Genomic DNA, 287,215 nt, shown 5'->3' on the forward strand with positions numbered 1-287,215 from the left:
TTCTGTGGAGTTATTCAATGATTTATTTGGTATGCCAATATTATTCTTTGTGCTTTATATTATCGCTAACATTCTTACGTATATGATCCTCTTGGCTTTGATCATAGTTTCGCAAGGGAAGATATTTGCAGAGATGGATAGCAATATACAGTTGGTTAGTTTGATATGGTTGTTTGAAAATTTTGTAAGTATGTAATGTATATACCTATTTTTCACACATTTTGTATTTATCGTACAATTATACTTATTGTACAATTTTATCTATCGTACTTATCAAAAAATTATATTTATATCATATAATAGTTATATTATATAAATTAAACATTATATTTAATACACTTGAGAAACAGAAAAACGTAAGTATGGTAGTTCTCAGAGGCATTTTTCAGTGCGTCACAATTTTTCGATTTCTTTCTAATGCATTAAGATAGATGCGACGGAAAAAGCGGTAGTTTCATAATTAAACACAAAAATAATGCAGCGTTACAATGGTTACATACATAATATAAGCGGTCTATTCCTAACCTAGGTTCGATTCGTTGATTCTTAGAATGCGCGAATTATGAATGTTCTTTGGAAAAACACTTTTTTAAAAAACTAAACTTCACAATTAAAACTTTTATTTCGACAAACAAAGATTTTAGATACAACTCAATAATTTAAAATCAGACTTTACTTTAACATTTAAATTAGACTTTTATTTAGAGATTTTAATCAGACTGAAAAATATTGATTTTTACATGGTGTTTTATAATTTTATAATTGCTGATCTTGCTGTCCAATACGTCGCAATTAGGTCCAGAATGTTCAACGCTGCGACGCGGCGTAGCCTCGTGTTGATTCCACGTGGTAGAATATACTGGATGGTAGCGGTCGTTGTACTATAACTCGCGCTTTCTCTAGACAATCAAACACGCGTATTACGAATATTTGACGTAGAACTTCGTCCATGTTGGCCATCTTGTCGAAGTGTAAAAAGTCAAGTGACGGTTGTTTAAGTCAGTATTTTGTATACGTGTTATCACGTTTTATTTCAAATTCGACGTAAACCATATCTGTTGAAACCTCAGGTCAAAAATGCCACCGGAGCGATTAATGAAACGGGAGACCACCCAGGGCACCAAAATGATGGAGGTTATAGGATTGCGGAAAATGGTGGGGATATACAGGGTGAGTCATGAGGAACTGTACACTGTATATACTGCTACTTCGTATAGAGGCTCCTATGGGGAATAACAAATGACCATTAAAAAGTGTCTGCTCCCCTTGTTTAATAATATACAGGGCGAGTTTCGCATTTTGACAGAAATTTATATTCGTCATAATTTTTGAACGGTCAGATCGATGTGTCTCTTATTTTGCTCGATCGTTACACTATTACCACCTAATCAACTGATTTATTCAAACTAGAAAAAAATCAGGTCCGGCTTTAAAAAATTAGTTCGTTTGAGTCTTAAAAATTTCACCCTGTATACGCTTTTTGAAAACTCTAATATGAATTTTACAAATTAGACAAATAGGCAATTAAAATGGCATATTTATTTTTTTCCCACACGATTACTTAATTTTTTATTAAAAAATCAAATTTGTCAAAATGGGAATTTTAACCTAAAAATGAAAAAAAAAGATGAAATCACGTTTAACTCGCTACAACGTTTCATTTAAATTTTTTTTTCTGAAATTTTTACAGCACATATCTCTTACCATTATGAAGACTATGACAATTGTTGTAGACTTTCAGTCTTGTTCTCGTAAAAGTTATGAATTTTTGAAAATAAAAGGTGCAGATTCATGAATTGCAAAGTTAAATCGCAAAAATTAAGTGAAAAATTTAAAATTTATCTATTTGATCACGTCTATGTTAAACTATAGAGTCCAAAGAGAAGTGTTATGGAGAGTTTTAGATCTAGACGTGTTATAGAAAAAAAAAATGGTGAAACTTTTAATTTTAAGAAAAACGTTGTTTAATTTTTTTATTTTTATAGTAAAATTGCGATTTTGACAAATTTGATTTTTTAATAAAAACTAAGTAATCGTGTGGGGAAAAAATAAATATGCCATTTTAATTGCCTATTTGTCTAATTTGTAAAATGCATCTTAGAGTTTTCAAAAAGCGTATACAGGGTGAAATTTTTTCTAAGACCCAAACGAACTAATTTTTTAAAGCCGGACCTGATTTTTTTCTAGTTTGAATAAATCAGTTGATTGGGTGGTAACATAAATCAAATATTTGTTTAAAAAAATTAATTCTTGTAAAAAAAGTAAATTTTTTTCAAAATCTATGGTTCACTTTACCAAATTTTTAATTCATAATCAAATTTGATTTTTTATAAAAAATTAAGTAATCGTGTGGGGAAAAAATAAATATGTCATTTTAATGGCCTATTTGTCTAATTTGTAAAATTAATATTAGAGTTTTCAAAAAGCGTATACAGGGTGAAATTTTTTCTAAGACCCAAACGAACTAATTTTTTAAAGCCGGAGCTGATTTTTTTCTAGTTTGAATAAATCAGTTGATTAGGTGGTAATAGTGTAACTATTGACCAGAATAAGAGACACATCGATATGACCATTAAAAAATTATGACGAATATAAATTTCTGTCAAAAAGCAAAACTCGCCCTGTATATTATTAAACAATGGGAGCAGACACTTTTTAATGGTCATTTGCTATTCCCCATAGGGGCCTTTATACGAGGTAGGAGTATGTAGAGTTCCTCATGACTCACCCTGTATTTAAACTCAACGCTTATACCTCGTTGTTGTTTATTATTCCCCGATCAACGCTCCGAGAATAATAAAATCCAACTAGGCTTTTGGTTCCGTCTTTTATATCGTCCGAGACGGTATAAAAACACGTTTTACTTAACTCATTGGCGTACTCTAGACTGTAGAGTCTAGACGAAAAAATTATATTATCATCAGAGATCCAAACGCCGTTCTCGATATTTCCTCCAAATATTTTCCTTAGTACTATTCGTTCCCATACCTGCACCATTTCTTTTTCTTCTTCTTTTTGTGTAGACATGACTCTGTCTGTTTTTTAAATGTGCCTCTAGTAAGTGGTCGTTCCATAGTTTTCGTGGTCTTCCCACTGACCATCTTCCTCTTGGGGAACGATCTTTCGCTGTCTTTACTACTCTATTTGTTGTCATTCGGCTTATGTGGTCATTCCGTTCTGTTAAATATTAATTTATTTATATAATTTATTTGTGTCATATTGTTTTAATGTTTCAATAGTTATTTATGTATTAAGAGTGACAAGTGATACATTATTGCTTGAGAGTAAGGGTTTGCTCACTACGGAGAGCAATGGATTGTATTCTCGCTCCGACCCTTGCTCCCTGGTATTTATATTCGTGAATTCTCGCATTTAAAATAAATACATTATTTTAAATGCGAGAATTCACGAATATAGCGAATATAAATACCAGAGAGCAAGGGTCTGAGCGAGGATACAATCCATTGCTCTCCGTAGTGAGCACAACTTAAGCGTTTGGCCACAAGGGCGATTTTTTACGGCCGCCGTAAGAGCCGTAAAAATCAGCTCAGAATGGGTCCCACGGTAAGAATAGTAGATGGCCAGACTGAGCTGTAAAATATCGCGCAGCAACAGTCTGGCCATCTACTATTCTCACCATGGGACCCATTTTCGCGCTGATTTTTACGGCTCTTACGGCGGCCGTAAAATATCGCCCGTGTGGAAAAACGCTAAGAGTTACCGCTCAACGCGTAGCAGAGAGCGGAAAGCAATGATGTCACTTTGCGCTTGTAATACATACAACATTTTTTCTACAATCACTTAATAAAATGTAACTATTTTTAAATCATTAACTTTATTGTAACTATCTTATATCTGTCATTATAATGTCATAACAATAACTTTTATATCGTTCGGTTTGAATGTTGAATGTGTTTCTATTTTATGTTTGTACGGTTGCTACGGACGACGAGCTTAAAATCAAAAGTCTTCTTTATCAAGTGATTGTAGAAAAAAATTGTTATGTCATTTGTTAATCATTAAAATACATAATCTCTTGTCAAATACCTTGAACAATTATTCATATTAAATTACGTACAAAACACAATAGAATTGGCGACGAGAATAAACAAAACTCACGACGGAAGCAGTACTTACCGAAATAGTGAATACATTAAAAAAATTGCAAATTCAGCAAGAGAATATTACAAGGCAAATTATGGGAAGATTTAGCACCGACCAAGTGCAGTGGCGTAACAAATTCCATCGGCCCCCCCCCAGAATTGGAAATGAGACCCCCTTTAAAAAATTACTAAATGCAACATGTGTAACAAATATCTATATGTGTTACAGTCCAGTAAATCAACGTAAAATATGCCGATACCGTGTAATTTTCAGTGTCATCACCGAAGTGGTCAACTCAAGACTTTTCGAGAAATTTATGAGTAAAAATGTTTATTATTCAACAAAAAACCACGTTGTTAGGCGATTTTTTGCAAATAGTTCAAATAGTAAGTATTTGATCGAACAGAAGTCTCTCGACTCAGTAAAAGAAAAGTTGTAGCTTATGAAAAGTTTTTTTTTATTCGTCGAAATCCAAATTTAATATTTTAACGTTAAACTACCAAAAAATGAAATACCTTTCGGGGAAACTCATTAGAACTTTTTTAAAGTGTTTAAAAGAAGCTTTATTTTTACAAAAGTTTCTAGCATCAAAACTAAGCCAGTTACGCTTAACCCTTAAACGCCCAAGGGTGGGTAAAAAATGTCCACCTGATGCGTATTCCCTTGTAACATATTTATTACGTGTTTAAAAATTTTACAAAAATTATTTATTGTTAAAAAGACAGCCCTTCGTCGAATGTTAATTTGGTCCTACCGATATTTTTGAAAATAAAAGTAATATCTTGAGTTAAATATGGGAGGGCATAAAAAGTACACCCTTGGTAAAACTTGTTACCAAAGGTTTCTATATAATTTCTCGTTGGTAGGAACATAATCCATATAATTATCGACATATAATTACATAATCGAGAAAATTATCCACCAATGAGGAGGCTGAAAGGAAGAATGTGGAGAAAATCGACAAATCTAAATTACTGGCTTTTAATGGTATGTTTATTTTGATGTACATTGGAATTTTGTTGTAAGGTTTTTAAATTGTTTATATTAATGTTTTAGAAGGTGCTGTGTTTGTTAAATATAAGATTCTTAAGTTTAATCAATTTCTAACAACTCTCAATAAATATATTAGCTTTTTTCGAGGTGGACATTTTTTACCCACCCTTGGGCGTACATGGAACCTAAAAAAGGTTGGGCGTTTAAGGGTTAAAATACAGTTAGTCCCATTTTTTGGTAAACAAATTGTGAAAATCTCCCCCTATTTAGCACCCCAAACGAAACTAATCATTATCGCCCTACAAATTACTTAACTTTTTATATGACCTGTAAGTTTCACCGCTTTAAAGTGCTTATTTTTAAAAGGGTTCTAGTTGAAAGGGCTTGAACGAATCTCTAATCACGAGTATATGCAAATTTTAAACATCCATATCTTAACCAATTTTTGTCTTACAGAGAAACAAAATAAAGCCAAAATATTTATAAAAGCAAGACCTACATTTCTTTACTCTTTGAGATTTTTCGTATCACTAATACTTACTTTTTAAGTTATTTAAGAAAAAAGACATTTTTCTAAAATAAAAAAACTTTTTTTAATATGAAACCAAATTTTTTCAAAAATAAGAACTTCGAACTGGTCAAACTTACAGATCATATAAACAATATATATTTAAAGTAAATGGTAAAGCGCAAACGGTAAAATTTTTTTGGGGTGCGAAATGGGGGCAGATTTTCACGATTTGTTTACCAAAAAAGGGGTCAACTTTATTTGAGCGTAACTCGTATAGTTTTGGTGCTAGAAACTTTAATAAAAAATAAAAATAAAGCCTTTTTTGAAACATTTAAAAAAAGTTTTAATTAGTTTTCCCGAAAAGTGCTTCATTGTTTGGTTATTCCAGGTTGAAATATTCGATTTGGAATTGGACGAATAAGAATAATTTTTCATGAGCTTCAACTGTGCTTTTACTGTGTCAACAGAGTTCATGAATAAGTACACCATTTTTTTGTATCTTATAAATACATTTTTGCTACAAATATTTTTTCGATAGGTATCTAATATTTAATTCGATAAATACTTATTTTTGAGTTATTTGCGAAGAACCCATCTAAAGACGTTGTTTTTTTGTTAAGAAATAAACATTTTAATTCGCAAATGACTTGAAAAGTATTAACGTAGATAAAGAAACCCTATAGAACAAAAGTTGCTTTACTAGTCAATTTATGCATTTCCGGACTAAACGTACCTATATTTTTCACCCCAAGGAGGGGTGTCACCCGCTCCTGGGGGTCCAACTTTGAAGTGGAGTGTACTAGAACCTAAATCCAAATTGTCAAGCAAATACGTCCGTCGTGACGTTGATAATTTCACTCCAAATCTGTCATTTACTGAAACTTCATTTTCAATACTGCACTGCTTAAAAAACGTACTTATCGACGCTGTCAAGCCAAAACGGCATAAACGACATTAACTTGATTTTTCAGGAAACACAAAAAACTGATTATTTTTATTTTTAATAATTCTGCTTATCTGCACAGTGATTCAAAAAAATTGGTGATTTTTTTTTTCAAATTTTAATATATTGTGAACATTAATGTGGCTGAAAATACTGTCTGAAATAAATTAAAAACTATAAAATGGCGCTTATGTCCAATCAAGATATAACATTGGTGAATATGCCAAACTTACCTCTGGCGTTTGTCTCGATCGCATCGTTGTAAGTTTAGTCAATATGGCGCTTAAAAGGGATATATGCCATTAATGAAAAAAGAAACGAAAATCAAAAATTGTCGTTTATGCCAACAAGAAAAATGATGAAATTACGAAGATTTTTGATAGGGTTTATTTTTTTATTAATCAAGCATACATTCTAAGTTAAAAACAAAACCTTAAATTCTTTAAACATGTTTTGGTGCTAGGATGAAATACTTAAAAGTGGATATCTATTAATAAGTAGTGGATTCTAATTCATAATCACTGTCAATATTTGGTTCAACATCCGTATGATTTGATTGCTTGTATCTTCCTTATTTTGATCACTACTTATACCGGCATCCAAACCATTATCGGCTGCTAAGTTGAAACATGATGTGAGATCGTGACTAAATATTTCTTCTTCTACTGCAACGTCTGGTGGTTCCTCAAAGATGATAATGTCATTGCTAAAAGCTTCTGCAATGTTGGCATTATAACTGTCATAAACCTCTAAGGGAAATATAGTGGGATTATTGTCAGTCAGTATATCATTTTGTACTGATTCGGTATATGTTTTATTTTCATTTAGTAAGGCCATTATTTTTTTTACTTCTGCTATTCATGTGCAACAAAAAATGGCATAAACGCCAAAAATCGATCGCCACTTTTAGCTATATAAAATTGATTTGAACTCTATGCTGTAATACAAAATGAATTGTTCATCACACTAGTACAAAGTTACAATAGAATATTTTAAAATAAACTTTTTATTTGCGCAATTTTTAAATAAGAAACCTGCATAAGAATACCATTGAGGAATGGCACTTGTGTCAACCACGATGTAAATATGTGGTTTTGGCATAAACGCCTCATAGTTTTTAAAGAAATTCAGTGTGTTTACGCTTCAAAAATCAATACAAATTGAAAATATTGCAAAGGTAGATAATACCTGTTAGGTTTTAAATCTGGTATGGACTGTAATTATTTGCGCTGGAATGGATATATTGCATTAAGAAAACTATATTTAAATTTGAAGTTTATTCTGACAACTTGGTAAAAATTCAATTATTTCTATATTGTTTATCAAGGTGCATGCATCACCATGCAAACATAAATCTTCTTTTTATTTTCTTTTCATCTTCTACGAAACTATCGCATAACAAAAAAAAAGTCAAAAAGTTCCTAACATACTCCCCGCGTTGAAGTACACTTCAAACAAGTCCACGACACATAATACACTTGGGAAGTTGTTATAATAGTTAGAGGATCACTGAGATTCTTCTAAAGGCAATTGGGCTAGATGTCTGGAGGATCTGGTGATGATGCCTTTCGAGGTTTTAACTTGAACAACCCTGATTTTTCCATCTTTTCCAGGAAATACCTTCTCTATTCGTCCTAAAGACCATTTACATGGAGGTAAACTTGAATCATGGATAATCACTAAAGCACCTGGATTGAGAGGTTTCGATGAATTCTGGTTCCATTTATAAGACTGGTGCAATTGGCTGACATATTCTTTTGAAAAGCGAGCCCAGAATCGTTGATGAAGTTGCTGAACTTGTTGGAAACGATTAAGTCTGTTTGTAGGAATTGATAGAACATTGGGTTCAGGAAGTGAATTTAAAGGACGTAATGTCAAAAAATGGGAAGGAGTTAAGGGTTCAAGGTCAGATGGATCTTCTGAACTAGCAAAAAGTGGTCTTGAATTTAAAATACACTCTATTTCGGTTAATAAAGTAAAAAATTCTTCATATGTTAAATTAATATTGGGAAGTGTGCGTTTCATATGAAATTTCATTTGTTTTATAGACGATTCCCATAAACCGCCAAAATTTGGGCTATATGGTGGAGAAAAATGCCATGCAATATTTTTAGTTAAAGCAAAATTGTGAATAGTATGGCTATTTGTTTCCAAAAAATGATAAATAGACTTTAATTCTCTATTGGCTGATTTAAAAGTGGAACCATTGTCGGAGTAAACATTAGTAGGAATACCCCTGCGAGATATAAATCGTTTAAAACATGATAAGAAACAGTCAGTTGTCATATCAGTTAATAATTCTAAATGTATAGCTTTTGTAACAAAGCAGACATATATGCAAACATAACCTTTTAGAATTTTGCTTCCTCGTCCCTTTTTCTCCTTTAAAGGGAACGGTCCTGCAAAATCTAATCCCACATTTTCAAAAGGGTGTGATATAGTAATTCGTTCATTAGGAAGTGGACCCATGGTCACTGAAGTATTAGGTGGTTTTAATTGAAAACACTTAATACATTGTCTCACTATTTGCTTGGTTAATACTTTTCCTGATATTGGCCAATAATTTTGTCTGATTAGTGACAATAATAGTTGTGGTCCTGGGTGCAAATAGTTTACATGGTAATATGTACATATTAATTTTGTTAAAGCATGAAATTTTGGTGATAGGATTGGAGTTTTTATATTATTTGGTAACATTGTATGTAAAAGTCGTCCTCCTACCTTTAATACATCATTATCTAAAATAGGTGATAAATGAATTAATTTGGATTTTTTATTTAATGGTTTTTTATTTGCCAAGCTAACAATTTCATCTTGAAAAGATTCTGCTTGAACAAGTTTTATTAATATTAAAAAGGAGTCATTTAGTTCTTTTACACTTAAAAGCATGCTATCTGCTCTAGTTTTAGTTTTAATAGATATTGTAAATCTTATAAGATATGCAAATACTCTTTTTAGTTTATGTAAATTTGAAAATCTACTAATAAAATTCGAAATCCAACTTATATGGATAAGGTTGGAAGATAAGGTTGTTTGGACTGACTGCTTAAGTTCTGGTATTTCTTCTAGTTCTCGAAGTGAATTAATCGGCAAATTATTGGGATGTTGTCTCAAAAAATGTGGCCCATGAAACCAAATGTTGGATACAATGAAAGATTCAGGAAGAATTCCGCGACTAGCAATATCTGCCGGATTTTCCTTAGTGTTGACATAATGCCAACTGTTCACAGTGGTGAGAGATTGGATTCTAGCTACTCTATTAGATACAAATACCTGTAGCTGGTGCGGCTCTAATTTCAACCAACATAATAATATATTTGAGTCAGACCACATATAAATTGGAACATTCACAACTGGTAAAGCTTTTACAACCTTATTAATAAGTTGAGAACCTAAGAGAGCTGCACATAATTCAAGTTTCGGGATTGTTAGTTGTTTGAGAGGTGCAACCTTTGTCTTTGAACATAAAATATGAGAATTGTACTCATTATTTTTACCAACACTGGATATATAATTGCTACTTGCATAAGCTTTAAGGGAAGCATCACAAAAGCAATGGATGCCAATGATTTGACTGTATGGTCCAATAACGGATCTCGGAATACGTAATGAATTTAACTGAGGCAACTAGTTATATAACTGCCTCCAGGATTTATTTAATTCTGGAGGTACAGGTTCATCCCAGGTTTTTTGTAGTTGGAGCAATTTTTGAATAATTATTTTGGCAAGTATAATAACTGGACTGAGAAGACCCATTGGATCCCAAATTTTAGAAATAATGGATAAAATTTGACGTTTAGTAAATAAAACAGGCAATTCACAAAGTGATATTTTATAACAAAGGAGGTCTTGGCGACTCATCAATTGAATTCCAAGAGTTTTGGTACTCTCAGAGTTTCCAATATCAATGATATTATTGGAAATATCATTGTTATCAATGTGAACAAGGGTATCAGGAGTATTAGAAATACTGCTGGCTGCAGTATCCATGGAGTCTCCTAACAAATCAGCTGGAAACTTCAGTGGAAGTTTTACTATAAATTGGCTACTTGCGGACCTGGCAGTGCTTTTTTGACATATTTCTTCATATTTATCATCATCTTTCGACCATGGTGTAGAATCTTGCAGTTCTTCCATTTGCCAGAAATGTTTTAACTGGTCATCTTCGGCGATGACTCTGGTGAAGTTACATGACATATGAGTTGTCTGATAGGGAACAACTCCATTTAAAATCCAGCCTAAACGTGTATTTTGCAAATTTGGTAAACCTTTTCCCAGCTTGATTTTGCCATCAATAAGGAGGTCCCAGAATAAATTGGCACCAATAATGGCATCAACATTGGTGGATTCATTAAATAAAGGATCAGATAGCTGAATATTAGATGGGATAACAAAACTTGAAGTATCAAAACTAGCTGACGGAATTTGGTTTGAAATGACTGGTACAACATAAAATATGGATGTAATATTAAAGCTATTGAACTTAGACAACAAAGAAATTTGGCACTTCTTTGTGATAATTGATACTACCTGGTTTATACCACTAACAGCAAGATTAGTTGGAATCAATGGAAGATTTAATTTTTTACAAAAGCTCTCGCTTATCATATTTATCTGAGCGCCACTGTCTAGAAGCGCACGACATGGTATTAATTTATTATCATTTGACCTGACATTAAAAACAACTGTTGACAAAAGAACTTGTTTATTTTGCAAATCTACTGCTTGTGCAGATAGCTGGTGAGTTGCCATTGGTGGCATATTAACATTCTGTATACTATTTACTGATGTTTCATATGGCTGGACATTGTTGTCAGAGTCCACTGAAACATGTTGAATGTCATCAAGGTGTATTAAGGAATTATGTTTTAAATGACACTTCAAACACAGTTTTAGTGTACACTCTTGAGCCCTGTGCCCAATTCTTAGGCAATTGTGACACAATTTTAAATCATTAACTTTACCTAATCTGCCTTTGGTATCTAGTTTGAGGAATTGAATACAAGAATATATATAATGATTGCCTTTACACAAAACACAACTCTTTCTGTGCTAAATTTACTTGGACTGCTCTCTTATGACCTTCACGGTTTGTATATTTGTAATTAGAATTGGAATTATTATTATTATTATTGTGATGGGCATTATGAGAACTTTGGTCTTGGATTTCTTCCAAAGTATCTACTTTCGTTTTTAAGAAATTAAAGAATTCCATTAAGGTAGGGAGTTCCTCTTTGGTGCGAAACTCTTTCCATTCTCTATAACTCTGTTTATCAAGTTTATCAGAAATAATGTTTATTAACAATAAATCGCTTAGGCACTCTTTTGTTATCTGCAAACTTTCAATTGAAGTGACACTATCTGACACAATATCTAACAATTGTCTTAGATGCTTTGGAGACTCTTTATTAATTGACTCTAAACTAAAAATGGTTTTAATGTGTTTGTTTACTAACAACCTTTTATTGTCAAATCTTTGACAGAGAGCATCAAAGGCAGTTTGGTAATAGTCACCAGAAAATTCAATTTGATCTATTATACGTTTTGCATATCCATCCACATATTGTCGCAAAAGCTGAAACTTATGACTGTTTGACAAAGGACTGTTGTGAATGACACTAGTAAACATGGATTTAAATTCTAACCAAGTTTCTAACTCCCCAGTGAAGACTTTGATTTTCATTTTTGGTAACAAAAGGTGACTTAAGGAGTCTACTTGAGGAGTAGAACTCAAACTAGTATCACGTGAAGACTGAAATGTGTTACTTTCAATATAACCTTTCAAAAAACCCATAGCTTTAAAATAACTATTTTCAAATAATTCATTTTCCTCATACTGTTCTTTTAATTTGTCTTCCGGTGTTAAAATTTCAATTTGCAGTTGAACATCTTGAAATTCTTTTAATAGACTGGCATTCATTTCATATCTTAATTGAATTTCTGAAAGAAGTGGTTTACTACTTGGCGTAGCAGCTTTTATTATATTAACATAAGACTCTAAATTGGTCAATTTTCCCTTGTAAGAACCCCTTGTTCTTATATGATTGGCTAAAGTCATTTCTTGGCGCATTATGGCAATCCCACAAACTTGTTAGCAAATTAATATTAATGGAAATTTAATTTATTCTATATTAAATCAAAACCAAACTTCAAAATTCACTGTTTTGCTTAATTCAGAAATAAAAATAGGTTTATGATATAATAGCAAAAAGGACAGACTTATCTTCAAGTTTTGGACGTGGCTTGGTGCAAGGTATCTTGAAAATAAAGGAATATATTGGAATTACTTATATCTTCTAGTCTTGGAAGTCGCTTGGTGGACAATAACTTGAAAATATACCAATATATGGTAACTTCAAACCCACTTGGAAACGTGGCTGTTGGCACCTTTCTTAATGAATATATCCTTAATTCGACGATGTAGGACCAAAATGTTAGGTTTTAAATCTGGTATGGACTGTAATTATTTGCGCTGGAATGGATATATTGCATTAAGAAAATTATATTTAAATTTGAAGTTTATTCTGAAAACTTGGTAAAAATTCAATTATTTCTATATTGTTTATCAAGGTGCCTGCATCACCATGCAAACATAAATCTTCTTTTTATTTTCTTTTCATCTTCTACGAAACTATCGCATAACAAAAAAAAAGTCAAAAAGTTCCTAACAATACCATGTTACTTATCCATAAAAATTGTAAAAATACATACCTTTACTATTATTACTGGACCGAAATGTACACAATGATAATCTTACGGGCACTGGCGATTATGTCAATCGGTGTTCACGTCGGTGTTCACATACGTGACTAGACTGGTGTTTATAGAAATTTTAAACCTATATTACACCTATTTCACTTTTTCTGCGGTTATTCCGCGTTGACTGTCTGGTGCGGAAATTAAAATCCTATTTTTTAGTGCAGCTAACTAAAAAGTGGTCATTTTGGCGTTTATGCCGTTTTGGCTTGGCAGCGTCGTTATGTAAATAATATAACAACACATTTTTACATATATTAGACGGCAAGATGGGGCACTTGACATATTGGGGCCCCATAAGCTTGGTAAGCTTAGGGCGTGGGGGCCTCTGTTACGCCTCTGGATAATTGTATCGAAATACTAAACGCAGGTAAAGATTAAGGAGGAAATCCATTTCTAGATTTAGAAATATTGTTGTAAAATTTGGCAAATTGCAATTCTCAAATCTTTTAGTAGTCACGTACAAAGCATTATAGTTTATTGTCATTACCATAAAAGTGCGTGAGAACGGAAAGGAGTTAGTTTCTAGATATGAGATGAGATGATTCACTTGCCGAGTACCCCTATTTAGAAATTTACGTTTTTAAATGCAAACACACAAAGTAAAATCATATACTTATATTAGATTTTTACATAATATCCGACGACAAGATGGGGCCCTTGATCGATTGCCCCCCCCCGCAAGCTTCACGCTGCGGGGCCCTCTGTTACGCCCCTCACCAAGTGGATACCAAAGGAATGTCCTTGCAACTATATGATGATTTAAAATGAAACTTTTGAAGCTTATTTACAACGTTTAGAAAATTTCTTTGCTTTACGTAAATTAACTGATGATACACCTGAAAACGATCAAAAAAGTGTATAAATTCTTATCAATTGTTTGGGACCTAAGATTTATTCAACTTTAACAACACTTACAGCACCAGATTTACCATCTGCCAAGAAGTATAATGAAGAGAAAAACTTTCACAAGTCACTACAACAAGTCAAAAATCAACATTTGCAGATAACGTTGCAGTAGCTTCTTCTATTGAAGCATCAATAATTGAATCACGTTCTATGCAGACTCCCGAAAATCTAAATAAAATTTCAAAAGTAAACAGAAATTCAAATTTGAATACATAATATGTATGTCTCGTCGTGGTCCATCGAATTCAAAACTAAGCTGCTACAAATAAATATGGCCAATTTCACAAAGCTTCAGATAGTCCGATCAGCCACTGCGCATCCGCTAGAAAAAATATTCTGATTCGGATTTTTTGCACAATCTTACTCAAAAAGGACTCCTTTTAACAAATTTGCATGTTGCCAGGACCAAAAGGTGGTCAAAAATTTGTTAAACGTTTTTTTTTTGTTTTTTTCCTAAAATTATTTTTTTTGCATGAAAAGCTTTTTTAGGTTTTTTGGATCATTCCAAACAGAAAAGGTCTTTAGTGACTTTTCTCTAAAAATAATAGTTTTTGACATATAAGCGATTAAAAATTGAAAAATTGCGAAATCGGCCATTTTTAACCCTCAAAAACTATGTGAAAAACTGAAAATTTGAATGTTGCCAAGGTAGGTAGATATTCTTTAAACATCGATTGATGAAATCCCGAAGCGTTTTTTGCAATACAATATTCAAAACTCCTTTGTTTTTTAATTGCTAATCAAGGGTGCGCGACACTATTTTCCACCGACAGTATGGTGCAAATGAAAGGAATAAATTCGTTATTTCGTAAACCGGCCACTTTAAGGAAAAATTCCGAAACAGGTCGATTTTTATTTTTAAGTTATTATATTGTGGCAAATATGGTATACTAGTGACGTCATCCGTCTGGGCGTGATGAAGTAATCGATGATTTTTTTAAATGAGAATAGGGGTCGTGTGGTAGCTCATTTGAAAGGTTCTTCAATTCTCTATTCAGTAATGTAAACACTTATTTATACAGGGTGTCCTTCTACTTCTTTTTTTGTCAAATAATTTAATTTAATAAAAATTTTTTGGACACCCTGTATAAATAAATATGTAAATGTTTATATTACTGAATAGAGAATTGAAGAAGCTTCCAAATGAGCTAGCACACGACTCCTATTCTCATTTAAAAAAATCATCGATTACGTCATCACGTTCAGATGGATGACGTCACTAGTATACCATATATGCCACAATATCACAACTTAAAAATAAAAATCGATCTGTGTCGGGATTTTTCCTTAAAGTAGCCGGTTTACGAAATAACGAATTTATTCCTTTCATTTGCACCATACTGTCGGTGGAAAATAGTGTCGCGCACGTTTGATTAGCAATTAAAAAATAAAGGAGTTTTGAATATTTTATTGCAAAAAACTCTTCGGGGTCTACTTATCTTGGCAACATTAAAATTTTCAGTTTTTCACGTAGTTTTTGAGTGTTAAAAATGGCCGATTTCGCAATTTTTCAATTTTTAATCGCTTATATGTTAAAAACTATAATTTTTAGAGAAAAGTCAATAAAGGCCTTTTTTGTTTGGAATGATTCAAAAAACCTAAAAAACTTTTTTCCATGCAAAAAATATAATTTTAGGAAAAAAACAAAAGAAAACGTTTAAAAAGTTTTTGACCACCTTTTTGGTCCTGGCAACATGCAGTTAAAAGGAGTCCTTTTTGAGTAAGATTGTGCAAAAAATCCGAATCAGAATATTTTTCCTGGCGGATGCGCAGTGGCTTTCTGTGCTAAGAGTACTTAGCAAATAATTTATATTGTAAATTTTGTAAAAAACGTGGGCATCTAGAATCGGTTTGTTTTAAGAAACAAATTGATAATTTAGAAGTTCTAATGCAATGAAAGTTTTGGAAGAATATCCAGGAAACACTTACAATGACCGTGAAGAATTTTTTATGATAAATTCTATAGTCATAATAAAGATATACCAGATATTATTACAGCTCTCAATTGGAACTGTACCATGCGAATTTGAATTAGATACAGGCGCTGCAGTATCAACTTGCTCAAGCACATTTTTTAAAAATCTTAATATAAACAATTAATTACAAACAACGGACATTAAGCTTCGAATATATACAGGTGAGATCATTTAGCCTCTTGGTGAATGCAAATTAAATCTACGCTACAAAAATCAGCAGGCTACAGGAATATTGTTTGTACTACCTAACAACGTGACACCATGTTCGCCAGAAACTGTTTACGTTTGTTCGAAATTAATTGGAAACAAATAATTAACAAATTGTAAATATAACTTCCAGTATTCTGAAGAAATTTTTAAAAATAAGCAGTCCCAAAGTTCTTAAAGTTTATGATGATTTGTTCTCTCAAGAAGTTGGACAAATTACAAACTATACATGTTCTTTTCAACTTCAAGAAAATGCACAACCTGTTTATGTTAGAGGTCGACCAGTTTCTTTTGCCCTTAGAAAAAGTGTTAAAGAAGAAACTGATCGATTAGAAAGAATAGGTATCATTGAAAGAATAACCTACTCTAAATGGGGAACCCCTGTAGTTTCGATTGTTAAAAAAATCGGCGGGTTTAATTTCCTCACCAAAATAATCTTTTGCTTGCGTTTATAAGGGTATGTCATAATCCCACAGGTATTTTCCTCACCAAGACCAAAATGGTTATTTCAGTTATTTCAGGTAGCTTTTACTAAAAGGCACTCAATTGAATTATTTATCTACTATTAAATTTCAGTAGGTACCTATAATTATAATAATTAATTAATTAATTATAGTATTTTATTTTTAGTCACAATTGGAATTTTGACAAAAATGGCATGCTTAATAGAAAGCGATCGCGGTAAATCTTACGCGGTATTGGTATTTGAAAATTTTATTTTTTATAAAGTGAAAGTTTTAAAAAGTGAAAAAGTGTTCTGGAGGATAAAACAACTTGTAGTGCCAAATTTTTTACTATTGGTGCAACTTTTACAATACCTAGAAGTAGCCGACAACATAATCATGAACCAGATTGTCAGAAGTTAGATCGAAAAATTGTTTCTAACTGTGGTAAACGTAAAGCAAAAGACAATTGAAAAACCAGCAAAAATTATACGCCAAACATTTGCAGCTAATTTTTCTGAAACAATTACTACGATTGTTGTCAATTACATAAGAAAAAATATATAATTATCGACGAAAAATGATGCCTGGTCGACTTCCTTCCAATATTGATGAGGTTCAAGAATTTGTGACGGGGTGTGCTCAAAAAACAACCAAGAGGGAAAATTGTCTCTTTATAAACTGTGTCAAAAGTAGGATAATTGTATTTAGTTGTGAAACAAATATAAGACTTTTAGCCACATTGAATTTTATTATAAGGATGGCACATTGCAATTATTCATTATTCATGGGCTAATTAATGGGCATTATATTTCTTTATTATACTGATTACTGCCAAACAAAAAAACAGAAATTTACAACAATATTTTTTATTTGTTAAAATCAGAAATTTTTAAAGATCTCAACATTGAGTTTAATGTTAGTAAAATTTTTGAAGATTTTGAAAATAAATGCAATCATTGAAATGTGTCCGAACACTAAAATACATGGTTGTAAATTTCACCTACACTAAGCTTGGTATAGAAATATCTTGGTCTCTTGATTTAATATCAGAATATAAAAATGATTATGAAAGAGGCAAGTGGCTCAAACATACTTTAGGCCTTACATATAAAACCAGAAGATGTATCAGATTATTTTGTGTTTGATTTAATGTCATGCAAACCAGGAAATGAAATTTAAGATAGATATGTTGATTATTTAGTTGAAACTTATATAGACGAAAAGGCCATATTCTCCCCATATTTGTGGACAGAGGCAAATTCTTCTGTTATTCGTATTACGAATGCTTGCGAATATTTTCATTCGCATTTTAATTTATCGTTTTGTAATACGCATCCATCCATATATATTTTCTTTGAGAAAATTAAAGAATTTCAGGTAGTTACGTATGTTAAAATTTAAAGTTTGCATATTGCAAAACCTATCAAAGATAAACAAGTTAAACTGAAATTGAAAAATGTAGTAAATTTATTAATAAGATCAGTCTAATCAAATGACTAGAATGGATTTTGTAAAGTGTCTGTCTTATTATAGTAAATATTAAATAATAATGTATACGTCTTGCATATTATCTATATTATAAACTATTATTATAATGTAAGGAAATTAATGTCTTGTATTCGGATTTCGGATGCTTTCATAATAGACATTCTTAAATTAAACCTATATTTTTATTTTATTACCTGAGTGAGTTGGTGAGGAAAATACCTACCGGATTAATATTAACCTTTAAATTTGGTGAGGAAAATACCTGTCGGATTATATGTTTTTACTGGTTGGTAAGGAATTTACCTCCGCCCAAAAAAAATGGAAGGACTCGTTTGTGTGCATATTACAAAATGACCCGTTGTATTCGTTGTATTATCAATGATAATTATCCAATACCTCGAATTGAAGATAGTTTTCCAAAAATGAATGGTGGTGCGTATTTCTGTACCTTAGATACAAATAAAACAAATGCCTGTTATACAAGGTGTCCCAAAAATTGTGGAACGGTCGAATATTTCGCGAACTAAAAATCGGATCGAAAAACTGAAAAATACGTGTTCAATCATTTTCAAAAATCTATTTAATGACACCAAACACCAACCCCCACTACACCCCCTGGAGGTGGGGTGGGGGTAACTTTAAAATCTTGAATGGGAACCCCCAGTTTTTCTTGCAGATTTTAATTCGTTACGTAAAAGTAAGCAACTTTTATTTAAGACATTTTTTCGAACTGTGGATAGATGGCTCTATAATTGGGAAAAACGATTTATCTTGATACCATAGGTAAATTACAGAAACGGTCTAATATCTCACGAAATACACTTCCAAATGAGAAACTAAAAAAAAAAAAGATTTTTAATCTTTTTCGAAACCTTTCGAATAACACCAAACGTGACCCTCCAACCCACCCCCTGGGGTGGGGTTAGGGGTAACTTTAAAATAATAAATAACCATCCCCACTTTTTATTACAGATTCGGATCCGTCACGAAAAATTAAGCAACATTTATTTGAAACAGTTTTTAGAATTGTTAATAGATGGTGCTTTAATTGGAAAAATACGATTTATTAGCGCCATCTATCAGAAATTTTAAAAAATGTTTCGAATAAATGTTGCTTAATTTTTTATGGCGAATCTGAATCTGTAATAAAAAGTGGGGGTTGCTATTTAAGATTTTAAAGTTACCCCCCACCCCACCTCCAGGGAGGGGTTGGAGGGTCATGCTTGGTGTTATTCGATAGGTTTTCAAAAAAGATTAAAAATTTGTTTTTTGGTTTCTCATTTTAAAGGGTATTTCGTGAGATATTAGACCGTTTCTATAATTTACCTATGGTATCAGGATAAATCGTTTTTCCCAATTATAGCGCCATCTATCCACAGTTCAAAAAAAATGTCTTGAATAAAAGTTGCCTACTTTTACGTACCGAATCCAAATTTGCAAGAAAAACTGGGGTTTCCATTTGAGATTTTAAAGTTACCCCCACCCCACCTCCAGGGGGTGTAGTGGGGATTGGTGTTTGGTGTCGTTGGATAGATTTTTGAAAATGATTGAACACGTATTTTTCAGTTTTTTGATCCGATGTTTAGTTCGCGAAATATTCGACCGTTCCGCTACTTTTGGGACACCCTATATAATATAAACTTACATATGCCTGTTAGTGAAGAAAGCAGTCTACTAGAAGCCATTAGGAGATCCAAAGGAACATATTTAAGGTCAAACGTTTAATCTTTGGAATTAAAATAGCTCCTAATACCTGGCAAAGATTTATGGATCAAACATTACAAGATATAAAAGGTGTTGGATGTTTCTCTGACGACATTGTTATACAGGGATCTTCACCAAATGAATTACTTCAACGACTTCAAATTGTTTTTAATCGACTACGTAACAGTGACCTTCATCTCAATAAGGATAAGTGTCAATTTTTCAAGACCTCAATTTCATACTTTGGCCATACGATTGATAAAAGTGGATTATATCCAATGCAAGAAAATATCGAAGCAATAATTATTAAACGTCCAGAACTTTCCAATGTCACTGAACTACGTACATTTTTCGGCCTTATAAACTATTATCATCAATTCATTCCAAACCTTGCTTCAAAATTAAATCCTTTACATAAATTATTACAAAAGGATGAAAAATTTGAGTGAAATAAAGATTGTGAAGAAAATTTTCAACAATTAAAAGAACAAATTATTAGTCCAAAAGGTCTAACACCGTTTGACGTTAATTTGTCAGTTACATTGGCCACTGATGCTTCACGAACTGGTCGTGGAGCAGTATTATCAAACGTTATGCCTTTGCGTCAAAATTTCTTACCAAGGCTGAAAAGAATTATAGCCAACTTGATAAAGAAGCGACTGCCTTAATATGGGGACTAAAGAATTTTTTTCAATATTGTTACGGAAGGGAAATTACAATAATTGTAGATAATATACCTCTTTCAAGAATTTTCCATCCAGAAAAAGAGTTACCAGTTACATCAGCTTTAAGTTTAGTCCACTATGCCAACTTTTTGTCTGGTTTTAAGTACAATATTATAACCAGATCTACAAACAATCATGCAAATGTAAATTACTTTTTAAGATGTTTAAAGAACCAAGGAAATTATGAAGAGATAGACCCTTACGTTGCTTACGCTTACTTTCTTAATCAAATCAACACCTTACCGGTTACAACGGATGCCATTAGATCAGAAATTCAAAAATATTTTAAGCACAACAAACTTTTAAAGGAAATAAAAACTGGGAAAATAAGTTTCAATGTAGCACATGAGTTCTCACTCGAAAATGATATAACAACAGAATTTTAATTCCAAGAAGTTTGCGTCAACGTGTTTTTCAAAACTTACATGAAGCACATACAGGAATTGTCAAAATGAAAGCACTTGCATGTAGTTACGTTTGGTGGAGTGGAATCGATAGAGACATAGAGGAATTGGTGAAATCCAAAAATTTTATTCTTGGGAGTTTCCTAAAAAACCATAGTTTCGTCTTCACATTGATTATGCCGGACCATTTTTAAACACAAATTTTTTAATTGTAGTAGATGCACAAAATGGTTTGAAGCAATCCCTATTACTTCTACAACAAGTAAGACAACCATCAACATTTTACGTGAAATATTTGCACGATTCGGATTACCTAATTGCATTTTGTCTGATGATGGTAGACAATTCACATCGCATGAGATTCACGTTTTTTTTTTTTAAATCAAATGGTACACTTTTCAAAGCTGCGAGCCATGATGGACGAACGTGGTAACTTAAGTGTTAAACTTGCCAGATTACTAATGCAGTACAGGAAAACACCCAATAGCAGTACCGGGTATAGCCCTGCTGAACTTATGTTTCAGCGAACATTTAGAACCAGAATTGATTTAGTAAAAACAAGATTAAATACAGACCATACAGATTGAAATTGTTATACAACGAGGGGAAGTGTTTAATATTAATTTATTTATATAATTTATTAGTGTCATATTGTTTTGATGTTTCAAAAATTGTTATATCAGTTGTTAATCATTAAAATACATAATCTCTTGTCAAATACCTTGAACAGTTATTCATATTAAATTACGTACAAAATACAATAAAATCTATTCTTCTGTTTATAACCCAGTTATTAATGTTATCCACCTTGCATCTCCGTCATATAGCTGTACTTCTAGCTCTATCGCATAGAGCCTTACCATCGATTTTTCGAAGGGTTTTCATCTCCGTTGTTCCGAGCAATCTTTTTGTCCTCTGTGTGTCGGGTCGTGATTTTGCCGCGTATGTCATTATTGGCCTGATGACTGTTTTGTAAATTCTGCCTTTCATTTCGCCTTTCATTTTTTTTCCGATGTTTTTATTTCTTCATATTGTGTCATTCAGGCAACTTGCAGCTCTGTTTGCTCTATTCACTTGATCTTCCACTTCTGTTTTAAACCTTCCGTAGCTAGATAGTGTGATGCCTAGATATTTCAACTCTATCACTTTTTCTATTATCAGACCTTCCAGCTCCAATTTACATCTTATTGAATTTGCTGATGTAACCATGCATTTTCTCTTTTTTGGGAAAATTAACATGTTATCTTCTCTGGCGGTTATGTTAAATTGGTGCAGCATACTGTAACAAAAGAGTAGTTTTGACCGACCCTCGTATAACAGGTCCCATCTCCACACAGACAGAGCGACATCGATGTTTCTGTATAAGACGCGGAGCAGCGACGGGGAAGACGTGCAATTGACCGAATGTCCCCATAAACTAGAGATGGGCAGAACCTTCGGGAAATAACGGCTAGTGTATATAAAGGAACGAATTTTGCAAATAGAGTTAGTCTATAAGATAAATTCGTCTGTACAGTTATATAAATAAAGTCGTATACAAATATGAACCGATCGTTTTATTGTTACAGTTGGTGTTACGGTGTGGAATTTAAATAAATTAGTGACTTTTACTTTGAAAATACTTTTGGACTTTTGTGCGTTATTCTTCGGCAAATAATCGGAGTGCGTTAATTGTTGGGTATTCGAAAAGAAATTTTGAAAAGCACGTGTGTGCCGACCAAAGATGTTGCTACAAGAAATTTTCGTAAAACAACTCCGCGAACAATTAGAAGAGCGCGTGTTAGATGCCAGTGGGTCCAAGAAAGTCCTGCAAAAACGACTCGAGGAGGTCCTCAAGAAGAATGGAGATGACCCAGAGACGTTCCACTTCCAGTCAGCGGTAGAAGCAGTCTTATCGAAAATAATTATCGAAAGTGTTTCTCAAAAGATCGATGAAACGTCTAAGATAAATAATGAGAAATTAGACCAGAAATTCGAAAGTGCTTCTCAAAAGATCGATGACACTTCTAGAATATGCGAAAGTGTTTCTCAAGTAATTAAACACGTTTGTAGATAGAATACAGAGAAATTCGATGAAGTTTCTAGAATATTTGATAAGAGACAGAAAAGTGTAAACGACAACAAAGAAATGCTAAAAGAGAATCCATCAGTTAATGCAGTAGTTTTAGCCGTAGACGAGAAGATCAAATAATAAGAGAGCATGATAACCGATAAAAATTGCAAACATCAGTTAATGCACCAGCTTTAGATCCTATAGGGAAAAATGAAACACCGAGAGATGAAACGTCGCATCATATGAAATTTAAATTACCACCATTTGATGGAAAGTCTTCTTGTTCCATATACCTTAGATAATTTCAAGCTATTGCGACCACCAATCATTGTACCGGACAAGAAAATGCTGTTTCCTTGACTGCTGCTCTACGATGTGATGGTACAGATATATTAAGGTAAATTCCTAAGGGCCAAGAAATTGGAGCAGATGTGGCTCGTGTGGTGTAGTTGGCTTATCCGGAGGTGCCAGACAGCGTTTTAGAAGAAATTGCGATAGATACCTTCGTCAATGGGTTGAAAGAGAGTGAACTCCAGAAGCTTTACGACTAGCAAGACCGAAAGTTTTAGATGAAGCACTTGCTATTGCCTTGGAACACGAAGCAGCTAGCCAAGCTTCACGAAACAAACTAGTACTAACTAGTACTAATGGCACGGAGAGTGATTCGTGACACGATGCCGAAGAGACGCGTTAAGAGGGCTGGAAGATTTCGTTCAAATACAGATGCTTCTTCGATACGGCCATGAGGTGAAAGTTGTAATCACCGGCTTAAAGTAGAGGAACAACTTTGCCCTGTGAGACGAACCACCGTAGTTAATGAGCAATGGCAGCCCCAACAGTTACAAGACTCCCAAGAAGATGATCCATGTATAAAACGAGTATTGGATTGGATGCGGCAAGGTGAGAGACCTAGTTGGCAAAACATTAGTGCATGTAGTCCGGAAGTCAAGGCCTACTGGAGCCAATGGAATTGCCTGGTACTAAACTACTAAAAGATGATCTTCTGTACAGAACCTTTGAGAACGATGATGGTACAGAATCTAAGCTTGTTGATTGTACCTAAAAGTAAAGTGTCAGAAGTATTGCGTCAATTGCATGATGGTACGTGGGGTGAACACTTTGGTATTACGAAGACTCTGCAAAAGGTTCAAGAACAGTTCTATTGGGTGAACTGTAAAGATAATGTAAGAAGATGGTGCCGGAAATGTGAACTGTGTGCATCCAGTAATGTACCAGTTGGTAAAAAGAAAGAACCCATGAGACAGTAAAACGTTATAAGTCCTATGGAAAGAGTATAAATCGACATTGCAGGTCCATTTCCAGAAACCGATGCTGGAAATAAGTACGTCCTGATAGCCATGGATTATTTTACGAAATGGACCGAGGCCTATGCATTACCAAATCAAGAAGCTGATACCGTTGCAGAGGTACTTGTTAAAGAATTCTTCAGTCGATTGATCCACTCCGACCAAGGGCGAAACTTTGAGTCAGCCCTTTTCCAAAACGTTTGCAAATTGTTTGGTGTCACCAAGACCAAAAAGGCGCCCCTGCATCCTCAATCAGATGGAATGGTTCTGGCGCATTAGAACCACGTTAATGGATTATCGAGTTATATCCCACAATGTTGAGCAGATTGTAAAAATGCATAATGGCCAACGACGCGTCTTTATATTTGTAGAATAAGTGTGACATAGTTGGTCCAAGGTGTCAACTCCTCCCTTAGTGGAATTATAAAATCGAATGATATCAGGAAGGTCAGTGGTATTTGGTTCATCACCCTTTTCATGCATTGTTGAATAAAGCATTATAACAACTTTTTTTTAGTTTTTGGTAGACATATTATGATAAAAGTGTAAGTTGTTCACTATAACAAAACATGGCAGAATTTATTTGCCAGTCCACGAAGGTAATCTTCTTGTCTAAACAAGGGTAATCTTCTTGTCTAAAAGGAATTTCACCGTGTCTATAGATGTAAACCAGTTGTCCATTGTCAAATTCCTATTAGTTCCTTGAAACGAAGATCGCAATATCGAAGATCTATCGCAATAATACTGGGCTACAGGAATATCACGTGGTGTGGAATCTTTGCCTACATAAACCTCAGCGTCAAGTACAAAACCTGTTTCAGCATCACAGCACATCATAAGTTTAATTCCATATTTGTTGGGTTTGGAAGGTTAGATAGGGTAATAAGCTAGAAATAGACCATGTTCAGGACACTCAAAGATCCAGGTAGCTGACTACTTTTTAGTTATTGTATACCTATAAGATGAAAGTCTACCTATTTCCTGTCTAGAGTTCGCGTCCGTTTTTTAATTATTAACAATTTAGTGCAAAAATCACGATTTTTTCGATTTTTTGCACCCCTTTCAAAAAGCAAATAGTTGACATAAAATTAAAAAATTTAATTTTTTAGAACAATAAAAACCCTTCAAAATGCTGATTTTTGAAAGTTAAAAACTTAATTTGTTTCTACGCAAACTGCACAATAAGTGAAAATCGATATTTGACTTTTACTAAAACTACCTTAGAACTTTAGTGTTTCACCCATAGTTGGGTATTGGGGTACTTAACAAACCCTCAAAATTTGAGACTGATCCATTAATTAGTTTAAGAGTTATTCTAATTGTTTATCCCAGAGACCTTTATTTTGCAATAACATAAGACAGAAAATAATGAAGAAAGGGCAATTCTGAGTATGCCAAATGAAAGTAGAAAACTGATTCTATCAAAATGTACTAAAAAACGATAAAAAGATTATACAGAGAGAGTCTGTAATTTGGAATAAATTCAATATCTCAAATACTCATTGTTTTTTTGAAAAATGCTCAGACCCGTCGATTAATATTTCAAATTGTCCTTTTTGACATACAATAATAATTTATACAGGGTGTCCCAATTTAAAGATATGACGTCATCGTTGATTTTCTTAAATGACAACACTGTCATTTTGATAGCTATTTTGATAGGGTGTGTAAAGTTATACACAACTGCAAAATATCAAATGTTTATTCTCTACCAGTTACAAGATAGTAGAAAATAACAAAGTTATGTCTGTAATTTGGATTAAATTCAATAAATAAAATACTAATTGTTTTTTTGAAAAATGCCCAAACCCGTCGATTAGTATTTCAAATTGTCATTTTTGACATACAATAATAATGTATACATGGTGTCCCAATTTAGAGATATGACGTCATCGTTGATTATCTTAAATAGCCATCCGATCATAGTAGCGACTTTGAAATAATACGATAAACAATATAATATACAATAATAATCTCGCTACGTTAAAACAACGTAGCCTGGAGACGGCATTTCACTTCAATGCAGTCACTCGTTCCTCGCTACTACCGCCTACTGCGATAACGATTGTGGCAAGACTCCACGTCACTACGGTGGCGTCTACCTACGCACAGTTCCGCCTCACAAACGGCGCATCTTTGCCAAGCCAGCTGAAGCTCGTTCAATACGCGAGGCATCAGCTGTTGAGCCATAGTAAGTTCAATACACGAACCATGACTGATTTTCTCATTCTCCTAGCTCGCCTTAAATATGCTCTCGATGCCCTCTCCTTCGGTTTCCCCCAGCGGTGCCGTGAAGAAGGAATGCGCAAACACGGACACTCCATCAGTCCCCTCCGGTAACAGCAGCTCATCGCCCGCCGAGGCATCACATCGTTACACCCCCTTCTCTTTGGAAAACAAAAAAAATGTAGCATACATTTTTTTTTTGTGCCGTGTGTGCAACACGGCTTGGGCTCATCATCGGTGTGGTCTTGGTCGGTTCTTCCTTACTTCGTAAACTGGTCCTGGATGGCTGTCAAGAAGATGCTTCCCTCTGTAGATCTTGGTCGTGGTCCCCTCATATCCATTGGGACAGTGTACCAAGGCTTTTCTACAGCAAATGGTCACATTCTTCCTGCTGGCTGCATCTGCGACGGTTTACCCTTAAGGCATGTACTTTCTGTCGATTTTCTTTCACAAACTGGTCTGGGATGATTGTCAAGAAGATGTTTCCTTCTGTAGATCTTGCTCGTGGTCCCCTCAAATCCATTGGGACAGTTTACCAAGGTTTTTCTACAGTAGATGGTCACATTTTTCTTGCTGGTTTCATCTTTGACGGTTCCATTAACAATGTCATTTTTTTCGGTGATTCGTAAATTGGTCTCGGATGACTGGCTAGAAGGTGCTTCCTTCTGTAGATCTTGGGCGTGATCCCCTCAACTCCATTGGGACAGTATGCCAAGGCTTTTCTACAGCGAACGGTCGCATCTCTTCCTGCTCGTTGCATCGGCGACGTTTATTTTCGGATCATTCTCGATTTGGTTCATTTTCGGTTCCTTAATAATCTGAAAACAAAGAAGCTTAATCATCTTTGAACGGGTTTTATTTATATATCCACGACGTGGACCTGTTACTGAGTCTGTGTCTTATTATTGTTCGGGTGCTAATTTGTAACGGGTAGTTACAAACAGCGGTGCTTTTATTTTTGCTCGGGCGCCATTTTTGTAACGGGTAGTTCTTTTAAGGACGACAGACTCAGTAAAACACAAGTTAAAAATAAAGCAAATATATTAAAGATAATTATATACAGTTTAAAACAAATAAAATAAAATATAATTCCATCTTCTGCAAAGGAAAAACAATATTAAACTTTATCATAGCCATCCGATCATAGTAGCGACTTTGAAATAATACGATAAACAATATAATATACAATAATAATCTCGCTACGTTAAAACAACGTAGCCTGGAGACGGCATTTCACTTCAATGCAGTCACTCGTTCCTCGCTACTACCGCCTACTGCGATAACGATTGTGGCAAGACTCCACGTCACTACGGTGGCGTCTACCTACGCACAGTTCCGCCTCACAAACGGCGCATCTTTGCCAAGCCAGCTGAAGCTCGTTCAATACGCGAGGCATCAGCTGTTGAGCCATAGTAAGTTCAATACACGAACCATGACTGATTTTCTCATTCTCCTAGCTCGCCTTAAATATGCTCTCGATGCCCTCTCCTTCGGTTTCCCCCAGCGGTGCCGTGAAGAAGGAATGCGCAAACACGGACACTCCATCAGTCCCCTCCGGTAACAGCAGCTCATCGCCCGCCGAGGCATCACATCGTTACACACTGTCATTTTGATAGCTATTTTGATAGGGTGTGTAAAGTTATACACAACTGCAAAATTTCAAAATTTTATTCCCTACCATTTACACCATTTACAAGATAATAAAAAATAACAAAGTTATGAGAAACAAGTAATCAAATAATAATTGAATTTAATTATTTCAATTAAGCAAATGCTGATAACGTTGCCCATTGACAATTTGACAGTAATTGAGGGCAACATTAGGAGTATTGCTTAATTGAAATAATTAAATTCAAATATTATTTGATTACTTGTTTTTCATAACTTTGTTATTTTTTATTATCTTGTAAAATATTGTAAATGGTAGGAAATAAAAATTTGAAATTTTGCAGTTGTGTAAAACTTTACACACCCTATCAAAATAGCTATCAAAATGACAGTGTTGCCATTTAAGAAAATCAACGATGACGTCTTATCTCTAAATTGGGACACAATTTATACATTAATATTGTATGTCAAAAATGACAATTTGAAATACTACTCAACGGGTCTGAGCATTTTTCAAAAAAAAACAATTAGTATTTTAATTATTGAATTTATTCCAAATTACAGACATAACTTGGTTATTTTCTATTATCTTGTAAATGGTAGAGAATAAAAATTTGATATTTTGCAGTTGTGTATAAATTTACATACCCTATCAAAATAGCTATCAAAATGACAGTGTTGCTATTTAAGAAAATCAACGATGACGTCATATCTCTAAATTGGGACACCCTGTATACATTATTATTGTATCTCAAAAAGGACAATTTGAAATACTAATCGACGGGTCTGAGCATTTTTCAAAAAAACAATTAGTATTTGAGATATTGAATTTATTCCAAATTACAGACTCTCTCTGTATAATATAGTCAAAAATCCTAATGCCAAATATGTGAAATTTTGTAGTTTAAAAACATTTAGAATAACTTTAAAAATATTGTCTGTAGAAAAAGTCATTTAACATATTAGAAAAGCTGGCATTTTACACGAAATGTAAAAAATGTAGTTTAGCTGGTGACTAGTCGTGGTAAGTGAAGGGGGAGCTGGGAGCCGACAAATGCATGAGTTTAAAAACTAAAAAAAGCAACTTAAAACTATTATGATTTTCTATATCTCGGGATCTACTGAATATTTTTTGATCGTTCTTTTTTTTAATTTGTATGTAATTTTTGTGTACATTACAAATATGTAATTTGTCTAGACATTTATTAATTAGTAAACAGTCTAATTTGTTTAAACAATTTGTGAAAAAAAAATTTTTTCCCAAAAATCCATGATTTTTATCATACTATCCCTATTAATCATAGAAAAAGTTAAGGTATACTTTAATAAATAAATTATTTTCAATAAATACTAATAAAAATCATAAATATAATAAGGTTCTAAGCTTACAACTACAAGGTGACAAACCTCGGTCAAGAAAGGATCGGCTACAGACAACAGCTGTATGCAGATATTCAAGTATCGGAGCAACGAGTATCAGATCAATACCGAGTAATCATAAGAAATAATCTTATCCCAGAGACTAGACGTGATACCATCAAAAGCGAAGTCGAACGACAGATTAACAACCAAGGGCTAGTTTTAGATCAAGTCCCTAATGAAATACCTGATGAGCAGATCCCTGAGCTACCAATACCAGAAACTCAACCTGATAATACACCGCAGGAAAAAAACGAGTTACGTGATAGCCTAGTAAGTGAAATGGCTCGTGCCGTACAAGAGTTTAATGGAACAAACCAACTTAGCAGACCACCGCTACCAAGAATAAACTCTTGTAAGAAACTAGGTGCGCTGTTACAAATTGTGAACACTGAAGTGCTACCCAGTTACGTCGTAGAAGCTCACACATTAGAATATTTGCATATGCTCATCTACTGTGCAGCAACAGCAATTGCTAATGTAATGGGCATTAGGATCAGACCACGACGGGGTACTAATACCAGAAGAACTGGTAACAGAATTGCACCCTGGGAAAAAAGACTGCTAGGGAAGATTGAATTACTGCGTAGGGATATTGGTCAAGTCACAGAATATTTACGAGGAGTACCAAGTAGAAAAGTCATTAGGAGAGCTGAAGAAATAATGCGGAGCACTGCAAGACACTCGAGATACGATCCAGCAAATAACACAGCCCAACAGTGTCTGAATACATTAAAACAAAATCTCTCCGTCTGTTCAGGGCGATTAAGGAGGTACAAAGTTAGTAGTAATCGAAAATGTGACAATGCACTTTTTGAGAATTCCGAGAAGGCGTTCTACCGAAAACTCAATTCCACCGTAGAAAGTGTCGACAAGTCTTACCCAAGCCAAGAAGAAATTCATGAGTTTTGGGGAAATCAACTTTCCACACCAGCTGCTTTTAACAACAATGCTGACTGGGTAGAAGATACGACGCACAACTGTTACCACTACGTCACTGCTAACTACGAACCATTCATGACTGAAGAGGTCTCAAATGTCATCAAAGAGCTTCATAACTGGAAATCTCCTGGACCAGACGGAGTTCAGAACTTCTGGCTTAAAAAGTTTTGGTGTATTCATGAGTGCTTATCAATATTAATTAATCATGTTATCTCTAATCCGCAGGAAATACCATCATTTCTAACTCAGGGAACTACTTATTTAATACCGAAGGATCAAAATAACACCCAAGATCCATCCAAGTACCGCCCAATTTCTTGTCTTCCAACTTTGTATAAATTGGTCACATCCTGTGTAACCCGGCGTATCTACCAACACTGTGCTCTAAACAATATCATAGAGCCTCAACAGAAAGGATGCGCTAAGGGTTCCATGGGTTGCAAAGAACAACTTATAATCGACTCAGTCATTTCTAACCAGGCATTCACTAAAAAAATAAACCTTTTTATTGCCTTTATTGACTACAAAAAGGCCTTTGATTCAGTACCGCATGAATGGCTTATAGGTATACTGAAAATATACAAAGTCGATGATAACATAGTGACCTTTTTAAGGCATATAATGAGAAATTGGAAGACTAAAATTCACCTCCAAATACCTGGTGCAAACAATATCGAAACCGAAAATATTGCAATTAACCGGGGCCTGTTTCAAGGAGACTCGTTGAGTCCATTGTGGTTCTGTTTAGCTTTGAACCCCCTTTCCCAGCTCTTAAACTCCACTGACTCAGGTTTTTGCATTAAAAACAATAATACTGTGGTAGCGAAGCTCAATCATCTATTGTATATGGATGATTTGAAATTAATGGCTTCCACTCGAGAACACCTAGAACAGATGCTAAAAACTGTAGAAATATTCTCTAATGATATTAGTATGCAATTCGGTGTAGACAAGTGCCGCGTTTTGAATATAGTCAGAGGAAAGGTACATCCCGGTGGATTCGATATGCATAATGGCCAGAAAATTCGAGGCCATGGGCGAAAACGATATGTACAAATATCTTGGAGTAAAGCAGGCGCGGAAAATTGACCATAATCAAATGAAAACTGAGATAACTACTGAGTTTATACGAAGGGTAAAACGGCTGCTTCTTTCACAGCTTAACAGAAAAATTTTTTAAGGTACTAAACACCTACGCTTGTTCCGCGCTTAGCTATCCATTTGGTATTGTTAAGGGGACAAAAACGGATACAGAATCAGCAAAAAGTACGAACACACCTCACAAAGGCACAAAAACACAACCCTAAAAGTGCAGTAGAACGAACGACATTACGGCGGTATTTAGGAGGAAGAGGACTTATGGATATAGGTGAGCAATTAGGCAAACAGACTGCTAATTTAAAAACTTATCTTCAGATGCAGGCTGAGACATCTACTCTACACCGCGCTATTTGCCCAGTAGATGACACAACACCGATCAAACAGAGGGAACCATAAATGCGCATAAGCCACCTCAATAAAGACGAACAAATGCGCACCTGGATGGGTAAACCTCTACATGGGCGACATCCCAATGAGGTCAGCCAAGACTATGTCGACAACACATCGTCGAACTATTGGTTGACATCAGGAAAGATGTTCTCTGAAACGGAAGGTTCATTACTGGCCATTCAGGATCAGGTTATACCAACCAGAAATTACCTAAAATATATCGTCAAAGACCCTCAGGTTCAAAACGACAGATGCCGATATGGATGTCAAGCCCAAGAAACCATCCAACATCTTACAGGGGGCTGTCAGGCATTTGCTGCAACTGAATACAAGGAAAGGCATCACGCAGTGGGAAACATCCTTCATCAACAGATAGCTATCAAGCTGGGACTTCTCCAAACGGACCATCTCCCATATTATCAATACGTCCCTGAGAGTATGCTCGAGGATGGCAAGTACAAGCTATACTGGGACCGCACTGTGCTCACAGACCAAACAGTGGCACATAATAGACCAGATCTCGTACTAGTAAATAAATTAACAAAACAAACCACACTAATTCATGTGGCGATACCTAACAACAATAATCTACGTAGTAAATTTACTGAAAAGATCGCCAAGTACAGAGATCTGGAAATTCAAATACGAAGACAATGGAGAATGCAAAGTACCCAGAGGATACCTATTATTATGTCTACTACTGGAGTCATTCCGAAAAACCTCCTCGAAAGCATAAAAAGGCTGGGTCTAAATGAACATCTTTACAAGACCATGCAGAAAGCTGTACTACTCGCAACGGCCAGATGTGTATGAATATTTTTGGGAGATACACCTGCATACCAAGTCACCTAGGGCTCGACAACATGGAAACAGTCCCACCAGAGCTCAATGCTTTTGATACCGTAGGTATCTGGGATGAGTCAATTTTCCCCTTAGAGGGAGTGTGAGCCGTATGGCTAAATCTGAACAGAAATATACTAATAATAAAAATCATTTATTTATTAAAGTGTACTTTTTCTGTGATCATTAATGATACTATGATTAAAAAAATAGATATTTGTAAAAAAATATTTTTTCAAGATTTGTTTAAACAAATTAGACTGTTTATTAGTTAATAAATTTATAAACAAATTGCATATTTGTAATGTACGTAAAAATTACAAAAAAATAAAATAAAGAAAGATCAAAATCCATTGAGTTGATCCGGAGATACAGCAAATTATATTCGTTTGCAGTTGCTCTTTCGGTATTTTAACTCGCTGGATTTGTAGGTTCCCCCTAGTAATCGTTTGCACTACATCGTAGTGCAAACGATATGTTGGTCAAAGCCCAGTGACAGTATTTTTGTCAAACAATATCTTGGTGGTTAGCATGTACATTGCACGTAAGCACTGATGATGACTGGTAAACCAGTCGAAAACTAGTTATGTTGTGATTTTGATGTGGCCCTTTTGAGAAATTTAAATATACCTTTTATACAGGATTTTCTGTTTTTTTTTTTCATATTTTATATGTACACAAAATCCTAAGAAACTATAATAATATACGCCAGGAAATAATAATAATGACTAACTGTAGCAGACAGAAATGTCATGATCCGTACATAACAGGCACCACAGTCTAAAAATAGATTTTGATAACGCGCAGTGTAAAACTACTTGGAATTACACATAATAGACGTATTTTACTAAACATCAACTTCAGAATATAATTTTTATTCGTAAAATATAGGGAATTTTTTATTTGAAAATATATGAGGATATCTAGAATGATATTAAAGTCAACTAAAAAAATAATGAGTTAAAAATTAAAAATACTTTTGAATTTATTAAAGAAAAACATACGCTGGGTCCAAATTTACCCCCATTGGTCATCCGAAGGTTAACATGATGTACGAGATTATAATGATAATAATTTCAATAGTTTAGCAAAAAATTAAACTTACATGTCAGAACAAAAAAATAGATTATTCTGCTACACTGGGGTACACGTATACGTATACCCCGGACCTCAAATATCTCAAGAACTAAAAATGCACAGTGCGTTATTAATATCACATCTAAACTGCCGTCACGAAAGATGAAACTACCGAGGTTTCATGACCGCAGCCCCCAATCCTGCAGATTGGTGTAAGTTTTAAACACGGTTGGGGTACAAGTGTACCCCAGGTAGCACTCCAGGATTAAAAGTTTTTCTCTAAAATGAATATCCTAAGCTGCAAATTTAAAAATCTTTAAACATTGCAAATTTAACAAATGAAAAACATCATAAATAAAAAACCGCACAAAATTTTTGGTTACACTTTAGTAGAAGTTATTCCTGCCATCATCATTTACAATAGCTGATAGGTTTCAAAAATTCCTGATTTATATCACGCTTTTTCACTCACAGCCTGGAGTAACTAGATTTTATTACCTTGTATACCTTTTTGGACTTTTACAAGTAGAAGAACAAGCCAGAATAATAAAAGAAACTACCTTATATAATATAAATACCAAAAGAAATAAAGGATCCTACTGGTAAAAGGAAACGACCTAAAAACACAATATACAATCATATGAAACTTAACAGGAAAAGCACAACGAAATATACGAGAAGTAAAGGATAAATAAGGAAACAGAATAAAAATGAGAAAGAAATAATACAAAGATGGAAGGAATACTTCAAAGATGCCAAACATGAAATAACCTAAATCATAGAAAATGAAGCAGAATCACCCGAGCTAAAAGTGAATATTGGAGAAATTGCAAGGGAACAAATTCGAAACACACTAAAACTTCTAAAAAATGGCGATCGAACAGGCATCAGGTGGCCAGGCGCGGGTCTATAAATTCAAAAAAAGGGGGGGGGGCAGAGTTATAGCAAATATTATATTATCGAGATCAAGCCATACGACTCACACTTACTCTCAAGAGAAAATTCAATAAACCCAGATACCTACGGTATCAAAAGGATTGAGCTCTGGTGGAACTCTTTCCGTGTTATCAAGCCGCAGGTAACTTGCTACGTCGGAGTATCTTCCAAAAAATTTCTTATACATCTTTATTATTTTAGATTTAGCAGGACGGCTCAGAATCCCTCAAAGGGGAAAGTTCATTCATTCCAGATATACAATGCTGAGGCACAGTGCATATACAATACTAAAGGCTGTTGTTTCAAAATTCGCGCTTGCACACCACGTAAATTTCTTGACATATTATCTCCGCCGCGCCGTCGTAACCTTGCCCTAGTATCTGAGTTCACGTATTATAACGCTTGAAAATGTCTCCCCAGTTAAATACTGCACCACTACTAATCTTAAAAAATCTTATTTTAGTACTTTTATTTGTTTACCTATCGCACACATAATGTTAATTGTTCATTAGAGATGATACCACTTGTTTCATCTATCAAAATAGAAAAATATTTGCTTCGCTTAACGGCTTCAACAATATTTTACTCAATAATAGTGTCACAACAGTCGATTAGGTCATTTTGCTATGTTTTACTTATACTTAAGCGTTGAATTCTTGGGAGCATTTTTGAGATAGTGTTCCAGAATATGACCATCTGCAGCATATTTAAGAAGTTCCCCGAAGTTCCCTTCATTTGAATTATTTATTGATTCAGACGACTCCATTTCCAAATCAATAGCACCATCATTTATGTGCCCTCTTATAAAGGAATGTTTTGTCGACAGCACAAAATAGTTATTTTTACAATTAGAACAAGTCTTATTCGATTTTCGTTGGCTGTTTTTGCAACTTTATTTATGATGTTGCGATTTTATGATAGTAATTATCAGGATGGCTTCTTAATATTTCATACGCTTTCTTGAATTTTCAAAGGGGCTTAGTAACTAAGTCTTGTAAAGCGATTTTGCTTTGACACCCTCTTTAGGTTCGAATAAAACTCACACACGGCAGTAAGCACCTTTATCTTTCTTGCTGTAAGTTATATATAGTGGCTAAACACCCCTTTAGGGGTTACGCCGCTTACGCTCTCTAGATCTATGTTTTGAGGTAGATCAGTCCTCATGTTCGTTATTTAATTTTCTCTGTTATTTTTCTCCACTCTTTCCTGTCTCTGGTTTTCCCTTTCCAATGTCGTATGCCCGCATTGTTGAGATCACTTACTACTTCTTGTAACCATGTAGATCTTGGTCTTCCACGTCTTCTTTTGCCAGCTGGTGTCCATTCCAATATTGAGTATATCGTCGTAGTTGATCCGGATCTCCATATGTGTCCTAGCCATTTTGCTCTTTGCTGTTTTATTTTACATACTATATCCTCCTCAATTTCTTCCAGTAACTCAAGGTTCGTTCTTTGTCTAAATTCATTGTCATTTATTTTTATTGGTCCTAATATTGCTCTTAGTATTTTTCTTTCTTGTATTTTAAGGTTTTCCTCTTGTTTTTTTGTCATGCTAAGAGTTTCGGCTGCATACATCATCGTCGGTCGAATTATTGTTTTGTATACTTTCATTTTTGATTTCTTACTCAATAACTTATTTTTAAGTAATTTTTTATTTGCATGGAAGCTCTTATTTGCTGTAATAATCCTTTCTTTGATTTCGGTTTCTCTTTCTCCATTGTTTGTTATTAATATTCCTAAATATTTAAATTTTTCGACTTCTTCAAAAGTGTATTCTCCTACTCTAACCTTTCTGTTTTCAAAGTTTTTGTCAAATCTCATTATTTTGGTTTTCTCTTGGTTTATTTTTAATCCAATTACTTTTCCTTCTGTTACCATTTCGTTTAACATTCGTTCCATTGTTTTTCTATTTTTTGTTATTAGCACAATATCATCAGCGTATGCTATTATTTGTCCTTCTCTCGTTCGGAGGGTGCCTTTGTTGATCTTCCTGACGACGTATTCTAGGGCAAGATTAAACAGAGTTGCTGATAATGAATCTCCTTGTCTCACCCCTTTATTGATGACAAATTCTTCTGTGTCGCCTACTTGAGTTTTTATACTAACTACAGTTCTACTCATTGTCATTTGTATTAATCTTCTTAATTTATGTTGTATTCCCATTTCTTTCAGAGCTACCATTAGTTTTGATCTATTTATTGTATCAAATGCTTGTCGAAAATCTATAAAAAGCAGTTCAATTTCTATTTTATATCCATGAGCTTTTTCCATAATTTGTTTAACTGTATGTATGGCATCTGTTGTAGACTTTCCCTTAACAAATCCGCATTGATAGTGTCCTATGATATTCGTGGTAGCTTCGGTCAGTCTTCGTTGTATTAAGGCGGACATGATTTTATATGCTGTGTTTAATAGCGTCAGTCCTCTGTAGTTTTTACACATCTGTTGATCTCCTTTTTTATGAATCGTGATAATTTGTCCTTTGTACCATTCTTCCGGCATTTTTTCTTCGTCCCATATGTCTTTTATTAAATTGTATAATCTATCTTTTAATTCTTCACCACCATATTTTATAAGCTCCATATTGATACAGTCCGATCCTGAGGCTTTACCATTACGGCTGCTATTAATAATTTCCTCAACTTCCTCTTTTGTTGGTATTTGTAGCTGGTTTCCTAACATCATTGTCTCTCCTCCTCTGTTTTCATTTAGGTCTTGATCTTGTTGTTCTGTTAATAATTCTTTAAAATAGTTAGTCCAAATTTCTTTATACTCTTCATCGTTTTCTGATACTTTTCCATTTTTATCTTTTATGCTTTTTATCTTTCCTTTAAACGTTTTGTTCTGCTCACTAATTTTCTTATAGAATTCTTTTGTGTTTCTGTTCTTACTCTCTTTTTCTATTTCTTTTATCTTATCATCCAACCACTCACGTCTAATTTTCCTTATTTTTTTCTTACATGCATGCCTTATTATATTGTATTCTTCCCTATAATCCTGTCTATTTGTTCTTATCCACATTTGTCTCATTTCTACCTTCTTTTTTAACATTTTATGGCATTCTTCATTATACCATTCTTGTCTTTTTTTGTTTCTTTTTATCCCTACGTGTACTTCCGCTGTTTCATTTATACATTTTTTTATATTTCTCCATTCTGTTTCTATATCCTTTGTAGGTTTAGATTGTTCCTTCAGTTTTTTGTTCATGTCATCAGCATATTTAATCCTTATGTCTGGAGTATTCAGTTTGTCTACGTGCCATTTATTTTTTGTTGTCGTGTTTTTTAGTGTTCTTTTGACTTTTTGTCTTACTTTTGCAGTCACCATAAAATGGTCTGTGTCTGCATGTGCACCTCTGTAGGACCTCACGTCTGTTACCGATGTTTGCTTCCTTCTTGTAATCAGAATATGGTCTATTTGTGACCATGTTTTTTGGTCTGGGGAAATCCACGTCACTTTATGGTATTTGGGATGTTCGAATTTTGTACTAACGATAATCATATTGGTACTAGATGCTAGATTACATAATCGTTGGCCATTGTCGTTAGTTTTTTCGTGTATTGTGTGCTTACCTGCTACTTGGTTAATGTAGTCTTCCTTACCTATTTGGGCATTAAAATCTCCCATTACCAGTATTGTGTCTTCTCTAGGTAACTTCTCCATTTCTCGTTCGAGTTCCTCATACAATTTGTCTTTTTCCTCCGCAGTAGCACTTTCAGTTGGGGCATATACGTTTATGATTGATATATTAAATGGTTTGGCGTTAATTCTCAGGTAAGCCATACGTTCATTTATTGGTTTAAATTGCATATTGTTATTTTTTATTTTTCCCATAATTATGAAAGCAACTCCATATTGACCTTGTTTTTCATGTCCCGAGTACTGTAGTGTGTAGTTTTTTCTATTTATTTCTCCTTGACCTGCCCATCTGATTTCTTGAATCACTGCAATATCAATTTGGTATCTTTCTAGTTCTGAGACGATATCCTGCATTTTTCCTGGTTCAAGCATTGTTCTGATGTTCCACGTACTTATTTTTAGTTGATCACATTTTTTCGGTTTTTTATTATATTTTTTTGTGTTCGTATGTTTTATTTTATCTAATCTGTTCAGGTCCTTTTCCTTTGCCATTTTCGTGTCCGTTTTTTGTGTTGTATCCAATATTTGTTTTTTTATCAGTTTTTTGGCGTGTCCTGCTTTGCCCTTTCCAGTTCATTCTTCTCTTTGTTCCATTTCCATTCAGTCCCGTCAATAATTAATTTTTGATAACCTACTCTAGTGTTCTTACCGTTTTCTTTTTGAAATTTTGCAATTCTCCGTATTTCTTGTTGTATTTTCATCTCTTCTTGCGTTAGATCGTTATTGATATATATTTCCGGCTTTGAATTCCTTAGTTTGTTTTTGTTCTTCATAATTTTTATTTTTTCATTTTTGTTTTTTAGTTTTACAAGACATGTTTTGTCCCCTATTTTATAAGCTTCTTCTATTTCTACTTTAATACCTAATTCTCTTTCCACGAAATCTGCCATATCCTCATTGACTACATTTGGGTTATTTGTATCCATCGGTAGACCCTGGACAATAACATTGTTAGCTTTTCTCTCTTTCTCGAACTTTTCTACCTTCATTTTCACTATCTTTAGTTCCTGTTTCATTTCATCATTTTCTTTTTGTAGTTGTTGGTTACTTTGTTTGAATTCATTTATTTCTTTTCTTAATTCTCGGAGGTCATTTCTATATTCTCGTTGTTCTTCTTTTATTCCTTTTACCTCCGATGTTAAACTTTGTGTTTGATCTGTTAAATTTTGCATCATTTTTAAAAGCTGATCAATTTTGTTTTCATCTTTCTGTTGTTTGGTTGGTGTTCTGGATAGTTTCTTGCTCTTGTTAAAAATATTGTCTGCATCTATCTCTAGACTTCTCTTTTTACTGTCTTCTGAGGTGTAATCATTATCACTATCCACCATTTTTTATGTATTTGTACTCTATATTAAAGCAAGCGATAAGCTCTAGTTCCCCAGTCGACCCGGCGAAGGCTCTAGAACTTCTCAAGCAATAATTGAGTATGACTTTAAATATATTAAAATTCTTTTTACTTCGAAATCTTGTTTACTTAGTTTATTATTAATTGATTGATTTCCTTTCTTGGATTTTTAAAACTTTTTGGAAAACCGTCAACGTCGCTTTTAATTTGATCAAGACTTGTTCTCTTATCTGTTGTCAAAAGAACTGGAATTTATAAAATGTCGTTTGTTTTGATTAACATAAAATGTTCTATAAGTTACTTATAGTCCGATTTTTGCCACTATTTTTTGCACTTTAGATAGTTTATGACCTTATACAAATGTTCGCATATAGTTAATATTTTATTTCGCACTATTACCTCAAAAATCGGAATAAACTCTGGTGAAAATGTTTAACACTTTTATTTCGCACAATGCTGTAAGTTAGCCATGGTAATTTATTTAACCACATAAGCTGGAATTGTCTTAGTGTCCCGATTTTAATGTCTTTGGAAATGTGCATTCACTTTCAGGAATTCAAGTATAAGTTAGAACACGACATTTTAACTGGTCTGCCGAACATATATCACACGTAACTGATTCTGGTAAAAATAAATATATTTACACCGATATTGCAGTTGCCGACATCAGGCATTAACAGATGCCTATTATTACCATCGGCAACATTAGTAGACCGAGAACTTATTTCAGAACATGGTTTTTTTGTGAACTGCATTATGTCGGTTTGAATCTTTCATTTGGACATATTCACTATTATTCACCGCTAGCAAAAGCAATTCACGACTAAATCTCACTGGCCACTCGTTACCAACTGTACATAGGTGTTAACATTAACCTTTCTACTGTCAATGGGTACGCCTGGATTATCTAGCAAAATTCAATTTTTTATATATTTTTGTATCGCAAATTTCAGACGCGACTTCTCATGAGATAAGGTTTACAACCAGTTTAATGTATTTGCATTTTAAAATATCATTTTTGATATTCATTGAATTAAGAAACAAATGCGCCTGCAGTTTACTTTTATGAGAAGGCTACTTTTATTGAATTTTATAGCTTTTTTCAATTCTTTGGAAGAGGTTGTTGTGTATATTTAGTGTTCTACTGATCTCTTGAAGTTTAGAGTTAACAGAAAAAATAATAAATTTAAAAAAAAACGACTTGTAGACTAAATACAATAGGGGGTCCATGGCCCCGTTGACCCAATCTGTATCCTCCGGTTACTGGGTGGAACCTATTCACACAGAAGATCTCGAATTTGCAGATGACATCTGCCTGATAATTGAACACTGAAATTATATGCAAACAAAAATTGACAAATTGGCCCAGCACTCTGAAGTTTGATTTCTGATTTCGATCGGACTCTGATTAATAGTTGCATTAAAAGTATACTACTCGACGAAGCAGAAACAAGGAAAGGACCAAAATACAATTAAAAAAACTGGAAAACTTTGTAAATAAAACTTGAAAATTCCTGAAAATATACTGGTCAAACAGAATAACTAATACAGAGCTATGGAAAAGAACAAAGCAAACTAACATAACTATTTATCTACTGCAGTCAAAAAAAAAAATGGAAATGGATTGGCCACATTTTGAGGATAGGTCAAAGTAACATAGCAAGAGAAGCATTTGAATATCAACAAGAGGAGAAAAGAAAGCGAGGCAGACCGTACAACAGCTGGAAAAACAACGACGAGAGAACACGAAATTGGACTAAGATGGGATGAAGTAAAAAACAGAGCAAAAAATAATGGAGAATAATACAAAAGAAGATGCGTTGTCAGACAGAAATCTTACACTTTTGGCCAAGAAACGCAGAAGCGCCCAATACTCCACAAGGAGGGATGGAACTAGGGGGAGAGAGATTTGAAATTTAATTTAAAATTTAATTTAAGTTTAATTTAGAATTATTTTAATTTTAATTTAATTGAGTTATCTCAAAATCAGAATTGTCCAAATATTGATATAAAAAAAATCATGTTCATTACACATACCTAATTAATTTGTATATGTTACAGTTCAAGTTGATTCTCAGTTAGAGTTGACTCCAACTAGTTGGAGTCAACTCCAACTGAAACGAGCAGTAAAAGTTGATTTTAAAAATTTAAATCAACTTTTACTAGTTGGAGTTGACTCTTCCTGGATCGATTCAGTAAATGTTGATTATACGAGAATCTCAAGTGCATTTTTAATGAGTGTACGTTTCTTTGTTTTGACCGTTTCAACTACTTATTAGTATAGTCTGTAACGTCGCCCCCGTTAGGTAAATTATTCTGATTCGCTTTTTTGCACAAACTTACTCAAAGAAATACATCCGTATAACAATCCTTATAACAAATACACAGGGTGTGACGCGGTACCGCGGTCGAAAAATTGTTTAACCAATTTCAGTAAAGTCAGTCAGTAAAGTGACACTTTATCGAACGAGTCTGATATTACGAGCAGAGGAACAGACGCGTTCGATAAAGAGTATTGAGGTGGTGCGTACAAAATTGTATCGTCAATCATAAAAAACATTAACACTTACTTACAACTTTGAGGAAATTTTTTTAATTTTAGACGAAATAAAAAATTCGTATGACAGTAATGACAGTAATCACAGATGACTTTTGCATGATGGCCGGTTTTGATGTTTAATCGATAGTTTTATCAATATTGTATAACTACCTAATTACTAAATCTGTAAAGTTTTGATTTATTTTGTATGAATATAATTGTGAAACACTACAGAATTTTACTTCTTGACATAAATTTTATCAATAATAAGATAAATTTTGTACAATATTTTTAATAATTAAAGTAAATAAATTTTAATTTCACTCAAATAAATAATTGATTGCTGCCATTGACCACTTACATTCAATCTCGGTTAATTTGATTAATTATCGCGGCAGGTAAAGCAACATTCTTCTTTCAATACAACAAAGTGTTACTTTACTGTCGAAAATTAGAGCAAATGAGTACAATAATGAATGATTTTAGTGACGTTTGGCGATAAACAAAGATTTTAAACAAATTCGCAGAAATACACACACCGGCAAAATTAGTGGAACACCTTAAAAATGGGACATGTTTGATGTCTCGAGTTTCCTAAACCACTGATCCGATTTGGATGATTCTTTTAGTATGTTATAGCCTTATTATTTAAGAATACCGTTGTAATAATATTGGTGCTAGACAGGTAAATATCATTTTATACCGGGTGTACAAATCATGCTGTGTTTTTTCTTAAAGTTTGGAACACCCTGTGGAATATTCTAGCACATGTAAAATATAAAAATTAACACTCGATTGTAGATTTAGGCTTTTTTAACATTTTTTTTTTGATTTATTTACTTATGTGTGATAATAAAAAAGTTATGTGCGTTAACATCTATCCATGTTTTTCATCAATAAATCCTCATAGTAGGGGAGGAAAGTATACTAAATTTGCAGTTACTCGAGCTTTATGGGAACCTATTGGATTGTGAAGAGTATGTGCTAAAATCAGAAAAAGGTTAAGTTAAATTTTCCATAAAGTGGGGGACTTTTTATTTTTTAATTTAATTTTCCATTTGAAACAATCATTTTTCTCCGATTATAGCGCTATCTATCCATAATTAGAAAAAATGTGTCGAATAAAAGTTGCTTATTTTTACGTGAAGAATCCAAACCTGCAATAAAAATTGGGGGCTCCTATTTGGGATTTTAAATTAAATCCCCCACCCCACCTCCGTGGGGGTTCGTGACACCCCACGGAGAGGGGAGGGGGTAAATTAAAAATTTTAAATACGAACCCTGCGATATTTCGCGAAATGAACATCAGATCGTAAAACTGCCAAATACACCTATTCAATATTTTTCAAAAATCTACCGAATGGCACCAAACACGATCCCGACGGAGGTGGGCTGGGGGGGGTTACTTTAAAATCTTAAATAGGAGACATCTGTATAAACTGCAAATTTAGCATACTTTCCTCCCCTACTATGAGGATTTATTGATAAAAACATGGCTAGTTGTTAAAGCACATAACTTTTTTATTTTCCAACATAAGCAAATGAATCAAAAAACAAAATATTAAGAAAGCCTACAATCGAGTTTTAATTTTAAATATTCCACAGGGTGTTCCGAGATTTAAGAAAAAAACATGTCCCAAACAAAAACAATCAAACATGTCCCATTTTTAAGGTGTTCGGCTAATTTTGCCGGTGTGTGTAATTTTTTCATTTCGTACAAATTTTTTTTAGATCCGTTGGGCCTTTTTTCTCTAAAATTGACTGTTGTCGAGTTATTAGCTACTTAAAATTTGAAATTTTTGAGGTTAAGTAACTCGGTTAAAGATAATTATTGTGAAAGTCGAGCGAGCGGCCGTGGAGTAACGGCATAATCGCTGGCCTCATACGCCAGTGCACGTGGGTTCGAGTCTTGCTAAAGACAAACCATTTTCATTTGCAATAATGACACGAGCCGTCTCACCGTGCCTCGGAGAGCACATTAAGCCGTCGGTCCCCCTGGGTTAGTGTACATCGACACTAGTTACTTGAAACAGGGTTAAAGATGTAATTGGCGCCGGAACTGTCCGAAAGGCAAAAATGCCATACGATAATATATATTATGAAATTCAGAAACTAAAAAAAATTAAAGATTAAAGCTACCTCCATAAGATCCTGAAGAAATTTTTGTCATTATTTCATTAATAAGATATTATTTTTAATTATCAACAATGAGCGCTAACCGTGTATTGAGGGCGGCCGTCAATGTGAGTGCTAGTGAGATTCGCCATTGGACGGCTAGAATGGTGCATCTCTTTAGCACTCACCATTGACGGCCGCCTAATACGCACTTAGCGCTCATTGTTAATAATTAAAGATTAGTTAATTAAAGATTAGAATAATTAAGCTTAGTAATAAAGTAGTGACAAAAATTTCTCCTGGATCTTGTAGAGGGGGCTATAAACTTTGATTTGGTCACTTTCTGACTTTCATAATAATGAATTTTAACCGAGTTATTAAGCCTTGAAAATGGCTATATTCGCATTTTTCAAATTTTAAATCGCGTATAACTCGACAACAATCAATTTTAGAGAAAAATCACAAAATACCTTTTTTTCCTCAGAATAACCCAAATGATCTAAAAAAATGTTCAAAGTGAAAAAATTATTTTTGTGAATTTGTCTAAAAAGAATTGTTTAAACAATTTATCGATCAAGGTACTGCCTGGCACCCAGTAGATTTGTTATAAGGACCTCTTTTTGAGTAAGTTTGTGCAAAAAATTCGAATCGGAGTAATTTACCTAACGGGGGCGACGATACAGCCTAGACTAATTTGAACATATTCAGTAACATTTAATTTCTAGAATCGGCTGTCTGTGTGAATCAGAATCTACTTTTACTAAATGGCATTGGGAAGAGTATACTTTTCCTAGTTGGAGTCTACTTTTACTAGTAAATGTTGAATATAAATCTTCATTTTATATTTATAATCAACTTTTACTGAAACCAGCCGTTAGAGTTGACTCCAACTAGTTGGAGTCAACTCCAACTGGATAATCAACTTGAACTGTAACATATATACAGATTGAATTACGTACAGTTGTGGAGATGGAGCCTTATAATAGTTATTTATGATATGTTAAAAGTACACGTTTAAGGCACGCATGTGAAAGTTTGCAGAATGAGCGATAGCCAGTTCTGCAATTCACATGAGTGCCTTGAAAATGTACTTTTTAACACGCACATCATACAATATTTTTTCTACAAACGTAATTACAGGAAAATATCTACAAAAACTTTTACTTGAACTTGGCTGACATTCCATTTTTAAATTTTTTTGACATTACATCAAAATTGCCTATACGATCAATACGAACTGCAGTGCCATAAAAGTTTTAAAGCACTAGTGCTTTAAAGTAGCATTTTTAACGCTCGTATGGAGTGCTAAAAATTGCATTTTTAACAAGGTTGTAGAAAAATATCTTTAATTTAAAATTATGGGAAAACGGCATTTTATACATAAAGAGACTGTTTGTTTTTACTGGTCGTGAATTTTAATAAACCCTTTTTGAATTCCAGTGTTTGTTGGTCTATTAAAATATCTTTTCTGTGCTTTCAGCAAACTCTTATCTTTCTATTAACCCCCTATGTACATTCTTCTTTAATTATTTGACTAGAAAAATACTTGCCAACTATACTTAATGGGAATAGCATACAATCTTAATTAAAAATACGTTATATCTATTTTACCATTTCGATTTCTACAGCGGAAACCGACTATGACATTTCATATACTGGTATTAATATTTTCTCCTAGACTATTTTAAAAATAAAATAGAAATATAAGTAGTGTTATTAAAGCTATATTTTTATCTATAATATTTTATTATGCGATTAATGATAATACACATCAAGCTTAAATGATTAAAAAAGTTTAATATTATTATTCGTACAAAATGAATCTACACACACGCAACAACAATTTTCATTATTTTCATAAAACGTTTCTATACTTGTCATTTTGGGGAATTTCAACACGTCGAAAAATTTTTAAAATTTATAAATATTATCTGATAATTTTGCTCATTATATCTACATTGGGATGTGGTTATATTATATATAACAAATTAAATAACGTCAAAATGTCTTGCGATGATCATTTCTTGGCAAAAATTGAAGACCATGCTACGAACATATTTCTGGCATTATCAGTAGTTGCGACCATTTGGACGACGAATTTTGGAGCAGTAAATCCTAGAATCTTTTTTGAATGTCTCAGAAATATAGATAAAATCCTTTTTGTATCATCTGAGCCAATATTTTCGAGGTTTCCTTTATTAATTATTGTTGTTCATTTACAAACATTGCTTTAACACGAACTGTACGGGAGACGCCGAACTTGTGGAAACTCTGACTAAGAAGAAATGGAGGAATTTATAAAGGAACTGCGGGAAAAATTAGATAAAATGGAAGAAAAGGTATGAGAATAGAAGAAAAATTAGATGGGATCCAAAGTGTGCTTGAACAACTAAGATATACGAATCAGGAACTAAAAAATGAAAATGCGCTTTAAAACAAGAGCTGCATCAGCAGAAAAATAGAATAGACCAAATAGAAAGAGATATGAAGAGGAAAAACCTTATAATACACGGCATTGAAGAAACAAGCGATGAGGACACACAAATGTTGGTAAACAAAGTACAAGACATCATTAACAAAATGGAAATACCTTGCAAAGCCAACCAAGAGGTCACAGACATTAGAAGAATAGGAAACAAAACTAGAAATTCTGAAAGATCAGTCCTGTTAGAGTTAAGAAGTGGGAATAAAAGAAAGGAATTTCTTAAAGCTACATGGAAACTAAAAGAATCGAAATGGTTTGTTAATGAAGATTATCCAAAAACCATAATCGAACAACGCAAAATACTTATAAAACACATGAAAGAGACAAGGATGAAAGAGTACAACGCAAAGATTAAATAAAACAAGTTAATAATTAACGGAGACGAGTATGATATAGACCAGGTCAAAAGATGGAACAGCGATTCCGAAGATTTTAGAGAGGATAATATGGCAGAAACTACAAAGAATAAAACTGGAACAAGAACAACGAATGAAAGATCACCACACGGAGGCACAGAACTAGGTCCAAGAGAAAAAATAAAGAAAGTAAACGAAACTCAAACATTAAAAAACTAAAATTGGAACGGAAACACATTATGACGACAACAGAAAGAAAAATGGACAAGGCAATGATACAAAAGGACATGAGAACAAGGAAGATTAGCAAAAAGAAAGAAAGTAAGAAGGGTAATACAAAAAAGAAAAAAAGAGAAGGTGGTGTTATAAGAATTGCTTCATGGAATATAAGAACATTACTTAGAGCAGGAAAACTGGAAGAAATAACATCAGTTCTGATACAGTACAACATAGAAATAGCAGCATTGCGGGAAATTCTATGGAAAGGGAAAGGACAAATAGATCAAAAGAATGGTAATTTTATATACTCAGGGGAAGAAAAGCAAGGACCACATGGAGTAGGATTCATAGTAACTGGAAATATGAAAGACAAAATAATGGAAGTCAGACTAATAAACAAAAGAATAGCCTACCTAAGGATTGAAGCTAAACCGACAAACATATCCCTACTAAATGTTTATGCACCGACAGAAAATGCGAAAGAGGAGGAAAAAGATTATTTCTACGACACTATGGAAGAAGAGCTAGGAAAAATACCAAAAGAAGATGTGGTATTAATATTGGCCGATTTTAATGCACAAATAGGAAAGGAGGATTATATACAGCAAATAGCGGGCAAACATAAAATACATGAGAAAACGAATGACAACGGGCACGGAATATGCAACATGGAGACAGGGAACAATATGTCTATCAGCAGTACAATGTTCAAGCATCCAATAAAACACAAAGTCACATGGGTTTCTCCAGACCAAAAAACAGAGTCACAAATAGACCACATATTAATATCGAAAAGAAGACAATCAAGTATAATGGATGTGAGAAGCTACAGAGGTGCATGCGGAGATTCAGACCATTTCCTGGTGGTAGCAAAGCTGAGACAAAAGATGAAAGTAATGAGAAGGCAGAAAGAGAGGAATAAGAGGTGGAATATCGAAAAATTGAATGAAGCAAAAGAGATACAAAAGTATGGAGATGAAATAGGTAAAATAATTGCCGCACTGAATAAGGATAGAGATGATATCGAAGAAATATGGGGGGATATTAAGAAAGCAATTAACCACACGGCGAAGACTACACTAGGGACGAAGCAAATCACAAAAAAGAAGGACTGGTTCAATACAGAATGTAAAGAATCAGTCGAAGAAAAAGTAAAAGCACGAAATCAGTGGATGCGGACACATAAAATTGAACATAGAGACATATACGAACAAAAACGAAAGGAAAGCAACAAAATAATAAGACAATATAAGAGAAAATTCATGGAACGTCAGTTAGAGGAAATTGAGGCGGAAAGTAAGACTCAGAACACCAAGAAATTCTACACAAAAATCAGAGAACAGAATAGAGGTTTCAAACCAAAAGTAAGTGGAGTTAAAAATAAACAAGGGCCAATAGTAACACAAGATCAACCATATATGGAAGTCTGGATGAACACTTCAAGGAGTTATTGGCAGCAAATCAAACAGAAGAGATTACAGAAATGGAGGAAGAGTGGGAAAATAATGGAACGAATGAGCCAACACTCGAAGAAGTAATCGAAATAATTAAAAATAACAAAAACGGAAGAGCACTCGGGAAAGATAACATAAACAGCGAACTCATAAAATTAGGAGGAGAACCGTTGCATAGGGAAATACACAAACTGATAGTAAACATCTGGAAAGAAAAAAAAATGCCAAAAGAATGGCAAACAGGGCAAATAATAACGATACATAAAAAGGGAAACCAACAAGAATGTCAAAATTACAGGGGAATAACATTACTGAGTACAGTATATAAGGTGTTGTCAACCATAATACAAAGAAGATTACAGGAAGCAACAGACAATAAGATAGGGCAATATCAATGTGGATTCAGGAAAGGAAAATCCACAATAGATGCGATATACATACTAAAACAAATAATGGAGAAAGCGAACGAATGTAACATAAACTTAGAAATACTTTTCGTAGATTTTAGACAAGCTTTTGATTCCATCAAACGAAAGCAACTATTGGAAATATTAAAAACGCTACAGGTACCTCTTAAATTAAGAAAACTTATAAAAATGACGATGAGTCATACCAGAGTGAGTGTGAAAACGCAAAGAGGGGAAACAGAAGAGTTCGAAACAAACAAAGGAGTGAGGCAGGGTGATAGTTTGTCCACAACATTATTCAACATCGCAATAGAATATATTACCAGAAAAATGAACAAAGGAACACTCAGAAATAGAGGAGGTCAAATTGTAGCATATGCCGATGACGTCCTGATAATGGCAAAGAGAAGAGATATATTACCGCAAATGGTAGAGGAACTCATTCAAGAAGGAAAAACAGTGGGTTTGAGTATTAACGAAAACAAAACAAAAATGTTAAGATTAGGAAAAAAACCTACCAATAATGAGGTCAAAGTGGGAAGATACAAATTTGAAGAAGTAAGTAAATATAAGTATCTAGGGGTCATGCTGTCAAATGATGGAACAAGAGAAAATGAAATAAAAGAGAAATCATTGGCAATAAATAGAGCATTCCAAGCCAATAAAAAAATGATAAAGAGCAAGATATTAACAAAAACAACTAAATTAAGGCTCTATGAAACATTAATTAGACCGACATTAATGTATGGAGCAGAAGTGATGACAATGACCAAGACAGACGAAGAAAATTTGAGAAGAACTGAGAGAAAAATAATTCGGGCAATATTAGGATCAATAAAAACAGCAGAAGGTGAATACAGGAGTCGAAGAAATAATGAAATAAATGAGGAATTGAAGGGGCAAGATATAGTCAGGAGAATAAAGAGACAAATATTGAGATGGCTTGGGCATGTATGGAGAGCAGGAGAAGAGGCGATAATAAACATAGTAACAAAGTGGTCTCCGGCCGGTAGGAGACGAAGAGGAAGACCGAGGTCCAAATGGCTGGAAGAGGTGAAGCGAGATCTAGAGGACATGGGAATTAGAAATGCAGAAGAAAGAGCAAGAGACAGAAGGAGCTGGAACCGGATATGTAATGCAGTCTAAGAAAAGAAGAATTGAGGACTGATCCATCTCGAAAACATGGATCTAGAGAGCCTGCGAAGGCGGCGCTACCCCCACGGGGGTGTTTTAGCCACTATATATATAGTGCTTTAAAGTAGCATTTTTAACGCTCGTACGGAGTGCCAAAAATTGCATTTTTAACACGGTTGTAGAAGAACATCTTTAATTTAAAATTATGGGAAAACGGCATTTTATACATAAAGAGATTGTTTGTTTTTACTGGTCGTGAATTTTAATAAACCCTTTTTGAATTCCTGTGTTTGTTGGTCTATTAAAATATCTTTTCTGTGCTTTCAGCAAACTATTATCTTTCTATTAACTCCCTATGTATATTCTTCTTTAATTAATTGACTAGAAAAATACTGGTCAATTATACTTAATGGGGATAGCATACAATCTTAATTAAAAATACGTTATATCTATTTTAACATTTCGATTTCTACAGCGGAAACCGACTATGACATTTCATATACTGGTATTAATATTTCCTCCTAGACTATTTTAAAAATAAAATAGAAATATAAGTAGTGTTATTAAAGCTATATTTTTATCTGTAATATTTTATTATGCGATTAATGATAATACACATCAAGCTTAAATGATTAAAAAAGGTTTAATGTTATTATTCGTACAAAATGAATCTACACACACGCAACAACAATTTTCATTATTTTCATAAAACGTTTCTATACTTGTCATTTTGGGGAATTTCAACACGTCGAAAAATTTTTAAAATTTATAAGTATTATCTGATAATTTTGCTCATAATATCTACATTGGGATGTGGTTTTATTATATATAACAAATTAAATAACGTTAAAATGTCTTACGATGATCATTTCTTGGCAAAAATTGAAGACGCTGCTACGAACATATTTCTGGCATTATCAGTAGTTGCGACCATTTGGACGACGAATTTTGGAGCAGTAAATCCTGGAATCTTTTTTGAATGTCTCAGAAATATAGATAAAATCCTTTTTGTATCATCTGAGCCAATATTTTCGAGGTTTCCTTTATTAATTATTGTCGTTCATTTACAAACGTTGTTTATCGTCGCATACGATAGCTATTCATGGATTGTAGTAGAATCATTGGAAGTTCTTCTGCATAATATTTTGAGAAGTGCTCAATATGTGCACACGATTTTGTCATTGGGTCTCTTGGTATGGATGACAATGGAAACTTCTGCAAGATATAAAAAACTGACTGAACGAATAGAAGATGTTTTTCAAGTAAATCACTCGGACATTATTACCGATGTTACGTATAATATCCCAATACAAGCAAATTATCAACTTAAACTCATACAAGATATTAGGCTTACAACTAGAGTTTACAATCTTCTTTGCAATGTAGTGGATATACTGAATAGTATATTTGGGGTAACCATCTTATTTTATTGCTTATTTGTTATATTTTTTGTGGTTGAGTATATAACGCTTTTGATACTTTTTGGTCTCTCTGCTTATAATGCCAAGGACTCCAATCACGAGGCAGTAATGAAGTGGGGTAGTTATATGTGGATTTCTGAGAACTATGTAAGTCTTTTTATTTATGTATATATTTTTTGTAAGCTCTAACGATTACAGTTATTCCTATAATATTAGCAAAGGTATATAATATTAGCATTATATTCAATATATATTGAAAAACATTTAGGGCAGTTCAAACTTTTTTCAAATTGTTGAAAGACTGATAAATTTTGTAAACACTTGCTTGAATCAAGGAATTGCAAAATTGTATATCAAATTTTGCAAAAAATATTTATTTCCTTAGCTAAGCGTTTTCGACAAAATTGTCATCATGGGAGCTAATGCTACAATCAAAAAGGAATTTTATAAAAAAAGATGTCAAAGTACAAGGAGTTTTTTTAACTTACGTCAATAGAAAAAAGCACTGCTACTTTGGGTCATGGGCCTGAGCATCTTAACATTATCTAGATGCATTACAATGTTTATGCACTCCAGTTGTCCTCCGTACAACCATCCAAACAGAAAAAAAACAAAAAAAAAACATGAAAAAACGGCCACAGAAACTTACAAACGCACTAAAACTGTATTTATGGCGTGGGCATATCCATCCGTTTATCATGGTCATGGCCAAATTTCTGAAAACATTTTACATAATGCCCTAAAAAGGTTTGGTCGGAGGTTCCAAGGAGGTTTTGGACGACCGTCCCAAGGAGGTTTTAGTCGGACATCCCCAGGAGAGTTCGGTCGGACGTCCTGGGCACCGATGATTTTCTAACATCGGACGTCCTCGGTACGTACCGAGGATTTCCCAGGACCTGAAACGTACGTCCTCAGGACGTACGAATATCCTAGTGGTACATCCCGGGTACGTCCCAGGGATGTACTTGTGCTGTTTGGGTATCAATATGCTGTTTCTCCATGCGTCTGGTATTTCGCAGTGCAATATTAGTTTTTGTATATGTTTTGTCATCTATATGGTTATACTTTCTCCTCCGTATTTTAGAAGCTCGTTGGTTATTCCTTCTGGTGCTGGTGACTTTCTATTTTTGAGTGAATTTATGGCTCTCTACCTCCGGAAAACTGATTTTAATTTCGTGTCTTAATTCAGGTACGTTATTGTGCTGACTATTATTTTCCTATCCCTTAAACAGTTCTGTCAAGTATCTTTTCCATTCGCATGCTAGTATGTTATTGTATTCCTTCAATTCGGTCATTTCTTTCCGTTGGTTTCTTATGAATCTCCAAATTTGTTTGTGTGTACAGTAGAAGTCGCTTTCCATCCTTTTGTAAACCGTTCCCATTGTTCATTTTTTGTTCTTCTTACCAACTGCTTTGTTTCATTTCATATTCTTCTACAGGTGTCTCTGGATTCTGGAGCAGTAAAATACACGGTATTGTAAAAAAGTATACCGCCTATAAATATGCTGTCTCACGTAGTAATTAATTTTGTAAGTCTGCCGATTGGTAACCCTATTTAACTCTAGAGATCTAGCTCACCTAGAGATAGCAATATAGAACAGTTCAATTAAGCTTAACCTAGAACTGAAAATAGACATTTAACAAATTATGTATTTAAAAATCTAATTTTTATTACAATGGCACATAGACATACTCTAATGCTAATGTCATGCACGTCCTTCACCCACAAATAAAATTCACCGCCATCACTGCTCGATGTAAAGTTGATTGAATATCAAAGTGACAAAGATAAGTGGTTGAATATTTTAGGTGCTTATCAATTTTTTATCAGAATGGTCCCAATATTTCACAACTTTATAATACAAAACGTACCAGAAAGCTAGATGTTTCAACCAAGAAGTTTTAAAGCAACCCTGATATATTGCTCCCTTTTGGGGGTAACTACTCCATATCCTAAATGCTTATGGATTAAGCGCTATTCTATAATTTTATTAATTTTATTGTTAATTGCTTACGTGTAATTTGCATATTGTAGATTCTATTTGAAAATTTTTGAAAAGTTACATTTTTTAACCAAATTGTGTGACCAAATATCTAGTTTCTTTCTTATGCTAGCTGTTTTATTTACAATAATAAACACTATTCCTTTTAAACCAACAAAATTAAATAAAATTCTTAAGATCTTGAAAAATATGGACAAATTCGCAAAGGAAACTCATAAGTGGAATACCCTTGGTACTTTTCTGATGGTTGGTCAGGTCGAAGCTATTATTGTGTTGACTGTTGATAATTATTCTTGGATCTTAGCTGCTACTACAGAAACATACCGAGCGACAGTATTATATTAGAAAAGAAATATACTAGTAGTGTTCGCGCAGTACAAATCGAGCATACCCAGAGTAAGTTCGGGATTAGTTTCCAATGCGCAGGCGTCAACGTAAACTTATCCTGGACATGCTCAGGATTTTTCGCTCCGCGAACAATTTTCGGATTCGCAATGTAATGACGGGTTGCATACATTAAGGTTAGAGAAGGAAGCTTTTTGTTGTCTCTTTCTTATTTCGAAATAACGCTGTGTCTAGGTACACGCTAACGTGTACGCAATTAAAAAAGTTAGGTACACGCGAATTAAACTTCATTAAGCCAGTGACGTCATTATTTAGCGTGCGCAGTGACTTTATATTTTGGTACACGCTATTTTGATATGTTTGGTGTTTGTTGTTTGTTTGATAAAAAATATTTTTATTAAGGGAAGGGGAAGGGAAGCAAAACTATTCAGATATTTCAAACTTAATTGTAATAAAACAATATGCATGTATATAAAAGTATATTATATTCAGGTTAGCAAAATAAATATTACCTAACACGATATATACAAAATACTGTTAAAATAATTATACCAGTTTATATTGGTGTTTATTTTTGCTGTGGTGTTTATTTTTATTTATACAGGGAGTTGCACTTGTTACGATTTTAATAGAAAATTGGTTATAACTTTGTAAATACCCTGTATAACATAATAAACCTTTATATTTTTGTGATGTGGAAGTTAAGAAGATTTCAAACATAAAATAAAATATAGGGTGTTCCATTTAAAAAACATAACTTTGGTCTGCCACTATATTATCCAACTCCGCTGTAACATTCTAACTAATTTTAGTAATTTTGTAATATGAAGCTTAAAGTTTGCTAAACATTTTGTTACTAACTTTTATTGCTATCTATTACTCTAGCGGATCTACTGAGTTTTATCACACTAACCAATTGCCCCGTATATTTTATCTTATTACTTCTGCTACCCTTAAATTAAGGGCCTTAATCACGAATTTTTGTCTCTTATCTTTTTCATACTGTTTTAAAATGTTGTTAAACTAATTAAAAGAACTAAATAATTGTCCACACTCCATAGTTAATTAAAAAAAAACACTAAACAAGTAAAAAAATAAGGAAACTCTTTATAAATCAATATAAACATAGGCGATTATGTGTAAACATAACGCGATTAGACAAATTCTAACCACACTCTGACACTCACAATACTTACAGATACTTTACCACAGCATACACGCGGCTCAAATTAGCGTGTACCAAAAAACCCAGTCATAGTACACGCTAAATAATGACGTCACTGACTTAATGACGTTTAAGCGTGTACCTAACTTTTTTATTTGCGTACACGTTAGCGTGTACCTAGACACAGCGTCGAAATAAATGTCAAAAAAAATGCAAATGCAACAAATTTGTATGTCAACAAAGAGAAAAAGAAAAAGAAAAGAGAATAAAGGCAACAGGCAAAGGATTAACTTTCTATTCAATAATTCAATGCCTTTCTTAGAAGGTAGAAATTTGATAGTCTTTCTTTATTATTTCCACAATATAATGTGGTTATTTCCACTCTGAAATCCAGCTTACATTTTTGTAGACTAAAGGATTGTTGATATGTAGATATAAAAATTACCTTTAACTTCATGAGGGTTGAACATTATCTGAAGGAAGGAATAATTTAGTAAAACAATCATTTCCAATTTTGATATCTATGTATTGAATTTAATGGGTTGTGGCATTGTATTATGGTTTATTACACCACAAAAATAATGAAATATAACAAGACACAAGAAATAGTTTCAGAATAAGTTTGATGTATTGTTTATGTTTTATTATATTCAATAAGAGACTAATTTAACTCATAAATTAAACTGAAAAATAAACCACAAGAATATATATGTAGGAAAGTTCATTTAGATAGAAGAAATTCAGTAAAAACAGACTACAATTTATTGTAATACATACTACCGTAATAGATAATTATCGAATATCGAATGAAAATAATACTTGAAAAGGTACCTACTTATTTATAAACATACGAAATGGAAAACATTGACAAAAACAACAAAAAAGCTTTAATATAAAAAATATTAAAATTTGTTTGAAGAATATTTAAATGACACAACACTTTACATAATTTCAAAACTTTAAAAACCAGAATCTACATCTACAAGTTGTTTAACAAAACAATATTTTAGGTTAAGAATTGGAAGGAGTAAGAACAGAATGTCAAGAAATTCTTCCCAAATATTTTGTGCGCCTGTGCGAACTTAAAATCCGAAACAAAATCCTCGAACGTCGAGAGCGTACCCCGGGCATGTTCAGGATCTTTTTTCTGTACTGCGCGAACACCGAATTAAAAATCCGGAGGGTGTTCAGAGGGAAAGATTTGGACTCCGCGAACGCCCAATTTTGTAATGCGCAGGCGTTCTCCCTCTGGGTATACCCAGGACGTACTGCGCGATCAAAGCTACTGTATTTCGGGTGGGTTGTGATTGCGCGCAGCGGTCAAATACCTCCTGGGGTACTGAAATTTACCTTTAAGAGGGTTGCTGTGATTGCGCGCAACGGAAGGATTAAGGCAGGTAAACAAAACGGTATATTGTAGCTTCGTTCGCGGTAACGATCCTGGACAAGTCCAGGACTAGTTACGAATTCTCTTAGTACTTGGGTTGTACGCAAGCGCGGTTCAGAATCAGTTCAGGATTGATTTACACCACGAACGAATTTAGAACTAGTCCATAACACTATTATAACCTAGTTTTTATGTATCCATCTTATTTTGATGAATTTGTTATTTTAATTCAGATTTGCATGAACATTTTACTAGATCAGATCAACCAGATATATGTTTATAGTATGAATTGGCATGGTTTAATGAAATATTTTATTGTTATAAGTTTAAGTGGCTTTAATAAGCTACGAGACCATATTAAAACATTCCCCAAATATTTTTTCTAAGAAAAAAATTTGTTCTCTTGTACTGGTTACTGGTATTGTATATAATTGTTATTAATTACATGGAGTATTTTTAATATTTCTAATACCTACATATATCATGTATTGTTTATCAATATTATATTAGGGTATCCTAGTCTAATAAAGATTTCATAGATATTTATTACCTATGTTATTTTATTCATTTTTTCAAGTAGTACATTTTACATTACATTGGTTATTTTTGTATCACAAATAAAATAAATATTTAACTTTAAAGAGATACACAGTAATTAGTACATATACCTTCACATTAAAAAATGTTTTATTTGTTTATGATCAGATTAAACTGTAAAAACTATACATCAAAGTATGTAAAAAAGATTTTATTGACAATCACAATCAATAAATTTCTAAACATTTGAGTTAAACCACCGTATTAAAAACAAATGAAATAAACACATAATGAAAAGCAAACACCGCTACAAATCAGCTGTTTAAAGCACAAAACAATTTAAGCTTCGTTCGCGGTAACAATCCTGGACAAGTCCAGGACTAGTTACGAATTCCCTTAGTACTCGGGTTGTACGCAAGCGCGGTTCAGAATCAGTTCAGGATTGATTTACACCGCGAACGAATTTAGAACTAGTCCTTAACACTATCATAACCTAGTTTTTATGTATTCATCTTATTTTGATGAATTTGTTATTTTAATTCAGATTTGCCTGAACATTTTACTAGATCAGATCAACCAGATATGTTTATAGTATGAATAGGCATATTTTAATGAAATATTTCATTGTTATAAGTTTTAGTGGCTTTAATAAGCTACGAGACCATAATATTAAAACATCCAAATATTTTTTCTAAGAAAAAAATTTGTTCTATTATACTGGTTACTGGTACCTATTGCATAATTGTTATTAATTACATGGAGTATTTTTAATATTTTAATATTAATATTTTAATATTAACGTCCATATTAGGTATTGTTTATTAATATTATATTAGGGTATCCTCGTCTAATAAAGATTTCATAGATATACCCGATATACCTACGTTATTTTATTCATTTTTTAAGTACATAGTACATTTTACATTAAACATTGGTTATTTTTGTATCACAAATAAAATAAATAATGAACTTTAAAGACACACAGTATTTAGTACATATACCTTCATATTAAAAAATGTTTTATTTGTTTATGATCATATTAAACTGTAAAAATTATACATCAAAGTATGTAAAAAAGATTTTATTGACAATCACAATCAATAAATTTCTAAACATTTGAGTTAAACCACAGTATTAAAAACAAATGAAAATGAAATAAACACAGAATGAAAAGCAAACACCGCTACAAATCAGGTGTTTAGTACAAAACAATATAGAAATGTTTGTAAGTATTTTGAAATTCCTACTGCGCATATTCGGACTCCGAGTTCGCTTCAGATATCAAGGATCGGTTGGACTGGTTCCGAACTCGCAGTTCGGTTACCGCGAACGACAAATCTGACAAAATTCCGGACTAGCAGTTCAGAACTCGATTACCGCGAACGCTCTTTTTTAAAGTGCGCATGCGAAGTAATCCTGGACTAGTACGGCATCGTTACCGCGAACGATACTTGTGATTGCGCGCTCTACACTCTAATACCCGAAAGTTAGGTTTGGACCGAAGGGTTAGGTCTTCCTCCTTTGAAAATTGTACTGTATAATATATAATATATTAATTTTTTAATTAATTAATCAATATTATAATAGGGTATCCTCGTTAAAGATTTCATATATATACCTATGCTATTTTATTCATTCTTTCAAGTACCTAAACCTAATACATTTACATTACATTGGTTATTTTTGTATTACAAATAAAATAAATATTTAACTTTAAAGAGACACACAGTATTTAATACATATCCGACAAGGACAATGAGTTGGGGAAATGGTTACGATGGTCTTTCGGCCTCAGAACATTAAAATATGTAACAAATTTGATAGAGAAATTTAAAAATAAAGAAATATGCAGAATAGAATTTGTTAAAACTATATGTTATAAGGCATGTTCAAATTAAATGTCTACATAAGTACATTCATCATTCTCTTTGCCTTATCCCTATGCGGGGTCGGCTTCCCTAATTGCATTTCTCCACACAATTCTGTCTTGGGTCATATCAATGTTAATCCCCTTTACCAACATGTCCTGCCTTATCGCCTCCCCCCAGGTCTTCTTTGGTCTTCCTCTCCTACTCCTTCCAGGAATCTGCACTTCAGCTATTCTTCGTATTGGGTGATTAACGTCTCGACGTTGAACATGACCGAACCATCTTAACCTATGCTCTCTCATTTTGGCATCAATTGGTGCCACACCTAGACTTCCCCTAATATACTCATTTCTAATTTTATCCTTTTTTGTCACTCCACTCATCCATCTAAGCATTCTCATTTCCGCCACATGCATTCGTTGTTCCTCTTTCTTTTTCACTGCCCAACATTCAGTTCCGTACATCATAGCCGGTCTTATGGCTGTTTTATAGAATTTTCCCTTCAGCTTCATTGGAATTTTTCTGTCACACAACACACCACTCGCTTCTTTCCACTTCATCCATCCAGCCCTAATTCTACTGCATGCATCTCCATCTATTTCTCCATTACTCTGTAATACCGATCCTAGGTACTTAAAACTATTGCTTTTCACAATCATTTCACCATCCAAAGATACCATTTTATTTGTAGTAGCTCCATCTTTAAATGAACATTCCAAATACTCTGTTTTTGTCCTACTAAGTTTTAAACCTTTTTCCTCCAGAGCTTGTCTCCACTGTTCCAGTTTTTGTTCTAAGTCTCTTTCACTATTTCCTACTAACACGACATCATCAGCATACATTAAGCACCATGGAATGATACCCTGTAGTTTCGCTGTTATCTGGTCCAAAACTAATGAGAATAAATACGGACTAAGCACAGAGCCTTGGTGCAATCCTACTTTCACATGAAATTTATCAGTCTCTCCCACACCTGTCCTAACACTAGTCGTTACTCCCTCATACATATCCCTCACAATCTTTACATATTCACCAGGGACTCCTTTCTTATTGAGTGCCCACCACAGAATCTCTCGAGGAACTCTATCATATGCTTTCTCAAGATCAATGAATACCATATGAGCGTTTGTTTCTTTACTCCTGTATTGTTCCATCAACATAAGTACATTATTTAATACAATAAATATTAATTATAAAAGAAACACTATTTAGTTTTTTTTATCACAACTATTTCAATGTAGTATTTTCTTGTTATTATCTTAATTTTTTTAAATTAGCAACATTTCCGTTCAAAACGAATAAGAAGTTAATAAAACTTCCGTTTACTATAATTTACGACTTTGCGCGCAATCACAGCATACCTTTTTAAAGACGTGCGCGCAATTGCACCATTGGCTTAGACACCCTGTTGAGAACCCTGACCGCTGCGCGCAATTGCAGTCTGCCCAGTATTTTTAAATAACAACAGCAATGTTTTTCTGGATTTGGCTAAGCACACAGATAATTAATAAATTTAATGAGTTGAACAAATTATTGGTAGAAAATATTAACAACATTATAAACATAGATCCTTTTAAAAAATTTAAACTTCAAAGAGATCTTAAATTAATAAATAATGGTCCAAGAGCTGTTAGACATTTTTGAGTAGGTACTTTAGGCAACCTGAAAATTTTTCAGGTGACTCTTCCATGATAGCCTAATACAAAAATGCCGGTCTGGCTGGAGGGCAGCGGTTATTTTCCCCAAAAATCCCTCCCAAAGTTAAACAAAAGGGTAAAAATTGTTATTACAAAAAATATCATTGACGTGACTTTAAAGTAAATTTAAATATTCAAATATAAAGAAAATAAACAGGCCAGGCGATTTGAGGGCGATTTTAACTCTGCAAGATACTTGTATGGGCGCCCCAGGATTATTTTCAGGGGATGCATCTGAACTTCAGAAGATTTCATCTGAATCTGTACATACTATTAACGAGTATAAAATACATAACTATACATGCAAAACTATGTACATTCTTTGCGGACGCGGACAGGGAGGTGCAATTGTTATTTTGACAGGGTATTTTTTAATATTAAAAATAAACATTCTACAAAAGACAATTTTTTTGGTGAAATTTTCCAACTGCCAGGTGATCAAACAAATTACGCGTGCATATAAATGAAAAGCGCTATAGGTAAGCAGCAGTGTGAGAAAGAGAGTATACCGATAGCTGTTTGCGTCCTCTGTTGTAGCTGAGCGATTCCGTTCGCTCGAGAAAAATCTCGTGACCTGGCGATATCCATGTTGTTATTCCTCGAAACGTTTGAGTATTTATTATAATATATTATAGGTTTTTAAGTAACTTTTTCTTAATTAAAGAAAAAGAATACGTACTATACAATAGATTTTGCAAATATGATAGAAAAAGACAAATTTATTATTATAAATATATATGTAGGTAGAAAAGTATGAAACTATAAACTAAATTAATTCTGTGTCCGAATATTGTACTTCTTCTTCAAACTCCTCAGCTGAGCTTAAATATTCATTCTCTTCTTCCTCGTCAGACTCCCCTCGAGTCTCAGATTGCTCTTCTACATATCTGTAAATACTTGTAATATGTATTTAGAATTAATTAAAAATTAATAAGTGATTAACTAGTTGAGTTGCTACGTATTCTCCGTCCTTTTATACGGAGTCGAAGCCTGGACAATCACGGGCGCATCTGAAGAAAGACTTGGCGTTGTTGAGATGTGGAGTTATCGAATAATGTTAAATATATCATGGACACACGTAACAAACACGGAAACATTAATAAAAATGAAAAAGGCAAAAGAAATACTCAACACTATGAAGGAAAGAAACATAGCTACTTTGGTCATACCTACACTAAGAAATAAAAAACGTGATGTGATTGGTTATATAAGGAAAAGTATTAAGCATTGGTAATTTTTCATTAATTCTAAATACATATTACAACTATTTACAGATCAGGTAGAAGAATCTGAGTCTCGAGGGGATTCTGACGAAGGAGAAGAGAATGAATATTTATTTTAGCTCATTTTTCTTTCCTTCATAATGTTGAGTATTTCTTTTGCCTTTTTCATCTTTCTTAATGTTTCCGTGTTTATTAAGTGTTGTGTCCATGATATTTTTTACATTATTAGATAACACCACATCTCAACAATGGTAAGCCTTTCTTCAGATGCGCCCGTGATTGTCCAGGCTTCTACTCCGTATAAAAGGACAGAGAATACGTAGCAACTCAATTAATTAATTACTGATTAATTTCTAATTAATTCTAAATCCATATTACAACTATTTACAGATCATGAAGAAGAGGAATCTGAGTCTCGAGGGGAGTCTGACGAAGAAGAACAGAATGAACATTTAAGCTCAGATGAGGAGTTTGAAGAAGAAGTACAAGATTCGGACACCGAATTAATTTAGTTTATAGATTTATATTTTCTACCTATATATTTATAAGTAATAATAAATTTGTTTTTTCTATCATATTTGCAAAATCTATTATATAGTACGTATTATTTTCCTTTAATTAAGAAAAATTACTTAAAAAACTATAATATATATAATAATTACTCTAACGTTTCGAGGCACAATAAGATGGATATCGCCAGATCACGTGATTTTCTCGAGCGAACGGACTCACTCAACTACAAGAGATGACGCAATAGTTATCGGTATACGCTCTTTCTCACACTGCTGCTTACTTATAACGGTTTTCATTTATATGCACGCATAATTTGTTTGATCACATGGCAATTGGAAAATTTCACCAAAAAAACCTGTCTTTTGTAGAATATTTATTTTTAAAATTAAAAAAAACCCTGTCAAAATAACAATTGCACCTCCCTGTTCGGAAGGAATGTACATAGCTAAGCATGTATAGTTGTATATTTTATACTCGTTAATAGTATGTACAGATTCAGATGAAATCTTCTGAAGTTCAGATGCACCCCCTGAAAATAATCCTGGGGCGCACATGCAAGTATCTTGCAGAGTTAAAATCGCCTTCAAATCACCTGAACAGTTTATTTTCTTTATATTTGAATATTAAAATTTACTTTCAAGTCATATCAATGATATTTTTTGTAATAACAATTTTTACCCTTTTTTAACTTTAGGGGGGATTTTTGGGGAAAATAACCGCTACCCTCCAGCCAGACCGGCATTTTTGTATTAGGCTATCATAGAAGAGTCACCTGAAAAATTTTCAGGTTGCCTAAAATACCTACTCAAAAATGTCTCACAGCTCTTATACTATAAGTACTACTGTCGTTTATGTAATTCAGTGGACTTGGTTAATAATTTATTCGGTTTGCCGTTATTGTTTTTCGTTCTGTATATTATAACGATCTGCCTTAATTATATGATAATAATGGTTGTCATACTGTCCGAATTGAAGTTATTTGCTAACATGAAGAGAACTTTGACAATTGTGAGTTTGATGTGGCTGTTTGAAAATATCGTTATATAAATTTTAAATGTAATCTTGAACAAAATAAATAGAATACAATATTGGAAATACAATTGAATTTATTTGGCGGCTTAAACGTTATGGGGTACCGATCTGCGTGCGACCTCGACGAGGATACGAAATAACCAGAAAGTCGGGTGACTACTCTTTTGCACGCGAGGTGAATTCCAAATTCCAGCATATTAGAAACTAGAAAGGTATGAAACGATTTAACGGAACCTTTGCTCCGAAAATACATCTAAAATTCACCGTTCAAATGCTATTTATTTCGTCTTTTACATGGACAGTATAGTAAAATAAAAAATATTATAAAAAATGAATAACCATTTTCAATGTCGTTTCAACACGAAACTACAGCTGCGCGATATTCTAGTCCAATCAGAGAGTGCCGCAAGCACCTCTACCGGTTTCGAAACTTATTAGTCTCTCATCAGGAGGCACATATGCTGCTCTCCCCGATCCAACCAAAACAAACCCCGGCGTGTAGTCACGGATCGCAACGAACGAAATGGCATAGATGCCCTAGCGGCAACTGCTATCAAAAGTCTAAGTTTTCACTCTCGTTGGAACTTTACCGCGCTGAGCAGATGGGACGTGAATTACATATTGTAAAATTCCCTCATCTTCCTTAGTCTCGGCATCCGTATGGCTTGCAAATTGTAAAAGCCTCGGAGGTGTAACCAGAGAAGGTTCCCATTGTTTTCATTCTGGTGGGATGTAGAGTAGCATTCTGTTGCTTTATATGCCATTAGAGTGAAAACTTAGACTTTTGATAGCAGTTGCCGCTAGAGCATCTATGCCATTTCGTTCGTTGCGATCCGTAACTGCACGCCGGGGTTTGTTTTGGTTGGATCGGGGAGAGCAGCATATGTGCCTCCTGATGAGAGACTAATAAGTTTCGAAACCGGTAGAGGTGCTTGCGGTATTCTCTGATTGGACTAGAAGATCGCGCGGCTCTAGTTTCGTGTTGCAACGACATTGAAAATGGTTATTCATTTTTGATTTACTTTACTCTGTTTGGAGTACAAAGGGAACTATTCTCGTTGGAACTTTACCGCGCTGAGCAGATGGGACGTGAATTATATATTGTAAAATTCCCTCATCTTCCTTAGTCTCGGCATCCGTATGGCTTGCAAATTGTAGAAGCCTCGGAGGTGTAACCAGAGAAGGTTCCCATTGTTTTCATTCTGGTGGGATGTAGAGTAGCATTATGTTGCTTTATATGCCATTAGAGTGAAAACTTAGACTTTTAAAAAATATTATATTTTTTATTTTACAGTTACTCATTTTACTGTATTCTCATTCCTTAAGCTGATTCAGTTGTCCCGCTTGATTGAGCGCCAGCTGATTTTCCAACGCAGCACCTTCAGTGAGTGGAGTTGTTGTTCCTGTTTGACTATGGCTTGCTTTTAGTTGTTGTTGTGACGTTATAGCTGATTGAACAACACGGGCTCGGCTCCTCAACACAAAGCCACCGAAATCCAGCATGCTGTCACGTCCAGCGCAGCTTCAAGCGTGCCCTGGTGATCCCCAGTCAGCGACCCAAACATAAACTACTTATCTCTATTCTCATGGGTATGCCTTTTTATTATCAGCAATGGGGTGTATTCTGTAACATTTCCGTTAAATTTAAGAGGCCTCTAAAATTTAACTTTTAACGGTCCTCTAAAACTTTTCGGTTAGATTGTCATTCTGTAAACACATATTATAGAGGACCGCTAAAATAATATTATTATAGAGGAATCCTCTAAAAGGTTTTGGAACAAATACGGCAACGTCGCACGTTGATCGTTTTGAACTACTTTTAACCTAGAAATTGACCGAAAACTGACTGTTAGAGGCCAAAAACCTTAAGAAGAAGAAGAAAATGACAGTTTCCTAGAAAATAATACTTATTATATTTAATTATTTTTTAGTAAAACTCATGTTTTCCAATTAAACATTTTTATTTATAAAGTTATACATTAAAATATTGCTGAAGAAATGCATATCTTATTTTTTCTTCTCCCCTTCGACACTAATTTTGATCAAATGGTCTATTTTCAATAACATTAAGGTCATCTTATTAATCTGCATCTGGTTATAAACCTTCTGAAACTTTACGTTTGTAATCATTTGGTACGTTTTGTAATCTTCCACAATAACTTTAAATAATTTTACCTGCATTAATAGGATTTAATTGCTTTGACAAACATCTTTGACTTCCAACACTTTTTCAATAACATTTCTAGGTACTTAGGTAGGTAGTATCGTTCGCGGTACCTGTTCCGTACTTGTCCAGGATTACTTCGCATGCGCACTTTAAAAATCGCATGCGCACTTTAATAAAAAGAACGCTCTTTTTTAAAGTGCGCATGCGAAGTAATCCTGGACAAGTACGGAACAGGTACCGCGAACGATACTGACTTCCTTTGAAATGTTAATTGTAGTTGTTTACTTTCAGGTCAATTATTTACTTTGTGTTTATGTTGTAATCTGAAATCAGCTCTACAAAAAGAAACAAACATTTGAATTTTGTTACTGTGTAGTGTGTCAATTGTAAAGTAAAAATGAGACTTACCTTTCATTATTATTTATTAAGTACTTCTTCACCAAATACATTATAAAAAGCCATTTTCCATTTTTAAATATTTATCTCCAGTATAATACAAGATAGGTCTGGATCCCGCGTATGAAAAAAAAGTTGATTAATAGCAAGCTCAAAATTTGTTAATAGCTTAAGGGTGTCTAGTCGGATAAACTTTGATATATGGGAACACTGGAACAGGGGCAGTTTTAATTTTGAAACAGGTTAAAAATTTGGAACGGTCAGACCACGAAAACGGCACATTTATTTTGTCCGACAGAACAGACTTAAACTCTCCGAACAGAGATTAAACTCTCATGCAAAAATCAAACTGCTATTTATCACCTGTCATAATTCCTGTCATTTGACATATTCTACATGTTCCACTTATTAAAACGCCCATTTGGTGATAAATAGCAGTCTGATTTTTACATGAGAGTTTAATCTCTGTTCGGAGAGTTTAAGTCTGTTCTGTCGGACAAAATACATGTGCCGTTTTCGTGGTCTGACCGTTCCAAATTTTTAACCTGTTCCACAATTAAGACTGCCCCTATTCTAGTGTTCCCATATATCAAAGTTTATCCGACTGGACACCCTTAAGCTATTAACAAATTTTCAGCTTGCTATTAATCAACTTTTTTTTCATACGCGGGATCCAGACCTAAGAATAACAAAGTACTATTCATACAAACATAACCCAACAAAAATAATCAAACCACATTTAACGTACTGCTAAAAATTTAGCGGGTACGTTTTGACATCCTCTAAAATATTTTTATTTAGAGGGAGTTTTAACGGTTTAGGTTATGATTTTAACGGATGTATGATTTACAGAATACCAAAATATTTTAGCGGGCGCTAAAATTTTAGAGGCCACTAAAATTTAACGGAAGTGTTACAGAATAGACCCCAATATCTTTATATAAGTTTCTAAATGAAATATGTTATGTCAAAAATATATTCTTCTTCTGCTTCATGTGCCTCATCCTTTACGGACATTGGGGGCCATTATGGCCCATTTTACTATGACTTCCTTCATATTGTTGAGTATTTCTTTTTCTTTCTTCATTTTTCTTAATATTTCCGTGTTTGCTACGCGTTATGTTCATTATATTTTCTACATTATTCAATAACACCACATCTCAAAGCGGGCAAGTCTTTTTCCTTAATTGTCCTCGCTTCTACTCCATATAAAAGGACAAAGAATACGTAGCATCTCAATTCTCTAGTTCTAATTTCTATTCCCAGTTTTCTATTGCATAATACTGTCTTAATCTTATTCAAAACGCTTTTGGCTATCTCCATGAGTCGTTTCATTTCAAGGCTGTGTTCCCATTGTTCATCTAAAGTATAAAATAACAATAATGAAAAACCGCTAAACGCCGTAAAAATGAGTGACGCATACAATATTCCAGCTACAAAAGATCTGATATGAGTATTACGTGGTGCGAAAATGTATTTTCATTTTGATGCAAAACAAAATTCTAGTTTTATTTTAAAAGATTTTTCCATAATGTTTGCTAAATTTGAAGTAAACGCGCCACAAAAGAGTAAGTTTGATACAGTTTGAAATCTGAAACTCTTTTGTGGCGTGTTTACTTTAAATTTAGCAAATATTATGGAAAAATCTTTTAAAATAAAACTAGAATTTTGTTTTGTATCAAAATGAAAATACATTTTCGCGCCACTAGTACATTATTTCACAGTTTTTGCTCTAAACTTTAAAGAACCGCTTGGATTGACATGAAATTTGGCATACGCATAGCTTACATGTCAAAGAAAAAAAGCGATATTGTGCCGATGTGTGTTTTTGCCCTGGGAGTGACTTTCACCCCCTTTTGGGGGTGAAAAATTATATGTCCAAAATAAGTCCGGAAATGGGTAAACTGATTAATTTTAAGTAACTTTTGTTCCATAGAGCTTTTTCGCCAAGTCAAAACTTTTCCAGTTTTTTTGCGAGTGACTATGTTCATTTTTCAACAAAATAACCGCATTTTTAGACTGTTTTTGGCAAATAACTCATAAAGTAAGTATTTTGTCAAAAAAAACGTTCTTAGCAAAAATATAGCCTGTAAAAAATATAGCTCTGGACCTCGTAGAACCATAGTTGTAGCCAATGAAAAATAGATTCATATTCACCAAATCTCAAATAGAATATTTCGACGTGAAATACCCAAACAACTAAGCACTTTTTGGGGAAAATCCATTATAACTTTTTTAGTGTTTAAAAAAAGCTTTATTTCTGTTTTTCTAAAAACTTTTGATTTTGCAAAAAAAAAATCGGGAAGACCACCCCCTAATTAGCAACTTAAATGAAATTAATCGTTACCGCTCCACAAATTATTTTACTTATGTTTTGTTTATATTTATGATCTGTAAGTTTCATCGATTAAAAGTGCTTATTTTTGAAAAAATTTGGTTTTAAAATAAAATTTTTAAAAACTTTAATTTTGAAAAATATGCTTTTTTCAAAATAACTTAAAAATTGTTAAAGATACCAAAAATCTCGCAAAACAAAAAAAGTCAGCATTGCTTTTCTGAATATCATGTATTTTTTGGTTTTTCTGTTAGACAAAAATTTATTAAGATTTGGTGTTTCTAATTTTGCATACATTCGTGATCAGTGACCCGTTCAACCCCTTCTAACTACAGCCCTTTCAAAAATAAGGACGTTGAACCGATGAAACTTACAGATCATATAAACAATACATACACAAGTCAAGAAACTTGTGAAGTCGTAACGATTAAGTTTCTTTGAGATACTAATTAGGTGGTGATGTTCCCGATTTTTTTACCAAAAAAAAAGGGACTAACTTTATTTTGAGCGTAACTTGTTTACTTTTTATGCTAATTTTTTTTTAAACAAAAATGAAGCTTTCTTAAACACTTTAAATAAGTTAAATAAGTAATGAGTTTTCCCCGAAATGTGCTTCATTTTTGGTTATTTAAGAAAGTATTCCATTTGGAATTTGACAAATATGAACCTATTTTTCATTAGCTGTATGTAACTCTGCTTCTACCAGGTATAGAGACGTGATATATACACCATTTTTTTTTTAATTTTCTAGAGGCTATATTTTTGCTAAGAATCTTTTTTCGACAAAATACTTACTATTTGAGTCATTTGCAAAAAAGCGTCTAAAAGCGTGTTTTTTTTTGAAAAATGTCTTTGGCAGAGCCAATTAGCCAGACTTGTTTGTGATTGATTGCAGATTCATAGTCATAAATTTCTTATTTCATAACATAAGTACATATTACAATATTATTTTTAGATACATAGGTACATTGTGTTGCTTTTTTTTATTTTGCTTTTTTTTTTAATTATTTTACTGTGTTTTTTTAATATATATTTTAATTTGTGCTAAACACTTTTTTTTACTTTCTTTTTTTATTTTTCTTTTCTTTTTTATTTTTGTTTCATTTTTTTTATTTTTTTTTGTTATTTTTTTATTATGTGTTTTTTGTATATATTTTTTTCTTTTTTAACTTTTTCAATCCACATTAACAAATTATGCCTAGTTAGTAGTAAAAAAAAGCGTGGTTATAAAAGCGTGGTTATTTTGTTGAAAAATGAACATATTCACTAGCAAATAACTCGAAAATATTGACTTAGTGAAAAAACTCTATAGAACAAAAGTTACTTAATATTAGTCAGTTTATCCATTTCCGGACTTACTTTGGACGAATATTTTTTCACCCCCAAGAGGGGGTGAAAACCACCCCCAGGACAAAAGCATATATCGACACAATATTACTTTTTTTCTTTGACTTGTTAGCTATGTGTATGCCAAATTTCATGTCAATACAAGTGGTTCTTTAAAATTTAGAGGTTCTGCTATATTTTACCCTTAGATTAACGAAACTTCGTCTTCGTTTATCTAAGATTTTACCGTTAAAGAACGTACTACACGTAATATTCATATCAGATTTTTTGTAGCTTTGGTGGTTTGGCGTTTAGCGGTTTTTTATTCTTGTATCAGGAGTTTTTCAAAGTTATTAATAAATAAAATGTATGAAGTCGAATGCAATATTTCTCGATTAAATGATCTAGTGTCCATCGAATGTACACTAGATTTTTTTTATTCGAAATAGATTGAAAAAGTTATTGGGATGGCCGGTAAATGAACTCGGATTGCCCGTTGCCAAATCAAATTTAGCGTCGTAACCACTACAACTACATAAACCATTTCGGGCATAATCGTTAATTGGATTATACATTTGTAGCTTAATAACCTCTAAGCGGCTTAACCGATTTTGATCACTAAACATGAGTTTGAAACGTATTGACATGTAGTATCTGATGCATCTAAGATAAAGTATAATAACTGAAGCTATTACAGGAATTATTGAGCTTGAAAAACCGTTTTTTCCCGTAGGAAATAGATTTGATCATAGTTATGAAGCCTATAACTTAAAAATTCGAATTTCCCTGGATATGAGGTATACACCGTTAGATTCGTCTAGAGTCCTTCTACAAACGCTTCTACAAATTCGTAGGTTGAAATTTTGAGTAATTGTCGAAAAACCCAAATTCTTAAAGTTTAGTTTTTCAGTTTTTCGGCTATACTGAGTCGTGTATATGTCTGATCCTGACGGCTTAGACACCATTTGAAAGCTTAACTCAACATTATTTATTTGGTGTATCTGCAGTTCTCCTGTCGCTTATTGAACCGAAAATTTTTTTTATTAACTCCATTGAGTACAACAATCTGCCCATTGGGCATTAAGCATATGTTACACTAAAAATGAACCAAAGATATATACCCCAAAAAATTTGCCGTTTTGTACCTACCAAGTCCTATAGCTGGCTTATGGGTAATCAAAAGTCACAATCTACACCGATTCTGAATCGGCCCTGACCCCCTCTTCAAACACAGAAAAAAAATTCAGATTGGTTTAACTTTTCCACACACATATAGTTCGTCCGCTATAACTTTTTCCATGCGTCATGATTCATTTTCAAACAAATTAAGTCAAAACATAAAGTGAAACGTACGCCGATGTGTGTATACAAAACGTATATACACATCGACGTTCGTTTCACTTTATGTTTTGACTTAATTTGTTTGAGAATGAATCATGACGCATGGGAAAAGTTATAGCGGACGAAAAATATATAAATACATATCCACAAATAGGTCTGGATCCCGCGTATGAAAAAAACGTTGGTTAATAGCAGCTGAAAATTTGTTAATAGCTTAAGGGTGTCTAGTCGGATAAACTTTGATATCTGGGAACACTGGAACAGGGGCGGTTTTAATTGTGGATCAGGTTAAAAATTTGGAACGGTCAGACCACGAAAACGGCACATTTATTTTGTCCGACAGAACAGACTTAAACTCTCCGAACAGAGATTAAACTTTCATGCAAAAATCAGACTGCTATTTATGACCTCTCATAATTCCTGTCATTTGACATATTCTACATGTTCCACTCATTAAAACGCCCATTTGGTGATAAATAGCAGTCTGATTTTTGCATGAGAGTTTAATCTCTGTTCGAAGAGTTTAAGTTTGTTCTGTTGGACAAAATACATGTGCCGTTTTTGTGGTCTGACCGTTCCAAATTTTTAACCTGTTCCACAATTAAAACTTCCCCTGTTCCAGTGTTCCCATATATCAAAGTTTGTCCGACTAGACACCCTTAAGCTATTAACAAATTTTCAGCTTGCTATTAATCAACTTTTTTTTCATACGCGGGATCCAGACCTAAAACATTTTCCTTTTTTTAAATAGAAATTGAGTCATATTTCTGAGTTCAGTAACTTTTGAACGGTATAACCGATTTTCAAAATTAGAAATGAATTGGAAAGGTAATGATCAGTGCTATTAGGATCCGTAAAGGTAGGACTTAAATTTTTGAAGTTTTTTGGGAGTTTTGGGGACGAGAACGAAAAACAGATATTAACTAGGAAGAGCCGTAAAATCCACACCCTTGGACCAAAATGGATGGTTGACATATGAATCGGTGAGTCTTTTCCTGAACTTTAAGATGGGACTTGGCCCATTTTTCAATTCAGTCAGATTTAGAAAATTTAAAATTTCGTATATACTATAGTGTCGCGGGTTGTGCGCCACTGGCGAGAACTGCCGTTCGCTGGTAATGTAAATAATAATTAATAAAGGAATAACTATATCATTTCTATACACAAATGTAAAAAGTTAAACGCAAGTTTAATTCATTTAAGACAACACTCTATTAACAAAATATAATGTACGTGTACTTATACTATTCTTTCTTTTATTTTAACAACAGCAATTAGATTGATTGATCAGATAAAGGGATATTATTGTGTACACATTTACGGAAATGACAATTTAGTATATAAACACGCATATCTTCTCCACCTTTGACGTATTAACATTGTAATTATCCTTTTAACAGTGTCTGTACTAGAGGGGCAACGGAATTATTCATACTATCCTAATAATTATGAATTTATGATCAAGGTCCTTTATACGTTCAAATCGGTCTTTTGTGTCCAAAATTGTCATTTATTTTAATCTAGTTCCGTTACTTAAAAAAATGAAGACACTGCTTACAAACAAAAACCTTCAGTTGCCTCTCAGATTGAGGGCTCTAAGATGCTACATATTTTCTATATTGCTATACGGAATGGAAGCTTGGACATTGAAGAGACAACACATAAGAAGAATAGAAGCGTTCGAAATGTGGTGTTACAGAAGAATATTGAAAATTCAGTGGGTTCAAAGGATTACCAATGTTGAAGTGCTACGACGTTTAAATAAGGAGTTAGAAATTATAAAAAGTATAAAAACTAGAAAACTGGAATATTTGCGTTACATTACCAGAGGAGAAAAATATGAGTTAGGGGAAAATGAAAATGTAGTATGTCAAAGTGTGTAAATAATTTATTTCCTTAGCTGAGCGCTTTCGACATAAACGTCATCATCGGAGCTAATGCTAAAATAAAAAAAGAGATCTTGTAAGAAAAAGAAGTACAAAACTCTTTTTTTACTTACGTCAAATACTAAAAAAGTACCGCTACATAGAGGTGTAAACAAGTGCATCTTAGGAATGTAAATTTGATTTTTAAATTGTGAATGCTAACTTAGACCTCCGTGCAACAGCAAACAGCAAAAAAACAGAAAGAAACGGCCACATACACGTTGCACAAAAACATATAAACTTTTTTCATGGTACGGGTGTCGATATCACCCGTCCATCCTTGGCCTAGTAACAACAGCTGACTGACAAGGTCGGATATTCAAATCTGCTTTTATCTGTTCTGCGTTGACGTTGAGAGCTGACGTTGAAACATGAATATTTTAAACATATTGAAAGGAAAATTGAAAACTTTTACAATGAAATTGATAAGGAAATGTACCTTAGATGTTTGTACTAATCAACTATTAAATTATTTGATGACATGCTTGATTTTGAGACTAATTGGCCCAACTTACATACACTGTGTTAAGTTAAAAAATTAAAAAACAAAAAAAAATTATTAAACAGAAAGTAATGAGAAAGATCAATTTTGATTGTGAATTCTCAAATTCAATATTCAGAAGATGTTAGCTTGTTGAAGTTAAAGATTGATCAATCTTTAACTTCAACAAGCTAACATCTTCTGAATATTGAATTTGAGAATTCACAATCAAAATTGATCTTTCTCATTACTTTCTGTTTAATAATTTTTTTTTTGTTTTTTAATTTTTTAACTTAACACAGTGTATGTAAGTTGGGCCAATTAGTCTCAAAATCAAGCATGTCATCAAATAATTTAATAGTTGATTAGTACAAACATCTAAGGTACATTTCCTTATCAATTTCATTGTAAAAGTTTTCAATTTTCCTTTCAATATGTTTAAAATATTCATGTTTCAACGTCAGCTCTCAACGTCAACGCAGAATAGATAAAAGCAGATTTGAATATCCGACCTTGTCAAAGTCAATCAGCTGTTGTTACTAGGCCAAGGATGGACGGGTGATATCGACACCCGTACCATGAAAAAAGTTTATGTTTTTGTGCAACGTGTATGTGGCCGTTTCTTTCTGTTTTTTTGCTGTTTGCTGTTGCACGGAGGTCTAAGTTAGCATTCACAATTTAAAAATCAAATTTACATTCCTAAGATGCACTTGTTTACACTTCTATGTAGCGGTACTTTTTTAGTATTTGACGTAAGTAAAAAAAGAGTTTTGTACTTCTTTTTCTTACAAGATCTCTTTTTTTATTTTAGCATTAGCTCCGATGATGACGTTTATGTCGAAAGCGCTCAGCTAAGGAAATAAATTATTTACACACTTTGACATACTACATTTTCTTTTTCCCTTATTCATTCAAGTGTGTACAAACTTATCAGTCTTTCAACTAAAAATATGAGTTGTTGAGAATTATTATGCAAGGAAGGATCCAAGGAAGAAGAAGCATAGGAAGAAGACGCATCTCCTGGCTGAGGAACCTTAGAGGATGGTTTAACTGTAGTTCATTACAACTATTCAGAGCAGCAGCCAACAAAGTGACCATAGCCATTATGATATCCAACCTCCGATAGGAGAGGGAACTTTAAGAAGAAGTTCCGTTATATTTCTTTTTATTTTTATTATACCTACATGCAAGCGAATAATGAAGCAAGGGAATATCATTTCGAGAGAGTGATCCATTTTACGTATCTGTGGGTTATTATAAAGGAGAACGGTCAGGAAGAATGGAAACTAAATGCCAGATTAGCAAAGGGAAATAAAAAGGTGGGAAGCCTAAGACCACTGATAAAATCAAAATATGTATCGAGAAAAACAAAGCTAAAGAAATATAAAACGGTTATAAGACCCACAGCAATATATGGTAGCGAAGTATGGACAATGAAAAAAGTAAATACGGAGAAATTATAAAGACGGGAAAGGAAAATGCTCAGAGCTATATATGGAGGCAGAAACACGAAGAAAAGTTGGGTGCGACGAACAATTGGGTGAGGCAATTAGAGGAACTGTATAACGAACCAAGCATCAGTCGCTTCATAAATGCGCAAACAGTGAGATGGATGGGACAGGTGATAAGAATGGAAAGGAGGAGGATACCAAAGATGATCCTAAAACGGGGCCAAATTATGAAAAGAAGGAAATGAAGACCAAGAAAAAGGTGGTTTGATAGTGTACAGGAAGATCTCGGAAATGAGGGAGTTATTGGTTGGGAAGAAAAACTTACAAACAGGGACAAATGGGGGAGAATTGTAAGTCGATTTAGTAGTTTAGTAGGCAAGGAGTATGACTGGACTCTTGTCCACTTGATACAAGTGTTGTAAAGTCCAGGAACCGAAGCTGTTCACCTCGCAATTTTTACAGAATGGATCGATTTGCTTGAAAATTTAAAAATAAGTAGTGGATAGTCCAAGGATCAAAATCTATATGATGCCGAAAAGCGCTTTTACCATGTGGGTGGTTGCCACCCCATCTCGTGGGTGGAATTTTTTTATTACATTTTACCACAGAAGTTGGTAAAAACCTTAATTCTAAGCCAAAAATGTTCTATAAATTTTTTTGATAAAATTCACAGTTTTCGATTTATTCGCTATCGAAAGTGCTAGTTTTATACCGAAAACATCAATGTCTTTAATCAGTTTTCTGCTAATAACTCAAAAAGTTTTCGTTTTATCAAAACAACTTCACTTAACAAAAATGTACCCTTTGAAAAAATAAACAACTTTTTTTTTTAATTTTCTTGAAGACCAATAGTAATCGAACTATACTTTATTATATATTAGCTCTTCTTCGTCAAATGCTAAACATTGTAGTTTCAAAGTCAAAAGACGGGGACGGGAAAACTATGGATTTTCCGAGGATAACTTATAAAATCTGATAAGTAAAATTTAATAAAAAATTTTGGCTTGGTAAAAGGTATATTAGTTTAAAATGCCCCTATAGGGCTACAAACATAGAAACAAAACGTTTTCGCTCTGTAACAAGAGCATCATCAGTGTTACCTAAAATAAGTATAACCATATTAATTAAGCAAAATGTTAATGTTAAAATGATGACCAAGGTAAAAGCAAAGTTTGGTTATACTTACAAGAACATGGTGAGCCAACCAAAGAATACAAAGGTCAAAGCCTTTCAAAAACAGACTAAAAGTCTTATATAGTTGCTAACATGGCAAAATCCAAAGGATGGATGAAATTCCAATGGCTACGGCCCTATATAGCAACTATAAAAGACTTTTAGTCTGTTTTTGAAAGGCTTTGACCTTTGTATTTTTTGGTTGGCTCACCATGTTCTTGTAAATATAAACAAACTTTGCTTTTACCTTGGTCATCATTTTAACTTTAACATTTTGCTTAATTAATATGGTTATGGTTATACTTATTTTAGGTAACACTGATGATGCTCTTGTTACAGAGCGAAAACGTTTTGTTTCTATGTTTGTAGCCCTATAGGGGCTTTTTAAACTAATATACCTTTTACCAAGCCAAAATTTTTTATTACATTTTACTTATAATTAATGGTATACAGGAAATTTTTCCTAGTGGATTTTTATAAAATCTAATTTAAAGCATTTAAAAAGATCCAGTTCCAAAAATAAAAAAAAGTGTCTAAGCTCAAAATTTAAATGACTTATAATGAAAAGAATGTGCCCTATTTTTTCTGCGAGAAAGTGATCGAAAAGAACCCCCTAATTACCACCCTAATTAAAATTATTTTATTCGGTCTTTTTTATTTATGTATTGTTAATAGATTCCAGAAGCTCGTCCGGCTTAGAATGATTAGTTTTTTAAGAAGTGGAGTTAAAAGCGAATAACAAATTTTTGTAGTTCGGTAAACTTTTTCTTCAGAATAGAAAGGTTAGCACCAGAGATACGAAAAAATGTTTACATATGAGATTGTAGCATATTTAATTCCCAAGAACATGGTGTGCGTAAATTTTTTCTGTTGCAAAAATTCAGTGAGCTATTGACAATTAAAACTTGTACTAACGTGCAAAAACCACCTTTACCAACCCATTCAAAGTCACCTCTTTTTGCGACTGAGGATTTAAAAATGACCTTAGATAAATATCCTTATAGATCTTATAAAAAGCTGCAAAAAACTTTTTTAGAAAACTTTTTAAGATAAATAATAAAAAAGATACGGGTAAAAAGCCAATATATTGTTTTGAAAAAATAAATGGAGAAATACGATTGGAAGCATACTAATGTAAGTTAGCGGTGTTTTTAGTTATTGTGGCCTCATTAAGTCTTTTTTATTTATGTATTATTAATAGATTCTAGAAGTTTGACTGGCTTAGACAAATATCTTTTTAAAAAACTGAAGTTAACGAATAACGAATTTTTGTAATTTCGTAAAAAATGATTTTTCTTCAGATTAGAAAGATTAGCATAAGAGATATGACAAAATGTTTACAAACGAAATTGTAGGTTATTTAATTCCCAAGAACTTGTTGTGCTAAAATTTTTTCTACGGGAAGAATTGAGTGAGCTATTGACAATTAAAACTTGTACTAACATGCAAAAACCACCTTTACCAACCCTTTCAAAGTCGCCTCTTTTTGCGACTGAGGGATTTAAAAGGATTTAGTATTAATAGCCTTATAGATCTTGTAAAAATCTACAGGTTTACTTTTACCAAAATATCTAAAATAAGAAATAAAAAACTTATGGTTAAAAAATCAATATATTTTTTTGAAAACAAAATGGAGATATCCAGTTGGAAGCATAATAATGTAAGTTAGCGGTGTTTTTTTGTACCTATGGTCTACTTTAGAAACTTATAATATACACATACATTGATTCATGCTCGACTCGACTATGAATTAATATACTCGACTCATGGAACTATATAACACATACGAATACGTATACAGTAGGAAAAATGAAAGAATACCCATGAACGAACATATAAAACACGCTGTATTTCCCTGTCACCATGCCACACAAAACATTGGCCAGCGCAAGTACATGTAATAATTTTTGTTACATGTACTTGCACTGGACAATTTTCTTTGTGACACGGTGACAGGAAAATACAGCGTGTTTTATATGTTCGTTTATGGGTATTCTTTCATTTTTCCGACTGTACATATTTGTGTATGTCTGTATTCGTAAAGTTTAGGTGGGACGAATATAAATGAATATAATTAATACATAAATCATCCGAATCAAATTTTATCCCCCTTAAGTATTTTTTGAGTAATTTTTAAGGGAGATGGTCGGTTTGTAGAAGTTCAAGACTACTTGATAGTCCTTGGTGAAGAGTTTTTCCTACTGAGTCGTGGCATCTTTATAATCAGTTCCGACAAACGCCTGACAGCCCCTGCTAAGATGTTAGATGGAATCTTGGGCTTGACATTCCTATCGGCATTTGTCGTTTGGGACCTGAGGATCTTTAACAACCATTATCATTATTATTATCATTATTTTCAGCGAAAAAGAACTCCCAGAGATACCTTGACATAATTATACATATCCTTGAGATACTTCATAACATACGTCTTACCCTTGTTTATGAAAGGTTTCTATATTTCTTATAGAGCTAAAAACTATCTTCTCCTTCATGTGCATTGCTAGATTATCGAGCGTTGTCTATCAAATTGGTTATAGTAATTTTGTTGACGGCAGCTTGGTCAAGGGATGCAGTGGATCTGAGTGTTACGCCATACTCTCAGGTTTTTAAGCCATGACGTTCTTCTTCGACCTGGCCCTTAAAATATATAACCTTAATACCGTTGTCACATATTGCACCAAATATTCTTTTTAAAACCTTTGGTTCTAAGATGAATAGACGATTTGCATCGGTTTTAGAAATAGCTCATATTACCAATCTATTCGTATGTGTCAGTGCTGGTAGGGTGATTATATATATATATATTTTTAATTTGGCTTTAAATTCTGTTCTTTTTTGTTTGCCTAATGCTGGCATAAGGGTTTCATCATAACTTCGGTTTAAATTTTGCTCCAGTTGCTATCTTATTTTTTCTTTTTAATCACTTTTTCTCCCACCCTTGCGGTAGCAGCTATTACGCTTATACCTCTATAATTACTAGTAGTTTCCTGTTTTCCTTTGTTATAAGTAACAAATATTAAAAAAAATAACGTTTATCTACTATATGTCATATTATGTATAAGTTTTTAGTTTGTGAAAACTGTCATTATAGATAGCAGTGCGTGAAGTGTTTAAAGTGTGCGTGAAGTAACAATGTATTTTAAATGGGACACACTTTTTCGCACTGTTTTTGACACACTTTCATACATATAATCAAAAATATCCTTAACTTTCGTGTTGTCGTGGTGATGACATAATGAGAAATTATGACAAAAGTTTTGACAGTTTTGTGGTTTGAAGGAAGTTAGCATTTTTAAATGTCAAAGTTCTAAAAATTGTAGAATGGAAATAAATTTCAGTGACGAAGAGTTACAGTTTTTTTATTTGTTCATTATAGATAAAATATTGTATGAAACTGTGTGTGAAGTACTTTTTGCGAACTTACGCGATGTATAGCACTCGCTCCTTTGTCGCTCATGCTCTAAACATCGCGTGCGTTCGCAAAAAGCATACATAATTCCGCTATTCGGTATAGAAAGTAAAACACAGTAATTAGTAGTGAAAAATTTGAAATATTAAAGAAAAACGAGAGCATGTGGTGGAAATAAGAATGCTTAGATGAATAAGTGAAGTAGGGGTGGCACCAATTGATGCCAAAATGAGAGATCGTATGTTAAGATGGTTTCGTCATGTTCAACGTCGAGACATCAGTCACCCAATACCAAGAAGTTCTGAACTGCAAGTACCTGGAAGGAGTAGGATAGGAAGACCAAGGAAGACTTGGGGGAGACTCTTAGGCAAGGATAGGTCGGTAAAGGGGATTAACGTCGATATGACCCAAGGTAGAAACTTATGGAGAAATGAAATTAGGAAAGCCGAACGCGCATAGAGAAAAGAACAAGAGAATGATGATAATGATGAATTTGATAAAATTTTATTCAAAAATACGTTATATTTAAAATTTTTAAAACCATCTTTTAGTACTAAAATTTTAGAACTAGTTGTGTATATATAGTAATGATTGTGAAAATAATCTGTGATTTCCTTAGTTTTAGTTTTAGTCCGTTCTTTAACGGTAAAATATTACAAAATCTCTAAATTTTAACGAACCGCTTAGATTGACATGAAATTTGGCATACACATAGCTAACAAGTCAAAGAAAAAAAGTAATATTGTGCCGATATGTGCTTTTGCACTGGGGGTGGTTTTCACCCCCTCTTGGGGGTGAAAAAATATTCGTCCAAAGAAAGTCAGGAAATGGATAAACTGGCTAATTTTAAGTAACTTTTGTTCTATAGAGTTTTTTCACTAAGTCAATATTTTTCGAGTTATTTTGCAGTGAATATGTTCATTTTTTCAACAAAATAAACACGCATTTAGACGGTTTTTCGCAAATAACTCAAATAGTAAGTATTTTGTCGAAAAAACATTCTTAGCAAAAATATATCCTGTAAAAATTAAAAAAAAAATTGTGTACATATCACGTCTCTACACCTAGTAGAAGCAGAGTTATAGCTAATGAAAAATAGGTTCATATTCGTCAAATTCCAAATGGAATACTTTAACGTGAAATTAACCAAAAATGAAGCACATTTCGGGAAAAACTCATTACAACTAACTTAAAGTGTTTAAAAAAAGCTTCATTTTTGTTTAACAAAAAAAAATTCTAGCATTAAAATTAAACAAGTTACGCTCAAAATAAAGTTAGTCCCTTTTGGTTTTGGTAAAAAAATCGAGAAAGTCACCCCCAATTTGTATCTTAAATGAACTTAATCGTTACGACTTCACAAGTTTCTTGACTCGTGTATATATTGCTTATATGATCTGTAAGTTTCATCGGTTCAAGGTCCTTATTATTGAAAGGGCTGTAGTTAAAACGGGTTGAACGAGTCACTGATCACGAATGTATGCAAATTTCGAAACACCAAATCTCAATCAATTTTTGTCTAACAGAAAAACAAAAAAATACGTGATATTCACAAAAGCAAATCTGACTTTCCTTGTTTATCGAAATTTTTGGTATCTCTCACAATTTTTAAGTTATTTTGAAAAAAAGCATATTTTCAAAATTTAAATTTTTAAAAATTTTAATTTGAAACCAATTTTTTTCAAAAATAAGCACTTTAAATTGATGAAACTTACAGATCATATAAACACAACTAAGTAAAATAATTTGTGGAGCGGTAACGATTAATTTCATTTAAGTTGCTAATTAGGGGGTGGTCTTCCCGATTTTTTTTTTGCAAAAACAAAAGGGACCAACTTTATTTTGAGCGTAACTTGCGTAAAATGTAATGCTAGAAACTTTTTGTAAAAACAGAAATAAAGCTTTTTTAAACATTTAAAAAAGTTATAATGGGTTTTTCCCAAAAAGTGCTTAATTTTTTGGATTTTTCGCGTCGAAATATTCTATTTGAAACTTGGTGAATATGAATCTATTTTTCATTGGCTATAACTCTGGTTCTACGTTCTTAGAAAATAGTCTATAAAAAAGTAAAAAAAAGATCCAGAGACCGTTAGGTCTCTGGATCTTTTTTTACTTTTTTATAGGCTATTTTCTAAGAACGTTATTTTTAACAAAATACTTACTTTTTGAGTTATTTGCGAAAAAGCGTCTAAAAATGTGGTTATTTTGTTGAATAATGAACACATTCACTCGCAAATATCTGGAAAAGTGTTGACTTGGCGAAAAAGCTCTATAGAACAAAAGTCATTTAAAATTAGGCAATTTACCCATTTCGGGACTTATTTTGGACATATATTTTTTACCCCCAAGAGGGGGTGAAAGTCACCCCCAGGGCAAAAGCACACATCGGCACAATATCACTTTTTTTCTTTGACATGTAAGCTATACGTATGCCAAATTTCATGTCAATCTAAGCGGTTCTTTAAAATTTAGAGCAAAAACCGTGAAAGAATGGACCATTTGATGTTCTGTAGGATCACAGTTAAATTTTCATAATTTTATAGGTTCAAGAGTAGCGTTCATAATAATTGAATTATATTCACTTAGCTCCAATTGGAGTAGCTTTATGGTGCTATTACTTTATTATGAAGTAATGAAGCAAATAAAAAGCTATTGCTTTATTATGAATTATGTTAATTGATTAGATATAGGTACGCCAATGCTTGACAGGTAGATATAATTTATCGTGAAAAGCTAATATTAAACGCATTAACGGCACATATCTAACTTGTTGATAATAAAGAACACAATGCAGAGTGCTTCAAATGAAAAAAAAGTTAATTCTTTACTGAAATACTTTTCAATTTTGGGTATTACAACCCCATATGCAAAATGCAGATTAAGTAAATTATACGCGATATTTTTACTCTTCTTAACATTACTGATATCCTGTTTTTGCAATTATATGAAGGGTTTTCATGTCAAAGCATTGGAAAAATATCATTTTGTCATCAAAATCACTGATGCAACAAGCTGTACGATTCTTACATGTGGAGTTGCTGTTACAATAATCAACACTAGACTTATATATGTAGATAACATAAACAAAATTCTGCAGAGGATTAAAGAATTTGATATTGTTGTAAAACCGAATTTGAACTGTGCACTCTGTGTGGTAATTTTATTTGTAATGCACTTTTTTTTAATGAGCACTACTTGTTTCGATGCTTATACTTGGAGCACCTCTGAATCATTTGGTGAATACAAATATTTTTTAATAAGAGACATTCAAAACATTCAATTGTCAAGCACTATTTGTTTGTGGATGTGGCTCGGCTCTGAAATTAGAAGACGCTTTTCAGTATTGAATGACCTTCTAATAGATGAACTCATTCACAAAGATAGCAGCTCTCTTTCTGGTAACAATAAAGCTGAAAAACCAGATCTTCAGAAAATGAGTAAAAAATTAAAAAATATCGGTAGACTGTATAATAAGATGTGCGATGCTGTAGACTTAGTAAATGAATTATTTGGACTATCCATTATGTTTTTTGTGATATTTGCCATTTGTTATGTTGTTTCGTATTCATCTGTATTGGCGCTAGTAGCAGTCGGTTCAGAAGCAATGTCTGGTCTAACTAAGAACCAAAATTTGAGAATACTTTCTCTCGTCTGGATTGTTGAAAATATGGTAAGAAACATATTTTTATTTAATATTTTTCTTGAAATGTTTATTCAGCGATCTGTTAGTTATAAACATTCTAACAATGAGCGTCTTTGGGGTTCAAAGTAAAAAAATATTGACGTTAAAAAGGTCAGCACAATGACTGGACCTCTAGTATGCAGCAAACATGACATTCCGATAATATGCTACATACAAGCATACATTTCACATTTACAAACAATACATAATATTATTTATATTGGAATTTACCAGCTGAACACTTGAACAGTCGGGGTCGTGAATTGTAAGTTTTTTGAATTCCCTCTTGTCTTCTTCGCTTCAGCATCAATCTGGCTTGCAATTTTTAGAAGCCATGGAGGTGTTACCAGGAAAATGGCCCAATAAATTTTCAATTAAATATCTTTTAGGATTATTTTTAATATTTTTAATATTTTTAATAGTACTATTAGGTTGAAAACTTTAAAAAATTTTTGACTTTCGGTTAGCAGACACCTACTCCATGGTCGGTGTCGTTAGTAATCCAGTAGGTTTCGTTAGACACCTACTCCATGGACGTCAGTTGCAATGCGGGAATAAGCTCTCGGAGATTGGTCACTTGGGGCAGAGAGCAGCAGGCCTACGCCTCTCTGACGATTACTCCAAATAGAGTCGAAAATCGTCGATTTAGAGTTAGTGGAGTCAATGAAGGTGGATATGAGTTATTACCTCAGATTTCGTTGAACCTCCATCGATTTTCATAAAAATTGGTGAGTGGTTAAAGGATACCTCAAGGGACAAGGGTGACATAGTGCCAACTTGCGCTTTTTGCATTTTAAGGGTGAAATACACCCCTGTTTTTAAATTATTTTTTAGATTTCTGAAAGTGCAGTCACTGTAAGTTTCCACTTCCTATTTCGTTTAACCTTCATCTATTTTCATGAAAATCGGTAAGTAGTTAGAGGATACTTCAAGCAATAAAAGTTATATAGCACCAACTTGCGCTTTTGCATTTTAGGGGTGCAATACACCCCTACTTTTTAAATTGTAAAAAATGCAGATTTCCGCATTATGGTGCAAGTAATCTCGTATAATTAAGAAAAATAAATATTTTTTTATATTTATGTGCATGAATTGCATTTACCTTGTAACAACCAAAAATCTGAAAATTAACCAGTCGAAAATCACGAAAACCTTATTCTTCTATATTTCTGAAAGTGTAGTCACTAAATGTTTTCACCCACGATTTCTTTGAACCTTCATCTATTTTCATCAAAATTGTTGATTAGTTAGAGGATACCTCAAAAAACAAAAGTAATATGGCACCAAGTTGCGCTTTCTGCATTTTATTGGTGAAATCCACCTTTTTTTTTCAATGATAAAAATGCAGATTTCAGCATTTTGGCTCAAGCAATCTCGTTTAATTAAGTAAAATAAATATTTTTTTACATTTATGTGCATGATTTATAATTTTTATTAATTTTTCAAACCTTATAGCAAATAAAAATCAGAAAATTAGCAAATCGACAATCACGAAAAAAATTATTCTTTTATATTTCCAAAAAGGCAGTCACTGAAGATTTTCACCCCTGATTTCGTTGAACCTTCATCAATTTTCATGAAAATTGGTAAGTAGTTAGAGGATACCTCAAGAAACAAAAATGATGTGGTACCAACTTGCGCTTTTATCCTGGGGGTGGATGTTACCCCTTCTCATGGGTGAACACTATTTTATTAAAAATAACCCCATAATTAGATAGAGGAGTAAATTTTAAGAAAACTTTCTTTTATCAAGTTTATAAATTTTTGATTTAAATAGTATTTCATAATTTAATAAAATATTAATGGTACAGTAAAACCTGACAATAACTGCCACTAAAAATAGAAAACAATTGGCCGTTATAGAAATGTTGCCGCTAATGCTAGGTTTCCTTTTCCACAAATACATAAAATATAATTGAAAATTTATTTATTTTAGTAATTAAAGCAAATCTAATTAATTATAATTCTACAAACAAACGGAACATACTAAAACTAAATTCAATTTACTACAATATAAAACAATATCTATACGAAAAAACAACTACAAGAAAAACAGAATTTTTGTTTGTTTTACATTTTTTAGATAAACGAAACATACTAAAACTAATTTAATACAGGTAATACATAATATAAAACAACATACTATAGCTACTACGAAAAATACGCTTATCACTAAAGTATCGTCGCGCTTTCATGCTATATTCAACAAAACCAACTTGGTACGGCCTTTAATTAGATATCGCAAATCACTTTGGCTGATTTTCTCTGCATATATATTATGTTTGAGGAATCCCTTTTTTTTGTGAGACTGGATATAGGACATTTCTCAAGTATGAATTCACATTCATGGTATATCGTTGCTATACAGGGATAATAATCTGTGCAATGTTATGGTACAGGCTACGTTAAATATGAAGTAAATGTGGAATATATACACTGGTTATTCATTTCAATTTAATTTGATTGTTTTTTAATCGTTTACAATATTTAAAATAATTAAAGACATAAAGTTAGGGATTTCAAAAAGAAATTCAGTTCTCACTGGCAAGGTGGGAAATAATAAAGTGCTATACAATAGCATTTCATTACAATGTTCGTTACAGGCATTACAGGCTGCTCCGTTTAAGAAAACCCATACTCTCAAACTTTGAGAAAACACTCTTTCAGTTTCGACCAACCCTGTATTAGCTAAAATTAAACGTTGTGCTAGATTAATAATTTTTATCAATAATAGACTATATTAAAAATCACTTGAAAATAAATTGATTTTCTGATGTCAAATCACTACAATTATACAGGGGGTGAATATTGCTATGAAATTTGAAAAAAAAACATAATTATCTTTTAAACTACTTCGTATAACATCACAAAACATATTTTAAGAAATAAAACATAGAGGAGAATCCAAAAATGTAAAAATATACAGGGTGTTCCATTAAACAAAAGATAATTTTGTTTCACCCTGTCAATATGGGTGGCCCTGTATATTTGGAAATGTATTTAACTTCTGACATTATCTATGCACCAATCTCACCTAAATAAACTTTTTTCATATCTCCTACAACAAACGACTAATTGGACTTCCCACAACCTGTATACATACAAAATCTCCGCTATAAAATTTTTTCAAAGAAATTGGTTTTTTAAAAATAACTCCGTTAATTTTTGAAATATGAGATTTATCCAAAAACCATTACAAATCTAAGTAAAAGTTCTATAACAGTGTATTAAACATAATTTTCTAAATCCTTTATTTTTTTTTTAATACAAGGTGAAAGTGCCCCGGTTACATGGTTCTCGCAGTAAAATTTAGGTTTTAAATGTTTCTATCTCGGTTATTTTTTGTCGTAAAAAAATATTAAAAAAATAAAAAGCTTAAATAAAGTTAAAACTAAAATTTTGTTCTCTACCATTTTTTAAGTATATCGAGTATTTTTGGAGTTATTATCAAAAGAAAATGAAATTCACGAAAATTTGAAAAATTCAATTTTTTTTTAATCGTATTTTTTTTCAAATATATGCATTCTAAACCGGTCAAAATTATTGAACTTATTACTTATGTTAAAATAAATAAAGTTTTAAATGGGTTACTATAAATTTTAATTTTTGTGGAAATGACGTATGTTTCATTTTTCATTCTTTCCTAAAAAATCTGAAAGGGTCCTCTTGTTTCCATCATAACTTGCTTAATTTTGATGCTATCGACTTCTTATATAGCTTTTTGATAGTTACCTTTAAGTACTTTATTAAAATGTTTAGTATCTATATTTAACAAAGTGCATCGTTTTCCTGTTATTTCAGCTTGAATACTAAGAGTTGAGTACTCGCGGAAAAAAAATATACATTCAATTGCATATAACTCACTTTATATATGTAATAAAGGATTTTTCGAATAAGGAGCTTATTTATTTTTATATTATCTTCGATTTTGGTAATAACAACTTTTTTGAAGAAACTTATGGTTCTGGAGTTATTTATGAAAAACTGCTTTAAAACATGGATTTTTTTCAGGAAAAATCAATACTTTTGATCTTTAATAACCCAAAAACTATTGATTTATTGTAATAACTTTATATAACAAATTTTACTTATAATTTGTCGCTCTGTCGATTAGTGGTATTATTTTTAATAAAATAATTTCCACCCCCGAGAAGGGGTGGCATCCACCCCCAGGGTAAAAGCGCAAGTTGGCACCATGTCACCTTTGTTTCTTGAGGTATCCTCTACATACTTACCAATTTTCATGAAAATCGATGGAGGTTCAACGAAATCGGAGGTGAAAACCTTCATTGACTCCACTAAGTGCTGTCTTTCACTTTCTGTTCTAAGTGAAAAATTAGACAGTTTTACCTTCGCATTGCAACTGAATAAAAATGGTATACATTTTTATTTTAATTTATATATTAATATTTAAAATATATACACAATTACGGTGAGTTAGAAAACTTATTTAAAAAACCAGCAAATTAATTCAGTATAAAACTTTATAAATATATAAAAAAAGTTTGTCCGACAAATATGTTGAGCATTTTAATAAGTCCGACACGTAAAACATGTCAAATGACAGAAATTATATTGGTGGTAAATAGCACTCTGATTTTTGCATGAGAGTTTAATGAAAGGGTGGGTAACAAATCAATTGGAAGTTCTGTGAGAAAAATACATGGGACGTATTCGTACTTTGACGTTCGAAACCTGCAACCTGTTCCACAGTTAAAATTTCCCCTTTCCCCTGTTCCAGTGCTCCCGTACATCAAAGTTTATACGACTAAACACCGTTAAGCTATTAACAAATTTTCAGCTTGCTATTACTAAACTGTTTTTGGTACACGAGATCCAGGCCTAGTAGTGCAGTAGTAGATAGTGGAAAAAAACCAGCTGGTTTAATCCGAAAGCCTGGTGAGTTTAATATTAATTTTTGTAATAATATTTCTACTACGTAATCTGGAAAATAAGCACAAATATATCTCAAATATATTATGTCAACACGCATGGGATAATGAACATAGAGTTCAGTGGAGAGATTCAAGTATAGTCTTGAAATAATCAGATAGTAAAAGGAGAAAAATCAAAGAAGCGGTTCTAATTATGCTAAATGAAACCAATTGTGTCGCAAATTCCTCGGTATAATGCAGTAGGATGTGGTTACCCATACTAAAAGAGGAAGTCAATAGAAAAAAAATACCACGATTAGTAAGTCAATAACATATCGAGTTAGTACAAATTTTATTTTTTAGTATTACTTATTGTATATCTATGTATTATTAATATTATTTATAATTTAAACATATTAAAGTCAGAATTTGGTATTCGTTTTTTGAAGGTAAATTAAATGTAAGACTAATTACTTATCATGTCGGGATAGTATCACGAGGTTTTTATCCTAGTTTTCCCTCGTGATTTAATATGGAATCTCTAACGCGAGAATTTTACCATCATCGTTGCATTTGGTTGTCTTTTTAAAGACAGATCACATGCTATGATTTTTTTTGTGACGGATATTCTTGAGTTGGGATTGATTTCATGTCATCGAATGAACTATCTTTTAATAAAGTCGTCCCAGGAACGCAACTGATTAATATTGGCGATATAATTTTAAAGTCTTCTGCTTTAAAATATATAATATACGTCTGAATTGCCAATATAAATGAGTCAGATTAAATAAACTATTAGAAGAATTTTGTTACTTAGCAACAACATTTTTGTTTATTTTAGTAGTATTTTGTATTTTGACAACGAAACCCGATTTGGGCTTCGAAACGTTAATAAAATCATTTTTTTGGTAAAATTGTGGCTTATTCCCATTAAAAATAGTTGATCTTAGCTCGAATATTCAAAAATACTTCTTTAATTTTATGAAAATGATGACGTCATTAACCGGATATACCTTGTCTGTTGATCAATTTAAGTACAAATGTCAATTATAGTAATAATTTTATTTGTAAATTATAATAATTGTATTGAGAGTATTTAATAAAATATGCTGTTAAAAAAATGCTTAAATCTAATCTCTGTGTATTGATAATTTTATGGAAAAATTCACTGAAACATTTATAACCATTACGTGCTGAAAATTTGTCCAATTACATTTCATATACTTTAATAAAGTGTACTATTATAATTGTAAATTAAACACATTATTGATGGTATATCAATAGTGACGACATTTATGTTAGAATATTATGTGTCCATTATCTCAAATAACATCACATGTGTTAGACCATAAGAAACTAAATAATGAACAGAAAAATTAAAATTTCCAAATTTGTGGAACATATTTTCTTATACCTTAGTTTTCTAGGTATATCAACCATTTATCCAGAGTCTAAATGGAAAAAAGTTTGGTCTGTGGTTATTATATGTGCCTCCACGATAGCACATAGCTATAGTACGTACAAAAAACTTACAAAAGCAGAATTTATGGCTTACGATACATTTATAATAGTCACAGAGAATATTGTATGTCTACTGATGTATCTTTCTGTTACAATAACTATAGTAATAACAACTTTTCAATACCCAACCCACTTCGAGAAGATCTTAATGCAATTAACAGAATTCGACAGAAGAATGCTCCCACTGGCTAATCGTAAAGTGTTTGTTCAATTTGCGTACTTTTTTGTCGCATATCATTCAATAATATTATTTGAGATTTTGGTAGATAGCTTTATATGGATCCATGCTGTTGGCTTTGACCTTTTTCAGTACTTTATTATAAAATATATGCATAGACTCCTTCTTAACCTTGTTATAGTTATATGGTTTAGCCTTGCATTGGAACTTAAAAACAGATTCAAAAAGTTAAACTTCTGGTTAAAGAACTATAATGCTAACATTCTATTCTTAAATTTATCAAATATAAGAACCCGACTTAACTCAGACAAAATTGTGGAAAACCTACAAAATATTAGAAAATATTACACTTTGGTATGCGATACCGTTGGATTAGTGAATCAGTTGTATGGCATTATATTGTTAAATTTTGTTCTGGTTGTAATTGGATTTGTTCTCGATTACACAACAGTAATAATCCTGGTTGTGACCTCAGGTGTGCCAAATGTTCAAGGAGACAAATATATGTTAATAATTTTACCCTGTATGTGGATATTAGATGATCTTGTAAGTATATTTGTTTACCTAAAATTAGGTTTTCTTAAATATTGTATTAAATGAACTTTATTTATAATTTTAACAACTGTCTAGACTGATGCTGAAAATTATCGAAGAATACACTAGAGATGCTACTGCTAAGTAATATGTATTCTTGTATTCTGTTTTTTTTTTTCAAATGTCAAACAAGTATAGGTACATGGAATATAACCTCGATAACCGGAAAGGAACGTGAATTAATAGAGGAAATGGAAAGATTTGAGCTGCAGTTGATAGGAGTAAGCGAGACGAAAAAAGTAGGACATGGAATTGTCAATATCGGAGGGCAGCACATACTATACTATTCCGGAGTGCAGATAGGACAAAGGGCAAAAGAAGGCGTGGGAATAGTGGTAACGAAAGAAATCAATAGAAGAATAACCAAATTCAAACCAGTATCATCAAGAACCATATACATAAAAATAGAGTTAGAAGAAGAAGAATGTCACATAATACAGGTATATGCGCCGGTAGAAGGAACAGAGCATGAAAAACAGAACTATTCTATGATGAGATACAGAAACTTATTGATGAGATACAAGAGGAGAGCAAAAACATCATTTTATTAGGAGACTGGAATGCACTAATAGGAAATGATGAAAATATGGCATTAGGCTGCTTTGGAAGGTATGGAGAAGGGACGATAAATAGGAATGGTAGAAGAATGATTCTGAAGAAGTTTCTGCCAAATAAATGACTTGTTAATAGGTAATTCTTTCTGGTATCAACCGAGAAACGAAAAATATACATACGTAGCAGAAGAAAGAAATGCGAGAAGCATAATTGACTACATAGTATATCCTCGAGAAGCAAAACTAACGATACAAAATATAAAAACAGAGAACGAAGCCGAACTCGGTACCCAACACAGACTAGTGACAGCAGAGATAAACATGAAACTGATGGAAATAATAGAGAGTCCTCAATATACAAGAATAGCAATACATAAGATGAAAAATATGGAAATGAGGAAGTTATACCAAAGAGAGGCTGATAAAATACTGGAACAGCATGAAAACAATGAGGAAATATGGAATATGGAAGAGAGATGGAAAAAATTGAGAGACACGTTATGGAACACTGCAAAACAAGTTTGTGGAATAAGAAAGAATGGGAAGAATAATAAAGGAACTGGTTGGTGGAATAAGGAAATAAAGCAAGCTGTAAAAAAGAAGAAAAAAATGTGGAAGAGATACATAAACACAAATGAAGAGCCAAAACAGAGACGAATACAGAAGACAGAGAAATATGGAAAAAAGAACTAGTAAAAGATGCGAAGAAGAAGAGCTGGAAGGAATTCGGTGAAGAATTAAACGAAGGTTTTGGGAATAACAATAAACAGTTTTGGGATAAAATAAGAAGCATGAAAGGAACAAAAAGAAAACAAATAAGAGGAATTAGAAATGAACGAAATGAATTGAAAACAAACATACAAGGCATACTAACCATATGGAATAAGCACTATAAAGAAAAATTCGAGGCAAGCAACCAACAAATGAGGAGAGAGGACAGCAGGCAAGAGAAGAGGATAGAGAAAATCGAGTAGACGAAATTCATATCAAAGATATTGAAGAAGGATTTGCAAGAATAAAGATTGGAAAAGCGGGAGGTGCCGATGATATAGATCCGGCGATGATAAAGTACGTGGGAGAACGAGGCAAGCTTTGGCTACTGGAAATAATAAAAAGCATGGAGAACAGAAAAGATACCGGAAAACTGGGAAGAAAATTTATAGATACCAATACACAAGAAAGAAGATGAAGCGGAATGTGATAACTATAGGGCTATATGCTTATCATCAGTGGCATATAAAGTCTACACTGGGATAATAGAAAGGAAGCTCAAGAAAGAACTGGAAGGAAAACTAGAAGAAGAACAAGCGGCTTTTAGGATGGAAAGAGGAACAACAAATAATATATACATACTGAGAAATATAATTGAAAGAAAAAAGAAATAGGAGAAGACTTATATATGACGTTTACAGATATTAAAGCTGCTTTTGATTCTATAAATAGAGAAGAAATATGTTCAGTAATGGAAGATCTGCAAATCCCGCAAAAGATAGTAAGCGTGGTAAAAAGTACATATAGAAACGTACTTGGTAAAGTACAAATAAACGGAAACAGATCGCCAATAATTAACCTAAGGATAGGAGCAAAACAAGGGGACAGTCTCAGCCCAGTTTTGTTTATACATACTAGTAATGGATAGAGTAATGAAGAGCGCTAAAAGAAGGTCAAGGCAATTACAGTCAATAATAGGGTACAGGAATTTAGTATCAGTGAGAATGGAGAGATTACTATATGCAGATGTATATATATATATATATATATATATATATATATATATATATATATATATATATATATATTAGTAAGTCAATAATATCGAGCTAGTACATATTTTATATTTTAGTATTACTTATATATCTAGTATTATTAATATTATTTATAATTTAAACATCTTACAAGTCTGAATTTGGTATTATTTTTTGAGAGTAAATTAATGTAAGACCAAATACTTACGATGCCGGGATAGTATCACAGGGTTTTTCCTGGTTTTCCCTTGTGATTTACTATGAAATCTCTAACGCGAGAATTTTACTGTCGTTGCATTTGGTTGTCTTTTTAAAGACAGATCACATGCTATAATTTTTTATGACGGATATTCTTGAGTTGGGGTTGATTTCATGTAATCGAATGAACTATCTTTCAGTGAGTCGTCCCAGGAACGCAACTCATAAATATTGGCAATATCATTTTAAAGTCTTCTACTTTAAAATGTATAATATACGTCTGAATTACCAATATAAATGAGTGAGATTAAATAAATTATTAGAAGAATTTTTTTGCTTAGCAACAACACTTTTGTTTATTTTAGTAATATTTTGTATTTTGACAACGGCACCCGATTTGGGCGTCGAAACGTTAATAAAATTATTTTTTTCATTTTAATTGTGGCTTATTTCCCATATAAATAATTAATCATAAAAATGCCACAAGGAAATAGCTTCAGAACAACATGCAGATGACTTAGGCCGCGTTCAGAGTGGACGAGCAAAGAGCAAAGAGCAAAGCGGAGAAATCAAACTCGTACTGGGAAATGGAGGTACACAGAGTGCTAGCAAAGAGTAAAGCGGCGAAACCAAACAAGTTTGATTTCTCCGCTCGCACTCTTTGGTCCATGTTGTGAGACCGCTCCCGTCTGAAAAAAATTTTGATTCGGTTTCTTTGTCAATTCCTATTCAAAAATGTCCCCTAAACAAATCTAAAGAGCACCGGGCGGAATTTTTGGGCAGAAATTGTTTAAACAATTTCATCTACTCTATGTCATATATTATTATGTATAAGGTTTTAGTTTGTGAAAACTATCATTATAGATAGCAGTGCGTGAAGGGTTTAAAGTGTGCGTGAAGTAACAATGTATTTTAAATGGGATTTACTTTTTAGCACTGTTTTTGACACACTTTCATATAGTCAAATATCCTTAATTTTCGCGTTGTCATGGTGATGACATAATGAGCAATAAATTACAACAAAAATTTTGACAGTTTTGTGGTTTGAAGGAAATTAAAATTTTTAAATGCCAAAGTTCTAAAAATTGTAGAATAGAAATGAATGGCAGTGACGAAGAGTTACAGTTTTTTTATTTGTTTATCGTAGATAAAATATTGTATCAAACTGTACTTGTACAGGAATCCACAAAGAAACCGAATCAGAAATTTTTCCAGACGGGATCGGTCTCATTACATGGACTATTTTGGTATTTTTCCGAAAAATGAACCTCGGTAACCTGATAGCTGAAGTGTTATGAAACAAGTATTATGATTCAAAGAAGCCTGTTATGGGATCGAAAGATTCCCTATTCAAAGGACGACGATGACTTTTTAAATTTATAACTTTATGCAATTTTATAATTAAATAAATATTATGTAACTTAATAATTATTACTAGTTCTACAGTGTGGCAAAACCAAATGGAATAAATTCATTATTTCGTAAACCGACGACGACGATTTTAAGAAAAAATCCGGAAACAGGTCGATTTTTATTTTTAAAATATAATTTTTTGGCATTTACATACTAGTGACGTCATCCATCTCGAAGCTGAAATAAAAAATATACATGCGGACCAATGTAAAAAAGGTCATTTCATTGTTGTCTTCTTACCGGCGCGGCGTGAGAAATACAAAATAAGATTTACTATTTTATTTGGGCATAAGCCACAATTCGAGTTTGAAATCAAGTTTACTTGACGTTATGACTTTCACTTCGGAAATCGTTATCAATATAAAAAAAAAACATTCATAAATTAAAAATATAACTTTGTTTCTCGTGAAGCAACGCAGTTGGAACAAGCAGAATATTATAATTGTCACCGGAAAGTGAAAAAGGTAACGCACAACTTGAAAAAACCTATAGATTTCAAACTTCGTTTCTGGTGAAGCAACGCAGTTGGAACAAGCAGATATATTATAATTGTGTCACCGGAAAGCGAAAATGGTAACGAACAACTTTGAAGAGCCTATAGTTTTCTAACTTCGTTTCTGGTGAAGCAACGGAGTTGAGACAAGCAGATATATTATAATTGTGTCACAGGAAAGCGAAAATGGTAACGAACAACTTTGAAGAGCCTATAGTTTTCTAACTTCGTTTCTGGTGAAGCAACGGAGTTGACACAAGCAGATATATTATAATTGTGCCACCGGAAAGCGAAAAAGGTAACGCACAACTTGGAAGAGCCTATAGTTTTCTAACTTCGTTTCTGGTGAAGCAACGGAGTTGGAACAAGCGGAAATATTATAATTGTGTCACCGGAAATCGAAAAAGGTAACGCACAACTTGGAAGAACGTATAGTTTTCTAACTTCGTTTCTGGTGAAGCAACGGAGTTGGAACAAGTAGATATATTATAATTGTGCCACCGGAAAGCAAAAAAGGTAACGCACAACTTGGAAGAGCCTATAGTTATCTAACTTCGTTTCTGGTGAAGCAATGGAGTTGGAACAAGCAGATATATTATAATAGTGCCACCGAAAAGCGAAAAAGGTAACGCACAACTTGGAAGAACCTATAGTTTTCTAACTTCGCTTCTGGTGAAGCAACGGAGTTGGAACAAGCAGATATATTATAATTGTGTCACCGGAAAGCGAAAAACGTAACTAACAACTTGGAAGAGCCTATAGTTTTCTAACTTCGCTTCTGGTGAATCAACGCAGTTGGAACAAGCAGATATACTATAAGTGTGTCACCGGAAAACGAAATAGGTAGTCCCTGAAAACTATAGATTCTTCCAAGTTTTTTTGTTTCCAAGAAAACCGACAGTAGTTAGATTGTGGTGCGCCGTGTGCGTGCCGTTTGTGCGCCACTTGAAAACACGTACTAATATGACGGACATGCTGCGCGCGAGCGGCTCGCACACCGAGCAGAGCGCATATGTATACCTGCCTTTGCGATGAATTCTCTAACATTTTCCGCGAGTTAGGAAGTACCACGTTTTCAATGAGGAGTTTTCGAAAAAAAAAAAAGAAAATAACTTTCAGTGGGAAAGAACCAAACTCTAGTCTCGCGTAACTACCAGCTCCCACTCTGGTTTAGCACTTCTTTGCTCTTTGCTCGTACTCTTTCTTCGCTCCACTCTGAACGTGCACTTTTTGCTCTTTGCTCTTTGCTCGTCCACTCTGAACGCGACCTTAGTATTTTTGTGGTTGCCAGATACTTAAATTGATGATTAAACATTCAGCTTCGATTCTGAAGAGTGATCGCTTCTAACCTTAATTTATACCGTTGTTTTTTAATTGTTAAATATGCGTATTTATCCGATTTTTTTGCCGGTGCGGCGGGCTCTATTTCAAAAATCTCCTATTTCCTCCGAAAATTATTTTTTCTAGGTTTTTTGGGACATTCTAAATAAAATGGACATTTTTCTCAAAAGTTAATAGTTTTAAAGTTATAAGTTAATAAAAACCCATTTTTGGATTTTAAATCGCTTATAACTTTAAAACTGTTAACTTTTGAGAAAAATGTCAAGAAACTTATTTTATTTAGAAAATCCCAAAAAATCTAGAAAAAATAATTTTCGGAGGAAAATAGGAGATTTTTTAAATAGGGCGCGCCGCACCGGCAAAAAAGTCGGATAAACACGCATATTTAACAATTAAAAAACAACGGTATAAATCAAGGTTAGACGCGATCACTCTTCAGAGTCGTGAAGCTCAATGTTTAAACTTCAATTTAAGTATCTGGCAACCTCAAAAATACTAATTTAAATATGAGTTTTTAGGCCTCGAAAATGCGTATTTTCGCATTTTTCAGATTTTAAATTGCCTATAACTCGAAAACTATCAATTTTTGAGAACATTTATAAGATACCTTTGTTGTTTAGAATGACCCACAAAACTTAAAAATATATGTTCCAGAGCAAAAAACGTGATCTTTTGTATTTGTTTAAAAAAAATTTTTTAAACAATTTCTGCCCAAAAATTCCTCCCGGCACCCTTCAGATTTGTTTAAAGGAAATTTTAAAATATTTTTAAATAGGAATCCACAAAGAGACCGAATCGGAAATTTTTCAGACGGGAGCGGTCTCACTACATGGACTACTGTGAGAGTAAAGAGCAAATATCCTACCGCTCCTATCCATACTGCCGAGTGGAAAAGAACTAAACTCTCGTCTAGCGTAACTACCCGCTATTAGCACTTCTTTGCTCTTTGCTCTTTGCTCGTCCACTCTGAACGTGCACTTTTTGCTCTTTGCTCTTTGCTCATTGCTCTTTGCTCTTTGCTCTTTGCTCTTTGCTCTTTGCTCTTTGCTCTTTGCTCTTTGCTCTTTGCTCGTCCACTCTGAACGCGGCCTTAGTAATAATAGCAATAAAACAATTAGCTTGTTTTCCTAAAAAATGTGGGTTGGTTGCTTTTTGCATAACAAGGCCCAATTGGACTGCTGGAATGGCTTCTCTCTCGCACTCAGCATTTACAGCCCCGCACACGTGCATGGCGCTTATTATTATTACTTAAAAATAACAGCTTAGTAATAAAATAATGACAAAAATTTCTTCAGGATCTTGTAGGCGGGGCTTTAAACTTTAATTTAGTCATATATTGACTTTCATAATAATAACTTTAACCGAGTTATTAAGATTTGAAAATCGCCATTTTTCGTTTTTTTCAATTTTAAATTGCTTATAAGTGGAAAACGATCAACTTTAGAGAAAAATTATAAGAGATCTTTTTTGTCCAGAATGGTCCAAAAAATTAAAGAAAAAATTGTTCGGGCCAAAAATATTGATTCTTACAATTTGATTAAAAAAAACATTGTTAAAAAAAAATTGGCCCATTTTTCACGTGGGCGACTTCTTGAACCTTATTCTGGGATGTCTCACGAATATGATTATGCAAAAAAATCTCATAAGAATATTTTTCCCTTCGAACCCGCCGTTTTCGCCTTGTTTAAATAAAGAGAAAATGCAAAAATTAATCGATATCTGGGTGGAGGAAATAGAAAATTTGAAAATGGAGGTAAATATAAAGAAAACGAAGACCATGATAGTAACCCAAAAGGAAAGGGAAGAAATAAACCAAACGATATTTAGGTGCAAAAACAAAATAATAGAAACAGTCTCGACGTTTGAATACCTTGGAGTAATAATATCAGAGGATGGAAAGATAGATCAAGAAATCTTATACAGAGCGAAAAAAGCAAATAACATCTACTATGCACTAAATAAAACAATATTTGGAAAGCAAGAAATAGATAAAGGAATACAACTAAAGGTATACAACGCAATCTCTATACCAACTTTAATATATGCAAGTGAGACATGGGTAAACAATGCAAAAATAGACAGTACAATAAACGCAGCGAAGATGAAGCAGCTAAAAAAAAATAGCAGGAAAAACGAAATTGGACAGAATAAGGAATGAAGATATTAGAAAAAGACTGAAACAGGAATCGATAATAACCAAATACAAAAAAGAAAATTAAAATGGTATGGACACATTAACAGAATGAACCAGGAAAGACTACCAAAGCAGGTGATGGAATCGAAAAGATATGGTAAAAGAAGAAAAGGGAGGCCAAGGAACAGATGGATCGATCAGATTATAGAAATTGGACAGGACAAAGGAAAAACACATCAACAAATGAAAGAGTTAGCAAAGGACCGCAAGAAATGGAAGAGATGGATAGAAGATGAATAAAACCTCCGACGCCCCTGAGGGGCATAAGGAGTTTCGAGAAAGAAGAAGAAGAAGTATTCTGTTTTTAAACTAGAAGGAATAAGAAGGAATAACTCCAAAGATTTTAACTTTACACCAAAAACACTCAAATAAAAATTCACCGCAATTAAATTCTGCATAGAGACATGTTTTTCCCGATTCACTTTGACGAAAAATTTCCCCGGAAAAAGCGGGTATTTCCAACAAAATCTTTAATTTTCAACTAAAATTTTACATAAGTAATTGTTAGTCAATAATTAAATAACTTGGTAATATAAAAGCCCTTTTTGTATAGATTATAATTTCAGAAGAAGATGAAAATTGAATGATCAGTTTAGCAACAATTTAATTGTAAATTAAAAATTTACGGTCGCTATAATAACGACAATAATTATGATGCATAAGAATAACTATGATTTTTTCATAAAAATACACTATACCCATCTAATGTACTTTACAGAATTGAAATTAGACTATTTAAGCGGCCTCAGGAATATTTTAAAGTTATAAACCATTTTTTGGCTTATAAACTAATAGAATATCTCGGGAAATATTAAACTAAATTAAATTGTGAAAACGGTGTTCGAAAACAGCAGCGGGACGCTTCTTTTACAAGAAAAAACGTTTAATTACGACGAGTGGTTCCTGAGATACAACCTGTGAAAATTGACCGGAATTTACGCCAAAGATATAAACAATAGGATCATAATTTTCAAACCATCACCTTTTTATTTTTGTCCTCTTTCTCCACACCAATTTTCATATCTATAGAATACTCATAACATATATTATTATAATAAAAACTATTGATAATACCTGTGAAAATTGCCAAAAATAGCAAAATTCCAATCAAAAATTAGGTTGGAGAAAGTGTAACCCCCAAAGTTCAAAATCGGTATACGTTGAAAAAATGCATTTTCTTGGCTTCCCATGGAGCAATTTCCTTCATTCTTTTTTATTCTCTAATAACTCGAGTAGAGCCATCGAACTAACGCATTATTATATGCCAAACTTGCTTTTGTTTTGTTATAATAGATTAATTTATTTATAAGAACAGAAAAATACATAATTTTTCCAGGTGTAGGCTTTTTTTAGATAAACTTACTACAAGTGTACCTTTTAAAGTTAAAAACATACATATTCTGATTTGAAAGCTGTATAATTATTTAAACAATTTTTATTTAAACAAATTAAAATTTTGTGTTATAATAAATAAATTAATTTATTATAACAAAACAAAAGCAAGTCTGGCATTAAATAATGCGTTAGTTCGATGGCTCTACTCGAGTTACTTGGAAACAAAAAAAGAATGAAGGTAATTGCTCCATGGGAAGCCGAGAAAATGCATTTTTTTAACGTATACCGATTTTGAACTTTGAGGGTTACATTTTCTTCAACCTAATTTTTGATTGGAATTTTGCTATTTTTGGCAATTTTCACACGTATTATCGATAGTTTTTATTATAATAATATATGTTATGAGTATTTTAATGATATCAAAATTGGTGTGAAGATAGAGGACAAAAATAAAAAGGTGATGGTTTGAAAATTATGATCCTGTTGTTTATATCTTTGCCGTAAATTCCGGTCAACTTTGACCGGTTTTATCTCAGGAACTACTCATCATAATTAAACGTTTTTTCTTTTAAAAGAAGGGTCCTGCCACTGCTTTCGAATACCGTTAAATTAGTACCAAAAAATTCTTTATAATTTTAAAATATTCCTGAAGCCGCTTAAACAGTCCAATTTCAATTCTGTAAAGTACATTAGATAGGTATAGTATCTTTTTATGAGAAAATCATAGTTATTCTTATGCATGATAATTATTGTCGTTATTATAGCGACCGTAAATTTTTAATTAACAATTCAATTGTTACTAAACTGTTTATGTAATTTCCATCGGCTTCTGGAATTATAATCTATACAAAAAGGGCTTTTAGATTACAAAGTTATTTAATTATTGATTAACAATTACTTATCTAAAAGTTTTGTTGAGGATTAAAGATTTTGTTGGAAAACCCCGCTTTTCTGGGAAAAGTTTTCGTCGAAGTAAATCGGAAAAAACACGTCTCTATGCAGAATTTAATTGCGGTGAATTTTTATTTGAGTGTTTTTGGTGTAAAGGTAAAATCTTTGGAGTTATAGAGCAAAAATTGACAAAAACAAGATTTGCGGGCGCCATTTTGTTTATAAAAAAGTAGCACACTATCTGCGGACTTTGCATACCTATATTATTAATATATACCATCATAAGGTTCGATTCCAGCAATAAAATTGCTGGTAAATAACTTTTCCCAAAATGGCCTATTCTCCGATAATCAGCCCAGACTATAAACTTATCTGATTCATTAGGTCTTGTAAAATTGTAGTAATAAGTTTTAGGGTTGTATTTAACAAGTTTATACCTCTGTAGTTTTCTGGCTGCTTTTTATCTCCTTTTTTGAATAGTAGAATTAGTTCGCTCGTTCTCCATTCTTCCGGTATTTTATTGCGTTTTATGATTTTGGTAATTAATATTGTTAATTGTTTTGTCATTGCTGCTCCACAATATTTCAGTAATTCGTTTGGTATTCCATCCTTACCTGCAGCTTTTCTGTTCTTAAATTATGCTGATTTAATTGTCTTCGAGCATCTTTGGGACATACTTGCCTCCTTCATCTGCTCCTCTTACCTTAGGTCAACTCAAAGTGTCTCTCTCTCCCTCTCTCTCTCTCTCTCTCTCTCTCTCTCTCTCTCTCTCTCTCTCTCTCTCTCTCTCTCTCTAAGTTTTAAACTTAATTAACAGTATGCCCAAAAAATGAACGTCGTTATACAGACTCGTGGAGGTACCCAGAGGGATTCATTTAATATCAAGAACTCATAAATTACACTAATGGCCGGTTTCACCAACGACAAATAGTAGTTAATTCTATGATTAAAGTTATTCGACCAATAAACTGACATTTCTCCATTTTGCTAACGTCAAATAAGACTTATTTTATTTATTTATCAAAAAAATACTCATTCTTCAATTATTTCGTATCGAGCATCGAAACAAAACGGACGTGTTGGCTCTCCGTGTTTACAAAGAATTTTTTAATGTATAGCAAAAGAAAGAACACTTCTGTTGGAGTGAAAGTAAAAAGAAAGATATACTCCAACAGAAGTAAGGAAAAAAAAAGTAACTACTGGGGCAAAAATGAAAATAGATGGGATGTAAAGAAGAGAGTGAAGTGGCTTCTACGTGGAGAAGCCGCAGTAGGAAAAATACTACTTTCCAGTAGTATTGGTGGAGGAAAGTGGAAGGATGTAGAGACAGAGGCAAACTGAATAGATTTGGCTAGCAAGAGATGCAAAAGAACAACTTGACACTCAAGGATAGATACGGCTCGTTTGCATGCCTGTCGAAGAACAGTAGCGCTAAGTAGATAGTAGTGATGACTAAAAGGTGAAATAATAAAATAAGAATAATGTATTGAAAATGAATGAAGATGAATAATTGCTAAAGACGAACAAAATAAATAAAACTAACAAATCATGGGCGTCATGAAAATGATCTTCGATCATTCTCCCAGGTTTCTTACACTGCTGTCAAATATTAAATATATTAAACCTGTAATAATGAACATAAAGGAATAATAACAATAAATGATATACAAAATAAGTAAATCTTTATTAAAAATAACTACCAGATTTTTAACAATCTCCGAGCTAGACAAAGCATATACTGTGACTCTAACATGACAAAAGTTATATCTAAGATAACAACAATAATGTTAACGGTTACAAAATTACATAAGTAACTCTTACTTACATATAGGGTACAACTCACATGAGATTTCTACCAAATGGTTATAGTACGCTTGCTACGTACCACTAAATTGAAACCGACAAAGATGAAAATAATACAAATAAATAGGCCCAAGCCTCACTAAGAGAAAATACAATAATGAATAAGCAAAGTTAAATATACAAATGAATAAAGTTATAGTAATGAAGTTAAGATAAATGCCGAACCAATGACCTAAATTAACCGAGCAAATGCAATGAAATAAAGTAACGATGAATTAACCGAATAAATGAAATAAAGCGAATAACAATCAAATATTTGGGAAACAAGCAAGTAATATTACAAAAATAAATATCAAATCAATAATTAAATATAAAAACCTAATTTTCTAGGCTTATTACCTTGTGTACACAAGTAACTTACCATAGATCGTAAATAAGTTTGGGAACCTAATACAATAGTATAGAAATATGTCGTATAAAAAAACCAGAGGTAAACTAAATCTGGAAAAAAATTAATAGTGCATTAAACCAAATGTCTGAAACGTAAAAACCAATAGTTACTTAAAGCACACTTATTGGTCCCAAACAAACCCAAACGACTTCTAAAGAGGTTGCTTCTGCATCCTCAGAAATGAGCATCAGGATGATGCACCCCCATGCCCTCCGTAGGCCCAGGTGGCAGGACGAAAAGGAGCTGGAATGCCCCCAAAAAGCTTGTTCCCCAAAACCCCAATAGTGATTTGGCTGTGGTCGTGGCTGGAATGGACCCCCTCCAGGTGGTTGAATGATTTACATGGTATGTTTTAATATTTCTCCCAAATGGCTAAAAAACATTCCCAGTTTTAGTTTATTTTACACTCGAACATGTGTGAATAAAAACAACAGAAGAAATAATGAAGAAGAGGTTTTTAGAATGAACAGCAATAAAAAACATCAATTAGCAAGGCTTAACGAAGATATTGTGTTTGACCTTGATGCAGTCTTTAAGTACAGAATATGATATTGAGAACAAAAGATTGTAGGATAATTATATTGCCAGTGTGATATGAGCATAGCATTAGATTTTTTATTCACAATTTATCAAATATTGGGTGTGGACTAACTTTAAACTTTACTACCCCCAAAAAAAATTATGACTATGAGAATTTTCTCCGAACACATATTACACACAGTGGAGTGATTAAGGGAAACCAAATTAAGAAAGAATATTTTAAATGAAAAATGATTGTAATATCCCCTACCTTTATATGACAAAAACATTATTTACCGGATAGGTCAGTTGTTCATTTACTGTCCCTCTAGAAACTCTGGATGGATTCTGGGAAAACCACGGGATGTCATTTTTACTTCAGTGGAACGTATTTTTTCCCAAATAAAATGGCTTAAGAAATGAAACCTTCCGCCATTATGGAACCAAAAGTTCGTCGACCGAATTCCAGCATACTTCACAATCAAGTAACGGACGATCGCTTTCTCCAATTTTCAGAACGATCAGAACGTCAACTACCACGGAACACGAATTAAATTTACCAACAGAGGCGTAGAATATGTTCCGTATATAATGTGACATCACGTAAATATTAAATTACGACAAAATTAGAGAATTTAATTGCGCGAAAAAAGAAAATAATTATAAAAATAATTAAAGCGCTAAAAATGATATTATAACGGGTGGACCGTTACAATCCCCTCCTACTCGGAAAAAAAAAATTTTTCAGAAAATTTTTTTTTCCTAAACTTCAAAATATTAACAAATAAATTTACAATAGTATAACAATCCACGTTGATTCGCAAGATTACCACTAAGCATACACTAATGATCAAGGAAAAATAAATAAATATATGACTCAAGTTCATACTAAAATATTACTATGTTACTCTCTGCTACCAAATATTAACATATTGCTTAAAAGCCAAACAAAACTAAATATTGCACTAAAGTTCATAATAATGCTAAGTGTCGAATTGGGCACTAAAACCAAAATTGAACTATCCATGGACATCAAATTTATAAAGGGTATATCCAAGGACGGAACAACCAGGAAAAGGTGTGAGCCAATTCGCACAATATCAAAAGTAAATGTACCAAAGTGAATAAAAAAAATCTATAACTAAAATAAGTAAAAAATTGAACACTTATCCAAAATTGAATTAACAATGGACACCAGATTCATAATAGTATATCCAGAGAAGAACAGTCAGGAAGATTTATGGAACAATTCTCACCAATGCCAAATAATACCAATAATAAACATACCAAAGGGATCCAAAAGTCAATAACCAAAATAAATGTGGAATCGGACACTTAATCCAAAGTCGGATTATCAGTGGACACCAGATTCATAAAAGGCATATCCAAAGAAGAACGACCAGGCAAATTTATGGACCAATTCGCACCAATACTAAACCACATAAACAAATAAGGTCTACGTACACCCACATTCGGTAATACGAACCTATCCAACCAAATACACAAAATAAATGAAGAATCGGACACTTATCCAGAATCAGACTATCAATGGACACCAGATTTATATAAGAGCATATCCAAAGAAGAACGATCAGGCAAATTTATGAACCAATTCTTACTAATACTAAATAAACTAGATTATTGGATCCAATGGTAACTAATACTGAACAAAATAAATAAACTAGGTCTACATACACCTTCGTCCGGTAATATGAACCTATCCAAACTAGGTAATCAAAATAAGTCACAAAAAAATTACTAACGGACTAAGTAACAGAGATGTAACTAAACTAAACCAAAAATAAGATAGATAACTAAAGTCTATTGACTAAAGTATTCTAGAAACTACATAAACTTAATTCGTGCTGGTATTCGCTAACTATAGCATGTTGCTACAACAGATGTATGAGGATAACCAGACAGATAAAGTAGCAATAATTATGTAATAATAAGTAAGAAAGACAAAAGAATAAATGGTGGACTTACAAGTTCTATGACACCATGATAAGTGATAGGAAGAAAAAATAGGATAAGTGATAAGAAAAAAAATTGGCGAGAACGAGCAACAAGTTTTAAATAAAACTGCAGATTCATGCGTTCTCACATACATATAATTATTCAGGAAATATTCCAGAATCTGAATAGCAAAACTAATGCCTAAGGAAAGAAGTGGGAATATACTCAAATGAACAACTCATTTGTCTAAACACCTGAAATACTAAATTAAGGGATCTACAATGTATAGGGATAGTCAACAAACAGACACTATGACGTAGAAGACCTAATATGAACTAAATAAATTTCCCTATCAAACGGTAAAAATGTAACTGGAATAATTGGACCAACACTAGAAGGGTTAGGACCTGCTGCAGACATTCCCTGACCAGAAATATTATGATAGATTAACATCTGTCTACTCTGCAATGAAAGACATAGATTGCGAAATCGGATAGCAATGGCCAACTGCTGAACTTCTAACCCACGTATTCACCAACTTTGAGCATTAACAGACTGGTTTATAAGAAAAAATATGAAAGACTCAAGAATTCATATACTTAGGTGTACTTACATCAAAATTCCAAATTAATTCCAGAATCATACTGTATAGGAAATAAGGGTCTGAATTATTATAAAGTATTTAAGATATTGGAGACAAATGTCAATAGAGTAACCTAATAACAAATTAAACCACAACATCTTTCTAATATGGCAAATTCAATAACAAGATATAAAAATAATATAAAAAAAATAATACGTACGTACCTAATCAAATATTCAAAATATAACACATAAACTGAGATAAGTAGTGCATAACATATAGTTCCATAATAATATCCATATTAAACAAGAGTACTTGTACGAGCTTACCTATCCAAATATATAAATATATAATAATTCAACAACCCTACAATTCAACTTAAGGGGTTAGGTGTGCAAAAACTAAACAAAAATACACGTGAAGTTCTGATTAATTGTATAATCCTACTGAAAGGATTAGCAATTAATAGTATTGACTCATAATAATAATTAAAATGCTCCCAGTGTATTACCAAAAAAAACTTATACATAAAGTACTACATAATAATTAAATTAATAAGTAATAAATGAAAAGTCATCAAAAACTAAGCCAAAGATGAAATCAAGCAATATATGTGGGTACCTGCATTATCAGATGATAATAAACATATCAGACTAAAATTTCTAATGTCCGCTTTATATCAACAATAAATTGAACAAGAAATTGACAAAGTTATTCAAGGCCAAATTTAACGTGTACAAAATGTATGGTTTGTAAAAGAAAATGAAGGAATTTGATGAAATAGAACATGGATATGTTTTATTTTGTCAAATTTCTTTATTTTCTTTTTATTCACGGCAAAATTGGGTGTTTTGTATAAGTCAAATTTGACCTTGAATAACTTTGTCAATTTCTTGTTCAATTTATTGTTAATGTAAAGTGCACTTACCCATACTAAAAATTGAGCTAAGCTAAAGACAAACAGAAGAAGAGATTACCTCACACAACACTGTTAAAGTAATCTTCTTCTGAAGATTGTTCTATAACTTAATACCTAGAAAAATAGTATCAATGTTTCCTAACTAATAAAGAATTTATATTTGAATCTAAACCTAAAGTATCTGATTTATATAAGCATTATATTATGGTACCCACATTAATATAATACTATTATCAAAATTAACAAACTAGAAGATGAGATGGATAATGGAACTACTTTATCATACAATAATGATTATGTTAACACTACCAATTAAAGAAAAAAATTTGAATGACCATCTGTAATCATCCGAACCATGCGAATTCAACGTCTCATGTGTAGAAGCTAATGTTCTGGACTGATATTGCTTTGTGGTGTGTGCCTGTCTTACCAAACAACCCAAATATCAAAAATAACAAATATAAAATATAATCTAGTTTGTAAGACAAATATACATATGGAGAAAGTATTAGCGACACACCAACAAATCAAAAATGCCAGCAAAATATATAAATAATCAAATCAATAAAATAAATAAAATACCTAAATACTGAAAATGATTTCTAGTTAGGTGTAAAATATAACCATACTAGAAAAAAAAATATAAGCATATAATCAACGATTAATTGTACGTGCAAACATACTACCATTGGTAGAAGGAATAAAAATTTATCATAATAGAACATAATGTCAGTTATGTGTACTCAGTCGAAATACATAAATAAATTTCAAATAAAAATACAAAATTCAACTAAAATGTGAGCTGTACAACTAGAGCTAAAAATGAGGTATCGAAGATAAGCTAATCGAAAACAAAGAAAAGCAGTATAAGTCTACCTGTTTAGTATTAATAAAAATTAAAGACAAAAAATAAATCAGAAATAACATGTATACAAAGATATCAAAAAGGTAATAATACAGAAAATTCAGATAAAAGAAAAATGAACTGAAAGAACTACTGTCTTAGAACCATAAACGGTTGGCACCACGCATTGGGCAGCCGATATAACAAAAGAAAGAAACCTTCTGTTGGAGTGAAAGTAAAAAGAAAGATATACTCCAACAGAAATAAGGAAAAAAAAGTAACTACTGGGGCAAAAATGAAAATAGATGGGATGTAAAGAAGAGAGTGAAGTGGCTTCTACGTGGAGAAGCCGCAGTAGGAAAAATACTACTTTGCAGTAGTATTGGTGGAGGAAAGTGGAAGGATGTAGAGACATAGGCAATCTGAATAGATTTGGCTATCAAGAGAAAAACTTGACACTCAAGGATGGACACAGCTCTTTTGCATGCCTGTCAAAGAACAGTAGCGCAAAGTAGATAGTAATGATGAATAAAAGGTGAAATAATAAAATAAGCATAATGTACTGAAAATGAATGAAGATGAATAATTGCTAAAGACGAACAAAATAAATAAAACTAACAAATCATGGGCGCCATGAAAATTATCTTCGATCATTCTCCCAGGTTTCTTACACTGCTGTCAAATATTAAATATATTAAACCTGTAATAATGAACATAAGGGAATAATAAAAATAAATGGTTTACAAAATAAGTAAATATTTATTAAAAATAACTACCAGATTTTTAACAATCTCCGAGCTAGACAAAGCATACACTGTGACTCTAACATGACAAAAGTTATATCTAAGATAACAACAATAATGTTATCGGTTACAAAATTACATAAGTACCTCTTACTTACATATAGGGTACAACTCACATGAGATTTCTACCAAATGGTTATAGTACGCTTGCTACGTACCACTAAATTGAAACCGACAAAGATGAAAATAATACAAATAAATAGGCCCAAGCCTCACTAAGAGAAAATAAAATAATGAATAAGCAAAGTTAAATATACAAATGAATTAGAGTTATAGTAACGAAGTTAAGATAAATACCGAACCGATGACCTAAATTAACCGAGCAAATCCAATGAAATAAAGTAACGATGAATTAACCGAACAAATGAAATAAAGCGAATAACAATAAAATATTTGGGAAACAAGCAAGTAATATTACAAAAATAAATATCAAACCAATAATAAAATATAAAAACCTAATTTTCTAGGCTTATTACCTTGTGTACACAAGTAACTTACCATAGATCGTAAATAAGTTTGGGAACCTAATACAATAGTATACAAATATGTCATATAAATAAAACAGAGGTAAACTAAATCTGGAAAAAAACTAATAGTGCATTAAACCAAATGTCTGAAACGTAAAAACCAATAGTTACTTAAAGCACACTAATTGTTCCCAAACAAACCCAAACGACTCCTAAAGAGGTTGCTGCTGCATCCTCAGAAATGAGCATCAGGATGATGCGCCCCCATGCCCTCCGTAGGCCCAGGTGGCAGGACGAAAAGGAGCTGGAATGCCCCCAAAAAGCTTGTTCCCCAAAACCCCAATAGTGACTTGGCTGTGGTCGTGGCTGGAATTGACGCCTTCCAGGTGGTTGAAGAATTAATATGATATGTTTTAATATTTCTCCCAAATGGCTAAAAAACTTTCCCAGTTTTAGTTTATTTTACACTCGAACATGTGAATAAAAACAACAGAAGAAATAATGAAGAAGAGGTTTTTAGAATGAACAGCAATAAATAACATCAATTATCAAGGCTTATCAGATATAAGAAGATATTGTGTGTGACCTTGATGTAGTCTTTAAGTACAGAAGATGATATTCAGAACAAAATATTATAGGACAATTATATTGCCAGTGTGATATGAGCATAGCATTAGATTTTTTTATTCACAATTTATCAAATATTGGGTGTGGACTAACTTTAAACTTTACTACCCCCAAAAAAAATTATGACTATGAGAATTTTCTCCGAACACATATTACACACAGTGGAGTGATTAAGAGAAACCAAATTAAGAAAGAATATTTTAAATGAAAAATGATTGTAATATCCCCTACCTTTATATATGTCAAAAAAATTATTTACCGGATAGGTCAGTTGTTCATTTACTGTCCCTCTAGAAACTCTGGATGGATTCTGGAAAAACCACAGGATACCATTTTTAATTCAGTGGAACGTATTTTTCCCAAATAAAATGGCTTAAGAAATGAAACCTTCCGCCATTATGGAACCAAAAGTTCGTCGACCGAATTCCAGCACACTTCACAACCAAGTAACGGACGATCGCTTTCTCTAATTTTCAGAACGATCAGAACGTCAACTACCACGGAACACGAATTAAATTTACCAACAGAGGCGTAGAATATGTTCCGTATAGAATGTGACGTCACGTAAATATTTGATTACGACAAAATTAGAGAATTTAATTGCGCGACCAAAGAAAATAATTATAAAAATAATTAAAGCGCTAAAAATGATATTATAACGGGTGGACCGTTACAAATGCTGCAAATAAATTTATTAATAAACAATTGAAATAGATAAGATACATAATTTCCGAACCATTGAGGTGAATGTGAGTGTCTTTTTTCTCGTGTGATCAATAAAATCGAAAGCGATAAAATAACAATTAGTGATAAAGTGATCAGTCAATGGAATGAAAAAAATTAACAGGTTTTCGACAGTCTGAAGATTCCATATAAAACTGTGCTCGTGACTCAGTGTAAAATGGAAATTCAAGTAGAAATACAATAAAATGTTGGGATACAACAAACAAAATGAAGGGATATTATTACAGCAGAATAATGTGCTGTTTCAAAAAAACTATCAACTTTCACAAAACGAACAAATGCTATTTAGCATTTGGAAATTATCTGAGGCCGAGAAGTACAAGGCCGTAGAAGCAGCTCAACAACTAAAAAACCAGCTAATTAACATGTAAAAAATGTTTGACGAATTAAATGAAAAATACCCACTGCTCGACAAAAAACTGTCTAACAATATTGATAAAGAGACAGTTGAGTATCATACAGACGAAAATGATCTTCCACAGGGAACAGAGTGGATTCGTCCGAAAAACAGGAAAAAGAGGAAAATGGACACTTCGCTAACACCACCACGAGAAGAAGATAACAACACAAAAAGTCCTGAAAACCCTAAAATAATTGAGAAACCCCCACCGATTATAGTAGAAGGGGAGAACAAATTTAACAATCTTCATGCTATGGTACTTAGCTATAAAAACGCTCAAATAAAAGTCATCAACGACAAAACTATTAAAATTAATGTACAAAAAGAGTAAGATTTTAAACTGCTTACCGCAGCATTAAATGATAAGAAATATTCATATGACATTCCTATGAAAACAAGCAAAATAAGCCCATTAAAGTAATAGCCACTGGATTACACCATTCTGTAGAACCTAATAATATTGTCCAAGAAATGAGGAGACGTGGCTACAAGCTCATCGAAGCTTCACCCAAGTTAAATTATAATACTAAACAACCTCTTAATATGTTCATGTTATTATTTAGACACGATGAAAATATCGATAAAATATTCGGAATTACTGATATATTACAAGTTAGAGTTCAGATTTCAAGCTAAATTATAATACTAAACAACCTCTTAATATGTTCATGTTATCATTTAGACACGATGAAAATATCAATAAAATATTCGGAATTTCTGATATATTACAAGTTAGAGTTCATATTTTGCCGTTAACAAAATCCAGAATTGCGCCTCAATGCAAAAAATGGCAAGCTTTTGGCCATACCCAAAAATATTGCGCAAAGCAACCACGATGTGTTAAATGTACCGGAAAGCACCTGAATATCGATTGTGATAAACCTAAAAATGCTCAACCAAAATGTGTCGACTGTGGAGAAAGTCATCCTGCAAACTACAGAGGATGCATGGTAGCAAAAGATATGCAAAAGTTAAAAGACAATCGAAATAAGAGAACTACGATACCTAAACAGCCGCAAAGGGTGCAACAGCAGAATCCGATATACAAAACCAACGAAAACGACAAAAGCTGCAGCCAAGCCGCTAGAGGTAATCTAGAAATTGAAAGTATTAACCCAAAACACAGCTCTAATATTGAGAGCACTCTCCCACTGGAAACATTGACCAAAATGGATGAGCGCATTACTAGATTAGAATATAGCACCAAAGGCGCTATTCCTAAGAACTTTAATGCCAGATATTCTGAGGATAATGGAATGGAATGCAAATGGACTACTGCATCATCAACAAGAACTGCAGACGGTCCTAGACATAAAAAAAATTGACATTTGTCTCATTTCGGAAACACACTTTACAAATGAAACCTACATTCACTTTAAAGGATTTAAAGTATACCATACCTTACATCCGGATAATACAGCCAGAGGTGGGGTAGTGCTATCATAATAAAAGAAACTATTAGACATCATTAAGAAATATGCTACAAAACAGAAATGTTCCAAGCTACTTCAGTAAGTGTTAAAACAAAATTTTTTGAGCTTATCGTTACCGCTGTCTACTCTCCACCAAAACATAACATCAAAAAAGATCAATATCTAGAATTTTTGAATAGACATGCCAAGCACACCCACTGGGGTTCTAGGTTAATCACAACCAAGGGGAAGGCACTCTTGCAGGCAGTTAAGCAAACAAAATGCGAAATACTTTCAATAGGTAAACCGTCGTATAGGGCTTTTCATCGATTGTCATTTATTTCGAGCTTCTGTCATGTGTCACATAATATTAATATATCTACGTCATACCTCTTTGGTTTGTATCATTGGTTATATCAATAACGTATGACCTAGATATATTAATATTATGTGACACATGACAGAAGGTCGAAACAAATGACTGTGAATGAAAAGCCCTATTGGTCTACTGATCCCAACAAAATTCCAGACCTGATTGATTTATTTATAACTAGAAATATTTTTGTTAATTATTTACATATTGAGAAAGCATGGAACATGAACTCAGATCATTCACCTATCCTTCTCACAGTGAGTGATACTGTTATTCAAAGCCAACCACCTCCTGAATGACTAATAGGCTAATAGATTGGCGAAGTTTTCAGCTTCACTTAGAAGAAACAATCAATCTGAAAGTTTCACTAAAAACTAGATATGAACTTGATGAAGAAAGGGAATGTTTTGTTAAACAAGTTCAACAAGCCGCTTGGAATAACTTACCTAAACAGATTCATAGAGTTAAAAGTAATAATTACTCTAAAGAAATTAGAAAGCTAATCGAAGAGAAAAGAAAACTCAGAAGGATCTGGCAATGCTCTAGAGCTCCATCTGATAAAACAAATTATTGGAATTATTGGAATCTTATATATCAGATAGAGTTTTTAGAGTTAAACAAGAAGAAGCCTACTCGAAACTAAAGTAAATCAATGCACGTGTACCACAAGTTAGTGTGATAGTACAGGTCCTATACCTATTATACACAAGTGACATCCCTGAAGTAGATCATAACACAATAGCTACCTTTGCTGATGACACTGCCGTTTTAGCCGTAGGTGAAGACCATGAAGAAGCAGCAGCAAGAAAACTACAAATCTCTATTAACAGACTTAACAAGTGGATTAAACGCTGGCGAATGAAATTAAACGAAATGAAGTCAGTGCATATAAATTTTACAAACAAGAAAAAACAATACATTCCTGTTAACGTACGCCGATACCGCAAAATATTTGGGTATTACACTAGACGCTAGGCTACGCTGGAGGGCTCATGTTAAAAAGAAACGAGAACAGCTTAACATGAAGTATAAAAAAATATATTGATTATTGGGAAGAAAATCTACTCTCTCGATCTACAATAAAATACTTTTGTATAAACAGATTATAAAACCTATATGGACATATGGCATCCAGCTATGGGGCTGCGCAATTTAAACATCATTCAACGATTCCACAACAAAGTATCAAGGAACATTGTCAACGCTCCATGGTACTATAGGAACAGTGACCTCCATAGGGACCTAGACATAGATACTGTTAACAAGACCATAGAAAAATTTGCCAAGAGTCACGAACAAGGACTTCTTCAGCACGTCAATGTTGAGGCCATCCAGCTCCTCGACAACACGGATCTAGCTTGAAGACTCAAGAGGAAGAAACCCTTCGAGTTAGTTAAGTGAAAAATAGTGCACGGTGCAAGTGATGGTACAAGTTAATATTTGTGCAATATGTTAACAGAACCTAAGGGGTACTATTAAGTTTGTCCTTCATCTTAAGTTTTTAGTAGTCATTTAGGTTAGAAATAAGTTGCTCATTGATCACATTATTTGATCAGATTGTAATGTTATTAAGCATCTTACTGGTGCTTAATAAATTTTAAAAAAATTCTTCGAGTAAATTGGTAAAATAATCTGGCTGTAAATATTTAGAAGAAAGTAAATTGGCCAGTTTAACTTTAAATTGTCAAAATTATATTGAAACAAAATATAAACTTAAAGGTCTACTAATAAATTTTATTCGACGAATAACTAACTATTCATTGATTTATTTGTTGGTGGTGAAACCGGACCTAAGATAATCAATATCATTTCCCCTGCTCATAGTAGCAGGACATTTAAGAATGTGGCACGTTTCCAGAAATAATCTTTTAAAAGAGTTAGGTAAACCACCCAATTGTTGGCACTAGGTCAATTATTGGCAGTGGACATTTTATTTTTAAATAATTAAAGGACATTTCACTGTAAGTACTTACTTCTTCTTTTATAATGATCTGGCAACATGTATTATTTATGGAAGGGCGTAGAATACTATAATCGTCAATATCCCGCAAACTATTCGAGAGTGAAGGTTAAAAGTAAAGTTATCCTTACATTTTACCTGATTTCAGTAAGGCATCATCGGTGTTAGAGGTAAGTTTATAATTGTAATATTGGCTGTGATAACTAGAATGATATATCAGGTTAATCTATAGATTAGATTGTACCGTTTTCTCGTTTTTATGCTTATTTTCTGCATAAAGCATAATTATTTTTGTTAATGCCAACAATTGGATGTCACATTATAGCAAAGGCTACAGTTGAGTCCCTGAATCTTTACCCGTGCGTCATCATTTAAAGCATACTAAATAAGTCGATGATAAGTCGGAAATTGAAATGTACTAAACGCAACAACAAGTCGCTGGCTGTCACTGTAACCTATATGATGTTACCTATATTAGCAAATCTAATGTTTAAACAACTCTTTTCCTTAAAGTGCCAATAACTGGGTGGTTTACCCTATTTTCTGTTGCTAAAATCTCCTCAGTTTTCTCAAAGTCAGCATCATCATCGTCTATAATAAGAACGTGTGTTGATAATGCACAAAAGTGTTTAGAGTATGTATATTTTTAATTCCAATCCTGACGGGCGCAACTTTGAGGAACCTAGACATGTCATGAGTAATTGTGGAAATAATAGTAATGAACAATAAATATTAGATGTCATAATTGTGGAAATAATAGTAATGAACAATAAATATTAGATGTCATTACTGCGTTGTTTGTTCATTCGTGACTATTACTGAGTTATTATTTGAATAGCTTCAATGATTAAATATTAATAATTAAGGATTGTACCGTAATTTTTGATACCTAATAATTATCTGTTCTAATGATTAATTACCAAAGAGAGAATTTACTTTTTTTTAAGGAACGAACTTGTTTTGTATCAGACTGCGTAAAATTATGACTGGTAAAGCTGATCTATCAAAATTTGTCCAAGTGATATTCATATACCTTAATACCCTTGGCATTTCTACTGGAAATTCAAATTCTATATGGAAAAAACCGTATGCTGTTACTATTTTAATTGCTTCAACTTTAATTTATGGTTATTGTACTTACAGAAAACTAGAAGACCCGGAATATAGAAGTTTTGATCCATTTGTAAAAATTATTGAACAAATTCTGAGCTTTTTTTTATGTTCGGCTATGATAACAACAATAACTGTAACCAATTTTATATACCCGTCATATTTGGAAAACGTTTTATACAATTTGGAAGTATTTGATAAAAAAATGACACAGATCAGATCAAAAAAAGTTTTTACTAATTTTTGCTATATTTGTGTCGGATTTCACGTAATCTATGGAGTTATCGTAGGGGTTGAGACTTACTCTTGGCTCAACAGTATATCGTTGAAATTATATTTTTATATAATTGTTAGGTATGTGCAATTGCTTGTCGCAAATTTGGTTATGATTATTTGGTACTGTTGTGCTTTGGAAATATCTAGCCGCTTTAGGAGATTAAGTTTTTTATTAGTAAATTTTTTGAGAAACTGTCGATCTAATAATAAACTGCATAAACCACTGCTGAGCCTGGGTCATGCCGACAGAGCTATTGAACACATACGAAATATACGAATGGCTTATATAATGTTATGTGATACTGTGTGTTTAGTTAATGATCTTCTAGGATTATCATTGTTAAATTTTGTATTAGTTACAATTGCACTTGTTCTTTCCTATACCAATATTATGATAATAGCATTCATTTCAAATTTACCAATAAGTAACAAAATGGAGGGATTGTTGGAAATACTTGGGTGTGCGTATATTCTAGATAGTTTCGTAAGTATATATTTATATTAATTTTAGTGCTTTATTTTTGATTTTTGTAAGTGAATATATCGATGCATAGAAAAAAATGTAATTCGAGTAAACGGCAAAATTGGCCTCATGGAATTCTCCAATTTAGCCATCCATTAAATCTTATTTAATTACATCACACTTCATCATGACACTTACCTGACATCAATTGACTTTGTGAATTGTGATACGTTATGACATCAATGCGTTAATCCGGAAATGCTTAGATGTAAACGGAAATAATATTCAGGTACGCCCATTTTATAGATTGTAATAACGTGTTTGACAAAGTACCTACATCACAAACAGCGGGTAATTTGTCCCTTATGTGCGGCAATGGTGTACATAAAATTCTTAATTGTATGTCAAAAAATGCACAATAACTTCCTCATTTAACCCACCAAATTACATTTGATATCTCAACCGGTTTAAGAGCAATAAATAAGTCGTCAGTTTGTAAGAAAAATTTCAATACCCCCTATCTCGGAAACGAAGCATTTGCGGACATACGTTTATAAAGAGAACTGTCATTAGTTTTCATGCAGGAAAGTTTGCCATACTTATTTAAAAACACCCTGTATTGATGAAAAACAAGGCTAGTTGTTAACGTACCTAATTTTTTTATTATTCAACATAAGCGAATGACTCAAAAAACAGATTGTTAAGAAAACATGAAGCTACAGTTGGGTTTTAATTTTAGTATTTTATAAATGCTAGAATATTCCACATATGGTGAACTTGTGAGAAAAAAATCACAGTTTGATTAGTACACCCGGTATACAATGACAATTTAACTGTATAACAACTATGTTATTATAGCGATATTGTTTAATAGATCCTTAACAAGGATTAATTCAACATTTTTACTGGAAGAATCGATAATATGCCACTCCGTTTAGTCCAGAAAGCCACTGCGCATCCGCTAGGAAAATATTCTGATTCGAATTTTTTGCACAATCTTACTCAAAAAGGACTCCTTTTTACAAATTTGCATGTTGCCAGGACCAAAAGGTGGTCAAATACTTTTTAAACGTTTTTTTTTTGTTTTTTTCCTAAAATTATTTTTTTTGCATGCAAAAATTTTTTTAGGTTTTGTGGATCATTCCAAACAGAAAAGGTCTTTAATGACTTTTCTCTAAAAATTATAGTTTTTGACATATAAGCGATTAAAAATTGAAAAATTGCGAAATCGGCCATTTTAAACCCTCAAAAACAATGTGAAAAACTGAAAATTTGAATGTTACCAAGGTAGGTAGATATTCTATAAACATCGATTGATGAAATCCCGAAGAGTTTTTTGCAATACAATATTCAAAACTCCTTTTTTTTTTAATTGCTAATCAAGCGCGCGCGACACTATTTTCCACCGACAGTATGGTGCAAATGAAAGGAATAAATTCGTTATTTCGTAAACCGGCGACTTTAAGGAAAGATCCCGAAGCAGGTCGATTCTTATTTTTAAGTTATGATATTGTGGCATATATGGTATACTAGTGACGTCATCCGTGTGGGCGTTGTGACGTAGTCGATGATTTTTTTAAATAGGAATAGGCATAGAGTGGTAGCTCATTTGAAAGGTTCTTCAATTCTCTATTCAGTAATGTAAACATTTATATAATTATTTATATAGATTGTCCTTCTACTTCTTTTTTGTCAAATAATTTAATTTAATAAAATTTTTTTGGACACCCTGTATAAATAATTATGTAAATGATTATCTTACTGAATAGAGAATTGAAGAACCTTTCAAATGAGCTAGCACACGACCCCTATTCTGATTTAAAAAAATCATCGATTACGTCATCACGTCCAGATGGATGACGTCACTAGTATTCCATATATGCCACAAGATCACAACTTAAAAATAAAAATCGACCTGTTTCGGGATTTTTCCTTAAAGGCCCCCGTTTACGAAATAACGAATTTATTCCTTTCATTTGCACCATACTGTCGGTGGAAAATAGTGTCCCGCACGTTTGATTAGCAATTAAAAAACAAAGGAGTTTTGAATATTGTATTGCAAAAAACTCTTACGGATTGCATCAATCGATGTTCAAAGAATATCTACCTACCTTGGCAATATTCAAATTTTCAGTTTTTCACATAGTTTTTGAGCGTTAAAAATGGCCGATTTTGCAATTTTTCAATTTTTAATCGCTTATATGTCAAAAACTATCATTTTTAGAGAAAAGTCACTAAAGACCTTTTCTGTTTGGAATGATCCAAAAAACCTAAAAAAACTTTTTTCCATGCAAAAAAAATAATTTTAGGAAAAAAACAAAAAAAAAACGTTTAAAATATTTTTGACCACCTTTTGGTCCTCGCAACATGCAAATTTGTTAAAAGGAGTCCTTTTTGAGTAAGATTGTGCAAAAAATCCGAATTAGAATATTTTTCCTAGCGGATGCGCAGTGGCTTTCTGGACTAGTTGTGCTTTGAAGTGTAGAATGTCAAGTAATCGTGATAAAATTCAGTTTTATCGGGTACTAACAGTGCTACATTTTAAGCATAAAACCAACTGAACTAAACAAGTTATAACCTGAGAGACAAAAAAATGGTTAAATATTAAAACAGAGCTATAAAATGCCCCATAAAAATGATAATTAACTATGTAGTGTGTGTGTGTGTGTGTGTGTGTGTGTGTGTGTGTGTGTGTGTGTGTGTGTGTGTGTGTGTGTGTGTGTGTGTGTGTGTGTGTGTGTGTGTGTGTGTGTGTGTGTGTGTGTGTGTGTGTGTGTGTGTGTGTGTGTGTGTGTGTGTGTGTGTGTGTGTGTGTGTGTGTGTGTGTGTGTGTGTGTGTGTGTGTGTGTGTGTGTGTGTGTGTGTGTGTGTGTGTGTGTGTGTGTGTGTGTGTGTGTGTGTGTGTGTGTGTGTGTGTGTGTGTGTGTGTGTGTGTGTGTGTGTGTGTGTGTGTGTGTGTGTGTGTGTGTGTGTGTGTGTGTGTGTGTGTGTGTGTGTGTGTGTGTGTGTGTGTGTGTGTGTGTGTGTGTGTGTGTGTGTGTGTGTGTGTGTGTGTGTGTGTGTGTGTGTGTGTGTGTGTGTGTGTGTGTGTGTGTGTGTGTGTGTGTGTGTGTGTGTGTGTGTGTGTGTGTGTGTGTGTGTGTGTGTGTGTGTGTGTGTGTGTGTGTGTGTGTGTGTGTGTGTGTGTGTGTGTGTGTGTGTGTGTGTGTGTGTGTGTGTGTGTGTGTGTGTGTGTGTGTGTGTGTGTGTGTGTGTGTGTGTGTGTGTGTGTGTGTGTGTGTGTGTGTGTGTGTGTGTGTGTGTGTGTGTGTGTGTGTGTGTGTGTGTGTGTGTGTGTGTGTGTGTGTGTGTGTGTGTGTGTGTGTGTGTGTGTGTGTGTGTGTGTGTGTGTGTGTGTGTGTGTGTGTGTGTGTGTGTGTGTGTGTGTGTGTGTGTGTGTGTGTGTGTGTGTGTGTGTGTGTGTGTGTGTGTGTGTGTGTGTGTGTGTGTGTGTGTGTGTGTGTGTGTGTGTGTGTGTGTGTGTGTGTGTGTGTGTGTGTGTGTGTGTGTGTGTGTGTGTGTGTGTGTGTGTGTGTGTGTGTGTGTGTGTGTGTGTGTGTGTGTGTGTGTGTGTGTGTGTGTGTGTGTGTGTGTGTGTGTGTGTGTGTGTGTGTGTGTGTGTGTGTGTGTGTGTGTGTGTGTGTGTGTGTGTGTGTGTGTGTGTGTGTGTGTGTGTGTGTGTGTGTGTGTGTGTGTGTGTGTGTGTGTGTGTGTGTGTGTGTGTGTGTGTGTGTGTGTGTGTGTGTGTGTGTGTGTGTGTGTGTGTGTGTGTGTGTGTGTGTGTGTGTGTGTGTGTGTGTGTGTGTGTGTGTGTGTGTGTGTGTGTGTGTGTGTGTGTGTGTGTGTGTGTGTGTGTGTGTGTGTGTGTGTGTGTGTGTGTGTGTGTGTGTGTGTGTGTGTGTGTGTGTGTGTGTGTGTGTGTGTGTGTGTGTGTGTGTGTGTGTGTGTGTGTGTGTGTGTGTGTGTGTGTGTGTGTGTGTGTGTGTGTGTGTGTGTGTGTGTGTGTGTGTGTGTGTGTGTGTGTGTGTGTGTGTGTGTGTGTGTGTGTGTGTGTGTGTGTGTGTGTGTGTGTGTGTGTGTGTGTGTGTGTGTGTGTGTGTGTGTGTGTGTGTGTGTGTGTGTGTGTGTGTGTGTGTGTGTGTGTGTGTGTGTGTGTGTGTGTGTGTGTGTGTGTGTGTGTGTGTGTGTGTGTGTGTGTGTGTGTGTGTGTGTGTGTGTGTGTGTGTGTGTGTGTGTGTGTGTGTGTGTGTGTGTGTGTGTGTGTGTGTGTGTGTGTGTGTGTGTGTGTGTGTGTGTGTGTGTGTGTGTGTGTGTGTGTGTGTGTGTGTGTGTGTGTGTGTGTGTGTGTGTGTGTGTGTGTGTGTGTGTGTGTGTGTGTGTGTGTGTGTGTGTGTGTGTGTGTGTGTGTGTGTGTGTGTGTGTGTGTGTGTGTGTGTGTGTGTGTGTGTGTGTGTGTAAGAAAAAATGGTTTGGATGCGGGTCCGTTAGCCACAGATTTTTATTTTATTTTTACCTCGATTTATTAGTTTTGTTATATTTATATCTATTTCACTTAAGTAACTATATTTTTTTCTTTCAAGTAGTTTATGAGTAATTTAAATATTTCCATTTTATGGCAACTTATTAGATATTCTATACTAATTGGAAAATAAACTTGTGCGTGTCGTAAATTGTAATATAATTGATTTATATATCTCTCGTTAATTTTGCATTCAAACAAAATATGGTTAAAATCTCTAATCGAAACATTATCACAAAAAGAGACTGATGAATTAACTATTCCTAATTTGTGCAGATATGCCTCATATTTTCCGTGTCGAGTTTTTAATCTGACGATAGTAGAAATATCTTGCTTTGGCAGGTTATACTTATCCCATTTATGCCCAACGGGTCGTTAACCACCCAACTGGCAAAAATATGTTCCAAGCCAATATGTCGAATTTACCAGTCGCTGTTGGTTTACAAATTCATTCCTGACTATGCAAGTAAGCAATGTATTTAGGGCAAAACCGTTTATTTCGCTCGTAGTGTTCGTAGAGTGTACATCAAAATAGAACTTGAATAAGGTTCTTTATAAACAACTATCGAAAATATTCACTCATGTTTATTTTTGACATAATGTCAAAAATATAAACAAACAAAAAAATTTTCGTTCGCGGACCTTGTCGCAGACTTTTAGTCATGGCATGCTCCACTTGTCGTGGTCTAGACCCTGACTGTCTCTGCGAATACACTTATTAACCTTTGTCGAATGGTATAATTTTACACCGGTAACAGACGGCATAGGTACAATTGTACCTGTTATATATTTTCTTAAAAATTCCTTAATCTAAAGGGAAATATTTGTTAGTTTTAAGATACTATTATCTATTACTACCATAATTGGTTAAAAATTGTTTTATATTACAATAAATAATAATATTCGGGAATTTGTTCTTGTACGTATTTACAAACAAAGATTAGAAGCCGCTTTTAAGTGACCACTGTTATCTATCGTAAATTATTGAAATTACTGCAACAATAAACTTGGAAATAGTGGTCGTAAACAAATTCTAAGAAGAGTAGCATTTTATTGTATTTTAATTGGAGACATAATAGATTTCATCCGCATTTAGTTATTTGGTTTTTATCAATACGTGTACACTTAAAAATTATCATGAGTAATAATGATTCTTAATTTAGTTTACCGAAATGCCGACGACAGAGGTATATATAGAATAGAATCAACAAAGAAAACTTGTGAGATATGTGGAATATGGAGTCTCTGGGACTAATACGTGCAGCAATGTTTCGTGATCGTTTCTCATGCTAAGATTTACGAGATTAGACAACGAAAATACCCGCCAATAACGCAAAAAAGCCGATAAGGCTGTACTCATACGAGATACCTTGACAATGCTGAATAAAATGTGCACCAAGGCTACAAACCATCAAAATTCGTAACCATAGATGAACAACTGTTTCCGTTTAGAGGCCGCACACAATTTACGCAATATACATCTCACGAAGCCACTATACATGGTACTTTGGGTTTGTAATCCATCAAATCATTTTAATGTTTTCGAAAGAACAGTTTTGAATCTGGTCACGTCGTCTTAAGGTTCTGGGCGAAATATTATCTCAGATAACTTTTTACCAGTTTTGAACTAGCTAAAGTCTAGAATTCATGTCACATGGAGTTAGTGGGCTCAATTAGAAAAAATAAGAGATTTCTACTCATCAATATGCAAGCAAGCAAGAAAATAGCTATTTTTTCCAGAAATCTTGCATACAATCATGAATGCTCTTATTGCCTAAAGAAAAACAAAGCAATAATGTTACTCTGGTCCATGCATACAACAGAAAAGTAGTCTAAAATGTTTGAGTATTAGAGTTTGAGAGCACAATCCATTACAAAAAACAAAGGACCAACGCAAGAAGTTTTTGAAGTGTCTTTCTAAAGATCTTTTCCTGCTGTAGATACTCTTCCTCAAGTATCTCACAGCATTCGTGGATACTTATACTCCAATAACCGGAAGTTGCCATGTTTGTCAAAACGAACGGAAAAAACAACCTAAAACGAGAAAATGTTTGTAGTATGTTTTCTACCTACGTGCGACACAAATTCTTTGTCTAAAACAACATGTATGTGTTGCGAAAATCCACACTAACATTCATTTTTGTATTTTGATTCAAATAAACTAGCATTTAAATACAAAATGTATTGATATTTTATAACGTTCATTTAGAAAAAAAAAATACAAGGTACAAATGTACCTATGCCGTCGTTTATGGGGGTAGGAACAATTTAAGCTGCCTACTGGGACCTGAATAAAGATTTCTTTGTTATATTTGGCTGGCGTAATCTACTGGATAAATGTACAGATATCACAAAATTTCATGTCTCTATCTCTTTAACAAAAAAAGTTATCACAATTTGAAAACTCAAAAGTTACAATTGTACCTATGCCGCCCGACGAAGGTTAAATGCCTCCCAGCGGTGACATAAACATCAAAGTCTTGAAATTGCCTATTATAAACTTTTAGTTCTGCATCTAATGTTAAATTGTCACGAGGAAAATACAAATCGGCAATTTTAAGTGCTGGAGTATACTTCGGTAAGATTATTTCATGAATAAAACTGTACTTCAAAAATGAATAACTATTTCCATTTTCGTTGCAACACGAAACTACAGCCGCATCATATTCTAGTTCAATCAAAGAGTGCAGGAAGCACCTCTACCGGTTTCGAAACTTATTGGTCTCTCATCAGGAGGCACATAAATGCTGCTCTCTCTGACCCAACCAGGGGCGGGATTACGAACACTCGATGCGAGATCGCAAAACGAACCGTAGGCAAACTCGATGCGAATACGTATCGAAGCCAAAAAGTGATGAACTGGGTTCGAGTGGACTGTCACAAAATGATCGGCAATCATCGTATTTTTGAAACTACGGGATAATATTTCGAACACATGGAATTATTTGCACGTTATATGCCAAGGAAGTTCTCTCATTAACCTCAATTATTTTTATTATAGAATATAAAATAAAGTTTTTATTATTTAATTATTATAAACGTTTATTTTATATTCTAAGGATGTGATTCAGTCAATTTGTACTCTACGAACTCCCTAGTGGGAAAGTTTTGGAGTATTTCTGAATTCTTTCATTATAGGTATATGGATTTTGGGCTGCTGAATCCGAATATGAGGTTTGCGGACAAAATTTCTTGCCGGAACATTGAAAAAAACGCGAGAAAATCGAAAAATTTCAGCTTTTTTCCGCTTTTTTGCTAAAATCTCGAAAATTATTAACTTCTAGTAAATGGTCTGTTAACAGAAATTAAAGTACTTAAAATTATCTACAAACATCACTATCTATTTTTTTTTCAGACGAACAGTTCGGTCTAAAGTGTAAGTTGAAAATTGCCATTTTTTAACGATCTCGGCAAAACCCACTTTTTACATTCCAAAACTCTAGTTTTTATTATAATGCTGTCATTTGATAAATTTATCCTAGTTTTCTGAACAAATAATAAATGTTAGTTCATAATATGAATAATATGGTATGTCTCTTCTCACAGCTTCCATGAATCCATTCCTTCCTAAAATACCGAGAATGTCTCTGCTTTTCCCTTAGAGCCACATAAGATCAGGCACAGATGGAGTCACAGTTTCAGTTGGTGTGAACATTCCCTTCGGATCTTGATTTCTGATAAACATTAAGGTTTTGTCCTTTCAAAATATATTAGTTGAATAGCTCTCTGACTTACATAAACCTCAGGTGCGGATTTAGTTTTTAGCCGAGGAATGGATTGGTTAGGAGATATTGCATGTTTTGGTGCAATACAAGAAATGACACCTATGTCGTAAAAAGTGTGGTATCCGTCGAATGTATGTACGTTAACCCTTTCTGTCCCAACGCTTCATATATATGTTTTTGAAAAAGTGGGTCTGTATTTATACGTATATATACGTTCAAGGTGTTATGGTCTCAATTTACCAAAACCGAAAATTTGCTTTGCTTGTAAAATTTTAGACTCATTGGTGTCCCAATGCCGTAGAAATATGTCCGAAAATGTGAGATTATTGTTCCCAAAGCCTCAAAATGTTGGCCATTAAGACAGGTCATGCGGACCCATTGCCGTATATATTTGTTCACATATTTTAGATATATGCTATATTGTAGCACTGGTGGCAACGCTTATAGGTAGCTGCTAGAAGGTGAAGCGTTTGTAGCCACAGAAAAGACCAGAAAAAAAAAGAAGCGAATCGAGATACATGTGTGCAAGATGCGGAGTTGGCCTTTGCGTAGTGTCATGTCAAAAGAAAACTTTTAATGTTAATTTACATTACATTATTTTTTTTTTAAGTTAGTTACATTTTTTCATGTTGGTTTTGCTCTCTGATGAGTACTTTCGAAAAAAAAAAACGTTTAGTTGGTTATAAAAACTCATTAAAAAACATGTTTTGGTCATTTCTTTGTTTATTTATATGCGACGTATATATAAGGCAATGGGACTCTATAGCATGAAAAAACCTTTGGGATTGAGGGACCAACATGCAAATTAAGGCCTGGCATAGAAAGGGTTAAAATCAGCGTTTTCGTACAACTGTTGTGTAAAGCACGGCTGTTCAAGTTTCTGCGGATCGTCTGCGATTGCTGACACTTCCAGATAAGCAACGCGCTTGCTCAAAGTCTTCTAGCGGCAGTAAGGACCAGATAGTTGGTGTCACCATTCCTTGCAGGGTTGGCCGTTTCCTTTACAAAAAGTACGGCTCAAGAAAATAGGCTGATGTAGTTTCCTCTTTGGGGTTTTATTCATCCTATACAGAAGCTGTTAGCCTGGAAGTGTCAGCATTCGCAGGCGATCCGCAGAAAATTGACCTGCCGTGCTTTACACAGCAGGTGTACGATAACGCTGATTTTAACGTACATAAAATCGACGAATACCACACTTTTCACGTCATATGTGGCATTTCTTGTATTGCACCAAAACATGCAGTAGATCCTAAGCAATCCATTCCTCGGATAAGAAATAAACCCGCGCCTGAAGTTTATGGAAGTCAGGGAGCTGTTCAACTAATTCATTTTAAAAGGACAAAACCTCAAGGTTTATCAGAAATCAAGATAACAGATCCGAAGGAAATGTTCACACCAACTGAAACTGTGACTCCATCTGTGCCTGATCTTCTGTGGCTCTAAGGGAAAAGCAGAGACATTCCCGGCCTCTTAGGACGGAATGGACTCATGGAAGCTGTCACAAGAGACATACCATACCTATGAACTAACATTTATTATTTGTAGAGAAAACTAGGAGGAATTTATCACATGACAGCATTCTAATAAAAAATAAAGTTTTGGAATGTAAAAAGTGGGTTTTGCCGAGACCGTTAAAAATTGGCAATTTTCAACTTGTACTTTAGACCGAACTGTTCGTCTGAAAAAAAAAGTAAATAGTGATATTTGTAGATAATTTTAAGTACTTTAATTTCTGTTAACAGACCATTTACTAAAAGTTAATAATTTTCTAGATTTGAGCAAAAAATCGGGAAAAAGCTGAAATTTTTCGCTTTTTTCGCGATTTTTTCAAAGTTACGAAAAGAAATTTTGTCCGCAAACCTCATATTCGGATTCAGCAGCCCAAAATCCATATATAATGGAAGAAATCAGAACTACCCCAAAACTTTCCTAGTCAAAACACAATTTTATTAAATCAATGATTCAGTGATAACGTATGCCTAGATATATAAATATATGATTTTCGAACTTGAGTAGAATTTGAGAATAATTATGATTGTTTACCGTTATTAAAGATTAAATGGCCAGGGAAAGACGGGAGACGTTATATAAAAATATTACTAACTAACTACCTATTCCCTTCATCGAATTCTGTCTCAGAGCATTCCTTATCTTACCTTTTCGCCATTAAATCTTAGCCCGTCCGCACATGGAGCGACGCTCGAAGCACTCGGCTCGATTCAAATCGCGTAGATTTCTCCCTGCCACTCAAGTTCCTTCGTTGTGGCATTGGACTCCGTACACGAGGCGTTTACGATTGCAAAATCTCCTCGTCTTGTACGACTCTCGTCTCTTGCGATCCGTAGTGCACGAGAAAGTTCGAGTGAGGCGCACGTTTTTAGTCATAATAGGTAGTTTATTTTATTTGTTTCCTTCGTTTTTTGTTGTTTTTTTGCGCTGAATGAAATTTTACTTTTATTCAAAGATCGGTGCATGTTATGTTCATTGATTGAGTACTACCTACTAACTTTGTGGAAATATATTGTTTGTAATATAAAATTCTGAAAACATTGAACTTTTGTTTCTAGGTGTTTATTATAAAATTTTTTGGGGAAATAGAACCCTCAATTGTATACAAATGCTCATTGTATACAAATGATACTAAAAATGTAACAATACCGTACTTTTTACAGATCTAAATAGTCGTTTGGGTTGATAAATAAAAAAGATGTGAGCAAATTGAATCGACTAGTGTGCGGAGAACAATCGCTTGTACCGCAGGGTTCGTACAAGACGAGCAAGACGCGCGAACCTCGAGACCTGTTTTCGATCGACTCATGTGCGGACGGCCTTCTCTGCAAATATTACAAGGATAAAAATTAACCATGGACGTTTCCTTCACATCTTTTTAAAATAGGAATAAGTATTAGAGAACTCCTGTCAGTGTAATGAATGTAATGTGTAATAACACCTCTATGGGAGATTTAAACAATATTTTTTTTGAATGTTCAAAACATGATAATTATTATCAAAATCGTATAATCTAAATATCGTTTTATTAACTATTTACATTATTTTTAAATTGAAGAAATCAAAGTATGTAGTAAGTAGGTTATGTCGTTATGTATTCACTTTTCTTTATTTTTATACGTTGACCGACACGAGAGAAGGTGTTATAGAAGATCAGATCTATCAGAGACAGATAGATATTTCGAGTTGGCAACTTGATACGGTCATCGGTATCAAGCAGTGCCTTCGAGTTGACTCGCATCGACAACGTAGGCAAAGAGGTTTCGTAATCACTCCCTACGGTAAAACATGGCGGATACGATGTGTATCGAGTGTACGTAATCCGGTCTCAGGACAACAACTGGCGTGCAGTTACGAATTGCAATGAACGAAATGGCAGGGATGCCATAGTGGCAACTGCTAGCAAAAGACTAAGTTTTCAATCTAATAGCACATAAAATAACACTAAAAATATTACTCTAATAGCACTCTATTTATAAATAATTTTACCTAATATTTTATTTATACCTTCGTCTGAATATTTGCTAAACTGTGGTGTTCACTTTGACAAGTTAGGAAATGTGTGTAACATTAATTATTGAGATAAATGCCACAGAATGTTTTTATATAAAGACTTGAATTTTGTGTGTAAGTATTAAAAAGGAACCTGTCGAATATCACACGATAGTAAAAATAAATAAGAAAATAATGCTCCAATTTTTTTCTTAAACTTGTTTCCATTAGGCAATATTCACTCGAGCCCTTCTATTCGAGCTCTCGTATCAGGCGTGTCTCTATTGCCAGGCAACAAGTTTTCGAAAAATTGGCGCATTATTGTCAATTTATTCCCAATCTATTGTCATATTAATGTTGGCCATTTGTTTTTCGATGAGTTCATTCATAGAGATTCTGACCAATAGAAAGCTACAAGAATAAAAATTAATTCGGGAATTTCTTTCGATAATTTCCCGTCGTCAAGTCAGATGTCACATCAGATGCCCTTCGTTGCTACGCAAAAATGGATAATCAGTGACATTAATGATAATTATTAATGTTTCACAATTTGTCAAATAAATAACACCATGGACAGGTGTAGCAAATATTCAGGCGAAGATATATCAATTAAATATTAGTTAAAATGATTTAAAAACAGTTTTATTCATAAAATAATCTTACCGAATTACACTCGAGCTTGTAATAATTACGGAATTGTTTTGCCCTCGTGGCATTTTGACATAATTTCACTCCTAAATTAAAACTGTCCCAATGTCAGTCGGGATACAAACCAATAATTTTAGAGCTCTCCTGTAATTACTACTGATAAAATTATAAACTAATAAAAAAAATTAAGTTCTTTTTTTTTGGTCAAACTTATCTGGCAACCTAATTACAATCACACGAATTAGACAGAAACAGAACATTTAAAAAATGCAATTCGAAGAACACGAGCTTGCGTGATGATTGCATCGATAATTAGTTTTAATAACAAATGCACTTGAAATATTTTTAAATGTCTCTTTATTAGCCCGGTAAATAACCGTTTTGAAGTGTAATTTTCAGTCACAACCGATTTGCTTGAAAATTTGGATTTAGGTTCTACTAAGGCACGTCGAAAAATGTATCGCTTTTTTTATTTCGGCGACTTTAGATCAGTACGTCCGACTGTAACTCTGAAACCTGAAGTTGAGTTTCAAATTTCTCACCTCTAATACCATGTTTGGATTATAAGCTCTCATTCGATATTCCATATCTCATTTATCATTCTATCTGTTTTAATAACGGCGGAGTTATATTTTCGTACAGACGGACGGACAGACAGACATGAAACTGGAAGTATATATTTGTTCTCAGTTTGCTAAAGTGCTTCAAATAATTTATCACTTGTACTCTTTCGACTCAAACAATACTCTTCAACTTTAAAATCGGAAGTTCGTAGTCAAATGTCTCACCTTCAATACCATTCTTGGGTTATACGCTTTCTTCGATACCTCATTTGTCGTTCTCTCTGGTATAATCACGGAGGAATTGTGTTTACAATCTTTCTGGGACAGACGGACATGGATAATTCAAGGTTTTTACATTTTTTTTTTCAAAATGGGTGAAAACAATATTACAGTTTAGTCCATGATTCTTTACCCGTCCGTCATCATTTAAAGCATACGAAATAAGTCGGAAATTTATTCCACGCAACAGCAAGTGACAGAAAGTGGGTACGGCTTCGATCACGGATTATATTATAAAATTTTACTTTATCAAATATGTAAATACGTAGAACTTAAAATTTTGGTGCAGAATTACAGCTACATTTGAAGTAGCCTAATAAATTCTTTTAATATCATTAATGATATTAAATATTTCTTCTTCTTATTCTTCTTCCTACTTTATAAATAGGCTCGATGCCTGTTTTACTTCGGCTTTTAGCTTTAATTGACATCGTCTGAACATCTTTTCCTCGGTCATCCCAATGATCTTCCATTTGGCAATCGTCTCTTACTATTCGTACTATTCTATTTCCTGTCATTCTTTCTATGTGTTGATTCTATTCTATTTTTCTTCTTTTTGTCCACGTGCTTATTTCTTCTATACCACATCTCGCTCGTATTTCCTCACTTCTTACCCTGCCTGTTTCCAGCAGTCTTTGTGTTTTCGCCGTATCTGCTCTTGTTTCTGCTGTGTGCGCCATTATCCGTCTTACTGTTGATTTATATACCGGGTGTCCACTTATATTTTTCCCCATTTTAACTGCCTATAACTTCTAACCGGCTTAAGCTAGAAATATGCGGTTTTCGCCAAAATGTTTTATTTTAGTATAAGTTTTGTCTGAATGGACTGCATTTTTTATAACGCTGTCAAATACGAAAAGAAAAATGGCGGATTTTTGAAAAAAACGTTGTTGACTTTTTTTTAACGGAACACCCAGTATATTATTTTGAAAATTGAAAGAAAAGTCATTCACCTATTCAGCGATATAAAGTTTTTTAAAATCGGTTGTCAAATCACTGAGAAATTAATTTTTAAAATGAGATGTGCAACGTGGATATCACATACCTAAATAACATATAACTAGCAAAATGATATTATGTTGTGATTTCCACATTTCATCTCTCATTTTAAAAATTATTTGCTCAGTTATTTGACAACCGATTTTAAAAAAATTTATATCGCTGGAGAGGTAAATGACCGTTTTTTTAAGTTGCAAAAAAATATACTGGGTGTTTCAATAAAAACAGTCAACAACGTTTTTTATTTAAAAAATCCGCAATTTTCTATTTCATAGCGATATAAAAAATGGTAATTTACCTAAAAACTTGAAAAAACGGTCATTTACCTATCCAACTATATATATATTTTTAAATTGGTCGTCAAATAACTGAGCAATTAATTTTTAAAATGAGAGATGCAATGTGGATATCACATCAATTCGCTTAGTTATGTTATTTAGGTATGTAATATCCACGTTGCACCTCTCCTTTTAAAAATTAATTACTCAGTGATTTGACAACCGATTTTGAAAAACTTTATATCGCTGGATAGGTAAATGACCTTTCTTTCAATTTACAAAAAAATATACTGGGTGTTCCATTCAAAAAAAATCAACAACGTTTTTTTCAAAAATCCGCCATTTTTCTTTTCGTATTTGAAAGCGATATAAAAAATTCAACCCATTCAGACAAAACTTTTACCAAAATAAAACATTTCAGCGAAAACCGCATATTTTTATCTTGAGCCGTTTAGAAGTTATACGCAGTTAAAATGGGGGAAAATATAAGTGGACACTCGGTATATCATGGTTTTCGTTTCCATTGTGATGTATTTGTTTCTCCAGATTGTGTTGTTGAGACACCATGCTGCTCTGTTCGCCATGTTCATTTGTTTTTTGTACTTCTTCCACTTTTCCGTAGCTTGACAGTTTTATTCCAACGTATTCGGTTTCCATCACTTGTTCTATTATTTTGTTATTTACGACCAGTTTACAACGTCTCGGTTCCGCTGATATTACTATCCACTTAATTTGCTCTGTTGAGATCACCATGTTGTATATGAACGCCGTGTCTACGAATTATTAATCATCTTCATTTTCGGCTGTTATTATGGCGTCTATTTCGATGTACTGAGTCTAGAGCGTTAATAAAAATAACATGTGTGTTTACTTAATAACAGGTGGTATCTGGTTTGTCTTTAGTTTCATGCGTGGAAGACAATGATGCTAGATAAAAAGTATGTGTTTTATTTCACCAGATATTAATGACGCACGGGTAAAAACCCTGGACTCAACTGTAGGTAGTATTCACTGGCTAGTAATGTGTAGTGTGTGGGTTGAGGAAATGTCTTGTTACTTAGTAAAGTCGACTTCATTGTCCTTATAAAGGGACGATCATTGAATCCCAACGTCTGCCATCACTCAGATGAGTACCAATCCCACAAAGATAGAAACTTTTTGCATTTATTAAATGTTTTAATAAACTAAAATTTCCCACCCAGCCGGAATTTGAACTCACGCCTTTTGGGTTCAACGATAAGGGTAAAATAAGGTAAGATTTATTTACGGCATTCTAAGAGGCAAGATCCATGATTAATCATGAATCTAGTTTAAATCAATAGGGAACAAAAATAATATAAATCGATTATAACGTAAAATACCAAGGCAATCACAGTGGCTTTAGTAGTTTGGTACCTAATTCGGGTTTCTAACCCCTTCCCGTCTCAGTGGTAAGGGAGAGCCTACCTTTGGACCCAAAAGCGTGAGTTCGAATTCAGGATGGGTGTGAAATTTTTCTTTATTAAAAAATTTTGTAAGTGAAAACAATTTTTATCCTTGTGGGATCGGTACTCCTCTGAAGGGCGGCAGACGTTCGGATACAACAAGCGCCTATTTGTAAAGACAATGAAGTCGACTTTACCAAGTAAGAGAGACTACTTTACTAAATAAGAGATTTACTCAATACATTCATTACATACTACATTATAATCTGATTGCCATTGGCTGAATGATTAATATACAGGCTGTTTGGTAAAGAATGGGCCATAGGTTAACCTCAGGTTGCTGAGGTTAAATCAGGCCGATTTAAGCTAACTTACCCTAGTGCAAAGTTTATAATAACCGAGATACAGGGTGTCAAAGTTAAACTTTTTTTTTTATTTATTATTGAATATTTCCTGATAGGTATGAGATAACAACATGAAATTTGGTATGTGGGGGTTTTTTGGGTCGATAAAACTAAATTCCCTACCAAAAATTATGTATTGCCCAGAGGGAGGGCGCCACATACGCCTTTCAGCACTCATTTATTACGTTCAATTATTTTTATCCCTCACTCTGTATAATTTTGACGTTAAATTTTTTATTTTCTTATTAGTTTTACCTAAAAAAGGTATACTTCTTTCACCTCGCTAAACTCAACTGTTTTCGAGATAAACGCATTTTAAATCTGCGATACACCATAATTTTTAGCATAACATCATTGTAGTTCCACCCGAAAAATAACTTAAAACCATAATAATTGTGCCAGTTCTCAAATTTATGTCATTACATCGCAAATTCCATTTTAAGAAATTTGCGATACATTTGTGGATAATTTTATGGTTTTAAGTTATTTTTCGGGTGTAACTATAATGATATTATGCTAAAAATGATGGTGTATCGCAGATTTAAAATGCGTTTATCTCGAAAACGATTGAGTTTAGAGAGATGAAAGAAGTATACCTTTTTTAAGTAAAACTAATAGTAAAATAAAAATTTTAATGTCAAAATTATACAGAGTGAGGGATAAAAAATATTGAACGTAATAAATAGGTGCTCAAAGGCGTATGTGGCGCCCTCTGGGCAATACATAATTTTTGGTAGGAAATTTAGTTTTCTTGACCCAAAAACCCTCACATACCAAATTTCATGTTTTTATCTCATACCTGTCAGGAAATATTCATTAATAAATAAAAAAAGTTTAATTTTGAGACCCTGTATCTCGGTTATTATAAATTTTGTACGAAGGTAAGTTAGCTTAAATCGGCCTATTTTAACCTCATGAACCTGAGGTTAAGCTGTGGCCTATTCTTTACCAAATATCCTGTATATACGTCAATAAAAAAAGATTATAATGTAGCATTGTTATCTAACAGTGTGTTTCTTTTGTCGTAACCAGCAAAAACACAACTTTGTTTTATTCGTACTGGCGGTCCTTAGTGTAGTTTAGTTCACTGAATATATTTAGCTAAGTACATAGCATTAGTTAACCCTGTAAAATAAATATTCGAATAATACATCGTTACAAATGCGATTAGGGAACCTTTCAAATGAGGTTTACCGTGACTCCGGTTCAGTTCTCAACTTAATATTTTAGAATAATTAATTTTTAGAATTAATTAATTTAAATCCTCTAACCCTGAAATCTGATAAGTAGGTAATTTAAGAAATATCTACACTAAATTTACAATCAAGATGCAGTAGAAATAAACAAACCAAGACACGTTAAATGCTACTAGGAGTACTCCCGAACAATAAATTACAATGTAAATACATTGTAAATCCCAAATCACGATTTCCAAAGTTTATACTTTGTAAATTATGATTCGGGAGTGCTCCTAGTAGCGTTTAACGTGTCTTGGTTTGTTTATTTCTACTGCATCTTGATTGTAAATTTAGTATACTCTTGTCGCTTATAATTTAGCACCAATTAGCATCATACCATTCAGTAATAATATACAGGGTGTCCCGAAAAGATTGCTCATAAATTATGCCACACATTCTGCAGTCAAAAATAGTTCGATTGAACCTAACTTATCTTAGTACAAATGTGCTCATAAAAAAAGTTACAGCCCTTTAAAGTTACAAAATGAAAATCGGTTGTTTTCAATATATTGAAAACTATTAGAGATTTTTTATTGAAAATGGACCTGTATCATTCTTATGGCAGGAACATCTTAAAACAAAATTATAGTGAAATTTGTCCACCCCATAAAAAATTTATGGGGATTTTGTTCCCTTAAACATCCCAAACTTTTGTGTACGTTCCAATTAATTCATTATTGTGGTATCATTAGTTAAACACAACGTTTTTAAAACTTTTTTGCCTCCTAGTATTTTTTCGATAAGCCAGTTTTTATCGAGATGCGACTGCTTTTTCAATATATTTACGTAAAAATTTTATGGGGGTTTTGTTCCTTTAAACCCCCCAAATGTTTGTGTATGTTCTACTTAAACTATTATTGTGGTATGATTAGTTAAACACAGTGTTTTTAAGACTTTTGCCTGTTAGTCTGTTTTTTTTTATAAGTCACCTTTTATCGGGATGTAGCTCCTTTTTCAAAATATACCTAAAAATGTAAATTATAAATAAATTTTCAGATTATTAACAGGTCTCTATAACCGTGCTTAACCATATACAAATATGTGGTGGATTCGAAAAATATTCGAAATATCTCGATAAACACTGACTTATCGAAAAAGTACTAAGAGGCAAAAAAGTTTTAGAAACATTGTGTTTAAATAATGGTGCCACAATAATAATTCAATTGGAACGTAGACAACAGTTTGGGGGGGTTTAAGAGAACAAAACCCCATAAAATTTTTATGGGGTGCACAAATTTCACTTTAATTTTTTTTAAAGATGTTGCTGCCATAAAAATGCCACATATCCATTTTCAATTAAAAATCTCTGAAAGTTTTCGATATATGAAAAAAAATCGATTTTCATTTTGTAGTTTCAAAGGGCTGTAACTTTTTTTGTGTGCACTATTGTATATAGGTAAGTGAGGTTCAATCAATCTATTTTTGACCCCAGAATCTGTGGTATAATTTATGACCAATCTTTTCGGGACACCCTGTATATGTACAATTAACTAAAAACTTTGGAAAAACGTTGATTTTGGCAAAGTTAACCAGCTTAAGAGGCATGTTGCGATATTTTTAAAGTTATAAAAGTAGTTGCACAATATTTATATATCTTGCAGTTTCTATATATTTTAACAAAAATTTTCTACTTTGTCCATCGTATTAGAACCCTTTAACTCAGATAGTGGGTGAGGTGAAGCTACTAAAAATTTAATAACTTTTTTGCTCCTTTGGATAAGGGACTTTTATATTTGGCAAACTTTTTGTTTACCCTAGTCCTTATGTCTTAGATGAATATGATCAGTAGTAATTGCACAAGAGCTCTAAAATTATTTAATTTTTCCCGAGTGACACTTTGACAGTTTTAATTTCATGAGCCGAAGGCGAGTGAAATTATGTCAAAGTGTCACGAGGGCAAAAAGTCTATATTAATTTTAGAGATCGAGTGCAATTTGTTGCGATTATTTCATGAACAGAACTGTTCAAAACCAAAATTTTATTGTAATTTATTTAGTACAAATTAGTACGCCACAATTAAAATGAAAAAAATAATTTTATTAACGTTTCGACGCCCAAATCGGGTGCCGTTGTCAAAATACAAAATATTACTAAAATAAACTAAAGTGTTGTTGCTAAGCAAAAAAATTCTTCTAATAATTTATTTAATCTCACTCATTTATATTGGCAATTCAGACATATATTATACATTTTAAAGTAGAAGACTTTAAAATGATATTGTTTTAGTTTAATATTTTGATATATTTTATATATTTGATATTTAAAAACTTTAGTTTATTTTAGTAATATTTTGTAATTTGGCAACGGCACCCGATTTGGGCGTCGAAACGTTAATAAAATTATTTTTTTCATTTTAATTGTGGCTTATTTCCCATATAAATAATTAATCATAAACATGCCACAAGAAAATAGCTTCAGAACAACAAATTAGTACAATTAAACACACAGTTGTTATAAATATTTTACGGTTGAAAGTCATCACTTTTATAATTTTTAAAACATTAATTGTCATTAATGTCACTGAATGTATTTTTTCATAGCAACGAAGGGCATCTGACCTAATATACTTGACGACGGGAAATTATCAAAATTTATCAGTTTAATATAGATTTCTGTAGCTTTCTATTGGTTAGAATCTCCTATGAATGAAATAATCGTTATAATTCTGTGGCGAGCATAGAATTTAATTTTTAAATTAGTCCCTCAATGAGTCAACATTTGATTAGTCCCTCAATGAGTCTTAGTTCCAGGAACGGAAAGTGTATTTCTTGTTTTGTCAACTTCATTCAGACCAGTAAATAACTTTTCAAAGTAATCACTCATGCGATACGATATAAGATATAAATATTACTACATATTTCGTCCCAGACTATTCTAAAATATATTATTAAAATCTATGCAAAGGGTTACAAAAATATAAATAGTCCAAGTAATAAAGCATAAAATAGGACAAAACCTCGCAATTTTTACAGAATGGATCGATTTGCATGAAAATTTGAGAATAAGTAGTGGATAGTCCAAGGATCAAAATCTATATGATGCCGAAAGGCGCTTCTATCATGGGGGTGGTTGCCACACCATCTCGGAGGTGGAAATTTTTTATTATATTTTGACCACAAAAGTTGGTAAAAACTTTCATTCTAAACCAAAAGCGTTCTATACATTTTTGTGATCAAATTATTAGTTTTCGATTTATTCGCTATCTAATGTGTTAGTTTTATATCAAAAAATCAATGTTTTGAATAAGTTTTCTGCCAATAACTCAAAAAGTTTTCATTTTATCAAAACACCCTTACTTGACAAAAATGTACTTTTTGAAAAAAATAAACAAAACCCTTTTTTTAAATTTTCTTTAAGCCCAATAGTAATGCAGCTATATTTTATTATATGTTAGCTCTTCTTCGTCAATTGATAAATATTGTAGTTTCAAAGTCAAAAGACGGGAAAACTGTGCATTTTTCGAGGATAACTTGTTCAAACTAATTTAAAGTATTTAATAATATCTATCTCCAAAAATAGAAAAAAAGTCTCTAGCTCAAAAATTGAGTGACTTATAATGAAAAGAATGTATGTCAGTCCCTATTTTTTTCAGCTAAAAAGTGATCGGAAGCAACCGCCCTAATCACCACCCTAATTAAAATTAGGTATTGACCTTATTTGGTCTTCTTTATGTATGTATTGTTAATAGGTTCTAGAAGTTTGACCGGCCTAGAATGATTAGTTAAAAAAAATTGAAGTTATAGCGAATAACGAATTTATGTAGTTTGAAAAAAAAATTGCTTTTCCTTTAGAATCGAAAGATTAGCATCAGAGATGCGAAAAAATGTTTAGTAATGAAATTGTAGCTTATTTAATTCCCAAGATCCTGGTTTGTAAAAAATTGACAATTAAAACGTGTAATAACATGCAAAAACCACCTTTACCGACCCTTTCAAAGTCACCTTTTTTGCGACTGAGGACTTTTAAAAGATTAAATATTAATAGTCTTATAGATCTTATAAAAACCTACAAAATTAATTTTTACCAAACTTTCTAAGAAAAAAAAAATAAAAAAGTTACAGTTAAACGGTTAAAGGGTTAAACGGTTAAAAAATCAATATATTTAAAAAAAAAAGGAGAAATCCAGTTGGAAGCATAATAATGTAAGTTAGCGGTGTTTTTAGTCATTGGCCTTATTCATTCTTCTTCGTTTATGTATTATTAATAGATTCGAGTAATTTAAGCGGCTTAGAATGATTAGTTTTAAAAAAACTAGAGTTAAGAGCGAATAACGAATTTTTGTAATTTGGTAAAAAATGCCATTTTCTTCAGAATAGAAAGATTAGCATCAGAGATACGAAAAAATGTTTAACTATGAAATTGTAGGTTATTCAATTCCCAAGATCTTGGTTTGAAAAAATTTTTTCTACGGCAAAAATTGAGTGAATCGTAAATGAGTATATCGAAAAACATTGATTTTTTCGATATAAAACTAACACTTCGATTCGATAGGGGATAAATCGAAAACTATTAATTTTATCAAAAAATGTATAGAACATTTTTTGTTTAGAATGAATGTTTTATCAGCTTTTTCGGTCAAAATATAATAAAAAATTTCCACCCCTGATATGGGGTTTCAACCACCCCCATGGTAAAAGCGTTTTGGCCATCATATATATTTTGATTCTTGGACTATTCACTCCTTAGAATAGAAATATGTTTTATTGTCGTGAAAAATTTAACAATTTTATAGACAAAGCTTACAAGAATCATAAATAAGAACAATAACAAATAACAAATTCAATTTACTAAAATGATATAACTCGTCAATATAAATTCAATATAATGAAGTGAAACAAAAAACAGTAACAGTATATTGCAAAATTTAAAAAAAAATTGCAAATTGCATAATTTACCTTAAGAGATTTAATAAGTTAAGTTAAGCTAATCAATTACTTTTAATGGGAAATAAGCCACAATTTTACCAAAAAAATGATTTTAACGTTTCGAAGCCCAAATCGGGTTTCGTTGTCAAAATACAAAATACTACTCATATAAACAAAAATGTTGTTGCTGGTAAAAAAAAAGTAAAAAAATTCTTCTAATAATTTATTTAATCTGAAGAAAAAAAAAATGAATAACCATTTTCAATTTCGTTGCAAAACGAAAATACAGCCGAACCATATTCCAGTCCAATCAGAGAGTGCTGCAAGCACCTCTACCGGTTTCGAAACTTATTAGTCTCTCATCAGGAGACACATATGCTGCTCTCCCTGATCCAACCAAAACAAACCCCAGCGTGCAGTCCCGAATTGCAACGAACGAAATGGCATAGATGCCCTAGCAGCAACTGCTAGCAAAAGACTAAGTTTTCACTCTAATGGCACATAACATATCCCACCAGAATGAAAACAATGGGAACCTTCTCTGGTTACACCTCCGAGGCTTCTACAATTTGCAAGCCATACGGATGTTGAGACTAAGGAAGATGAGGGAATTCTACAATTTACAATTCACGTCACATCTGCTCAGCGCGGTAAAGTTCCAACGAGACTGGTTCCCTTCATACTCCACACAGAGTAAATGTAAATCAAAAATGAATAACCATTTTCAATTTCGTTACAAAACGAAAATACAGCCGAACCATATTCCAGTCCAATCAGAGAGTGCTGCAAGCACCTCTACCGGTTTCGAAACTTATTAGTCTCTCATCAGGAGGCACATATGCTGCTCTCCCTGATCCAACTAAAACAAACCCCAGCGTGCAGTCCCGAATTGCAACGAACGAAATGGCATAGATGCCCTAGCGGCAACTGCTAGCAAAAGACTAAGTTTTCACTCTAATGGCACATAACATATCCCACCAGAATGAAAACAATGGGAACTTTCTCTGGTTACACTTCCGAGGCTTCTACAATTTGCAAGCCATACGGATGCTGAGACTAAGGAAGATGAGGGAATTCTACAATTTACAATTCACGTCACATCTGCTCAGCGCGGTAAAGTTCCAACGAGACTGGTTCCCTTCATACTCCACACAGAGTAAATGTAAATCAAAAATGAATAACCATTTTCAATTTCGTTGCAAAACGAAAATACAGCCGAACCATATTCCAGTCCAATCAGAGAGTGCTGCAAGCACCTCTACCGGTTTCGAAACTTATTAGTCTCTCATCAGGAGGCACATATGCTGCTCTCCCTGATCCAACCAAAACAAACCCCAGCGTGCAGTCCCGAATTGCAACGAACGAAATGGCATAGATGCCCTAGCGGCAACTGCTAGCAAAAGACTAAGTTTTCACTCTAATGGCACATAACATATCCCACCAGAATGAAAACAATGGGAACCTTCTCTGGTTACACCTCCGAGGCTTCTACAATTTGCAAGCCATACGGATGCTGAGACTAAGGAAGATGAGGGAATTCTACAATTTACAATTCACGTCACATCTGCTCAGCGCGGTAAAGTTCCACGAGGCTGTATTTTCGTTTTGCAACGAAATTGAAAATGGTTATTCATTTTGGATTTACATTTACTCTGTGTGGCGTATGAAGGGAACCAGTCTCGTTGGAACTTTACCGCGCTGAGCAGATGTGACGTGAATTGTAAATTGTAGAATTCCCCCATCTTCCTTAGTCTCAGCATCCGTATGGCTTGAAAATTGTAGAAGCCTCGGAGGTGTAACCAGAGAAGGTTCCCATTGTTTTCATTCTGGTGGGATATGTTATGTGTCATTAGAGTGAAAACTTAGTCTTTTGCTAGCAGTTGCCGCTAGGGCATCTATGCCATTTCGTTCGTTGCAATTCGGGACTGCACGCTGGGGTTTGTTTTGGTTGGATCAGGGAGAGCAGCATATGTGCCTCCTGATGAGAGACTAATAAGTTTCAAAACCGGTAGAGGTGCTTGCAGCACTCTCTGATTGGACTGGAATATGGTTCGGCTGTATTTTCGTTTTGCAACGAAATTGAAAATGGTTATTTATTTTTGATTTACATTTACTCTGTGTGGAGTATGAAGGGAACCAGTCTCGTTGGAACTTTACCGCGCTGAGCAGATGTGACGTGAATTGTAAATTGTAGAATTCCCTCATCTTCCTTAGTCTCAGCATCCGTATGGCTTGCAAATTGTAGAAGCCTCGGAGGTGTAACCAGAGAAGGTTCCCATTGTTTTCATTCTGGTGGGATATGTTATGTGCCATTAGAGTGAAAACTTAGTCTTTTGCTAGCAGTTGCCGCTAGGGCATCTATGCCATTTCGTTCGTTGCAATTCGGGACTGCACGCTGGGGTTTGTTTTGGTTGGATCAGGGAGAGCAGCATATGTGCCTCCTGATGAGAGACTAATAAGTTTCGAAACCGGTAGAGGTGCTTGCAGCACTCTCTGATTGGACTGGAATATGGTTCGGCTGTATTTTCGTTTTGCAACGAAATTGAAAATGGTTATTCATTTTTGATTTACATTTACTCTGTGTGGAGTATGAAGGGAACCAGTCTCGTTGGAACTTTACCGCGCTGAGCAGATGTGACGTGAATTGTAAATTGTAGAATTCCCTCATCTTCCTTAGTCTCAGCATCCGTATGGCTTGCAAATTGTAGAAGCCTCGGAGGTGTAACCAGAGAAGGTTCCCATTGTTTTCATTCTGGTGGGATACGTTATGTGCCATTAGAGTGAAAACTTAGTCTTAATCTGAAGACTTTAAAATGATATCGCCAATATTTATGAGTTGCGTTCCTGGGACGACTTTACTAAAAGATAGTTCATTCTATTACATGAAATCAATCCCAAGTCAAGAATATCCGTCACAAAAAAATCATAGCATGTGATCTGTCTTTAAAAGGACAACCAAATGCAACGATGACAGTAAAATTCTCGCGTTAGAGATTCCATAGTAAATCACGAGGGAAAACCAGGAAAAAACCTCGTGATACTATCCCGACATCGTAAGTATTTGGTATTAGTTTTTTGAAAGTAAATTAAATGTAAGACCAAATACTTACGATGTCGGGATAGTATCACGAGGTTTTTTCCTGGTTTTCCCTCGTGATTTACTATGGAATCTCTAACGCGAGAATTTTACTGTCATCGCTGCATTTGGTTGTCTTTTTAAAGACAGATCACATGCTATGATTTTTTTGTGACGGATATTCTTGAGCTGGGATTGATTTCATGTAATCGAATGAACTATCTTTTAGTAAAGTCGTCCCAGGAACGCAACTCATAAAGATTGGTGATATCATTTTAAAGTCTTCTACTTTAAAATGTATAATATACGTCTGAATTGCCAATATAAATGAGTGAGATTAAATAAATTATTAGAAGAATTGTTTTTTTACTTAGCAACAACATTTTTGTTTATTTTAGTAGTATTTTGTATTTTGACAACGAAACCCGATTTGGGCTCCGAAACGTTAATAAAATCATTTTTTGGTAAAATTGTGACTTATTTCCCATTAAAAGTAATTGATTATAAAAATGCCACAAGAAAATAACTTCAGAACAAAATTAAGTTAAGCTGCTAGCATATGACACTCAAATATAGATTAAGATTCTACTTATAAATAAGAATACTGTACTTTCTTAGTTATTGGTTAAGAAACTCTGCTATTGAATAATATGTTCTTTCAGATAGATAGTGAAGCGTCTAATGTCTTCTGATTGATAATTATGGCCGCTGGGTTTAATTAATTGAGTATTAGAAACAAGGCAGTGGACTGTAGTATGAAAAGTAAATATGTATATGATATAAAATAATGCACTTAATATGAAAGATGTGTGTTCGTATGTATGTTGTGTGAAGAAATGTATCTGGCTATATTCATAAATTGTATCAATGTTAGAGAAAATATCGCACCTACCTTTAAAATTAATGTAGTTGGACAGCGTCTTCATTAGTGGACCCCATCTCCGCGTGGTCGACGCGTGGTGGACGGCCGTCCCTTTTATAAGTTGAAGCGATGTAGTTCGTTCAACTGGTAAATTCGTAGTGAGTTGAGTTTTGTCTTCCTTGTTCCTTGGCAAGGTTCAGGTACCGCCCTTTCGGGGTAAAGAAAACACATGTGGTTCCTTGAAATATTTTCTAGCCTGATACATGTCCCAAGCAAACTTTGATCCCCTTTTGTCAAAGTGAGTGCGTTCTCTCTTTCAACAAGAAAACATTTATGAACAGCCAGTGGTGTAGAAAAGAAGGATTTAACTATAAAATATATTATGTAAAATGGAGTTAAACTATGTATATATTTATTATAAGAAAACTAAGAGGGTATTTGCTATTACACAATTAAGTAGTCATATGCTTAACTATAAAAAACTAATAAACTAAAATACTAAAATACGTTGCATACTTTCCCAAACAGATAGGCTTTAGTCATTTTACGGAACTTGGGGAAAGATGTTGTAGATTTAAGTTGTAGAGGGAGATGGATTTAAAGATTTTTGCAGAATATAATATAGATTTCTTTACTAACTCACTGGACGGGATCGGTAAATAGATGTCAAAGGTAGAATTTCTGGTGGAATAGTCATGTCTAGGTCTTGCTGGAAAGACATGTAGATGTTTAAGAATTAAGCAAACAGTTTCTAAAATATATAAAGTAGATAGTGCTAGAATCCTGTGATCTTTGAAGTAGCATCTGCAATGTGTTGTTCTTCTGAGGCCAGACAGATATCTTATTGCTATTTTTTGTAAGTTAAAAATAACATCGGATTGGGCAGCCGTACCAGAACCCCAAAAAGGGAGACCATCTCGAAGATAGGACTCGAACAAAGAAAAATATATTATTTTGGAAGAGGCTAAATTAATTTCCTTCGAAACAGATCTTATTGCAAAACAAGCTGAGGATAGTTTCTTGCTTAACACATCAATATGAAGGGACAATTTAAGGTTGCTATCTAAAAAAAATACCCAGAAACTTTACAGAATAAACGATAATGATTTGGCTGTTATGAAGAGGTAAGGGTTGAAGAGCTCCTTTATAGGATATTGCTACTGTTTTATCTACGTTAAAAGAGAGTAAATTTGAATCGGACCAGAATTTTATTGTGAGTAGATCAGAAGTTATAGAAGCATGAAGAGTTGCGATATTTGAGTTGCTCCAAGTGATACTGGTATCATCAGCAAAATGAAAAACTTTTCCCTCGATTTTTAAGCTAGTGATGTCATTAATAAAGATAAGGAAAAGTAGAGGACCCAATACTGAACCTTGTGGTACCCCACATACAACATTTTTGAGACTAGAATCTGTATCATTTGCTCTAACCAGTTGTTTCCTATTATCCAAGTAAGATTGAAATCAGTTCGAAGAAATACCTCGAATTATATAGAAATCTAGTTTTTTTATCACCTTATTCTCAAATTTTCAAGGGTATAGATCCATTATGTAAAAATTGCGGGGTGAAAAGCTTTGGTTCCTGGACTAAAATTGTATCCTGAATATTTCATTACGCGATTAGGAAGATAGTACCCATTACGTTCAAACAAGTAAAATAGGTATTTGTATTATTATTCATATAGAATGTATCAACAAACACACAGTAAAAATTTTCAATATTTTCCTAAAACCTTTCTATACTTATCGTTTTGGGGAATCTCAACCCATAGAACAAACTCACAGATTTATAAATACTATTTGACTGTTTTGCTTATAGTATGTACGTTGGGTTATGGAATTGTTATATAAAGCCAAGTAACCCACCTAACTGTGGTGTCTTTTAATGACCAATTTTTCGCAAAACTTCAAGATATTGGTACAAACATGTTTTTGGCACTGTCAGTAGTCACGGCCATCTGGATGACCAACTTCGGCGCAGTAAAGTGTTTTTTGCGTGCATCAATAATTTAGACAAAATTTTGTTTATAAAATCTGGGTCAATAATTTTAAAGCTACCGTTGATAATTTTTGTGATTCATGTACAAACTTTGCTTATTTTAGCATACGATAGCTATACAGTGCTTGTACTAGAATCATTTGAAGTTTTCCTGCATTACATCCCAAGAGATACTCAATATGTGCACACCATTTTATTAATGAGTCTTTTGGTTTGGATGACGATAGAAACATCTGCGAGGTTTAAAAAACTGACTCAACAACTAGAAGAAATATTTCGAGTAAAACGCTTTGAAGTCATTACAGATATTACTTACACTATCCAAATAAAAACAAATTATCAAATTAGACTCGTACGGGATGTAAGGCTTATAAGTAGAGGTTATAACATTCTTTGAAATGCAGTAGACATATTAAATAGTATATTTGGAATGAATATCCTAATAAATGGTTTATTTGTTATATTTTTTGTGGTTCAGTTCTTGTCAATTTTGATACTTTTCGGACTTTCTGCTTTTCCCGTGAAAGATTCCACCGAAGAATCACTAACCAAAGCGTGTATACCTCGTCCAATTTACTTACCGTTGCACGTCATCCGCGCCATAGCCTGTGACACGATACCAACACGAAATATCTAGGCGGTAGGTGTGTTCCCCTTTAGAATCATTTTGATTCTAAAAAAGAACACACCCACCGCCTAAATATTTCGTGTTGGTATCGTGTCACAGGCTATGGCGCGGATGACGTGCAACGGTAAGTAAATTGGACGAGGTATAGTTACATATGGATTGCTGGAAACTTTGTAAGTGCTTTTTTATATTACATATTACGTACATCTTTTTATCTACTCTATCTCATATTATGTATAAGTTTTTAGTTTATGAAAAACTGTCATTATAGATAGCAGTGCGTGAAGGATTTAAAGTGTGCGTGAAGCACCAATGTATTTTAAATGGGATTTACTTTTTCGCACTTTTTTGGCAAACTTTCATATAATCAAATATCCTTAATTTTCGCGTTGTCATGGTGATGACATTGTCAGCAATAAATTACGACAAAATTTTGACAGTTTTGTGGTTTGAAAGAAGCTATAATTTTTAAATGTCAAAGTTCTAAAAATTGTATAATGGAAATGAATTCCAGTGACGAAGAGTTACAGTTTTTTATTTGTTTATCGTAGATAAAAAAATATTGTATGAAACCGTGCGTGAAGTACTTTTTGCGAACTTACGCGATGTATAAACATCGCGTAAACATCGAGTGCGTTTGCAAAAAGCATATTTCACGAATTGTTTCATAAATAAATATGTATTATGTTATATATTACGTACATATAATATTAATTACAACGTTTTAGAATAGAATAGAAATATGCTTTATTGTCGCTGAGAATTGTAGAATTTTATAGACAAAACTTTCAAAAAGACAAAAAAAAAACAATAACAAATACAATTTACTAAAATGACATAAATCATCAGTATAAATAAAAAATAATAATAAATAGGTAAAATAAAACAATATACTGCAAAATTTAAATAAATTGCAAATAATGAACCCTAAGAAAGAATAAATTTAATAAGTTTGATAAGTTAAATAGGTTAAGCTGCTACATATATGATACCCAAATATAGATAAAAATACTACTTTTATGTAAGAGTACTTACTAGTTCCTTAGTTGTTATTTATTAAGAAATTCTTCAACCGAATAATATGGGCTTTCGTCATTTTACGGCAATTGGGGAACGATGATGGAGATTTAAGTTGTAGAGGGAGATGGTTGTATAGTTTTTTGACAGAATATAATATAGATTTATTTACTCACTCGGTGAACGGGATCGGCAAATAGGCGCCAAAGGAAGAATTTCTGGTGAAATAGTCATGATTAGGTCGTGCTGGAAAGATATGCAGATGTTTATGAATTAAGCAAACAGTTTCTAAAATATATAAAGAAGGAAGAGTTAAAAGCTCGTGATCCTTGAAGTAGTTTGTGCAATGTGTTGTTCTTTTGAAGCCAAACAGATATCTTTTTACTCTATTTTGTAATTTAAAAATAACATCGGATTGGGCCAATGAACTGTCAACACAGATGGCCCCATCCCATTCAAACAGTGAAGCGAGATTGCGGCGAACATACAAGTGAGAGGTCCTAGAGGGAGACAGAGCTTGTCAGGGAAAATTTGACTTCTTTATTGGTTGGATATTATCATAATGACCAGAGTTGCCAGATGTGATTTTGTAAATCCCCCACTTAGAAACTGAAATTCCCTCAAATTGAAGCTCAAACCCCTTACATTTAAATTTTTGCCGCATTTTAATAAATTAGTAGTCAAATGTAGAGAACAGTAAACCAAAATTATACTACTTATCAACAGAATGCCCTGGAAATAATTCATAGGTCCTATCGTCTTCGATTATATGAGAGTATAATTATACAGTTCTACGTATATACGCAAATTTAATTTACCATGACCCCTTAAAATATCTTATAATTGTCCCTCCCCAACCATTTCTGCTTAGAAAAATTCCTCTAGACGCTTTCAAATTACTCCAAAATTATGGAAAAATACCCCAAGCTGGCAACGCTGACTACCACTATAAATTTTTTGTTTATTAAAGATGGCTATTATCTTCCCTCCTTCCCTGACTAGCGCTATCTCATCCTGGCGTCATTAAATTCACTTCTTGCCCATTCCATCGGTGTTGACAGTTCATTGGATTGGGCACGGGCAGCTGTACCAGAACTCAAAAAGGAAGACCATAAAATATCAAAGATGCGACTCGAACAAAGAAAAATATGTTATTTTGGAAGAGGTTAAGTTGAGTTCCTTCGAAACAGATCTTACTGAATAGCAAGCTGAGGATAGTTTCTTTCTTAGCGCATAGATACGAAGGGACCATTTAAGGTTGCTATCTAAAAAAATACCGAGAAATTTTACAGATTCAACGGTACGGATCTGGCTGTTATTAAGTAGTAAGGGTCAACGAGCTCCTTTATAGGGAAATGCTACTGTTTTATCTACATTAAAAGAGAGTAAATTAGAATCGGACCAGGATTTTATTGTGAGTAGATCAGAAGTTATAGTAGCATGAAGAGTTGCAATATTGGAGTTGCTCCAAGCAATGCTGGTATCATTAGCAAAAAGAAAAATCCATCGATTTTTAAACTAGTGATGTCATTGATAAAGACATGGAAAAGTAGAGAACCCAATACTGAACCTTGTGGTACCCCACATAAAATATTTTTGAATGTCTATTCTAGAATGTCTATATAAGCTAGGATAGCCATTTCATAAGGGATCCATGAGACTTACATTATATTTTTTTTGCTATTTTATTGCCAATTTATTACGCAAATTAAAAATTTATTGCTTCATCCCCTCCAGAGAAACAGGTGGCTGTTTCAGCTTAATATTAAGCTAGAATATCCAACATTCATATTTCCGGGACGAAAGTAGATAGAGGGTAGCTTCCGGCGGCATATTTTATTGCTAATTAATTGCTGAAAGATTGGGTATAAAAAAATTTACAAACTCACCCCCTTCAACCCCTACCATTATCATCATTCCCCGGAATCCACAGAAAGTGAAAATTACCAGTTTAAAGACCTAAAACCAAGTGGGTATTTTTTGCTTATTAACTGCTACAGGTCTAAGCCAAAAATAAATATTTTGCTTCATCCCATAATGAGCAACAATGGCTACTGCGGTTTAATACTTAAGCTTCAATACCCAACACTCCTATGTCAGGAAAGAAAGCAGATAGACGGTCGCTTCCGGCGGCATATTCTATTTCTAATTAATTAGAAGGGTTCTTCTGACAGAAGGGTTATACCAGAACTTACCAACTCACCCCCTGCCACCCCTACCGTTATCATCGTTCCCCGGATTTCACAAAGAGTGAAAATAACCAGTTTAAAGACTTAAAACCAAGTGGGTATTTTTTGCTAATTAATTGCTGCAGGTCTACTCCATAAACGAATTTTTTGCTTCATCCCCTAACGAGAATCAATGGCTACTGCGGTTTAATACTTATGCTACAATACCCAACACTCCTATTTCAGGAACGAAAGCAGATAGAGGGTCGCTTCCAGCGGCATATTTTATTGCTAGTTAATTTCTGAAAGATAGGGTATACAATAATTTACAAACTCACCCCATCCAACCCCTACCGTTATCATCATTTCGCGAATTTCACAGAAAGTGAAAATAACTAGTTTAAAGACTTAAAACCAATTGGGTATTTTTCCTAAGTAACTGCTGCAGATCTACGCCAAAAAGAGCTTTTTTGATTCATCCCCTAACGAGCAACAATAGCTACTGCGGTTGAATGCTTAAGCTACAACACTCAACATTCCTATTTCAGGAACGAAAGCAGATAGGGGGTCGCTTCCGGTGGCCTATTCTATTGCTAATTAATTGCTAATTTATTATGCAAATTAATAAATTTATCGCTTCAACCCCTTCAGAGAAAAAGGTGGCTATTCCAGCTTAATATTAAGCTAGAATAGCCAACATTCATATTTCCGGAACGAAAGTAGATAGAGAGTTGCTTCTGGCGGCCTATTTTATTGCTAATTAATTGCTACTTTATTACGCAAAATAAAAATTTATTGCTCCAACCCCTTCAGAGAAACAGGTGGCTCTTCCAGCATAATATTAAGCTAGAATAGCCAACATTCATATTTCCGGAACGAAAGTAGATAGAGGGTAGTTTCCGACAACATATTTTATTGCTAATTAATTGCTGAAAGATTGGGTATACAAGAATTTACAAACTCACTCCGTTCAACCCCTTCCGTTATCATCATTCCCCGGGATCCACAAAAAGTGAAAATAACCAGTTTAAAATCCTAAAGCCAAATGGATATTTTTTGCTTATTAATACAGGTCTAAGCCAAAAACGAATGTTTTTCTTCATCCCCTAACGAGCAACAATGGCTACTGAGGTTTAATACGTAAGCTACAATACCCAACACTCCTATTTCAGGAAAGAAAGCTGATAGAGGGTAACTTCCGGCGGCATATTTTATTGCCAATTAATTGCTGAAAGATTGGGTATAAAAGAATTTACAAACTCACCCCCTTCAACTCCTACCGTTATCATCATTCCACGGAATCCACAAAAAGTGAAAATAACCAGTTTAAAAATCTAAGACCAAGTGTGTACTTTTTCATAAGTAACTGCTGCATGTCTACGCCAAAAACGATTTTTTTGCTTCATCCCCTAACGAGCAACAATGGCTACTGCGGTTGAATACTTAAGCTACAATACTCAAGACTCCTATTTCAGGAACGAAAGCAGATACGTGGTCGCTTCCGGCGACATATTTTATTGCTAGTTAATTGCTGAAAGATAGGTTATACAACAATTTACAAACTCACCCCCTACAACCCCTACCGTTATCATCATTCCCCGGATTTCACAGAAAGTAAAAATTACCAGTTTAAAAACCTAAGACCAAGTGGGTATTTTTTCCTAAGTAACTGCTGCAGGTCTACGCCAAAAACGATTTTTTTGCTTCATCCCCTAAGAGCAACAATGGTTACTGCGGTTGAACTTAAGCTACAATACTCAACACTCCTATTTCGGGAACGAAAGCAGATAGAGGGTCGCTTCCAGCGTCATATTTTATTACCCTTTTAAGGTCTTTAAACTGGGTATTTTCACTTTTTGTGAAATGCAGGGAATGATGATAACGCTAGGGGTTGGAGGGAGTGAGTTTGTAAATTCTTGTATACCCCATATTTCAGCAATTAATTACCAATGAAACATACCCCTAGAAGCTACCCTTTATCTATTTTCCTTCCTGAGATATGAGTCTTGGGTATTGTAACTTAAGAATTAAAACGTAGTAGCCATTGTTGCTCGTTAGGGGATGAAGCAAAAAATTCGTTTTAGACGTAGACCTGCAGCAATTAATTAGCGAAAAATACCTACTAGGTTTTAAGTCTTTAAACTGGTTATTTTGACACTTTGTGAAATCCGGGGAACGATGATAACGGTAGGGGTTGGTGGAGATGAGTTTTTAAATTCTTGTATACCCCATCTTTCATCAATTAATTAGCAATAATATATGCCGCTGGAAGCGACCCTCTATCTGCTTTCGCTCCTGAAATTGGAGTGTTGGGTATTGTAACTTAAGTATTCAACCGCAGTAGCCATTGTTGCTCGTTAGGGGATAAAGCAAAAAATTCGTTTTGGTATAGACCTATAGTAATTAATTATCAAAAAATACCAACTTGGTTTTAGGTTTTTAAACTGGTTATTTGCACTTTTTGTGGATTCCGGGGAATGATGATAACGGTAGGGGTTGAAGGGGGTGAGTGTGTAAATTCTTGTATACCCAATCTTTCAGCAAATAATTAGCAATAAAATATACCGCCGGAAGCGACCCTCTATCTAATTTCATTCCGGAAGTATGAATGTTGACTCTTCTAGCTTAATACTTATTAAGCTGGAATAGGCACCTGTTTCTCTGAAGAGGTTGAAGCAATAAACTTTTAATTTTCGTAATAAATTAGCAATAAAATAGCAAAAAATATGGGGTAAGTCGCATGGCTCTCTTATGAAATGGCTATTCTAGATTAATAGACATTTTTTATTAGACTAGAGTCTGTATCATTTGTTGGTCTCTAACCAGTTGTTTCCTATTATCCAAGTAAGATTAAAACCAATTAAAAAAATACCTTGAATTCCGTAGAAACTTAGTTTTTTTATCAAAATATCGCGATTTACACAATCAAAAGCTTTGGAATAGTCACAAAAAACAGTGGCAGTGTGAAGATTGTTGTTCAGTGCTTCATAAACACCATGTAGTACAGAAAACTTGGCGTCAGTGCAAGATTTTTTATTAAAAAAATCGAACTGATTTTGTGATAAAATATTATTTTTCTGCGACTGTGTTAAAAGAGCCACCTTCAAGCACGCATTTCGTTTCCGAAAGTTGCACTTTCCCGCACGGCGTGCGTGAGAGTAAATTTTCCCTCACGGCGTGCGGGAAAGTAAAATACCTTTTAATATAATAATATGGCATTATAATATATTATAATACATGAAATAAACTAATATTTATATATTATTTATTAATTTATTTCAAATTTATTTTTGTGTTCATGTTTAAATGAAACTAGCGCGATTATTTCATTCATAGGAGATTCTGACCAATAGAAAGCTACAGACATGCAAATTAAGGTGATACTTTTTGATAATCTCCCGTCGTTAAGCATATTACGTCAGATGCCCTTCGTTGCTACGAAAAAATACATTCAGTGACATTAATGACAAATGTTTTAAAAATTATAAAATGATGACTTTCAACCTTCAAATACATATTTATAACAACTGTGTGTTTAATTTCACTAATTGGTACTTATAAATTACAATAAAATTTTGGTTTTGAACAGTTTTATTCATGAAATAATCGCAACAAATTGCACTCGAACTCTAAAATTAATATAGAATTTTAGAGCTCTTGTGCAATTACTACTGATAATTCCATGAAATAAAATTATTTTGACATAATATATAAAAGTCAGATCAGTAGACAATTACAATGGTTTTGAATCGTCGTCATGGAAACCAATATCGTCGTTGTGGTAACCCATTATATTGAAAGTTTGGTTTTGTCAACCTTGTCAAAGAATTAATTTGTGTATTTGCACTTCTAAATAAAAATTGATATAACTCTATTTTTTGTGGCTTTTTTCCAAACGTACGGCCCTAGAAAAATATTGTACCTAACTTATGCGGAAAGTGTCTTCCCCGCACTCGACTGCTTGCCCGAACTCCGCTATCGCGTCGTTCGGGTCAACGGCAGTCTCGTGCGTGAAAGTATCACTTTCCGCACTAGTTAGGAAAATAACTATTTGAATGAGAAAGGACATATAGTACGGTATAGTTAGACCCAAACTCAGACATCCAAAGTGAAAGTTATCCTCCAACACCAAATTGTTCTATATGGTCCACCTAATGTTCAGAAAAAGTCACACCATTTTGAGCGTCGGGTTTGGGGGGGAGAGGGGAGAGAAACCTGCAAATATGTAGTTTTTTAGGTTTTTCGTCAATATTTCTAAAACTAAGCGGTTTAGCATGAAAAACCTTCTACACAAAATTGTTCTACATTAAATTTGAAATAAAAAAGGCCCTATGCATAACCCTTCTAAAATGAACGGTTCCAAAGTTACGGAAGTAGTATAGTATAATTGGTCCAAAAAAAAGCCTAACCCAGACATCCAAAGTAAAAGTTTTCCTTCAACACCAAATTGTTCTATATGGTCCACATATTGTTCAGTAAAAAGTTACACCATTTTGAGCGTCCGGTTTGGGGGGGAGATGGGGGAGAAGTCGGTAAATTAGTAGTTTTTTTACGTTTTTCGTCAATATTTCTAAACCTATGTTTTAACGTAAGGAATGTTCTATAGAAAAATGTTCTACATAAAATTTAAAACAAAAAATGTTCTATACATAATTGTTATAAAATCAACGGTTCCAGAGTTACGGAGGGTGAAAAGTTGAGGTTTTCGATACTTTTTATATTTTTTGGGCAATATTTATGATATAACTATACCAAAAACCCAGACATCCAAAGTGAAAGTTATCCTCCAACACCAAAAAACGAAGAAAAAAATCGAATTTTTCCTTAATTCTTTGACATTTTGATTATTTAAACAATGTTCCGGACATTTTTGAGAGGGAGGATAACTCAAATATTATTTAGAGTTATATTTAGAGATATATAATATATATAAATAGAGTTCAGACTTCTGAGCTTCACCGATGAGGCATAAGGATGCTGAAATAGCTATATGGAGATGGTGGTCTAACTCTGAATCAAATATAAACAAAACCTGCCTTGATCTTTTTTATCTTTATCAAATATTATTATTTGATTTATTTTCAAGAAATTTCTGCAAACAAATTTGAGTCACCTCTCAACGTCCAAATGTACTAATATTTTTACAGATGCGCCCTGATCAATAAGAAAAATTCATATTTTTTACATACTTAACTTGGAACCTATTGATAACTTTTTTATTATCAGTTTTACGAAAAAAAGTTATTCTTTATAAACTACTACGTATCGCATATAATCTAAGATGCAATCATTAAATATCAAATTGAATTAATGTTATACGAGGTATGTCAAAAAATATGATTTTCACTCAAGAGTAAAGTACCTTTACATTTCACAATATCGAAAATTGTTATTAAGAAAAGTTGTTAGGAATTAAACAATTTGTTTTAGTGTTCAATTACATCTTTCCAATTAAAATATTGTGAATAATAAAGGCACTAAACTCTTAAGAAAAATTCATATTTTTTACATACCCCGTATAAAATTAAAAAAGTTTAATATCTGATGATTTTATCTTAGATTTTAGACCAGGGAGAGCATTTTATGAAGAATAATTTTTTTTCGTAAAAGTGACAATAAAATAGTTATCCTAATTGTAAAAAAAAATGATGATGAGTATCCGTACCTAATTTGAGAAAAAATTGAATTTTTTTTTATTAGATGATGTAATTGTATATTTAGACGTAATTTCTAATTTCAAACAACTTTTCATAATAGCATTTTTTGATATTCTGGGATATAAAGGTACTTTACTTTTTAACGAAATTCAAATTTTGGACATAACTCGTATAAAATTGATAAAATTTGATATCTGATAGTTGCGTTTTGGATTTTTGACCATCCAGAGCATTTTATTGAGAATAACTTTTTTTGGAAAATTGATAATAAAAAAGTTTTTCATGTGGTTCCTAGCTACGCAGACACACTGTATAAGAGCTTCTGTATAAGAATGTTCAAATTACAATTCCATATTCGGATTGAGCATAATCAAAAACAAAATAGAAACATATTTGATCCAAGTAAAATTATGAATTTAACGATATTTTTAAAATCATTTAAACAAAAAAATTGTTATTGTTTAAACAATTAATAAACAATTAGCGGCCAAATCTGCGAGTAGAATTATTTACTTTAACATGTATGTAAACTAACAAAAAAAGTTTTAGAAAAATATAAGCTTGTTTGAATTTTTCCGAAACAATGTATATTTTCATTCTAATTGCACTCCCCTAATATTATAACATGTTCGGCTATGTGTCTTTAGGGTCAAATATCACGTCGATGGTGTGGTCGATAGTATATACATTTTTCTATATTCGCTACTTCTATCCAAAACAGTCTCAATTCAATGTGGAATTTTGTAATTAAATGAAATTCGCCGAATCTGCAATATGAAACAGGTAGCGATATAGCAGTTTTGGAGTTTAAAATCTCGATATTAACCATGAAATCACGCACTATTCATTTGGCCAATATGTTGAGGTTATTTTCCATTGCAAAATTGCGATATTTATGCATGTTTCATTGATTACCATAAAGCGTTCGATACAGTAAAGCACGACAAGCTGATAGAGATATTAACCAATATAGGAATAAACACCTGTGATTTAAAGATTATCAGCAATCTGTACTGGAATCAAACATCATCTATCCGGGCAGAAGCAGGAGAATACGACAATATCAAAATCAAACGTAGGGTCCGTCAGGGATGTATACTATTACTACTGCTGTTTCAACATCTACTCTGAAGAAATCTTTCAAGAAGCAGTGGATGATGTTGAAGCCGGAATTCGAATTACCGGAGAATGTATCAATAACACAAGATACGCCGACGACACGGTGGTATTCGCTGACAGTTCTGAAGCCCTCCAGGAGTGAATGAATAGAATCACAGAAGTCAGTCAGAGATGCGGACTTTCACTAAACACCAAGAAAGCAAAATGTATGATGATCTCTAACAAGGAACAGCAATTTGGACAAATCAGTGTGAACAATTAACAAATAGAAATAGTAAAAACATACACCTACCTTGGTACGAACGTCAATGAAAATTGGGACCATTCCATAGAAATCAAATGTAGGATAGAGAAAGCAAGATCTGCATTTCAAAAAATGGATAAGTTATTCAAATGTCATGATTTATCGGTACCCATAAAAATCAGGTTACTACGATGTTACATTTTTCCTATACTTTTGTACGGAGTTGAGTCTTGGACTCTCACAGACGCCACCTGCAAGAAAATTGAGGCTTTTGAAATGTTGTTTTATCGTCGAATCCTGAAGATATCTTACACCGACCACTTTACTAATCAGGGTGTTTTGCTAAGAATGCAACAAGGAAAAAGCTGTTAATCACAATAAAAACAGCCAAAATCGAATACCTCGGTCACATCATGAGGAACAGTGAAAGATATGGACTGCTGCAACTAATCTTGCAAGAAAAAGTAGAAGAAAAGCGAGGACCAGGATGGCGAAGGATTTCCTGGCTGAAAAATCTACGTACGTGGTTCAACACAACAACCACAAATCTTTTTAGAGCAGCAGTGTGCAAAGTACAGATTGCCATGATTGTCGCCTACATCTGAAACGGATAGGCACTACAAGAAAAAGACTGTACATTTAGCGATGCATCTAGAGACGATTAATTAATTTATTTAACTTCATCGTTGTCAAATCGATCCATTTGCATGAGGTCCTACTTTGGAAGTGTTTATTACACTTCATTTGAAGAAATTTCAATGTAAGAAGCAAGGTGAAGCGATTCCTTATCATCCAGATATTGATTTAACTAATGTTATTCCTTGGATTCACACAAGTGACGGATGCTACTTGCTTGCTTGTTGTTGCGGATATAATTTTAATTACATCGAACATTGTCGAAGCTCTAGTGTGCCCATCATTTAGTGCTGAATGTCAACAGCTAAATTTGCTTGAAAGCGATAATCATTGGGACGATGATCGCTGAAGCAATTATTTTTGCCTCTCTAAGCCAGATACGCTCTTGTTTGCGATCATCATTATTTGGCATGAATCGCATCGAATCATCGTAAACTGTGGAATAATTACAAGTATAACGTATCAGACTACATTTCACATCACATTCGTGTCAGTTTAAGGAACCCCAATCCAGAGATGAATGAAACGATACATAAGCAGGATTGCGCTTTTGATCGATAACATTTATTACGTCATGTCCAGCAGTCAAGTTAGGAATTCTATTTAGACCAGGGAGCATCTGTAAAGATATTGGTACATTTGGACGTTGAGAGGTGACTCAAATTTTTTTGCAGAAATTGCTTGAAAATAAATCAAATAATAATATTTGAGTTATCCTCCCTCTCAAAAAGGTCCGGAACATTGTTTAAATAATCAAAATGTCAAAAAATTAAGGAAAAATTCGATTTTTTTCTTGGTTTTTTTTATTATAACTTTAAAAGTGTTCATGTCCGAGAAAAGTTGTACTGACATAAAAGTTGCGTAATTAAATTTCCTACAATATAGAATTAGTTAAGAATTTAAAAAATAGTCACCCTTGTTGCAAAATAGCAATAATTGTGAAAAAAACATACAAAAACAAGTATTCGCATTTTACGTTTTTCAACCACTTATGCTACACTTAGGACCTTCATATTTCACCCTGAGAAACTTTATGATACAGTAAAACAATACTTTAAATTTCATTAAGATCGGTGTAATAGATTTTGCAAAATAAATTTTGCAATCCAGCTTTCGTAAAAAAAATTCATTCTTTCAAAATGTTACAGGACTGAAAATAAAGCAGATAGCAAGTTGAACATTTTTCTGCATACAGAAGTGTACTGTACCTTTCATTTGCAATTTTGCAAAATTAAAATCGATTAACACCACGGCGTCAGGAATTTTTTTAAATAAACAATTATTTGTGCTACGCGCAGGACAGCGGATAGTTTGCTCTGATTGAGCATTCCAATGACCTTTGATAATGACTGATACATATTAATTTTTGTTACATTTCGATATAAATAAATAAATTTGTTTATTGCAAAATAAAAATACATACTCTATCCTTTGAAATAACACTTTTATTAGTGAAAACTTTCTTTGTTCATATATTTTAACTTAAATAATAAAAGTTTATTATTTTTAAATATATGCATTTGTTTAAACAATATTTCACAAACAATAATAAAATTAGTTTGATTTTTGTGGAATTAAAATATTAAAATACAACAAAATATAGAGTAAGATAATAATATATTAGATAATGATTGGAAGAAATTTTGGTGGAAATCAACTTGTTTGAATCGAACACCGCTGTCCTGCGCGTAGCACCAAAAATTATTGTTTATTTCAAAAATTTTCTGACGCCGTGGTAATTAATCGATTTTAATTTTGAAAATGGCAAATGTAAGGTATAGTACACTTCTATAAGCAAAAAAATTTCAACTTGCTATCTGCTTTATGTTCAGTCCTGTAACATTTTGAAAAAATGAATTTTTTTTGCGAAAGCTGGATTGCAAAATTTATTTTGCAAAATCTATTAAACCGATCTTAATGAAATTTACAGTATTGTTTTACTGTATCATGAAGTTTTTCTGGGTGAAATATGAAGGTCCTAAGTGTAGCATTGGCATAATGGTTGAAAAACGTAAAATGCGAATACTTGCTTTTGTATGTTTTTTTCGCAATTATTGCTATTTTGCAACTAGGATGACCATTTTTTAAATTTTTAACCAATTGTATGTTATAGGAAATTTAATTACGCAACTTTTATGTCAGTACAACTTTTCTCGGAAATGAATACTTTTAAAGTTATAATCAAAAAACGAAAAAAAAAATCGAATTTTTCCTTCAATTTTTGACATTTTGATTATTTAAACAATGTTCCGGACCTTTTTGAGAGGGAGGATAACTCAAATATTATTATTTGATTTATTTTCAAGCAATTTCTGCAAAAAAATTTGAGTCACCTCTCAACGTCCATCTCAAAACAGATGCGCCCTGGACTAATTGCCGAATCCTCAATTAAGCGACAGTTAGGGCAAAACCAGACGGACCACTCTGTGGATCCACAGAGCAGCTTCCGATGATTGGCTTATGAGGAGTGGACGTTCCACCCCAGACGAGCGACTGTGGCCAGCCACAGGCGCCGAGCCTTACTGCTAGTGGCGTCCATTAGTCGAAAAACCTATTCAGACGGACCACTTTTGTAGCTGTCGCAGGTATTGACGAGAGTGTACACTGTGAGTACGTAAAATGAATTTGAAAGATTTTTGTATTGAAGTGCAAAACAGATCGGCTATATGAGATATAAGAACCCAAGGGTATAGTTATAGGGCATTGAAAGGAAAAGCGTGGGACGAGATCTTTGAATTATTTGTTTCTGATTTTAAAGAAGGTAGCCCTATCGAAAAGAATAAATCCCGTAAGCAATATTTTCTCTATTTGTATTTACATTTATGTAAACACATCCAGAAGGAAACTTGGGCAGACTATTTTCGATCTCTGTTTGCTAAAGATAACGAACCACCAACACCTGAAGTGACAACAAACGAAGAAATAAATATTGAAGAAGCAGAGGTAACGGAAGCATTAAGGAAATTAAAAAATAGAAAATCACCAGGAGAGGACAGAATATCGAATGAACTTCTAAAGTATGGAGGACAAGACCTAACCAAACAATTATTAAAACTAATCCAAAAAATAACAGAACAAAACAGAATACCACAAGAATGGAGATCAAGCATCCTAATACCTCTCTTCAAAAAGGGAGAAAAATCGGACCCGGATAATTACATAGGAATTCATTTATTAAACACAACACTAAAATTAACGACCAAAGTAATAACAAACAAACTGAATAAAATTGTAACATTAGCAGAAGAACAATAAGGTTTTAGGTCGGAAGATCATGCACCGACGCTATATTTATAATGAGGCAGATTCAGAAAAAATCGTTAGAATAAAACAAACCGACATACTTGTGTTTCGTGGACCTTAAGAAGGCATTTGACAGGGTAAAATTAAAGGACGTTATCCATTTATTGTACGCAAGAGAGGTACCTCTAGGAATAATTAAAACGATCGAAAATATCTACCAGAACAACACAATAAAAGTAAAAGTAGATGAAGAACTAACTGACCCAATTGAAGCTGGTAATGGGATAAGACAGGGAGATTCCCTAAGTCCTCTGTTGTTCAACCTGATCATGGACGAAATACTAAAAAAAGTAAGAACAAAAAAACGAATTTAATATAACCGCTAGAAAATTTAACATGTTAATTTCCCAAAAAAATACTAAATGCATGGCTATAACAGCAGATCTAATAAAGTGTAAATTAGAGCTGGAGGGTAAAATAATAGAACAAGTCTTGGAGTTTAAATACCTAGGCATCACACTATGCAGTTACGGAAAGCTCGAAACAGAAGTGGAAGATCAGGTGAATAAAGCAAACAGAGCCGCAGGTTGCCTGAATGAAACAATATGGAGAAATAAAAACATCGGAAAAGAAGTGAAAGGCAGAATTTACAAAACAGTCATCAGACCAATATTGACATACGCGGCAGAAACACGACCTGATAGAGAAAGGACAAAAAGAATGCTAGAAACAGCAGAGATGAAAACATTGCGAAAAATCGATGGTAAGACGCTGTGGGATAGAGCTAGAAGTGCAGATATACGAAGGAGATGCAAGGTGGACAACATTAATAACTGGGTGAAAAGCAGAAGAGTAGAATGGAACGACCACATAAGCCGAATGACAACAAGTAGAGTAGTAAGGACGGCGAGAGACGGTTCCCCAATAGGAAGACGATCAGTGGGAAGACCACGAAAACGATGGAATGACAACTTACTGGAGGCACATTGAAAAACAGACAGAGTAATGTCTATATAAAAGAAGAAGAAGAGAAAAAGAATATTTACATTTTATTATATATTGGATGCATTTATAGTGGCCGTCGTATATGACGATGTTTACTTCGATGACGCCGTAATAAATGAAGTAGAAGGAGACTTTCCTCTTCTGAATCCATCATTGAACTGAACAAAACAAATACTCACAATCTTGTTTGTTTATTTATGTTAAATAGTGGGGTCCCATTCTAACCAAAAAAGATTTTATTGTTTGTTGTTGAAAACAAAACGATAAGATATTAGTTAAACGGGGGTTGCAAGCTAACATGTTTAGTAGATATATTCATTGTCATCATCGTCGCATTAACTCAGATGTCAGGTTGAGAATCTTACTATTTGTGTGTGTTTTTTGTTTTGAAAATTGTATCAAACTCTTTTACGCCTGTAGGATACCAGATGTATTGGTTGATTTTTTTATGGGCTTCTTTCTGTGATATAGCTGTTTTTGTATGGTTCTTCTTAATTTCATTTATGGAGTTGATTGGTATTTTTTCAAAAGGCTTGAAATTTTATAAAATATTTAAAACTATGGACATTATAAACACTGATTTTGACGAACACACTTTTAATCATTTGAACAAACTTACTTATTTTAAAGGAAATAAAAAATATAGTATATCAAAGTGTGTAAATAATTTATTTCTTTAGCTGAGCGCTTTCGACATAAACGTCATCATCGGAGCTAGTGCTAAATTAAAAAAGAGGTCTTGTAAGAAAAAGAAGTACAAAACTCTTTTTTTACTTACGTCAATTTTTAAAAAATGTACCGCTACAAAATTGAGGTGTTAACATTTGCATCTTGTGAAAATAAATTTTGGTTGGATTTTTCACAAGATGCAAATGTTAACACCTCAATTTTGTAGCGGTACTTTTTTTAACAATTGACGTAAGTAAAAAAAGAGTTTTGTACTTCTTTTTCTTACAAGACCTCTTTTTTATTTTAGCATTAGCTCCGATGATGACGTTTATGTCGAAAGCGCTCAGCTAAAGAAATAAATTATTTACACACTTTGATATACTACATTTTTTATTTCCTCTATTCATTCAAGTGTGTACAAACTTATCAGTCTTTCAACTATTTTTTACTTTTTTTTCTCACTCATTATATTAAACGCCGCACCCTTCCAAACGATCCAATTCTCAGCGTAGTCGCCGACGCTAGAAAATCGCCTGTTTCAACCACTCTGTGAATCCAAACTCTAGTAAAACTATCCACATCTATAGCTAAGCAGTTGTCGGTCAACTGAACGCTCCCTGCCATAATTTGAAATTTGGTAGCGCGCAACGTCTATTCCTATTTCGGTTCACCTGTACATTTGGTTTAAGAGGAAACAGTAGCGATCAACAGGTAGCAAAAACGGGCTCCAAGATTGCGGCTGTAGTTTTGAATATTTTTTCGAGATATTTGGCACACGTATTCGTAATATAATGAAGAATGGCGGTACAGAGCCCAATTTTGAAAAATATATTAATATGTGGAAATTACTCTGTAATTAAATACAATATTAAAAAGACGACCCTGTAGCGCCATTAAGAAGAATACAAAAATACACTTTCTTCAAATAAACTTTTTCATCCGATGCCTAGATTTTGTGTCATTCTGGAACTACTAAAATTTTTTATTTCATTATAGTCCAGGGCTCATCTGTTTTGAGATGGACGTTGAGAGGTGACTCAAATTTTTTTGCAGAAATTGTTTGAAAATAACTCAAATAATAATATATGTGAGTTATCCTCCCACTCAAAATGGTCCGGAACATTGTTTAAATAATCAAAATGTCAAAATATGAAGGAAAAATTCGATTTTTTTATTGGTTTTTTGATTATAACTTTAAAACTGTTCATTTTTGAGAAAAGTTTTACTGACAGAAAAGTTGCGTAATTAAATTTCCTACAATATAGAATTGGTCAAAAATTTTAAAAATAGTCACTCTTGTTGCAAAATAGCAATACTTGCGAAAAAAACCATACAAAAACAAGTATTTTCATTTTACGTTTTTCAACCATTTATGCTACACTTAGGACCTGCATATTTTACCCAGAAAAACTTCATGATATAGTTAAACAACACTGTAAATTTCATTAAGATCGGTTTAATTGATTTTGCAAAATAAATTTTGCAATCCAGCTTTCGCAAAAAAAATTCATTTTTTAAAAATGTTGCAGGACTGAAAATACAGCAGATAGTAAGTTGAATTTTTTTTTGCTTATAGAAGTGTACTGTACCTTTCATTTGCAATTTGCAAAATTAAAATCGAATAATTACCACGGCGTCAGGAAATTTTTTAAATAAACATTAATTTTTGGTGCTACGCGCAGGACAGCGGTGTTCGATTCACACAAGTTGATTTCCACCAAAATTTCTTCTAATCTTTATCTAATATATTATTTTCTTACTCTATATTTTGTTGTATTTTAATATTTTAATTCCACAAAAATCAAACTAATTTTATTATTGTTCGTGAAATATTGTTTAAACAATTGTATATGTTCAAAAATAATAAACTTTTATTCTCTAAGTTAAAATATATGAACAAAGAAATTTTTTGCTAAAAAAAGTGTTATTTTAAAGGATAAAGTATGTGTTTTTATTTTGCAATAAACAAATTTATTTATTTATATCGAAATGTAATAAAAGTTAAAATGTATCAATCATTATTAAAGGTCATTGAAATGCCCAATCAGAGCAAATTATCCGCTGTCCTGCGCGTAGCACCAATAATTAATGTTTATTTAAAAAAATTTCTGACGCCGTGGCAGTTAATCGATTTAAATTTTGCAAACTGCAAAGTAAAGGTACAGTACACTTCTATACGCAAAATAAAATTCAACTTGCTATCTGCTTTATTTTCAGTCCTGTAACATTTTGAAAAAACGAATTTTTTTTGCGAAAGCTGGATTGCAAAATTTATTTTGCAAAATCTATTGAACCGATCTTAATGAAATTTACAATGTTGTGTTACTATATCATAAAGTTATTTTGAGTGAAATATGAAGGTCCTAAGTGTAGCATAAACGGTTGAAAAAACGTAAAATGCAAATACTTGTTTTTGTATAGTTTTTTCGCAATTATTGCTATTTTGCAACAAGGGTGACTATTTTTTAAATTTATAACCAATTCTATATTGTAGGAAATTTAATTATGCAACTTTTTTGTCGTCAGTACAACTTTTCTCGGAAATGAATCTTTTAAAGTTATAATCAAAAAACGAAGAAAAAAATCGAATCTTTCCTTCATTTTTTGACATTTTGATTATTTAAACAATGTTCCGGACCTTTTTGAGAGGGAGGATAACTCAAATATTATTATTTGAGTTATTTTCAAGTAATTTCTGCAAAAAAATTTGAGTCACCTCTCAACGTCCAAATGTACTAATATTTTTACAGATCCGCCCTGGTCTATTAGTAGTTCCAAACTGACACAAAATCTAGGCATCGGATAAAAAAGTTTATTTGAAGAAAGTTTATTTTTTTGTTCTTCTTAATGGCGGTATAGGCTCGTTTTTTTAACATTGTATTTAATTACAGAGTAATTTCCACATATTAATATATTTTTCAAATTGGGCTCTGTACCGCCATTCTTTAATATATTACGAATACGTGTGCCAAATATCTCGAAAAAATATTCTCAATTACAGCCACAATCTTGGAACGCGTTTTCGCTACCTGTTGATCGCTACTGTTTCCTCTTAGGATCCAGGTGAGAGATGTTTTTTTATTGTCAGTTTGGCTCAAAGTAATATGTAAATTTTTAAAATAATGGCTGGAAGAAATTACATACGCGTATAATTATTTTGTCCAAGAAAAAATTTGCCAGACTATTTCAAAACAATAATAACATCATATTATTAGGTATATATTTAATGGTACAGGCATATATTTCCTTTGGTAAATAGTTGATTACGCGATTGATAAGGTAACTATTAAGTCCAAGCAATTAAAAGCAGTTGTTAATATGATTATTCTTATAAAATGTGTCCACAGACATGCAACAATAGTTTTCAATATTTTCCTAAAACATTTTTCTATTTATCCTTTTGGGGGATCTCAGTCCATAGAAGTATCTCAAAAATTTATAAATATTATTTAACAATTTTGCTTATAATATTTACTTTCGGATATGTAATTGTTATGTACCACAAGGTAACTTACGTAAAAATGACTTATGATAATCACTTTTTGGCAAAAATTGAAGAAGTTGGTACAAACATATTTCTGGCATTATCAGTAGTTGCCGCCATCTGGACAACAAACTTCGGTGTAGTAAACCCTGAAGTGTTTTTTGAATGCATCAAAAATGTAGACAAAATTCTTTTTGTAAAAACTGGACCGATATTTTCAAAGTTTCCATTGATAATTTTTGTGGTTCATTTACAAACTTTGCTTATAATAGCTTACGACTGTTATGCCATTTTCGTAATAGAATCAGTGGAAGTTTGCCTGCATTCTATTCCAAGAAATACTCAATACATGCATACCATTTTGTTCTTAAGTCTCTTGATTTGGATGACAGTGGAAACTTCTGCAAGATTTAAAAAACTGACTGAACGAATAGAAGATATATTTCAAGTAAATCGCTTGAAAGTAGTTACAGATATTACTTACACCATCCAAATACAGGCAAATGGTCAACTTAAACTCATACAGGATATAAGGCTTACAACTAGAGGTTATAACATTCTTTGCAATGCAGTGGATATATTGAATAGCATCTTTGGAGTTAATGTTCTCCTTTATGGTTTCTTCGTTGTATTTTTTGTTGTTGAGTATTTGTCATTTTTAATACTTTTAGGACTTTCTGCTTATCCCGTGTCAGACCCCATAGTTAAAAAAACAATGAAGTCGAGTAGTTACTTGTGGATTGCTGAGAACTTTGTAAGTCATTTTAAATGCTTTATATACCTTTTATTAACCACATCGTTTAAAGTTACCTCATTGATGTTAGCCCATTTTTTTCATGGAAGCCGTCTGTTACAAACCGATCGTGCTGGAGCCAATCGACTTACTTTCCCTCATGATACTCATTACAGCATTCTCGAACCATATACCAACCTATCCTAATAGATATGTACCATCTAATGGATGGTTACCATATATACTTGAGTCACTTGATTGTCTCTAAAAAATATTTACCGCCTGTGCTCTAATTTATCGCAGTTATGTAAGACATGGTTGAAAGTTTTCGATTCACCTTTACAGAGCCTGCAACTCGTTTCAACTGAATATTCTTTTGTATGTCTTGTAACAATTTTGTTATGATTCCGAGCTGATTCCTGTTTGTTTACTACAGTACTTGCTCGTCAAAAGCATATATTTTTTGCTATGTGTTTGAATGGGTATATTTTCCAAGTATTAACTTGTATTTTAATAACAAGTATTTTAATAACAGTAATGTTGCCTTCAGATTCAAGCTTCTAATCGTGAACGTTGGGCACTCCTACGAGCGGATCTGAACCTAAGTATTTTGTACCTGATGCTCTTCTGGAGAAAACATGAGATTTTTCATTTTTGTTTGCATTGTTTACATTGGTGTTTGTAGTACCTTAAGGGGGTATGTAAACGCCTCAGTCAAAATGGTTGTTGATCATAGGAACTAACGTTTAACAATTTCTTTCAGTAGATGGCAGCACGTATATATATTCGAACATTTTAATAACGACGAATTTTAATTCTATTAACGACGGCGTTGTTGCCATTGCCAAGTACTAAATAGAACTTATGATCGTTACCGATCGATCGGTACCGTTCGCCTTCAATCGTACTTGTATTGTATTTATAAGACAAATTTTTATCTTTTTTTAAACAATGGTAATAGATACAAAACGTTTCATTTGGAAATATTTTATCACTTATTGTATTTAGATTATATTTGTAATATTTGTCTTCAGAAGACAATTATTAATTCTTTACCTGGTCAAAAATATTTATTTTAAACTGATAAAGAAATTTGCAATTGTTTGAAATACAAGTAGTAAATTAGTAAATATATACATTGAATCACGCTTTTTGCTCTAAATTTTAAATAATCGCTTGGATTAACATGAAATTTGGCATACACATAGGTAACATGTCAACCAAGAAAAGTGATAGTGTGCCGATGTAAGATTTTGCCCTGAGGGTGAGTTTTACCCCATCTCGGGGGTGAAAAAATATACGTTCAAAATATATCTGAAAATGGATAAACTGACTAATTCTAAGCAACTTTTGTTCTATAGAATTTTTTCACTAAATTAATATTCGAGTTATTTGCGAGTAAAAAACACGTTTTTAGGTGGCTTTTACAAATAACTCAAAAAGTAAGTAGTTTATCCGAAAAAACATTCTTAACAAAAATATGTAGCTTCTAAAAAAGTATAAAAAAATGGTGTATTACACTTTAATCCCGCGTACCAAAAAAAGTTGATTAATAGCAAGCTGAAAACTTGTTAATAGCTTAACGGTGTCTAGTCGAACAAACTTTGATGTACGGGAGGGAACACTGTAACAGGGGAACTTCGTAACAGGGGGTTACGAAAACGTCCCAGGTATTTTGTCGGACAGAACATCCAATTGATTTGTTACCCTTTCATTAAACTCTCACTGCTATTACTATATTACTAACCGACTTGATTACTGTCATTTGACATGTTCTTCGTGTTCCACTCATTAAAATACCCAGTTCTTGATAAACACCAGTCTGATTTTTACATGAAAGTTTAATGAAATGCTAACAAATCAATTGGAAGTTCTGTCCGACAAAATACATGAAACGTTTTCGTAGTCTAACGTTCCAAATTTTTAAGCTGTTCCACAAATAAAACTTCCCCTGTTCCAGTGTTCCCATACATCAAAGTTTGTCCGACTAGACACCGTTAAGCTATTAACAAATTTTCAGCTTGCTATTAATCAACTTTTTTTAGGTACGCGGGATCCAAGTCTATATATGTATGAACTCTATGGACCCAGTTGAAACAAAGTTGTAGCTAATGAAAAATAGTTTCATATCCGCCAAATTTCAAAGTGAATATTTCAACGTGAAATAACCAAACAATGATGCACTTTTTTGGGGAAAACTCATTACAACTTTCTTAAAGTGTTTAAAAAATATTTATTTTTTTAAGTTTGTAGCATTAAAACTAAGCAAATGCTCAAAATATAGTTGGTCCCTTTTCTTTGGTCAAAAACCTCGGGAAAATCACCTCCTAATTATCATCTTAAATCAAATCAATCGTAACCACTTTACAAGTTACTTTCTATCTATCTTTGAGCCTTAGGACCGGTATTTTATGTCCTGGTTAGCTAATCGGGGTTTAATCGGGACAGAAAACTACCTCTTAGGGTCTCTTGCGTTGTCCTCCTCCTCCTAAGTGGATTGCTGTTCTCTATTGAGGTTGGCGATCAATATGGCAAATTTCTCTCTGTTCTGAGCTTGATGGATTAAGTCATTCCCTGTTGTGTGGGTCCAATCTCTGATGTTTCGGAGCCAGGATTTTTTCTTTCTTCCTATACCACTTTTACCTTCGATTTTGCCTTCTAATATTACCTGAAACTGCTCAAATTTCCTATGGCGCATTATGTGTCCTAGATATGACGTCTTTCTAATTTTGATTGTATTGACCAGATGAGGACGTGTGTTCATTATTTCCAGTACTTCTTCATTTGTAGTTTTGCTGGTCCAGCTTATTCTTAGCATTCGGCGGTACATCCAAATTTCGAATGAATTCAGTTTGTTGACATCATACTGTTTTAATGTCCAGGTCTCACAGCCATATAGTAATAGAGACCACACATAACACTTTAGTGTTCTCAATCTTATTGTGACTGATAGCTTGGGGTTACAGAGCATTTTAAGCATGTTCATGAAGCCAGATCTTGCTATTTCAATGCGTCTTCTAATTTTTTTGAGTGGTCTAGTCTAGCTGACTGTTTAGCTCTGTGTCCAGGTATATGAAGCTTTGGGAACTCTAAAGGGTGATACCATTGAGTTGTATGTTGGAATGTCAACACGGGAAGTTTTTTTCCTCGGAAAATTTTACATTTTCATCTCATTTCTAATTCTTCTTCTTCATGTGCCTTGTCCGTTGTGGACGTTGGCTATCATCATAGCAATTTTAATTTTGTTTACAGCGTGTCTATAACTCGATCGATGTTAGTCCAAACCATTGGCGTAAGTTTTGAAGCCATGAGTGTCTTCTTCTTCCGGGTCCACGTTTACTCTCTATTTTACCTTATATTATCAGCTGCAGTATACAATATTTATCGTGTCTCATAATATATGACCGAGGTGTTCACGTTTTCGTTTTGTAATTGTGAAAGATATTTCTTTTTGTTTTCCCATTCGGCGCAATACCTCTTCGTTGGTGGTGTGGGTCGTCCAGAATATTTTGAGGATACGTCGGTACACCCACATTTCGAATACCTCTAGCCTTTTCGATAATGTTTCCGTTATTGTCCGGGTCTCTGCTCCATACAACAAGACTGGAAATACATAGCATTTTAGCAGCCATATTTTTAGTGAGACAGATATGTCGCAATGATTGAATATATTTCTCATATTAAATGTAGCTCTGGCATTTTCAATTCTACATCGTATTTCGGTTGTTTGATCCCGTTTCGAGTTGACGACTGTTCCAAGGTATACATATAATTCTACGTGTTAAATTGGTTTTTTATTTTCAATTGTCTGGCAGGTTGAGTTTTGCTCACCACTGTCCGCTTTTGTTTTATTTATGTTGAAGGTTAATTTCTCTTTTTTCACTCGCTCTTTGTAGGTACCCTGTCCATAAGATGCTGAAGTTCATCAATACTGCCAGCAACCACAACTGTATCGTCTGCATATCGGTTTATCTAATTATTACTCCAGTAAATTTCAATATTTTTTTTCACTTACGGAAATATTTGACATAAATTAATCAATGACTATACAATATTGTTTTGTCTACAATTTTTTTATTAGGATAAGTCCTCAACAAATACTAATGGCCATTGGCATGTGTAATGTGTGTAAAAATGTCGATGTCATCGTCTTTACAAAGAGACGCTAATTGTATCCAAACAATGCATTATTTGCGGCCCTATAAAAATTAAATTTGCCAGAAAGTGAATAAAACTGAAATTGTTTTAGATACGCCCCACATAACATACTAGAGCTTATGTTATCTATGTATTATGCCAAAACTAGTATAATCCCCCCAGTAAACACTTTGAGACATTTTGAGCCTCGTTTAACTTTCAACCATTTGTATAACGACACGGTTTCAAACATAAAAAATGTATATTTGTATTGTTAAGACACTGTGACGTTATACAATCATGATTGAAAGTCAAACAAGGCCCAAAATGTGTACTGGGAGCGGGTGGGGCCACTTTTCTAAACAAAACCGCGTGATTCATCGTATTTCCATGGTTACAAAACTCGTTTTCAATTGTTTGCAGATTTTCTTAAAATCCGGCAAACGCGCATCTGTCGCCATTTAATACATCACTGCTGCCATCTACTAAATGACACGTGAACTCATCTTCTCATCTATTAAATGACAGCGGAACTAATTTATCACTAGAAAAATGCCAACTTATTGCTGTAATATGAACAAAATCCCCAGATTGCAGCTTCTAACAATAATTTTTACCTTTAGGTACAGTTAATTTAAAAATTATGGCAGTACGGGCAATGAAATTTTGTTTAAAATAAAGCTTTTTGCATAGTTAATCGTTTCTGATAGTTATTTTCTACCCAAGTTCAAAAATTATTATGCAAAACGAATTTTTACAACAAGTTACTACGTAAGTTATGACATGGACTCCTTTAAGTACAGTTAAAAAAAATATACTGCTTTCTTTGGAAATTTTAACTAGATACTATTAAAGTAGAAAGTCTACCCAAGTAGCAATTTTTCGACGCATTGGTTGTCAGTACAAACAAATGCACTGTATATAACGTTGCCCGAGAGCATTTTTAGTTGTTTCGGCCAACGACCCCTAACCCGACTGACATTACGATGTTACAACGTTAAGTAATATCTTTAGTTATATGGGCAACTAAGTTATTACTATTGTGACAACTACATATCACAGTCAAGTTTTTTCAACAATCGCAACTACTTAAAAACTTTATAATGCTAAACTAATTTACGCCCATGGGTTTTCTGGCCGACTAGGTAGTTGTCTCTCACGACCACAGGGCCTTTACGTATAGTTCTATAGATATGTGACACGTTTACGGCAACTTCAGGAGCAAAAAAAGAATTTACTTTATAACCTTACTTTTTTCTTATTATTTTATATTTTATTTTGCTGGAAATTTTCGATTTATTTAACAACCTGTTTATTTGTTTTTTATTAGCTGGTTTCTCCATTGTCCATTGTTTTATCAGTAGATTTGATAAGCTCTAATCTTTGTATCAGCTTTGCTAGACAGGGTTGCCAGGCCAGTTCTTACTCTTTCAGTACTATATCCGTTGCAAGATAATTTGGCTGAAACTCCGACAAAATATGTACTTTTTGTACATATTTTGTCTGAATTCCATCCGAATTATCTTGCAGCGGATAGTAGTTTTCCTTTCAAAAAATCAATAGAAATCAGTAGATTCTTTTTAGGCCCTGTAAATACAGTAAAATCTGTGTTAACGGTTACCTGTCAAAATCGCCCGATTTCATAATCAACTTAAAGTAAACAATTAAGTAAAGTTCACTTTAAAGTTGACATTTACCCATATATGAATTGTGATAAAGGTAGAGGTACCAACTTACTTAAAATTTAAAAAACTGATTATGAAACCGAGCGCTACAATCATTTTGAAAATTCTCCAAACCAATTATATGAAGATTTCCTTATTTAGATCTGGTATTTACCAGTTCGAAGGGAAAAATATTCCCATGAAATTTTTTTGCATAATCACATTCGTGAGACATCCCAGAATAAGGTTCAAGAAGTCGCCCAAGTGAAAAGTGGGCCAATTTTTTTTAACAATTTTTTTTTAATCAAATTGCAAGAATAAATATTTTTGGCCCGAGCAATTTTTTCTTTAATTTTTTGGACCATTTTGGACAAAAAAGGTCTCTAATAATTTTTCTCTAAAGTTGATCGTTTTCGACTTATAAGCAATTTAAAATTGAAAAAAACGAAAAATGGCGATTTCAAGGCTTAATAACTCGGTTAAAAGTTATTATTATGAAAGTCAATATATGACTAAATCAAAGTTTGAAGCCCCCCCTACAAGATCCTGAAGAAATTTTCGTCATTATTTTATTACTAAGCTGTTATTTTTAAGTAATAATAATAAGCGCCATTCACGCGTGCGGGGCTGTAAATGCTGAGTGCGAGAGAGAAGCTATTCCAGCAGTCCTCGCACTCACATTTACAGCAGCGTCAATACGATACAACCACTCATTGTTATTAATTAAAAATAACAGCTTAGTAGTAAATTAATGAAACAGATTTCTTCGGGATCATGTAACGGTGACTTTAAACTTTGATTTAGTCACTTTCTGACTTTCAAAATAATAATTTTTGACCGACTTATTAAGCCTTAAAAATGGCCATTTTCGCGTTTTTCAAATTTTAACTTGCTTCTAACTCGAAAAAGATCAACTTTAGAGAAAAATTATAAGAGACCTTTTTTGTCCAAAATGGTCCAAAAAATCTAAAAAAAAATTAGTCCGGGCCAAAATATTTATTTTTGCAATTTGATTAAAAAAAAATTGGCCCACTTTTCTCGTGGGCGACTTCTTGAACCTTATTCTGGGATGTCTCACGAATGTGATTATGCAAAAATATCTCATGGGAATATTTTCCCAACGAACCCGCCGTTTTCGCCTTGTCTATTCTCTGTCCATCTATTATCATCATCTACGTCCTTAATCTTATTTTCGGTAATGACATTGGGAAATTGTAACAAAAATGTCTGAAAATTAATTTAGAAATGGGGTGAATACTATTAAAAAGCAAATTTTATTTTAGTGATAACAAAATATTGAAATATACCAAACATCTAATAAAAAACATTGCCTACTAGAATTTTTTAAATAATATCAAAAATATACCAAAACAGTAGATATCTACTAAATGTGGCAACGCTGTTAAGGAGAATGATGCACTTCATTGCACTGGTCACATGACCTCTGTCACCCAATAAGAGAGTGCGTTCTAAAGTGGTTGGGATAGTCGGTCCAGGCCGTGTTTGGTCGGCGATTGGACTTCTCGGTTGTCTCATCCGTCTATGGTTGGTAATAAGGTATATTTTAAGTAATATTGGTAATGTTGTTTAATGCACCATTTTGGTTTTTTTGGGATGTAAAGAAAATAAAAACACAAAATATAAAAAATGCAGGCATTTTCTAATACCTTTAAAAGCACCATCAATACATTAAATTTATACAAAACATCTTTAACATAAATTCTGGCTTTTATATTAAAATTAGATTTTTTAAATTTACATATTTTTTTGTTAAAAAGGTGATAAAAAATGAGCGCGTGTGTTTTTTAAAGGTGGAATATCCATATTTGACGGTAATCTGAGATGCGTTTATAAATTTCACATCAGGTAATTTTGTTTAAGTCCTTATTTATGTAATTATATAAATTTAAATACCTGATATGATGTCAAAATAGTTTACTTTTTATATAGGTAAAAAAACATAACCAGTCCGACTCTTTGAGCAACCATTGCACGCAGGCACTTTTTATAGTCGCTTCAGTTGTCTTATGCAACGCTTAAGGTTGCCTAGGCAACGTCAAGACAACTCAAAAATCGTCCACCAAATTAGTGCAGAATTGGGTCGTCTTCTAGGCAATAACAACGTTGTAACAAAACGTTGCCACGCGGTAGACAACGTTATCGCGTCGACAAATTGCTACTTGGGTACAGTTCACGTACATACCCCTAAGTTGAAGATTGGTTTTGAAATAGTGACGGTAACTGTACCTAAAAACTATATAAATTTTAACATTGTGTCATACCACCTTAAGTGAGATTGTGCGCATTCGCTTCACAACAAATAACTACTTTTACTGCTTTTTTGAAATCTCTCACTAGCTGTTCCAACACCTTTGATGACAATAATTGTATTCAAATAATAATTATTATTCAATACTACGATATGGGAGGTATGCTATTCGAAAATTATCTCCTGCATATATTCTCCTTTTGTGATCTTCATTTTTACCATCATTTGATCTCTGATACTCATACACAATTCAGAACTCTACTCCAGGAAAGCTGAGATCGACCACTGGTTCAATTCCAATTCCAAATTCCAATTATTGTTCCGTAATATTTATGGCCCATTTTCCTCTAAGCACTAAAAACCACACCTTACTTAGGGGAATAATTAGTTACCAAGTGGAATATTATAATTACACTTTTTCCATATTTTTTTTTTGGAAATTCCATTAAAATATATGTCACTTTAACCTAATTGATTGTCCCGAATTCCACTTAAAATGAATTTTGACCAATAGATATTATGTTATCCGTAACCTGTTCGTCGGTTTGTGTTTTCTTTTAACTCTTATCCGGGCAACACATTTTACTTACGTAACCGGGCAACTCGGGTCCATTGGGCCCACCACTGTTCTTGAATGTACTATTCATATTTACAGAATATTTCGAAAATTCTTTTTTGATTTTTTATTAAAGTTAAATTTAAGTTGTTTAGATTAACAAAAGGTGCTACTATTGTATACGGTCTACCTCGAGAGTGCAATCTACCTGAAATTAGTAATACCTATTCCAATAATAAAGGCATATAGCTCTCTAGAATCGCAATAATTCCAGTTCTCTATGCCCAGGACTTTTTCAGCTTCTTTATTTATACACTTCACTATTTTGTTCACAATTTTTTCGACCACAAACAAACAAAAGGAATCAACAGGATCATCTACACTTTGACCAGTGGCTAACATTACTTTGTGCCCTTTGCTTTTTATTATGTCGCAGCATCGCATACGTCCTGTCAGTTGTGGTTGACTCTTCCAGTTAATTCCATCCTTAGTTTCAAAAATTACACACTCTGAAATCTGGAAACTTGCAGCTACACATTTTTCTTCATTATCACTCAATACTACTTGCTGATCATCCTCTTCACTTGCTTCCGAAAGATGATCTTCAATTTCAGAGTCACTTTCAATGCCACCTACTTTAGGAGATCTTTCGTCATCGAAATCCCATAAATTATGGGCAATATCTTGCAGTTCTGCAGCTGATAATGGTTTTCGGGACATTTTATTCACACTCTCTACTTTCACTGTAATTGAATATAATTTTAGGAGCTGAGTTGTCGACACTAACATCGATATCAAACGACTGATAGCAGATGCATTATTTATTTCAAAATATGTATAGGTACCTACCTAACAATATTATTGCTTTTCAACAATGATTATCAGTTCTTTAAATTCATTAAGATTAGATATAACACATATTGTAAGCATCTCTTTGATGGTCACATCAAAGAGATGTCTACATTATTTGTACCACGTTCAGACTTTATTAGTAGGTTTCCGGAATCATAAAAGTCGTTTAGATAATTCACAAAACATTACCTTACTGCCAGATTAACTTCTGTAACAAAGATTTAGACTTAAGGTATAAATACAAATAGGGTCCGACGGGCCCGTGTTGCCCCTTTACGTGACAAAATTCTTTTGACGCAATAATTTCAAAAAGGATAATGAATATTTTGAATAGCTCATGACTATGTTGAAGGAAACATACTTCTAAACAAATTCAGTGATGCATAAAATTCAATAAAAAATTTTATCAGTTTATGATAAAAGAATTGGCCTCTCGGGCCCGTTGGACCCACCTTGCCCGGATAAGCGTTAAATTATGTTCATCCTAGCTATAAAATAAAAAAAAATATTTGGCTTTGTGACTTCCATAAAAATCTAGTTGCGTGTGAGTGGTCTTTTGTTACCCCGTTAAACATGTCCTTCGCACTCTAGCACGGAGATTTTTATCTTTAATTATCCGCATAATTGACCTATATTTTAAGCCTTTTTATTTGATAATTATTCAAATATATTTTTTAGATCGGTTTTTGTTTCAATTTCCTGAATTAAATGGCCATAGTATCCTTTAGATAATTCAGCTCCATTTTTTTAATACCTCCTCGCTTCACCCGATCTAATTTCTTAATATTTTCTGACGACTACCCCCGTATATCATATTTTGTTAATGGTGCTTCCATTACCTTCAGCCAATAACGGCGATTTCTTTTTGTGAGATATTCTATTTCTTAACTGTTTCCATTTCTATACAACTCAATAACACTGCATTGAAATGAACTGCACATCACACCCCATGAACCGATTTCAATCCATCCGTGAATAACTGCTGATACACGTTCCATAGTTAGTTCACAATCTCGATACTATTCCTTCATTACAATATTACTTTTTTGACAGATATTGGCAATTAATACGGCTAACAACACGAGTAAGAAAAATGTATATACGCAGTAAATGTCCATAAAGTAACGCATAAATGCATTATTTCGTAAACCGGCCATTTTGAGGGAAAATCCCGAAATAGGTCTAATTTAATTTTTAAATTGCGATTTTTTGGCATGTATATATATCATACTAGTGACGTCATCAATCTGGTCGTGATGACGTAATCGATGCATTTTTTTAAATAAGAATAAGGATCATGTGATAGCTCATTTAAAAGGGTATTCAATTCTCTATTCAAAAATATAAACATTTCGTAATTTCAACAATTATTTCGTAAACCGGCCATTTTGAGGGAAAATCCCGAAATAGGTCGAATTCAATTTTTAAACTGCGATTTTTTGGCATGTATATATATCATACTAGTGACGTCATCAATCTGGTCGTGATGACGTAATCGATGCATTTTTTAAATAAGAATAAGGATCATGTGATAGCTCATTTAAAAGGGTATTCAATTCTCTATTCAACAATGTAAACATTAACATAATTATTTCACCATAGATGGTAATGGCAAAAAAATTTTCAATTAAATTAAACTGTTTGAGACAAAAAGAAGAATATATGTAAGTTATTTGATTCAAAATACGTTTTCCTACGAATATGTTCAAACTGCCATGAGCCAGGTGGGTGGCAGCTTTAACATTGAATTTAAGTAAAAAAGAATATTTTATTTGTCAAACTAACATTTTTCCAGTTTTCTGACAACAGAAAAACGTACTTTGAATTAAATAAATTACATTCTTCTTTTTGTCTCTTTCTTTCTTTCTTCTTTCTCCCATTCCTTGTACCCTATCAGGGTGTCGAACTTGGGATCGCTATTTTAATTTACATTCACCCATCTCTTCCATTCTTTTCTGTTTTCCGCCATTATTTTTAATTCCTCGAGTGATTTTCCTTTAACTTTTCCCGCCTCTACTATTTGCTGTATCCATTTTTTTCTTGGTCTGCCTCTTTTCCTTTTTGTAATGTTCCTTGCTTCGTGGATTCTTCTCATAATTCTATTGGGTTGCATCCTCATCAAATGCCCATACCAATTCATTTGTCTCTTTTTTAGTTTATTCATTATTGGTTCTTGGTTGGCCATTCTCCTAATAGTCTCGTTGCTTAATCTATCTCATTTTGTCTTTCTAACTATCCTTCTTTCTTTTTGTCTCAAATAATTTACTTAAAAATTTATTTTCAACACTGTATAAATAATGATGTTAATGTTTATATTTTTGAATAGAGAATTGAATATCCTTTCAAATAAGCTATCACATGACTATTATTCTCTTTAAAAAAATCATTGATTACGTCATCACGCCCAAATGGATGACGTTACTAGTATGATTTATATGCCAAAAATTCGTCACTTAAAAATAAAAATCGACCTGTTTCGGGATTTTTCCTTAAAGTCGCCGGTTTACGAAATAATGAATTTATGCGTTACTTTATGGACGCACTCTAGAAGTAATTCCAATAAGTAATTATTGGTTTTAAAGCCATAAATGATCGGTTATGCATCCTTCGAATAAAAGAAAAATTTTTCAACATATGCCTAATCAACGTGCACGCGCCAACCGAGGAAAAAGACGAATAAATTAAAGATTTATTCTACGAAGACCTCGAAAGAACATATGATAACTGTGCCAAAACGAAATTAAAATAATCATTGGAGACATGAACGCCCAGATAGGAAAGGAGATATGCTACCAAGATTATATTGGTAAACACAGCCTTCACGATGTTATTAATGACAATTTCTTAAGACTTATTAGTATGGCAGCTTCCAAAGACTTAATTGTGGGAAGTACATGTTTTAATCACAAGAATATCCATAAAGCAACTTGGATATCACCAAATGGACACACCACAGGTCAAATTGATCATGTTATAATTGACAGAAGACACTTTACAAACCTAATGGACGTCAGAAGTTACAGAGGCGCAAATATTGACTCGGACCATTTCATGGTAGGGGCCAAGTTACGACAAAGAATTTCCAATGCCAAGAAAGAAAGGGGCACTAGACAAGTAAAATATAATTAACATATGCTAAAAAATGAAAACATAGAGAAACCGTTCCAGTCACATATAAAAGAAACCCTAGAACACACCTGGACAGTCGACCACTCAAGCACGGAAATGTGGAACAACTGCAAGGAGGCTCTGAAACTAGCAGCCTAAAGCACATTAGGAATATCCCGAACCCAAGAAAGAAACGACTTGTTCGACCAATACTGCAAAAAATTAACAGATGAGAAGAACGAGACATTTAGGACCATGCAACAACGGAAAACTAGGACAACAATAGATAGGTACAAAAACTTAAGAAGAGAGAAAAAACGCATACACCGAAAAAAGAAACGAGACTCGGAAAATGACATATTAGAACGGCTCAAAAGCCATGAGTCACGGAGAAACAAGAAAGTTCTATCATTAAATAAATATTATTAGAAAATAATTCAAACCGAGAATCAACTATCGTAATGATAAGGAAGGTAACTTACTTACCAACAAAGAGGATATCCTGTTACGATGGGTAGAGCACTTTCGAGAGTTACTGGAAGGGGAACCTACTAACAATATAGAGCTGGAATACCGAAATGAGGAACTCGTGGAACTCCCCTCGGTAGAACAAGTGACAATATCTATAGAAAAACTAAGAAACCACAAATCCCCAGGCAGCGATGGCATCCCAGCAGAGTTATTTAAGCACGGTGGAGAGCAGCTCACCAAGGTGATGGGAGAAATTGTTTGTAAAATTTGGTCTGAGGAGCAAATGCCTGAAGAATGGAGCTTAGGCTCAATATGCCCGTTACACAAAAAGGGAAACCAACTGGAATGCAATAATTACCGCGGAATAACTCTCCTAAATACAGCATATAAGATATTGTCAAACATTTTGCACGAGAGATTGAAGCCTTATACCGAAACGTTTCTAGGAGAATATCAGGCAGGATTCAGGCGTGGACGCTCAACCATTAACCAGATCTTTACACTACGACAGATCCTGGAAAAAGCGCAAGAGTTTAACATAGATATGTACCATAGTTTTGTCGATTTTAAAGCTGCATATGACAGTGTGTTAAGACCAAGTCTCTGCAACGCTATGAATGAGTTAGGAATTCCAAAAAAACTCATATGTATAATAAAAGTGACAATGGCGAAGATGATATCAGCAGTAAAATTCAAAACGACTCGTCAACCCCATTTGAATTACATAGGAGGTTAAGGCACGGAGATGCGCTGGCGTGTCAACTTTTTAATGTAGCATTAGAAAAGGTCGTACGAGACGCTAATATAGATAGCAGGGGAACAATATTCAATAGATCTGTCCAAATTCTAGCATATGCAGACGCGACGTGGACATTATAACATGAACCAGAGCGAGAACTGCGGAAATCCTAACCGAGCTAGTAGCAGCAGCAGAACGAATGGGGTTACATATAAATCGAAATAAATCCAAATTCATGGCGACTAACACAAACTCAAGAGCTGGAAATGTTGACGCAGATCTAATCATCAATGACCAAAACTTCGAAGCAGTCAAACAGTTTATATATCTAGGGACATCGGTTAACCGAATAAAAACACATCAGGGGAAATAAAAAGAAGAATAATAATTGCAAACAGGTGTCATCATAGTCTATCAAAGTACTTAGCTAACAAACGTCTGTCTCAAAAAACTCGTATAAGGCTGTATAGAACATTGATGGTCCCCGTTCTCACATATGGATCAGAGGCATGGACGCTAACTAAAACAGATGAATCCGCTCTATCGATTTTTGAAAGAAAGGTGCTACGTAAGATATTCGGAGCGGTCTGTGAGAACGGAATATGGTGGCGTAGATATAACTTTGAACTGCAGAATATCTACAAGCATACGATTGGTTGGAATAGATATTATCACTATAATTAAGCGAAACCGCCTGCAGTGGGCAGGACACATAGCCCGGGCCCCTGAATCGAACATGATAAAGAATATTCTAACAGCGCAACCCGTGGGAATGAGAAGACGGGGTAGACCAAAGCTGAGGTGGATGGACGGGGTAACACAAGATGCCGAGAAGATCGGAGTCGGCAACTGGAAAATGCAAGCAAGGGACAGAACAGAATGGCGTAGAAAGCTTGAGAAGGTCGAGGCCCTCTAAGGGCTGTAGCACCAAGATGATGATGATAATGTAGAAGTAATTCCAAGGAAGAATTTCATCAGTTTGATGAGTATTATCTCATAGATATGAACATTTCTAATGAAACTAGTTACTAGTAACAGCGTGTTTTTCTTATCCCAATATTTGTATATTATGTATATTAAAACTATTAGTACTTGCTGTTTCTTCTTCTTATACTTGTTGTAGGTCTGACGATCTGTTAATTCCGATGTTGAAATATTTCTTGAGAGGTAGACTTCCAGCTATCTCTCCATCTTTTTGGTGGTCTCTCGGTGGACGCTTACCAGCTGGCTTTCCATATAGCGCAATTCTCGGTAGTCTGTGCTCCTCCATTCTTTTTACATGACTGAGCCATTCTCTTCATCTTTGCCTACCCCATCTTACTACATCTTGCACGCCACATTGTTTCCTGATGATGTTGTTTCGTATTCTATCCCCTCTTGTCTTCCGTGCTATTGCTCTTAGTGTCTTCATTTTGGTTGTTTGTAGCATGCTTTTGGTTTTATTGGTGTATTCCCTATATTCAATACTATAGGTCTGCCTTCATGGTATTGGATGGATTGAGCAGCTAAATGTCATGTCGCCGGTCCCAAGCCCGGATAAAGAGGAGAGGCCTCCAGATTAGGTTAGCCCCTGCCTGAAAGAATACATATTTTTGGCTCACAGAACCGAAACTGCCTCAGAACCAAGATGGAAGTACTTGCTAAACTATATATTTTAGGTAGAGTTGTAGATTTCTGATACAATAAATGTAATAGGAATTCATCAGACATTTTCTGCGCATGCTCAGTGGCGGTTCTTAGGTGTCCATAATGTTTATTGGACCCGTGTTGAGCTGCCCCCCCCCCCACTTGCAAAAATTAAAAAACAAATAGCCCTGATCTATGAGCTATTTATGAGCTCTCATATTCCGCAAACTAAAAATTTTGAGCTCGTTCCACTGAGCAGGAATTTAATACCCTAGTGGGGGGGGGCTGAGTCAGCCCCCCCCACTACTTAAAAATAGGAATATTGAATCGGTTTTTGCGGCAGAATTACGAGCTATTTATGAGCTCTTGAAATTATATAGTTTCGATTTTTGAGCTCATCCCCTTCACCCCCAAACAACCCTTGAATTGATTTAACTTAAGAGAAAGATGCTGAGAAAACTTAAAATATATCGTATTGCGGATATAATTCCTATAGCTTATATACTCTAAGAATAAACTATTAAATCAAAGGCATTTCGATTATTGAGCTACAACCCCTTCGCAAGAAAACCACCCTATCTTCCCGGCTTAAGAGAAAGTTTTACTTAAGATGCGTTAAACTAATTATTTGGCGACTACATATCATTTAATAATTTATAAGCTTCCAAATTACGCGCATTTAGATCAGTAAATTCCAATTTATTTTGTATAGTGCAGTCACTGAAGGTAAAAATCAACGATTACCTTCAAGTTCGGTGAACCTTCATCGATTTTCACGAAAATTGGTCAGTGGTTAGAGGATACGTCAAGAAACAAAGGTGACATGGTACCACCTTGCGCCTTTACCCTGAGGGTGGATACCGCCCCTTCTCGGGGGTGAAAATTATTTTATAAAAAATAACTGCACAAATCAATAAAAGAACAAATTAAAAGCAAAATTTATTATATAAAGTTAATAAAATAAGTCAATACTTTTTAAGTTATTAAAGATCAAAGATTTTAATTGTTTGTGAAAAAAATGCATGTTTTGAAGAGGTTTTTTGTAAATCACTGAAAAACTGTAAGTTTTTACAAAAAAGTTAATAGTAGTTTAATTCGTATAGCTTATATTCTAAGAATAAACTCTTAAATCACGCACCTTTCGATTCTATAGCTACAACCCCTTCGCAAGAAAACGACCCCATTTTCCCGGCTTAAGAGAGAGTTGTTCTTAAAATAATTTAAATTGATTATTTGGCGACTACATATCGTTTAATAATGTATTAGCTTGCAAAATATACGCATCTCAATTATTGAATTGCCATTTTCTTTCTATAGTGCAGTCACTGAAGGTAAAAATCAACTATTACCTTCGATTTCGGTAAATCTCCATTTATTTTCACGAATTGACAATAACAACTTGGGGTTTTAGCCTGGGGTATATGTCACCCCTTCTCGGGAGTGAAAATTACTTTATTAAAAATAACCCCACAAATCGAGAGAGGGACAAATTGTAAGCAAAATTTGTTATATAATGTGATTAAAATAAATCAATACTTTTTGAGTTATTAAAGATCAAATATTTTAATTTTTGGAAAGAAAATGCATGCTTTAGAGCGATTTTTCATAAATGACTCAAAAACTGTAAGTTTTTACAAAAAAGTTTTCATCACTAAAATTCAAGCTAATAAAAATATAATAAATTGCTTACTTGAAAAACCTTTAATGTTAATTTAAAGTAAGTTATTGGTAATTAAATGTATATTTTTTTCCGCGACTGTTCAAATCTAAGGGTTCAAGCTTAAATAACGGGAAAAAGATGCATTTTATAACACTTAGGTACTAAATACTTGTCAAAGTACTTAGAAATACCCATCAAAAATAAGATCCAGAAAAAGTTGATAGTATCAAAATCCGCTCACCAATTTTCGTGAAAATGAATGGAGATTTACCGAAATCGAAGGTCATAGTTGATTTTTACCTTCAGTGACTGCACTATAGAAAGAAAATGGCAATTCAATAATTGAGATGCGTATATTTTGCGAGCTCATAAATTATTAAACAATATATAGTCGACAAATAATTAATTTAAATTATTTTAAGTACAACCCTCTCTTAAGCCGGGAATATGGGATGGTTTTCTTGCGAAGGGGTTGTAGTTCAATAATCGAAAGGCGTGTGATTTTAGAGTTTATTCTTAGAATATAAGCTATACGAATTAAACTACTATTAACTTTTTTGTAAAAACGTACAGTTTTTCAGTGATTTACAAAAAACCTCTTTAAAACATGCATTTTTTTTCACAAATAATTAAAATCTTTGATCTTTAATAACTTAAAAAGTATTGACTTATTTTATTAACTTTATATAATAAATTTTGCTTTTAATTTGTTCTTTTATTGATTTGTGCAGTTATTTTTTATAAAATAATTTTCACCCCGGAGAAGGGGCGGTATCCACCCTCAGGGTAAAGGAACAAGGTGGTACTATGTCACCTTTGTTTCTTGACGTATCCTCTAATCACTGACCAATTTTCGTGAAAATCGATGAAGGTTCACCGAAATTGAAGGTAATCGTTGATTTTTACCTTCAGTGACTGCACTATACAAAATAAATTGCAATTTACTGATCTAAATGCGCGTAATTTGGAAGCTTATAAATTATTAAATGATATGTAGTCGCCAAATAATTAGTTTAACGCATTTTAAGTACAACTTTCTCTTAAGCCGGGAAGATAGGGTGGTTTTCTTGCGAAGGGGTTGTAGCTCAATAATCGAAATGCCCTTGATTTAATAGTTTATTCTTAGAGTATATAAGCTATAGGAATTATATCCGCAATACGATATATTTTAAGTTTTCTCAGCATCTTTCTCTTAAGTTAAATCAATTAAAGGGTTGTTTGGGGGTGAAGGGGATGAGCTCAAAAATCGAAACTATATAATTTCAAGAGCTCATAAATAGCTCGTAATTCTGCCGCAAAAACCGATTCAATATTCCTATTTTTAAGTAGTGGGGGGGGGGGGCTGACTCAGCCGCCCCCCCACTAGGGTATTAAATTCCTGCTCAGTGGAACGAGCTCAAAATTTTTAGTTTACGGAATATGAGAGCTCATAAATAGCTCATAAATCAGGGCTATTTGTTTTTTAATTTTTTCAAGTGGGGGGGGGCCAGCTCAACACGGGTGTTTATTGGAGTGCTTGGCAAATATCCAATACAAAATCGAAATCAATTGTTTTTAATTCATTCTATTCTTTAGGTTTCTTTCTGTCTCTGAATGATAGAATAAGGTTTCGTAATCTAAAACAGATCTGACTAGAGTTCTATAAAATAATTGCATTAATTTTTGATCTCCCTCTCAAAGATCATGAACGCCCTTTTCCCAGTAAGCACAAATACGTACATAAGACAAACTAAGTACGTACTGATGGGACATAAAGTATGTACGATATACGTACTTTGCTGTACGAAGTACGTACTTAATACGTACATAAGAAGTACATTTTCCAATTGATGGTACATACCCTAGTACGTACTGAAGGTACGTACCTAGTACGCATTGAAGGTATGTACCTAGTACATACTATATACATATTATACACAAACTATACACACTTATGATGATTTATGTAAATAAAAGTAACTATACTTTTTTAAGTTTTTAAGCGATCCCCGGCTCTCCTCAACCATCGTCCAAATTCTTGCTCCGCCACCTTCTTATCACTACATTTTTGACTTTTTATTGCCGCTTCTATAAAGAGAGAATATCAAATTATAAAACTGGATACTTTTGATGAATAATATTTTGTCACAACCATCATCAACTGATTTATTTATTAAGCGCAACAGGCCTTGTAGGCCTAGGGCTAAAATGTTTACATTTCTGATTACATAAATAATAAATAACTTAATATAACTTACATTACTTATAAGTTTTATTTTAATTACACTTCAGTCTTTTTATACACTCCTTCACCACCTCCCTCCATCTCCTTCTGTCCAATGCTAGTTCTTTCCGTCTCTCAATGTTACCTTTCTTTAAGTCTTCGCACACACTGTCCTTCCATCTTTTCCTTTGCCTGCCTTTCCTCCTCTTTTGTATTGATCTTCGTGAGAGTACCATTTTTGGCATTCGTTTACTACCCATTCTCTCGATGTGCCCCAAGTCGTCTTCCCATTCTCTCGTATTCTCTGTGCTTTGATCGTCGTCGTGATCGTTGGCTCTTGATATAGTTCTTCCAATTGTTTATTGGTTCTTCTTCTCCACTGACCTTCTATTTTCACACCTCCATATATTGCTCTTTGCATTTTTCTCTCCCATCTTTCTAAAAAGTCTGTTTCTGACTTTTTGAGCACCCAGGTTTCGCATGCGTATGTTACTGTTGTAGGTCTGATAACAGTCTTATAAATTATTTTTGTTTTTCTTGATACGTATTGGGATTTCAATAGTGTGCGTAATGCTCCATATTTTTTATTTCCTTTAGCTATTCTTGCCCCTTTATCTCCCCTTCTTCATGAACATTTTCATCTATTTTGGCTCCCCGGTAAATAATTTAATTAGCTCTTTTGAACGAGTATGTTTTTTCTCCATCTATTTGTACTATGATGTTACTCCCTTTTTCTTTTTGGATCACTCCCATTATCATATAATTTGTCTTTTCTTCATATCATCAACTGAAGCATTAATTAACCCATGGAAATACACCCATATAAATTTAAATTTAAAATATTTAATAGGTCATTAATAGCCACATGTGTAATATTATGTTTACAGCACCATTCTGATAAGCTACTGGTAAGACTTTTAGTATATGTAGTATCCTCGGTAGTATCACTAATACATGTTTCATATTCAAATAATAAATTATTTTCTGCTATATTCTCATATTCAAAACAGAGTGTGTCTGAAAGAGAGTGTGGTAATGGATGATGTTCTAAATTTTCAAAAACATCCATTGCATTATCATTACTGTGTGTCATATCCATAGTTTTATTATCTAAACTAGTATTATCACTTTTCTCTGAAATATTAATAGGTACTACATATTTTTTGCACATTCATTTCCTTAAATCTGTTTAATTGCTTTGTAGCATTTTTGTAATGTTTACTATTTGATGACATGTCTAAAATTTACAATAGATACCTAAATGAATTAATTGCTATGTGTTATTTGTAAGCTTTATTTTTTTTATTCTTTATTTTTAAGTGTATACTGGACAATTTTTTACTTATGAATGAATAATAATTTTATATTTAATTACGTGGCTAAAGGTTATAAACCAAGGCCAGAATCAGAACAAAAAAAAAATACATTTTTATTCACCAATATGAAAAAAAAATCATATTTGAAGTACAAAAACAAGAAAAACTTATGAATTTTAAAGTTTACCAAATGGTTTTGTTTTAAATATACTTATTTTTTATTTAATAATTTATTTATCTAACTTCGTCACCCACAAAATACCTTTTTCAGTATGACTATTATAGTTAAAAATAGACTATTAGTATATTATAAGTTAAAAAACAGTCACCTCAATAAGATAACAGGAAACCACACTATACAGGGTGTAACGAAAATACAGGTCATAAATTTAATCGCATATTCTGGGACCAAAAATAGTTTGATTGTACCTAACTTACCTTAGTACAAATGTGCATATAAAAAAAGTTACAACCCTTTGAAGTTACAAAATGAAAATCGATTTTTTCCAATATATCGAAAACTATTAAAGATTTTTTATTGAAAATGGACATATGGCATTCTTATGACAGTAGCATCTTAACAAAAAATTATAGTGAAATTTGGAGACCCTATAAAAATTTTATGGGGGTTTAGTTCCTTTAAACTCCCCCAAACTTTTGTGTACGTTCCAATTAAATTATTATTGTAGTACCATTACTTAAACACAATATTTCTAAAACTTTTTTGGCTCATAGTACTTTTTCGAAAATTCAGTTTTTATCGAGATATTTTGAATATTTGTCAAATCCACCACATATTTGTATATTAAGTACGATTATGGAGACTTGGTAATAATACAAAATTTATGTATGATTTACATTTTTAGGTATATTTTGAACCGTATTATAAAATAAGCCATATCGGTAAAAGTTGCCTTCTCGAAAAAATACAAAGAGGCAAAAAGTTTTAAAAACATTTTGTTTAACTAATGGTATCCCAGTAATAGTTTAATTGAAGCGTACACAAATATTTGGGGGGTTTAAAGGAACAAAACCCCCATAAAATTTTTATGTAAACATATTAAAAAAGAAGCCACAACTCGATAAAAAATGCCTTATCGAAAAAATACTAAGAGCCAAAAAAGTTTTAAAAATATTGAATTTAACTAATGGTACTACAATAATAATTTAATTAGAAAGTACAGAAAAGTTTGGGGGGGTTTAAGGGAACAAAACCCCCATAAAATTTTTATGGGAAGCACAAATTTCACTATAATTTTTCTTTAAGATTCTCCTGCCATAGGGATGCCACATGTCAATTTTCATTAAAAAATCTCTAATAGTTTTCTATATATTCGAAAAAATCGATTTTCATTTTGTAACTTCAAAGGGCTATCACTTTTTTTATGTGCATATTTGTACTAAGGTAAGTTAGGTTCATTCAAACTATTTTTGGTCCCAGAATATGTGATTTAATTTATGACCTGTATTTTTGTTACACCCTGTATAAGCATCAACACCAAAAATAAGTAAAAAAATCTAAATGAAACTGTCTTGCAATAAATTAGCACATCAAAACTGTACTCAGTAATAGGTATTTAATAATTAATAGGTACACAGCTATTAGAACAGGGATCCAAATCGAAAATAAATCTCAAATACAAATACACAACCAGGAAGAAAGTAACAATACTATTATCCTAACCCAGAGAGCTGGAAAATTCCTAACCAAATAAATTAGGTTAGGTTAACCTAACCTAACATAATAAATATGCTTTAGCTCTTCTCATGGTACATACTTAAGACCTAATAGCACGTACTGGTATGTACCCCAGTGTAGAGTGTACGTACTTAAAACGTACATTTTACATCATGTACGTAAAGTACCAAAATTGTACGTACTCAAAACGTACTGTGCTGTTTGGGTTGGAGCATTATTGACAGGCCTTTTTGGACTAAATATATTTTTATCCATACAAATATTCTACGAGGATTATTAGGAGTAATTTTAGATTGCAAATACTGGAAAGAACACGTTAATTATTATAACTATTAAAGCTAATATGATAACTAATACTGTGAATTATTAACTACTGATTTATTCCATTTAATACTGATATATTAAAATGAGTGTAAAATTGATACATTCTGAGGAATTTCGACAATTAAGTCACTCGTTAGCTCTACAATCCATGGTAGGTCTTGGCCTGTTCTTGAATCAGCTTCCATTGCTTCATATCCTTCGCCTTTGTTTTTTAATGTCGTATTCCTTAACACTGCTTAACACTCGTAAATCGTCTTCCACCTGGTCCTTAAATCATGCCCAGAGCTTGCCTCTTCTCCTCAGTGCATCCGATCTTTTGTTATAAATGTGTTTCTACGGCTCCATCTCATTCATTCTTTCTAAGTGGCCTAGCCATCGCAGTAGGTTTATTTTGATGGATCTACCAATACTAGGTTCACTATAAAGACGGTAAAGCTTACCACTATAGATCCTAAACTAAAATCCATTTTCCTGCACGCTAAATTAGGTAAATATATAGGTAAGCCAATATGGTTTCTTGCTGCAATCCAGTAGACCTTTGTTTAGGATCAGCGAATAAATGGTTTTTTGTACGAGCGAATGAACGAGCGTGTCATTAAACGAGGCTATATTGTCGCCCCCGTTAGGTAAATTATTCCGATTCGTTTTTTGCACAAAATTACTCAAAAAGAGATCCTTATAACAAAACCATCCATTCAATTTTTTTTAGACAAATTCAAAAAAACAATTTTTTTACTTCGTAGAAACTTTTCTTAGATTATTTGGGTCATTATCAGCAAAAAAGGTCTCTTGTGATTTTTCTGTAAAATTAAGAGTTGTCGAGTTATACGCGATTTAAAATTTGAAAAACGCGAAAATAGCTACTTTCAAGACGTAATAACTCGGTTAAAAATTATTACTATGAAAGTCATAAAGTGACCAATGACCTTGGACTTTCTTTTAAAGTCCCCCTACATGATCCTGAAGAAATTTGTTTCATTAATTTATTACTAAGCTGCAATTTTTAATGAATATTAATGAGCGCTAACAGCGTATTGAGGCGGCCGTCAATGTGAGTGCGAAAGAGATGCACCATTCCGGCAGTCCATCTTACTCGCTCTCACATTGACGGCCGCCTCAATACGCTGTTAGCGCCCATTATTAGTAACTAATGCCCAATAAAACAGCTTAGTAATAAATTAATGACACAAATTTCTTCAGGATCATGTAGGGGGCTTTAAACTTTGATTTAGTAACTTTCTGACTTTCATAATAATAATTTTTGATCGTGTTGAACTCCATTCATACACCTTGTTTATGTCTTTCTGTAACATGACACAATCTCTAACTGTTTCAACCCGCCTGTACAATTTCAGATCATCTGCAAACATTTGATACATAGAATATTTAAACACCTTAGGTAAATCATTTATAAAGAGTAGAAACAGTAGTGGCCCTAGGTTGGATCCTTGCGGAACCCCCGAATTCATTTCAGATTTTCCAGATGTATTCCCATTGTGTTTAACTACTATGCCTCTATTTCCTAAGTAATTTGTTATTAATGTAAGAAAGTTTATTGATAGTCCGTATCTGCATAGTTTTTTTTAACATAATATCATGATCCACTTTATCAAAAGCTTTTTTGAAATCCGTGTATATTACATCAAGTTGAGATTTACGTTCAATAGTTTCTAATGCATCGTTAGTAAAAAGGAATAAATTGGTATTACTTGATTTGTTGGCAACAAAGCCGTGTTGATGTGGTACTATAAAATTTTAAACATAACGATACAGTTTACAATAAATTATTTGTTCCAACAATTTAGCTGAAGAGCACATAATTGATATAGGCCTATAATTTTCAACGTTCATTTTATTCCCGGATTTAAATATGGGTGAGACAAGTCCCGTTTTCCACATTGAAGGAAATACATTAGTTGATAATATAAGGTTGTAAATATGTAGTAAGGGCTGTCGCACCCACTCACCACACGCTTTGAGCATAAAAGCAGGTATTCTCTCAGTTCCCGCAGATTTCTTAGGTTTTAATTTATTTATCGCATTATTGAAATCAGTTATTCCATGATTCAAGTTATAAATCCCAATTGGCTTACTGAAAAGGAACTCCAAGTATTCACTGATGCCGAATAAGGTTTATAACAAACAACTAAGTGTATTTTTTCAAAAAAATTAAACAAAATCGCTGTTTTTACGTGTATTTTCTTGTGAACGTACAAAGTACGCCACGCGTGTAGTTATGTTATAACTTGATGCGCGGGTAGTTAAAGGTTAATGTTGTATTAGTATGTATATTTGGTAGGGTGTGTACGTATTGTAGCTGATATTGGTGTGAGTTTATGTACGTAGTTGTATAAATGTTTGATTGACCGTATTATTGTAAGAGGATGTAGATATCATATAATAACAGATTTTAGAATTCAGGATGGTCTTCTTGGCATTTGGGACATTTGGGAGTATTTGCGTGGGGCAAGCAGTCGATTTATGTGGTTGTGCACAGTAAAAAAATGATGGATTTTTGGGAGCACTGTGTACTGAGATGGCGTTACTTTAGATGAATAGGAACAGTATTGCGTGATCTAGGCCTCTTAAAAATGAAACGCTCGCCATCAATCCTGATACTATTCAAGAGAGCACCTGACAATTTAGTTTCAGAGTTTGAAATAGTTTCAGAGTAGGAAATGGAAATAATTTTGATGATATTTTGGAGAAGAAAGTTTTGCCCAGGGTTTATGGAGATAGCTATATCCTAATATCATCAATGATTTGTCAAAGTTTTTTTATAAGATTTTTGAGATCTATATGATGGAAAGTTCGAAAAGGAGCTGTTTTTCGTCTGAAAACAATTTTAGTTAGTCTAAATCGTTTGAAAATATACTGTTGATTTTTATTAGTTGAAAGAATAATCGTGTTGGCAACTGTTTTGGGGGATATCCTTTATTCCCTAGCGTAGTATGTTTTGTGTTTTCTGTCAAGATGGTATTTTTTTATATAGTGTACTTAGCATCTGAATGTTTGGATAGGATTTTATATACAATAATTTTCAGCTTATATTATCGTATGCCCTTTTTTGTCCAAAAATAAATTAGTCGACAGCAAAAGTTGAATGTCTGTAACAATATTGGTAAAAATTTCATAGGTATATTTTTTGTTCGAGAATCAAGTTCAGAACTGCAAATAAGATAATTATTAGATTCTAACAAAAATAATCGAGCTGTTACTGTTTCACATTTTTAAAGAGCGCATATTGGTAGAAGTTGCCTGATTGACGTTAATTTTGGTCCATATAGATACTTATGTAATGCATAATGGTATATTTTCAGACCAATGAAGTTCTTTTAATGTATATCAATACAATAAGTATTTTATACAGGAAGAACAAATTATTAAATTAGTTGCTGATGGATTTTGAAAGAAATTTCCGATAAACGTAGCTCATCCATCATTTAGGTAAACCAGGTTAATTCTATCAAGAGTCTTGCAATATAGCAATCTGTGTTTGGACCTGTTTATAATGAAATTCTTATTTTTTCTTGAACGTAAACCGACACCAGTGTGACATATACCAAATTTATTCATATATCTTAAAATAACAGATGACTGATTATAGAACTGATCATCTTAAATAGGATGTTTATCTAGGCTAGAGGAACAAAAATAGGTAGGTAATTTTGAATACCAAAATTGACACTTTATAAGGCATTTTTCACTATACAACGTGTCAATTTTAAAACATACAATGGGCAATATCTGACGAACAAAAGCTGATATCAAAAAAACGCTTGAAACCGTTTCTAGGCTAGTAAGGGGGAAGTAAAATGACATGAAAGAGAACTCACCCCCATCAACCCCTAGGCCCCACCCAGCAGAACCAAAAAATTTTAAATTGCAAACCCTTACTTGTGGGCTTCATCATTGAAAAAACTGTAAAAATGCCATCCAATGGTATAAATAATAATTCATTTTTTACAGCATTTTTCGATATCAGCTTTTGTTCGTGAGATATAGCCCATTGTAAGTTTTAAAATTGACACACTGTATGTATTATTACCTGCCATTCTAACATATTCATTAAATTTGGATCCAGTTTTTCACAGGAAAGCTATTAGACCGGTCTAGTTAGACTCAAAAATAGGAGTGAGGCTACAATAATTACCATCAAGCTGAAAATTGGCAGGATTTTTCAAAATACCATCATAAATGAAATCTAAAAAGGCCTCATAAATCCGACCCGTGCTAAAAAATTTACGCGGGGTCAAAGTCACCATATATGGTTTTTAGCGATTTTCAGCGAAACGGTAAGTTGTCTCGTAAAATTAGTTCTAACAAAAAAAGAATGTGTGTGTACTTTGTACGCACGTAAGAAGTTATACTTCTATTATATGATTTAGACGAAATTAATATACTTTTTATTTATATTTTGTTTAAATATTAAACTAATTTATACTTACTACTTCTCAAACATTTTTATTAAAACAGTGCCAAAAATTAAAATAATAAAATAATAAAACACACACAAACACATTAAACAAGCCACAAATGATGTCTGAACATTAATTGTCGAAAATTTTTTTAACTAAATACGTATTTTCTGAAAATACAATTATATAATAAATATACTTACAATCATAAAATGTATTAAAAAAAAACAAAAAAGAAAGTTTCTATTGGGACTCGAACTAGCGCTGATAAGAGCGGTTGGTATTGGAATTCATTCGCCTTCTCCGCTTAGCCACGGACACTATGTGTCATTATTTACGAAGATCGACTAACTAAACGGATTAAACTTGTGATATTTTGATATTTTGAAAATTGATCAAATTATTTTAATTTTGAATTGAAATGATTTAGAATTGAAAAAATACAACAAAACATAGAGTAAAAAAACAACATATTAGGTGAATATTGATAGAAATTTTGATGGTAATCAAATTATATAAATAAAAGTATTACATACTATGTATTTTGGCAGATCAAATAGGTAGGTTTATACCCATGATACATTAACAATTATTACGTACCTGTTGCTTTTAAAAACTATTTAAAAGTCACTACAATATTATAAACTTTTTTGTTTCTTTAAAAGGGTAAACCCTGTCTCTGTCCTCACAACAATAAAACTAATATATTATACATTTGTTTACCTTTACCTTTACCTCCAAACCACAGCTGTCATATCGGATAATTTTTGACATGTCATTTGAACATCCAATCAGAACAAAGTTATAATGCGCATGCGCCGGGCTGATAGGTTTTAACATATAAAAAAATCACCCTCTATCGCCGGTAAAGAAGTATAACTTCAAAAATGTAGGTTAGATAATAATCTATAAAAAATATCTTAATAGTTTTTTCCTAAGAGCCACTGTTTTTGAGATACAACGATTCAAAGAGTTGAAAGACTTCTAATCGTCATACTATATTAGTACACCAGGTATATACATCACTGAAGCTATAATACAAGTAAACATAATATTCTATCGGTCAACTTAACTTGTATTACACATAATAATATAAGATTATAAATATGATAATGTTTCTACTATACAGCTTGCGATCTACCGAGGGATGCAATGTATAATAGCCTGGGCCGAAATGGGCAAAAAAAAAATTTTTTTGTAAAAGTGGAACTCCGTATTGTAAAAAATTTGTCTTTTGTAATAAAAATAAGACAGAAAAAAACTCAGGCCGGTATTCGAATTTTTAGCCGCGCCCCTGGGGCCCCAAAGGGCCCAATTTTTTTTTCGTTTACTGATTATTTTCGTAGTGAAAAAATCCTTTCAAATATTGTCAAAAGTAAGCTGTTAAAAAATAAAATGGATATCTGAATTTTAAACTGCGCCCCGCACAGTTTAAGTGTAGTGAAAACATCAAAGAGAGACTAGTTTGTGTAGCATTTCGCTTGATTTGATCATTTAAATGTACTGTTTGTAATTAATTTTTATTTGCATTGCAAAAAAATACTTTAATAGATCAAACCAACCCAGAGCTTACCACGTGGAGGTAGCTACACCTCAAGCTCCTCCCTCCCACCCACCTGTCTTATTTTTCTATTTTAAATCTTCTGTTTTAAAATACTGATTTTTGTTTTCAAATTCTGGTAACTTTTTTCTAGCATTTAGTTTCGCCCTAATATAGCCGTCTCTTGTCATTTCTCCACATACTTTTTCCGAAGCCTCTGTTACGATTTTCACACACCGTTCTACGGCTTGTGTGTGACATGGGAATTTGTCAATAAAGTCGGGTGCCCTTTTATCCTTGATTAGCTTAAGAAGGAAATCGTCAGTAAGCTTCGTTGTTAAAGGAGGCTCTGATAAAAAACACTTTTGCCAATCAATTAAAAAAATATAATCATCAGCGTCAAACTGTATGTCTGGAATTTTAAAATATCGTACAACTTCTGTTGATTTTTGTTTTCTAGCTTTAATAATTCGACGGACTGCTAGTTCTCTAACATGACCACGAGAATCAAAAAGCATTGCTAAGAGTAAATTTTCAGGGTGCAGAAAATATGAGTTGGTTGAAATTACCCTCTGAAATATATTTTGCACATTACCTGGAAGTTCTCTTGATGCTTTAATCGCATTCCATAAATGTATTGCACCGTATTCTATTACGGGTTTAGATTTAACTTGGAACCACATTGGCGCATATACTTTTATAATGAACTTTACAAGCACTCTTAAATTTTCGGAGGGGTCATTTGTAGACACATATAACCGTAACAACCTATTAGCTGTTGTAAGCCAGCGAGCATGACTCATTTTTCCAGGTGTTTTATTCGCTAAGCTTTCTTGGCAATATCCCGCGTTAATTGCCAGACAAATGTTATAAAGGTATTGTTGATCATCACTTAAATCTTGTTGTATCACAACTGGGAGCACACAAGAAATTGATTCAAATTTAACCACGGACCTTGTTTCACATTCTTTAAGAAGTGCGCCTATCGGACCTGAAAATGTGTAAGGTCCTTTTGTGATGCCATCTAACTCTTGCAACAAATGTCTTAGAGGGAGCTCATTGGCGTGTAGCAAACAAATACTCCACTGCAATGGTTTGCCAATGTGACTTTCAATTTTGCGAGTGACTCCGTTTTTCCATCCTGTATTTACATTGGTTCCGTCAGAGCCGATTACTACTACTTCATTAAGATCTGTGTTCTGTTTTTCTAAGGATGAAATTAGTCCATTAAAAATATGTTCTGCAGTTCCGGAAGTCTGTAAAGTTACGTGTCCAAAGTAAATACTTCCTGGCTCTTGTATTATTGAAATATGTTCTTCAAGTTTCGTAGTTCGTCTTCCGTCAACTTGATGCAGTGTCTTATCTTTGCGCCCATCAAAGTATAACCCTTTTACTGTGATAGCGAGAGGTATCTGCTGAAGAGCTTTTCGATTTTTTTCTATTTCTCTACGGACCTTGTTTTTATCTATGACGTTAGATAACTTATCCGGAGCAATTATTTTCATATCTTCTAGTACTGCAGATGCAATTTTAGCTACAGTTCTATTAGATGCACCAGTTAGGTCCGCTATTTGTGCAGTACAAGGCAATGGCGTTCTCATTTGCTGCTTTGTTTTTAGTATTTTAAGCCTCTTAGGTTTATCAACATAAGGACATTTAAATTCTTCTTCGCTATCTTCAACAAGAGAAGATTCTGAAGAAGTTTCATTCAAATCAGAATCCGTAATAATGTCAGTTACCTTTTGTGTGCCGCTAGTACCAGGTAAGGATTCCTTATGATTCCTTAATAAGAAATCAGTTTCATTTTTAGTGTATCTCTTTGCCTCTTTTTCTTTTCTTAACATTTGTTTGTTAAGTTGTGCAGTTTTAACTTTATCAATACCTCCTATTATCATTCTTCTGTCATTTCGTTGATCGGTAATAAATTCCCACTCTACTTCTGGTATTTTACGTGATTTATCGCACTTGCAATTCTTTAAGTTCACACATTTACAAGCACAAATGTCAAAAATTTTAAGGGAGTCTAATTTAAACTTGTTTAACTTTTCATCGAGAAATGGGGTTTTTCTACTTTTAAAAGGTTTAAGAATAGTCCGATATTTTTTATTGTAAGCTACAATCATCTCGCAAATACGCGTATGTCCTAGAACTGGAAGTGATGCACGAATCCATATGTCTTTCACTTTTTTTGCCACGGTATTAGCGATTTCACCTGCAGAAGGTTGTTTGCTACCTTCCCCTTTAAGTTCACGACGAACACTTTCATAACACTGTATTGTGTCCTGGTAAGTCGGAAGTTGAACGGAACTGTCCACACAAATATCCTTAACATTTCCGAATAGAGGACAACTGTCACTCGCCCGGCTTTTTATAAAAGACATTTTAAAATATACTTTTATTCTTATTTCACCAAAGCTCTCACAACGACGACTAATTCGAAACTGATAAGGAACTCGGCTGATCGGCTCTCGTGCATTTATGTGAAGTTGTGTAAGAGGGACACTAGGAGGGAAAGGAGGGACTGACAAGTCTAAGCCGGCGTGGCGCGGCCTCTTCTAACACCGAAAATACCGAGATATGCGTTGCGCTATTTATAGATGATTGAACCTGAAAAGTGCGTCGGCAGTTACGCTAACAGCATAAAGTGAACTCTTTTGAAGGGGCGCGGGGCGCGGTTAAATATTCGAATATTAATGTTATTTTTTGATATGATACTACAAATATTACTTACAACAATTTTTTTACTACGGAGGTGAAAAAAAAAGAATAAAAAAAGTTCACCTTCTTGGGGGCCCAGGGGCGCGGCTAAATATTGGAGTAAGGCCCCAATTTTTTTAGGATGTTTTTTTTTGCACCAAAGACATATTTTTAGCACTACGGTAAGTTGAATTTTAGAAAACAGTTTTTTCGGCCCAGGCTAATGTATAAGCTGTATTATATTACAGTGCCAACAAAAAAATCTTTACAAAGTGAATGTAACGCGAAAATAATAAGAAATATTTGAATTTTACGGCTTAGGCCGATGTCAGATTATGCGTTTTGACCGGATGCGTTTCCGCCGCATCCGGTGAAAACGCATAGTGTAACAGATCGGTCCGGTTGCGTTGGAAACGGATGCGTTTTGAGTCATCGGTACGCGCTTACAAACTGCACCAGACTAAACGCATAGTGTGACAGGTCGGTCCGGTTGCGTTGGAAACGGATGCGTTTTCACCGCATCCGGTCAAAACGCATAATGTGGCATCGGCCTTAATCCCAACAAAAATATTAAATTGATATGATAAAGTATTAACTTATAATAATTCTTTTTATTTATGCGCCTTAGTTCAATTTGTAAAGATGGGTTTTGTCGGAATAAACACGTTCGTCGGCTAATTTAATCACCTTACCTATTCTTTTCTCAGAAGGGTTTGAACATAATAATGAAAGACAACTTTCTAGGCAAAATGTTTATTGCTAAGTACTAATAAATACTTATGCAAATTAGCTATGAATATTATCATAAAATTTCGCGATAAAAAAGTACCTGTTGACCCTGTACTATTGTTTCAACGAATGAGTATTACTACGGCATTTCAAGATGAAATTGAAGAATATTTTGGCTATGAATTGTGTCCATAACCTTTATCATTGTTTGACGATATTGGAATGCGTAAAACACAAAAGTCTGCCATTTACGGTTGTTTTCAGAAGGTAAATATTAATATTAACAACATAAAAGTGACATACATAATTGATGGAGGATATCAATCTATTATATCGCATTGTGTGGGATAGCGAAGAAACATTCAACGTTATCTTAGATAAATACGTTCAGTATGTACGGCGTCATTTTGGTCCCAGAGTTACTGTCGTGTTTGATGGCTATAATGATTTTACGACAAATATTAAAGCTGCAGAACAACGTCGTAGAACTTCAGCAACATATGCATCTTACAATATTTTATTTGATCAATCTATGAGAGTATCTACCACTCAACAGAAATTTCTTGCAAATACTCACAACAAATCTCGGTTCATTTCAATACCGAAAGATAAGTTTATTGCTAAAAATATATCGGTAAAACAAGCTAATAATGATGCTGACGTAATGATAATTAAAACAGCCATAGAGCAATTCAATTTAACAAATACAACTATTGTTGTAGGTGAAGATGTAGACTTGCTCGTATTACTCACTGGTAGAACTCCAATCGAAAAAACTATCTTTTTTTTAAAACCTGGAAAAGCTCAACACCAATCGGAAATATATTCATCGAAAAGTTTATCTACTTTTGCAAAATGTCAAAATCATATACTATTTTTACACGCAATAACTGGCTGTGATACATCTGCACTTTTCAGGAGGGGTAAAACGACTGAATGTGGTGAAGTTTTTAAAAAGACTAATTCAACTCCACAAGAAGTATTTTCCAACGGAATTAGCTTTCTTCTCTCTATGTATGGAGCGCCTAAGAATACTACGTGCTTAGATAAGTTTCGATATGCATATTTTTTTAAAAGTACTAGAAACAAAAACAAGTGCAGTTATCTTGTCTTCCTCCAACCTCAGCGGCTGCTCATCAACATCTTTTTCGGGTATATTACCAAGTTCAAGTGTGACTTGGTTATCAGCTAGATCCAAAAGACTGGGGATGGAAATTAGTCGACAGTTCATTAGAACCAATTCAAACTTTACTCCCCCCTGCGCCGGAAAAACTCCTGAACACAATTTTTTGCAACTGTAAAAAGGGATGTAGCGCTAAATGCGGTTACAAAAAAGTTGGACTGTTTTGTTCGGTGGCATGCACTAATTGTCAAAACCGGTCGTGCTCCAATGTTGAATCACCAACAATTGAGGATTCATTTGATTTTATCGAGGAGCCATGCGATGTGTCATTATTGGGACAATTTACTTGCACCCAGGATGAATAAAAAGAAGAAGAAAAAGAAGAAGAACAAGAAGAACTAGAAGATGAAGAAGAGGAAGAGGAATAATGAAAAGAAGATCAAGGGAAGCAGAAGTATTAGAAAATTATGAATCAGTTTGATAAATTTCCCTTTTTTTTTAAATTTATACCGCTTTATATAACTTTTATCATTTTTAACCCTTGCCAATATCAATTATTAAATAGCTTTAAATTAAACAGAATCATAACAGATCCATGGAATAGGCCTATTGGGGCAACTACGTTAAAAAATGCGCTAAGTACACTACCTCAAAGGTGGTGTGGAAACGTGTGAGCATATTATGACGATTACCACTTTTTGAATCGTTATATCTCAAAAACGGTGGCTCTCAGGAAAAAAAGTAATAAGACATTTTTTATAGATAATTATCTAGTCTACATTTTTTATTAGAGCTAATTTTACGATAAAACTTACCGTTTCGCTGAAAATCGCTAAAAACCATATTTGCTGACCTTTGACCCCGCGTAAAATTTTTAGCACGGTTCGGATTTATGAGGACTTTTTAGATTTCATTTATGATGGTATTTTGAACAATCCTGACAATTTTCAGCTTGATGATAATTTTTGTAGCCTCGGATGCGTAAGTTGACTGGAGTAATGTCAGTTTTTTGTTAATTTAAAAAATATTGTAAATTTTGTTTTTTGACATTGACTTGTGTTATTAAGTCACGTTTTAACTATTTTTTTAATATTTTATTAGACAATTAACTTGATAATAATCGTTACCCTCGAGGGTTAAAAAATCAACCATTACTTTCATTAGTCCAAAATGACGCCAGAGTCACGCAACAACTTTTTAAAACATTTTCGTAAAACATTTATATATTTTTCGTTTTGGGGTATAAATTTACATCTACAATACTCCAAAATATACAATTGTTATGTCAAGTTTCTGCTCACCTTTTTTACCTTCGGATACATTTTAATTATGTATTGCAGGTCAAAATATGTAAAGGTTTTTAATGAATACCATTTTTATATTAAAGTAGGAGACGCAACTACAAGCGTATGTCTAGCACTAACAGTTGCTGCTACCATCTGGATAACCAACTTCGTCTGCAAAAAGGATAAACTATTTTTTGAATGCCTCCAAAGTGTGGATAATTTTTTAGGAACACAACATGGAGTAAAATTTTCAGCTTCTTTTAAAAAATCGAGGATTCCACTTCTAATTTTTATAGTTAATATTCAAACTCTCATTGTATTAGCTTTGGATTGCTTAGGGATATGTATCGTAGAATCCCTGGAAGTATTCCTTTACAATGGTATTAGAAGTATTCAATACATGCAGGTTAATGTTACATTAAATATTGTGATTTGGATGACTCATGAAATTTTTATAAAATTCAAAAAACTCAATCAACAGGTAGAACATATTTTACTCATCAGAAGTACGAAAGCAATGACCGACATTTCTTATAGTATCCATTTAACTCCAGGGTATCACGTTAGACTCATAAAAGATTTAAGAAGTGTCACTAAATGTTACAACATTCTTTGCAATTCAGTAGACATACTTAGTGCTATGTTTGGATTGACATTATTATTTTATGGTTTGTTTGTGATCACTGGCGTTGTCGGATATTTTACAGTTTTAATATTGCTTGAGCTTGCTGCTTATCCAATCAGACATCCAGATGAAGAAATAATAATTAAATGGATATGCTATATATGGATAATTGAAAATTTTGTAAGTGTTTCTCATATAACTCAGAACATATAATAAGATAATTGACATTAGTATTAGATATTGATTGAACTTTCTTTTTATTATATTACACCATAACTTGTTTTTTGAATGCCTCAAAATTTTTTTTTGAATGTTTTTGAATGTTTTTGAATGTTTTTTGAATGCCTCCCTGGTGAATATGTAAAGATTGTGAGGGATATGTATGAGGGAGTAACGACTAGTGTTAGGACAGGTGTGGGAGACACCAGTGGCGTGCGGTGACTTTTTTGAAAGGGGAAGCGATTCAATAAGGATATAAAAATATTTTCTTAAGGGTCGACGGTAGAGCCACTTCCCACCTGATAACACTCTGCTGCGCAGGGGCTCTCTATCAGCAAAGTACTTAATTATGTGAGACGTCCTGCGTACAAGGACTCACACACTTAAGCCGTGACGCGTGAAAGCGCGAGGCACTCTATTTCCGCTATTTCTAGTGACTAGTGACCTATCATTGATCTGTATTGCTAGCTCGGGCCTTGAGTCCTCGCGCCGGGCTTGGTTTTCTAAAGAAGAGTCCTATTTAAAAAAAAATTTATACTCCGAGGCATTTTCCACAACACACAACTTTCACTAAAATGACACTTATTTATACTCGAGGCCTATTCTCCTCTCAGCTTCTGATAATTGTTGAATGCAGTCTTTTTCAATGGATAATAGGGCTAACTTTCAATGTCTGTCTTCGCTTGTTGAATTTCTTTTAAACTCTTAATTTGAAACTCTTAATGCATCTTAATACTGCAAAACTTCGTTCAACTGATACACTTGTGGCTGGGATAGTTGGTAGTACTAATTCACACAACTTGACCACTTCACACAGTGACTTGTTTAAACTAGTAGTTATAAATAAATCCCAGATTTCTGGGTATTTCTTTATCATTAATGTCAGTTGTTTCATAAATGACACTTAACTGAGAATGCAAAGCTGGGATATCAAAAAATTTTCATTATTTAATCGTAATGAAATAAATTCCTCTGTGGGAAATTTTGATGAATTATAATTAGAAATATTAAGATTATATATATAATTCTACAAATTTTAAATCGTTAAAATTTCGAAAGCTAGAATTCATTTGTTGTAGAATATTATCAAAAGGTCTCTTTGTTTCCTATGTTTTCTCTGTCTCTCTGTCTCCGAAATTATCAATCTTCATTATTTTTCTTTCATGTTCAAACCCCATGTTCAGTTTTATCCCAAATATTTTTAAACTGCTCTCGTTTTTTTAATTATCGTATTAATAAAGTCATCAATGTGTCTTATACAAAATGCAATACTATTTGATTTCTGTAAAATGTCAAATAAAAGATCAGTAAAAGGAAAAATCTCTGCAAAAAATTTAAATCGAAATATTCTTTAAGCGAATGTATGTTATACGTAAGCACCCCTTAGCAGCAGTAACAGTCGGAGCATCTCACTTTCCCGAAGGCGATAGGATAAGCGCTTCCATGGTTATCAAAATTCGCGCGACTAGTGGGTGCGGTCATTGAACCCTGACCACTTTTTAAACGGGACAACTGTACGACAAGCGGCGATTTTGAGATGCGCTTCTGTCAGGAGTGGACCAAATAGTTGAATTGTGTGCATATTGAGTTCGTTCGTACGCGATTAATTTTTAATATTTTTCAAGGCCTATTGCCTAGGTAATATGTAGATTGCTTGGATTAGGGAAAATTTTTTATTATTAAATATTAATTAATAATATATTTTCTTAAATCGACGTATAAATAGGGAAGCGGCGCTTCCCCCGCTTCCATGGACCGCACGCCTCTGGGAGAGACTGATAAATTCCATGTGAAAGTATGATTGCACCAAGGCTCTGTGCTTAGTCCGTATTTATTCTCATTAGTTTTGGACCAGATAACAGCGAAACTACAGGGTAACTTTCCATGGTGCTTAATGTATGCTGATGATGTCGTGTTAGTAGGAAATAGTGAAAGAGACTTAGAACAAAAACTGGAACAGTGGAGACAATCTCTGGAGGAAAAAGGTTTAAAACTTATTAGGACAAAAACAGAGTATTTGGAATGTTCATTTAAAGATACTACTACTAAAGATAGTAAAGATACATACTACAAATAAAATGGTATCTTTGGATGGTGAAATGATTGTGAAAAGGAAAAGCAATAGTATTACAAAATAATGGAGAAATAGATGGAGATGCATGCAGTAGAATTAGGCCTGGATGGATGAGGTGGAAAGAAGCTAGTGGTGTGTTTTGTGACAGAAAAATTCCAATGAAGCTGAAGGGAAAATTCTATAAAACAGCTATAAGACCGGCTATGATGTACGGAACTGAATGTTGGGCAGTGAAAAAGAAAGAGGAACAACGAATGCATGTGGCGGAAATGAGAATGCTTAGATGGATGAGTGGAGTGACAAAGAAGGATAAAATTAGAAATGAGTATATTAGTAGAAGTCTAGGTGTGGCACCAATTGATGCCAAAATGAGAGAGCATAGGTTAAGATGGTTTGGTCATGTTCAACGTCGAGACGTTAATCACCCAATACGAAGAATAGCTGAAGTGCAGATTCCTGGAAGGATTAGGAGAGGAAGACCAAAGAAGACCTGGGGGGAGACGATAAGGCAGGACATGTTGGTAAAGGGGATTAACATTGATATGACCCAAGATAGAATTGTGTGGAGAAATGCAATTAGGGAAGCCGACCCTGTGGCGTTCCGCCCCTTATAGAATCAAGTATTGATGGGAAGATAATATTTAATCATTGAAAATATTATTTAAATATTTTCGGGATTAACTTCTTTCAATGTTTATTAAGATACAACGTAAAGCAATCACATAATTGTTAAATGCTTACTGATGTCACATTTAAACGTGGCAACCTTGGTTCCCTCGCGTTGACAGTTAATGATTAGGAGAGGGGTACGAAGAATTTCAGCTGGTAACTGAAGGCCGTGAACGCGCCATTGTTCTCCAGTGTACGGTCTGGGTAGCGTTGCGGGGTCGTTTGAACGAAATTATTCACCTATAATTCAAAGTTCCAAATTTATTAAAGATTACCATATATACTATAGTGAAGTTATCCAGCAGTGAACAGTGAATCTGAAGAATTTTAGAGAATATTATATACAATGAGTTCCGCCCCGGTAAATACAAATTTTATTAATTAGTTTATTCAGCCATTTTGGAAGTCCTTGACATTTGCTAATTAAGTTTCACATAGTCTGTTTTCATGGTTTTTATGGTTTATTTTCATGGATCAAACTCATCTAGAGGTAATTGAATGTTCGTTGTTAATTTGTGCTTCCAGTTGGAAAATAAAGCTAATTTAAACTCAATTTTTTATATTCCTTTCAAGTCTACAGATCTCCTATCTTTTGAACGATGATCAAATAAGTATCCATTGCCTAGTCATACTATATTTCATCCTTGTATAATATATCTATATACCTGTGTATATATCATAATAAAATATTGTTCCACAGTAATTATATTTTGTATTTAAATTGGAAATTACATGTGTTATTTGACCAAGGTCATCTGATAACAACTTGATAAAAGGTCAAGCTGTCTAGTCATTCAAGTTTTTGGACTTAATGACCTATTTCTTCTTATTCCCATAGGAATAAAAACACTTCCTCGTATCTCTTGCTTCTTTTTTTTGACATTGGTAGATTGGTAGTAACACCACACTGTGTTTTTTTTAGCACCTACCATGAAATCTTAAATCACCTAACTACAACACCAAGGCCAGACCACACTGAGAGAAACAATCACTAGGCGACCAGCCTGGGTTATTTCCACACATTTTCTTTTGAGTACCTCCAGCTGCTTTCCACCAGTCTTGAGTACCTTCAGCTGCTTTCTACCAGTCTTCCTCTCCTGTACCTCCAGCAGGACAGCTGCTAGCGAGAGTTAGCACCCTTGGGTGCTCCTTACATCAACTCGAAGATTGTGTAAAAGGGGTTTGTTTGGGAACATTTACTGTGCTCTTAGTAAAGACAGACTGTTTTTGTGATATTTAGTACATTTTTATAGTTCAATTGCACACACATTTTTCCTGTTTTATATTTTTATAGTATTTTTTCCTTAACAACATAATATTTAATTGATAGCGTTCCCCAATACTCTGCAATATCTAAGGTAAAGATCTCTGAGCTCAGATATTTTCCCCTACAATAGTAGTCGGTACTCATATTTTGATTATTTTTATGCTGGTTTCCACTTTTATATAATTATTTAAACTCATTTCATTATTCTAGTATATGTTGAATTAGATTTTTCAAACTTAACTTCAAATATTATTCAAAATTTCAATTATTAACTTTATTTAACTTTAACTTATTAAATTCCTATGAACTTCTGGACTCTATTCCCTTAGAATAGTTTCTGGTTTCACTTGTTATTATTATTATAAACTACGAGTTAGAAAAAGGATCTGTTGTATCCAACCGTAGGTTTATTTATTCGATAAAGGCTTGTGCCTGTCCAACTCACATTGAGTTATTTATATATTATTTACAATATCAGGTAGTATTTAATTAAGGTGTACGTATTATAAACGTACAATTATTATTTGGTGAAGGTTCTACTAACCTAGGTGTAAGTTGTACTTTCTGTATAAAAGGTACCCTTATTCAGATTTTCTAACCTTATTAAGATTATTCTTAGATCACATTTGTGTGATAATTTTGTAATTGACTTTCACTAGTATCAAATTTTTTTTTCATGTTAGAGTTACATACTAGTTACTTGTCTTAACTCGGAGATTGTGAACATCTAGTAGTTAAATTTAATAAATATATATTTATTGTGCATATTTTTTTCTCATATTACTCCTTTATATTTTTACATTTATTATACTTGTACTACAAATTTAACATACTCTATAGCAGCGTAGAATACCTGGAAGAGGGTTAACCCAGTTATCCTTCTTCTGGCGCCCAAAAATTTATTCTATTTTCATTATATTATTATATTTACTCTATCTATTTTGTGAACATTGTCTTAATATCTTCTTTTCTAGCCATCATTTTCATTTCCTTTAATTTATTGTCCAGCCAGAAATAGCCGTGCAAATTGGCCGAATCCTTCCTTGAGTGTCAAGTGGCCATTCTCTTACATATTGAGCTAGCTATTCAAGTTACATCTATCTATTCATAATTTTCATCTTCAGTCCTATATCAATTCTATACTCTTCGTCTTGGCATCTTTCCATAGAAGTACTACTGCAAAGTAGTATTTTTAGACTTCAGCTTCTTCAACGCAGAAGCCACATTGTTGTTCCTTTGGCTACATTAAGTAGATCTTCTTTTTCCTCCGTCTGTTGGAGTTTGTCACTCTCTGTGCATTCACCCCAACAGAAAATCTTCTTCTTTCTGGTTACAACCCCGCATAGGGATAAGGCAAAGGGAATGATGAACTTGTTTCATTTAATTTGGTTAGGTGAATTACTTATAAAGCATTCTTATGAAGCACATTTGTCCTAACTACACTTTAACTGTGATCGAACGAAGATGATATAAATTGGTAACTCTTATTGGACAGTTGGCATGTTGACTATGTAACTCAGGAGTTTTTTTTTGTAATTTGGCAACAAAGTCAACTTAGATATCTAACGTAGTAAGGTGCATCGGGATTTGAACCAACCATATATTTCTTCCAATTTTCTGGGTTTTCTTGAGTATACTTACTTCACATTAGTTTTCTAACCTCTGTTGAGCTGCCCCCTCACTTGCAAAATTAAAAAACAAATGGCGCTGATTTATGAGCTATTTATGGGCTCTCATATTCCGCAAATTAAAAATTTTGAGCTCGCTACACTGAGCAGGAATTTAATATTTTATTGGGGGGGGGGCTGATTCAGCTTATACTGATAAATATATTATAGCTGATACTTAAAAATAGAGATTTTGAATCGATTTTTGCGGTAGAATTACGAGCTATTTATGAGCTCTTAAAATGATATAGTTGCGATTTTTGAGCTCATCCCCTTCACCCCCAAACAACCCTTTAATTGATTTAACTAAAGAGAAACGTGCTGAAAAAATAAAACAAATATTTAGCATCAACTATTTTATATGGGAAATAAGCCAAAATTTTACTAAAAAAATGAATTTATTAATAAATTTATTTTTGAAACCCGATTTGGGCTTCGAAACGTTAATAAATTCATTTTTTTTAGTATAATTGTGGATTATTTCCCATAGAAAATAGTTAATTATAAAAAAATGCCACAAGGAAATAATTTCAGAACAACATTAAATATTTAGCAAAACAAACGTAGTAATCACATTTTTTAAATAGTCAACTTTATTAATTATAATGATTGAATGAAACTAACTAATCACGCTAATGCGTACAAAATAACAAGTTATAATTCTACTGAAGTGTAACCTAAACAATTATGGAGCAAAACTAATAAGCTGGTTAGAAGTACATGGTGGGTCATATATTATTTTTTTAATAAAAATGTAAACGAAGTGAAAAGCTCTATTGAAAAAATATTAATACACCGGAGAAATAAACAGCAAATATAGCGGACCGTAACTGATTTTATCGCCAACCGTCACTAAAGTCATTCATTATTGTACTCATTTGCCCTTATTTGAGGCAGTAAAGTAACACTTTATTGTAGTGAAAAAAGAATTTTACTTTACCTGCCGTGATTAATCGAGATTGAATGTAAGTGGTCGATGGCTAGTAATCGATTATTTATTTAAGCGAACTTAAAATTTATTTACTTTAATTATTAAAATTATTTTACCAAATTTACGTAATTATTAATTAAATTTATGTCAAAAAGGGAAATTCTGTTGTATTTTGTAATTATATTCACACAAAATAAATCGAAACTTTACAGATTTAGTGATTAGGTACCAGGGGCGGCCCGTCGGGGTAGGCAAGGTAGGCGCCGCCTACCCTCTTCAAATGTAGTACAATAATATAAATTATTAATATAAATTACTTCTTTCAAAATTGTAATTTATAAATTTTGACACAATACCTACAATAAAATAGCAAAAATTATCCAAATTATTTGTAAAAGTATCCAAAAAATTTTCTGCGTAGTTATAATTATTGTACGCTCCTTGTAGTATCAGTAGTACTGTATAAGATTCTATATTCTTCCTGGGTCAGGCACTTGAAAACGTAGCCTGAAATAGAACGACGCCAACACCGAATTGACGTTCGATCTCTCTCTGTTTACGCGAGCAGACCTGCTGCAGGTCTCGCGTATTCTACGATTTTGAAAGGGCGCATAGGCACAAAGTCTTATAGCCGGACCTCCAAAATTTTATCAGTTGCTTCTCTTGTGTCTTGTGAAACTGTTTTAAATAATTTTGTTTTTTGATTTTGGCTGTTATTAGTAGGTTAAGTATTGAATAAAACTAGGTAGGACAAATTAAATTTGTTTATGAAAACTGAATAATAAACAGGTAAATTTGAGATCGGTCTATTGAAGGGCATTTTAATTTTATATTAATTTAGTAATAATTCACTAACGACAAATAAATATGTGAATAGTTATTTGTCAGTCGTCCATTATATTTTATAGATATAGATAGAAGTGTTATTAGAATTTATAGATAATTAAAAATTTAAAGCGAGGTTAATTGTTAACTTATCAATTTATTCGAAGAGTAAATTATTATTTGATACAAAAATAAAATAAGTAATATTTGACGTTGTTGAAACGTAGGTGCGTTAGTTTTATTGGTGGAAAAACTTTAGTCAAGAAAGGTCAGAAATTATTTCAATGGGCCGGCCTTTACCAAATTTAACAATTTTATCCACAGATAAGACAATAGACAATCGACCATTTTCGAGATCGTTTAAAACAATATGGTATGAAAATCATAAATGGCTAAGCGGAAGTTATTTTAAAAATTCACTTTTCTGTTGGCCTTGTCTGTTGCTCTCAAATTTGAAGCAAAATGTTTGGGCGAGTCAGGGATATTCAGATTTGAAAAATTTATCAGCTAGTGTAAAAAAACATGAATCTTCGAAAGAACATTTAAACAATTGCTTAGGTTTAAAACGGTTAGAAAAAAATAAACAAACTATTGACAGTGCTTTAGCTGTACAAATTTCTCTATCTAATAAGATATATAATGAAGAAGTTGAAAAAGATTGAAGAAGTTGATGTTACAATTCTGTTAGTAAAACAAGAACCTGCATTTCGCGGTCGTGATGAGAGCCATAATCCTTCAAACATGGGTAATTTTAAAGAAATTTTTAATTTAGTAGTTAAACGCGATCAGGAAATCCAGGATCATATTAAAAAAATAGATGGGGTGTTCACGGGTTTGTCAAAAACAATACAAAATGATTTAATAGATTGCCTTGCCGATTACGTAAAAAATGAAATTTCAACAGAAATTAATGAAAGTCAATTTTTTTCTATACTAGCGGACGATACTACTGATATAACCGAAAAATCACAGTGTACTTTAACAATCCGTTTTGTTAAAAAAGTTGGTCAGGTAACAGAAAGATTTTTAGGGTTTTTTGATGTTAGCGAGAATAGATCTGCAGACGCTCTAATAGTTTAATTTCAAACGTGCTTGAGCCATATGATTACAAAAATAAATAAATTGCTCAATTTTACGATGGTGCAAGTGTAATGGCTGGCTCTTTAAACGGATTACACTCAAAAATTAAAGTAGATGCTCCCAAAGCAATTTTTACACATTGTTGCGCTCATAGATTACATTTAGTATTGCAAGACGGCTCAAAATGTATTAGAAATTGTAGGATATTTTTTGTCGCCTACCCGAAGTATATGTGTAGCCTACCCGCATACTGAGGTCGCGAGCTGCCACTGTTAGGTACTTAATATTGACAACTATCGATTAAACATCTAAACCGGCCATGGTGCAAAAGGCACCTGTCATTTTTTTATTTCGTATAAAATTGAAAAAATTCCACAATTGTAAGTAAGTGTTAATATTTTTTATGATTGGCGATAAAATTTTGTATGCACCACGTCAATAAAGACTCTATCAAACTCGCCTGTTACTCGTCTCGATCGCTTCGCTCCCTCTGCTCGTAATATCAGACTCGCTCGATAAAAAGTCGCTTTACTGACTTGGTATATAAATAACTATTATTATTACATTGCTTTCCGCCCAAACTGCCAAGAGGTAGGTGGGTGGCAGCTTGACCATTAAATTTAAGTGACATGTAATGTTTATTTCTCAAATAAACGTTTTTTTCTGTTTTCTGACGGCAGTAAAATGTATTTTGAATTAAATAAATTACATACATTCTTCTGTTTGTGTCAATTAATTTAATACAACCTTTTTTGACAACCTGTATAAATAATATTGTTATTGTTTATATTAGTGAATAAATAATTGAATAAAGTTTTAAATGAGCTGGCTCACTTAAAACGCCTCACTTAAATCATCGATTACGCCTCACGATTCTCACGCCCAGATGGATGACGTATCTAGTATAATGCATATTATGTCAACAATTCATTATTTAAAAATAAAAATCGACCTGTTTCAGATTTTTCCTTAAAGTCACCGGCTTACGAAATAAATAATTGAATGCTATGCTGGAACAGCGTTGTAAACGCCAAATCACATTTTGTTGACAAATTGAAAAAATAACACTTTATAATTGATTATTTTGAAAAAAAAAATATATTTATGAGCGTAATATGATAGACTATAGAATTCATAACATTAATATCAACAAAAATAACCTTAGGTTATACAAAACAAGCATTTATGAACATATATGCTATAGTTTAATAAAACAACGTGTTAAATCCCCGTCGATTAAAACGTTGTTCTGTGGAAGTAAGGCGGTTAAAACGTTGTTTTAGAAATAAAAAATGAAGTACACGTGAAATTAAGTTTCGTGCTTTCCCTCTATTCTTAACGGTAAAATATTGCAAAACCTCTAATTTTAAAGAACCGCTTGGATTGACATGAAATTTGGCATACCTACACATAGCTAACAAGTCAAAGAAAAAAAGTGATATTGTGCCGATATGTGCTTTTGTCCCGGGGGTGGTTTTCACCCCCTCTTGGCGGTGAAACAATATTCGTCCAAAGTAAGTCCGGAAATGGATAAACTAACTAAGTAACTTTTGTTCTATAGAGTTTTTTCACTAAGTCAATACTTTACGAGTTATTTGCCAGTGAATATATTCATTTTTTCAACAAAATAAACACGCTTTTAGACGGTTTTTCGCAAATAACTCAAATAGTAAGTATTTTGTCGAAAAAACATTCTTAACAAAAATATAGCCTGTTAAAAGTTTAAAAAAATAGTGTATATGTCACGTCTCTATACCTAGTAGAAGCAGAGTTATAGCTAATTAAAAATATGTTCATATTCGTCAAATTCCAAATGGAATATTTTAACGTGAAATAACCAAAAATGAAGCAGATTTCGGGGAAAACTCATTAAAACTTATTTAAAGTGCTTAAAGAAAGCTTCATTTTTGTTTTATAAAAAAAATTTCTAGCATCAAAAGTAAACAAGTTACGCTTAAAATAAAGTTTATCTCTTTTTTTTTTGGTTAAAAAATCGGGAAAATCACCCCCTAATTAGTATCTCACATGAACTTAACCGTTACGACTTCAAAAGTTTCTTGACTCGTGTATGTATTGTATATATGATCTGTAAGTTTCATCGGTTCAAAGTCCTTAGTTTTGAAAGGACTGTATTTAAAAGGGGTTGAACGAGCCACTGATCACGAATGTATGCAAATTTAGAAACAACAAATCTTAATCAATTTTTGTTTTACAGAAAAACAAAAAAATACATGATATTAAGAAAAGCAATGCTGACTTTTTTGTTTTTTGAGATTTATGGTATCTCTAACAATTTTTAAGTTATTTTGAAAAAAAGCATATTTTTCAAAATAAAATTTTACTTTAAAATCAATTTTTTTCAAAAATAAGCACTTTGAATCGATGAAACTTACAGATCATATAAACACAAGATAAGAAAAATAATTTGGGGAAATAATGTGGAGCGGTAACGATTAATCTCATTTAAGTTGCTAATTAGAGGGGGACTTTCCCGATTTTTTTTTTGCCAAAACAAAAGGGACCAACTTTATTTTGAGCGTAACTTGCTTAAATTTAATGCTAGAAACTTTTTATAAAAACAGAAATAAAGCTTTTTTTAAACACTTTAAAACAGGTTTTCTCCAAAATTGCTTAATTTTTTGGATATTTCACTTCGAAATATTCTATTTGAAATTTGTTGAATATGAATCTATTTTTCATTGGCTATAACTCTGGTTCTACGAGGTCCAGAGACCTAACGCGTACACCTTTTTTTTTTACTTTTTTAGAGGCTATATTTTTGCTAAGAACGTTTTTTTCGACAAAATACTTACTTTTTGAGTTATTTGCGAAAAACCGTCTAAAAATGTAGTTATTTTGTTGAAAAATGAACATATTCACTCGCAAATGACTCTAAAAGTTTTGACTTGGCGAAAAAGCTCTATAGAACAAAAGTTACTTAAAATTAGTCAGTTTATCCATTTCCAGACTTATTTTGAACATATATTTCTTCACCCCCAAGAGGGGGTGAAAGTCACCCCCAGGGCAAAAGTACACATCGGCACAATATCACTTTTTTTTCTTTGACATATAAGCTATGCGTATGCCAAATTTCATGTCAATCCAAGCGGTCCTTTAAAATTTAGAGCAAAAACCGTGAAAGAATGGACTATTGGGCAATCACTGACTTGGTTATACTAACATCCATTTTAGCTCGAAATGAAAAATTACTCGATTGAAAACGTTGATTTACAAAACATGTGCAGAAAATTTCACGTGAAAGACGACCCACTTTAACACCATACAACGTTGTTACACCGAAAGTTGAAGGTTGACTAATTTTCAAACTACCAAAACAGGCAAGTTAAGTCTCATAATATTCACCACAGTCAGTAGTACATTATTTTGCGCATTTAGAACGTTGTTCCATGGAAAACCCACATAATATGAAACTATTGGCGGTTACAACGTTGTTCCAGCATAGCATTCAATTTATTCCTTTCATTTGCACCATACTATATGTCTGGCAGTCAGTGGTATCAGACGTCAAAGCGGCTTTAAAAGGAAATCAACGACCACGTTGCTTTTCCCTCTAGTATACTGAATTTTTAAATTACATACAAGACTACAATCTATCAGCCGACAACAATATCGATGAAGAGGTAAAAGACCAAATAATTAAAGCCAGTAGAACGGCCGGATGCCTAAATGACACAATTTGGAAAATCAAACACCTAAGATTGGAAACAAAGGCCCAAATATATGTCAGTTATTAGCCCAGTTACGACTTACACGGCCGAAACAAGACCGGATACAAGCAAAACACGAAGACATCTAGAGACCAACGAAATGAAGGTCTTAAGAAGGATTCCTGGAGAAGGACTACAGGATAGGGTAAGAAGTGAGGAAATCGGACGCATATATGGGGTAGACAATATAAATACCTGGGTAAAGAACAGAAAAGAAGAGTGGAATGAAGAACCGTTGAAGAAAAACAGGCAGTACTGTCTATATAAAAGAAAAAAAAGGAGAAGAAGAAGAAGAAGGCTACAACTGAAGACACCAACGTGCGGGACGTACCACAACTATTACTGCTTCTTCTTATTCTAGTTCCATGACCGTTATTGATCGTTGTATATCATCTTGGCTACCATATTCGCCAACATGATATCGTGACTTTATTCACAGCCGATTTGAAAAATAACGTAGTCGATTTTCCGTACCATTTCCGCTTCTGCTTTGTCAGTATAGCCACAAAATCTAAAAACTGTCCAGACGGTGGTGGCGATCATTTCTCTTTTCGTTGTCGAGTAGTTTTCCTTGGAGGCTGTAAGGAGTCGGCTAGTGCTAGTTTATTCTATAAGATGTTCGGTTTCGCCTGCCTCTGGAGAGAGGCAGGCGAAAGAGAATAGGCACTTGCAACCACCTTTTTATTAAAAGACTAAAAGTAAGATTTTCTTAAAATCACATTGCCGTTGTTTATTAATATTAGGAACTTAAACAGATTCTAAATAAAGATCTTAAGCTGGTCACTCACGATACTGCGGTGTCGTTCGACAAAATCGTCGATGATATCAATTCTGCAGTACTGCAGCAGACAGGCCAGTTTCTTTGTGGTAAAATTTTAACGATTTGTTGGATGCACGGTCACACACGATCAAAATTTTTATCAATTAGTCAAATTCGACTAAATTGAACGACGCCGCAGTATCGTGAGTGGCTGGATTTAGTTTTATGATCCAACTAAGAGTTGGTATGTAATTTTGTTCCTTGAGAGTTCCAAATAAATTAGCTGTTTTCTTGAAGGATAATGTTTTGTTTTTTGGAATTGAAAATTTTTGAATTGGTTTCTTTCGGGTTTCTAAAGGGGGTCTAGGTGAATTCGTAACTATTTTAATCCTCCATCCTAATTACAGGCCAATTGGTAACTTTGGCCCTCAGGTAATTTTTCGGTAACCAATCAACTACCGGTGAATTCGTAACTAAATAAAGGTATAATATTTTAGACTTGAAATAAACATATGCTAAACATGTCTAAACCTCTAAATATTGAATTTACAATTACTTGATAAAAACCAAGCTCGTGTAGAGCTATACTTGATTGAAATAATATTTATAACACGAGTTAATAAAACACTATATTATTGTTTCAATTATTTTATTAAGATATTTAAATTTTTGCTATTTTTTATAGGTACATATAATACAAATAACATATTTTTAAGCAAACCAAGAAACATTCGGTTTAGATTTAAGGTATTAAATTTAATCAATGGTTTCGAATTCACCTAAAGAAAGTTTCGAGTTGGCACCTCAGGTAATAGAAAAGTTACGAATTGTCCGGTGTACATTTTGATTTGAAAATTTTTTTCATTAAAGTTACGAGTTGGCGCATGTCCTCTAAAGGCACTGCCGATATTTTGTTTTTATTCTATTTATTGAGAGTTTGCAGCTGAGTAAGATAAAGGTGTTTGTAACGTATACTTGCCAACAAATTATTTGTTCAAACCGTATCTTAATCCTATTACAAAGTCATTTCTGTTTGAATAGTATCCTTAAATTTCGAGAGATAAAGGTACTGAATAGCAGGAATAATAATTAAAAGTACAATAGAATGACAATAAATTACTTTCTGCCTGTACCGGAAGTTTAACCGCATCATTCTAATACAAATGACTGTCTAGGGAGCTTAAGATTAAGGTTTTTTCTCAAATACCTTGATGGGGAGTATATATTGCGATAATTCACCGCTATTATTAGTAACATCAAATTCCATTTTCAATCACCATTTGTTTATATGTTGTTCCACTTTAAGTTTTGGTGATTACGTTTAGCGACAAAAACTGGGGTTGATAAATGGTTGGTATTATAACTTATTTACGCTGTTTCTGAGATACTACGGTTAGAAATTAGTTGAGGATGAGTATTCTTAGAAGAATGGGGAAGAACTGAGAGAAACTAACCACCATCAAATCTTGAAAGTTGGAATGCTTTGGACACACTATACGAAATAAATCCAGATATGCCCTCCTACAAGCCATCCTGTCAGGAAAAATATTTGGAAAGCAAGGTCCAGGAAGAAGAAGAACATCCTGGTTAAAGAATTTCAGAACCTGGTTCAACACAACATCTGTTCAGTTTTTCCGCGTTGCTCCAGATAAAATAGTAACACATAAAGAAGAATAGTCAAATATGTACTCACAGATTTTGTTTCTTCATTGAACAATAAACTAGCACTGTAACACTACACCTAAACGTAGTGCAAGGATGTTCTGATTGTTTTTACTGTAGATATTTGAAAATTTGCTAGTAGAAAAACGTATTTAAACTTTGACAGTTTTTTAACGTTTTTTCCTCTGTAAATGAATACCTAAACTGTAATAGTATGATTTATTGAACGTCATTATCATTAATGTCCGACTGGTATATTATTTGACAAATAATGACATGATTTCGAAGTCAGTTAAATATGATATAATGTCCAAGGGCGATATTTAGAAAAATAACGTCCTTGGACATCAAATTTAAATAACTAGTTATATACTGTGAAGTTTACAAATAAAAACCTAAGTAAAACTATGGTTACCACAATTACGTTACGACTATTGCTGGTAAAGGTATTTGAAAACTAATTAATTCAAAATTCATTCAAATTTTTTGCATATAAAGAAGAATTTAGTCGGACATTAAACGTTGAAGGCACCACGGGTATTATACAGGGTGATCAATTTATGTGACAAAGTCCAATATATCTGTCATTATACAATATATGAAAAAAAGTTGTTAATAAAAGTTATAGACACCTTCAATGTACACATTTTAAAATTAGTGAGAAATATACAGGGTCCTCCATAACACGGTGCCAAACCAAAGTTTTGTTTTTTTAAATAGAACACCCTATATTTTAATCAAAATTTGGGTTTTCTATATTTTTCTGATTAAAAAGATATAACACTTGTCTAAGGTTATATCGAGCGTTTGAAAGTTATGAGCACTTTTATTAAAAAATCATACTGATTTGATCGCCCTGTATGTTTCTAACGGTATAATATAACCTAATGTTCTTACTGCTTTTGACTGTCAATATAAAGTAGTTTTGCAAAAATATACAGTTTTTTTATAACTGCAGAAATTGTATACAGGGTAAGTCAAAATGTAAACACAAGATTTTCTTCATATTTTTAAATGGAACACCCTGTATTTTATATTACCATCGAAAAGTTCTATCAGTATACTTGCATATCTTTTAAATATTCCCTATACGTAAAGTTATTAGTTTTCGAAATATTTTAGTTTAATTGTTGATAACAACATGTATTACTTAGTCATTAATAACAATACTTTAATTTATCAAAAAAACTAAATTAAATAGAAATATGTTCAACGTACTTCTTATATTTCTTATAAAAGCTATTCAAAGTGACCTCCCATAACGTCTACACAGCCTGGAGACGAGTTTCGAAAGACCTACTCGCGTTTGTAAGCATTTTTGTTATGTGACACTTTGAAAGACGTTTTTAATCCTTATTTTTGAAGTTATACTTCTTTACCGGCGATAGAGGGTGATTTTTTTTATATGTTAAAACCTATCAGCCCGGCGCATGCGCATTATAACTTTGTTCTGATTGGATGTTCAAATGACATGTCAAAAATTATCCGATATGGCAGCTGTGGTTTGGAGGTAAAGGTAAAGGTAAACAAATGTACTTATATAGTATTTTTACTAAAAAAGCGATATTACGTAGGTCAAAATTTTTGACGTAAGAGAACTATCAAAACTTTAGAATGTGACTTTTCATTATTGCCATGTTTATAATAAACATGGCAATAATGAAAAGTCACATTCTCATGTTTTGACAGTTCTCTTACGTCAAAAATTTTGACCTACGTAATATCGCTTTTGTAGTAAAAATAGTATAATATATTAGTTTTATTGTTGTGAGGACAGAAACAAAAAAGTTTATAATATTGTAGTGACTTTTAAATAGTTTTTAAAAGCAACAGGTACGTAATAATTGTTAATGTATCATGCGTATAAACCTACCTATTTGATCTGCCAAAATCCATAGTATGTAATACTTTTATTTATATAATTTGATTACCATCAAAATTTATTATTATTATTATTATTATTATTATACATAAGCAAGGGCAGAGGGACAAGGGATTTAAACGTGTTAGTAGAGGGGGCCGTGACAATGTTATCACTAAGGTTATTCCAACTCTCGAACACTCTATTTGGTAGGAAGTTCTGCCTTGATCTCGTAGAAAAGTTCTCTTTTTTAAGTTTTAACTGGTGACCTCTGAGGCGTTCATCTTGGTTTATAGTAAACATTTCGTCGAGATTTCCGAAACTGAATTTTAATATTTTAAAAGTGGTTATTAAATCTCCACGTTGTCGTTGTCGACGAAGTTCGAAGGAAGTTAGATTGGCCATACTAAGTCTCTCTGCATAGGAGGGTCTTCTCAGTCCCAATGGAATTCGAGTTGCTTTTCTTTGGACGTTTTCCAACAATGTTTTGTCTCGAACCAAATCAGGATGCCACGTTGGACCAGCGTATTCAAGAATCGGTCTTACGTAAATAGTGTAAAGTTTACAGAATGACTGCATTGAAACTCTCGCAAAACATCTCCGAATAAGATATAGTCTAGAGTTCGCACGTTTACAAATAGAAGTAATGTGGTCGGACCACGTTAGACTGCTGTTTACGATAACACCAAGGTCGTTATACGAGAACACTGAATCTAATGGTCGCCCGTTAACAAAATACGGCACAAGTGGGTTATTTTTACCAATTCTAAGCACTACACATTTTTCCGCGTTTAAGGGTAGTAACCATTGGGAACACCAAGTAAAGATAGAGTCCAAGTCCCTTTGGAGGGTTAACTGGTTTGTCATAGGATTGGCATATATTTTTGTGTCATCAGCATAGAACGATATTTTACTGGAAACATAATAAGGAACATCGCTGGTATAAACCGTAAAAAGCAGAGGTCCGAGGACAGAACCCTGAGGCACTCCACTTTCCACTAACCTGTCCTGTGAGAAAGATTCGCCAACTCTAACTTTGTAATGTCGATCTGTCAGGAAATCATCTATCCAACGAAGTAAAGTACCGCGAACTCCGAAATATTCTAGCTTATGTAGAAGTCTGCGCTTAGGGACACGGTCAAAGGCTTTAGAGAAGTCTAGATAAACAACGTCGACCGGCTGCGAACTGTTAAGGGATAGCGTCCAGTCGTTAACACAATGTAGGAGATTGGTTAGAGTAGAGCGGCCAGACACAAATCCATGTTGTTGTGTTGGAATGACATGTTCCTGGAGAAGGAATTTAGTCATCTCCTCGGAAATAATGGCTTCCATGACCTTACCAACTACTGACAGCAAGCTAATCGGACGATAATTGTTGGGATCGAGTTTGTTGCCTTTTTTAAAAATAGGGGTGACGGATGCTAATTTCCAACTAGGGGGTAAGGAATTCTGGATAAAAGAAGTCTGCATAATTAACGTTAAAGGTATTGCAAGCGTGTCTGCGCATCTTTTTAACATTTTTGGTGTTAAACCATCTAAACCAGGTGAAGCGACTGTGCGAAGTTTCATTAAATGTTGTTTGACATGATCCACTGTAAATTCGACTTGCTCTAAGGATGCGCCGACACGGTTACACCTAATAGGAGGTAGATTGCCATCATTCGATTCTTTAGTAAAAACCTGTGAAAATGCTAAGGAGAGAGTTTCGGAAGAATCTGTGTCAGAAGAGCATAAAGTCTGATTAGGTTTTTGTAGTAAAGGTATGGACACTTTAGATGTCAATGAGGATCTTATGTATTTGTAAACTTTTTTAATGTTACCGCTTTCAATAACACTTGTTTCAAAATTACGTCTTAAAGTTTTTAGAAATGTTTGTAAGTTATTTGAAAATCTGCGGTGTTTTTGAAAATCGCTGTAAAGCCCGGTCTGTTTAAATTTCCGCCAGAGATGTCATTTGTGATTAATTTTTTCTGTTGCCGTTTGATTAATCCACGGTTTAAGATTGTTTTTATAAGTCTTACGGATGGTAGTATTTTTAGAAATTATATTGTGGACGGTATCGAGAAATGCAGTCCACATTGATGAAGGGTCGTTTAAGTCAGCAAAAAACAAATTCCAGTTGATTTGAGAGAATTCTGCGTCGACTTCAGAAAAATCTGTTGTGGTGTATGTTACAATATTATTTTTGCGGGGTAGAATTTGATTGAATTGGATGTGAGCCGTTATAACTGCATGATCTGACTTTCCTATAGGAGAGCTGATTTCGAGAGATGAAATCAGCTGTTCGTCGTTAATAAGCACCAGATCTAAAGTAGATGGTTGGTTATTAGTTCTAAATCTGGTAGGTTCTGTAATGAGCTGTATTAAGTTCGAATTTACTACAAAACTTTTAAATAAATTATGAGAGTTTTCGGTGTCAGATAACGAAGTTATTGGCCAGGTGATCTCCGGAAAATTAAAATCTCCAGTAATAATGAGATTATCGAGAGATGATAGTTCTTCAAGTTTAGTAAACATAATATTATCGTGTGCAAGTACTGTAAGAGGTGGACGGTATATACAGACTAAATTAAGGCAAAATGGATTTTTAGTAATAGACACGTGAATAGCATCTATTCCAGGAATATCTAATGGGTTAATGTTAATTTTGAAAGTTGTGGTAATAATATTAGATAAATAAATGCATACACCACCACCGACACGATTTTCTCTGTCTTTACGATAAATTGTATATCCATTAATGTTAACAGAAGAATCAGGAATTGAGGGTTTAAGCCAGGATTCAGCAATACAAATAATGTGTGGCTGAAGAAGTTGCACTGTGCATACAAATTCATCAAATTTTGCGGAAAGTGAATCTAAATTCGTATATAGAAATAGCCAATCATTAAATCTATCGGTAGAAAAATTATGAACGAAATTTCGTGATTCTGGGAGTGCCATTATTGTATTTAATTGTTAAGTCATGTTCACCGTTATTTTTGCGAATTTCTAGTTCATTTCGGAGTTCTTTTAAGCGTGTTTGTTGGATGGGCGTCTTATCGTCAATTATTGAGAATTTTTCCGTGGCTTTGTTTTCCAAAAGTTTTGCTTTATTTCTCAAAATATCTTTAACGTGGTATTCCGAACTCATTACTACCTTTATCATTCGGGAAAAACGTTGGTTCACTTTGCCGACTCTGTAGAAAGTGATTTGCTTTTCCTGACAGCCAACAGTTTCCAAGACAAGGTTAATCTTATTTGCGTCGTCATCTTTTCTGCGTTGTGCATCCCCAGAGGAAGATTCTGGAACGCCTCTGATTAGAATATTCTTCGCACGTGTCATGCGATCTACAGCTTCGTTTGCAATATTATCCGTGAATTCGGTAGACTTAAACAAATCAATTTGGCTGAGCTTATTATTTAACTCAGATATTTTACTTTCAAAACCATTAATTTTCGTACGAATTTCCATTTTAAAGTCCAGCAAAAGATCTTTTATTTCCGAAAAATTAGAGATATTTGAGCTGCAAGAATTACATAGGATACTTATCCCATGAATTTTCTGTCGAGTAACGCGATCGTCGGAAGAAAGATCCGTGCATGTGATATGTATTTGTCGCTTACAACCATCGCACTGAAGTTTACGGTCAGCTGTTGCTATGTTTTTGGAGCAGTTAGAACAAACTGAGGTAGAAGGCATGATCGGGTTTTTTACTGGTATGTAATTAGTATAGTTTGTTTTATTATTAATAAATTGTGAAACGGTACTCACAGTTGTTTATGTTCACTGTAATTGCACTTTTTTACACAAAATTTTTTACAACCACTAATGACTATTGGTATATGGAACTGGTATGCAAAATTTCTTTGCGAAATTATTATTATTTACAGCGTAATCTTGAAAATTACTAGGAGCACAAAAATGTAGGTGTGTCGTTAATCTACTAGCGATAGACAATGATCAATATTCACCTATAAATATTCATTTCTATCAATATTCACCTAATATATTGTTTTTTTTAATCTATGTTTTGTTGTATTTTTTCAATTCTAAATCATTTCAATTCAAAATTAAAATAATTTGATCAATTTTCAAAATATCAAAATATCACAAGTTTAATCCGTTTAGTTAGTCGATCTTCGTAAATAATGACACATAGTGTCCGTGGCTAAGCGGAGAAGGCGAATGAATTCCAATACCAACCGCTCTTATCAGCGCTGGTTCGAGTCCCAATAGAAACTTTCTTTTTTGTTTTTTTTTAATACATTTTATGATTGTAAGTATATTTATTATATAATTGTATTTTCAGAAAATACGTATTTAGTTAAAAAATTTTTCGACAATTAATGTTCAGACATCATTTGTGGCTTGTTTAATGTGTTTGTGTGTGTTTTATTCGTTTATTATTTTAATTTTTGGCACTGTTCTAATAAAAATGTTTGAGAAGTAGTAAGTATAAATTAGTTTAATATTTAAACAAAATATAAATAAAAAGTATATTAATTTCGTTTAAATCATATAATAGAAGTATAACTTCTTACGTGCGTACAAAGTACACACACATTCTTTTTATATCGTCAACTGTTGTTGGAGGTATCCTATACACTAAGTCTTTAATATCCTGCAGCCCCTGCTCACTACAACGCACTTGTCGCCGGTGAACTCGATGAATTATTTCCTGAAAGATGGATAGGAAGACATGGGCCAGTTCATTGGCCACCTAGATCACCAGAATTGAACAAGGTTGACTTCTATAAAATAAAATAAAAATTTTATTTTTAATTCAGTTGCAATGCGAAGGCAAAACCATCTTACTTTTCAAGTAGAATACGGAGCGTAGTCCAGTCCTCTGAATCGCGATTTTCGGCTCTTATTGGAGCCTCATCGGAGAGAACGTAGGCTTGTTCTCCATCTTTCTTCTTCTGGTTGACTTCTTTTCTGGTGTTATATTAAAGACGTAGTGTATAGGACACTACGTAGTAGTATATCTCCAACAACAGCTGACGATGTGAAAATAAGGATTAAAGACGCCTTTCTAAGTGTCACATAACAAATGCTTACAAACGTCAGTAGGTCTTTCAAATCTCGTCTCCAGGCTGCGTAGACGTTATGGGAGGTCACTTTGAACAACCTTTATAAGAAATATAAGGAGTACGTTGAATATTTTTTTATTTAATTTAGTTTTCTTGATAAATTAAAGTATTGTTATTAATGACTAAGTAATACATGTTGTTATCAACAATAAAACTAAAATATCTCGAAAACTAATAACTTTAGGTATAGGGAATATTTAAAAGATATGTAAGTATATTAATAGACCTTTTCGGTGATAATATAAAATACAGGTTGTTCCATTTAAAAAAATGAATAAAATCTTTAATTTACATTTTGACTTACCCTGTATACAATTTGTGTAATTAAAAAAAAATGTACATTGTTGCGAAACTACTTTAACATTGACAGTCAAAAGTAGTCACAACACTAGTTTATATTACACCGTTAGAAACATACAGGGCGATCAAATCAGTATGATTTTTTAATAAAAGTGCTCATAACTTTCAAACGCTCGGTATAAACCTAGACAAGTGGCATATATTTTTAATCATAAAAATATAGAGAAACCAGATTTTCAATAAAATATAGGGTATTGTATTTAAAAAAACAAAACTTTGGTTTGGCACCGTGTTATGGATGACCCTGTATATTTCTGACTACTTTTAAAATGTGTACATTAAAGGTGTCTATATTTTTTAGTAACAACTTTTTTTCATATATTGTATAATAACAGATATATTGGACTTTGTCACAGAAGTTGATCACCCTGTAGATTAAAACGCTTTCGGTAAACGTATATACCTCAGGCCATAGGCCCTCGGTATATACACCATTGACCTCAAGCGTTATTATCCTTATAATACCCTTGGTACCTTAATAATTATTATAGTTGTGCAATTGCCTCTATTTTTATTAACTATTACTCGAAATAATAAGGATTAATTAGCTATACACCAAATAACGTAATATGTGAAAAAATAGAGTCACCCTTATTACAACACATTAAATTTATTGCTTTAATAAATTCAAATGAAATTTTGTGTCATACTTGACTTATCATTTCATTACTCTATGGAAAATAAAATATACACGCGACAATATTTTTAGTCAAGCTACCATCCTCCACATTTGATCGAAGATGTCTTACGAAGTGAACAATAGCCGTTGTGTAGGAAAATTAAGGGGAGTAAATTTTACATTGAAACTCTGTAGTTTGCTCGGCATTGTCTCTGTCAATCCCAAGTGTAGAGCATATAAAATGTATGTACTCGTTTTAGTAGTTGGTTCAGTCGCTGCATGGATGCACTCAGCATATGAAAAAAATCATAGTTTGTTTGGAAAATATACAGTCTATATGTTAATAGCCGATCAAATATCTAGCTTCTTTTTATGCATGGCCACTGTAGCTGTGAGTATAACGTCCGTCTTTATTTACCCAGAGAAACTTTTACAAACCGTCAAGAGTTTAAGGAACTTTGATAAGATTCTAGGCATTCCTTGTCCACTTGAACTTAAACACTACCTTATGTTTTTGTGTTTTGGTCACATACTGATACTAACTCCAATTATAATTGATGCTTGGACTTGGACCAGTAGCCTTGGGTTTGGTTTTTATTCCACCTATGTAATAAGGAATATTCAGTACTACCAATTGTCAGTCATTTTGTTTCTATGGTTTTGGTTTGCAATGGAGATCATTAAAAGGTTTAAAATATTGAATGATATTTTGGAAAAAGTAGTTACATCACCTTATATTTTGTTAAATATTGATTTGAAAAGGAACCGCTACTCTAATTCTTTTGAGTTTGTTAAAATGGAAGAAAAAATCAAAAATATTTCTGGTTTGTACAATGGAGCATGTGATATAGTGGACTTAGTGAATGATATCTTTGGAAAAGCGCTTTTGTTCATTATCATCTTTATAATATCTTTTATATTGCTGTATATTATAATTCTTATTATTTATATTAGCTTCCCCCTAAAATACGTAGAACTTAGTGAAAATTCACCTGCAGTCAGTGGGGTTTGGATATTGGAAAACTTTGTAAGTATTTTACTATTACAATATTTAAATTTTTGTATTATTCTGAATTAATCTGGTAATAATATTCAGATAAAATAATGGCCTAATGCTGTTTTGTTTATAATAAAACCTGCTGGTTTAAATATCTTGATATACATACAGTCAGAAAGTAGAAACCATATGATTTTCAACGAAAACATTTCGTTTATACATTCGCAAAAGTGTGTGTGTTATTGCGTTGCCGCTCCTGCAATACTCAGATCAGATTTATCGATGGATTCTTGTGTAATTTTTTCTTCTGAATCCAAATCTGAAAACGGCATTTCTATATTTCTAACCGTCTTCGAGATAATCGACCTCAACGTCTAAAATGTGACGTCACAATTGTTTTATTTTCTTCCGACACACTACACGTCCAGCCAAAATCGTTGCTATTAAGTAGGCTAGTTTTTTAATTTCGATTTGTTAAGCAAAGTATAGGTTATTTACATTTGAGTTTGACACTTCGTGAATGTCAAACTAAATTTTAAATTAAGTATTAATAAAACATCAATGATATTTGATAGTGAATTTAATTATTATATAAAATAAATAAGATGTTCAAAAATAAAATTTGAGTATATTTTAAAAGCAATAATTTATTAACAGCTTTAAAAATGTTTATACGAGTATACGGTCTCCCCTTTATGAAAAATGGACTGTTCCATTTGCTATGAAATTAAAATATAGTCGGTTCGCTAAACTCGACACAACTGGCTAGTGATTTTAATAGGTAATTTTTTTGTTTTTTGCGAAATTTGCCAAAATTAGCAAAATTACTAATTATTTATAATTATTAACTAATTAGTAATCATTTTTTTTTGCCCAATTGGCAAAATTATTGACTAAAATCACTAGCCAGTTGTGTCTGAGTTTAGCGAACCGAAAGTATATGAAACAATATTGTTTGGTATAAAAAATTATGGTCTGATATGTGCAATTACAATCTTCTAATGGAAAAAAATATTTGAAGATTTTTCTCAAATTATGGATACCAACAACATTTCCATTAATAACTCTTTTATTTTTAATTTGACGAAGAAAAGTTATTCTTCATAAAAAGTTCTTCATGTTCTAAGATTTATGATGCAACCATCAAATTTAAAATTTTATTAATTTTATACGAGGTATATAAAAAATATGAATTTCGATCAAGAGTAAACTACCTTTATAGTTCATAACATTTAAATTAGAATGATATAATTGCACATTAAAACATAATTAATAATTCTAAACTACTTTTCATAATAGCAATTTTCCATATTATGAATTAAAATACGTAAACAAACAAAGTTTTCGTTATGATAATGCTCGCATTTTCAGCTTGTTTTATTACTAATTTTATTAGAAATATTATTCTACCCAGACGTTTCACTTTTTTTGTTAATGTGTAAAAAATGCCGTTTTTATTGGTAAAACTTATTTAAAAATAGTTAAAATCCTATATAAAAGGTATATATTATTTAAAAATCTCTTATAGGGCTACATCACAGAACGTTTTTGAACTAAACAGTTCATCATCAGTGCTGTTTAAAGGTTCTTAAAATGCTTGAGCCACCAAAATATAGGGGTGAAAACACTTTAAACACAATTATAGGAAGTTTATATTTATGTTAAATTGAATGTGATGTTTAAAACACTTCTAGATTTAACATCAGACAAGACAGGACTCTCCACACAACATGAGCGTTACTCGTCCAGAGAGCAAATCGCTCAGCTCCTTGGCTATTCCTTCGCTCCAACTTCTTCTAGGTCTACCTCATTTTCTCTTTCCTTCTGGTTCCCATTTTAGTATTTCCTTTGGTATTCGTTGCTAATCCATTCTTTGTATATGTTCGAACCAGATTAATTGTTTTGTTGATAAGTCGTCCCTGATTTGTCGTTTGATTCCCATTATTTCTCTAATGCGTTCGCTAATAATCCTTTTCCTTCTAGATATTTCTGCAATTTCCCTTGCTCTCAGCGTTACCAGTCTTCTTTCTTTCAGTGGTCATACCTAACAGCTGTATATAGTGATAATTTCCACTATAGTCTCAAAACCCTAACAACACAAAACATTCCAGGAATATACTATCAAAGTTCTATTAATGTTTGAATGTCCTGGACATTCAAGAAACATTCGGTGAACATCTGATTAAATTATTGGTGGAATGTTACCACAAGACATTCTGTGAACATACTACCAATGTCCTGTATTTCAAGAGAGGCCATTTACTATTCAATTTGCTTTCATTTTCAAATTTGCCGCGCGTGTATCAATGTATTAGGCAATCCAAACCACGTGACTTCTGGTTCGGTTTGGCATACAAAAGTTACAGAGGTTATATTTTTAATATCCATTTTTCATTGTTTATCGTCGTATTTTTTCTATTTTGGATTTATTTGGATTTCGTTTGCTGTATTTTGTGAACTTTACGAACAATGCAAAGTGATTATTTAAGGAAATTATTATTGGAATGGAAGCTCCAGTTGTTGGACAAAGGTAGGGGAAACAATTTTTATTTACTGTTCACTTTTTCCCTGATATTTATCAATATTGATGAATTTTGCAAGCAATAGCATTATTTCTTTTATTGTTTTAGATATTTATTGAAGATGAAAATAATTGGGGATTTAGATCCATATACAATTTAGTCAGAATTGGATTTTACAGTAAAGTGCATTCCACCAAATTATTATTATAGATATTTATACATATCTGGTGGAGTCTCAGTCTCACAGTTACTACTCTAAGCAGCAGATGAAACCATACAAAAGCCTTCAGGCACATAAATATTTTACAGCTGGATTTGTTTTTAAATTTGGAGTAAAGTTGGAAGTCACGAGCAACAACTTCATAAGTACCTACAAGAATATTGAGGAAATCCAGCTCCTCGATACTACTGGGTAAACTAGAAGATTGAAGAGGTCAAAGCCTTTTGAACTAGTTTGAGTGATTGGTGATAGTGAAAAGCAGAGCATAGTGCTTGTGTGTCTGTGTAAGTTAGAATAGTGCACGATCTTGTTAGATTAGATAAGAGACGCTATGGGGTAAGCTCTTCATTTTAAGGAACAGTAGTAATTTAGGTTAAATTAAAATTGCTCATTATTATGGAAGAAATATATGACAAGATTTTTTGCAATAAAAATGTTTATATTTATCAAGGATGTATTATTTGGTATGGCCACATATACTTCTGGTATATCGTCGGTGATGTGACAATACCTCCTATCTGCTTTTTCATGAATTTTGTAGGAGACGAAAAACCAGTTTTAGGGTCATCTCCTGTTTTGACATGTAAATTTTGACATGTTTTGTAGTAAATAGATAGTTGAATTTACTACAAAACATGTCAAAAAATATCATATGAAAATAAGAGGTGACTGTAAAAAAAGTCTTTATTCTCTCTTACAAAACTCATGAAAAAACAAATCGGAGGTATTATGTCACATCAGCGACTATATCCAAGGAATGTCTAAAAAATATACTGTGAATGTCCAAAGAACATTTGTAGACATTCATGGAATGTTCCAACAAGACATTCAAGGAATATTTAAAATGCTGACACAGGACTTTCCTGGGACATTTGGGGGACATTCTTGTGCTTTTGAGGACATTCCAGGAATGTTTTCAATATCCTGTGTGTACATTCTAGGAACATACATGGAATGTATGGTGTTGTTAGGGAATATATCATCTTTTCTTTTTGCTTGATTTCTGTATTCACTGATGTTAAGTTTAGGATTATTTTAAACATCACATTTACATTCAAATGGTTTTCACATCTAGATTTTGGTGGCTCAAGCATGTTAAGAACCTGCTAACAGCACTGATGATGCAATATTTAGTACGAAAACATTCTGTAATGTAGCCCTTTAAGAGGTTTTTCAATAAAATATATCTTTTATAACGGATTTTAAGCAACTTTTTATGATTGCTGACGGCTACAGAAAATTATTTCCCATGTGGATCTATTTTTGATAGTGTTTTGCCATATTTTCAAAAGCAAATTGATTAGATACGTAACCAACTTCAACAAGAAAATATAGAAGCTATCTTATTTTTTCTTAGAGGACGTACAAACCATCCTTTCATTATTGATATTGATATAGATATTAGCGTATTATAATACATACTATATTTTTGATATGCAACTTTGTAATTCAACTTTTCAACTTTATGTAAAACTCGTTCATATACAATATGGTGCAAATTATAGGAATAAATTCGATATTTCGTTATCCGGCTAATTTAAAGAAAAATCCTGAAACAGGTCGATTTTTATTATTAAATTATGATTTTTTTACATATTATATATCATACTAGTGACGTCACCATCTGAACGTATTCACGTAATCACTGATTTTTTTTAAATAAGAATAGGGATGGTGTTAAAATGTTATTAAATTCTTTATTTCGCAATATAAACCTTAACATAATTATTTATACAGGGTATCCACAAAAAATATAATTTTAAATAAATTAATTGACACAAAAAGAAGTATGTAATTAACTTAATTAAAAATTTATTTTAATGCTGTCAGAAAAGAGAAAAAACTGTTTATTGGACAAGTAAATATTGCTTTTCGCTTAAATTCAATATTCAAGATGCCACCTACCTGCCTCTTGGCAGTTTTAACATTGAATTTAAACGAAAAGTCATGTTTATTAAATAAACATGGCTTTTATAAATACAATAAACACGTCCGAAAAACAAATTTTGTGAAATAAACATTTTTTATGTTTTCTGACAGCAGTAAAATGTTCTTTGAAATAAATAAAATACATACATTCTGCTTTTTGTTTCAAATAAATTTAATGCAAAAAAATTTTTTGGGCACCCTGTATAAATAATTATGTTAATGTTTTTAATACTGAATAGCGAATTGAATATCCTTTCAAAACACGATCCTATCCTCATTTAAAAAATCATCGGTTACGTCATCACGCCCAGACGGATGACGTCACTAGTACGATATATTTGTCAAAAATCATAATTTAAAAATGAAAATCAACCTATTTCAGGATTTGTCCTTAAAGTAGCCGACTTAAGAAATAATTAGATTATTCCTTTCAGTTCCACGATGCTGTATTAGACCAGGGCGCATCTGTAAAAATATTAGTACATTTAGATGTTGATAGGTGACTCATATCTTTTTGCAGAAATTGCTTGAAAATAACTCATGTAATAATATTTGAGTTATCCTCCTATTCAAATAGGTCTGGAACATTGTTTAAATAATCAAAATATCAAAAAATTAAGGAAAAATTCGATTTTTTTCGTCGTTTTTTGATTATAACTTTACAAGTGTTCATTTTCAAGAAAAATTGCACTAACATGAAAGTTGCGTAATTAAATTTCGTATAAAAATAGGACTAGCTAAAATTTTAAAAGTTGTTACCCTTGTTTAAAAATAGCAATAATTGTGAAAAAAAAAAAGCATTAAAAAAGAAGTATTTGCATTTTACGTTTTTCAACCATTTATGCTACAGTTGAGACCTTCATATTTCACTAAAAAAAGTTTATGATATAACAAAACACCACTGTAAATTTCATTGAGATCGATTGAACAAAATAAATTTTGCAATCCAGCTTTCGCAAAAAAAAATAATTTTTTCAAAATGTTGCAGGACTGAAAATAAAGCAGATAGCAAGTTGAAACTTTGTTACTTACAGAGGAATACCGTACCTTTCATTTGCAATTTGCAAAATTAAAATCGGTTAACCACCACGGCGTCAGAAATTTTTTTAAAAAACATTAATTTTGGTGCTACGCGCAGGACAGCGGATACGTTTGCTCTGATTGGGCATTCCAATGACCTTTGATAATTATTGATAAATTTTAATTTTTAGTACATTGCGATGTAAACAAATAAATTTGTTTATTGCAAAATAAAAACACATACACTGTCCTTTGAAATAACACTTTTTTAGCAAAAACTTTCTTTGTTCATATATTTTAACTTAGAGAATGAAAGTTTATTATTTCTAAATATATGCAATTTTTTAAACAATATTTCACAAACAATAATCAAATTAGTTTGATTTATGTGGAATTAAAATATTAAAATACAACAAAATATAGAGTAAGAAAATAATATATTAGATAAAGATTGGAAGAAATTTTGATGGAAATCAACTTGTGTGAATCGAACACACCTGTCCTGCGCGTAGCACCAAAAATTATTGTTTATTTAAAAAATTCCTGACGCCGCGCCGTGGTAGTAAATCGATTTTAATTTTGCAAAATGCAAATAAAAGGTACAGTATTCTTCTATATGTAAAAATAAATTCAACTTGCTATCTGCTTTATTTTTAGTCCTGAAACATTTCGAAAAAATATTTTTTTTTTCGAAAGCTGGATTGCAAAATTTATTTTGAAAAATGTATTGAACCGATTTTAATGAAATTTACAGAATTGTTTTAATAGATTATAAAGTTTTTCTGGTTAAAATATGAAGGTCCTAAGTGTAGCACAAATGGTTGAAAAATGTAAACTGCGAATATTTATTTTTTAAGTTTTTTCGTAATTATTGCTATTTTACAACAAGAGTGACAATTTTTAAAGATTTTAACCAATCCTATATTGTAGGAAATTTAATTAGGCAACTTTTATCTAAGTACAACTTTTCTCGGAAGTGAATACTTTTAAAGTTATAATCAAAAAACGAAGAAAAAAATCGAAATTTTTCTTAATTTTTTGACATTTTGATTATTTAAACAATGTTCCGGACCTTTTTGAGCGGGACGATAACTCAGATATTATTATATGAGTTAATTAAAAGCAATTTCTGCAAAAAATATGAGCCACCTCTCAACGTCCATCTCAAAACAGATGCGCCCTGGACTATATGCATTTTTGACACACCTCTGGACTTATCTTACGATACGTTTTGTTTTTAATAATTATTTCTTTATTACACAATAATGGCTAGCGCGTTTATCTATAAATGAAAAAATGTAAGACTGGGAAGTGCGGATTATGAAACAAAAGTTTGTAAGAAGACTTCACTAATGCCATTTTTTAATTTTCATTGATAATGAGAACTAGGAAACATAAATAAAGATATGATTTTCCATTTTAACAGGATATGAGGAACCTTTATTACGGTGCAGTATTTATCATAGATGAACACATGAAAACGCGTGAGGAATTTGCAATTTTTCATTAATGTCTAATTTTCATTCTAAACACATTACAAACTATTACTAAAACTATATTATTATAAATAAAAGTTATTTTGTGTTGGGTGAGAAAGTAGTTGCTGCACACATGCGAAAAGCATTCATGAGCCACTCTTTTTTATTATCATATTTTATTTTTCTCACAAATATTGCACATACATGAAGGTATCCCTAAACAACATTATTTTCAACCGTAATATCTTTTTTCTACGAGCGTGCAAAAATGTCTACTTTCGCGCACGCGTTTTAGTTTAGAAAGTTTTACTTTTCCGCACGCGTTTTACTTTCCCGCACGCGTTTTACTTTTCCGCACGCGTTTAGATATTTTAACATGGCCTTAAAATAATTATAATACATGCAATAAACTAATATTTAGATATTACCTACTATTTTATTTCAAATATCTTAATCTTATTGTGTTCCTGTTTTAATGAAATTAACGCGACAATTCGATGAAATAAAATTATTTTGACGTAATATTCGAAAGTCAAATCGGTAGACAAAAACAGTCGCTTTGAATCATCGTCATGGAAACCAAGATCGTCGTCATGCTAACTAATTATATTGAAAATTTTGTTTTGACAACCTAGTCAAAGAATTAATTTGTGTATGTATTTTCATATTAATTAAATTAATTTAGTAAGATTTGGTCATTTTTTAAAGAAATCCACAAGGAAAAGAAAAAGTTTTCCTGTAGTTGGCTGTATACCATCAATCACAAAATTGGAAAGAAATCCTTTGTAAAAGGTATAAAACTTTTTTATTAAAAATCCCTTAAAAGGGCTTCATCACAACAAAACGTTTTCGATTTTTATAAAAAATCATCATCAGTGTTCGATCTAAAAATAAGTATAACCGATTTAATGAATATAAAGTTATTATTTAAATTTTGACAAAGGTTAGAGCAAGTTGGTTATACTTACAAGCTGGATGCTAGCTGAGCCGCAAAAGAAAAATATCTGGGTAAAAACCCTTTACATAAAATATAGATGCCTTAAAAGTGCATACTTCAATAAAAAGGCCTGTGATGGTCACATGGCAAACAGGATAATGCCCTAAGGTAAGGTATACAGGTTTCCCAACACGTGGGATCCAAATTGAGTTGATCACATTTCAATGACTTAATGGCAACTGAATGCGAAATGAGTGATGTTTCTGAAAGGTGTCAAAAGACAGATGGACAACGCGACGTGGAATTTACCCTGTATTACGACAGCCAACTAATTGTTAGTAAAATATTTAATGAAAATTTACATAGTAATAACAAACATCAACAAAGTTGTGGCTATAATTACATTTAAGTAAGTACCTTGAATATGTAAGATGAACGTAAAGTATGAAATGATTTTTATAATGAGAAATAGCCAGAATATATGCAGCCATCTACACATGTTCCTATTCAAATTGAATTAAGTCCAACTGTGCTGTTGAAAATTTGATTTACTATGAATTAAAAGGAGTGTTTGGTTTAATTGTACCAATGGCATAGTAAATTAGAGAGTCTGTGGTAAATGGAAGTCTGATATTAAAGTAGTGTTGAAATTAAGATAAGTTATATGAGTCACAGGAGGAAACTGATATGATATAATGATATGTGAATTAGTTGGTTAAGGTACCTGAGTGTTGATATTGGAAGTGAAGAAGAATATCAATTGAACTAATAACCTGGCAAAAGTATGAGGTCCTTTTATGTAACATAAACTAAACATGTTTATGAAATAGGGATTTTTTCTATTTTTTATTTTTATACCAAGTTATCGAGTTGAATTGAAAATGTTTAAAACTGGATGGATGTATGAAGGTGTATTGGAAAACAAGCAATATGTGTAAAATTAGAAGGTAGTGAATAATTTGTGATTTGATATCAGAATTGTTTACTGTAATGAGGTGTGATGAAAAAGGCTGGGCGCCCCAGAAACCAGACCCCACATCCTATGGATAAGAGAGTGGAAGAATTAGTATAAAAACCTTTTATAAATATTTTTCTGAAGGTTAGTTGGACCTATAACGAAAACCTGATCAAATGGCAATAAGTTATGAAATTGGGTGGAAGAGATCAAATAGTGTTAGAGTTGTGACTGGTCGATTTAGTAAAAAACTGTGGAAAAAGTTAAAGTAGATTATTTTGGAAGACTAGTAGAAGTTAAGGGATAATGAGTTGATGTTAGAAATGTCATCTGTTAAATAAGTAAATATGGAGGAAAAGTTAATATAAATGAAAAAGAGTTTGGAAACAGCAAAGAAGTTTGGAAATTTAGGTTAAGAAAAAAGTTGACGATGTAAGGGATTGAAGTCACGATTGAAAGACACATGGCGGTTAACACAGTTAGGGCTACTTTGCTTTTCTCTAATTATTTCCAAGTCCTCGTATAGGTCCAGTCTTAAGAAATTCTTTTGAGGTATGGTGTGTATTAGAGAAACATTTTCCGGAATGTTAAGAGTATGACTGTTTTGTTTTAAATGTTGAGAAAAGGTGGAAGTGTTCTCTCTTTTTGTGTGTTCAAAGGAACGAGATGCTAGTGACCTACAAGTTCTTCCTATGTACGTAGCATCACAGTCAGAGCATTGAAGTTTATAAACCCCACTACGATTCATGTAGTTGATAGGGTCTTTGGAGTTGGAAAGACATTGTCCTAAATTATTGGAAACTTTAAAAGAGATGTGTATGTTTTCAACTGATCTCTTGATAATATTACTGATATCACCGGAAAGGCTCTCTTGATGGAAAGGTAATGAAGCATAAATGGGTCTGGTGGTCAGATCCCTGGGAAACGCAGCCTCCCTCAGAACCCTCAGTTGTCTCTTATGAAGGAGTTTGGTTATAAGGTTTGGTTCGTAACCGTTATTGAAAGCAATTTGTTTGATAGTGTTGAGTTCTTTAGTGTAGTTAGATTGAGATAGGGGGATGGTTTCTAGACGGTGTATGTAGCTGTGGAAGGCAGAGTATTTATGTGACATTGGATGGTTTGAAGTCTTCAAACCATAACTTGGTATAAAAATAAAAAATAGAAAAATCCCTATTTCATAAACATGTTTAGTCCTAGATGCTTATGTTACATAAAAGGACCTCATACTTTTGCCAGGTTATTAGTTCAATTGATATTCTTCTTCACTTCCAATATCAACACTCAGGTACCTTAACCAATTAATTCACATATCATTATATCATATCAGTTTCCTCCTGTGACTCATACAACTTATCTTAATTTCAACACTACTTTAATATCAGACTTCCATTTACCACAGACTCTCTAATTTACTCTGCCATTGGTACAATTAAATCAAACGCTCCTTTTAATTCATAGTAAATCAAATTTTCAACAGCACAGTTGGACTTACTTCAATTTGAATAGGAACATGTATAGATGGCTGCATATATTCTGGCTATTTCTCATTATAAAAATCATTTCATACTTTACGTTCATCTTACATATTCAAGGTACTTACTTAAATGTAATTATAGCCACAACTTTGTTGATGTTTGTTATTACTATGTAAATTTTCATTAAATATTTTACTAACAATTAGTTGGCTGTCGTAATACAGGGTAAATTCCACGTCGCGTTGTCCATCTGTCTTTTGACACCTTTCAGAAACATCACTCATTTCGCATTCAGTTGCCATTAAGTCATTGAAATGTGATCAACTCAATTTGGATCCCACGTGTTGGGAAACCTGTATACCTTACCTTAGGGCATTATCCTGTTTGCCATGTGACCATCACAGGCCTTTTTATTGAAGTATGCACTTTTAAGGCATCTATATTTTATGTAAAGGGTTTTTACCCAGATATTTTTCTTTTGTGGCTCAGCTAGCATCCAGTTTGTAAGTATAACCAACTTGCTCTAACCTTTGTCAAAATTTAAATAATAACTTTATATTTATTAAATCGGTTATACTTATTTTTAGATCGAACACTGATGATGATTTTTTATAAAAATCGAAAACGTTTTGTTGTGATGTAGCCCTTTTAAGGGATTTTTAATAAAAAAATTTTATACCTTTTACAAAGGATTTCTTTCCAATTTTTTAAAGACTCGTAGAAAAAATATTGTTCCTAACTCTTGCAGAAAATCTCTTTTCCGCACTCGACTTCTTGCCGAACTCCCGCTTTGCGTCGTTCGGCAAACTGCTGTCGCATGCGGAAAATTATGACTTTCTGCACTTGTTAGGAAAATACCTATTTTCTATTCTCATACTATAATATATCAATTACGATTTTACTACCTGTGTCATAATGAACTTTTTCTATAACCGTGTTAAAAATGCTACTTTAAGACACTAGTGCTTTAAAATATTTTTAAGGCACTGCAGTTCATATTGACCGTATAGACAATTTTGATGTAATGTCAAAAAAATATATATAAAAATGGAATGTCAGTCAAGTTCAAGTAAAAGTTTTTGTAGATATTGTCCTGTAATTAGGTTTGTAGAAAAAATATTGTATGATATGCGTGTTAAAAAGTACATTTTTAAGGCACTCATGTGAATTGCAGAACTCGCTATCGCTCATTCTGCAAACTTTCACATGCGTGCCTTAAACGTGTACTTTTAACACTTATATCATAAATAACTATTATCTACTCTATGTCATATTATGTATAAGTTTTTAGTTTGTGAAAACTGTCATTATAGATAGCAGTGCGTGAAGCGTTTAAAGTGTGCGTGAAGTAACAATGTATTTTAAATGGGATTAACTTTTTCGCACACTTACAATGGGTTTTTTGGCACACTTTCATATAATCAAATATCCTTAACTTTCACGTTGTTATGGTGATGACAATATGAGCAATGACTTACAACAAAATTTTTGACAGTTTTGTAGTTTGAAAGTAGTTAGGATTTTTAAATGTCAAAGTTCTAAAAATTGTAGAATAGAAATGAATTCCAGTGACGAAGAGATACAGTTTTTTTATTTGTTTATCGTAGATAAAATATTGTATGAAACTGTGCGTGAAGAACTTTTTGCGAACTTACGCGATGTATAGCACTCGCTCCGTTGTCGCTCGTGCTCTAAATATCGCGTGCGTTTGCAAAAAGCATACTTCCCGAACTGTTTCAAAATAACTATATTATGATACAGATTTTTAACCAACAGAATCGCGATATGGCATTCGCGAAAAAGGTAGCACACGCGCCGTGACCAATGACAAATACATACCTTTTGACAGTTCTCAACATGTAAACAAACTGTCAAACTGACAAACTACTTAATTGGTTTGCGTTACAAAATTAATAAAAGTGAATAGAGTAACGGGTACAGTGATTGGCCACTTAAGGGATTTCAAATTGAATTAAAATTGTAAATTTTTATATTTTAAAGTGAAATATTTTGTAAGGGTTTTTTAATAATAATAAAACATCAAATTTTATAAAAACTCAGGTTATTTTAATAAAAAATTATAATGTATATAAAAAATAAACCAAATTTAAAAACATACAAAATTACACAGTTATTGGCCATGCAAACATAGTTATTGGCATATAGAATTAGTTATTGGCCACTCATAAAATTCCTAATTTTCTTTTTTTGTTTGTGCAGTTAGGGCACACAAAACTATTTAGATTTTCAATTTCTTGTTGTTTATTAACACAACTACCAATATGGTAGCCTCTGACACAAAATACACATTTTATTCCAACTTTTGATTTAGAAATGTTATAGGAACAAGAATAGCACAATCCTGTAAACAAAAGACTATTATTTACAGGTATGTTGGTGTTGTCTGATTGTTTCACCAATATATCTGAGAGAATTTGTATTTTTTATGTTCCGGATATCCCTCTGTTTCGAAAAACAACTTTCTTTTAGCCGACTCACCAGCACGTTTTTCTTTGCTGGTTTCCAAAATTGTACATTTGCTTTGGGAACTATTCCTCAAATTTGATGAATTTTTATTGTTGGAGACATCAAAAGATACGTTATCAATTGAGGGCGGAATAGCGTTTTCCTCTACGGAATCAGGAAATTGTTTCCGTGACAGTTCGTGGTTTTCTTTGAGGTTAATCGCTTCTGGTATATGTACTCTAACTCCACTTCCCAAAGTAGTGCTTTTAATTGTATGATCAAGAATTGTGTCTGCTTTAAAAGTATTTGTATCTACAATATCTCCTGTACTTAGTGTAACATTTTCTTTATTCTTCACAACATTTTGACATTTTTTGTTCTCGGAATTGGCTCTTGTGGCAATTTTTTTTATTACTTTCTTCTTGGTTGCTTTATTTTGTTTACCTTTATTGTTGACTTTTGCGTCAATTCGCTTTTGTTTTCGTTCTAATTTTATTTTTTCTTGTTCTTATTTCTCTTCAATTTTACGCCTCTCTGCATTTTGACGATCTGACGAAGTGAGCACGAAAGGCAACCTTTCTGTTTGCTTTTTACCCTTTCTTTCTGGGGTTTTTGGCCAAAAAAAGAACTTGTCAATTGAGGTGTCAATTTCTTTACATAATGAGTTGTCTTGATTTACTGAAGGCAGATTATCGGATGTCGATTGAATATCTAAAATCATTGTATCTTTTGTGACAATAGTATCTTTTAAATTATATGTAATATCACCGTTTTCGGGAAGTTGAACTAGAAAATCAGAAAGTAGATTGTCTTCTGTAATAACAGGAATATCTTGTATGTTGCATATAATTTCATTGCCACCTGCAGGTTTAAGTGTAAAATCTGAAGATATATGAGTTTCTGTGATGATATCTTGTATATCATCTCTGGTAACACCTGTCTCTGTAGTCTGAATTGTGTGTATATCTACGGTATTTTTAAATAAATTAAATATATTAAACAGCAATTTTGAATCTCCATTTAGTTCTTCTGAATTATCCAAACTTTGAAATTCTAGTATTTTCTCGGCTCCAACTGTGTGTACAAAATCTTCATATGTTATTGATTTTGTCATTGAACTAGTGTGATTAATACCTTTATTTGGGTCTTTGTTCTTTCCTAAACATTTGGAATAGTCTATTGCCTCAGGGTTCCATGGATACAATCCAGATGCTTGAAAGCCATTAATTATGGAATCTGATTTTAATTGACTAATGGCTGTGCTTAATACTAATGCAAAATTCTCTTTGGTGACTACTGAGTTTGGGTTTTCTCGTCTGAACTTTAATACTGCCCGGTTCCAATTTGCCTTTAATGGTTTAAATGCAGCAACATCTGCAGGCTGTATAATTCTGGTCGCATTGGGATATAATGCCACTAAAATAATTTGTAACTTTGAACATAATTCACTGGTTTGAATGGTTAAGTGAGTTTTATGTCCATCAACGAACAAAATGACTGGAAATTTAGTGTTTTTTGCAACTAGGTACTTATATAAGACGTTTCCTATGTATTCATAGAAGTTTTCATTCTTCATCCATCCCGTATCGCTACAGCCTATGCCCCATTCTCGAGGAACTGAATTTATAACATTGCTAGGAAGTCGTTTGTATGGGTAAATAATCATCGGTGCTGTTATTTCCCCAGACGCTGCAAACGTAAACATAACCGTCAAATTAACTTTGGAGTGATGATCTATTTGATATACATTTTTGCTTCCCTTTACAGCCAACACTCGTTTATTTTTGGGACACAGGAGGAAGCAGGTTTCATCCCCATTTAAAACACGTGAAGGGTCTTGAAGAATATCAATGTAACCTTTACGATGCAAATATTCTTGAACACCGGTGAACCATTTTCTTATATCTTTTTCAGACACAACTGAACTTGCTGCTGTTACCGCTTCTGGAGTTCGCTCGCTTAAATCTGGATGTCGCTTTAAAAAGGATCTATACCAACCTCTTCCGGGCCGATTGTCAGTAAAAGGATTAGCTCGTGGATTTTCGTCAAGGAAACCTTTAACCGAGTCTTGTATATCTTCCACTCTTACTGGAAAACCTTTGTCTTGGCATGTTACGATCCAATTCTTTAAACGATTCTCTTCCTCCAAAGAAAGAATAGGATTGGGACCAAGGGTAATTTTTTCATTAAATTTTTCGCTTGCTCTAAACTGCAGTGTTGTTCTTGGCACATTAAATTGTTCAGCGGCTTTCCGTTGGCTCATGCCATTTTTTATGGCCTGAAAAGCAGACTGAAGATCTTGTTCTGTATATTTTTTGTGATACGTTTTATCTTTCCGGATATTTGGCATTTTTTATTCTAAAAATAAAAATCATTTAATAGTATCTAATAATGTTAGCTACAATACGGACGTTTCAAATTTGATTCAGATTGCCCGCATTGGCACTAATTTTATAAAAACTAAAATAATTGTAATTTTAGAAAAACAAATCGGGACAAAAAATATATTCTTATTGCACATTACAGTTATTGGCCACCCTGTGGTTTAGTGATTGGCAGTCGGCCAACCACTGGTTATTGCTATAAAAAATAAGAAAAAATGCTTGAAATATATTGTGTTGGACCAAACTAAGCTAAAAGAGCCTAAATTATATTAAATATTTTAATTTAAAGTAGGTACAGTAATTGGCCGGTAGGCCAATCATTATAACGCGGAAATATTTAAGATACAGTGCTTGGCCACTAAAATTTACCGCCAAAAAATTATAACCTTACTATTAAAACCACCGATAATGTAAGATATACCCCACTAAATCGCCACAAAACATTAATATAAGCAGATACACAATATTATTAGCCAAGATAACTCACCTCATGAATTGCCTTCCTTAACAAATTCTTTAAAAAACTCTTAAAACTGCATGCACCTGTTAAGCTTCGAACAACACACGCCGTCACAACTAGACAATATTAACTGAGAGAGATAATGGCTACACCAAATATATAGCAATGTTGCCGAATTGCAATGCAAATACATTTATTTCCTTATACTTTCTGAAAATCTAAATATTTCGGATTTTTGTGAAAGTGGCCAATCACTAGTGACCGGCCAACAACTGTACCCGTTACCCTATATTTTTTGTTGTGGATGATTATAGAAAAAATCATCACAACTTGCATTTAATTATCATTATGAAGCTGGTACTCTATACGATACCCGCCGCTAGGCGGCTCGTTTCGTATCCCTCATCATCTTCTTCTTCTTCTTCGTCTAGCCATTCACGTCCACCTCTGAACATAAGCCTCTTCAAGTCTTCCTTTCCATTGTTTTTTGTTGTACGCTACTTGTAGCCAATTTTTCCCGGCACTTTGTTTCAGATTATACTCATGATACTTATATACTCATATACTCATGATCATACTCGGGATACTTCGTATCTCTCATACTCGCTTCATCATGACCATCATTAAATGCTCGTTGCATAATATGCTATTTTGATCGTTTTTACACTTCGAAACATCCGTGTGATTTATATGTATATTGTAAACCATTTTTCCGGCTTTCTCTAAATTTAAATTTAACAATTTTTACATTAAAAGCCATTTACTATTTTGTGACTTTATATACATATCTAAACATGTTGTTTATTATGTATATTGTATGTATATTTTATATAACGGTTTTTATCCTTTTCAGATAAAAATAATGGCCCTAGCATCAGCTGGCGAGAACTTATCACGGGAAGCGAACAGAACGATCACTGTATGCTATGGCATTATCAACACCTTAGACAACAACCCGCAATACAACGTAGATGCTATCAAAGAAGAGCTTAATTTCTTAATTCAACAAGCAGCTCACAGAAAACCGTGTCTCTCGGCATCGGGATTTTTTGTGGCTAATTCAACCATGATGGGATTTATCATTGGTAGCATCACCTCCTATGTTATAGTAGCCGTACAATTTTTAAAAGAAACTTCACCTTAAGTTCAATAAAACAGTTTTATCATGTGTGCTTTTAGTCGAATAAATATTCTAATATTAACTTTGTTCAGAATTATTGATATTCTTTATATCCTTGTAAATAATAAACACTAGCACGAAAAATTTGCATATCTAATATGAAATATAGATGTTTAATACACCGGCCAAAAACCCGATTTCAGGATAAGCTAGTTTGGCCCAAGCCAAACTAGTTTGTCCTGAATGCGGTTTGTGGCCTGATATTAAGAATAAACAGTAGCGATCAATAGGTAGCAACAAAATATAACTTCGGGAGATAGTATCATAAACTTTGGCAACAGTGGTAATCTTTGACATTATCTAAGATTAATATTTTGACAATATCATATTTGCGCTAAATGGAAGTAATAGAAAACGATTTTATTATTAGTAAATAGATATTTATAAAAATAAACCAATCATCATCATCATCATCCAACCAATTCACGTCCACTGCTGGACATAGGTCTCCCTCAATTGTTTCCACACTTCACGGTTTTGTGCTGATTTTTGCCAGTTTTTACTAATCCGCCTGATATCATCTGCCCATCGTGTAGGCGGCCTTCCTCTACTTCGTTTATCTTCTCTTGGTCTCCACTCCATCAGCTTTCGTGCCCATCTTGAATCTTTCAGCCTGGCGACGTGTCCTGCCCAGTTCCATTTGAGCCTGGTGATACGTTCTACAACATCTGCGATACCGGTTGTTTGTCTGAGATCTTCATTTCTTATTTTATCCCGTAGAGTTACGCCCAGCATGGATCTTTCCATGCGCCTTTGAGCAACCCGCATTTTCGACGCTGTTGCCTTGGTTAGAGTCAGTGTCTCTGCTCCATATGTCATTACCGGTAGCACACATTGGTCAAACACTTGTCTTTTTAAACCGATCGGTATACTGCTCCTAAATATGTCTATCAGAGCTCCGTAGGCTGCCCAAGCAAGAGTTAATCTTCTTTTTATTTCGCATGTTTGGTTATCTCTGCCAATTCTAATTTCATGACCCAAGTAAATGTACTTTTCCACTAGTTCTACTTCTTGTTCGCGTATAATCAGCTGCCCGCTAGGAATCAGATTAGTCATAAATTTAGTTTTAGAAAAGTTCATTTTCAGGCCTATTTTCCAGCAGATAGCGTCTAACTCTTAGATTTATTTTAAGAGTTAGACGCTTAAAATAAACCAAAATGGGTGAAAATTTTATGTTAAGATAGGTATTTAGAAAGGTGTTTGCATGAATAAATATCTAATAATAAAACAATAATAAATAATCATTTTTTGTTGGTGAAGCGAAAAAAATTTCGATTTTCGCATAATTTTGGCACGGTTTTCAATGGAATTTTTCTTAGAAGGTTTCACTTTATTTTTCGTTTGATTTACTTTTTCCATTTTGTTAAACTATTGATAATATTTTTAGAATAAAAAATCCTCCTAAAACTTTGTATACTCGCATTAGAATTCGAAATATTTTTAAGTAAAATATACTTACCTACCTACATATAACTAAAACTCACAATTAACAACAATCTTTTCTTTCAAAGAGGCCAACAACTTATACAACAACAACAAATATATAATAAATTTACTATCAATAAACACTACTTTCCTATGAAACAACAAAAACGCATTCTTAAATTAACACACTACTTCACTGAATAGATATCGATAAAGATGACAGAACAGATTAGAGAAAATCTGACGCAACTTTGTCAAAATGACAGTAATAATTTCTCTAAGTTGCCTGATTAGTCATTTAGTTATAATATGTTCGATTTATTGTTAGAAATAAAAAAATTTAGTAGTTCCAAGATTACACAAAATCTAGGCATGGGATAAAAAAGTTTATTTGAAGAAAGTTTATTTTTTTTTTCTTCTTAATAGCGGTACAGGCTCCTTTTTTTCAATATTTTATTTAGTTGTAGAGTAATTTCCACATACTAACATATTTCTGAAATTGTGCTCTGTATCGCCATTCTTTATTATATATTACGAATATGTGTGCCAAATATCTCGACAAAATATTCAAAATTAGAGCCGCAATCTTGGAACGCGTTTGTTGCTACCTGTTGATCGCTACTGTAGCCTCTTACTACGGACCTTGCAGGATAAACTAGTACGGTCTAGGTTAAACATTATATTATACCTACAAAGCCAAAATAAATAGATAAACTGGATAAAATACTCTGTTATTGGAAAATAATCATTTTTGTTAAAACGATAATGATTCTTTGTTCAAACTAAAGACAATTGTTATTACAAAAAATTATATTATAAAAAATTATCAGTGTTTTTTTTATAGAAACAATAATTATACCTCAATTATAAAAATTATTATTTATTATTCAATGGAGTGCTTTGGTGACACTTAGAATCGCGGAGTATCATTACCTTCTTTCACTTGCATTTTAAAGCCTTAGTTTACATCTGCTATCTGTAAAAATGTTTAATGGCAAAATTTCGAATTCTCATCAAGAAAAAAAATTAGAAACGTATTAGAGACCTTAATACCCCAAAACGTTAGGTAAATTATTATTAACTAAGAAAAACTAAAATCCAGAATAAGGACGGTAATAAAGAATAACAATTGCAATGTTAATCTCAGAGAAGACAATAATGATAAAGTTGAAGAAGTTAGTAAAAACTTTCTCTGTCTGACAATGACATTCAAAAATATAAATATACGCTGTGAGCTCGTACGTAGAGGGGATATTTACAAATTCGCGAGCGCCAGTAGTGGCAAGTCTGTAAACGTTTACCGGAAATTTGACATAAATGTCAAAGTGATTAATTTAAAATTGAAATTAAAAACATTAATTATAAAAAATATTAGTTGGTCAAAGCTGTGGTATATATTTTTACCTTAAATATACTTACGTTTTAAATACTGAATCTAAGTTTTTTTAATGTTCCGTAAATGTAATTATAAATTAATCTTAGCGCCATCTACACGATAATTGTGAAAGTATCCGAAGTAAGAAATTCATATTTTATCAATAGAATGTCAAAATGATTAGCAAAATCTTTAAAAAAATCGATTACAATTTAATTACTTTTTTGCGTTGTAAATATTAAGCGATAACAATTAAATAATAAATTTAAAAATTACCGGTGAAAGTTGAATTAGTAATCCGCCAGGAGCGACACCAGCGAAGCTCAGAGCGTATAGAAGAAATATAGCGGAGAATGGTGTAAAATAGGTTAAAAAAATGAAAGCAACTTCTAACAAGTCTCATCCAACTTGTAGATAATTTAACTGCACCCATTTCAGATATTGACAAAGGCAAAGGTCGGAAACATCATTGGAGTTATTATTCAGACAAATGACGAAGGATTTTACAAAGTTGGTACCAAACTTGGTCTACTTCACAATATAAAGTCTGGGTTTTATTTTTTCTTACTTAGTCACTTATCTAACTTTTTGGGGTATTAAGTTCTCTAATACGTTTTTAATTTTTTTTTCTAAATCGGAATTCGACATTTGCCATCAAACTTTTTTAGAGGTAGCAGATATAAACCAAGGATTTAAAACGCTAATGCAAGAAGATAATGATACTCCGCGATTCTAAGTGCAAAGCACTCCATGAAAAAATAAATAAAACTTTTTATAATTGAGGTATAGTTATTATTTCTATAAAGAACACTGGATATTTTTTTATAATATGATTGTGTTTGGGAAAGTATGCAACGTATTTTAGTATTTTAGTTTATTAGTTTTTTATAGTTAAGCATATGACTACTTAATTGTGTAATAGCAAATACCCGCTTTTCTTATAATAAATATATACATAGTTTAACTCCATTTTACATAATAGATTTCATAGTTAAATCCTTCTTTGCTACACTATTTCTTCTTTTTCTTCGGGCGTTTCTAGTTCTGTTTCTTCGACTTCATCGATAAAGTCTATATCTTCGTCTTGGTGATAATTCAGTGTGCACTCTCTTTCAAGTGTCCTTCTCATTACCTCGGCTTTATCTTCTTCTGTGTAGACGATCCCGTTTTCTCCATGTAGTGGGGGAATGGGTTTTCTATCGTTTTTTAAAGTTCTTTGGAGCCTCCATATTTCTTGCATATTTCGGCCCCTTTCCTCCATTTCTTTTATGTAGTTTTCCCACTTTTGGCTTCTATGGTCTATTAGTGCCTGTTTGACGAGTCGATTCAGTCGATTTGCCCTATTTTTATCTTCCTGGTTTCTTGTTCTTCTGGCTCTCTTGTTGGCTCTGTTCTTTTCCCTTATCATTTCTTTTATTTCCTGATTTATGTCTCTAAATCTTCCCATATGAATTTCATATTCTTCTTCAGTATTGCTATTTCTTAGTGCTTCTTTTATGATGTTTTTGAGCTCTAGAACTTTTTCCTCTATTTCTTGTGGATTGTCAATTGTAGGAATGTTCCCAATTCCTATGCTCACTAGGCGTTTGAAGTTACACCACTTGGTTTTCTTTCTTTTCTTTGTTGTTTTGTTATGTTCTTCCCATGTACCTTTTTCTATGACTATGGGGTTGTGGTCTGCTGATCCTTCGTTTAAGGTTCGGATGTCTGTTTGTAGTCCTAGGCTTTTTGCCACTACTATATCTAAATGGGTTGGTAGAGCATTTCTAGGAAAGTATGTTGGTTCGATGGGCCCAATCACCATGGTGTCTTCGTTGTTCACTAGATAATTATTCAGTATTCTACCACGTCTGTTTGTAGCTCTATCGTTCCAGTTAGGGGATCGGGCGTTTAGGTCTCCTATTATTATGGACGGTTCTTCGGCGTTCAGGAACGCATTCAGGTCGTCGTCGTTTAAGGGACCTGTTGGCCTTACATATACTGAAGTGATCCTTATTTCACCTTGTCTCATCTGGACTTTTATTGTTGTTGCTTCCATAGTGTTTAGTGGTGACGTATGTTGTAATGTATGATTTATTCCTTTTCTCACTAGAATAGCAGTTCCTCCTGAATTTGCTCTATGGTCGTTCCTGTAGATGTCGTATCCTGGAAACTTGATATTGATGGTATGAGTTAGTTTAGTTTCTTGCAATGCTATGACATCCATTTCATATCTCTTTATTAGTTCGTCCAGCACGTTTGTATTAGTTCTTATGCCGCATGAATTCCTGGAGCCTATCTTCAGGTATCCCCTAGTTTCGTGCCTTAGTTCAGTGCTATTTTTACATTTTTAACGCTTCACTTACCGTTTTTATGACCAGCTCTTCTATCATCGTGGCCAGTCCTTTTTGTTGTTCTTTTGAAATTAATATGATCGAATCTGTTGTTGAGTTTTGTGTTGGTTTGGTGATTTGGGCGTACGATTACCTATTGTTTATTTTAGGTTGTTGTGTTCTGTTTTCTGTTGTTATTTGTCTGGGTCTTCCCCAGGCAGGTATCTTTGGGCATCCTCTATAACTTGCCGGCTGCTGCCCTTGCCAATTAGCACATTTTGCTTTTTGTTCTGGTGGAATTTGGCAGAATTTACTTTTGTGATTTTCTCCGCACTTAACGTACCTAGCGTCTTTGAAGCATACATTTTGGGCGTGGTGGAAGCCCTGGCAATTAAAACATTGAGTTGGTCCGTTGCTCTTTCTTAGACCTTCTATTACTACTCTCATGTACATAAGGTTGGTAATTTTCTTGGCTTTGGGTACGTCTTCTTTTTCCACTGTAATTATAAACATTGGCAGGGATTTTTTATCTGCCTTTCTAGACTTCATGTGTGTTACGTTAATTGTATTTATTTCATGTTTATTTGTTAGTTCCGTTTGTATGTCTATAGGTTTTGTATTTGAGGGAAGTCCTCTGATAACCATTTTGGGCTTAATATCTTCGTCTAATGGGAAGGCGATCCACTGAATTTTGATTTCTTTGTTATAATCTTCCAAGGTATGGGTAAATTTTCTATAATCTTCAGGGTATTTTGTTTGAATGAGTGTTTCTCTTCTGTTTTTGGAGATTTGGACACTTTATTGTCTGTGTACATCTTTGGGTTTCAGCAATTTTCAATATTGTTCCTGTTTCGTTCACTGTTTGTAGTTTTATGACGGGTGGTTTTGGTTTGGACCTGTTTATAGGCTTTCTTCATTGTTTTGTTTGGTGATTAGGATATTATCAATTTCGCTTGTTTCCATTGCCTCTTTCCTGCTGTAGCGGTTACGCTATTAACTAAATAAATCCCTTTCCGAATTTCATTTTGGAGACGCCTCTGGGAATCGCCCAGCATTCGCAACGAAGCAAGAAGGCACCGCGCATGATTTGATCGAATCGAGACAAAATCGATTTTGTCGATTCTATCGGACCGACACGAATCGATTTGGTTGAACATTGAACGGCAGTTGGTCAGGAAGCGGCGATAAGGGCAGACGCCGCTAGTGAGGTTATTCTCATTTTTAAGGGGCGGATTTGAAACGAGATTTTATATGGAAATCAAATACCGATAACTCAAACGTCAGCTAATACCATTTGCAAACTATAGAATCAAAATTAAGCATCATTTTGGACCTCTTCACATCACAGAAGTGGATCTACCGGCGCCTGCCTTCGTTTCAGTAAGTACATAATACATATATTTCTCATTATTTCGTCGTCATAAAATTCAATACACCATCCTAGAGGTTCTGTTCGTTATCTGTTGTTATTAATTTTGATTAAGAAATAATTTAAATTCCAAATTATAGCTCATATTATCCTTTATGCATTTGCAAAGGAACAGTCAGCCAAGGCCAAGTTTTTATTGTCATCTTTAAATTCCAATTTATTTCATGTGCTATCATTAGGCTTTTCCTTTAATTTTTTTATAAGGTAATATTTATAAAAAGGTATTAACGAATATCATACAGCCTTCTGTCTTCTGCGCATGTTCATTCGACGCGCAAGATCATGTCATTGAAATTGGCCTCAGAAATTTTGACATGACAAGATATCTAACCTAGTGTTTGATGTTTTTGTTTGGGCCTGTTCAATATGTGCTGCTACCGTTATTGAAATACATAATGTAATTAAATTTGATAAACTTTATTTTAGATTCCGTCACTTAGCCACTTAAACACTTAGTTACATAGTCACTTAGTAACTTTATATGACTTTGCCTCACCTAATGATGTACCTGTTAGATGGCTAGCCACTCTTTGTCCATAGAGTTGGCTGTTTTCTGTTTTGATGGATACCTAGTACACCGTACCTGATTGTACTACAACCAGCATTTTTAACCAGGATTGGACTTCAACATTTTTAAATAGGGACTGTAGTTAAAGATAAGTTGTTTACTTTTATTATTTACATATTTTAGGTAATCTATAGTTGCTTGCAGTGTAAACTTATTGTATGCATACAATCAGGTAAACTGAGTACATATTTTCGTGATAGATAGGGTTTAGGTCGTTGTTTTTTTTCCTCTTTGATTCAATATAAGTAGTAGTTAGATCAAATAAATAAAATCAGGTCTTGTTTAATAATCATAAATAATTGTATCTTAAAATTTAATAGGGAATCGGGTTGTAAAATTTTTTCGCGGATTTTAAATAGGAAATACGTCTAGTAGGTTTTTTTGTATAGTATATAAAGAGTCACTGACCAGCTCATTTATATAGACCTTTTTGCTATTCCAACGGAATTTTGCTTAGGATTTTCTATTAATACCTTTACTTAGCGCAGTTTGTAGTGGTTAATTGCATGTTAGTGGCTTTTTGGTCCTGTTTGACCGTTACACCACCCACTACCACTGTTATTGTGTTTCGAGTTATATATTACATTGTTAATATATGTATAATATAGTTATTGTTAACATATTTGTTATTAGAAAGGTTGATGTTTTATTTCAGTCTGTATCACTAGTATATAAAATAGCAAGACAAGTTTAGTATTTAGTATTTTTGTAATTCAGGTGGTTGTAACCAGTGTCCTTTAGTTCCCGTCGTTCGTCATTTCAAAAATCTCGAGATGTACAAATTCTGGACCCAAAACTTAGTTTTTCTTTTTCGCTACAGTTAAGTAGAGTGAGCTTTCAAATATTGTGCCCCAGATGTTGAGCTGTCCGAGTTGGCGCCCATTTTCTTCTCTCTTTATCGTCCCTTTTATCTCGATCTCTCTCTAGTGGTCTTACCTAGTTGTATTAAGTTTTGTATTAACAGGTCTCATTTTCTTCCTAGTTACTATCATTTCCTTACCAAATCTTTCCTTTTATATCTCTAAAGCCAATATTCGGTGTATTGAAGCTAGCCTGAATACTCACTTGAGATTTAGCGTCTCTCTGCCCATTTGATTTGTCCTTCTGAGCTTCTTTTTGTGTTAAATCTCTTCTCATTTATTTTTCCCCCTATTTCGTCAGTTATTTTCTTCAAAATCTCTATACCCAGAGTATAAAAGTTTCAATTGGCGCCCAACGTGGAGCCTCTTTTACATTTTTGGCTTTGAAAATATCTCCTTTAACTTTCGGTTTTTATCTTGGTGGTTTCAGTGATTGTGTTTTTTTTAGATTTTCACTTTAACGTTCAGGTATAACTATGACGGCAATTTATTGGATGGAATTAAATCACGTAAACAAGCTCCTCAGGAGAAAGTCACCATCTTTATTAATGAAATTGTGAGTTTATGTAAATGTTTGGAGGTCCCTTTGTCTGAGTCGCATATAGTGAGAATTATTAAGAAAAAATTGTTGCCGTCTTATCGTCCGAGTCTGGCACTCACTGACATTCTCTTGATTGCTGATCTTACAGAAAAATGTAAGAGGTTAGAAGGAAGTGTTGTCATGGTCTTCTGACACTGTATCTAGTGTCCCTAGTCGGTCAAATTTCAGAAACAAGGAATCGTCCTTTTCTGCTAGGCAAAATTATTCTCGGTCTGATAATGTCTCTACGTTTAACTCCAGAATTACCTGTTGGAATTGTCTTCGGTCCAGACATCGGTATTATGAATGTTCTGAACCTAGAGGTGTGTTTTGTTATGGGTGTAGATATCAAGGTGTTCGTAAGGTAGAATGTGAATTCTATTTGGGAAACGTCAGTAGGGAGGGGTCGTCTCCCCTTGCTCCCACTCCTCATCCAAAATACAGGGAACATTCTAGAAAATCCTCAAAACCCAGGAACCAGTTTCTCGAGTCAGGAGGCCCATGCCTCAACCATTCAAGCATCCCAACCCCCACCGAAAGACAAAAGACCACAGAACGGCAGATACCAACCGAAAAGAGGACGTTAGTCGATCATGTCCTTTGTGATTCTTCTGTAGTTTCTCCAAGTAGTACCTTATCTTCTCTTATTGATGTTGACATTAATTCATTATTAGTTCGAAAAACAAGGATAATCGTCCATACCTTGAAATATCTATCTTAGGACATTTTTGTTTAGCTTTACTGGACACAGGGTCCAATATCTCTATTTTAGGTTCTTTAGGTCTGGAATTTCTCCAGAATTCTAATGTTAAGATAGGAATGGATGAGAGTTTGCAAGTGACTACAGCTGATGGTCAAGTCCAACCGATTTTAGGTCAGTATAAAAATGAGATTTCTGTTAGTTCATGTAAAAGGATGATTACATTTTTTGTTATACCTTCTGTTAAGAATTCAGTTATACCCTATTCCACGAACATACGCCTGTTTTGGATTATTTCGACATCGAATATTTTACTGTGCAAAATAAGAAGAACGAAAGTAAATTGCAAATTACATTGTTGTTTATTGGAATAGTTATTAGCGCCATTTGCTTTCGTACTTCTTATGTTGCACAGTAAAATATTCGTTGTCGAAGTAATCCAAAACAGGCGAATGTTCGTGGAATTACCCATATTCTAGGGATAGATTTTCTGAAAAATTTTAATAGTGAATTTAATTTTACTGAATTTTCTTTATCTGCCTCTTTTTTAATATCTCTTGTGTTGATGCAGTTAAAGATATGAGTAGACTTAATGCTCAGGAGTTAGAGCAGTTGAATAATGTCATCAAATCATTCTCTTCTATCTCTTCGAAGAATCAGTTAGGCAGAACTCATGTCATCGAACATCACATTGATGTGGGTTCGTCTAAGCCCTTGAGACAATACCAGTATCCATTGCCTCAAGCCTGGCATGAAAGCTTAGTTAAGGAGGTGGATGAAATGCTTAAGCTTGGTATTATTGAGCAGAGCTCGTCTAGTTTTTGTAGTTCATTGTGGTTGACGAAGAAGAAGAATGGGACTTTTCGTGTCTGTTTCGACGGACGTAAACTTAACAGCATAACGATGAATAGGGATGCTTATCCTATACCTCGTATAGATATCATCCTCACTAAGCTACAAAATGCTAAATACATTTCATCCATCGACTTAAAGAAGGCATTTCTCCAGATTCTCTTAAGCGAAGAGAGTAAGAAGCTTACTGCTTTTGCAGTAAGTGGCAAAGGATTGTACCAGTTTACTACAATGTCTTTTGATCTGGTGTCTGCTCCCCAGACTATGTGTAGATTAATGGATTTGGTAATAGGCCCTGCTTTAGATCCATTTGTCAATATTATCTTGATGATATTCTAGTCATGACTCCTGATTTCGAAACTCATATCTCTGTATTGCAACAGTTGTTTCAGCGTCTAAAAGATGCAAATTTGACGATTAACTTAGATAAAAGCAACTTTTGTCGTGACTCTATTAAGTTTTTATGATATGTTGTTGATTCCCATGGCCTACATACTGACCCTGACAAGGTGTCAGCTATTCGTGATTTTCCTGTGCCAAAAAATACCACCCAAGTTCGTCGATTGTTAGGAATGGTGGGTTATTATAAAAAGTTTGTTAAGTCTTATTCTACCTTGTTGTCCCCTATTACTGACTTACTTCAAAATAGGAAGAAGGGTCAATATAATGTGTGGACTCCGGAAGCTAATGAAGCTTTCATTAAAATCAAGGAGGTTCTCACAAATTCCCCAGTTATGGTAGCCCCCGATTTCACTAAGCCTTTCTATTTAATGACTGATTGTTCAAACACAGCATCTGGTGGTGTACTCCATCAAATTGTTGATGGAGAAGAACACCCTATAGCCTACACCAGCAGGAAATTCAATAAAGCCCAAAAAAATTATACGACAACTGAAAAAGAGTTGTTAGCCATAATTACGGGTATTGAGCATTTCAGATATTTTCTTGAAGGTCGTTCGTTTACGGTCATAACTGACCATAGTAGTTTGGTGTGGTTACAGAGTATGAAGAACCCATCTCCTCGTCTGGCTAGGTGGATTTTAAAATTGGCACAATATGATTATAAAATTGTTCATCGTAAAGCTGCAGGTGTAGTAGTCGCTGACGCACTCTCTAGAACTTTTGATATTAATTTGTTAGATTTATCTACTTTACAACCCGACGACTGGTATCGAAAAATGTTGTATGATGTCCAAAATGTTCCAGGTAAATTTCCTGATTTTAAAGTTGAGAATGGTGTTTTGTATAAGCATGTTTTAAGTTCCATGGATGCCCTTACTGGAATGTCTGAATGGAAGATAGTCGTTCCAATAGCAAATAGAGCAGAGGTTTTGGCCACTTTTCATGACCATCCTACTGCAGCTCATTTTGGTTTCTACAAAACTTTCCGTCGTATATCTTAACTCTATTACTGGCCGAAGATGCGCCAGACTGTTCGTGCGTATCTGGCTCGATGCAAAATTTGTAGTACGTGCAAGTCGACAAATCTTCCTCAACCAGGTTTAATGGGTAGTTATCGACGGATTGATTTTCCTTTTCAACTTGCCTCTTTAGATCTTATTGGTCCTTATCCTAGGTCGTATAAAGGTGCTCAATATGCCTTAGTAGTTGTTGATTACTTCACGAAATTTCCTTTGGTTCATACGATGTCTAAAGCAACTACTTCAGCCATTATTAAATATCTGGAGAATGAAGTTTTCCTAATTTATGGTGTTCCACAGATCGTGTCGTGAGACAATAGACCCCAGTTCACAGCTAAGGCTTTTCGTGATCTCATGGCAAAATATAACGTACAAAAGATCTGGTACAATGCGAACTATCATCCTCAAATTAATCATACTGAAAGAGTAAACAAATAAATCGTGACTGCTTTAAGATCATATTCTTTTCCTGATCAGAGAGCATGGAATAATCATATCCACTCTATAGTACAAGCTATCAGGGCTTCTTCTCTCGAAATAACCAAATGTCCTACATCGTACTTAATGTTTGGTCGTCATGTTCCATTTTCTGGTGATTACTTTGGTAAGATTTCAGATAATGCCACTAATTTTCCTGCAATATTAGATAAGCTACACCGTTTAGAAGATCTTCAGCATCTTCCTGATATCTATGTGGATGTTGGCTAACGTTTAAAGGCATCTTATGATAGAAATAAGTGCCGTTATTACATGAGAAAGCGAGCCTTATCTTTCAGAGTTGGAGATTCCGTTTTGAAGGAAAATTTTGTCAAGTCGGATAAAGTTAATTTCCAATCTGTCAAGCTGTGTCAAAAATACATACCTTTCACTGGTATTAAGGTTATTTCTCCTTTGATTTATGAGTTGAAGGAAACCTCCACTGGCAGGAAACTAGGAAGGTTTCATGTTAAAGATATACTTAAGGATAAGACTGTAGGCCACATAACTTGTCTGATAATTCAGATGGTTCATCTTCAGACAAAGATTAAATTGTGAGGACCAGTTTGTTATTTAAGATCTGTCTATCTATTTTGTTTACCTGGTTAACATCTGTTTGTTGTGCCTTCTATCTTATTTTATCTTATCTTAATGTTGGTTAATATCTTAGTGTATGAACTTGTTCATTTTGCTATTAGTTGTCTCTTGAAAGTCCAAACTACCTATCATAGGAGTACAGGATGGATAATGGGAATTTTCCCCATCTTGAACTCTGGGTTAAATAGGTATTTACAGGGATAATTAGGGAATTCTTTTGGTTGGAGTATCTCCTTTGACTTATAGTTTGCATGGGTTCTAGAACCATGCCCATAGAGCTTAGGCATTCACTTACTTACTGTGTCAGGGTTTAGCGTGGGTTCAGTACTGATCACCCTGGACTTGTGCACTTCACTTGGCTCAGAAATATATTAATATCTATAAGTTGTCCCTAGAGTGTCTCTTAGGTTGAAATTAGAATGTGTCATATTGAATTGGATCTTTCTGATATTCGGCAGTAAGTAAGTCTGTTTAACTTGGTTGTCATCTCCTATGCTGTTATCTTTTAAATGATTTGAGTTTTAACATATCTTATTACCGTAAGTTTGGTTACCTGTATCTACCACTTGCTTGGATTAGTGGATGTGAGTATGTGAGTTACCTTATTTGTCTCTCTCTACTGAGCATTATGCTAGTAGATATCCTTCTACCTTAAATATGAAAAGGTAGATGTGAGTTTATTTTTACCTTTAGTTTGAGTTTATCTCGTACCTTTACCTTGATGAGTTTATCTCTTACCTTTACCTTGATGCATTTATCTTTATCTTTACCTTGAGTTTATCTCGTACCTTTACCTTGATGAGTTTATCTCTTATCTATATCTTGATTGAATGTATATCTTATCTTTATCGTGATTATTATAAAGTCCTAAGAATCTGTCCTTCACTTTGCTAAAGAATTAAACCACGTCAATAGTACAGTTTAGGTACTACAGTTGAGATTTTTATTATCTTTTACCTTCTGTGCATACCCTCTACCACTAGTTGATGTGGGCTTGCAATTATCTTTACCTTTTAGCATACCCTATACCATGAGTATAGTAGGCTTACTAGTATTTTTACCTATATTGTGTCTTCCTATCACTGCTCAAGAGAGTAGATGTTAAGGATTATCTTTTACCTTGATTTTTAGTTGCTGTTGATATCCGGAACCATAGCATATAGTTTTAGCTTTGTAGCAATGTAGTTTCAACTAGTCCTGATGAATTAGTCCCTCATTGAACTCTCGGGTGATTAATAGAATTTGTTCGCTCTAGTGTCAATATTGGGTAAAGTTAATAGGATTTGTTTTAGTTGATTGTTGTGTATGGTTCTTGGTAGTATTATGTTAGGGGTTGTTGATACACACCTGTAATTTAGTTTTAATCATGGGTTTACCAACACTTGAGAATGTAGGTGGTAAGTAGTGTTAAGAGTTAACTTACTCTATAAGGTTGTATAATTATATTTAGAATGTAAGTGATTAACGCGTAATTATTTGCTTTTTCTCTATCTCTAGTTTTACTAAACTAAAGTAAATTATCGCGCTTAATAACTTATATCGGTCAGTTACACACCCCTTCTATGTTCTATACTTTCTGCAAATATGATTAAATATATCTCGCGGGGACTCTATACTGTCTGTATGACTTCGTTCCTGATTTTTGTTCCGTCTCCTTAGCAAATAGTATGGCTCTTGAGCCTACCATAATTATGGTTTTATACCACAACGTTTCTCCTTTACCGTGTCCATCCTCAGGTTCGCCCTAGCGTTAGTTCGCTCAGGAAAAATTAAAAAAAAAAAGAAACTTCTGGGAGTTTTCCTTTTTTTGCTAGAGATGAGGGAGAATGTAACCGTTACGCTATTAACTAAATAAATCCCTTTCCGAATTTCATTTGGAGACTCTGGGAATCGCCCAGCATTCGCAACGAAGCGAGAAGAAGGCACCGCGCATGATTTGATCGAATCGAGACAAAAACGATTTTGTCGATTCTATCGGATCGACACGAATCGATTTGGTTGAACATTGAACGGCAGTTGGTCAGGAAACGGCTCTAAGATCAGACGCCGCTAGTGAGGTTATTCTCATTTTTAAGTGGCGGATTTGAAACGAGATTTTATATGGAAATCAAATACCGATAACTCAAACGTCAGCTAATACCATTTGCAAACTATAGAATCAAAATTAAGCATCTTTTGGCCCTCTTCATATCACAGAAGTGGATCTACCGGCGCCTGCTTTCGTTTCAGTAAGTACAATATATTTCTCATTATTTCGTCGTTATAAAATTTAATACACCATGCTAGAGATTCTGTTCGTTATCTGTTGTTATTAATTTTGATTAAGAAATAATTTAAATTCCAAATTATAGCTCATATTATCCTTTATTCATTTGCAAGGGAACAGTCAGTCAAGACCAAGTTTTTATTGTCAACTTTAAATTACAATTTATTTAATGTGCTATCATTAGGCTTTTTCTTTCATTTTTTTATAATTAAATATTTATAAAAAGGTATTAACGAATATCATACAGCCTTCTGTCTTCTGCGCATGTTCATTCGACGCGCAAGTTCATGTCATTGAAATTGGCCTCAGAAATTTTGACATGACAAGATATCTAACCTAGTATTTGATGTTTTTGTTTGGGCCTGTTCAATATGTGCTGCTACCGTTATTGAAATATATAATGTAATTAAATTTGATAAACTTTATTTTAGATTCCGTCACTTAGCCACTTAAACACTTAGTTACATAGTCACTTAGTAACTTTATATGACTTTGCCTCACCTAATGATGTACCTGTTAGATTGCTAGCCACTCTTTGTCCATAGAGTTGGCTGTTTTCAGTTTTGATGGCTACCTAGTATACCGTACCTGATTGTACTACAACCAGCATTTTTAACCAGGATTGGAGTTATCACCACAGCAGCCCACGAGTTTTGCCGTGCCAAAAGGAACTTTCCTATGGACTTCAACATTTTTAAATAGGGACTGTGGTTAAAGATAAGTTGTTTACTTTTATTATTTACATATTTTGGGTAATCTATAGTTGCTTGCAGTGTAAACTTATTGTATGCATACAATCAGGTAAACTGAGTACATATTTTCGTGATAGATAGGGTTTTAGGTCGTTGTTTTTTTTCCTCTTTGATTCAATATAAGTAGTACAGTATTTCTCATGATCATCTTTCAGTGCGTCACAGTTTTTCGATTTCTTTCTAACGCATTAAATTGTATGTGACAGAAAAAAGGCACGTCGGTGATTACATTTCGTCGGTGACATTTTTATAACATTTATTCCAGTTATTCTAGTTGTCGATAGATGGCGCCATATTAAAAAATTATTTTTTTTTAATTAGATAATAATATTACAAATATAATCTGTATAATTTATAAGACTATACAAATCAAAGAAAATACCATTTTATAAATGCAAGAAACACTTTTGATTTGCTTTTATTCCAAATTGAAAATAAAATGTGACAACTGTCAGATTTAACTAAAATGTCATGTTAGAATAAATGTCATAAATGTGTATTATCACGGACTTACCCATTTTCCTATCATTTGTTACGCACTGAAAAATGATCATGAGAAATACTTTAGTTAGTTCAAATAAATAAAATCAGGTCTTGTTTAATAATCATAAATAATTGTATCTTAAAAGTTAATAGGGAATCGGGTAATAATTTTTTTTTGTGGATTTTAAATAGGGAATACGTCGAGTAGGTTTTTTTTGTATAGTATATAAAGAGTCACTGACCAGCTCATTTATATAGACCTTTTTGCTATTCCAACGGACTTTTGCTTAGGATTTTCTATTAATGCTTTTACTTAGCGCAGTGTGTAGTGGTTAATTGCATGTTAGTGGCTTTTTTGTCCTGTTTGACCGTTACACCACCCACTACCACTGTTATTGTGTTTCGAATTATATATTACATTGTTAATATATGTATAATATAGTTATTGTTAATATATTTGTTATTAGAAAGGTTGATGTTTTATTTCAGTCTGTATCACTAGTATACAAAATAGCAAGACAAGGTTAGTATTTAGTATTTTTGTATTTCAGTTGGTTATAACCATTGTCCTTTTAGTTCCCGTCGTTCTTTACTTAAAAAATCTCGAGATGTTCAAATTCTGGACCCAAAACTTAGTTCCCTACTGTTAAGTAGAGTGAGCTTTCAAATATTGTTGAAGTTGAGCTGTCGGAGTTGGCGCCCATTTTCTTCTCTCTTTATCGTCCCTTTTATCTCGATCTCTCTCTAGTGGTCTTACCTAGTTCTATTAAGTTTTGTATAACAGGTCTCATTTTCTTCCTAGTTACTATCATTTCCTTATCAAATCTTTCCTTTTATATCTCTAAAGCCAATATTCGGTGTATTGAAGCTAGCCCGAATACTCACTTGAGATTTAGTGTCTCTCTGCCCATTTGATTTTTCCTTCTGAGCTAAGCCCCTCTTCTTTTTGTCTTAAATGTCTTCTTATTTATTTTTCCCCCTATTTCGTCAGTTATTTTCTTCAAAATCTCTATACCCAGAGTATAGAGGTTTCACTGCCCTTATTCGTTAGGGAACAAAAAAGTTCTTGTACGTTAGTTATTGATGGCACACTGTTTTCTTTTCCGACCTTTTTTTGGCAGGGAAGGAAAATCTTCATTTGTTTTTGTTGTGGGTGTTATGGGTATATTTTCTGTATTTGCGATGTTATTATTATTACCTTAAATTTTTTTTTGGGATAGCTGTCATAGATTTTTTTTCATTTATTTGTATATCGGTTGTCTTGTTTTCGTTTTTAACTTAGTCGAATCTTTTATCTCTAGTTTCGATTACTTTTTCTTGAGAGTTTATTATTGTATGTTGTAGTCCATTGATTTTTTTATACAATTGATGGATTTGGTTTCTGATATTTTTTAATTTCTTGTCCTTTTCTTTTAGTTGTTTTTTTATTTTGGCCACTGAATCTTCATCTTCCTGGCTCTCATTGGGCCTTTGACGTTTTGCTGCCTTCTTATTTTTGTTTCTTGTTTTATTTTTCTGTATTATTTTTGTTTCGTGTTCTGGTTCCATGCTGTTCTGTTTTTCTTTTCCGCTATGGCCTTAGGTGTTTTAGAAACGCCGTTTGAGGCATTGCAGGTTAAATTTTTATTATTTTGATCAATATAAATATCAGAATTATCAAACAGCGGAAGATTTGAATAAATATTTGGACTTACCTCCATCGGTCCTCTTTATAATTGTTTTTTAACTTACTCTTCTGCCCTACGAAATGTATACCTATTTTTGAGATATTCGATGTTGTACAAACTCGTCGGCAGCCTGTCTGATCCTTCAAAAAGGTTTAAAACTTCGAAATATTTAAAGTTTTGGGAGGAACTTTTTAAACACGTCTTTATACTTTGAGAGTACTTTGACTTTTTTTTCTAAACGTTTAATTAATAAAATAAACTAATTATAAAATAACATATTTCGCGTAATATCCTGCATGATTTATACTCGCTGGTCACTATTGGCCCAACATAACTTAGATGGTTAACTAAATCACCATACCAGTTGAGGGTTAAAGAACTAACCATAACCAGCGTGCGAAAGGAATAATAGTTAAAAGGTGTTAAGTTTAAAAGACAATAAGTAAAAGCAGATTATTCATGATTGATAAAGGAATGGGATCCGAGAAAGTCATGAGCTACATTAAGAGAGGATCCTCAAACAAACACATGGCAAAATGTTCAATGATGGACCATGTACAAATGGAACAAAAGAGCTGCTCCATATGGACAGAAACAAACAGAACAGTAGCAGGAATTTTAACAGGGAAAGCACCAGTAAGAGAATTCCTGAAAAAATAGGCATTTATAATGGAGACCTTAACTGCAAACGCTGTGATAAGGAACACAAACTGAAAAACAGGTATTAATCGATTGAGAGGCGCTGGACCACAAAAGATAAAAACTGTGTGGGTATCCACGAGGAGACGCTGGTATATTTAGAAGATGCCAAGCTGTTATAAGTAAGTATTTTATAGCTTTACCAACTTTATTAAAGTATCTTACAAATACATACAATACATGTTCAAATTATACGACATTCCATCTTGATCATAGCGTGGCAAGTGGCGTTAAGACGGCGGATATGTATGTCAACACTGACAAGCACACTGTAGCCAACCTTCTTATTAAAGGCCACTTCACATGCTTACTTGCGACATCTCCCCTTTACCCCTTTTAACAAACATAATCACTAAACCTAAAAGGTCTTTTTACAGTTCTACCAGAGCGCGTTACAATGTTGTTAGGTTCAGTACTATTATTTATTTGTACAGTTTCATGTCTGGTCGAAGGAAAGTTTGGAATACCACCAGAACTTGGCACAACATCAGTTTCATCAAAAGGCTTGTTTAGGATGTGTTCTGAACATATTTGTGAAGACAAGGTCTAATAAAAAATGAGTTCCTTCTGTAAATATTACCAAAATTATGCTTTACCCAATATGATCTTGGACTATCAGTAATACTAACAATTCGCCTGGTGTCCATATTTTACTTTTTCTCAACATTATGTTTACAATTGTAAAGACCAAAGAACATAGACAAAAGGGACTTATGAATAATAACAAACCTTTACTGGAATCAAAGAGCACAAATTGTAATAGATAACGAACCCAGTCCAGAAATTGAAATCAGGAGAGGAGTTCGGCAGGGATGTATTATGTCTCCATTACTCTTTATTGCATATAGTGCATGAGTAAAGCTATAAGTGTCAGGAACATACAAAAATTATACTGAAGAAAGAAAAATATGGAGGCAAGTTGTCTGACAACGTCGAAAGACGTTTTAAACTGCCCATGGACAAAAATATAGAATATTTTAAAGATATCGTAAATATTCAACATTATATTATGTTTTATGTGAACAATTAAAAAAATTAAAAGCATTTTAAGTGAACACTAAAAAAATAAACATTGAAATTTTTGGAATGGAAACAAAATCAAGCTTGATATTAAGTATGTATTATTTAAGACATCACGTAAAAAAAATAAAGTTAATAGCAGTATTCTCTCCTCGAGTGTTGCCTACTCCTTGTAACCGTCTTGAAATGTTCTAAATTAAATCTTTAATAATATATGCTTGAGGAATTGTATTCCGATATTCTCATGCTGTAATCCTTAGCTCTCCCAGTGTCATAGAACATAAGTTCTTTACCGCATACCACGTTTTAAAGTGTACCACAAATGCTCAATTGGATTTAAATCCGGGTCGTATGGTGACCAAAATAATCGTTTTTCAAGTGACCATCAAGGTCAACGTTCACGATTCTAGCGATATGAATATGTCACGTCCAATATGACCATTATGAAAGCTCTCATTCGGCCAACCACCTCTACACGTTCGGAATGTCTTTTCAAAGCAATACCCGCAGCATTATGCCACCATCACCAAAACTAACCCTCTGTATGAGGTTACAACTAGCATGCCTTTTGATAACTCTTCTGTAGATGAAGGTCCTGCATGTATTCTTCTTCTTCTTCTTCTTCTTAACTCAGGCGAGACTCGTTAGTCTCTGGCACTTGGTCATAAGACCTTTGTACCAAACCCTGTTCTTCTCCTTAAACTTTAATAAGTCCTGTGGCCTCAACGAAGGCCTACAGTTTTCTTATTGGTAGTTTTAAGATCTCTTCTGGTTCAAACCTCATTTGACCAGTGAAGTTCTGCCTTACATCACCTAGCACACTGCAATAGCATAGTATGTGTATGGCAGTTTCTTCTTCCATTTCGCACTTTCTGCACCATGGTTCATTCACCTTACCTAGTTTGTATAGGTCATTTCTTAAACGACAATGTCCAGTCACCATTTCAGTGACCGTTTTGATCTCTCGTTTATTGAGGTTCATCAAACTGTTCGAGAGTTTTTTATCAATATTCTTGATTATTTTTTTAGTCTGGATTTGCCCTTGAGTGGTTCTCCATTTATTTTGATGATTCTTTATCAGCCATTTCTGAACCTCGTTTTTCATAGCATCTTTAGTGATGCCAAAGAAAGGTTCTGGGCCTTCAAAAGTTTTTCTCGAGCCTTGTTTCGCTAACATATCTGCTCGTTCGTTCCCATGCACCCCTTCATGACCCGGCACCCGGCACCCATATTAAAGACACTTTGTTGTCTTTTGCCAGGTTATTGAGGAGATCTTTGCAGTTTCTCACCAGTTTTGATTTGGTGAGAGGGTTCTTTACAGCCTGAATAGCCGATTGGCTATCTGTGTAAATATTGATTCTCTTAGCTTTAGGGTCCTCATCAATTATTTCATCAATGCAGGCCACCAAAGCAAAAACTTCAGCCTGGAACACCGTTGTATGTTGACCTAGGCTGTAAGATTTATTATAGTTACATGTTTGCCCAAAGACTCCTGATCCAGTACCATGGGCAGTTTTAGATCCATCAGTGAACCATATTAAGTCTCCATTAATGTTTGGGACTTTTTGTTCTCTAGATGGTATAATTGTGTTAATCTTCTCAGTGAAGATTAGTTCTGGTGTCATCATATCTAAGTTCATCATAAAGATGTATTCCTCAAATATAGTCCCAGTAATATTTGTGTGGCTATTCAATACATAATTTGGCCTCCAAGTATTGTTTGCTTTGAGCCTCAGGATGGTCATAAAGGCTACCGCCGAAATATACAATTCCAGCGGAGGGAGACCTGTGATAGCCTCTAATGAAGCCGTTCCTGTACTATTCAAGGCTCCTGTTATATTTAGAAGCGCTTGTCTTTGTAGGGTGGTGAGAGTGGTCACACAAGATTGCAAAGCCGTCTTTCTCCACCAGAGTACTGACCCATAAGTAACTGTCGGTCGTATCACTGATGTGTACAACCAACATATCACCTTTAGTTTCAATCCCCAGGTTTTACCTACAACTCGTCTGCAGTTCCAGAAGGGTCGCTTAGCCCTATTGGTTATATTGGTAATATGAGTATTCCAATTGAGTTTCGAATCCAGGGTTACCCCTGGATACTTAACCTCATTGGTTCTTTCCAGTACCTCTCCAAATAATTTCAGCTCACTCAGTCCAGTAAGCTTCCTCTTATTTGTAAAGGCTACCAGTTTAGTTTTAGAAGGGTTCACGGAGAGGTTCTCTTTCAGACACCAGTTCTCTATGTAGTGAAGGGCATATCGCATCTGATACGCAACAGTGCTGGGAAATTTTCCCCTAGTTACTATCACGATATCATCTGCGAAACCCTGGACCCAGATTCCTTGGGCGCTTAGCCCATGAATCAGATCATCGACAACTATGTTCCATAATGACGGTGACAATACACCGCCTTGAGGGCATCCCTTAGTTGCCCTCAGATTTATGGTATCTTCATGCGTATCTGTGGATATTATTCTGCTCTGAAGCATCTGAATAATCCACTTGCATGTTGTGTTGTTGATTTTCTTCCTCACCAGTGCGCTTTGTATAGACTCGATTGAGGTATTATCAAATGCACCTTCTATATCTAAAAATGCAGCAAGGGCGACTTCTTTGTGATGCAGAGTCCTTTCGAGTTCCGACACTAGATTGTGCAGGGCGGCTTCACCTGATTTCCCTGCCTGATACGCCCATTGCCGTTGGTGCAGTGGATTTTCATTTAAATTGTTTTTCTTGATGTGTTCGTTCAAGATTTTTTCCATGGTTTTTAACATGAATGAGGTCAGACTTATAGGCCTGTAGGATTTTGCTAAGGTGTAATCTGTTTTTCCTGGTTTGGGAATAAACGCCACCCTTGCCCTTCTCCAAGCTTTGGGAATGTATCCCAGAGCATGGCTAGCTCTAAATATTGTGATCAGGGGACCCATGATTATTTCCAGACCCTCCTGGAGAAGCTTAGGAAATATACCATCCGGTCCCGCAGTTTTATAAGGTTCAAAAGTTTCAATAGCCCATCTGACCTTGTGAGAACCAAAGATCTCGTCAGAGGTCAGCCAGTCCCTTTTGGTTGGGCTATTGTTTGCTTGATGATTGTTATTAGCAGTCAATTGCGTCGACCCTGGAAAGTGAACACTTAAAAGATGCTCTACAGCCTCCTTCTCTGTGTCCGTATATTTCCCATTGGGCAATTTCATTGACTTGGGTTTGTTAATGTTATCTCTTTTGAGGATTCTGTTAACCCTGGCGCTTTCAGGTACACTTTCAATGTTTTCACAGAATTCTCTCCAGGATCTTTCCTTAGCGGATTGGATTTTCTTATTATAGGTTTTCAGTTTAGCCTTATATGCTTCCCAATCACCTGATTTCTTCGCCCTATTGAAGAGCCGTCTTGTTTCTCTTTTGAGATCAGACAGTTCCTTATTCCACCAAGTTACTTGCCTGGGAGGGTGACTTTCTTTTAACGGGCAGTTTTCCTCATATGAGACGACTATTGCATGCTGCAACCAGTCTACTGCCATCTCAACCTCAACATTGTTTTTTGGCCTTTTAGGATAATTCCGTACCCTTGTTCCAAGATCCCTCTTAAAGGATTCCCAATCGGTCACCTTAGGGTCTCTATAGAACCTTGGTTCCGGTTTGACTAAGTTTATCTCAAAGCATATGTATGCATGATCCGATAAGGATAACGCATCCGACACATGCCAGTCAGATATTATGTTCCCAATCCCCATAGAGCATAGGCTTAGGTCGATTAGTGATTCTGCTCTTGATGTCCTGAAGGTGGGCTTATTACCCCTGTTCAGAAGATCAAGTTCAGTAGTGCAAAGGTACTCAAAAAGTAACTTACCTCTATTGTTTGTATCTCTGCTTCCCCAAATGATGTGGTGGGCGTTGGAGTCGACTCCAATGATAAGTTCTGTATGCTTATCATTGGTGTATTCTAGAAGGTTCTCTAGGTTAGTCCCTGGAAGTTGTTCTTTACTGTCAATAGGAAGGTAAAGAGACGCAACAATCAACTCTGTAACCAACCCATTGCAATTCAGTTTAATTCTGGCAGCTGTCATGTCTCCCGTACAGAGCTCCATAACTGGTACCAGGTTAAGGTCAGATCTACAAAATATACAAGTTCTGATTTTATTGTCAGGTACTCCCAAAATTAGTTCCCATCCCTTAACATTTAATCCCCGTATCTTACCTTCATTTATCCACGGTTCTTGAATAAGCACCATATCAATGTTTTTCTCAGCTACTTCCTGGCACAAAAGTGCCGAAGCTGTTTTTTTGTGCTGCAAATTGATCTGTATGATCTTAATTTTGCAGCTTATTCATTTTTGGGGTCTCTAACAGGCCCTCTTGTAATTTCTTCCACCTGCATAGATTCCCCTTCGGCCTCCTGCACTTCGGAAGTAATCGTTGCAGGTTTTGGTTCCCCAATGTTCCCAGTCTGTCTTGCTTTACCCTCTTCCAACGGTATAATACTTGCTCGCTGTAGAAGGTAATAGGGCTTCCATTGAAGCCTTTCGAGCTGTGCCTCTGACTCCTTATCAATTCGGAGACTCACATGCAGTCCTCCGTCAGTTGCTGGTTTGGAACTCAGAATTGCCCAACGACTAGTCCTTAGTTCAGGATTTTGTTTTTCAATTCGTGCCAGTGGCAATTTCAGATCCTCATTTTTAGTCTCTGGAAGGTACATCAGTACACGCTTCGATTTTGAGAGTTCCTCAGCCTTAACGACCTTCCACTCCGTATTTTCTTCCAAGAAATCCTTTGTGATCTTAAAGGACTGCTCGTCAGCACATATCAACCCATAGTATCCATCCATGAGCCGATTACCTTCGTAACGAGGTGCGCAAGGAACCTCATCGATAAGTTTAATTAGGGCCTCTTTTATTGCCCCAACGTCTTTTTCCGTTAGAGATATGTCTGGGTATTCTTTGGGAATTATTGCCGTTTTTATTCCCGTAAGAGCTGCTTTGTAGTTGCTGCTGAGCTTTTTGAAAGAGGCAGCAGCAGTTCTGCTCTTTTTTGTTAATTTCTCCTCAGGAGTGCTTCTATCAGACACAGTCCGCTTGACAGCTTGTGTGATTTCGGCATTTCCAGGAGTTTTATTTTGAGGTCTAGGAGGTAATTTGACCTTAGAAGTGTCAATTCCCTGTTCTCTCATTTTCCGAAGCTTTCTTCTCTGTGCCCCAGATATTTTTAGCCGAGAAACCTCATCCTCAGCATCTTTTAAAGGAGTCCGCATTGCGTCCTCAGTATTTTTATTACCCGATGTGATGGGATTATTTTCTTCCAGATTCTGCCGAACAGTCTCAGTGGAAGTTTGATTGTTTGTTAGGTTCTCATGCGAGACCCCTAGGGTTAAATCTTTTAAATTTTTGCATGGTTCCATATTGATCCCACGAGTATGGGAGAAATAAACTGTCCATACCAGCAGCGCTCCCTGTGCCGGTACAAGGTTTTAAATGAAAGGGGGTGTGGCCTGGTTCCCCCAGTCGACCGTTTGAGACAGTTCAATTTAGACACACAACTGCCATGCAGGCCTGGGCACGGTACAATTACACCTTTACCTTGTGTGTTGGGGGTGTAGGTTTAGTGGGAAAAAGGATGAAGCAGGAATAGCATTTTCTGGTTGTACTCGGAGTGTAGGATAGATACATCTGGTAGATAATATCGGGTCGGTTGACTATATATTGGCGATGTGAACAGTGCCGTAGAATGGAGATGTGGCAGTGAAGACCAGAGGGTCTTCTACTTAAATTTACGCCTGGGGAGTGGTACAACCAGACATGGGTGGGTTAACTTAGGGCGGGCTACTTCTTGGTCGCTGAAGCAGTTCATACATTCCTAGTCTCTCGAGTACCTAGGAAAGATTCCCAGATACTCCAGAGAGCTAAGTCGTGACAGGAACCGGTCTAGCGAGGTTGTTTCACATCCTTTCATACTTACCATGCATTAGGCCTTGCCCGTTTATAGGGGGTGCCTTCTTTCATCGGAGAGCTCCTTATTAGGGAGATCCCATGCATTCGTACACACATACTTGATCCACTTCCTGCGCCAGACTATGGCCCTATCTGAACAGTCAGCTTAAGCCCCCGAACCAACGTCAAGGTCGTGAAGCCCCTATCGGGGGCCTGCATGTATTATTTTCCTTTTTACCTGTATCCTTGGATTCTAGACGTTAATGGTAAATTAATTTTAAATAAAAATCTTTAGTCATATTAATGTTGTCATTAAGGTTGTTGGTTATTGTATTTTTCATTACTCGTAGCTGAATGATGTTGTGGATATGATATGCATTAAACGTTCCTTTGCTGAGTACCTTAATGCTTTTATTTTCTCAATTGTTTTATATTCAGTTTCTACTGTATCTAGTGATATTATTAAGTTATATTATAAGTCATATTGAGTGTTACGTAGTTCAGGTTTCCTTTATGCCTGTTTTTTGTTATTCTTTTGTTCACATTTTTATTATGGTTTTTAGGCACCTTTTCGCTAGATTGTATTATTTCGTTATTAACTGTTCTCTAAGGAACAAAGTGTAATGAACTGTATTGCACTATGCTACTTTAAGACTGAACTGATGTATTAATTTTCATCAGTATTCTTATTTTTTTCTTTCAGTATTTCTTTCAGTCTATTAAATGATATTTTCCTTTACTTAATATGTTCCAATCGTCATATTTCAAGATTCATTATGGGCTTAATTTATTTACTTATATAAGGTTTATATTAATGACATTGGATTAATCCTTAACTAGTTCATTCTTTCACGGTTTTTGCTGTAAATTTTAAAGAACCACTTGGACTGACATGAAATTTGGCATACATGTAGCTAACAAGTCAAAGAAAAAAAGTGATATTGTGCCGATGTGTGCTTTTGCCCTGGGGTGGGTTTCACCCCTTCTCGGGGGTGAAAAAATATACTTCCAAAATAAGTCCGGGAATACATAAAATGACTAATTTTAAGCAACTTTTGTTCCATAGAGTTTTTTCATTAAGTCAATACTTTTCGAGTTATTTGTGAGTGAATATGATCATTTTTTAACACAATAACCACGTTTTTAGACGGTTCTTCGCAAATAACTCAAAAAGTAAGTTGGTCGAAAAAAACATTCTCAGAGAAAATATAGCGTCTAATAAAGTGAAAAAATGGTGTATGCATGAGGTCTCTAGACCTGGTAGAAGCAGAGTTATAGCTAATGAAAGATACGTTTATATTAGCCAAATTTCAGATAGAATATTTCAACGTTAAATATCAAAAGAATGAAGAACTTTTTGGAGAAAACTCATGACAACCGTTTTAAAGTGTAAAAAAATCTTTATTTCTGTTTTTATAAAAAAACTTTCTAGCATCAAATATAAGCACATTAGGCTCAAACTAAAGTTGGTCCCCTTTGCTTTGACAAAAAAAAAATCGGGAAAATCATCCCCTAATTAGCAACTAAAATAAAATTAATCGTTATCGCTTCACAAGTTGCTTTAGTTATATTGTGTTTATATGATCTGAAGTTTCATCCATACAAAGTGCTTATTTAAAAAAAAAATTGTTTTAAAGTAAAATTTTTATAATTTTTAATTTTGAAAAAAATGTTTTTTTTTTAATAACTTAAAAATTATTCAAAATACCAAAAATCTTAAATAGTAAAAAGGTCACAGTTTCTTTCCTAAATATTTTGTATTTTTTGTTTTTGTGTAAGACAAACATTGGTTAAGATATGGCTGTTCAAAATGTTGCGTACACTCGTGTTTAGTGACTTCTTCAAGCCCTTTCATCTACAGCCTTTTCAAAAATAAGGACTTTAAACCGACGAAACTTAAAGATAATATAAACAATATATATAGACCGGTCTAGTTAGACTCAAAAATAGGAGTGAGGCTACAATAATTACCATCAAGCTGAAAATTGGCAGGATTGTTGAAAATACCATCATAAATGAAATCTAAAAAGTCCTCATAAATCTGACCCCTGGTAAAAAATTTACGCGGGTCAAAGGTCACCAAATATGGTTTTTAGCGATTTTCAGCGAAACGGTAAGTTTTATCGTAAAATTAGTTCTAACAAAAAATGTAGATTAGATAATTATCTATAAAAAATATCTTAATAGTTTTTTCCTAAGAGGCACTGTTTTTGAGATACAACGATTCAAAAAGTTGAAAGACTTCTAATCGTCATAATATTGTATTAGTACACCAGGTATAGGTATATACATCACTGAAGCTGTAATACAAGTAAACATAATATTCTACGGTCAACTTAACTTATATTACACATAATAATATAAGATTATAAATATGATAATGTTTCTACTATACAGCTTGCGGTCTACCGAGGGATGCAATCCATAAGCTGTATTATATTACAGTGCCAACAAAAAAATCTTGTGCCAAAGTGAATGTAGCGCGAAAATAATAAGAATTATTTGAATTTTACGGCTTAATCCCAAAAAAATACACAACAAAATACAACAAATGACAAAGTATTGACTTATAATAATTCTTTTTATTTATGCGCCTTAGTTCAATTTGCAAAGATGGGTTTTGTCGGAATAAACACGTTCGTCAGCTAATCTAATCACAATCACCCTACCTATTCTCTTCTCAGAAGGGTTTGAACATAACAATGAAAGACAACTTTCTAGGCAAAATGTTTATTGCTAAGTACTAATAAATACTTATGCAAATTACACCGTAATTTTCCTGGGTGGCGAAATCCTTCAGGTAGATGACACCCTCGAGGTATTAATTAGTCTTGAGTACTACTCCGGAGTGAAAATACGTGTTAAACCTATATTTTTTTATCGTGTATTTCGTGTTATTTTCATTGTTATAACAAAAATGTCAGAATACTGTTTTATTTGCGCTAAAATTTTAACTGAATGTGAAATTGTTACCGTTGAACGTGGTATAAAAAACATTAATCAATGCAAGTACTGAAAGAGCTGATGGATTTTTAGAATTTCTTAAACAGTAGAAATCTGTGACCATACATATGGAGTGTCGTAAAAGTTATACTCGAAAGTGTTCTATTGCTGCAGCTATTAAAAGACAATATGAAAAACAAGAAGCAAGTACATCGACCAAAAGTCCTCCTCTTACTAGAGCACGTGTAAGTGAACCAGCTTTTTGTTTTAAAAAACAATGCTTATTTTGCGGCCAGGAATGTAATGAAGAGCGTGAAAAAAATGGCCATCTCTTCTCTCTCTATGTATGGAGCGCCTAAGAAAACTACGTGCTTAGATAAGTTTCGATTTGCATGTTTTTTTAAAAGTACTCGAAACAAAAAACAAGTGCAGTTATCTTGTCTTCCTCCAACCTCAGCGGCTGCTCATCAACATATTTTTCGGGTATATTACCAAGTTCAAGTGTGGCTTGGTTATCAGCTAGATCCAAAAGACTGGGGATGGAAATTAGTCGACAGTTCATTAGAACCAATTCAAACTTTACTCCCCCCTGCACCGGAAAAACTCCTGAACACAATTTTTTGCAACTGTAAAAAGGGATGTAGCGCTAAATGTGGTTGCAAAGAAGTTGGACTTTTTGTTCGGTAGCATGCACTAATTGTCAAAACCGGTCGTGCTCCAATGTTAAATCACCAACAATTGAGGATTCATTTGATTCTATCGAGGAGCCATGCGATGTGTCATTATTGGGACAATCTACTTGCACCCAGGATGAACAAGAAGAAGAAGAACAAGAAGAAGAAGAACTAGAAGATGAAGAAGAGGAAGAAGAACAATGAGAAGAAGAACAATGAGAAGAAGAACAAGGGAAGCAGAAGTATTAGAAAATTATGAACCAGATTGATAAATTTCCCTTTTTTTTTAATTTATACCGCTTTATATAAAGTTTAATTCACGCTGGCATTTTTAACCCTTGCCAATATCAATTATTAAATAGCTTTAAATTAAACAAAATCATAACAGATCCGTGGAATAGGACTACTGGGGAAACCACGTTAAAAAAACGCGCTAAGTACACTACCTCAAGGGTGGTGTGGAAACGTGTGCGCATATTATGACGATTACCACTTTTTGAATCGTTATATCTCAAAAACGGTGGCTCCCAGGAAAAAAAGTAATTAGACATTTTTTATAGATACTTATCTAATCTACATTTTTTGTTAGCACTAATTTTACCATAAAACTTACCGTTTCTCTGAAAATCGCTAAAAAACATATTTGGTGACCTTCGAACCCGCGTAAAATTTTTAGCAGGGGTCGGATTTATGAGGACTTTTTAGATTTCATTTATGATTTTCAGCTTGATGGTAATTTTTGTAGCCTCGGATGAGTAAGTTGACCGGAGTAATACGCGAGTAAATCAACTTCTGCAGTGGTAACGATTAAGTTCATTTGAGATGATATTAGGGCGTGATTTTTCCGATTTTTTACCAAAAAAAGCGACCAACTTTATTTTGAGCGTAATTTGTTTCCTTTTGGTTCTAGAATTTTTATTAATAAAACAAGAATAAAGCTTTTTTTGAACACTTTAAAAAAGTTGAAATGTTTTTATCCAAGAATGCTTCATTATTTGGATATTTCACATTGAATTATTCTGTTTAAAATTCTTCGAATATGAACCTATTTTTCATTAGCTATATCTCTGCTTCTACTAGATTTAGAGAACTACTATATACAACATTTTTATCACTTTTTTACGGGCTATATTTTTGTTAAGAATGGTTTTTTCGGCAAAATACTTACTTTTTGAGTTATTTGCGAAAAACCGTCTAAAAACGTGGTTATTTTGGTGAAAAATGAACATATTCACTCGCAAATAACTCGAAAAGTATTGACTTAATTAAAAAGCTCTATAAAACAAAAGTTGCTTAAAATTAGTCAGTTTATCCATTTCCGGACCTATTTTGGAAGTATATTTTTTCAACACCGAGAAGGGGTGAAACCCACCCATAGGGCAAAAGCACACATCGACACAATATCACTTTTTTTCTTTGACTTGTTAGCTATATGTATGCCAAATTTCATGTCAATGCAAGTAGTGGTTCTTTAAAATTTAGAGGTTTTCCAATATTTTACCGTTAAAGAACCTACTAAACCACTGACGTGGATTTTTCAGAACGTACACGCTGACGTATGGTATGTTATATCGTTACCTATTCTCCTTCATAGGCGTAACCAGGGGGGGTTTTGGGGGTTGTAACCCCCCCATTGAGATGTACTTTGAGCTCTATACGCTTAACACCACAGCCCTCAGAGACCTTCCAGTAGTTGTAACCCCCCCCTTTCAGGTAGTTGTAACCCCCCCCTTAGGATCATCCTGGTTACGCCTATGTTCTCCTTTGTTTTTAACACGAATTATTTGTCTTATATTACTGTATATGTTTTTTACATCAACTACGGAGTGCTTCTTCGCACTGCTGTAGAATAAAATAAAGTTTATTTTCCAAGAAAATTATGAACAGATGCATAATTAAAAAAAAAGGTGGAGGTTCTTACAAAATCCTTTATAAACTGAATTACCAAAAAACTTGAGTATTGGTAACTCAAGAATAGTAAAATAGTGCTTTTTACTTGAAGGTAGAACATCTGAATGAATTTTCTGCCATACTAATAGTGAACGAATACACTCCCCTTGAAGGTATATAGATGATATTCTAGAAATATTTTTTAAAACATGTTTTGCAACAAAATATATTTTCGCCAAGGTATGACATACCGCATGTCAGTGATTAAGGATTAACTGTAATAAAACACACAATATTGAACAAACAAGCAATTTATTTTTAAAATATGAATTAGCACAGCAAATAAATTACATATAAAATATGTGCCTTATGTCCATGAATATAACACTTATCGTTGAAAGACTTTTTTTTCGAAATATACGACCGAATAAAAAGATGTTGTAGACCTACTAACCATTTAAGAACAAACTATTCGCAGTTATTATACAATAATATGAAAGGATCCTAACCAGTTCAATTTTTTTTATAATGTTTAATTTTAGAATAGCTAAATCCCCTAAAGGAAACAGATAAGGTCAAGCATTGTGATGGTTTAGACTGTATAATATAATAAAAAATCTGCTAAAAAACGATTTAAACGCAATAATAGTCCTACAAATTAACAAAGCCCTCAAAATCTACAATGTCCACTAAAACTAAAGGAGTTCCGGTTTCTTCCAATTTTTTTATCGAACTTACGTTCGACTAATTATAAAATGACAATTGACAACTGTCAATTCCAAGACTTTGACGTTTATGAAACCGCTGGGAGGGAAACTGTCAAACATTGTGTTTGTTTATATTATTTGTGTCACATTGTTTTTTAAGTTTTTTTAACGGTTAACAGTTTATTAGTTGTATTTTCCCAACATTTTTTGTAGATTTTGTGTAGTTTTTAGTTGTAGAAGTGTTTGAACGACTTTATTTAGTTTTAAGCAGTGAATAAATAAACATGAGTGCATATAAAGTTGTTGATACACAATACAAATTTTGCTAGTAGGTACAAGTAAAAGATTAGCAAAATAAATTATATAGTATAGTAGAGGTCCACTTTCCCTCAACGGGTTTGATCTAACCTACCGTTTAGAGAGTTTTCCAAGCGCAAGTAACATGGATATATTTAATTATTTATCATTTTAATATGACGTTATAAAGCATTTTACTTTTGTTTTTGTCTCTCAGATAATAACTTATTTAGTTGTGTTATGTTTTTGTTTCTCATATGATAACTTATTTATTTGTTTTACGTTTTTGTCTCTCAGATGATAACTTGTTTAGTTGTTTTATGCTTAAAATGTAGCACTATTGGTAACCGATTAACCGGAACTTTGTCATGATTACTTCGCATTCCATACTTCAAAAAACAACAGAGATGAGACATATTATCTTTTCAAATGAATTCTTACAGTGAAATGGTAAATTAATCCTTGTACAAAAACATATTAAGGACTGATAGAATAAGATCTATGTGTCCCTCCCAGCCGGCATATTTATTTAATTTTGACAGCATTAAGGCGTTGGAATGCCCCATTGAAGCTGCATAAAAGTTGACAACTATTATAGAAACGACAATCAACCTGGTGAATTCTTGTGGCATTTTCATAAGGTTATTAATAATCAGTCTGCAGAAAACTAAAGACATACAAACAAATCCTACCTCCACGCCGTTTTTGTATCCACTAAGCGATACATGACAAAAAATAGGTTTTACGTAGCTAACGAAATAGGGTAAGTGACGAGTTTCTCGTGTAATAATATAACTAAAGCATTATGCTATGGGAAACAATATCTCAGAACAACAATTTCAGTCTCCTAGTTACCTTAATATATATTTTTAACTTATAAATTTTATATAACAATTGCATAAAGAGAAGTTTTGACTTGTTTAACGTAAGGTTAAAATACCACCCACATTAATATGAACTAGGATAATGTCGAAAAACTACCGTAACTAAAAATTGGGAACTATCATACACGAAATTGGGAATTCTAAAAACAAAATAAACAGACATAGTAAAATTTGCAGTTACCTTAAAAAGAAATACATTATTTGAGACTATGGTAAATAAGCCCTTATAATAAAAAAATCATATTGTATTTAACAGCTTTTAATCGGAATAGAAGCCTGGACATAAAGCAACATAAAATATGAAACATTTTGAAATGTGATGATGAGCTTATACTTAAGGAGAGATGGGTTAATAATAGTGACATATTGAGATGAACGAAAAAGTAATCTGCATTTAAGATAAAGGATTGGCTGTACCACTAATGGGATTTTTTTTATGTTAATGCAATAATTAATAATTTACATAGCAATAAGAAATGTACTAAAACAAAAGAAACTGACGACAATTAGCCGAACCAACCAGTTAAGAACAACAGTGAAGAAAAATCGAGTCAACACAAAGTAGTGAAAGTTATAATACATTGCAAAAAAAATGTTTTTTTTTCTTCACTTTACAAACCTGTTAATTATAGGTAGGTACTTAGTTAAGACAAGATCTAGAAAGATAGAGTAGATAGATGGGTAGATAAAGTCACAAATATTAGAAGTGTTAAGGAGAACGGGCAGACAGATGGAAATGGAAAACAAAATAAAAGAAGGAAAATTGCAATGTCTCGGACATGTCATGAAAGGCGAAAGATACAACACCTTAAGACTCATTATTCAAGTACAAATAGAGGGTAGGATAAACGTAGAAAGGAGACCCAACTCCTTGAGACCCAACCGTCAGAAGAGCCACGATGATTGCCAATCTTCATCGAGGAGATGGGACTTAACGAAGAAGAAGACAGAATTCTTTTTTTATAATCGATATCTGAGTATTATACCATGCGTTATATAATTAGAAATTATGGCGTATATTACACGACTTACATATTAAAAAACCATTCCTATAAGATTGTTCTTACATGTATTAGTAGGTCTAACATAATAGATAGTTTCGTGCATTATACATACTAAGTATATGGAATTGCTTGAATTGTGCCTTGCTCCCACTAATATATTGCTGTAGAAGTACACCGTTCTGAAGAAACAATTCAGAAAGCTATCACAGTGTTTTTATTACAACATACAAATGCTATTCTTTAAAATAAAAAGGGTTAATATTTTCACACAAAATTTTATCCAACTTTTAAAAGTTACAGCAAAAGAAGAAGCTCTTGCTTTTCGAGAGTCATGTTAGTTCTACTCTAAATTTCTTATTTCGCTTTTTATTGTGTTACTTTTTGCTGGTTTCAGGCTTTTTGCCATATATTTCCAAACTTGAAATCTTATGATATACAGTGTGGGGAGTGGGACAAAATTATGAAAATCATTCATTTTTTGGAGATTGGGTGACTTTGGGGACAAATACATTATTATATCGAATATACTATGATTTTTTGGCATATCCAGACGTTATCCATCTGGACATAATAACGTAAGCAATATTTTTTTTAAATACGAGAAAGTGCTATGTGCTAGCTCATTTTAAAGGCTATGCAATTCTCTACTCATCAGGGCAACCAAAAAAATATTTAATTTTTAATTAAATTAATTTACACAACAATAACTATGCATGTTATTTATTTAACACGAATTAGATTTTAATGGTATCAGAAAAGAGAAAAAATTATTATTTGACCAATAAAAGTTGCTTTTAGGTTTTATTAAATGTCAAAATTGCTACTAATATTGTAATATTATAATTTTAATATGATACTATAATATTATTACAATATTAATTATAATAATATTAATATATTATAATATAATTAATTTTTTATATCTTGTGGATTTTGTAGTCGAGCGGCGATGTAGATCATCCTCACTGATATCATAAAATGTATTGAAGTAAATCAGAATTAAATGAGTCACTTAACTTTTTTATTATTAAAATACTGGAAGAAGTTTTAGTCCATTGAAATGTTACATTTAGGGTTGCATTTTTTAGAGTCAATTTTATTTTTTCTAATGTGTAGGGGGGTTAGTAGGAGCTTAAGTTCAAGTTTTGGGGTCGCCACCCTTGTCCCCCTGCACCATCTTGGAAAAGGGGTCCAAAGGGCTTTCGCGCTGTATCTCGTAAAGTAGCAACCCTACAGAAAATTTAATTATACATCTTCTTCTTCAAGTGCCATCTCCGCGACGGAGGTCGGCAATCATCATAGCTATTCGGACCTTAGAGACGGCTGCTCTGAAAAGTTCGTTTGATGTACATTAGTACCATTCTCTCAGGTTGCGCAGCCACGATATTCTGCGTCTCCCTATGCTTCTCTTTCCTTGAATCTTTCCCTACATAATGAGTTGGAGCAAGTTGTATCTCTCTCCACGTGTAATATGTCCGAGATATTCCAATTTTTCGGTTTTTATTGTATTTAAGACTTCCATTTCTTTATTCATCTTTCTCAGAACCTCTTTGTTTGTAACGTGTTCTGTCCATGATATTTGTAGAATTCTTCTATATACCCATATCTCGAATGATTCCAGTTTTTTCATTGATGCCGCATTCAAGGTCCAAGCTTTCATTCCGTAAAACAGAGTCGAGAAAACGTAGCACCTAGCCAACCTTATTCTTAGCTCTAACCTTAGATCTCTTGTGCAGAGCACTCTTCTCATTTTGTTAAAATTCGCTCTAGCCTTTTCTATTCTAATTTTAATCTCCTGGAAGTAATCATTTGTGGAGTTGATCATTGTTCCAAGATATGCATATTGGTCTACTTGCTCGACGTTGGTTCCGTTTATGAGGAGATTCTCGTTATTTCTTTGAGTTTTAGATATTCTCATAAATTTTGTCGTCTTGATGTTCATTGTTAAACCGTATTATTGGATATATGTCGCTATTCTGTTAACCAGTCTCTGAAGATCTTCAATATTTTCGGCTAAGATGACAGCGTCATCCGCATATCTAATATTGTTAATGGGCACTCCGTTCACCTTTATTCCAGCAGTTTCACCCTCACGAGCTTGTTTTAGGATCTCTCCGAGTAGGCATTAAAGAGAACTGGAGACAATACGCATCCCTGTCTCACCCCACGTCTAATTTCAATTTTCTCTGACAACTGTTCGTTAACACGTACTTTTGCTCGCTGCTTATAGTATAAATTAGATATGATCCTGAGGTCATTGTAGTCTATCTTCTTTAATTTCAGGACATTCATTAATTGTTCATGTCGTACTTTATCGAAAGCTTTATTATAGTCAATAAAACAGACGAGATTGAACAAGATTGAACAAGAGAACAAGATTGAAAAATCAATCTAATGTATCTTGACTGACGTCTAGGCACCTTTGTATTAGGATATTAAGTGAGAAAAGAGCTTCACGCGCTTTTCACGCACTTTTATTACACATAAAATGTAGCAAATAAAATTTTCTACAATTTTATATCAATTACTTTTTATCGTCAAGTGACCAACAGTAACAAGTTTCCTTTTGGAGGTTAAAACTTATTTTCCGTTCATTTTACAATAAAATGAGATCATAGAAAGTTTGTATAGGGTTTTTCAACAAATAATTTCCAGCATAAAGTTGTTTAATATTATTTATTTATCTAGGTTTCATAGCTCTTCAAACTTAACCAGATTGTCAAATGCCCATAGGGATACAATAAAAACAAGACTTTAGGCTTATTTTCTATCTATATATTTTTTCATTTATACAATTTATGATGATCTTAATATTCCCATGCTATTACTAAACTTATTTTTTTTTGCACCTACTATTTTTGCACCTTTTCCATTAGCATTATTTACTGAGGATGGAATGAGAAAAGGTACCAAATCATCTCTGTTCAATGCCTTTACACTAATAGACCGACCCTGTAATAACAGTCATATAAGCCACTTTGTTATCAATGGTGGTTTTCTGATACATAAAGTGGTTTGGGATAGAAATTCCTCATTTAACAACATTCTCAATAAGTACGTTCGGTATGTGCAACAACATTATGGATTGTCTACAAAAATATAAAACAAAGTCACGGGAGCACTAAAAAGTACCAGTCAACAAAGGTACAGTTTGATAACAACAAGGAAATAATTTCTTAGTAATGAAAGCAACAAAGCTAACTTCATATGCCTTTTGAAGACTGTTCCATCAGAGGTGGGTTTTAGTGTCGTATGCTAAATCTGATGCAGATGATGTCATCGTCAGCTGTGCGATTGCTGCATCAAAGGTCTATGATTCGGTGACAATCATAGAAGAAGATATCAACATCCTCGTCTTGCTCACGGCATTAGAAAAAATCAATCTAATGTATTTTTTTAAACCTTCAAAAAGGCATACTTCCGAACAATTGTACTGTCCTTCAAGTTTTATATATGACGACTTAATTGCAGATAATTTGCTGTTTCTCCATGCCTTCCCAAGATGCGACACAACGTCAGCACTGTATGACATGGGCAAAGTAAAATTCATAAAAATTTTGCAGAAGCATCCTAAGTTATCTAGTGGAAAACCATTATTTGTCAGTGAGAAAGTCGAGCCATCTTTACTCAGTGTTGTTGGGGAAAGTTTTTTCGTCTCTTTATATGGCGGAAATAAAAACGATTCTCTAGACACCCAAAAATATAAACGATTTGCTAAGACCGTGACAAAAAAATGCATTTAATCTCTCCTCACTTCCCTCAACGTCAGAGGCAGCCTCTTTTCATTATCTCCGAGTATATCACCAGATTCAGTCATGAAATTAATCTTTTGCAAGATTAAAGATTAATTTCAATGAAATTAATATTTTGCAGATGCAAAGGAAACTGTGGAAGTGCGTGCGGTTGCCGAAAAGCAGCCCTCAAATGTTCAGCAATGAGTCTCCATTTTGGTGGTAAAAGCTGCAGCAACATCGTGGACGATTGAACAATAATTGAAGAAAATGAATTGGAATACGAATTACCGACAATGACGCCAACGCTAACTACCATTACACCACAAAAATTCACCTAGGATCCGGATTCAGATCTTATCTCACAGCCTGGACCATCGAAAAAAAAAATAAAAAAATAATAACTATGGTAGACCTTTTTCAACATATAATAATAAATAATATTATTTTATCTAGAAATTCTCCGTGGATTAGGCCCACTGCGGATACCACACAGAAAAACGGGCCTCCAGACTCTACCTCATGAGTGGTAGGGAAAATGGTCAAAAATAGTTTAATCATAGCATAGGAATATTAAGATTATAATAAATTGTATGAATAAAAAATATATAAACAGAAGATTAAGCCTAATGTTTTATTTTTATTGCACTCCTGTGAGCACTCGAGAATCTGGTCATGTTTGTAAAACGTAGATACATAAATAAAATTAAATAAGTGGAAATTGTTCGCTGAAAAACCCTCTACAAAATTGCTGTAATGTTATTTTATTGTAAAATAAACTGAAAAAAATTATAACCTCCAAAAAAGGAAAACTTATTAAAACATTTTCACTTATTTTTGTTTATATCTTTTTTGTTGGTTACTTGATGATAAAAAGTAATAGAAACAAAATTGTGTAGAATATTTAATTTGCTACATTTTATGTCTATTTAAATTTTCTGTAGGGTTGGTAGTTTACAAGATACAGCGCGAAACCCTTTTGCACCCCTTTTCCAGGATGGCGACCGAGAAACAAGGGTGGTGACCCCAAAACCTTGAACTTAGGTTTCTACTGACCCCCTACACATTAAAAAATAAAATTGACTCCTCTTACAAATGGGCCTAAAAAATGTACCATTTCAATGGACTATTTATAAATAAATGTTTAGTGCTGTTGTTCTTTCTAGACAAATGAAAAACAGAAAATGAAATGCTTACATAAGCCACATAAATTTTTCTGAAGCTAGATGTTGTTGTATTTTGAGAATTATTTCCGAAGTGGAAATCAAAATATCAAATAAACTTATTTTAAAATAAAATTATGGTTTATTCCCAATAAAACTATTAAACAACCATAATATACCTAATCAGAACTAAAAACACTATAACAAAATGAATAGTTTTTAAAAATCGAGTTGGTTTGGGCCAAATTCATTCATCATATCCTATAGTTTTAGGTAAACATGTGGGCAAGAATGGCCGAGGATAAATTTTTCGGCACTCTCTTCTTCGATGAGCCTCTTACGGAGGCTCATGTAAGCTAGAAGAAGCAATATTTACTTGTCAAATAAACATTTTTATCCAGCAGTAAAATGTATTTTGTATTAAATAGATTGCGTACATACTTAAGAATACAAAAATTTTTGGCCACCCTGTAAAAATAATTATGTTAATGTTTATATTACTGAATAGCGTATTAAATGATCTTTCAAATTAGATACGATCCCCATTCTTATTAAAAAAAAATCATTGATTACGTCATCACGCCCAGCAAGAATATCATTTATCATGCCAATTAAAAAATAAAAATCGAGATATTTAGGGGTTTGACTCCAAAGTAGGCTATCCTCGAAAAAACGAATTTATTCCATAATTTTGCCCCTCACGGTATACTTATAATTGTGTAAATAATTTTATGATATATGTACAGTATGGTGCAAATGAAAGGAATAAATTCGTTATTTCGTAAGCTGGAAAATTTAAGGAAAAATCCCGAAACATGTCGATTTTTATTTTTAAATTACGATTTTTTGGCATATATATCATACTAGTGACATCATCCATCTGGGCGTCATGACATAATCAATGATTTTTTTAAATGAGAATAGGGGTCTTGTGCTAGCTCATTTAAAAGGCTATTTAATTCTCTATTTAGTAATATAAACATTAATACAATTATTTATACAGGGTGGCCAAAAAATTTTTCTTTAATTAAATTAATTGACAAAAAAAGAAGAGTGTAATGTAATTTATTTAATTCAAGATCCAATTTACAACTGTCAAAAATAAGAAAAAAATGTTTATTTCACAAATAAACATTGCTTTTCGCTTAAATTAAATGTTCTAAGAGGCAGGTGGCCGGCGGGAGCTGGTTTGAACATTTAATTTGAGCGAAAAGGAATGTTTATTCGTGAAGTAATCATTTTTCTCTGTTTTACGGCCACAATAAAATGTATTTTGAATTAAATAAATTACATACATTCTTTTTTTTTTCTCAATTAATTTAATTAAAAAAAAATGTTTTGGACACCCTGTATAATTAATTATGTTAGTGTTTATATAAATGAATAGAGAATTAAATAGCCTTTCAAATGAGTAGCAAACGACCCCTAATCTTATTGAAAAAAATATTGATGACGTCATCACGCCCAGATGGATGACGTCACTCATACGATGTGTATGCCAAAATATCATAATTTAAAAATAAAAATCGACCCGTTTCGGGAATTTTCCTTAAAGTCGCCGGTTTACGAAATACCGAATTTATTCCTAACATTTGCACCGTACTGTATACCTAATCCGTATATTGGATTGGTATAAGGTATATATGACTCTAAAAAAGGACATACCTATCACGTACCACTATTTAAATTTGACAAAAGATCGTTATTTATTCACTTATAATATGCACTAGAGTAGCACAAGTGTCATTTTTGAAAACATTACAAAACAGTTTACTATAACTACTTACTTATTGTACATTATTTGAGGAAAATGTTTGTGTGAATATATTGGCCAAATTGTGGTTTCATATTTTAATAAGAAATAAAAATAGAAATATAAAGTAGAAAAGCAGTATACACTTTAAAAATATTTAAAACCTGAATACAGGAAGAAGCATGAAAAAAAGCATGCTAAACTGTTTAGCATGAAGTATAGTTTTTGGAATGCTTTTATAAACCCTGCATAATATTAATTTGTTCGCATTCGAGATATTTTTTGTCCCGTCAAAAATGTTGTGTATTATAACAATAGAGCAATGCTTTGTTATAAGATTTAACATAAAACTTCATAAAACTGCCACTGAGCCTTTAAATTTAATAAATTTATAGCTATTAAACACTAGTCTTTTAAAAATATAGGAATATAACTTTAATTAATGTCTGTATCCAAGATTATCCAAAGTTATTTTTTCAATTGATTTTTGCTGTTGCAGTGAAATAACCCAAATTTTAAAGTTCGAAATTCTTTAAAACCAAAATATTTCGAACAAAATATCAAAACTGATTGTTTATAAGTACATTTATGGAATTTGTATCTTAATGAAGATTAAAAGAATATATTTCAGAATACTATTGTGTTAGCAAAGTAGAGACAGATACGAACAATCAAAATTAGTTATATATTGTTGTAAAATTTATTGTTGTTAATGCTTTACCATTTAATAATATTACGTTCACGGACTTACTGAACTCAGTAGTTTCTGACACAGTACAATAGTCAAAATAACAATTTAGAGACATAAACTGTTTCTAAACGCCATTCTTCCTTGAAGCTGAAACTGACGGAAAATGCGGAACTGTAGAGAAATCTAAATTTAAAATCTAGTACTTCACAAAATGCAAGAAGAAAAATTAATTGCACAATCTTCTGAACAAGAACAGAATTAGCGAGTGGCAATGTATGAACATATGATTTAAAAAAAATATTTTTGTAGCCAATGTAGTGTCCACTACAAAGTTTTTTAATTTTGACTTTTGATTTTAATTTCTTTGCAGTTAGTTAGATAACCTGACAACATCGGTTCAAAAACTTACAGTGTGGGGCCATCTGAATATGTAGCTGAGTATAATATACTCATACATACATGACGATTCATACATATTATGTATGAATCATACAAGGGATTCTGGGTATGTGTTTGTAATACACATATATTGTATAACGCATAAATTTCAATTTAATTAAAAAATCAAAATGTGTACCATTTTTATTCAGTTGCAGTGCGAAGCAAAAATTTTCTTAATTTTTAATTAGATTAGAGAGCGCAACCAGCACTATTATCGACGATTTCACCTCTTGTTAGAGGCTCTTTAGAGAAAACATAGTATATATTTTCTACTCCAGGTAAAAATTTTCGATATAGTCGGTTCGCTAAACTCAGACACAACTGTCTAGTGATTTTAGCAATTAATTTGCCAATTTCGTAAAATTGGCAAAAAAAAGTAATTACTAATAGTTAATAATTACTAAATAGCTAGTAATTTTGCCAATTTTGGCAAAATTGGCCAAAAACAAAAAAATTACCCACTAAAATCACTAGCTAGTTGTGTCTGAGTTTAGCGAACCGACTATATTTATTAGTCCCCCCATTGCAACTGACGTGAAAGTAGTAGGTGCGTAGCGGCATCTGCTAAATGAAAATCTAAGTTTTTCAACCTAATAAAAATTTTTGTAAAATATTTTTAAAAGATATTTAATTGAAAAACTTTTTGGACCATTTTCCTGGTGACACCTCCATGGCTTTTAAAAATTGCAAACCAAATGGATGCTGGATTGAAGATAAGAGGAATTCTAAAAAGTTGCAATTCACAACCATGTCTACAGCTTGGTAAAGTTCCAACGGAAAATGCACCTAGTTACTCTATAGGAGTAATACTAATATAAAATAAAAATGTATACCATTTTTATTCAGTTGCAATGCGAAGCCAAAACTGTCTTAATTTTTACTTAGGTTAGAGAGCGCAACCAGCACTCTTATCGACGATTTCACCTCTTCTTGTTAGAGGCTCTTTAGAGAATGCATAGGCTGCTATCTCTACTCCAGGTAAAAATTTTCGACATTTATTAGTCCCCCACTGCAACTAACGTGAAGGTAGTAGATACGTAGCGGATTCTGCTAAATGAAAGTCTAAGTTTTTCAACCTAATAAAAATATTTGTAAAATATTTGTAAAATATTTTTAAAAGATATTTAATTGAAAAACTTTTTGGACCACTTTCCTGGTGACACCTCCATGGATCCTAAAAATTGCAAGCCAGATAGATGTTGCATTGAAGACAAGAGGGAATTCTAAAAAGTTGCAATTCACAACCCCGTCTACAGCTTGGTAAATTTCCAACGGAAAATGGACCCAGTTACTCTATAGGAGTAATACTAATACAAAATAAGAATGTATACTATTTTCATTCAGTTAAATTTAATTACCTACTCCGTGATGTAAGCCATCCGTTAAATAAAATACAATGCATGGATATATTTTCTTTACCAAACACCCTGTATACTATCGTGTAATATAGAAGATTCAATATTTGTATGTATTTTTTTAAGTAAATTTGTAGGCATAGATGAGACAGATATCCTTAAACCAGGTTAAATTCCAAACTAAATTTTATCTTTAGAAAATGAATCTATAAAAGGTGAAGTTTTGGTCATTTGAGAATCTTCAATTCTCTGCTAAAGAACTAGATACTAAATCTAAGAATTTGGTATTTGTGCTACAATATATAAAAAACATTTTTGGTCCCATTGTTTAAGGCACACTTACTGCTACACGATATAGCAGTGCGATGCCGGACCATTCCAATGACAAGACTGATAATAAAATTACCTAAAAGTAAATTGTAGATGACTTAAAATATTTTAAAACGCGATCAATTATCTCAACCAGAGATACAAAAAGGAGGTGCTTACTTAAAGCCCAATTAATTAATTTTGGCCATTTTTTGTTAAATAAATGAAAAAGTATCTACTGTATTCTTTATAAAATGGGACTGCTGATATTTTTAATTTCATACTGAGAACAAATTGGCTTACTTTTGGCCATTAATTTTTGACGTTCGTTGTGAAATTGTTTTGTCTTTTATTTTTGGGCGGATGTCCTCTGTGAATCGTTTTTTGGGCAGTCCTTTGGTTTCTGAAATCTAATGATACATGGTTTGAGCACGTACCAAAAATTCGTAGAAAACACATTTTGTTATGAACGTTCTTCACAATTGTTTTATGTATTTTCATTCGATGATCATCCAATCCGTACAATAAACTTTTTTATTTCGTGCAGTACTTTTTATATCTTTTATATCTATCTAAGCAACTTTTTTGAAGACAAAGAACATCCTGGCTTAAGAACTTACGGGAATGGTTCGAGTGCAGTAGTGCAGAGCTATTTAGAGCGGCCGTCAACAGGGTCCGCATTGCCATGATGATTTAGAACCTTCGATAGAAGATGGAACTTAAAGAATAAGAAGCAACTTTTATTCGAGATATTCTTTCGAATTGTGGATAAATGGCGCTATAATCGGAAAAAACGGTTTATTGTGATACCCCAGGTAAATTATAGAAACGGTCTAATATTTCGAGAAATGCACTTCCAAATGAAAAAAAACAAGTGTTTTTTATTTTTCAAAAACCTATCGAATGACACCAAACACGATCCCCACTTTACACCCTGGAGGTGGGGTGGGGGATAAATCTAAAATCTTAAATAGGAACTCCCGTTTTTTATTGCAGTTTTGGATTACTCATGAAATAAATACTAACATTTATTCGAAAATTTTTTTATAATTATTGTTGATAGATGGCGCTAGTCAACACCCCGATAGTCAACACTCCGAAGTATGAGCGGGAATACAAAGTGTACTAATACTCATACGCTTATTAAACGCACCTGGCGGATCATAAGGGCCTTCACATTTTACTCTTTTTCAACTAGTCTTGAGTAAAATGTCTTTAATCTTTCCTATCGGCCTCTCTTGGCTACCTCTTGTTCTTCCGACCCCGAATGGCTATTAGGTTTCCGAGGGCAGACGGGTCACTATATTTCTTTCTACTACATACCTACTCTTCACCGAATGATTGCCGGTATAAGCAATCCCCCCACTTACTGACCAACGGCTTCGGGCGGATGAGTTGGTAAGTGGCAGGGCACTCTTTTGTCCTGAGACTGAGAAATCGGTCTCGAAGGCGGATGAACCCTACAGAATGGTCAACGGTATAAGGATGCAGAAGGCAACGGGAAACCACTGCATTAAAGACTCATGGAGTATCCCTAGAAATCGTCATGGCTCACAGAAATGACAATCAACAACCTACTAATCATGGTTCTCGGATGCCAAGATTCGGCAGGGGAAGAAATAACAGTAACGACAGGGCTTCCCAGGCCGTTAGTCAGCGAAATCCTTGTTCACTAAATATATACAAATCCACCTACAAAATCGCTACATGGAATGTAAGAAGTATGTATGAACCTGGGAAACTGAAGAATATACAGCAAGAGATGATGCGACTAGATATCGATATATTAGGAATAAGCGATACAAGATGGGTCAGCTCTGGCGAACTCAATACAGACAATGGACGAATCTATTACTCTGGAAGCAGCGACACCCAACACAGATATGGAGTTGCTATGATCCTCAGCGAAAAAGTAACGAGATCAGTAACAGGCTTCGTTCAGATGTCCGAAAGAATAATAATGTTGCAGTTATTGACAACCCATGGAAAAATGAACCTAATTCAGATTTATGCGCCAACTGCTGACAAAAATGAAGAAGAAATAGAAAACTTTTATAGCGAACTCCAGAAAACATTACATCTCACAGCATCTAGAGACATAACAGTGATCATGGGTGATTTCAACGCAAAAATTGGCGAAGGAAAATGCTACCCTAATGTAGGATCATATGGGCTTGGCGAACGAAACGACAGAGGAGATCGCCTAATAGAATTTTGCCAGGAGCATAATGTTATAGCCGCAAATACATTCTTTAAATTACCTAAGCGACGCCTGTATACATGGAAATCACCAGCTGACAAAGAGCACAAAATTGTCAGAAATCAAATTGACTACATCCTAATAAAGCACAGATATCGAAACTCAATTCAGGCAGTAAAGGCATATCCAGGAGCAGACGTATCCTCTGATCA

General features: G+C 33.3%; 1 protein-coding gene across 2 annotated transcripts; it reads left to right on the forward strand.

The window, feature by feature from the left end:
* The first annotated feature begins 82,735 nt into the window (after window positions 1–82,735).
* LOC114331466 (uncharacterized) lies at window positions 82,736–241,659 on the forward strand. Of its 2 annotated transcripts, none has more exons than XM_050646165.1 (2): window positions 82,736–83,619; window positions 241,231–241,657. In XM_050646165.1, exons 1-2 carry the CDS (start codon window positions 82,738–82,740, stop codon window positions 241,519–241,521), a joined length of 1,173 nt encoding a protein of 390 aa, XP_050502122.1. In that variant the 5' UTR covers window positions 82,736–82,737; the 3' UTR covers window positions 241,522–241,657. The 2 variants fall into 2 exon arrangements, with proteins under 2 accessions (XP_050502122.1, XP_050502127.1); XM_050646170.1 differs by lacking the exon at window positions 82,736–83,619 and adding an exon at window positions 223,657–224,561 and having other exon boundaries at window positions 241,231–241,659.
* The last annotated feature ends 45,556 nt before the right edge of the window (window positions 241,660–287,215 follow it).

This window comes from Diabrotica virgifera, chromosome 1 (genome assembly GCF_917563875.1).
Source record: "Diabrotica virgifera virgifera chromosome 1, PGI_DIABVI_V3a".
Taxonomy (NCBI): domain Eukaryota; kingdom Metazoa; phylum Arthropoda; class Insecta; order Coleoptera; family Chrysomelidae; genus Diabrotica; species Diabrotica virgifera.

Bases quoted from the DNA above. Each gene is read 5' to 3' on its own strand.
- LOC114331466 (XM_050646165.1), top strand. From the start codon at position 82,738: ATGCAGAGTGCTTCAAATGAAAAAAAAGTTAATTCTTTACTGAAATAC. The intron at 83,620-241,230 runs GTAAGAAACATA...TATCCTTTTCAG, and splicing joins TCTGGATTGTTGAAAATATG to ATAAAAATAATGGCCCTAGC.